Source organism: Panulirus ornatus, chromosome 33 (assembly GCF_036320965.1).
Source record: "Panulirus ornatus isolate Po-2019 chromosome 33, ASM3632096v1, whole genome shotgun sequence".
Classification (NCBI taxonomy): domain Eukaryota; kingdom Metazoa; phylum Arthropoda; class Malacostraca; order Decapoda; family Palinuridae; genus Panulirus; species Panulirus ornatus.
This window is the reverse complement of record NC_092256.1, coordinates 22,851,168-23,139,525: the sequence shown is the minus strand read 5'-3', so window position 1 is coordinate 23,139,525 and position 288,358 is coordinate 22,851,168. Positions and strand designations below refer to the sequence as shown.

At 41.4% G+C, this 288,358-nt stretch overlaps 6 protein-coding genes across 15 annotated transcripts; 3 read left to right on the top strand and 3 right to left on the bottom strand.

Moving 5' to 3' along the window:
* Positions 1-46,445: 46,445 nt before the first annotated feature.
* Positions 46,446-123,717, bottom strand: LOC139759605 (uncharacterized). 5 transcript variants are annotated; one of them, XM_071681917.1, is made up of 14 exons: positions 123,475-123,712; positions 119,533-119,663; positions 115,163-115,294; positions 113,234-113,407; positions 111,923-112,052; positions 106,742-106,959; positions 102,975-103,180; positions 102,436-102,623; positions 98,287-99,770; positions 73,477-73,689; positions 70,776-71,971; positions 57,670-57,821; positions 56,151-56,189; positions 46,446-47,653 (listed from the first exon to the last, which is right to left on the bottom strand). In XM_071681917.1, exons 3-14 carry the CDS (start codon positions 115,217-115,219, stop codon positions 47,217-47,219), a joined length of 4,494 nt encoding a protein of 1,497 aa, XP_071538018.1. In that variant the 5' UTR covers positions 115,220-115,294; positions 119,533-119,663; positions 123,475-123,712; the 3' UTR covers positions 46,446-47,216. The 5 variants fall into 5 exon arrangements, 4 of the variants coding, with proteins under 4 accessions (XP_071538018.1, XP_071538019.1, XP_071538021.1 ...); XM_071681918.1 differs by having other exon boundaries at positions 119,533-119,660; XM_071681920.1 differs by lacking the exon at positions 57,670-57,821 and having other exon boundaries at positions 123,475-123,716.
* Positions 123,718-128,605: 4,888 nt separating this feature from the next.
* Positions 128,606-144,010, bottom strand: MsrA (methionine sulphoxide reductase A). Of its 2 annotated transcripts, none has more exons than XM_071681915.1 (5): positions 143,856-144,010; positions 140,181-140,359; positions 138,986-139,100; positions 136,824-136,960; positions 128,606-134,983 (listed from the first exon to the last, which is right to left on the bottom strand). In XM_071681915.1, the coding sequence occupies exons 2-5, from the start codon at positions 140,273-140,275 to the stop codon at positions 134,776-134,778; spliced, it is 555 nt and encodes a 184-aa protein (XP_071538016.1). In that variant the 5' UTR covers positions 140,276-140,359; positions 143,856-144,010; the 3' UTR covers positions 128,606-134,775. The 2 variants fall into 2 exon arrangements, with proteins under 2 accessions (XP_071538016.1, XP_071538017.1); XM_071681916.1 differs by lacking the exon at positions 143,856-144,010 and adding an exon at positions 143,761-143,778.
* A 6,623-nt stretch (positions 144,011-150,633) lies between these two features.
* Positions 150,634-151,652, top strand: LOC139759603 (very long chain fatty acid elongase 6-like). Its single transcript, XM_071681913.1, has 2 exons — positions 150,634-151,137; positions 151,473-151,652. The coding sequence occupies exons 1-2, from the start codon at positions 150,779-150,781 to the stop codon at positions 151,549-151,551; spliced, it is 438 nt and encodes a 145-aa protein (XP_071538014.1). The 5' UTR covers positions 150,634-150,778; the 3' UTR covers positions 151,552-151,652.
* Positions 151,653-160,409: 8,757 nt separating this feature from the next.
* LOC139759600 (very long chain fatty acid elongase 6-like) lies at positions 160,410-197,777 on the top strand. Of its 2 annotated transcripts, none has more exons than XM_071681908.1 (2): positions 160,410-161,169; positions 192,070-197,777. In XM_071681908.1, the coding sequence occupies exons 1-2, from the start codon at positions 160,733-160,735 to the stop codon at positions 192,623-192,625; spliced, it is 993 nt and encodes a 330-aa protein (XP_071538009.1). In that variant the 5' UTR covers positions 160,410-160,732; the 3' UTR covers positions 192,626-197,777. The 2 variants fall into 2 exon arrangements, with proteins under 2 accessions (XP_071538009.1, XP_071538010.1); XM_071681909.1 differs by lacking the exon at positions 160,410-161,169 and adding an exon at positions 177,251-177,773.
* Positions 197,778-200,313: 2,536 nt separating this feature from the next.
* Positions 200,314-216,546, bottom strand: Cmpk (cytidine/uridine monophosphate kinase Dak1). 3 transcript variants are annotated; one of them, XM_071681912.1, is made up of 6 exons: positions 216,394-216,546; positions 213,465-213,502; positions 210,572-210,698; positions 207,140-207,295; positions 202,279-202,407; positions 200,314-201,982 (listed from the first exon to the last, which is right to left on the bottom strand). In XM_071681912.1, exons 3-6 carry the CDS (start codon positions 210,692-210,694, stop codon positions 201,773-201,775), a joined length of 618 nt encoding a protein of 205 aa, XP_071538013.1. In that variant the 5' UTR covers positions 210,695-210,698; positions 213,465-213,502; positions 216,394-216,546; the 3' UTR covers positions 200,314-201,772. The 3 variants fall into 3 exon arrangements, with proteins under 3 accessions (XP_071538013.1, XP_071538011.1, XP_071538012.1); XM_071681910.1 differs by lacking the exons at positions 213,465-213,502; positions 216,394-216,546 and adding an exon at positions 216,342-216,362; XM_071681911.1 differs by lacking the exon at positions 216,394-216,546 and having other exon boundaries at positions 213,427-213,508.
* Positions 216,547-216,722: 176 nt separating this feature from the next.
* Positions 216,723-246,961, top strand: Upf1 (Upf1 RNA helicase). 2 transcript variants are annotated; one of them, XM_071681906.1, is made up of 19 exons: positions 216,723-217,014; positions 219,114-219,221; positions 219,949-220,098; positions 222,196-222,368; positions 224,577-224,789; positions 225,968-226,140; positions 226,465-226,672; positions 228,207-228,372; positions 228,734-228,928; positions 229,916-230,004; positions 230,348-230,450; positions 231,300-231,434; positions 234,616-234,850; positions 238,608-238,834; positions 240,266-240,499; positions 240,729-240,984; positions 241,165-241,496; positions 243,039-243,221; positions 245,114-246,961. In XM_071681906.1, the coding sequence occupies exons 1-19, from the start codon at positions 216,838-216,840 to the stop codon at positions 245,120-245,122; spliced, it is 3,366 nt and encodes a 1,121-aa protein (XP_071538007.1). In that variant the 5' UTR covers positions 216,723-216,837; the 3' UTR covers positions 245,123-246,961. The 2 variants fall into 2 exon arrangements, with proteins under 2 accessions (XP_071538007.1, XP_071538008.1); XM_071681907.1 differs by having other exon boundaries at positions 216,724-217,014; positions 240,732-240,984.
* The last annotated feature ends 41,397 nt before the right edge of the window (positions 246,962-288,358 follow it).

Below are 288,358 nucleotides of genomic sequence, written 5' to 3'. Positions count from 1 at the left end.
CAGAAATCGTCCTCAATCTCATCATTAAATATCAATTCATCTTGTAAAGTTCCTTTTTGTTGTCTTAATTACTGAATGAAAACAACACGTTAGTCTTCGCCTGTGACCTCCTCCATCATGTGTGTCCTCATGTATCTAAGTTTTCTTTATCAAAATATCCAATACACTGAGAACTACGAGCAGACATGTTCTTACTGAACAACAATAACAGTTGTTCTCCGAATGTTTGAAATCCTTCATGTTCTACATTTCAATACGCTACTAAATCACAAGCTAACAAACGTAACATTGGCGAACTGCCATCAAATTTCTTTTTTCCATACCATGCTCGATCATTCTTGGAATTACCTTATATTCTCATATCACAGAGACCTCCAGCTGAGGGGTTGTTGGAGCAGCGTGAGAGGCGAGCGTTGGTCGGGGTGCAGAGGAGAGGGGGGTACTGGCGGAGGTGTTGACGCCACACACCATTACTAACACTGTACAAGCCATAAGTAACGCTATACAGGTCCTGAGTGACGTTATAAAGCCTGTGTGTAACGTTATACGGTTCGGGTGATTATACAAAGGCCACAAACACTTGTTCTAACAGTAACTGTATACAGGACACTTGTGACCACACAACATGGGTTAATAAGAAGCATGCAGAAAAAGGCACGCAGGATCCTCCGCAGTCCATGTTTACACCACCTGTCAAGAGACATTCAACACATATATATTTTTTTGTTATACAACTGGTGGGTGGTTAGGAAGGGAGAGGAAAGGACTAGACAATCCATGAATGAGAGAGAATATTACTCTGACAAAGACCCTTTTTGACCTGTGGCAGAAGCAAAAATCAAAATTCTGGTGCATGATCCGGTTACCCTCTCTGGCTGTGGCCACGGGTTATATTCTCCTGTGCGTCTGTGACTGACTGCACTAAACGGGTGTCCGGGGAATGTGTTGTTACACACTACAAAATGGGCGTTGCCGTCAGTGCACAAGATGTCCATTCTCATGTTCCCTGCTGGAGGAGGAATGTCTCCTGAGTAAGTTATGAATAGCGATGGTGACAGGACAATGCCCTGGGGGACCCCTACTTAGTGATCACTGGTAACGTTGCACGGCTAACGGTGACTGCGGCAGAGGCTTGGTCACATAGCAGTGTCTCGGTGATTTCTGACATGCCTGATTGTAACAGTGTACTCTACATACCCTCTCCCAGCATCACCTGCACGTTATCGAACACCTCAGGAAGAAGGTACACCATCCATCATCAGCTGATGTGAGGCAATGCGCTCTGAAGGCGCATGATCGAGCTATGGACCAGGCAAGGTGCCATTCGCCACAGCACAGTTACAGCTGGTGGAAGACCGTACAGATATAAGTTGAGGAGAAACACGCCAGAGGAAGCGTTAGTACCTTGAAAGCAGTGTCAGGTGTCACCAGGTCATGAGAAAGTTGCCTGGCTCACATCGAGAGCGATGCAATCTGACGGTGAACTTACGAACGATAGGGACAGATATGTGTGTTTATATTGTTGTGGCATGGCGTCCCCTACGACTGGTGTGGGCTACTGCTGAGACAAGGGCCAACGTCTTCTACCACACGGCTAGGGTATGTTAATGTCATGACCCCAGCTGGTGGGGGCAGACACTGGCGGCTATGGGGGTACTAACGGTACACTGAGCAGACGAAAGACGGAGGAAAAATGAACATGTAATACTGAAACACCAGTCATTGTATATATATATATATATATATATATATATATATATATATATATATATATATATATATATATATATATATATATATATATATATATATAAATATATATATATATATATATATATATATATATATATATATATATATATATATATATATATATATATATATATATATATATATATATATATATATTGCAGGAGGTCACAGTGGTGAGCGTGATCTAATGTATGCATATATCCACTAGGAAAATGAAACACGGAACAGTACAAGGTGATTCGAGGATGCCCCACCAGTGGGAGACATCCTGGAAGAGTAATGATATTTCCTAAAGCATAGAGCAACATCTGAGCTCTCTCTCTCTCTCTCTCTCTCTCTCTCTCTCTCTCTCTCTCTCTCTCTCTCTCTCTCTCTCTCAGACCCGGGGAATCACCTGCTTACGTTTCACTGTGATGCTTCTTCAAAGCATAATGACTCTACAGAGACCCAAAGTATAACAGAAGAAGTAATGATACACTGAGTGTAAGATTACAGTAATGGTGTACACGTATATCATAATATTGATAAGAGTGAACGATGGTGTAACGTCCTACTCAGCTGCTCACGAATGACTTTGAATATAAACATCAAGGTAAAAGCAGAGGAGATGTAAACACAGGAAAAGATGCAACAAGCGACCGCAGTTTGGTCGCCTCACTAACTGGCGGGAAGTAACGTCTTAGTGATAAAGCAGTGAGGGAATAAATCACACACGACGTAGGAGTGAGGAGAAAGGAGGTGCTATGCCTTGTGTCGGAGGGGAGCAGAGCCTTGCCATACAGTACTGCTGGGTATGGTGACACAGCCACTGGACGTTGACACACCAACACTCAGGTGGTGGTGGTGTGGCGAACCCCGAGTGTAGTATACGAACGACCGGGCAACGGATGGAGAAGCCTCACACGATCACATACACACAGGAGACATCGAGTGTCAGGACGGGGTGTGTGTGTGTGTGTGTGTGTGTGTGTGTGTGTGTGTGTGTGTGTGTGTGTGTGCAGACAAGCTAGACTCCTGTACGCTTGGCAGGGGAGTTTGCTGCAACACCTTCGGATGGAGACGTGAGGACATGACCATGATGGCGGGAGGGATGGCCAGTCGGTCATGAACATGAAATTCAAGGAAGGTGTTGTGTTGTGTGTGCGCGTCCTGATGGCCTGAGGATGAAGAATGAGGAAGTTCAGGGATCGTGTTGAGGCATACATTAACCAGCAGTGTGTGTGAAGGAAAATGGGCCGCGGTGGTGGTGGTGGTGACCAACACTGGCGAGGCAGGTATGAATTGTAGCCTAAACTCGTCTATGTGAGGAGTGTCAGGGTTAGAGGGTAAGGCAGGGTGAGTGAGCAGGGTGGCGAGAGGTTGATGAAGGCGACTGGTGAGTTATAGTGAGTGAGTGTGTGTAGGGGGGGATGGGGGAAGGTTAGCTAGGCAGAATGGTGGTGATCAAGTACGTTGGTGAAAGGTGGGGTGGATGCGAGCAGTGAGAGGGATGCGCGGGGAGGGCTGCCACGACCCAAGACCTCCACTCCCGAGCCCTGACCTGGGACACAAGACATCAGGTCCTCCCTCACGATGATCCTCCTGGCCCCAGACCCAGGCTAGTGTTCCAGCACCCCTCCCCTCCCCTCCAGCACCCCTCCCCTGCCCTCCAGCACCCCTCCCCTCCCCTCCAGCACCCCTCCCCTCCCCTCCAGCACCCCTCCCCTGCCCTCCAGCACCCCTCCCCTGCCCTCCAGCACCCCTCTCCTCCCCTCCAGCACCCCTCCCCTCCCCTCCAGCACCCCTGCCCTCCAGCACCCCTCCCCTCCCCCTCCAGCACCCCTCCCCTCCCCTCCAGCACCCCTCCCCTGCCCTCCCCTACCCGCACCAAACGTAAGCTACCACGGCTGCCCAACAATACACCCCTCCTCCCTCTCCCTCTCTTTTTAATTAAATAATACGCCACTTGATATCCTCATTATCATCACGGCCTGTAATAAAGCTTCCCCCCCCCTCCCCCCCCCCACCCCCAACCCTTCTTCCCCTCCCCTCTCCCCCCGGCACGTCCTGTGTGGTGAGACGGGGAGGGGAGGAAGGGAGGGGGAGGGGGAGGGGGAGGGGGGAGGGCGCGCTCCGCACCACCAGACCACCCACGTCGACCCGCTGATTCCCACCCCCTCCTCCCCTCCTACTCAGACTTTCGCTCCCCACCCCCGCCCCCGCCCCGCCCCGCCCCGCCCCCCCGCCCCAGGTGGTGTTTACGGGGGTGTTACCCGCCAGGTTTTTCAGTCGGGTGAGTGCCGGATCAAAGGCTGGGGGTGGGGGGGGGGGGGGGTCCTGGGAAGAGGGGGGGGGCACGGGGGAGGAAATCACTGAAGAGGGGGGCCCATCGAGGAGGGGGGGCCCACCGAGGAGGGGGCCCACTCAGATGGCCACTAGCGAAGAGGGCCCACTAGGAAGGTAAGCCCTGGGGAGGGAGCCATCGTTATGGGAGAGACAAGTGAGGGAGGGATCCACTGGGGAAGAGGTCACTAGGACAGGACCACTAAGAAGGGGACATTAGGGAGATGGGGTCATTCAGGGAGGGAGGGGTCCAGTGGGCAGGGAACCACTGGGGAAAGGAAGTCACAAACGGAGGGGGCCAGTGAGGAGGGGCTACAGACGGAGGGGACCACTGAGGAAAAGAGGCCACAGACGGAAGGGACCACTGAGGAAAGGAGGTCACAGACGGAGGAGGTCACAGACGGAGGGGACCACTGAGGAAAGGAGGTCACAGACGGAGGGGACCACTGAGGAAAGGAAACTACAGACGGAGTGAACCACTAAGGAGAGGAGGCCACAGACGGAAGGGACCACTGAGGAGAGGAGGCCACAGACGGAAGGGACCACTGAGGAGAGGAGGCCACAGACGGAGGGAACCACTGAGGAGAGGGGGCGCAGACGGAGGGGACCACTGAGGAGAGGGGGCACAGACGAAGGAGACCACTGAGGGAAGGGGCCACGGGGGCGCGGCAGAGGAAGGGTTCACTGGGGGAGGGGTCCACTGCGGAAGAGGTCACTGGGAAAGCTGGGCCACTGTGAAGGAAGCTCCTGGGAACAGAGTACACTGGAGAGAAGGCGACTGAGGAGAGGGCCACTGGGGAAAGGAGTCACTAAGGATGGGGCTATCCTAAGGGAGGCACTGGAAAAGGGTTTGCTGGGGAGGGGGCAACTGGAGGAGGGAGCCACTGGGGTGTCACTGGAAAGGAGACCACTGGGAAGGGCTCTTTAGGGTAGAGGGTCAGTTGAGTGGGCCACTAGGGGTAAGGGACTCATCTAAGGGGGCCAAAAAGAAGAGGTCACTAGGGAAAGGGGGAAACCACAGTGAAAGGGGGGGGGGAACCACTGTGAAAGGGGTCTTTGCGAGAGAAGACCACTGGTAATGAACTGCTGGGAGACGGCGGGGGAGGGGCGAGGAGTACTGAAGAGGTCCTATAAAGGAAGGGACCCACTGGAGACGAATCACCGGAGGAGGAGGAGGAGGAGGAGGAGGAGGAGGAGGAGGAGGAGGAGGAGGAGGAGACCTCGGGAGAGGTGGTCCCCGGAGGGAGTTGGCCCCCTGAGTGAGGGGGCTGGGTGGGGGGGCTGGGGGGTGTCTTGTGGCTGGAGCAGGGAGGGAGACTCACTGGGGACCACCCAGGTCGTGGCCCGCCGCTACCTCCATGCCGCCCAGATTTGTGCCGCCCGCCGCTCTTCTGTGCCGCCCGCTTTGCTGCACAGATTTGTCACTGGTTGGGAGGTGCACCCGCCTCACACTAGGTTCCGGACACAAGAGCCCCTCACACTAGTGTGCGCACACTGACGCCCTCCACCTCTCCCACCACGGACACTCTTCTCCTCCACCAGTGGCTGACGTGAACTCAATAAACGAGTATTATCATTACAAGTGTTGTAGTAACAGCATCATAACCAACCATCATTACAAGTGTTGTAGTAACAGTATCATAACCAACCATCATTACAAGTGTTGTAGTAACAGTATCATAACCAACCATCATTACAAGTGTTGTAGTAACAGTATCATAACCAACCATCATTACAAGTGTTGTAGTAACAGTATCATAACCAACCATCATTACAAGTGTTGTAGTAACAGTATCATAACCAACCATCATTACAAGTGTTGTAGTAACAGTATCATAACCAACCATCATTACAAGTGTTGTAGTAACAGTATCATAACCAACCATCATTACAAGTGTTGTAGTAACAGTATCATAACTAACCATCATTACAAGTGTTGTAGTAACAGTATTATAACCAACCATCATTACAAGTGTTGTAGTAACAGTATTATAACCAACCATCATTACAAGTGTTGTAGTAACAGTATCATAACCAACCATCATTACAAGTGTTGTAGTAACAGTATCATAACCAACCATCATTACAAGTGTTGTAGTAACAGTATCATAACCAACCATCATTACAAGTGTTGTAGTAACAGTATCATAACCAACCATCATTACAAGTGTTGTAGTAACAGTATCATAACCAACCATCATTACAAGTGTTGTAGTAACAGTATCATAACCAACCATCATTACAAGTGTTGTAGTAACAGTATCATAACCAACCATCATTACAAGTGTTATAGTAACAGTATTATAACCAACCAGACACACAGCAAGCCCACTATCCTCCCTACAGTCCAGCCACATACACTTGGTTCCATCACGTCTCCCTTCACTTCACGGAGACGTTTTTTGGATTCTTTTCTCTCATCTCCTTCCTTCCTTCCAAGAGCCAGCACCATCCTGACCCTAGCTAGTACAGTGGAGACACTGTGAACGTGGCATGTTACACCGGCGTGTCTCTGGTGGTGTGGACTGAGGGTGTGGGGTCAAGACAACAGGTCGCTCGCTAATGTAAGCGTCTTCGAGTCACATACACTAACACAGGCACATCGTCACTCTTGACCACACGGCGTCACACCACAAGAACCACTTGCTAGTCGTCAGGTTTTAGGATCATTCTGACGGAGGAATAACCCGATGCCTTGACTCTACAACGGAAGGACAGACCGACATATCTTCACACAGTCTCCTGTATATATCATCCCTGGGGATAGGGGATTAAGAATACTTCCCACGTATTCCCTGCGTGTCGTAGATGGCGACTAAAAGGGGTGGGAGAGATGGTCTGGAAAGTGTGTGTGTGTGTGTGTGTGTGTGTGTGTGTGTGTGTGTGTGTGTGTGTCTCAATGTGCTTGATTATAACCTGAGCAAAACAATGTTCAAGCAAGACTTTGAGATATAAGCTCCTGAACATTCAGGAGGGTGAAGGGCATGCGCTGGATAGAACGGATTGGACTGATGAGGTCAGAGGCGACCACGTGCTGCCAGTAAGATGAACTAGGACATTATGAAGCAAAGCAGAGGGGCCTGCTGAGCCTGGCTGGAGATGGTAAGGTGTCGGTACGTTGCTGGATGAAGTGTGGCTACACAGCGGAAGTGTATGAGACCACAGGTGAGGTCCCGTAAGGCAGGAGCTGACGCCGCTGGTAAGCCAGACAACCCACCACCTCTATGGCCCCAGGCTGAGGTTCCTGAGGGGTTGGCCCAGGCTGAGGTTCCTGAGGGGTTGGCCCAGGCTGAGGTTCCTGAGGGGTTGGCCCAGGCTGAGGTTCCTGAGAGGTTGGCCCAGGCTGAGGTTCCTGAGGGGTTGGCCCAGGCTGAGGTTCCTGAGAGGTTGGCCCAGGCTGAGGTTCCTGAGGGGTTGGCCCAGGCTGAGGTTCCTGAGGGGTTGGCCCAGGCTGAGGTTCCTGAGGGGTTGGCCCAGGCTGAGGTTCCTGAGGGGTTGGCCCAGGCTGAGGTTCCTGAGGGGTTGGCCCAGGCTGAGGTTCCTGAGAGGTTGGCCCAGGCTGAGGTTCCTGAGGGGTTGGCCCAGGCTGAGGTTCCTGAGGGGTTGGCCCAGGCTGAGGTTCCTGAGGGGTTGGCCCAGGCTGAGGTTCCTGAGAGGTTGGCCCAGGTTGAGGTTCCTGAGGGGTTGGCCCAGGCTGAGGTTCCTGAGGGGTTGGCCCAGGCTGAGGTTCCTGAGGGGTTGGCCCAGGCTGAGGTTCCTGAGAGGTTGGCCCAGGTTGAGGTTCCTGAGGGGTTGGCCCAGGCTGAGGTTCCTGAGGGGTTGGCCCAGGCTGAGGTTCCTGAGGGGTTGGCCCAGGCTGAGGTTCCTGAGGGGTTGGCCCAGGTTGAGGTTCCTGAGGGGTTGGCCCAGGCTGAGGTTCCTGAGGGGTTGGCCCAGGCTGAGGTTCCTGAGGGGTTGGCCCAGGCTGAGGTTCCTGAGGGGTTGGCCCAGGCTGAGGTTCCTGAGGGGTTGGCCCAGGCTGAGGTTCCTGTGGGGTTGGCCCAGGCTGAGGTTCCTGAGGGGTTGGCCCAGGCTGAGGTTCCTGAGGGGTTGGCCCAGGTTGAGGTTCCTGAGGGGTTGGCCCAGGCTGAGGTTCCTGAGGGGTTGGCCCAGGCTGAGGTTCCTGAGGGGTTGGCCCAGGCTGAGGTTCCTGAGGGGTTGGCCCAGGCTGAGGTTCCTGAGGGGTTGGCCCAGGTTGAGGTTCCTGAGGGGTTGGCCCAGGCTGAGGTTCCTGAGGGGTTGGCCCAGGCTGAGGTTCCTGAGGGGTTGGCCCAGGCTGAGGTTCCTGAGGGGTTGGCCCAGGCTGAGGTTCCTGAGGGGTTGGCCCAGGCTGAGGTTCCTGAGGGGTTGGCCCAGGCTGAGGTTCCTGAGGGGTTGGCCCAGGCTGAGGTTCCTGTGGGGTTGGCCCAGGCTGAGGTTCCTGTGGGGTTGGCCCAGGCTGAGGTTCCTGAGGGGTTGGCCCAGGCTGAGGTTCCTGAGGGGTGGCCCAGGTTGAGGTTCCTGAGGGGTTGGCACAATGCGTGTACAGTACCCCAGCACAAAGGCCAGCGGCAGTAAAGTGAATGCTCGACTCACTGGTACGAAGGTTTGTGTCTTGGGTACAGCTGGTGAGGTATACCATCCTCGAACCGCCCCGTGACGTATTTACCCTCATACTACCCACTAAACTCTGTTCCCTCACACTCACACTCACACTGCCGATTCATATTAGCACTAGGGGCGGTCACACTAGGGGCGGTCACACTAGGGTGGGTCACACTAGGGGCGGTCACACTAGGGGCGGTCACACTAGGGGCGGTCACAGTAGGGGCGGTCACACTAGGGGCGGTCACACTAGGGGCGGTCACACTAGGGGCGGTCACAGTAGGGGCGGTCACACTAGGGGCGGTCACACTAGGGGCGGTCACAGTAGGGGCGGTCACACTAGGGGCGGTCACACTAGGGTGGGTCACACTAGGGGCGGTCACACTAGGGGCGGTCACACTAGGGGCGGTCACACTAGGGTGGGTCACACTAGGGGCTGTCACAGTAGGGGCGGTCACACTAGGGGCGGTCACAGTAGGGGCGGTCACACTAGGGGCGGTCACAGTAGGGGCGGTCACACTAGGGGCGGTCACACTAGGGGCGGTCACAGTAGGGGCGGTCACAGTAGGGGCGGTCACACTAGGGGCGGTCACAGTAGGGGCGGTCACACTAGGGGCGGTCACACTAGGGGCGGTCACAGTAGGGGCGGTCACACTAGGGGCGGTCACAGTAGGGGCGGTCACAGTAGGGGCGGTCACACTAGGGGCGGTCACACTAGGGGCGGTCACAGTAGGGGCGGTCACACTAGGGGCGGTCACAGTAGGGGCGGTCACAGTAGGGGCGGTCACACTAGGGGCGGTCACAACTAGGGGCGGTCACACTAGGGGCGGTCACAGTAGGGGCGGTCACAGTAGGGGCGGTCACACTAGGGGCGGTCACAGTAGGGGCGGTCACAGTAGGGGCGGTCACACTAGGGGCGGTCACAGTAGGGGCGGTCACACTAGGGGCTGTCACAGTAGGGGCGGTCACACTAGGGGCGGTCACAATAGGGGCGGTCACACTAGGGGCGGTCACAGTAGGGGCGGTCACACTAGGGGCGGTCACACTAGGGGCGGTCACACTAGGGGCGGTCACACTAGGGGCGGTCACACTAGGGGCGGTCACACTAGGGGCGGGTCGTCGGAAATTCTCGGTTGTTGGGTAATTAGAGTTGGTTCAGGAGCTGTGGTGAGCAGACCACACACGACGCTCCCAGACTTCCCCTCCCCCCCCCCCCCCTCCCTCCCTCCCTCCCTCCACCATCACCACAAAACCCCAAAACTCCCAACCCCCCCCAACCACCCCCCCCCTCCCCCCGCTTGCCCCTCCCAGGCTTTCCACACACACACACACACACACACACACACACACACACACACACACACACACACACACACACACACACCCATCCGACGCATGACGTTCGAGTAATGTATTTCACAATAGGTTTCTGCTCTTAACTCCATCTTTTCCTGCGGTGAGCGCTACGCGCTAGGCCTTCCTTCATGACGCAATTACGTCTGAAGTAAAGTTTAATAGATGGATCCCCCAACAATGCAGACCTCGCTACCGATAACCAATTCGTAACCACAACCACCACCACAACACAACCAGCATGACCATCCAGCCTCTACCACAAAGCAAATTCTCAACCACGATCATGATACCACAACCACAAACCACACACCAGCACAAACACCACACAAAGTCTACTAACACACAAACCTCCACCACCACCACACAACCACCACCACCACACAACCACCATTAACACATAACCTCCACCACCACCACCACCACACAACCATCATCCACACACAACCACCACCACCACCACACAACCACCATTAACACATAACCTCCACCTCCACCACCACACAGCCACCACCATCCCCCAACACAGGCCTCTACCCTCACCACAAAACAACCACACACACACACACACACACACACACACACTACTACTCCACCTGGAGCCAAGAGCTAACAACCGCCATGTATTCCACCTCCTCCCATTACAAGCACCGACCGTAAACCACCCAATCCAGTGCTAATTACACGTGTAGCAAGAGATCATCATCCCTGGCTTGACCTGTGACCCGGGTGGCAGAGGTTAATGAACGGTAAAAGTCACGACGAGGTAATGGCTCCAGCGTCAGGGTGGTCCCAGCCCCAGCAGGAAATAATAACACTCGAGCCAATTATACTCCATTTTCCCCAAGCGTTATGTGCGCCCGCCCCCCGACCCAGCCTCTCAGGGAACCATCGGGTCGTTAGGGATGTCGTCGTCAGGCTCCCAGGCCTGGTAGGAGACTGTCGGGCAACACACAAGCCTCGGGGTCTGGTAGAGAGACTCAGCCAGGGTGCTGGACGACACACTAGCCTCGGGTCTGGTAGAGAGACTCAGCCAGGGTGCTGGGCGACACACAAGCCTCGGGGTCTGGTAGAGAGACTCAGCCAGGGTGCTGGGCGACACACAAGCCTCGGGGTCTGGTAGAGAGACTCAGCCAGGGTGCTGGGCGACACACTAGCTTCAGCCGTTCACTGTATTACCAGTCCTTGTGTGGTACACGCTCCCAGCACCACACACACACACACACACACACAAACCAGTAGCAAGCGTCGACTTGCGAGTGTGTCAAAGAGCCACAACAGGAGACAATCTTATGCCGGAATGCTTCGCTGCTTCCCCCACCGAGCCTGACCTGAGGGGAGCTTGTGTGCCTCAGAACACACCATCACGTTAGTACGTAACATTTGGCCAGAGATACGAACCTAAATATTCCAGACCTAAGTCCAGGCAGGTGTGTGTGTGTGTGTGTGTGTGTGTGTGTGGATTATAAGTATTCATAGCTTACGTAGAGAACAATATGTATACGACATAACAGCGCAAGACCTTTTACCACTTTAATTGCTCAGCCCAGCTGACGACAGTGGTCCCAAATATTCATTAGCGGTGCGGGGGGGGGAAGGAACAACTGGATGACAAAGGAACACCAACGTGGAAAAATCATATCTAATTTCCCAACGACGCGCGTCTGAAAAGACATCAATTTCCAGCTGGCGGTGGGCTATCCGTGGGGGCCAGACGGAGCCACCAACGCTGCGACAAAGGAACGGCAGGAGACGAGCTGAGCCAGTCACTGCTGTACGACACTCGCTCCGGCACAACGCGGCACCAAGCACACCCACCAACAACACCACCCATTATAACAAGTCTCCAGTCACCACCCCGTATAAACATTTCATTATTTCCCCACTCGAAAAGAACACTGCTTAAGAAAAAAACACATGAGACGCCACCGATCACAAGGCGATATCAAGGTGGCTATCAGAGGGAGAGGGTGGCTCTTATCCTCGAGAAAAGTTTTTTATCTTTAATATCACAAGAGTGATGGTGGCAGCGCAACAGTTTACAACTGGTAATGCAGCACAATAACACACAGGAGTCATTAGCGAGAGGAAAAAAAATGTAAAACTGTATTCAATCGCAAGAGAAGACGATATCAAACAGACTTTTACGATATATAAATTCCAATTACATAAAAATTGCTGACACATACACATGGTTCTCAGAATTCTTGGAAAAAAAAAAGAAAACTCTGAGCTTTACTATGAAAGAAATTACTGATTACTTTGTGGCTGTTGGGAAATCCCGTGTGGGCCGTTGTAATGTCTGCTTCTTTCTTACACTTCTCAGCTTTGGAACTCTTCACCCCTTGTCTGTTCAAAAGGCAGACTCATCACTCATCCCAAGCTCTTACATTATCATTCTTCTCTCTCTACTTTTTCATTTTTTGACCATTTCTTAAAAAAAAAATCACTTAAGGCCTTGATGAGGCCTTTGTCTGTGACCGATGCCAACGACATACCACAAGAAATGATATATATCAAAGCATCAGATGAATCTAAAGGCTTGTCATCAGGTCCATCCCTCATTCTCCTCCCTTTCCAGGTGGGCAACTTTAAAGCTTTTAGCTTTTCTCTGTAACTTAGCTCTCTAAGTTCTGGTACCATCTTTGTTGTCCTCCTCTGAACCACTTTCTATGAGCTCTTTGTGCTTCTTTAGGTGCGGTGGCCAAACCTGAGATACAGACTAGTTCTGGCCTTAAGTAGGATAAGGATCGTTCGCTAAATATTTCCATTATCCAAATACTTGAAAGCTGTTCTGATATTCGCCAGCAAACAGAGTGCCTCATTTACTACTGTTCTAATATGGGACTCTGTCAACCCCAAAGTCCTTCTCACACACAGAATCCTGAAGAGTGCTTGCTACTGGATGATAGTCATATTGGGTCCTTCTTTCATTCTGTTCCATCATTATTACTTTACATTTGCTTGGGTTGACTGTCATCAACCACGTATCAGATCAGCTTTTGACAGTCTCATTGTAAGCTGATGCAATCCTCCAAACTTTCAACCTCCCTCATGACCTTTCCATCAAACATGTTCAGGCATGAGTCCCACACCTTCAGGAAGGTCATCCACAATGATCACAAAGAGTAATGACCCCAGAAGAGAACCATATGGCACTCCCCATATGGAGATGACTCACCTGACATGTGTCACCTGTTCCTTTCCACTAAGCCCGACTCGATCTTTGATTTACTTCCTCCACAACTCCACTCATGCATGACTCTGTCGGCTAAGAAATGTTTACTCACATCTTTCCTAACATATCTCTCGTCTAGTTTACCATCATATCATCTGAGCTTTAAGTCTCATCAGGTCTCAAGAGAAACTGTCTACGCGGATCAGACTGTGGCCTCAAGACTTTAAGATTGGTCGTCCCGTCATATCTTATCATCGCCCAGTGTGGGTAGGTCGGGGGCTTCCATTCTCTCCTCACAAGTCGCATGAGTTCATTCCGGCACCTCCCGCGTCGGGTAAACCAGACCTTCAACAGTTCTGAGGGCGTCCTCAGCGCGACCAGCCGACAGAAGCATACTCCAGCTTGGGTCCACTAGAAATCGTTATTTATTTTCTTAAACATTTCCCTGCACGTGTACTTGACTCACAATCTTTACGATGACTAAAAGTTAGTTTGTTTTTCTAAGTATATTTCTCACTTAACATTCTGGTGATACGTTCGGCACAGTCTCGGCTCCACCATCCACTACCCAGACTGATTCTTACAACTCGTTCGACTAGACATGTTGGTCATAGTCTATCCTGTTCTTATCTTTTATCATTTTCGTAACTTCCCATTTCCTCAGCTCAGTTCTTTAACCGTGTCCTCCATATCTCAAAAATGCTACGCCCTCTACCGCCCACCACTTCAACATTGCGTCATCGTTACCTTATCTATTCTCTCCACACTAAGATAAAAGACAAAAAAAAAATCTACCATCAGACACTGCCTCAAGAGGAGTCAAAGGTCTGTTGGTGTTTGCATTCCTTCGTATATTAAAGTCTGATTTGATTTCTGCTGACATGTGGCAGCAGTGGTTCCTGAGGGACGCCGCTCGATGGCTGGTAAAGACTCCCGACACATGTGTTGTCCTTGCACGGGCGGGCGGTGCCTCCCACACTGGTGATACCTGGTGCTGGTCACCAAGATGCTGCCTCCCACACTGGTGATACCTGGTGCTGGTCACCATGATGCTGCCTCCCACACTGGTGATACCTGGTGCTGGTCACCAAGATGCTGCCTCCCACACTGGTGATACCTGGTGCTGGTCACCAAGATGCTGCCTCCCACACTGAGGATACGTGGTGCTGCTCCTCCTGGCTTGGTCACCAACATGCCGCCCCCCACACTAGCGACACCAATAAATCTGAACGAGTTTGACTGACCTCAATACCGTACATTATGGAGTGAGTGCGTCTTGTGATGAGAGATACAGCAGATCTGCTCATCTAGTATGTAAATCCGTGGCGTCGCCGGCCACGGCTGGAGCAGCCACACACATGGACGACCCACACCACATCTTCCCTGCAGCTGATCCAGTGTCGTACTCATAACTAATCTGTACAGGATTCGAACCGGTGTCTGTGCGTCGTGAGGTCGTATGTGATGGCCAGTGCTCTGTAACTTAACATTCCACTACGTTTGTGAGGCTTGACACTCACAAGGCCCCAAGGGAGCCAGTCGACCAAGCCACCTCTGACTGGCTCTCCCAATATCCCACATCTCTTTTCTATTCTTTGTTTCACGCATCATTTATCATCTCGTACGTTAAGTCTTTGGGGCTTATCCGTTTTCTGTTTAAAGACCTCTCGAAAAACTTGGGACAGCCGATCCCCACCATCAATCAGCGGCGGTCCAAACCACCCAAGACCTCGCGAATATATTTTACACAACACCCGGACGGAGAGGAGGTGGAGGAGGAGGAGGGGAGCAAGTGGCTCTCCTCTCTAGAGGGATATCAAGTGAGGTATTGGTTCTGCCCTCACGGTGGTCCACGCGGAATATCAGCAAATACAACTGATCAATTCGCCGGCTGAGCCGACAGAGGGAGGGGTTCCCTTGTGAGCGATGAAACCCAAGAAGCAAATGAGGGTTGGAGGGCAGACAGGTCCAGCGTTGGCCTGCAGAGGGAGAGGAGGTTAATCATGTCTTTCCCCCCAGCTAACATGTCGTGGCGCGGGCAAGCCATCGCGGGCTATCGAGACACTTGACAGTGGAGGGTAATATGAGCGAGAGGGGGAGAGTTGCGCTGAAGGGCAGAGATGCAGGGAGAATGACTCACTAAATGGAGAAGGTTTAGAATGAATTCAGTAAACAATTAATGGTAGTAAGTAGGAAGACTAACGTAAACATCTAAACAAGAATGACGTCCAACCATAAAGATGATTCAGCATCACTATGCAACCATAACGAAGTGAAGGGTAAACATGACGGTAAATATCAAAAAAGTTTATTTTGCAGAGATAAAAATGGGGGAAGAGAGTGGAGATTATTGTAAAGCGATGGTATGGGAAGTGCCCAGCACTGGCCGGGGTTTTACAACACTACGAACACCTAGAGAAGAGGGAGGGAGACATCAAAACTCAGAACATCGTCAGGTAACGTTAACACTCTCGTATACACACGCTCACCGGCTCACTGCCTGGATGAGACACCCCCCCCCCCCCAAGCCAAGCCGGGTTCAAAGGTCTTTGGTCAGGCGTAGAAATGCCAGGCTCGGCTGAGGGGAACCCCGTCCGGCCTGCGAAGTCCTAAGCTGCTACAGAGTGACCTTGAACAGAGGTCCTATGTCAGGCTGGCAGGATCTAGCTTAAGGTCCTCCACCAGGTGGAGCAGTTCTGGGCCGAGATGGAGCGTCACAAGCCAGGACTTGAGAGTCCCAGGCCAGGCTGAGAGATCCGAGGACATGCTGAGATCTTCTTAAAGCCAAGTCAGAGCTGGAAGAGTGGGCTACATGATTCTAGGAAGAGAGGGAAGGTCCTATATACCGGCCTAAGTGGTCCAAAATTGGGCTGAGACCAGAACGCGCCTCTGGTGGTCTGAAACTGGAGCCGCATATAGGGGTGTCGTGGGAGGCCTCTCCCTCTTTGTCCAGTCATTTTTTTGTCTCTGTCTCTCCCTTTATCTTGCATTTCTACCTGGATTATCCAGGATAGCGGCACAAGCATCTCCCACTCATACCACGACAATATAATAGGTGGATTCTCTCTTAAATCACACGTCATCATCCCCCTCACCACCACAAGGATGACGTGCATCACCACATCAAAAGAGCACCACAGCAAGACAGCACCACATCAAGACAGCAGCACCACATCAAGACAGCACCACATCAAGACAGCACCACAGCAAGACAGCACCACAGCAAGACAGTACCACATCAAGACAGCACCACATCAAGACAACACCACATCAAGACAGCACCACAGCAAGACAACACCACAGCAAGACAACACCACAGCAAGACAGCACCACATCAAGACAACACCACAGCAAGACAGCATCACATCAAGACAACACCACAGCAAGACAACACCACAGCAAGAGAGCACCACATCAAGAGCCAGCACTGGTCCTGCCTGGGGCACCTCACCCTGTGTCACACGACCCACACCAGGTCAGGTGGAAGTGAATTGTCGCTATATTGCCAAACTCATCAATCCTGACGTCAAACGCTAACACGACAGTCGCTAGAGTTACGAGCGCCATGCATCACCGTAAATCCAAAAATGGGGTTTAAGAACACTGATCCAATGCATCGCTTCGTTTATAAACATTCTTCGCCGTGTTACATGTTCCCAAACATGTATCTCCATCGTACATATGCATATGTTTAAGCAAAGTTATGCATATGTGAATTATTTTGTCCCGATATCTTGAGTCATAAGATAAAAGAAATTATCCTGAAAACTATTTCTTATGTCTACAGAAGTGATGACGTCATGGTCAGCTTGAGCTGACTTCCTGGGATGCTTCTATAAGGCCGCTGGAGAGGCCACTTTTTTTTTCCTTACTCGACGGAGACAGGAAAAGGCACACACACACACACACACACACACACACACACGATCATTCTTGTGCCTACTACGATGCCAAAATTAAGAACTAAACCAACCCAGACTTGAGGGTAAGGTCGGGACTGGTTTGATTAAATCTATTAGGGTTGGAGGGAGGTGCAGGGGGGGAGGGAGGTTATAATGACCGGTCGGTTGTATATGAAGTTGTCCCTCGTTCATCCTGGGGAAAATGTTAGCCGGTCGGATCCCCCCCCCCCCAACCCACACACACACACACACACACACACACACACACCTGGCTGGTAGATGGACGCATCGCTCCCTCCAAGTACTGGAAACCTTGTCTGTGTCTCCCTCCCTCGTACCTTATGTACTCAAATTCCCATCTACTCTCATCCGCACAAATATCCTTTTTTCGAAAAAAAGAACCATTATCGTAACAAAATAAACAATGATCGCTCTAGAATACCTTATAATAGAGTAGGGTTTTCAATAGGATTATCATCCCAACAAAACCTTTACACGTTCTGCATCAATAAGAACACAACAGGAATGTACCAGTCATGTAATCCCAGATGAACCCAGCGACGTAAACTGATTACACTCGGGCACGGCAGTGCTCATTAGCCAATAACACCATCTCGAGCTATCAAGAAAACTAACATTAATTACCCTAATACAAGGGAAGCAGGAGTAACTGAGCATCGATAAAGCAACATCTTGTATCATCATGGGACACCAGGCCTCCATTTTAACCAAGTAATTCCAGAGGATAAATAATAATATGTTTTTAGTTCTACAGTACACAACCCGGGTGGCGGGCACGCTGCGGCCAGCGCGTCCCTCCCAGCTCACTCCCTTACAGTTATTTATACTGATGGCTCTATCTTGCATCCTCCCGGGCCCCGCAACTCCACCCATTATGTACCTTAAGTGGTTGTTACTGACTCTGATTACCAAATTACACGCATTCCAACAACGTGTAAATGGTTAATTAGAAAGAGAATGAGTTACGTGCATGCCTAGGACTTGTCCGCGCTGGTGCCATCAAAAATTTCTCTTAATCGTTGTTCTTCTGTTTTATTACTATAATTCAGCTGGAGAAATATAATATGAGACGACCAAAGAAATTACATGAGCTGAAGGAACATACACTGTAATATGCAGTAAGACACATTTTTGCATAGAAATTGCAAATATTTCATGGGAAGATGGTCACCACCACGAAATTGGCTTTGAGCTCCACCTCCGCAATGACGTGATCCCGAACCGGGCCCGTGATTGGCTAATGAAATTCCCTCCTGAGTTTTACTGAATTCCCTCTCAAAATTAATCGTTGCTGCCCCTCGAGGCAACTAGTACGTTACATAATTATCAATTATACTTCACCAAATGCTTAATGACTGTAGTCATTAAAACCAGTGCAGAGAAAGAGCTCTGGTCTTGCTTCTGGACACATCCGCCGCCGCCCTGTCCGTCAAGAACACACAAGACGCTGACTGAATTTCGCCGTCTTCTGAGCTGCCGCCCCTTTAACCTGGCTCAGTCTCCTTGCTAACGACCTGAGCCAAGTGTTCTCGTGGTTACACTAGTCTGTGCGAGGAGGTACAGCACACACAAAAGATAAGTTTGGACAAATGAAATACATCACACTGGAAACAGAAGGATTAGAAGAAAACAAGGGTGATGTCTGCCTGGCCTGTAGGCAGCGCATGAGGGTGTTGACCAGCTACCCGTCATCTCGCCCTGGGTTAGATGTGCACCTCCGATGTATTGGTCAAATGGGAGGTAATCATCATCTAGCATCCTTAACTTTTCCCATCATCCTCAATCATCGAGCTTTCATACTACTATTACTCAAAGGTCAAAGGACACGAGCATTACCCTTACATACGTTCAAAAGAAAATGACAAACACCTTTCAGGATTCAGAAGAAAATGAAGGACAATCCTATCAACTTCAGATAAAAGAACAAATACTTGTTAACAGAAACAAATACTTGTCAACAGAAAATACCTAAGCCTCTTTGCATTTATGAAGACAAAGACTTCCTAATTCAAGATGAATAAATAGATCTCGTTGAGATAAGATGGTACTTAATCTTTAGACCTTGGGGTTGATAACGAAGAACTGCCTTCCAGATCAGAGAAGAATACGGAATACTTTTCTTCAAGAAGTAAAGAAAATGGAGAACATCCTTTACAACTGATTTCACATAGAGTTGAAACTCGACCTTCTACAGGAGTTACCCTGGAGGACCTCGACGAATTATCAACGGCACGAAGACTTCAGAGTGGCACGTCCGGGCGTCATGACCGGTCCACACACAACAAGAGGCCAAGTCCTGGGGAACATGAAGACACACACACACACACACACCAGCGGACGCACAAGACCAGATGCGACGCTCCGTGCAGTCAAACTTGAGGAGAAGACGTAAGTGCCATTACGATGAGAGAGAGAGAGAGAGAGAGAGAGAGAGAGAGAGAGAGAGAGAGAGAGAGAGAGAGAGAGAGAGAGAGAGAGTACTTCTGCTGCGTGTCTGGGATCTCCGTGTCTAATTAAGCATTACTTGGAGCCACCAGTGTTCGCGTAACCTAATGGCAGTATAGCATTACTGTCCTCACTAATTATCATACCCCGGGGTTAAACCCTCATCACAGTCCGGCCACCCCCGACAAACTCCACCGGCAGTGCACATGAACGTGTTCAGTATGTGTGGGCGTCACTACATATCTTGAAATACCTATATATGTGGTACGCGGTGAGGCGGCGAGGGGGTTATTCTCTTGTGGTGGGGCGGCCCGTCACCTGCACTTTCTCTTCTGTCTACATACAACTTTTGTAAATCTTTCGTGTGCTGTCCACATCTACCATATCCTCTTTCAGTTCACCTTACCCATTCATCCATCATTATCGTATAAAAGTCCTTCTATACAGCTTTGTATAGTTTCTTGCTTCGTTTCGTGTCACGCCCTCTTAGGTGTTCCACACCTACATCTTTACACGCACTCTTCACTGTCTACGTCACTACTTAAGTGTAAAAGTAGTACCCTCTCTACTGGAGGTAGTTGAACACCCTCCACCGGAGGCAGTAGTAACAAGGGTAAGTACGCTGTGTCAACGAAGGATGCAGCAAACAGGTAAGAACTTAACAGTGAGACTCCTCTGTACGGTAATTACTTGCGACCCTGAAACAAGCGGCCCACTCCAATCCAAGCGCGTGAGGGTAAACACAGCGAATGATACACGAAGACATCACGAATATAACGTACATACGATCCTAAAATACTACAAGAGTGCAATACAAAAAGAAGAAAAATAAAACCGACGAAAAGAGTGAGCCAGGAGGAAAAAATATAGGTGTTCGAGAGGTTGTATGGAGGGGGTAGGTGGCGCCCACTGGCCTGACGGAGGCCATACATATATTCCGGCGGCGTCTCCAGCAGGCTCCACCTACGTGATGACGCCTTTGAAGTGACTGATATGAAGCCAGGACGATCTGTAAACCATTAGTGCCACGGTCTTCACACACACACACACACGGGAGACTTTTTTTTTTTTGTTCATTTAACAGCTGGTAACTGAGTAAAATTCTACTCCCTAAAAATAATGGAATTACTATACATATTTCCGTCGGTCATCGGTGGAATTCTAGACAGAACGAGTCACTGTTCTATGAAGACTCTATAGTCACATGCGACGTTTGTGATACTGACCGAGGATTCTGGGGGATCGCTGCTTCGCTTCCTCTTTCGTGGAGGAGGAACGACGTGGATCAACTTCAGACACCCGGGGTTGGCGCGACCAAAATCTACCCTTCTTCTCTCGAGGATGTTCAGCGTCCGTGTAAGAGACAGGAGTTCCAGGCGACTTGATCCTGGAGCGCAGTGGATGGTCATGTTCTGAAATGGCCCTATGGTAATGCTGTGGTGAGGTGGTGCTGCCATCCGCTGTGTGTAGCATCGGAGGATCACCGTTCAGGAAGGTGAGGGTCGGGTCAGTCATCTTTCCGGTGGTTTCTGGCCCAGTGAACATCAACTCATTAGGGCTCTTCGAAAATTTCTCTCATTTCACATCGACAGAATACGTTCTAACAATGATTATATTCGCTACTTCTCTACGTCACAGTACAACTGAAAGTATCACATAGCTTCTTGTTGTGTGTGTGTGTGTGTGTGTGTGTGTGTGTGTGTGTGTGTGTGTGTGTGTGTGTGTGTGTGTAAGAAGAGTTTCATGGTATTAGTACTTCAGGTTGAAGCATTGCAAGCCATCCATCCACCCAGACGAGGACGAGACCCCAGGCAGCAGACACTGTCGTACTACAACACTGGAGACTGATCGTCTTCCTCACTCAGGGTGTTTTTCCTCGATGTCAGATCCTCCCTGTGAAGTCTGGTGATAAGGACATCACATGAGACGGTCCACAACGGCACTCGAAGCAGCTTAAATGGTCGCCCCTCCACAGCTTCTGCTGTCTAAAAGTACCAGCATATTTTTTTTTTTTTTTTTGTGCATCACTTTCTTGCTTCTGTCTATCTTTGTCCAACTCAATTTTCCGCCGGCGCGCATGTGTGTGTGTGTGTGTGTGTGTGTGTGTGTGTGTGTGTGTGTGACACATGCCTCTCAGTGTGTCTGTCTCCGTCCATCTACATCTGTGGTTGTCTACGTCTCTACCTGACCCCGCCTCCCTTCTTCACCAACCCTCCCCCACTTACCACCCGCGGGTCCCCCTCACTGCTCGTCTTAAAAGATCTTGACATATAGGAAGTGACTGCCGCCCTCCCCTCCGCTGATGTGGGTGTTTGAGGCGGCCTGATAGTACTGGGGCGGCGGTGGGCGGTGATGGAATGAGAGATGGTCCGGGGTATGGGGCTACAGGCAGGGCGGAGGGGGTGTGCTGCTGCACGTCATTCCCATGTGGTACAGCGATTATCAAAATGGTGCTGACAAATCACAATGGAGTTGTTATTGAAATCCTGCTGGCCTAGGGCGTCGTATTCACCGTTCAGGGTGCCTCCCTACCCTCCAAGCTTCCTCAGTTCCTTCGTGATGGCAAGAGCTCTTCAGCACTGCAGAGGTTAAGCAGGTGTTGCAACCGAGCGATCACCACACCACCCCCACCATCACATACCGGCTGTGTGATGTGAGTGAACCGCTCCTCACCATCAGCAGACCTGCCACAGTGACGCAGCCGAGGCGGCTTGGTGTCACTGCCGTCACCCGTGCCACAACAACCTCCCTCACCTACCACACCTCGTACCCGGGTCGGACGCCATATATGACCAACCCTCCAGCCCACGCCAGCCATCTCCCCCCCACTCGTTAGTCACAAGAACAACGAGCATCTACAGCCGGGTTGTCAGCACAAGAGGACGCGGTGAACTACCACCATCAACTGCACATGGGAAGCAGATCTCTAGAGAAGTCCATATAACCTTCCACGTCAACAGCAAGTCAACCGATACCTACCTGCTGGATACGAATATCTGTCTAGTGGTTCACATGGAGAGGCCTCGCTCGCTAACCCATAAACCCAACCCTCATCAAGCAAACTCATCCCTCTAGCACTCAAACCCAGCCCCCACCACATTAACCCAGCCCCCACCACATTAACCCAGCCCCCACCACCCTAACCCAGCCCCCACCACCCTAACCCAGTCCTCTACCACTTAAACCTAGCCTCCATTATCCAAACCCAGTCCAGCACCACCCACACCAAGCCTCCCCTGAGCCACCCATACCCAGCCCCTATCACCCAAACCCAGCAATGTACGACCTGAGCCCAGGCACCACCACCACGCAAGACCAGCTCTGCAGCGACAGGTTGAGGGTGCCTGAACGCGACGCCTCCCTGTATGACCTCATGCGTGACCTGACCTCTGGAATGAGTTACGACGATCCTTTGTGGATGGAAGTGCACGTTGGCGCATCGTTCTTAGAGGAGGCGATGGTGAAGCATTACTATATCTAGTTCACAGGGGCGTGATAAGGTCATGCTAGTGAGGCATTCTGAGGTATGATTAGCCAGGTGTTGCGCTCATGATTATTCTAAACATGATCTAACTTTCCTTTTTCCCCTATACCCCAGAGCGACGACACAGGCCAAGCCGGTGTCTACTTCCGCCTCCACCACGACCCTCCCATCCATGTGTCAGAGGTGCTACGGCTCATTCATTCCCTGTACTTTATTCCTTACCTCGCACCAGTACGCTTAATGTGCTCCCTCGCAAGGATAGCGAGGGTTCCTCCTCCTCCGCTTCCCTCATCTCCCCCTGCGTCATACCAAGACTCACTCTTGCCTCGACTCTCACCCTCTGATTTACTCACTCGTAGATATTCACCTCCTCCTCAAGTCTATCTCATAACAACCTCAAGGAAATGTTTTTTCCCCGGAAGAACTAGTGTCTTCTTCTTCTTCTTCTTCTTCTTCTTCTTCTTCTTCTTCTTCTTCTTCTTTACTTTGATCCTTGGCTCATCAGTCATTTTGATCCCAGGCTCATTAAACTCTTTAATCTTTGGCTCATTCATCACTTCGATCCACGACTCGTTAGTCACCATCCTTCCTAGCTCGTTAATCACTTAATCTCTGACTCATTAATTAATTTCATCCCTGGGTCATTAATCACTTTGATCCCAGGCTCATTAATTGCTTAGATCGCTGGCACATAAATCAATTTGACCTCGAGCTCATTAAACACTATTGGTACATTAAATACCTTGATCCTTAGCTCACTAATCTCTCTGATCACAGGCTCACTAATCACTCTTATCCCAGGCTCATGAGTCACTTTGATCCTGTCAGGCCCCTGGCTCACTGATCACTTTGAACCCCTACGTCTTTAATGATCTAATCTGTTTTATTAACCACTTTGATCCCCAGCTCATGAAACACTTAGATTCCTGGCTCATTAATCAAGATACCTGGCTCATTAATCATTCTGACCCCCGGCTAATCAAAACCTTTGACCCCTGGCTCACTAACCACTTTCATCCCTGACTCTCTAAACATCATACTGATCCCTGGATCAATAAACCACTTTGATCCCTGGCACGTTAATCACTTTGCCGCCTGGCTCAATAATCACGTTGATCTCTGGAACAACGATCATTCTGATCACTGGCGCATTAATCATTTTGATCCGTGGCTCCTGAACCACTCTGATCATTAATGAGCTCGGCTCCTCCACACCTCTGGCTGGGTCACATACCCCATCATTCTTCACCGTCTCTACTGACAGATGTATCATTCTGCCACACACACACACACACACACACACACACACACACACACACACACACACACACACGTACCACCAGTCCACACAACACCACACACACACACACACACACACACACACACACACACACACACACACACACGCACACACACACACACACACACACACACACATACACACACACACGTACCACCAGTCCACACAACACCACACACACACACGTATCACCAGTCCACACTAACACACACACACACACACACACACACACACACACACGTATGACCAGTCCAGGCACACAGCATACCAGCGGGATATAACAGCATGATGTATAGAGCCATCACCAATAATTCTGTCCTGACTGCTGGGGCTAATTATAATAAAAGTAGTAATTACATTACAATTAAAATATAGCAGGAGCTTCATAAATTTCAGGGGCATCGTAACTCGTGGCAGACCACACAACGCCTCTTACATCAGCCGGAGATAAAGTACCTCTCCATTTCATAACTCCGCTGCTTATAATTGCTGCTCATAATATAATTCAAATAACTAAGGAGAGAGTCTGTGTGGAGACCAGCGCACCTGTGCACTGTAGGAGAACAGTCTCTCCTCTTGTGTTTTTCTTTTCTTTTTTTATATTTTGTCTTACGGAACATAATGGACTAAATGGTTTTACACTAGTGTACTCCAGTTACTGAACACCTGCCACCCACTTCTTCAGTCTCCTCAAAGACTACACGTTCTACCATTACATATTCAAATATATATATATATATATATATATATATATATATATATATATATATATATATATATATATATATATATATATATATATATATATATATGTATATTCGCCATTTCCGCGTTAGCGTGGTAGCGTTAAGAACAGAGGACTGGGCCGTAGAGGGAATATCCTCACTTGGCCCCCATCTCTGTTCCTGAAACTTGTTCAATATCTTCACACTATATACAGAAATATAAGGGATGCAGTGAACCTCTTCCCCTACATGCCCGGTAAAGTCCCTCAAACTCCTACGTTAAAGAGTGTGACGTTAATGCCAGTGGAGGTTGCCAGACTCCACCTGAAGTGCTCCCTCTCGCGGGCTTTGCAGGTGCCATCGGCTTGAGGACGAGGCTGCCCGTGTGTAAATAACGTGTGATCAAGGAGCTGCTTAACCCCGGGCTCGTATCTTGCCCAGCGCAGGAGGTCGCCTGCTAAGCGCTGCTTGCACTGGACGTTAAGAGTCAGAACCATAAATACCGCCGCGAGATATGGCCCCTAAAGACTGCGTGGTAACCAAGAGGATGCTACGTATATCTTAGCCGGGACTATAATTATGACCCACACTAATATGAGACACTTGTGCTGGACGGATTTACGGGTACGCGTCAGAGATTTACAAACGGGAAAAAATACGCCACCAGGGCTGGGCCGGTGCGCGCGCCGCGCCGGGACTGACCAGACACGGCCTGCCCCGATACCCTGACCACAAACACGAGCCAGTGTTCTCTGCCCCATCAAGGAGGAAATGATCAAACCTTCACAGGGATCTTAAGTTCAAAGTCTTCGTGGAATGAACTCAAGGTTGAACCATTTGCTACAGAATGATGTACTGTGGTAAGCTTTATGTTACTGATCCGCTAGCATATATATATATATATATATATATATATATATATATATATATATATATATATATATATATATATATATATATATACCGTCAGTAGCCTGCTGCTGGATCCATCCTCTTTTGTGAAGCGCAGCTTTTGACGTGTGAGGCGCACATGCGTCATGAGGCTGGACTTGTATAAACCAGTCAGGCTACAAGTGATGGTCAGGTTACATGACAGCGGGTCAGGACTGGCTGTCCCGTGACGGACACACGGGGTCACACCTCTGACCTCCACTGCCTGACTCGCGGTCATGTCTATTGTCAAGGTCCAACCCCTGCTCTGTGGTCAGCATGATCCGGGGTCTTCTACATACAAGGTGCTTCAATACTACATATAAAGTGCTTCAATGCTACATATAAAGTGCTTCAATGCTACAAACAAAGTGCTTCAATACTACATATAAGATGATTCAATACTATCAACCTTTGGTTTGAATACATGAGAAATATTTCATGTGTCACATCATTGGACAATCTTCGTGTGAAGGAAGTATGTGAGGATCTTCATCAATCGCTGGGATAACCAGGAAGTACTGGTCTCTGTTCACTACCACAGCAGCGACTCAACAGCTCGGGAGAAAATGACATGACGTGGGAATATCACGACACACTAATCTTAAAACCCAATGCTTCGAAATGACATAGGAGAGGGGGGGGAAAAAAAGACACTAGAATGAGACATTCTTTGCCAATACCTTCGAATAATTGTGAAAATCATATCTTTGGGGTATGATGTATATCACCATCACCATCATCATCATCATCATCAACACCATCACCACCATCATCATCATCATCACCATCATTATCATCATCATCATCACCATCATACCATCATCATCATCATTATTCCAAGAGCTAGGAAAGTCATACAGCAGGTGAGGTATACCAAGCATGTGATAATAAGGTTGGGATGCTGTGAGCGAAATCGTGATCTGAGCAGCAGCGGCAGGAGCAGCAATACCTCCTCCCTCTCTCTCCCATGGTAACTACACAAGAAGCCGCATAGATCATCCTGATTAAAACCATTATTACTCACAGCCAGTAATTGATGGTGCAGTGCGGCCTGCTGGTGGTCGGCCTGCCTCATACCTCGCTCCTTCATAACTTCTCCAAGACAGATGTGCTCGGAACTGCCCTCCGTGTGTGTGTGTGTGTGTGTGTGTGTGTGTGTGTCAAATACTGTATCTGTGATATGCCTGTCTCTCCTTTTTTTTCTAGCTCTGTCTCACTCAGTTACTCAGAGACTGGCTATGTGATTGAAACTCTCTCTCTCTCTCTCTCTCTCTCTCTCTCTCTCTCTCTCTCTCTCTCTCTCTCTCTCTCTCTCTCTCTCTCTCTCTCTCTCTCTACGGATTAAAAAAAAAGACACGTACAATACTTTGTATACGTGACGTACGCTCACATCCCTACGTATGGCTTTTAAGGTCAATATGTAAACGATCAAATCATGGTTCGCCCAGGCACACTTGATGATCCACATTGCTAACGCTGTTCCCTCCTCTCTCTCCCGCCAGGGGCGAGGACCCTCCTCGTCTGGGCCCACTTACGCCCAACACCACCACCTTCCTGTGCCCAAGTACTGTACTGTACCCTGTGAACGCTCAGTACCTGCCTCCACCTACCCTACATGGATGCCCCTCATACGAAATGTTTTGTGTGTCCTTATGTGAAATAGTCGTTTGAGTATGAGAAAACAACCATTGTAGGATGTCATGTACTTCAAAGCTCGAAGTCTACTGCTCCCACAATATGTCCACCAACAGCAGTCTTCAACACCCACTATATGCCCACCAACAGAAGCCTTAAGACCCCACAATGTGCCCACCAACAGCTGTCTTCAGCCCCCACAATGTGCCCACCAACAGCAGTCTTCAGCCCCCACAATATGCCCACCAACAGCTGTCTTCAGCCCCCACAATATGCCCACCAACAGCAGCCTTCAGCCCCCACAATATGCCCACCAACAGCTGTCTTCAGCCCCCACAATGTGCCCACCAACAGCAGCCTTCAGCCCCCACAATATGCCCACCAACAGCAGTCTTCAGCCCCCACAATATGCCCACCAACAGCTGTCTTCAGCCCCCACAATGTGCCCACCAACAGCAGCCTTCAGCCCCCACAATATGCCCACCAACAGCTGTCTTCAGCCCCCGCAATATGCCCACCAACAGCTGTCTTCAGCCCCTACAACATCCTCCTGAACTTTCTAGCCTTGCCGGGCCACATCTCGCCATCCAACCTGCTTTCCAAAAGCCACCGTCAACCATAATGATACTCCACGTTCGCCCTGTAATAACGTCTTCAAACCAAATTCCTTCGCTCTTCTTCCTTGAAACATGACTTTCTGTTTCCCTGAGTGAAACTAAAGTTGGCCAGAACATGATTCCCTGTTTCCTCTTGGTGAGGGGGGAAAAAATGATTCACCAGAACACGACCATCTCTTTTTCTCCCGCGTTAAGAGGAGAAAAAAAAATGAAAAACGGTTGAGGTTGAGCCGGCGCCGTGGTGGCCTTGTTTACCCGCCAGCGTCTCGGTCGGGAAGTTTTTTAAATCCGGGGCGGTGGAGACACGGCCTCCCGACCCGCCTTTATTGCCGTTTAAAGACTGTTTTGTAGCATCTAACTGCCCAACGGCTCTACGTGATGCACCATATCGGCAGGCAGTTCTCATGGACGTCTTTAATGCCCGACCCTCTCAAAGGAATAATAAAATACGTAGACCTTTTATATCTGCTTTTGTAGTTTTCCTGCGTTTTTCATGTTCATAATATGGACATGACTGACACCCAAAGACTCCGGTCAACAGATCAAGGGTTCAACTTGAGCCAAACATCCTACCCAGTATATAGTGTAGGAACATGATATATACACAGATCACTTGACAGTGGGTTTAGCTAACATTCTCCACCTTCCTTGATTCAACACCATCTTCTGCCCTTCTTCTTCGTCTTCCTTGGAACACATCTGGGTATTTCCTGGGAGGGTCATGTGTAGTGGTGGTGATGGTGGCAGCTGTAGTGAAGACCGTGATGGTGATGACATGGGTGGTGGTTCGGTGGTCCTAGTGCCTATTTACCTTATGATCTGGGCATCGAGAGTATGACCTGATATGACCTGGGCAGAGAGAGAGCGGACGGCATGGTGACATGACGCGAGCGGCCGGTTGGTGACCGGGTCAACGAGCGGACGGACAGCCTGGAAGCTAGTGATTCGGCCCATCGGAACTTGGTGAAGTGGCAACGAACAGATGGCCTGATGACCTGGACGAAGAGTTGACAGCCTGGTGACCCAGGCAACAATCGTTCGGCTTGGTGACCTGGACACCGAGTATGCGGTCTAATAGGTCATGAAATAGGCAACGAGAGAGCAGCGTGAGTGGCGACCTGACCAGTGAGCGGGGGCCTGACACCTGGTGACCTGGTGAAACAGGCAAAGAGCAAGCGACGTAGTACCTGGGCAGCGAGAGGGGGGAACTGATCCATGAAGAGGCGACCTGGGTAGCGGCGGGCGGGCGGCTTGGTGACGTGATCCCTCTGTGACAACAGCAGGAAGGGCTGGTGGTGCCCAGCCACGTTACCTACGAGCAGGCAGGCAGTCTGAACTGGTGACCTGGGCAGAAAGCAAGTTGCCTCATAACGTGGTGACCGGGGGAATACGCCTGTGACATGGTACTTAGTGACCTGGGTAGTAGTTAGCGAGCGGTATTTTTAGTGCCGCGCGCCACCAAGCGGGTGGCCTGGCTGCCGTGGTGACACGAGCCTGGTGCCGGATCATGTGACCCCGAGCAGCAAGCGGCCTGCCTCGTGACAGATGGTGAGGTCACATGGCACCAAGCATGCGGCCTGGTGTCTCGTGTGGACCTGAGAGGAACACGGGCAACGAACACCCGGCCAGTCTGCCTGGTGTCAGGCGGCGTGGTGACCTGGGAGACCCGGTGTCATGAGCAAAGGAGCGGGGCGTGGGGGTGGGCGGCCTGGCGTGGTGAGGGAGCGGGGCGTGGGGGCGGGCGGCCTGGCTGGTGCCGGGCGGCGTGGTGGGTGGGCAGCAACAAGGTAAACAGTGCTGGGCACGTCATGGTATCTTCCACCGCCCTCCTGTGTGGTCCGTGGCCACCCACAGCCTCTACCACAACCACCGCTCACCCCACACACACACCGCTCCTACCACACCTCCCACCACACCGCTCAAGCTGCCGTAAAGCTTTGCAAAGAGACTAAAAGTTATAGAATCACTTACGGACAGTTTCCTTGCGCCACCCACAGTCAGACTCGAAGCATCGCTCGCTCCCATACCCCATCGTCAGGCCGGGGGTCAGGCCGAGCCTCGTGTGGCCTGGACGCTGGCTTCGTCTGTCCTCCTACCACCACTGACGACCAGATGGTCGAACCACCCTTCCTGGTGGAGCAGGAGCGAGGGCAACAGTCCTACTGCGGGTTAAACGCGAGGCGCGATCACACGCGGCGGTTCAATCGCGGTGGAAGGCGTACGAGGATATATGGCACGGAGACTGGTCCCGCCGCGGATAGTAATGGTTCTTAAAGCGATTATTTTTTTTTTTCTCTCTGAAGGCCTGTTGTTGGGGATTACTGCCAGGGCCCCGCTGCTCCTCCACCACCACCACCACCTCCTCCTCCTCCTCCTCCACTTCTTCTTCCTCTTCTTCCCCACACCAGCCACCACCTCCAACCACGCTGGCCAACAAGACGTAAGGACCTGGGACAACACAGTAAGGAGGAGGGAGACCTGCAGTAAACACAGAAGTGGCAAGTGATTGATAAGATCAGGAACGGTGTTGGCTGCCTCGCTGGTGTTGGTCCCAGCCGGTTCTTGGTTGTGTGTGGTGGTAGAAGTGATGAAGGTTGTTGGTTGTGGTGCAACTGGGTGTGATGGTGGGAGTAGCGAGGGTAGTTGGTTGTTATACAGCTGGTTGTGGTGGTTGGTGAGGGCATGGTGGTACTGGTAAGGTATGATGCTGGTTGTGGTAGCAATGGTTACAGCGGTAAAAGGTGTGGTGGTGGTGGTGGTAGTAAACAGTGAGTCTGAATGGCAGGGGTCACTGCAAACACTCGCTAACTGACGGATTTTGTGAAAATGGTAAAAAAAAAAAAAAAGATCTACAACCTAATGGTTATCAAAACCATTTACTTTGGCTTTCCTTGCAAAGACGGTGTCTACAACCTTGTCACTGGAAGTTTTGGTAACAACAGTCATGGTAGAGGTGAGGGTGAAGGCTACGTCAATACCTCGCCCCTTGATGTGAGGTGTTGACGATGGATGTACCTCACATCAATATGGCGTTCAGTGAGAATGGGAGGGCATTGTGCGGGCGTGTTCATGCAGATCCGAGATACAGTAATATAACGATGAGAGACGAACCATTACAGATAATGTTGGTGGTGTCCAGAGCTCTAGTGGGACGCATGGTGCTTCCCACGGTGACACGTTGCTTTAGTAGTGTCTTTTTTTACAAACAAAATGTGTATTATGGTCCGTGCGTGCGTGGTGCAAGGGGCATCTCTGGTCAGCTATTGGCATTCTCGCCTGTGGCACAGGGGTCCCGGGTTCGATCCTGGCTGTTGGAGGTTTGTATGTTCTATGAAGGTGCGCGTTCATATGCACTTTATTCGTATATATATATATATATATATATATATATATATATATATATATATATATATATATATATATATTCTTAGGTATGTCCGTTCTTTCCCTCATTTTCATTGTACATGTTCGCGTGTCTCAGCCTACAACTGTCAGAATCATGTAACTCTTGTATATGTTACGTTCATCATCATATTATATCCTGTAATTACACACCACAGCAGGAGGAGGACCCTCTGCCTCCCTGGGCCCACTCGCCACCCTCCTACGTCGGCGCACCGTGCCCTCCAGGTCCATCTGAGACTGCGTCGACGAGGGTGATGTGTTTGTGTGTACCGTAAATGCCAAAGCAAGAAACATGATATAATAAAGATGTAAAAATGTGTTTTCATGGTATAAGAGTGGCGGATGAATGGAAGAGAATGAATGACAACATGATTAATGCTGGCTGCAGTAATTAAGTATAAAAAGGTTATACTGTGGTAAGAAATGGAATGTTTAAGGGATGGGACCCTACCAGCGTAGAAATCTTCCCCTCCAGCACAACACATAAAGTTATACTCACACACAGCAACTAAGGTGTAGCCTTATCTTATTACATAGAAGGGTACGCGATAGCAAGGAGGGGGACAGAGAAGACATACGAGGAGGGGGACTGGCCCTGCTAATAAGGGCAACCATTATATTCCAGGAAATTTCAACATACGGCGCCTTCCAACAATACACAATAAATACTGCAAGGTTAGGAGGGAGGAGATGTGAGGGCTTCACGAGCGCATTGTGCACAAGACAAAAGACGATCTAATACATTTTCCATAAATCAATAAGGATCAAAGTATCGGTTAAAGAGCATCTAATGAGGCGAGGGGACTCGGACGGAAGGATTCTTGTGGATGACGAGGAAATATGTGAAGCTGAATGTAATAAAGTCAAGTGTTGTCACCCCGGGGGACAATACTGTACCAGCCATATTAAGACAGAGGAGGTCGAAATCTTGCAAGATATAGAAACTGACAAATAATATGTAATGGCCACAGTCCTGGTGTTGCTTCTCCATACGTACTGAAGGGATGTGCGGAGGCACTCGCTAAGCCACTCACTGAAGAACATAACTAGAGAAACGGGTAGCACCAAAGATGTCGGAGGGAGCAAATGTTGTGCCGGTGTTTAAAAAAAGATGATCGGGAATTAGCGCTGAACTACACACCACTCTCACCACCAGGTGTGTTTAGGAAAAACACGGGAGAAGATTATCGCACAACAAGTGAACGTCTACTTGCGAGGGAGAAACTTTCTATTTTGGAAGCATCATGGATGCGGAGATAGGAGTTCACGCAACATGAATCATTTAAGACAGGGTGAGTTGTGCTTTAGATCAACGAGGTGGATGGGTAGACTATTTGTTTCTGGACTACCAGAAAGCACCTTTGTAGAGGAGAACGCAGGAGGCAGGTAAGTGGCGCATCTCCAAGTGGGACACGGTTACAAGTGGCGTGCCGCAAGGCCCGGTCTTGGGTCCTCTGCTAACTTTTGCACGTAAAGAACCACAGAAGCACAAAGATGTGACTGATCGCGTCTAGACAAAACAACAACCAAGATGGTAACAGAAGTAAGGAAACTAAGCTACAACGAGAGGCTGAGGACGGCAGCAGAGCTGTCCACCGTGGAGAGGAGTGAGACGTGGAACCTGATAACAGCCTTTGAGTTTCTGAGTCAGCTGGACGACGAACACTGGACAATCCTGAGGGAGACACAGTTCCACAGTAACCATGAGCCTTGACCGGCCAAAAACATGGACGAGAAAGTAAAAGACGTACTGGTTTACGACGGTGGATGGCCGGAATAAACCAACCGAGAGGATGGTGAATGGCGGGAGTACACAGAGCTTTACAAGGCTACTGATGGTATAGAATAGTTCAGGGAATGAGAACTCTCCCCAATGCCTCACAAACAGGTATAGACAAACACTTATTACACAGACACCATAGACTAATCATTAGAAAAAGAATATTACACTTCTTTCCCTATAATCTGAGTGGCCTCTGAGCTTTCAAATACACATCAAAGTTTTTCCTCCTCATTAAGACCAGCATGACTTCCTTCTGATTCGTCTCAACACACTCGTAGTAATGGATACAAACTCGTGGGCAAACGTTTTACCTCGAATGAGGCGAAGTGCTTTTTCTTCAACATGACTTAACGTATGGAACGCTTTGCCAGCTGGAGTGGTTGCCAGAACAGACTTGATCAATATGTCGCCTAAAGTCCACGACCAACCTCACTCACACCTCCTTCGTCATGGTGACAGTCTGCAGGTATAGTCTGTCTGAGTGATCTGTATGCCTTCTAAACCAGTACCACACTACTCTGGGAGTTTCTGGGATCTTCCACTTATCACACACAGCCTACATAGGATCCGATGGTCCCCTGATGTCCGAATTCCTTTGTATTCTTTCACTGCTGGTGTAACATGGGCACTCACATTGCCAGTTCATTTCCACTGTGATTTGTGCTGCGTGCGTGTGGGGGAGGGAGGGAGTTCACCCGACCTTCTGATTCACTATACCTCACTGGATACGTGTCGCGCGTTATACCACCATCATCACTCACCATCATCTCATGGTCACTGTTCGCTAGCAACAGTATCATTAATACCAATCGTCTTATCATTAATCTCCTTTTTTTTTCCCCATAATCTCATTATTAACCTGCCCATGAGTCACCACCACCACCATCTTCTTGTCATAATCATAATAACCTACAACTCACCACCGGTTTACCTGTCACCATTACCCCACCGGTTATGATTCTCACTATCGCCACCATCTCACCAACCGCCTCACCATCATGCAACACTTATCACCATCTACATTCGCATTATCTCTCATGATCATCACTACCATCACTCTCCCATTCTCCCATCATCCAAGAGAGAGAGAGAGAGAGAGAGAGAGAGAGAGAGAGAGAGAGAGAGAGAGAGAGAGAGAGAGAGAGAGAGAGAGAGAGAGAGGTGCGGAACAAAGAGACACTTGGACCTGAGTGTAACATAACCCGACACTGATACTGGATGGTTGCCACCTACTCTATATACAGGATACAACTTCCCAGTCTTACTATCACTCCACCTCCTCCTCCTCCACCACTACCACGGCCACGTTTCACTCCACCTCCTCCTCCTCCACCACCACCGCCACGTTTCACTCCACCTCCTCCTCCTCCTCCACCACCACCGCCACGTTTCACTCCACCTCCTCCTCCTCCACCACCACCTCCATATTTCACTCCACCTCCTCCTCCACCACCACTACCACCGCCACGTTTCACTCCACCTCCTCCTCCTCCACTACCACCGCCACGTTTCACTCCACCTCCTCCTCCTCCACCACCGCCGCCACCAACGCGGCCACGCCACAACGGAACCTCATTAAAATACGACAAAAAACCTCTTAAAAGCTAATTCACCGATGCGTACGATATCATTTCCCATAGAGAAATGAGTTCATAAAGAAATGACTATTATAAATACAGTCTGTGTGGATGATCAGAGGTTTAAAGACGGTAATATATAAAGTGACTTGCTCCTCGGAGGATCGGGCCAGTTACGCGGGCGGGCGGGCGGGTGAGCGAGCAAGAGGTTGTCCCGGTCTGAACACCGGAGTGTAATCCTGATGCATGGGTTGAGGCAGGAACACAAACTCTTCTTTATGTACTCTCGGGTTCTGTTTCTCCCGCGCGCCGACCTAATGTTTTCCAGCCACCGCTGAGCAAGTACAGCGATCACTGGTGAAATATACGGTGAAGGGCTGCTGGTCGACTTAGATTCATCTTGCGAACGGTTAAGTCCCCAAGTGGTTTACTGTAGACGTAAACACTATCGGAGAGACGGTGCCACGCTATGACAAGACTTTGCCATGTATCAGAGAAACGAGAGAGAGAGAGAGAGAGAGAGAGAGAGAGAGAGAGAGAGAGAGAGAGAGAGAGAGAGAGAGAGAGAGAGAGAGAGAGACCAGATCAACCCGTAACACGAACCAGTCTGGAACATTCTCTCTGCAGTATAACCAGTTGCCCACATTATGCGTACGCTCAAATTTCTCTCCTCTACCATCACCACTACCTCCACACTAAGCACAGGTGTTTCAGACATAACCACCGTCTCCTGGTAATATCGTATATCCTACTTCAAATGCTTCAACCATCACACAAAATACATTTACAAAGTCAACACGGAGTCATACTTTTCAGCGCCAGGCAGTACCTTTATTAACCAGAAGATTCTGCTGAAATATTCGCAGGTACTGATGACTGGCTGGTTCTTCATACTGTTTTTCATTCCTATGTAATGGATCATCTTACTTCCGCACTGTATATTGAATTCGCTAATGGAAGTCTAGCCCGACCCAAGACCAGTTTTTTCTCGCCACGTTTCCTTAATGATGTCGCGAAAGTTTCTAAAAATCCATTTTCTCTAGGACGCCCAACATATTAATCATCTCTGGCTCCTAATTCATAATTATACTTGTTTAGTTTTTTTTTTTTTTTTGCAGCGAGGGTATGTCAGTGGTACTCATCCCCAGATCACATAAAACCTCACTAAACACCCCTCATTTGCATTGCTATCGACTTACAAAGCTTGGGAAAAATTATTTCTAAGTAAATTAAACAATCAGGTTCAGACCCAATGACTGTAATCTCATATTCAATAAAGATTGAAAGTATCACTTAACTGGTCTTTGTGAGGGCTGTGCGGTTCAACCACCACCTAGGTGGTCGGGGCTGGAGCAGCACATGGAAGCAACACTATGTCAGTCACCCCTAACATTTACTCAAAGAAAACGGACTTTATCGCCGCTAGGATCAAGAGACCTTTTGCCTCCGCGTCGACTCCAACTGAGGTTGGCCAAGTCCGGAGTCTCAACAACCTAATTATTCGAAATTGGTCTAATGAAGGTGGAAATGACCGCTGTTGTTCGTGGGTTTTGTGCCATTAATTCCCCGTGGACGATAGATCATGCGAGAGACGTGATCCTATCATTATGAACGTCTGCCAATCTACATTAGCAGGACCAATTTCCCAACGACCCTCAGATAATCAAAGTAAACCTCAAATTGCTTCGTGAATCGTGACGCGTCCCTCTGAAGAAGAAAAAAAATCACATTTGTAATTTAAGATCACAAAAAAATACACTACATTTACTTTGAAAAAAAAATCACTTTACCTCTTACATTTGCCTGAACAAGCGATCTACACACGCACGAAACATCTGTACGGCATTCTGGTTTCAGAAAAGATTCGTTCTCGTTTCATAGGAAGAACTGTCTAAGCATTTGATTTACGACGAACCTGTGGAATTCACATCCTTGTAGAAATCTACTCGGCGGAGCCTTAACGCAAGAGAAAGCTTCTGGAGAGGCAAATCCATTAGTAGAATTCATCTTGCGCCATGAAGTACGAGCGGTGCTTCCTGTACTGGGAGGACGGAGACGCAGGGGGCAGGTTGCGGCGGTGGCGTCCATCCATTATATTATAATCAGGCAGGTGGTCGGTCGCTGGCTCTGGCCGTCCGACTGGTTCTTGCTACAACGTAGTTTTTGAACAGAAAACTTTCTTGCTGACTCTCGCAGGCCTGTCTATACTACAACACTGACGCCATGCTGGGTTACGCTTGAGGCGCGAATCGAAGATCTGCTTAAATGAAGTGAGTATCGAGCTTGAACCTAACTTAACGTAACCTTGAAGTTTTGTGAACCGAATATCTGGTCTGAAACTAACTTAATGTAACCTTGTAACAGTATGTGACCTGAATATCGGATATGAACCCTAACGCAATATAACCTTGCAACCTTGTGTCAACTATCAAGTTTGAGCCTAACTTAACGTAACCTTGAAACTTTATGTGAACTAAATGTCAGGTCTGAACCCAATATAATCTTGAAACTTTAGGTGAACTGTTTAAACGACCTGATAACTTGTTTAACCTTAAAACTTTATGTGAACTGAATATCAGTCCTGAACCAAACTTAATCTAATCATGCAACTTTATGAACGAATAGAAGAGAATAGGTTTGCCCACCTGAGAGCAAGAGTTGGGATCCTACGTGAGCGAAGAGTAAATCATTGGTATAACAAATGAGCACGGAGGGGCGACGCGAGCAGAACGGTACAAGATTTGAATCCGACGGTACAACACTTGAGCGTATTGGTACGATAATTAAGCACCACGCACGACATTTGAATACGATAATAGAACAACAGAGTCCGACGGTACGTGTGAGTACAACACGACACGTCAGTACCACCCATGTACGACCCATGGCTACCATGTCATTCATGGGGGTCACTCGGGGTCTCATGGTAGATCACACCTGTGTCCTTTCATGATGACCTTTCCTGTCCGACCCATGGCAACCACTCCTGTCATTCACATCACTCCTGCGTCACTCATGGCAACCATTTCCTGTGTCAGTCGTGGTGACCATTCCTGCCACTCATGGCAATCACTCCTGTCATCTATGGCATCCACTCCTGTCACTCATGGGAACCACAAGACACTCATGGTATCCACTCCTGTGTCACTCATGACAACCCCTCATGTGATACATATGTACGATGCATATCGTCTAAGGTTTTAGGTCAAACCTAAATGTACTGCAAGTGGTGTGAGGCTACACTTGGTTGCCTCACTAAGACTAAACCACAGCAACACATCTAAGTACACACACACACACACACACACACACACACACACACACACACACACACACACACACATAGTTGTTTCAGACTTGCGCTTTCATATAAAAAAAAAAAATAAAAAAGAAAGAAAACCTCTAAAATATTCGCTGTCTTGATATACATAGACAAAGTATTTCAGTAAGAGCCTGGGTGACCTTCGTGCCGTTTCAAAGTTCGCGCTCTGATATTCCTTCGAAAATCCCAAAGTGAAATTTTTTTTCCAGGAAGGAAGATAAAACCCACTCTTAGGTTGAATATTACTGAGGCTTTGTCCGTCATCTACTGTGGCTCCTGCATCCATTCATCTTCATTAAATCACATAGCAGTCTGCGTGATTACCCCCGTGTTCCCTCATATTACAGATGGCCTCATCCCTCATCTGCCGCGCCCAAGTCCTGTCGGGGGCCCGCTGTGGCCGCTGGCGCAGTGGCAGGTGCCGTCTGTACTCACGGACCCTGGTCCGCGCTGTTTGCTCCGTGTGTGTGTGTGTGTGTGTGTGTGTGTGTGTGTGTGTGTGTGTGTGTTCTGCAGCGTGGTTCATACCTGTACATATGAATGTGCATGTGATCATCATTTCCAACACAGGGCAAACACTCACAAACGTCGTGGGGCACCATCTCCGAACCCCTGACACGTTGACACCATTCCGAACTGTTGACTGTTCAACCAAGGTTCCTTCACTAGGCACGTACCACGCACCTAACTGTCTCTTATAAGACGGAACCCCTGTTCACTTTCCCCCACATGGTTTCCATAGGTTTCTCGTCCTGGGGTTTCACCATCTTGCTCTCAGAGAAATGGATCATTACCGATCATTTCCAGTCGATCCAGAGATGTTGGAGTGTTATCACGTGTCCCTGCCGTCCCCTCCTCCGCCGTGGGTACGTCCACGGATGGTGTCCTCTCCCACCAGCCCACCTTCCTCACTCCTGTGTACAATTTTCGTTTGCCTGACGGTGGTACGACTCGGGCAAATCTACTACAACCTCAAGTGAGAGGGTGAGGGGAGTATGGGGTAATACATGCCTACCCTAACCATCCTTCTGAACCTCTTAGCCATGTTGTTGGAGGCTACTGTAACACTGGCTGGCCACCAAATAACATACCTGTATAACAATTCTCATGTGGTGGCACGACGGCCAACACGTCAACCTCCAAGTCCTTTTCACACGATTCTTCTTGTCATTTGTCTCCCGCAAGATGACAGTAATCACCTGGGCTAATCACACTGCGCTCTAGTTCCATCACTGAGGACTTGGGGTCTGGGTGGTACAGTCCATCACACTCGTGTCTCATCAAACCTGCAGACTGTTACGTGCTACACTCCTCAATACGCTTTACTTATCTCAATGTTAGTGGAGTGGTGGAGAGAGAGAGAGAGAGAGAGAGAGAGAGAGAGAGAGAGAGAGAGAGAGAGAGAGAGAGAGAGAGAGAGAGAGAGGCTACCTACGAGTGCATATGACGAGATTTCAGCATTTGAGCGGAGCTAGCGCGTAGCGACCACCGGGTGAAAATTCAAGTGTTGAGAACGGAGTCGTGAGATTTACGTGTTGTGTAGATAGTGTCAGGTGCGGGATGGGAAGCGTGTCTCTGCTGACTGGATGCCAGGACCGGGCCCGTGTACTTGTGAGGCTGACAGACAGAACTACAGCCACCCGGGGCTGTAGGGGGAATCTTAGACTCTACTGCAGGCTTACTGCGCCGACGCGTCACTATCTCTCACACTTCCCGGGCCACTGTAATACACCTCACTGTTAAGTGGTTGCCTCTCATCTACTACCTACGGAGAATATCTGTGTAACTACTTGTTTTTGTAATCATCTAATTCTACGGTACGGGAAAGGGAATCATACAGATGGCCTACCTCTTTCCCTTTATCAACAACAATACAGCCCTTTAAGCTTCGGTATAGTGTCAATATTCGGTTTCATCGCAGTGTGCTCCCTCCAGCCATTACTCTGATATCATAGGAATAAATCTTTACATCTCTTCCAACTAATTTCTCGTCCATTTTCGTGTTGTGGCCTCCAGATATCCTATACCTGCAACTTTCGAAGACCTGGTCAATGTTCACATCATCAAACTGGTCTACAAACTTGGTTACTATCAAATCCCCCCATTCCATCCGCCACTAACTTTTCTCTCATGACGGGCCAATTTATGACGTTTAACCTCACTGTAACTCAACCCTTAATTCTGGTACCATGCTTGTTCCTTTCCAATGGACTTGATTTCTATGCGCATTTTTAAGTGAGGTGAAGAGAAAAAAACACGAGAAGCACATTATCATTATCATAATGCATACTTGTTTGCCGTTTCCCTACCTAAGCGAGGCAGCGTAAGGAAAAGACGACTGAGACGAGACTTACGAGGCCAATCCTCACGTGCCTTCTTCCTCTGTTCTATCTTTCGAAAGTGATAATACATGGGAAGAGGATTTCTAGCCCCTCGCTCCCTCCCCTTCTATGATACGCTGTTAATCCCCAGGATTAATAATAAAAATAATAATAATAATAATAATAATAATAATAATAATAATAATAATAATAATAATAATAATTTTTAGAATATTGTTTCTCAACACCCTCTACCTGGCATGTAATGCACAATCATAATATCAGTAATGGTGATAACTAATGATAATAATAATAGTGATAAAAATAAACTTTAGACAAAAAAAAAATCATTCTGAAATCTCAATTCTGCGTTGAATCACATGTCTGATTACAATACTAAGAACTGAACTCTCACCATGTAGGGATGTATTCCAATTATATTTGACATGGAATAAATCAATATAGACATGATTATGTAACAAAACCTTATACAGACACGAGAAGCCATTAAGATTTTTGAGCAGAGCGAATTGTGGTTTACCTACCTTGTCGTTACGATCTGCATTAAATGTTATATGTTCGCCATTCCTCTCCATTTTTCATGCTAATTAAATTCAGCGAATTCACTAAACATTAGAAAATACGGAACGTTAAGAATGCCATCTTTTTTGCTGTTACCCTCTTTCTTGCAGTGGCCTAGTATACTATGCTTCACTTACCGTAATTCAAAACCAAACTTAGAAGTTGTAGTATTCCTGCATTATATAAGAGTGGCATTTTCAACATTGCTGACAGGCTACTTTATATAAGAATAATCTGTTTACTTTTCAGATCTGCTACTTGGATTAGATTTTATGACTATATTTTTAATTTGACTCTTTGCGCACATAAAAACTAGAGCACTGCTTTTCCAAGATTAAAGACTGCAATCAAAATACTACTGAGACTTACAGCTCTATACAACTCTGCGAAAGAAAATGGACACATAAAGAATGCCCTAACACTATTCATATTTGAATATAGTCAACTCACGTCCTTGATTTAGTAGCCAAGCGGTTTCTACAGAGATGTCGTATGATTGCCGTGAATTGGCCTCAAAATCTGAAAATGAGAAAGGCTAGATTTTAAACTTAACATATCCCGTAACAATGTTAGTGTTCGTACTCTTTCAGTGAAACTTTCTGTAAATAAATCTAACCACCAAATGACACTCTTCGTGGACAAATTACTGCCTCTTTTCAATAAACGAACCTTCAAAAGCTTCTATCAGTAGGCTCAGAAGGTCATGCTGTCTGTGTAGCATTTATGTACCTAATTCAGATTAGCAGCGTGAATTAACCTACGATTTAAGCTTGGCTACGGAGATAAGGTTTGTGTTTATCAGGCTTTATTTTGCCATACTTATTCATCGGGTCAGTTATATTACCTGAAGTTTATCGACCTTACGTTAATAGTTTAACTTATCTGTGCTCAGCAGAGCACGACCAGTTTTGCCTTAACGTTGTAGATTTGATTTGGTTTGGCTAAATTACAGAAGAATGTTGATCACCCACTTCTTCACATACTTGTCCCGTGTAAAACAAACGGAATATCCACTGTAAAAAGGTATGTAGCATTTTTTTTTTTTCCGGTTAAGAATTTGGCAAAAGCACCTTGAATGCATGAATACATAAGCAAACACGCCGAAAATTAATATATATATATATATATATATATATATATATATATATATATATATATATATATATATATACATATATATATATATATATATATATATATATATATATATATATATATATATATATATATAATCAGTTTGCCCAACCAAAGTATCACACTTAATACAGCATACCATTAGCATATGCGTGTTAAGCTAAAATATGCCCGGATAAAACGATACGTGAGCTGAGTTTGAACAACGAGTAATGTCTTTAAAGGACATTACAAGTACGGGTTACTGACGATGAAAAGTAAGTTCAGTCCTTCAGAAGATAACACAAAGCTCGGGTCTAACCATCCCTGAGATGCCTTTCTGTTTAATTAATGAGACAAAGTTTTGACATCAAGAAACCCCTTACATCCAAGACAGGCAATCCTTCTGACTGTGATTAAAACTATATTTTGAAAGTTTCATATCAAATTAATATTCTGAGGCTGAAAAACATAAACAGCCTCCGGGGTCTGAACTCCAAAGTTGGGTAATTCAATGTTTCATTCAACCACACTCATAACCACATTAGACTCACAGAAAACACGGACACCTCCGCGTATACCAATGCAAATACTGATGACCTTGGTAGTACACCATATCCAAGCTTTGAACCGAAAACTATGAATTCTTCCATTTCTAACAATAACGGGAGCCACACAACTTATCAAATTCAGTTGTATTTGTCCATGTATAGCTTAGTGTTTGTGATTCTGCAGCTCCATCGGGCAACATGTACTCACATTACTTTTGGTACATACCTGCTATCAAAAAAGCTAAATGTTAAACTTTAGCCATAGATAACACTTGCCAAGTATTAACGTACTGTGCACTAAAGTCAACATGGTGGACTAAGCTGGAACAAGGAAAATGAGCTGATGGCTACAGAACATTACACATCATTGTATCCCACATTGACGCATTCGTCCTCGTATTTCCTTGCCTATATATATTTTAGCAGGTTTCTTTATGATTTTCTACGTGTGGTTCAATTTTAAATGTTGAGCAAGGATTTTTTCCGGTAAAAGTATTGTAGCTCAGTTGACTGATTAATATCCATTTGTTTATCTATTATACTAAGTCGCTGTCTCCCGCGTTAGCGAGGTAGCGCAAAGGAACATGTAACATACAAACCTCCAACAGCCATGATCGGGCCCGGGATAAGGAGAGTGTATAATAGTAGAGATAATGGGGTTGGTGTAAAAGGAGACCACCTGCAACATGGGGAGAGTTGACTTATACCGGAGGGAAAGAAATGGTTGAATGCTTGGAATGGTGTATGTGAGAGAGGCATGTAAGGAAGGGTAAGAGGAGACTCCTTTGCCAAGGCCACCCCCTTGATAGGAGTCCTCGTAAAGAACAGATGTCAGACATATTGATAGATATACGGACTAACTTGAAATTTGATTAAACAGCGAAAGATAGTGGGAAGGAATATGAAAATTAGGGAATTATTTTTTTCTTTTTACAAGTTAAGCTTCACATTGTTATTTGTTCAACATTATTAGAGTAGTGTTTAGTAGAGAATATAGTAACAGCTGGAGAGCTTTACATTATAATGAGATACTGAATGAGGTGATAATATTGGGATTATGTATATCAGGAAGAGTATGGGGGTTAATGTAAAAGTAGATACTATACATGCAAAACAGAGATCTTATAAAAACCTGACCTAGTTGTTGAAATAATAGGAAAAATATGCTACATTATATTCATCTGCTGCTAGAGATCACATAGCCATTCACTGTATCATTTACAGAGGGAATACAAAGAATATCAAACAGTAATAGACCCTTGGGTCCATTCAAGTCTGTTTGTGACAGTGGAAGATATCAGAAACTCACAGAATAGTGTGATAAAAGTTAAAAGGTATACAGAGAACACAAAAAAAGAATAACCTACAAATTGTCATTATCACATTGGAGGGACAAGATGAAAGTTGTGGACTTGAACAAAATATACGATGTTCTTAATCATGAACATGGTACTGCCTTCAGCAACTCTACTTGACAAATTGTTCCGTATGTTAACAGTCGTTGAAAAAAAGTACTTCGCTTCATTCGAGGTAAATCATTTGCCCATGAGTTTTTTCCATTACTACATGGAAAATCAGGCAAATAAAGTCAGGTAATTTGATAGATCACTTTGAATAATTGTAGTAGATCACTTCTTAACCTTCTTTCGTCTAAGGTAATTAGATCCAAGTCATGCAATGCCATTTCGCATTGTTTCTCAGTCCAGGAATCATATTGGTTTCTCAACCCTGTACTCTCTCCATTCTGTCTTTGTCTCTTTATTTTTTGGGAGGGTGACCAAAACTGAATACAATATTCAAGATGCGGTGGGGTAGATGAACCAGTGAGTTGTAAAGAGTGAGGATTATTCCCGTGGACTTAAATTTGAGGGATCTACCTATGAAACTAAGAATTTTGTTCACTCTTTTCACTGCTTACTTGGTTTTATGGTGCCAGAAATTATTACACCCAAGTATTTTTCCTCACTGACATTTTGTAGTTCACAGAATTCAACAGTAGCTTGCCTTTTCATTTTTTCTACCAATGTGCAAAATTTTGCACTTATTGATATTAAAATTCATATGCCACTAATGGGCCCAGTTCATCAGTGTGTTTATGTCAGCTTAACTCCTTTGTGTAAGGCCAGTTAACCAATTTTCTATCCACTGAATTAAAACCCCCATAAATACCATGTGACTTAATTTTTGCTATTAACCTTTGATGTGGAACCTTATCAAAAGCTTTTTGAAAGTCTAGATAGATAACATCAGCTGCTTCAGTTTTGATGTAAATATTAATTATATCTTAAAAGAAATCAAGCAGATTTAAACATGTTTGATTTTGTCGAAACCATGCTGAGAATCGTTTATTAAGTGTTGGTCCTCTAAATAGTTTACAATTCTATCTCGAATGATAGTTTCCATAAGTTTTTTAATTACAAATGTTATGCTTCTAGTACAATGGGTTCCTTGCCATGACTTATCTATTCTGAATGTTGGTGTTACATTGGCAAACTTCCAATCATCTAGAACTTTTCCTGTAGCAACTGACTGATTGAAAAGGACAGTCAAGGGCTTAACTATCCCATTTTTTGCCTCTTTCATTGTTCTCGGATAAAACTTATCAGGGCCTGCCGTCTTAATCATTTTCATTCCATTTTTTGCTGAAAGTATGTCCTTGGCTTTTATGTCAAATGAAGAATGCCTGCCTCTCTTATTAATGAAACTGGATTCAGGACATAGGTTGTGTGTTTGATCATAACTACAGATGCAGTTTCATTTGATATTTTTACCATAGCTTTGTTTCCTTGAACCAAGTCACCATTTTCTGTAATTAATGGACCACTTGACTGGGTAATGACTCTCTTGCTTCTAACATAGCTGTAAAACTCCTTAGTTTGTTATGCTATTTTCGTTAATATACACTTTATATTGACGTTTACTTTGTCGTATAACTCTCTTACTTTCTCCACAACATGCCAACCAGTGAAGTGCTAGCCCACTAAACAGCCATCACTAACCCTCATGATACCCAGGTAGGTATCTGCAAGCACACTAGACAATGAAGCAACAAAAAAGGACCAGAAAATTCTTCCAAGAGCCAGGTACCCAACCATGGCTGTGATTCTGTGTACTTGAATTTTTTATTTTAAACCTATTTCACTCTTCCCACCTTAGCAATGCTTCGTCAAGAATGAATGAATGAACCTTAGAGGTAAGATCCAGATCCTCCCTTGGGTCCTTCTTCTGTTCCTAATTTTAGAAAGTTGGGATACACAGGAAAATTTCCAAGCCCCTACTCGCCAGCACCTCTTGGTTACCCTCTGATATGTACATGGATAATTTACCCAAAAAAATAAAAAATACATAGGCAAGTAGAGCAGCATTTGATGTAACAAAAAACTTCTATTTCTTTTGAATGAAAAGAAGAGAAAGAGGCATAACTGCATAATTATTTTTATACCAGAAACCTCAATATCAAAGCTTCTCTGACTACATGATAATTAAAGAGGAAATTAATCATTTGATTTTTCAAAAGGCTTTATGTACATAATTTACAAATAACAGTAACACATGGTGGGAACTCAAACTCCTTTGAGCAGAAAATAACAAATAACTGTCTTACACTATTATATTACACGGAATTTTCCAAGAAAATTCACATACCACTTAAGCAATCAGAAAACATTCACACCCTCTTTATTGTACTAAAGCACACTTGGGACTTTACCTACTCAAAACATTGAGCAATACTTACTGCTTTCAGCACTAATATGTACACTCTAAACTCTAGTCCACAGCCATTTCCTTTAAGCCTCACAGTTGGTATGCTGTATAACACACTGCACTTTCAATGTACAGTATATAGTCCTTTATGGCAGGACTACTTAATGATGGGCTTGGGATTTTGAGCAATTTTGTGTCAAAAAAAATTTGTAACTTTACGAATGGTCATTTACAGGTCTCAGGTCTATAGGATTATAAATACCTCATTACTATGTGGCTTATATATATATATATATATATATATAGTAACCTGCTTTATCTAAACAGAAAAAAATTAATTCCTTCAAATTTAAGTACCATTTACATACTTTTTTGATACCTACAGCCCCATGACTATTCAAATGCACAATATTCACCACTGAATATTAATGCTTCACAATAAATAAATAAAAACAAAATATGGAAAACATACTGATTATATTATCTAAACTTAAAAAAAGAAATTTAAACAGCATTACTTCAATCCTACTTTACAAAAGAGAATCAACAATACATTATTTGGTGATCTTACCAACGACGATCCCTCCCGCCCCGCCCTCCCAAACTAAATACCCCTCTACCTCCTCTTCCACCACGCCGACTCCCACCACTGCCATCCTCTCCATCAGGTCGATCACCTCGTAAAATCCTGTTGTAAGGAGCCTGTGGGTTGTTCATACCACTTCCTGGAGGTCTGCTGAAAGGGTTTGGCCCAACTGGCATCCCAGAATATGGCCCAGGCATTGGTCCCCAACCCCAGGGTCCTCCAGGGCCCATGTATGACCCAGGACCACCAGGGAATCCACTGGGAGCACCTGAAAAGTTAGCTCCACCACCAGGGAAACTACCTGGTCCCCCTTGAAAGCCCCCAGGACTTGAGAATGGTGTACAAGAACCATCTGATGCAGCAGTATCTGGTCCACTTGGTCTGGGAGTTCCAGAGCCTTCATGGACTGCAGAATCACCTGAAGAAATTATGACATCAAATATTATGTTACTCAGAGCTTATCTTTTAAAATCAATCATTCTTCACAGAATATATAAATACATAAATGACACCTTATATCATATGGATATTCAAAACTCAGATATATGGTATTTTAAGTAAATACTGTTTATCAGTATGGACAACTTATAGAGCGATTCATCAAAAAATCTACATCACACTTAACCTCTTCCAACTACTTTTATTTGAATTCCAAAAGGCAAATGAAAATCTATTAGTTCACGAAACCATAGTTTATACTACAATGTATACAGAATGTGACAGTTTCAAAAAAATGAGTTTTAACAATAAAGTATCTGACAGTTTCAAAAAAATGAGTTTTAACAATAAAGTATCTAAGTTAGTACATTTACTGACTTTGGTTACCCACTGCAGCACTATTGTTGGAAATGTAAAGGGATTATCCTCTCTCCCAATGGTGATCTTTATTTCTGTTACTTTTATAATACAGCCAACATAGTGGTCTTGTACCTTATCAAATTCCACACCTTCAATTAGTATAATTTCCAAATCATTTGTCTTATATTCAATCTTTCTCCATTCCTACTTCCCATCTTTTACTCAACTCCTCTCAAACAGTTGCAAAAGAAATCTTTGCCTAATCGACCTGTATTCCCAGATATAACCTTACTTCTTAATACAAGTGAATACACTGATATATGTAAGGCCCAGACTAACAAAAATTATCTAAGATTTGTTCTGGAGTCTTCATCAAACGATAGCCTGGAGAAAGGCTACGGGAAGACATAACCCAATCAAGACCATCTGAAGTGAAAAAAAAGAAAGAGAAGAAATGATGCAATCCAACATCTGTTCAAACCACTAGCTCATATACCTCATACTGGATAAAACGTTACAAACTGATAAAATTCTAATATATGTATTTTTTTTCTCTGCATATTTGTCTTTTCCTACTTAAGCAATGTAGCATTAGGAACAAATGAACAATGGCCTTATTTGTAAACATCCACTGTACAATGTCCCAAAACTAAAGCCACTACCATCTACAACCAACCCCTACAAACCACTCTAAGGTTTGTCTTTACCTGGTTCAGCCACTGAAAATATATTACCACAGTATGTTCACTCTAATCTTCCATCTCCTTCCTGGTATCCGCTTCTTTGAAAATATTAAAGAAATAGCTGATGCCTCAATATGAAGAAAAAGAAACCATGGAAGAACAAAAAAAAGATACTGAAAGAGAAAAACCTGGACAAACTGAACAAAATGGCAGAATAAAAAGAAAATGACAATTAGAAAGCAAATAATAGATGACCTTAGAGAGAGAAAAAAAGAAAGGCTTATAAAGAAATAACATTCATACAACAAAAAAAGAGGAAAGTATCAATAACATGGCAAAAAAAACAAAATTTTGGTTTTTGCATGTTAAAAAACATTTAGGTTTGAGAAAATTATGAAAAAGCTCTAAGAAAATCTGCATGAGGCTAATGGACTAGTAGTCAGAACAAAGAAAAAATAAACAAAAGCAGCAGTACACAAACTAAAAGAAACCACATCACCAGGACCAGATGGGGTTGCAGCAATATTCTTGACAAAGACAAGGGGATCAATCATGATACATGGCCAGAATGACAGTAGAAGGGATATCCTGGAAGTTTATGTTGGAGATGCGGTCCAAAAAATATAACATATGCTAAAATCATGCAGTAGGTCCAATTTTACCTTTTAATACAACGGAAGGTGGGGGGTTGTTTTCCTGGGAAAGATTTCTTCACATAATTTTCACACGAAAATAGGAACGAAATGTCAAGAAACATACAGTACAGTGCAGATACATCGATATTCTAATTATCTACATAAAACATAAAGCACACAATCTATATCATATGTAACACTTACCCAAAATGCTTCAAGATCTTGCAAGCTGAGCCTGTTGGGGCCAAGGAGGGTGTGGTGGAGTTATGCAGAAGGGCCAGGTTTGCTTAATTCTTCTTCTATGGTTGAAGAATGCATCCAAAGATAGGTTAACACTTTTCCTCTTCTTGTAGTACAACTGTTTAGCAACTTGCTCAAGATAAAGACTCTTTCTCTAAATCACTGTCATTGAAATATTCTGCTGCTCAATACTTTCCAATCCTTTAGTAAGGTGAGCAATTGCACCCCCATGCTCCTGTTCTACATTTTCCAGTCCCATCTGTTCTGTTAATCTAGCAATATGATGAATGTCTGTGCCTGGCCCTTGAAATTCTTAAAAACTAATGAATTTATTTTTTTGATGGATTCTTTTTTCACGCCATTCATAGTTGGACCATCACACACTGTCAGATAAACAACATCCTGTTAAGACTCACTAATGTTGTAGATAGTTTTCGTAATGTAATAGCCCAGCAAAAATTCTCTTATGGTAGGCTTATTCTCAACCAACATTTTTCTGTGAGTCAGATGAAGACATTGAAGACATAATGTTAAAAACAAGCCTAAGTATGACTATATGTCATTGATCCATTGGCTGGAGCAACAGTCATGATGACTGACAGAAAAATTAATTGAATGTATCCAGTTAAGTCATCCAGGCTGACGGAATGACACGGGACAATGTCAGAGATAAACAATTCTCTGTATGGCAGGCATTTCTTGGCACAGTAATCCTTCACAGCAGGGAAACAGGAACTATACCATTCCTGAAAATTCTTATTGTTACCCAGACCTTCTTGACTGAACACCAGATAACAGCAAGATGTTGGCTTGAACAGCCCTTCACAGCCCTAGGTGTCTTGAAGTGATACACTAGCAATGGCTCTATCTTAAAGTACCTTGCAGGATTCCCACTTAACAGAAGAGTCAAGTGATCTTAGGCCTTAGGCTGCTTCAAATCCCAGCACAGTCTTCTCTTCCCTGGAAATGAGTGTTTCAGCTGACATCCACTTCCAGTGAAGCACTGTTTCAAGTTAATCACCTATTAAGGAGTGCACCAACCTTCTTCAATAATAAACTTTAATTCTTTCACTGCTCCCCATGTCATATGATGAGTACACAATCACTGGGAGTACAGTTTCATCAAAGAACTTCTTACTTCAAAGTAGTCTACTCTGCTTCTGGAAGTAGTGCAGACATGGGCTACAAGGGCCTTAGGTAACACTAGGACTCTTTCACAGAAATTGGTCTTGGAGTAATTATAAATACATAATAAATAAATAATATCTATGGAAAGTGTGAAATCTCACCAGGAAAAAATATTAAGTGTATTATGTGATTATGTTTTTGCTGAATGAAACACCCCGGGAAAAAAAATATGAATTTAGAGAGACAAGGACCATCCAAGGTGCTAGACTAGGTAGGCCCTTTTTCATCAACTCTAAAACCTCCTATACCAACAAAGAGAAAAATATACTAATTTCCCCCCCTCCCACTCAGGTTGGTCATTTTTGAGGGACTACAGTGGAAGGGTTCCAAAAGGTAAGTCCTCACTAGTTGCTTCCCAAGGGCCACACAAATAATGAGTGTATGTGGCCTTAGAATGATTCTTAAACACCTGAAAAAAGACTTAAAGAGAATTTTTTGGCTGGTGGATGTAGCTGGAAGTTGAGGGCCCATGTGACCTTAGCAGTTGATAAGCCTATAGCTAGACATTGAAGGCCTTACTAACCAACCAACCACAACCAGTTGCTTCCTATTTGCTCTTGCAGCCTCACCAGTCATTTTGATGTTATCAAACCAATGCATTTAATAGAGCACTCAAACCAGCCGTGACTAACCACAAAAGTGTCAGCTTCTCAACTCTCACCATGCTCATTCCTCAGATGATTAGACATGAACTTTTACCTTTCTGCTTAATAAACATCATACTTATATAGATAGTATGATGATTCAAATCTTCAATCTAAACAATCAACATTTGCTTCATATTTTCAATATTTTCACCATTGGTATAGGTGATCTTTGTTCCACTTACAGGGGTCACATTCTGAGCATGCTCTCTCATTTTATCTGCATTCCTATTCATTGTTTAAAATTATGCAACAGGCAAGCCAAGCACTATATCAAATCCATATTAGGTAGCATCACAACAACTCAAAATACTTAACTTTACCTCCAAACCAATGCTCTTCTTACATTTCTTACCAGAAGCACAAATTTCACTGGGTGCTTCCAGCTCTTAGTTGTATAGGGTTTGAAAAAGTTGTGTGCAATATTGCAATTTAAAAATCTAGGTTGTGACATCAATACCCCCATGTGTCATACTGCTTATCTGATGGATAATTTCACTTGCTAACAAACAATTACTTGTAAAAATAATCATCCTGCATTGCAGCATGTTTTTGAAACATTATTTTCTTCTGTCGCTCTAAATAATTTCATTTATTTTTCAGGGATAAGGTATATGTCAATTAACATGTACCAATACACTATATATTAAATGACACCCATAGACCAAAAATGCAAAGAATACAATGTTTCTCTGATACACAAAGGTAGATATAAACTTCTATCAAAACAGTACAGACCAAAAAGTTTGAATTCACATCTAATTAAAGTATCTGAAAGAGTAATCAAGAGGCATGTGATGAGACATCTAATCAAAAAAGGTAAACAGAGATTTGTACCAGGGAAAAGTTTACAAATGAAATTGTCAATGCACCACAATAACATATATAAAAGACAAATGAAAAGAATGAGATAAATACCATCCTTCTAGACTCTGCTAAGGCATTTCGTCAAATAACCTACAAAATTTTATTTGAAAAAGAAGTAAATTAGGAATATGAATTAAAGACTTCCCAACACAGAAAATTTAAAGTACAGTAAGAACAAGTGAAACTATGTTTGATGAGAATAATATTTATCAAGAGTCCTTGTGAGGTCATTAGCCTCAGTACTCTTTATGATGACCATATCCTAATGAGAAAAGACGTATATGAAACTGCAATACAAAGTAATACAGGTAATGCCACAATATGTAACACTACAAGCATGGCAAAAGATAGAGACAAAATCAAAGAAGACAAAGCCATAATAATGACATCAAAAAACTGCAGAGGAAAATCTAACAAATTTACAAAAAAAAAATCTGAGCAGTTAAGTCACGAAGACATAGGAAAGGAAATACTGTAAGTAAAAGGGACATAAACAAAAATCAAACAAATATATCTGTGTGATACGGTCATCATCATGACAAGGAAACTTCACCAAGGAAGAAAGACATCAGAAACACTTCACAAGTGAAACTGGGGAAACAAATTTGAGCTCTACAGCTAAGCAAGATATGTGATAATTTAGGCATGGGAATGAACTGACGGTTTCAAATACAATATGCTTATCAAAAAGGATTCTACCATCAAAACATACTGATAGCTCTTGCACACTATTTTAAGTAAACATCTTAATAGACACAATAAATGGAAATAGGGCAACAAGTATAGATTTTTACTCCACAAGAGTGCCTAAAGTCAAAGGAAAATAAATGTAACCAATAATACAGAATGGAGAAATGATAATAAAATGATAGATACGAGGAACAAGACTGGGAACACACGAGGATGCAGAGAAGAAATGAGGGTTGATGACAGGACATGAGAAGAATGGAAAAACAATGATTATGGGATATGGAAAATGAGAGATGACTGGAATAACATAAATAGCAGTATGAGAAACACAGAATGCAAATTATATAAAACACTAGATCAAGAGTAGAAAAGTAGCAGTAATTGAAATGCTGCTGGAAATAACAAGAAAGTAGTATGAGACACAGAATGCAAATCATATGAAACACCAGATCAAGAAGAAAAGTAGCAGTGATATAGAAAAGATTATAAATAATCTTTTAACTGAAATGCTGATGGAAATAACAAGAAACCTTAACACAAAAAAATGAATAAGTTAAATCAAAACTGTAGTGTAAATGAAGCAGTACAAACAAATGGTAATACAATGGCAGAAATAATGTTAATCCATGTAAAATATTATATATGATTATACAATCTAAATAATGATATTCCAAAAATCAAATCTGTCTTACTGAATATACAAGAGATAATGTTGAAAACTCATGTCATCTGAAATGTGGATATATGAAAAAGTTTAAAATTATGCAGTTCTATGGGACTTACAGAGAGAAGAGATAGATAAGAGCAAAGAAGGTGGAAAAGCAATATACTGTACTGTACGTTAACAGTAGAAGATGAAAGAAATCAGCCACTGAAATGTATCAAAAGAAATATGAATCAATAAGCAGCAAAAGTATCTGCTTTGAACACAGTTAACATCGTAACAACAGACCTCCCAAGACTGATGATATAGTTCAACAAAGTACTAATAGAAGTTAAGGAAACACTGAAAAACATAGCCGTACTAAAACCAGGTGACTTTAATCTTAACATTATAAAACTAATAATAATGAACAGACAGATGAGTGAGAACAGTCAAATGAACTAATGTACACATGTGAGACCTATCTAATACAAGTTATACACTAGTCAACTAGAAATGACATCACTAACCCCATTTTAACACTCATTACTAAAACAAGTAAGAAAACTAGTATGTCTGATCATTCCATTAAACAAATGTCTTCTTGCTGTAAGGTAGAAACAGACGACTCCTTACAAAAAGCAACAGACGATGCACGTATTTTGAAGAAACCTAAATTTCTTCCTTGCCATATTAAAGCGGATTGAAGCCAATACCATATTAGCATATAAAAATTGGAATGAAGTTCTCAACAGCAACTAGACAAAAACAAATACAACTTTTTACCAATGTATAAATCACATAATCATAAATCTTGTACATACAGAAAGAAGAAAATTAATTCAAAGAGAAACATACTGAGAAACAGTAAGCAATGGATAAACAGGAGAGAATGGAATTAAAAGAAAAAGTATGCAGAAAGAAGGTACAAGAACTAAAAAAAATGAGATGCTGACAGGGAAAGAGTGGAAATGCACAAAACTATGTTTGAGTGAGGAGAAACTTTTTGCATAGAACTATGATTAAATACGGAAAAACTTCAAAGACAAAAACAAAAAAATCAAAGACAGCACGTCAAAGAAGGCAAAAATTATAAAAAGACCACGATATAACTACTCAAATGCTTATCAACGAATATTAAGTCCATATTCAATACAAATATGAAGGTAGATATTAATGAATTATCTAAAGACTGATGACATGCCCCTTCCAGGAATAATCATATCAGAAAGTAACAAAACTGATGTGACTGACCAAATTTAACACGAGACCTCATCATCACAGCCAGATGGAATTCCAACTATATTTCTAAAGACAAAATAGGACAATAGTGAAACTTCTTACGATACCATAGGCAAAGCACAGATCAATTAAGTACAGCAGATACACAAATTATGGCAAACACAACACCAATTCACAAAGCTAATTCCAAAACAATATAGACAAGAAAGACAACATTGCATTCGATCAAAATATATAAGAGTGATAAAGAAATAAAAAATTGAGCACCTCATATGGAATAACTAAATTAAAGGCAGCACATTTTATATGAAGTAATTGAACATGGACAGCAACAAAGATGGTACCAGAATTAAGGCAGCTGAGTTACATGGAAGGGCTTAGTAAAGGCTTTAAATCTGATCATCTCTGAAAAAAGGGAAAGTTGACCTGATCACAAAAGTTTTTAAAATGGTTTGATGATGTGGACAGCTCTTCCCATACAACTTACCAGGTGCACACAAAAGAACTTATACCTCTTTAATTCAAACACTCATCTTTGTCTCCCTTGCCTTTCTACAAGGGCATAATATGTGCATTCTGCCATCATGATCCATACACCATATAAACACTTAAAAACTAACTAATCAATCAATAGCACCATCATCTCTCTTCTTAATGAATTCAATAGCAGTATCATCCACAAAAAATGCTATGCTACAATTCATCTTATGCTTGATTTTTGCCACCTCTTCCCTTTTCAGTAAGCCATGACTCTTACTCTGCATACTTCCCTAACCCAAACACCATACATCTGCCACCCTATCATCAAACTCATTCAGCAATCATTCAAACCACTCATTCCATCTCCTTTTTACCTCATCATATCATTTTACATGTATCATAAAATATTTAAAACATGTAAATTTAGCTGCTACAGACATGAGAGTGAAAAATAGCTAAAGAGAAATGATACACAGGACAGAAAGTTATGACAGTAATGGCAATATCTTCCCAATCTTTGAGGTTAAATCTTTGCTTCATTGATATGTTCCTCCTTCCTGTACAATGAGACCCTTAAGAGATCTAATCCAAACACCCAGTTTTTTGCAAGCAGGTGCATGTCATATCTAAGATGCTTCAGCGTACACATGCACCTTATAAGTGCAATCTCTCATTTTGACATCTTAAAAAAGTATTTTGTTAGCAGCAAATGTTACAAGAAACATTGTGCAGGAGGAGAACAAATACATATATATTATGATGTTACATGAAAACAAAACCTAAAACTGAAAAAGTGGCATCTTACCTGTTTCCCCATTGGATCTCCGAATTGTCTTTCTCTCATCTGGGATAAAAAATTTCTACATATTAGAATATTAAAGATCTGCATCAATATTCACTCCAATATGGAGTCTTAAAGCTATTTCTTTGGGAAAACAAAAATAATTGAAAACAAATATATGCATAATTCCTAAGAAAAATAAATATAAATAATCAGAAAAAAGGGAAAATCACTCAGATGAACAGGAACACAGCTCACAGTTTCCTGCAACACATGAAAAATAACCACATGGAAAGGCTACTTTAATATTCTGGATTATGTAGCAGCTTGTATAACAGACCAGGGAACTTAACTCTAGTTTATCAAGGAACTAAGCTCTGGGTGAAAGTTTCCACAGTCAAAACAGAAAGTAAAAAATAAAAAATAAAAATCAAAAAAGTAATACTGGCACGTCTGGACCCTGAAGGATACCCTGAATGAGTTGGTTTGTACAGAACCTGATCAAATCAAAAGATAGCCAAGTGAAATAAACTTTGTGCATTAAACAATTCACATGTAATTATCTTAGGAGGCAAGCAATGCATTATCTAATTCTGCACAGTGAAATTTTAACGATGAGAGGCACCACGCTATCGCATCACCAGTTCTGCTCAGCTGCAGTAAGTATGACAAGTGCAACAAAATTTGTCCAATACCATTTTAAAGCTGCTTGTTAAATGCATTACAAAAATCCATAGTTCAGGGGTATGGAATCTTCATGACCTTTAAGTGTTTAAAAAATTGTGACAAAAAGAGCACTAACTATAGCATATCTTCCACTACCTAAAAAAGATAACTTATCACCTTAAACTCAAAGAAATCTACAAAAATCATTGATCTCTGAAACAAACATAAAAAAGCCTCCTGTATGAAACCCATCACTTGAAATAATATTACTTAAAATTTCCTAAGAAATCTTAAATGCAGTACTGGCTTCAAAATACAGTATGGAGAACCTCTACTACCTCTGCTGAACATCTGAAAATACCTTAGCACTGTAGTTAATGAAGACTATTTTTCTTAAAGAGTGTAAACAAATAAACTATATACTCTACTTCGAAACAACACTATCATAACAGTTAATTGATATATAAGCAGCTCCTCATGATATTGGGACCAAAGTTAAGGGGGGAATATTGGAGTAAAAACTTTTTGTGCTGGCTATAAAGGAAGCCATAAAAATCAACTAAATACATGCCTAAAATTCTGTAAAAGGCTTATGATATTTTAAAACAGGAGAAGGTAAAACAATAACAACTGCCTGAAGGATGCAACAACAGGTATCAGTAGTAAGAAAGTCTGTTTGGAGATTTTCAGGAAAAAGAAAGCACTTATGAGTATGAGGGAAGGAACGACTGCATGAATCTTAATTCTTCAGCATGCTCCTAGCCTGGTGTTGTACATGGGATATCTGCAACAATATTTATATTCTGCTACACTCCTTCCCTTGGCTGAGCTTCAATATGTCTGTTGAAAGAGAGCAGACAGATGAGTGGATACAAACCTTGCGGACTACATGATCTTTGTCTCTTCATGCTGGGCTCTGGGGTTTCCTCCCGCCCTCGTGCAGTCCCCCCAGCACCCTGCAGGGCCTCGGCCGGAGGGGGAGGGGGTGGTGGTGGCATCAGCAGGGATGCAGTCATATCTCTGGCCACCCTAGGGTAGTAAACGGGATGCAAATTTATAGATGGTGGAAATTCAGCCTGGTTGTCTTCTCGGACTCTTGGGATGGAATTCTACTGAACAAATAGTGGTATCTTGTCACACAGCTCTCTGAAAGTAACTCAAAGGAATGTGATGGCAAAGGACTTGACCAGGGAAGCAGGTATCTCTACCTTTCATGTCCAAGTGAAGGTTTTCTTGGCAGTAGATGACGATGTTTTCCAAAAGTTCTAGTCTCATGAGCTTGCAATGTAAATGACCAATTTATAATGTTAAAATACTAGATATAGCTGAACTTACAAGTATCTACCACTTTTCATACTAAAGTCTAAATGGTTATGCAACTAAGAGCTACAATCTAGCATTCCACGACAACATGTTTTTTTTCTTTTCTTTTAGAACTGGCAGTCATTAGACATTGTTCATCATCTTATACTGAGAGGTTCTAGTATCATCTAGTATAAATGGGTAACAGCTTTTCAAAGAACTCCATTCTAGTATGGCCATTTTACATTTGTAGTTAAGTTTTATCATAATCATGAAACTAAAATATAAATATAAGTTTCTAATATGACACATGGCTACAAGCCTTCCACCTATGGATTCTTCCATGACATAACACATACCAAACAAATTATGTATCTGACAGTCAATGCATAACAGAAGAGCCTTCTGTAGATAAGTTTTTTGTTGTATTTATGAAATATCACTAACAGTATCTAATAATGAGCGTGAGATGACATGACTCCTAAGGTACAATGATCTACAATATAGATGAGCATAGGCTACCATATTTGTTGAACAATGGCAGCTACCACAGATGGATAATGCTGTTCATTTAGCTGATTAAAAGAAAAAGCTGGGTTGAATGACATGTTGATCGAATGATATGTGCAAATGGTTCAACATTTGTGACAGTAAGGATGTTGCATGGTATTACTGGACTGTGCCTACAAGAGGTTACACCACAAGCGAAAAGTCACTTTTGGCGAGGTTACACCACAAGTGAAAAGTCACTTTTGGCAAGGCTGTATCACTGCAAATCTCATCACAGAGCCTCTCATTCCAAAGGAGTCCATTTCCCTGCTACTGGAAGTAGCACAGTCTCAAGATACAGGAGTGTTTAGAAAGAGGTCTTGGGTAACACCAGGGATCTTTCATAAAAATAAAAAGTCCTGAAGTAATTATAAAATGACAATAAAATAAGGCTGACATTTTAGAAATTAATATGAAGTTTTAGTGTAATATCAGGATGAACAGTGACTACATATTAAATCTGAAGGAATTGATGTCCTCTGAAGTGATGAAAAAGATAGCAGAGAGAAAGCTGATGCTATGATTACAATCATGCAAGGAAGTATGCAGTATGGGATGGTGTTACTTTGGGAATATGCAGGGAGTGTTCCTGATGGAATACTTATCCCAGTGTTTATGTATGGATGTTAAACCTTAGTTTTTCTTGGTACATACAAATAAGAAAAATTTTGGCTCTGAAGTATGAAAAATAATTTCTCTTCTGTAGGCACAACCTGATAAGCATCTAAGAGACCACTTTCTTGGTGGAGAGGTAAAACTCCATTTTCATTCCCAAAGATTGGTTTATCCAATAGTGTTCTCCCTCTTCAACCTCCATATTACCTGTGAGACCAACAGATGCTTATCCATAGAGACCCATCCACTGAACATATGATACAGTGGAAAGGTGGGGATGAGGTGCAAGAAAATTCTATCACTTATCCCTTGGACCTGTTAATGTGAGAACTCACATCATCATTTTTCAAAAAATAAAGAGGGAATGGAGGGGATGGAAAAACAACTGGATGCTCACATGTGTGTCTATGGTGAAGAATGGCTTTTTTGAGACTTCAAAAACTATATTTTTCACCAATGGATAGAGCCTCATAACAGCAGGGAACATATCTACATGAAGGAGGAGGGCCCTTACAAAAAATGAAATGGATTATCCTTAAAAAGAAAAAATTATATATAGGAAACTTATTTTTCCCTCGAGACCAAACTCAAACCGACCAAAACAAGTATCACTTAATAAAGGTACTGTCAAAAGCCTAAAACGCTTTTTCATAGCTTCAAAAATGGTAAATTTCTTTAAAAAGTTGAGGTCACTTACCATGCAGCATGGACTCAGACCAACCAGGCTATGTGAAAGGATAAAAAAAACTTTCTTGCTGATAAATGCAAAAGGATAAAAAAAAGCTTCTTACTGAAAAAAGGTTTAAATGATCCCAGATGACTATATAAACTTTCTCCTGCTTAAGTCCATAAGACCAGGGAAAAGTCTCAGCATAACATAAAGCACTAGACTGGAAAACAATTTTACCCTCCAATAAAAATGGAACCCTAATTGAGAAGATTACATATCAAGACATGGCATTAGTTTTCCTAACTTATTTTGATCCCAAAACCATAAGAATTTAAAAAAAAAATCATACTCCCAGCATAACAAATTATGGTTAAGGACTTTTCAAAGCTTCCAACTTGGATGAGAAGAAAGCTTCCAAAGAAGAGGGATGTCAATCATCTATTGCAAACAGTGCCAGAAACATCAAATGTCAAAAATCCACAGACACTGGCTCTAATAAATCACTGCTCTAAAGTGCACCCTAATCACTAACTGGCTTCACTTGTACCATGACAAAGGTCAGAGAAAAACCCTAAACACACTGATTTAATTATTGCAAAATCCTCAGATGCCTTCAGAAAAGTTCTTTAAAAGATTACCAAACTGATTCAAAAGATTACCAAACAGACTGGTAAGACTAGAGCAAAGGATTAAATTTATGGTAAAAGAGCAACTGTTAGGCAATCTTCATACTATATTCCAAACATCTGCTTCAGCAAAACCAAACACAATATTCTAAAGCAAAAGGTTTTTCAGGATTTCTTCTAAACAAAGACACTGCAGGGAATCTTGCAGGAGGCAATGTATAGTTTCCTTTGTCTCTGGCACTTTTGATGCTAAATCCACAGTGCAGCTACAAATCCTATAACCCCAAAAACAAACAAAAAGACAATTATTTTCTTTAAAATTTTTATTGAAGGAAAAAGTCTGATTCCTGACATTTGAAACTTTAAGTTATGACACTGATTTCAGCTGTCCCTGAACTGAAAATCCAAGAAGCAAAAGCCTTTAGAGAGACAATGAACCTTCATGGCCATGGAACTAATCAGAAAGTTCACCCCAAACAAAAGGATCCAATGGAAGGGAAATGATTCCCACTATAATCTCTAACTACAAAATCCTTGACTTCAATGACATACATGCTCAAATTTTGCAAAACTCCATTTAGGAGGAACACTGAAAAGAAAAACTGACTATTCAGGACTGCTAATATAAGAATTTGACTGCACTCAAACAAAGATCCCTACTGGCAAGGAATGTGTGGAAAGCCCTTTAACACTTTCATTGCATATGTTACATTAACCCTCACAGCTCCCAGTCCCTATACAAGATGAGCTTTCTCTAGTTTTATGAAAAATGTGTTTATGCTAAGAGGAGATATTCACAGTAATGAAAAAAGTACAAAAATAAATCTAATTTGTAAACTTCAAACAAGCTTCAAATGCTATCATAAACACTGGACACTTCCACTGTGAAACAAAGATTGTCCTAAAAACATCCCATCTAATGTACTCAGCACTCAAATTCTTTGCAACAGCAATAGACCCTTCCCATCCAAACCACTCCATACCTACTATCAACCCCCAAACAGAAATAAAAAGTTCATCCCTGCTTCACACTTCAGCATCCTGTATTCACAGATTCCCCAATCTCCAACAAACAATATACTAATTAAACAGATAAACATCAAAATGACCCAACAAGCATTAAACACCTCTTTTCCCAAATCAGTCTTAAAAACCACCCCACCACAAATAGATCCAACTGAATCAAAACAAGCTATACTTCCTCATCTTTGCTCTTGACACCATCCATCTATAATATAATAAACACTGATTTAACATATCTCAAGACCCTTAAAGCATAATACAACTACTGCAATGAAATCAATGAACACTTGCAGCTCAATTGCCCTCCACTCTCCAAATATGAATGCACACAGATCACAACACTCTCTGACCTGTGGTCCTGCCCAGTGAATATGGCTGCCTTCCTGACTATTCCTTGCGACTCTAGCCATGCCCAAAGTGGGCGTGTCAGCAGGTCAATACAGTGACATGGTCCCCAAACTCAACACCCTTCATTACCAATCTGGCCCTTTCCTTCAAAAGAGTATGGTCTCCTGAGATGGATGATCCAGTTGATGAACTGTAATAGTCTACAAAGGATGGGAGTTTCATTTGTCATGGAAAAAGACAACAAAGATCCAAGCCATGTAGTTTATGTGGGATGAAGCTATTACAGTACTGGCAACCCAGCGAGGTAGCCAAGCCCCCTTATTCTGACTGGTACAAATTACAGTTCCCTAAATTAATGCAGCCAGGCAGACAGGGGGCTTGGAATGTCAACTTCTATAGAAAAACAAAACTCTATAGCTACAACCTAGATTTATGGGGAAAGCAATTACTATAGTCACAAAGGACCCAAGTAGGACACTTACAAATGGGAAAGCTTGTTAAACTCGATATTTTAGGGTGTCATGAAGATGAAGGTCAAACCAAGAACTTTCAACTTTGTTCGTCATTAAAACAAGTTTAGGGCAATGCATCTCTCACATGGGATAGAACACAGTTGGTGGTAAGAAGAAAAATCAAATTACTGCTCTCTGAGAAGAGCAGTTAAAGGTGAAGCTCTGTATTCCTGGCTGTTCCTCCTACCTAACTTTCTTCAGGAAGTTTTAACAAGACCACAGAATTTAGCAATGTGACTCTATTGCCTGGAGTGGTTTCTACAGTGGATGCTATGATTTAGATTTTTGCAAAAAGAAGACTGTTTAAGGAGGAAGGATCCCCCTATGTGTCTACAATATGGGGGACTCACAGTGCTTGGTCACCAGTGTGTTCCAAAAGGCCAGGATGGGAATACTGAGAGGACCACCATCAGCAGTCTCACCAGGGAACCAATAACAAGATCAATCAGGTTACAAAGCCAGTTACAGTTCATGATGCAGACTTCCCAGTATGATGAAGGAAGATCTCTGACAAGACACTACAAGAACAGTGCCTCGATGAACTGAAAATCAGCACAACAGAATGATAGTGCTGGGGTGACTTGCAAGCTCAAGGAAACTGTGATTAACAAGTACTCGAGTGACTTGGTACCACTGTTGCACATTCATCCCTATTGCACTCAGGTAACGACAACTGTGCTTCTTGACAGTTTGGTGACCCAGATGGAGAAATTGGAAACTTACGCTAATGAGAACTGTATTCATGGAGCCTCAACACGACTTACTGTGACACAAAGCGACTGAAGGACTTCGATGTATGGAGAGGCTTTTCTGTAATCTAATGATTGCAATGAAAGCTTCCCAAGCAATTAGTGTAAAAACGGTACCATAATACTCAACTACAACTGACTTTAATACTGGTACAGGTTGGGTATCCCTTATCCAAAATGCCTGGGACCAAAAGTATTTCAGACTTTGAATTTTTTCAAATTTTAGAATATTTGCATAAACATAATGATTTGTGTGGAAAACAGGATGGTACATAAACAAATGGGTTAGAGCTGAGACACACCTCAGCATTTCGACTTCAACGTCTTCCTTAGATGTTGATTCAAGCATTCGGTGGGACTGTGTTTCCCAATAAGAATACCGCTGAATAATTGAATCGTAGAGGTACGTCACAGCTCTAACCGGTTTGTTTTCTATACCATCCTGTTTCCCACATATGTCATGATAGACAACAGATAATGAGATACCCAAGTCTAAACACAAAATCCATCTATGTTTCTTATAAAACTTATCCATAAAGCCTGAAGGTTATGTATACAATATTTCTAATAATTTTGCACAAGAAACAAAGTTTGTGTAACAGTGAACCATCAGAAAAGCTAAGGTGTCATGACAGCTGCCCATGTGGACAATCTGTGGTTGTTCAGCATCACCTTCATTCCTGACTGAATTTATTTGCTACTGATAATTATAAGCAATTACTTTCTTACACTTATTCACACAGAGCAGTGAATAAGAAAATGCTCAGTGAACAATACACATAGGTCTAGCAGTGATGATGGTTTGTAACAAACTTGCAACTATTGAGCATCAGAACTCAGCATGGACAAGCGAGGTCAGGTGTGGAATTTTCCACTTGTAACATCATATCATTGCTCAAAAAGTTTCAGATTCTGGAGCATTTTGGATTTTGGATTTTCGGATCATGGATGTTCAACATCTATTCAACAAGGACCCTTCGAAATTGGTTCAGGCTAATGCTTTCATACTGGACTGGCCTTTCAAATCTGGCCTTTCATACATGTTATTTCATTATTCCTTTTAGCATTATGACCTTTTTCTATACATAATCTAGATCGGCTGTTAACTAATCAGGGGATGATATTTTTGGGGATACATCAACTACTTCCTCTCCATACACACTTTACTACTCTTATACATTATCTAATGAACTTGTATACCTTACATACAGCTATCTACATATACTTGCACAGCCAGTTGAAACAAGTATTACTGTAAAGCAGCTACTACACTGTATTGTGGATGGGGTCATTTATTTCTTAAAAATAAACTTTTGAAATCTGAAAACTGATTAAAAAATATATCACTTTGTGTATATGTCATCTGGATTACTCTATGCTTTGTCTCAGCAGCTACTGTTTTCTTAATCTTTTTATGATAAACTGCTGGAATCTGAACAGGTCCTGCTACTTGGTTATTTTCAGTTGGCAAATTGCTGTAATTAATTTTATGTCAGACAAATCAACCAGTATCTGCAGGTGCATGTTCATTACACTCATTAGATATTTCATTGTCAATTTCCTTATCCTCTCACACTAAATACTTATCTATACTGGTTAATTAGTATTTGGAAGATTCTTTTTGGATCCATTCCATAACTGTAACCCTCTTTACAAGGCCCAATCTCTGACACTGTTCTTTTCTTTGTGCATGTACTTTTGGATTTAGATCCCTCTTTGAATAGCTTTAACTTCACTTGTTCTTCACTTTTTTCTTTGTAACTCAATCATTTTTATGTCAGCATTTTTTTCTTTTCCTCTTACTGTTCCAATTTATCTCTGCTTGTTGCATAACTTGGGTCTTTCTTCCAAATTCTTTTCTTAACCATACAATGTTTTCTATCTCTTGGTATCTTTCTCTTTCTGTTCCTTTAATTTCTTTTGTATGGCACCACTTTTGTTATCACTTGATTTATGCACTTGTAGAAAACTGCTGCAATTGTGTTTGCATATCTGCTATTGAGGACTTCATTCGTTTTTGTTTGATCTATTTTGTTTTAACTATTAGATTATTGTCAGAGGAGAAATTACAGCTACTTTTAATACTTACCACTTCTCTTATTTCCTTCTGACTGTACATTTCTACTTTAAAGTTTGTAGATAATTCTATAATGTAAAGGTCTGAGATTTTTGTTTCAGTGGCTTCAATTGCTGTGTCATTTGTAAAGATCAAATCAAAGGTGTTATCATTTCTTGTTGGTCTGTGTAAAACCTGAATTAGACTGAATATCTCATATAAGACAATTACAGTGAACGTTTAACTGCTCTCTTTCATTTGCCAGGGAAATGTTCTCTTATATCCATTCATAACAGCATCCATATTCAGATCAATCTTTTATTCCATTCTGTCAAGGTAAATAAAATCAAGTTATCTGACCGAATTACTGTTGTTTCTAGGTTGTCTATACTCTTCAATATCATATTATTTGCAATTCCCATAACTATGACATTTTTGTTCTGGTTGGTCTTGTATATCATTATGTTAACTGTATTTGATGGTGAAATGTTACTGCCACTGTTTCACAATTCTTGTTAGATAATTTCATTATCTGATTAGCTTCAACTTACTGCTGACACAAACTGCTATGCCACCTAACTTTGTATTGTCTCTACCAGGCTTGAAAGTTTCACATCTTTCTAAATCTACTTTCAGTTGATTTTTGATATTCTCAAATAAAAGGTTTCTGATCAAGGCTAAGGTCTAGGGCAACTTCCTCACATCATGAGCATTAGCATAAAGCCTAGGTGAATCAATAAAAAGTCTCTTAATCCATGTGGATATACCCCCGCCAAAAGGGGTGTCAAGGTTCCAGAGAGCACAAATGATGTCCCCATGATGATCTCAGGAACAGTCTCAAAGTTTCTAATAACCCTTTAACTCCTATAAACATCAATGATAATGCATAATACTCTGCTAACATTGTCAAGAAGCAATATTATGGTTCCTGCTCTCACTTGAATTTCCAGCTAATGTTTGATTAACCACCTAACTACACAAATGCCTCAGTCACCCATATACATACCATAAAATATATCAGAATACATATGTTCAAGGTAAATCAATCAAAACAATTTTAACATTGCATACCCAAGAGTCAAACCCATGCAGACAGCACACCCCTGGATCACCAATGAGACAAAATCTGTTAATCTGGAAGTGCTATCTACAGCTCCAGAGCCCAGCCCACTCACTTTGGGCCTGAAGGGTGCCAAGCCACCCACTCTCCGATCCTGAGGCTGCCGTAAACTGACTCAAGGACATCTCAGAAATGTCTATATAACAGAGCATGTAATTTTCACATTCAAATCAATCTAAACAGTTTTACCACTGTGCATCCAAGGGTCGAATCTAGGCTACAGAGAACAGCAAGTAGACAGCATACCATTGGACTGCTGATGAGATGAAACCTTTCAATCTGGAACTGCTATCTACAGATCCAGAGTGTCCTAAGGGTTACAGAGTGAGCAGCCTGTCACTGTTAAGGCCGACAGAGAGTGGGTATGGCTCTGTATTTATGTTGATTCCTAGTTTTGAAAACAAAAAATCAAGCTTAAGAAGTCAACTTATAGCTTGCAATTTATGGTGCACACCAAAATGACCTGACAAGCACTAAATCAGTTACTCTAATTATGATATTCCTTAAAATCTAATAAACTTTGAAGAAGAGCAGAAGCTTACCTAGATAAGAGTAAAATTCAAACAAGAATACTAATACTTTCATGTCCTAAACGGATGCTTAAGCTGACCTATGCACATAAGAAAATGAATAAATAAGCATGTTACTTATGTATAAAAAAGAGGTTAACAAGATTACAAGTGTTATCATGTTTCTTAATGACCTACTTCATTAGTCCCTTTTTACATTTTCAATCATCAAAATACTTCTACTTTTTACTCTCCTTCAACTTTCAATATCCCTCTTATCCCATGCTTCTTCACCACTTGTATCTTTGGATATTTTCTTAGAGTTGCTTAGCGCTTGTCATGAAAAAAAAGTAACAATATCAACTTCCAAGTCCTTTCACACCCAGATATCACATTTCCAGTAAATCCACAACAGATGAATTAACAAAAGAGAGAGGGAGACATGAAGAAAAACTCATAAGCCTGAGTATCACACCTAACCGGCATGACCAACGTGCCATTAGTTTTGTTCCTAAGCTCAGTTATATTACTTAAAATCTTTGACAGATTATCAAATTTCAACTAATTAAGCAAACCAAGAACAGTCTGATTGGTTATGCCTTTTCAGCAAGTACTCAGAACAGACAACAGAGTTTTAATGTGGATGCATAACATGATATGACTTAACCACCTGTAAGAAAAGCAAGATTGTCTTAAGCAACCTAAATAAAGATGGCCTTCTCCAACAATTCTCAGGAACAGTACTGAAAGAGAATTAATATAAGGAATCCTTAGTGAAGGAGTCTCCTGATCATGTCTTACAAGCTAATTTAACATATCAACTACAATATTAATAGCTACTTAACTGAAAAATACTTTCACCAAAATATGGACATGAGTAAAACAAAAATAATCATGTATTCAATCACAATCTTACTCTACAATTTGACTTTAATTTTCTAAAATCCCAAGTTACCTGATAAAAATACATTACTTAATTTGTAAAAATTTTTTCCAACAAAGACTTTCCTGTCATTCATTTTCCTAAAATTCTTACTCTTTTCCATATAATCATAGACGAGAGATTATGGGGGACTTTCTAAAGCAGGGAAAATTATATTACCATCAAAAGATTTCCCTCTCTTTTTGTGATAGCTATAAACAAAATAAACACAATTTCTATGTAACATCATAAACATTCTAATTACAAGACAAGTAGTCTAACATTATTCTTCCAGTACTTCTAATACATTCAGGGGGTAATTAAGTATATAGGTGTTACCGGACTCCACCTGTGTGAGGCAACAACGCAAGTGAAAAGTCATCTCTGGCAAGACTGTTTCACTGGGAGTACAGTCACTTCAAAGAACTTCTCACTCCAAAGGAGTCCACATTTCCCTGCTACTGGAAGGAGTGCAGCTTTGGGCTGCAGGAGCCTCTGAAGAGAGGTCCTGGGTAACACCAGGACTCTCTTAGAAAGGATCCTTGGGCAATCACAAACAAACAAATAATTGAATGAATAAATAAGTACTTAATTCCTACTACAGTAGTCCCTTCTATCTTTATGAAGCTCCTCCAGTGCTCTAGACGCTGGCCACATCCACCGGTCAGGATCATAGGTCATACAGTTGTAATGATGTGTGTGCTTCTATGTGGAAAGAGTGTAGAGAAATTACACAGTAAGAGCTTGGTGTCTTCGTTATAGTAGTTGCAACGTGGGCATTGAATATTATTGGGATATGGTGAAAAAGTGTTCGTAATGTGTGTTCATAATGTTGTGAGGATGGGTGATGTTCAGTGCATATATGGGAAAGTATGACTCATGTATGTCTGGAGAGTGTGGCATCTGATAAGTGTATGACTGGCAGGTTACAGTTTGAGTTAGCAGGGTGGCTTTTTAGTGCATGTTGGGTTATTTAAGTTTGCAGGTGTTATGTCAGTGCTAAATTTGTTGTTGGGGTGGAGTGGGGGGGGGGGGGGGGGGGGTGTCTGAGGTTTTGGTTTCAGTGCATTACACTGACAGCTACAGAACGGACGTGAGTAAACGAGGCCTTTCTTCCCGTGTTCCTGGCACAACCTCCCAAACAGGAAACAGCAATCAAGTATGAAAAAAGTATATTCAATGTGAATGTGCTGAATGGGATAGCTGGTGGGATATCTGATCATTATCTGGTGAAGACAAAGGTGGATATTTGCAGAGATTTCCAAGGAAAGTAAATGATACAGATGAAAAGAGGATGGTGAAAGTAAAAGACACTCATGTGAAACAATACCAGGAGAGATGAAGAGTAGGACAGCAAAAGGTGAAAGTATACAACGCTAGGGGAATGGGTGAGGAATGGAAGATATTTAGGAAAGCAGTACTGGCATGTACAAGTGAAGTGTGTGGCATGTGAGAAGTTGGAGGTAAAAATGTGTGAATGGGATGACATGTAGTCACTTATGAAAGAGAAAAAGGTGTATGGGTGGCACTTACTTGGAAAGAGTGCAAATGACTGGGAGATGAACAGTTTGGCAAGAGGTCAAGAGAAAGTAGGGGCTGTAAAGGAGGGCAAATGAGAGTTGGGGTGAGCAAGTATCAGCAACTTCAAGGAAAATATAAAGATGTTTGGAAAGGAAGTCAATGGTGGAGAAAAAAGAGAAAAGTGGGAACATCAGCAAAGGGGGTAAATAAGGAAGTGGTAATGGTAACATGCAGTGATGGAGTTAAGTGGAGATGGAGTGAGTATCTTCAAACACTGTTGAATGAATTTCATGATAAGGTAACAGATATAGGGTTTTAGGGTCAGGGAGGTATGTGAAGGGAATGAGTCATGGAGAGTGGTTTAACGAATAGATATGTTGGTGAATGCCTTGCATACAACGAAATGTGGCAAGGCAGCTGGAGTGGATGGTATTGCTGTTAAAGCTTCTAAAAAACAGGGGTGACTGTGTCATTCAATGGTAAGTTAGGATTTTCTGTTTGTATGGATCATGGTAAGGAGCCTGAGGTTTGATGGATGTAAATGGCCATTATATAAAGGCAAGGGAAACAAAGGTGTTCACCCTCCCCAAGGAATTGGATGACAAATTGGTTACCTGGCTTGGGGCACTCATTTGCCCATGCTGTTTCAGCTAACATAAAAAAAAAAATTATTACATCACAAGGCAGAAGTTGCCTTCAGTGAGGCTGTATCATCGTCAATGCATGGATAGGAGTACAATCTCATCATGAACCTTCTCACTCCACAGGAATCCATGATTTCCCCATTCCTGCTTGAGGTGTAGCCATAGAGCTGCAGAGGCCCTATAACTGAGTCCCTCAGGTGGGGTAATTATCATTTTTCAATAATTATCTCAGGATCAATTTCTATAAAAGTCTTGAGATTATCCAGGATCATTCTAAAAGCTCCTGCAGCTCAAGGTTATAACACTTCCAATAACAGGACAATTTAGACTCCCTTGGAGTGATAGAAGTCATTTGAAAAGACTGTACGCCTGATAATACAGCCTTGTCAAAGGTGCCTTTCACTCATGGTGTAATCTTGTGCAGGTGAGTCCGGTAATGCCCATAATAATATCAAAATATATATGTAAGGCTGGTGTCATGAGACTCTCCATGGGGTTACACCAAGGGTAAAAAGTCATCTTTAGCAAGGATGTATCAATGCCAATGAACAAAGAGGTGCAAAGTACCTTGAAGAACTTCTCACTCCATAGGAATCTATCATTTCCATACTACTGATTGAAATGCAGCCTCAGGGCTTCAAGAGTCCTATATAATTAAAGAGTTCTACGTAATCAAAAATCAATAAAAGGTTCAGTCAGCTGTTCCTGATTCTACCTTGCTGAGTTGGGAAATGGCAAACAGGTCTGAAGTAAAATACATAATATATATATATATATATATATGGAGAGAGAGAGGAAAAGAGAGAGAGCTACTCACCCTGGTTCTGCTTTTTTATCTTGGAGTATAGACTGTCTGTCATCAGCTGGGCCTGGCCCACTAGTGAATGGGTTTATTCCAGGCGGTCCATTCGGTCCACCAGGATAGGGGTTTGGTCCACTTGTCCCACCCTGGTAGGGGTTTGATCCTCCTGGTCCAACAGGAGTGTATGGACTAGAAACACTTGGTCCTCCAGGTCCATTAAAAGGACTTGGGCCACTGGAATATGGTCCAGGCCCATTCCCAAAAGTAGCAGGACCTGAAGGGAATGGTCCAGGACCATTATTGGGTTGAGGATACTGAGCCCAAGGGTACTGCCCCCCAGGAGGATATTGACCAGGAGGGTACTGCTGGCTTTGCTGTGGCTGTTGGAGAGGTGGGGGTCCCTGCTGATACTGGCCATCAGGTAGACCTTGCTGAGGCAGTACCTGCTGTGGTGGGATTTGCTGAGGTGGTCCTTGTGGGACAGGTCCCTGCTGAGGTGGGTTGTTTTGAGGTCCCTGCTGATAATGTGGGTCAGTAGAAGTCACTAGCTTTGGAAGTCCTTCTTGGGGTGGTCCTTGCTGATACTGTGTTGACTGGTGAGCTATTTGCTGATAAATTGAAGTTTGTACTTCTGCTGACTTGCTGACTTGATACTGCTCCTCCTGTAATCCTCCATCAGAATTCTTCGGGAGAGACTGGTCCTGTGGGTGCAGCTGCCCCTGATACTGTCCCTGGTGGTACTGCTGCTGAGGTGGTCCTGACTGGTTCTGTCCCTGAGGAGATCCCCTCTGCTGTTGATTTGGAGAAGACTGAAGGACATCAGAGTGGCCACTGCCCTGCTGCATTTGATACCTTTGATCAGTATGAAGCTGCTGAGAAATGTGCTCTGGTCTCTCAGGAGAAGGTGGTCCAGTCCTCTGCGCTTGAGTTCCTGTGCCATGCTGTCCCCCATAATAGTATGCATAAGAGTTATGGGGACTTACTCTCCCTGTTGGTTTTGCCTCCCCCTTAATAAGACCTGGAGACCGATTTTCACCTTCTCTGGTATCTATGGGATGCTGTGATTGCTGCTGATGTTGGTGTTGACTTGAGTGATCCCCAAAATTGCCATATGGTTGCTGTGGTTGTTGTCCTGGTAACTGTGATGATTGCTGTGTCTGTGCTTGTGAAGTATGTGGCTGTTGTGAAGTTTGGAGACCTGAATGATTTGTCTGAAAGAAAAAGAAAACTTTTAAGTACCAATCTGTTAAATGTATTTGTTAAATATAAGGCTACTTTTAAGCAGCTAGGAAGAATAAACTGCCAGCTAGAAAAATGAAACAAATACCAGTACTGCTGTTATGAGACTTGATTTCTTTTTCAATACATCCCCAACCAAAATTAAGAAAATTACCATAAATTCACAGTAAGAAAGAAAAAACTTGTGGATGATTCAAATGGTGATATAGATTCAAAAGCAATCAGTCAATCATATATCTTCTTCTAGCCCCTCGTTCAACTGCTCCTGTTCTGAGGCCATTCAAGCAAGAAATCAGACATATCAGGCCTAGAAAAACACTCCTTCCTCTGACTCCATTTCACCATTTATAATCACCCATAATCAATGCAAACACATTATCCATAACACATAGTGTTCCTTTATTCAAAGTGCAATAACCTTTCTTCTTCATCCACGGATAAGTCTTTAGCTAAGGGCATCAGTAAAACCTCTGTTGCTCTACCTTTCCTTCACTTTCCCATTCTAACGGTACAATTGCAGTCTCTCCTATAGACAAAGCAATTTTCTTTGGCTTTCATTTCTCCTTTAATTCTATCTTGGATGACTTTAACATTCCTTCACACTCTAATGCATTTCCTACTAAGTCTATGTCCCTCCCTATAATCTCTTTTTGAAATGTCCAAAAAGTGCCTCTCTCTCTGGACACAAGCAAGGATTGGTCCTGATGCCATCCATCCCCCTGTGCTGAAAGAGTGTAACTTTGAGCTTGCATCTGTGCTTGCTTGTCTGTTCCATTCGTGCTTAAAAACCAATATTTTTCCTTCTTGGATGCAAGCATTTTTAAATCCCAACCCTAGGTATGGTGACCATTTTAACCACTCAAACTATCACCCTGTTTCTCTCTGATAACCAGTATGACTTCTGTAAGGCAAGATCCACTGGTGGTAGTTTTTCCTATCTTAATAATGTCTTGTCATCATCCCTGAAAGATTCTGGGTAGTCCTGTGTAGCTACCCTTGATATATTCAAAGCTTCTGACATGGTGTGGCAACAGGGTCTCATTTCTAGCTCCCCTCTTTTGGCTTCCCTCCCTAACATTTTTCCCTAATAACTAGCTTTCTCTCAAGCTGATCTGTCTTAGTGGTTGTTGATGGATCAGCCTCTCCCCACTTCTCCACTACCGTGTCCACTCCTAAGTACCTAAAACACTTCACTTCCTCCAGTTTTTCTCCATTCACACTCACATCCCAACTAACCTAACCCTCAACCCTGCTAAACCTTACAACCTTGCTTTTATTCATATTTAACAGACTGTGAAGCAAGCAGATAAAATGCCAACTAGTGGTGATGCTGGAAGAAGCATGGAGATTCACCATCACATGCAACCATATCCTGGAATAAGGATTACTGATATTCTATATTGTAAGTCATAAGTACTCATGTTGCCTCACTGCCCATGAATAGTGTTTACTGTGCTTTGCCATTAAAAGGATGTACCTGTGTTTGTCTTGCTGCATCCTGGTGTTCACCCTCATCAGTTGCAGAGTATGGATCATACTGCTGTTGTCCTCCCTCCATCTTGACTTGCTGCTGAAATTGTTGCCACTGCTGTTCAAGAGACACTGGTCTGTGTTCCTGATGATTAGGACGGTTACTGTAGTAACTAACCGGCGGATGAAGTTGCTGTTGCTGCTGATCCGGTTTCTGTCCCTGAAAAACATATGATAAATATTACAAAATATAATTCTAATCCATATCACAATCACGATATCATACCTTCAAAGCATAAGGGAAATGTTACAAAAGCTGGAAGCTTCTGGCTAATGAAAAACTGAAACTTGTAGTGAGAGAATAAGGCATCCTTATAATAAATCCTATCCCATATATACATATCTTAATATCAACAATTTTGGTAAAGTACTGTCATGATAGTAAAAGTATTAAGTACAAAGTTTTCAAGTAATTATATCTCATTCTCAGAAAGCTTATTAACCACAAGATTTCTAAAGAACTCGGAACTATATGCAAAATTATTCTCAAAGTAATACTCAGGCCATTTGCAATAGGTTTACAACACATGATCCTGGAAAGACAATGGGCATCTGTGACTGCATATTTCAGCAAAACAGGAAGGAAGGAGCCTTGTCTCTTAAACTTTCTTTTGTTATATACAATCTTCTAACCTCATTGATGCTGTCGACATTTTCAGCTTCTCTACTACCTTTGCTCTTCATACAATGAAAGTATACAAAACAGCAGACAAAGATAAGTTTAAAGTATATAACACAGTAGAAGAAAAGTTTTATCCAATGTCAAAAGAGGTAAAAAATGAGATAGTTAAACCCTTAGCTACTCTTTTCAAAAAGTCACTTACAATGGGAAATTTTCCAAAGAATGGGACTTTGCCAATGAGACGCCAACATTCACCAAGGGTAACATAGCGTATCCCGGCAATTATCATCCAATTAGTTTAACATCCGTAGTTGGTAAACTAATCAAAAACCATCATTTAGGACAAACTGTACACCATTTAGAGGACCAGTGCTTAATAAACAATTCTCAGCATGGTTTTTAATGAAACTGCTCATGTCTGACGACTGTATGATTTCTTTTGTGAAATAATCGATGTGTATGACAAAAGCAAAGCAGATGATACCATCTACCTAGATCTTGAAAAAGCATTTGAATTGCATATCAAAGGTTACCAACATGTCACATGACACAGATGAAGTTGTACTTCAATGGTTAAAAAATTGGCTTAATGGCCATAACAAAAATAGTGATTAGTGGCCTTTAAATCAATAGATGTAACAAGTGGTGTGCTACAGGGATCAGTCTTTGGACCAGTTCTCTTTCCCATATATGTAAATGATACTAATGATGGGCTGCATTATAAGCTTTCTTTAGTGGACAATACTAAGTTTAAAAATAAATCTATAACAGAAACTGAATTTTTTCAGCTTCAAACTGACAAACTAACACACTGGCTTACTAGGTGGAAAATGAATTTCAATACTGATAAGTGCAGAGTTTTACATGTTGGTACCAATATTGAAAAGGCAAATTATAGTATAAATTTGGCTGGGCTATGAAAGGTAAATGAGAAAAGAACTTGAGTGTGATAATCTCTGGTGACCTAAACCCAAGTAAACAGAGCACAGAAGCAATAAAGCATGCAAAATTCCTGGATTCATAGGCAGGGCTTTCAAATTTAAGTCTAAAGAAATTATTCTCACTCTTTACAACTCACAGGTGCAACCCCATCTTGAATACTGGTGTTCAGTTTTGGTCACCCAACTTGAGGTTGGACATAGACAGAACGGAGATAGCACAGAGGTAAGCTACCAAGATGATTTCCAGCCTGAGAAACAAATCCTATGAAAGCCAAATAAAAGAACTGAATCTATATAGCTTAGAAAAGAGAAGATTATGAGATGATATTATGCAAGCATTCAAAATTATTGAAAGTTTTGATAATTTCAGTCTCAAGCTACTGAAGACAGATTCATCTGATCTTTTTTATATTTCATTATTATACTTAGTCGCTCTCTCCCCGCATTAGCAAGGTAGCACAATGAAACAGATCAAAGAATGGCCCAACCCACCCACATACACATGTATATACATAAACACCCACACTCTCACACAAACATACTTATACATTTCAATGTATATATACATATACATACACAGACATATACATATATACACAAGTACATATTCATACTTGATGCCTTCATCCACTCCCGTCGCCAACCCGCCACACAAGTATATACATAAATGCCCACACTCGCACATATACATATCTAAACATTTCAACATATACATATTCATACTTGCTGCCTTCATCCAATCCCATTGCCACTGAGCCACACATGAAAATAGACTCAGAACTAAATACCCAAAGCTACATCAAAAGAATGGTAATCTTTAATAGGCTTTCCTTTGTTGAATCACGTTCCTTACATTTAGCTTGTTAACGGTCAATAACCACGTATCTGACTACTGCTGGAGCCTTTGTAGGTCTCTTTGGAAGTGCCCAACCCCAACTTCTCTCATAATCTTAACACTATCAACAAACACGTTTAAGTATGATCACATTCCTATTGGCAGGTCCTTTGAATAAACCTGGCACTGCAGTTCTCATACCAAGCCTTGTCCAATTCAACTAGTCCACCCATGTGAGAAAGCATCCCTGACAATGTAAGCTTTCTCTTCCATTAAGGTAGTTTGCAATCCACTGAAGGAGTCCATCTCTTGTGCCTAATTCAACCTATTGTGTGTAAAAGGCTTTCTGATAGTTTAAAGACACACAATCCAAACAACCATCTATTTCATCTACACCAGTGCCCATAAGTCCAATAGGTTTATCATAAATGACTTCCTTCCCCCTAATTCACATCTTTCTTACTTGGGAAGTGCCTCTTTTTCAAGTATCAATCAATTCATTTCCTCATTATCTTTTCATGCATGACTTCCTTGCCTCTAAACTACACTGCTCATGTAAGAGCATCTCCTATGCAAGCATTCATCCATCTATCACCTAATTATCTGCTCCAGTACCTTAAAAAATGAACTTGTCAAAGATACCTGCCAGTAGGTTTGTGCAATTTCCATATCTCCCTCTTCAAATATAGGTATAACTTTTGTACACTTCCACTCACATGAGTGACCCTTCTTTGGTTTACTTTCTGAATAATATATAAAGTGCTCTATTGAATATTTCTGCACTGTTGAATACATAAGGTGAGATTTACTTAAAGCAATATGACTTGTAGTAAAATATCTTGCTTATAACTTCCAAAGAATCAAATGTTTTCCATATTCACTTTTCCCCCCTACTCAGCTCTGTCTATTATGGTAAAGACACTTTGGAATTTTGCAGTTAGCTTCTTAAATTTTTCTTCCTATATTTTCACAGCCTTTCCTAAGTGTCCCCCAAGTCTGATTTTGTTTGTGAACTTATCATCTACTGCTATTAATTTCTAAAATAGCTTTGGATTTGCTTTTGCTTTTTTCAAAGTTTTCTGAAATATTTCCTGCTTCTACAAATCTATTACACTAACTCATTTCTTGACCTCTTATGTTTCATAATAGTTGCTTGGTTGATATGCCATCTCTATCTACTCCATGACATATTTCTGTTTTGTTTAACTTTCTGACATTTCCTGCTCATGCAAAACTCACTCCTCCGATACACACACTATCCTTCTTTTCACTGAATCATACCTTTTCACCGACTTTCTCACTACAAATTTCACAAAACTTCTCCAGACATTGTTCCATACGCTGATGGAAAATTCCATTTCTGGAAATATTCCATATCCTAGTATATATTCCTAAATCACTTTTCTGAAAAGTTACTCGTCTTTTATCCAATCTTGGCATTTGGTTTCCTATTATATTTCACCATGATGTCTTTACTGACCACATCCTCAGATTTGAGCACTGTATTATCACTTTTCCTAAATGGGGCATTATTCCTAATGATCATCATCATTATCTAATTTTGAAGACCACCAGTATCATTAAACTGATGTAAATAATTCATACTGCACACAATAACTTGCATTGTTATTATCATAAATGACACCAAAACAGTCGTCAGTAAAAACAAAAACTAAGCACATTAATAACTTTCATCTTTCACTGTGTCATTTTTCCAGGCGTGAACGATCTTCGGTTCTTACATAGATCATAATACCACATAATTCACATTGATATTCAAATCTGTTTATAACAGAAAATTATCTTAGCTGATTACTAAGTTGGGTTAATTTATGTGACAATGAGAGAATGCTGTGCTGGAGTAGCCTTTTGCCAGTGGCCTGGCCTGTTAAGGGTGAGGCACTAAAGGATAAGAAGTGGTACTGGAGCTTATCAGTTAAGGGAACTCTCTTGCCATGAGCACCCCCTTGATGGAGTTCCTAGAAGGAATGGGCATCAGAGATATAGATTTATAGAGTGAACAATTTTTCACATATTTTCTGCATGTTTCTATATACAGTAGGGATTATAAGAAATTACAGTGTCAGACCCAAAAGATTATCTCATCTAAATACTGAAAAAGTAATAGAAAAGATCAACCTATAGACAAAATCTTTGTGAATAACTGACTTTTCTTGGGAATCTGTCTAAAATCGAATTCAGAACCAAATGGATTTATACCAAACTAGTGAATTAAAAAAAATATTTCATTAATGAAAACATATAATAATAAAACAACCAAGAAATAAGTAAGAGTCATAAACTTACCCAGGGAGAAATACAAAGACTGTGGTAGGAGTAAACTGGTAAAATACCAATAATCTTGTAGTTGGTGTAATGGTAAGACATCTTACTAATACTCTCCCATCATAAGTTTTTACTTTCGCCATGAGTAAGTTGAGAATAATACCACTCGTTTCTTGGTCACTCTATTTTTCTTATAACATGTTCATGTCACAAGAAAAATTATTCATCAGTTTACTGTTTTGGTATAGATGTACTTTGGTGTTTGGGAGACCAATCAGGTGATCTGGCGGGAGCACTACAATAATTGTTTTTCCTTTGGTTATGAATCCTTTCTTCTTTATACCAAAAACTGTTCAAAAAGCTCAGCTGAATATAAATCAGGCACTCTGAATAGCATGCACTGCATTATTGGGCTCAATTCAGCATTCTGTCATATTGAGAACTCTGCAAGTTTAGCTGTCAAGAAGCGGTTGATGCACATCACCAAAGCACAAGTGGTCATAGCGCAGGACAGGATGCCCTCACCCCACTCATTTCAATCATCCTATCTGACATGCTATTTCAGTTCAAACACCTTCACTTCCCAGTTCCATTCATCTCTGCCATGACAATCAACAAGAAACAGGGGCAATAATCAAAGTAGCTGGTACCAACCTGCAAAGCCCATGCTTTTCTCATGGCAAGTTTTGTGCTTGAAGCTCTAGGGTTGGTGATAGTAAGAGCTTTTTGATCTTAGAAACAAATGGGAAAGCAACCGGTAATATCTATAATTGTAATACATTCAAATAAAATACAATTACGGTTTTGTGATATCAAATATCTGTGAAATACTTAATACAACTGAGTACAACTAAATTCAAACAGCAACAAACCACTGGGTCTCAACAAGGCTCCATGTGATAGTGGAAGAGAACAGAAGCTCAATGACTAATGTAGTAAGAGTTGAAAGACTTAGATTTTTCAAAGAGGAAGACCTGTAAACTTGTTATACAACAAGTTTACATGTTAGTCTTGGATTTGAAGCAAAATATTTATCAAGTTCATGCTTAAGTACGTTTATTGTACTGTTCAAGTACTCTAATCGGTAAATCATTCCATATGTTAACAAGTCTTGAAGAAAAAGTACTCCACCTCATTTGAAGCAAAACATTTACCAATGAGTTTACATCCATTACCAGTGATATCAAATGAATCTATCCTTAAGTAGCTCGTCAGATCAAGACTATCAAAACCTTTAATTATTCTGAATACTTGTATCTGATCAATCTTAACCTTTTCTTTCCTTATGTACAGAAATTCAACTTTTTTTTTTTTTTCAGTTCTCATACAATTTCTTTCTAAGGTTGTATAATCTCTCCATTCTGTCTATGTCTTTTCTCAAAATTCAAGATGAGGATGCACCAGCAAGTTGTAAAGGGTGAGAGTAATTTCCTGAGACAAATTCAAAAGTCCTACCAATGAAACCAAGAATTTTGTTTATGTCCTTTTCCTCATTTACTTTTCTGTAACTCATCAGAATTCATATTGTAGTTTCCCATTTAATTCTTACTAGCTAGATGTAAAACTGCATTTATCAATATCACTTTTGTGAACAGAGATGAAACATCAAATATAACCAGTTTCAAATCAAAATCAGCATTGATATCATTAAGCTTATTAACTAATTCTACTTTATTCATGATATCAGAATTTGATACCTTGCCCACTAATGGGCTCAATAAACTAGCCACTTTGACAATCTATATGTGATGGTGGGCTCCACCACATATAAATTGTCAAAGTGGTTAGTTTCTTTATCAAGCCCATTAATAGGTATGATATAAAATTCTAATATCATGAACAACGTAGATTTAGTTTACAAGCTTAATGACATCAATGCTGATTTTGATTTCAAACTGTTTATCTTTGATGTTTCATCTCTGTTCACAAAAGTTTCAGTTGATGACCTCTTAGAATATTTAGTTTATTTAGTTGAAGTCTTAGACGATACTAATTTACTTGTTTCAAAGTCTGTTTTTACTGAATTGATAAAACTGTGTATGAGAGAATTTTACGCTCAAAAATTTGGTATAGCAATGGGTAACCCTCTTTCACCTGTACTAAGTAATCATTAGTCGGAACTCTTTGAAACAAAGTTACTACAGGATATCTTACCCTCTCATGCAATTTAGTTTAGGTATGTAGATGAGGTTCTTTGTATTTGGCCAACAAATGAAAATTCATAAACATTTCTCCCTTCACTTAACAATTTAGTACCATCCATCAACTTTAATGAAGAAATTGAAAATAATGGTATGTTACCATTTTTAGATTGCATGATCCACAGGGATGGAAACATGTTAAGTTTAGCATGTAAAGAAAACCCATCAATGTCTGCTCATTTACCCGTTATTACTCAGCTCAACATTACAGAGTTAAATCATCAGCAGTCCAGGCTATATTCCTTAGGGTATTACATAAATGCAGTCCAGATTTTATTGATGATGAGTTTGAGAAGATATATTCAACTGGATCTCGGTTAAAGTGTCCTACATCTTTCATTGATAAATCCCTTAAGTTGCCAAACAAGTCATTTCATAGTTAGACCCAAACCTTCCCTTGATACCAAGAACGTTTTAGTTCTCCCATTTAGTAATAATTTTACGTTACTTCCCATGCTGCTTAAATCTTTTAATGTTAATATATAATATATAACTTTAATCTTAATATATAACTTCCCAAGCCTTCTCATCCAAAACAGACTGCATACTTGCCCCTCTCTCCAAAACTCTTGCATTCACCTCCCTAAAACCCCCATCCATAAAAAAATTAAACAACCATGGAGACATCATGCACCCCTGCCACATCAGATTCGGGAAGAGCAGTGTGGTTTCAGAAGTGGTAGAGGAGGTGTGGATCAGGTGTTTGCTTTGAAGAATGTATGTGAGAAATACTTAGAAAAACAAATGGATTTGTATGTAGTATTTATGGATCTGGAGAAGGTATGTGATAAGAGTTGATAGAGATGCTTTATGGAAGGTATTAACAATATATGGTGTGGGAGGCAAGTTGCTAGAAGCAGTGAAAAGTTCTTTATTGAGGATGTAAGGCATGTGTACAAGTAGGAAGAGAGGAAAGTGATTGGTTCTCATTGAAAACATCTTTTTTTTCTTTCATGCTATTCGCCATTTCCCGCATTAGCGAGGTAGCCTAAAGAACAGAGGACTGGGATTTTGAAGGAATATCGTCACCTGGCCCCCTTCCCTGTTACTTCTTTTAATCGCCTCCTACAGCACGCAGGGAATACGTGGGAAGTATTCTTTCTCCCCTATCCCCAGGGGATATATTTATATATATATATATATATATATATATATATATATATATATATATATATATATATATATATATATTTTACATACACACGTCCACACACGCAAATATACATACCTACACAGCTTTCCATGGTTTACCCCAGACGCTTCACATGCCTTGATTCAATCCACTGACAGCACGTCAACCCCTGTATACCACATCGCTCCAATTCACTCTATTCCTTGCCCTCCTTTCACCCTCCTGCATGTTCAGGCCCCGATCACACAAAATCTTTTTCACTCCATCTTTCCACCTCCAATTTGGTCTCCCTCTTCTCCTCGTTCCCTCCACCTCCGACACATATATCCTCTTGGTCAATCTTTCCTCACTCATTCTCTCCATGTGCCCAAACCATTTCAAAACACCCTCTTCTGCTCTCTCAACCACGCTCTTTTTATTTCCACACATCTCTCTTACCCTTACGTTACTTACTCGATCAAACCACCTCACACCACACATTGTCCTCAAACATCTCATTTCCAGCACATCCATCCTCCTGCGCACAACTCTATCCATAGCCCACGCCTCGCAACCATACAATATATATATATATGCTCCTCAACTTTTGATGGAATTAAATTCCAATAAACCCATTGTAAGTTGAAGATATTGTAAGTCAAAAATATATTTAATACTGCGCATCTAACCTATCGAATATCACAGCTTAGTCTAGCTTAAATATAATGTTCTCAGAACACTTATGTTAGCCTACAGTTGGACAAAACCTTCTAACACAAAGCCTATTTCATAATAAAGTATTGATCGTTGCTGTGAACTTTCTTGGTGCCTCGGGTAAAACTTCATGCTGGGCAATCATCTTTAATTTCATATCAAGAGTAATTGCCTTCCTCTTCTCATCAGAGGCAGGAGACATAGATGGGCATTTTGTAAACAAGATGGGATGTAAAGACACAAAACACAAAATTAAAAAAAAGCTGGCAACACGGTACACTTTAGTAATAGTTGCTTACTCATGATCGTGTGACTGAGTGGAAGCTGTGATGCACTGCCAGTGCACAGCATCATGAGAGAGTATCGTATCGTATATCAATAGCCCGGAAATCAAACTTCGAAGTACGGTTTCTACTAAATGCATGTCGCTATCGCACCATCGCAGAGTTAAAAAATTGCAAATAGAACTATTATAAGTTGGGGTCATGTGTACAAGCATATATACATATATATATATATATATATATATATATATATATATATATATATATATATATATATATATATATATATGCAGGTTTCCACAAGGAAAATGAAACACGTACATATACAAGCATACCTCTTTTAATGAAGCCTTGGCCAATGGATTTTCGTTTAAATGGATATCTAAAAAATACTCATTTCAATAAATACTGTATAACAGTAAGTATAGTAACATTCAAGAAAGAACATAAAGAAAAAAAGTCCATGGTCATCTTTGTTATCTACATCCTCTAAGCCAATCAGCAATCATCTCAAAATGTATACAAACAGCGTGCCAAGATTTTTTTTCAGTTGGGTCGTAATGGGTCTCTTCATGTTCGCTCTGTATATGTTTTGTGAATTCTAATGCTCATCATTTCTGGGAAACAGCCTGCATAAGAATGTGTTTGAAAATCTGCCAAGGTGCCCGGGAAAGTTATTAGTATGAACAAGGAAATGAAAGTGATGTAAAGGGTTGAGGCAGGCGAGCATTAAGCTGATGAGGGTCGGTCACTTGGCTTGGCTTACTCAGCTGTTAAAACATTACTGGATAACAGTAAAAAGATAAAAAGAGCCAGCCAGTCTACATCTACAACGTTCTTAAGTGCAACAAAGCTTTCCCACACAAGGAATAAGCCACTGAAAATGACGAAGAGCCAGTTAAACAAGTGAGTGCAAGACTAGATCCAGCACCACATGCCACTAAGCCAGCTTATCATTGTGGAGAAGGTAAGGAGCCTTTCACCTACCTACAAGAGCAAGAAGGTGAAGGGTCTTTAACGGAAACTTACAAGGCCAGTCAAGGCTGGTCTGAGAAATTTGAACACTGCAGTAACAAGAACAAAACACACGGAATCCCATGATTCATTCGCAGACCTCCTCGGGCCAAGTGCATACATTCAAATTCTGGTTATGGCAGTCAGTCCACAGTCAACCCAGTTGTTCATCCACCCCTAGGGGTTGGCTGATAAAATGGGTACCTGGCTCAGGCTCGGACACATGGAGAAAATGAGTGAGGAAATATTGACAAAGAGGATACATGTGTCTGAGGTGGAGGGAACATGGAGAAGCAGGAGACCAAATGGGAGGTAGAAGGATGGAGTGATAAAGATCTTGAAAAGATCTTCCATTTCATTATACTTAATCACTGTTTCCCTTATCAGCAAGGTAGCACCATGAAACAAAAGAAAAATGGCCCATCTACTCGTACAAACATATATATATATATATATATATATATATATATATATATACATTTATCCCTGGGGATAGGGGATTAATAATACTTCCCACGTATTCCCTGCGTGTCGTAGAAGGTGACTAAAAGGGGAGGGGGCGGGGGCTGGAAATCCTCCCCTCTTTTTTTTTTCTTTTTTTTCTTTTTTTCAATTTTCCAAAAGAAGGAACAGAGGGGGCCAGGTGAGGATATTCCAAAAAAGGCCCAGTCCTCTGTTCTAAACGCTACCTTGCTAACGCGGGAAATGGCAAATAGTTTAAAAAAAAAAAAAATATATATAGATTGAATCAAGGCATGTGAAGCGTCTGGGGTAAACCATGGAAAGCTGTGTAGGTATGTATATTTGCGTGTGTGGACGTGTGTATGTACATGTGTATGGGGGGGGGGTTGGGCCATTTCTTTCGTCTGTTTCCTTGCGCTACCTCGCAAACGCGGGAGACAGCGACAAAGTATAAAAAAAAAAAAAAAATATATATATATATATATATATATATATATATATATATATATATATATATATATATATATTTTTTTTCCCAAAAGAAGGAACAGAGAAGGGGGCCAGGTGAGGATATTCCCTCAAAGGCCCAGTCCTCTGTTCTTAACGCTACCTCGCTATCGCGGGAAATAGCGTATAGTATGAAAGAAAAAAGAAATATATAAAGTATAAAAAAAAAAAAAAAAATATATATATATATATATATATATATATATATATATATATATATATATATATATATATTTTTTCGCTGTCTCCCGCGATTGCGAGGTAGCGCGAGGAAACAGACGAAAGAAATGGCCCAACCACCCCCATACACACGTACATACACACGTCCACACACGCAAATATACATACCTACACAGCTTTCCATGGTTTACCCCAGACGCTTCACATGCCTTGATTCAATCCACTGACAGCACGTCAACCCCTGTATACCACATCGCTCCAATTCACTCTATTCCTTGCCCTCCTTTCACCCTCCTGCATGTTCAGGCCCCGATCACACAAAATCTTTTTCACTCCATCTTTCCACCTCCAATTTGGTCTCCCTCTTCTCCTCGTTCCCTCCACCTCCGACACATATATCCTCTTGGTCAATCTTTCCTCACTCATTCTCTCCATGTGCCCAAACCATTTCAAAACACCCTCTTCTGCTCTCTCAACCACGCTCTTTTTATTTCCACACATCTCTCTTACCCTTACGTTACTTACTCGATCAAACCACCTCACACCACACATTGTCCTCAAACATCTCATTTCCAGCACATCCATCCTCCTGCGCACAACTCTATCCATAGCCCACGCCTCGCAACCATACAACATTGTTGGAACCACCATTCCTTCAAACATATATATATATATATGCTCCTCAACTTATGATGGAATTAAATTCCAATAAACCCATTGTAAGTTGAAGATATTGTAAGTCAAAAATATATTTAATACTGCGCATCTAACCTATCGAATATCACAGCTTAGTCTAGCTTAAATATAATGTTCTCAGAACACTTATGTTAGCCTACAGTTGGACAAAACCTTCTAACACAAAGCCTATTTCATAATAAAGTATTGATCGTTGCTGTGAACTTTCTTGGTGCCTCGGGTAAAACTTCATGCTGGGCAATCATCTTTAATTTCATATCAAGAGTAATTGCCTTCCTCTTCTCATCAGAGGCAGGAGACATAGATGGGCATTTTGTAAACAAGATGGGATGTAAAGACACAAAACACAAAATTAAAAAAAAGCTGGCAACACGGTACACTTTAGTAATAGTTGCTTACTCATGATCGTGTGACTGAGTGGAAGCTGTGATGCACTGCCAGTGCACAGCATCATGAGAGAGTATCGTATCGTATATCAATAGCCCGGAAATCAAACTTCGAAGTACGGTTTCTACTAAATGCATGTCGCTATCGCACCATCGCAGAGTTAAAAAATTGCAAATAATACTATTATAAGTTGGGGTCATGTGTACAAGCATATATACATATATATATATATATATATATATATATATATATATATATATATATATATATATATATATATATATATGCAGGTTTCCACAAGGAAAATGAAACACGTACATATACAAGCATACCTCTTTTAATGAAGCCTTGGCCAATGGATTTTCGTTTAAATGGATATCTAAAAAATACTCATTTCAATAAATACTGTATAACAGTAAGTATAGTAACATTCAAGAAAGAACATAAAGAAAAAAAGTCCATGGTCATCTTTGTTATCTACATCCTCTAAGCCAATCAGCAATCATCTCAAAATGTATACAAACAGCGTGCCAAGATTTATTTTCAGTTGGGTCGTAATGGGTCTCTTCATGTTCGCTCTGTATATGTTTTGTGAATTCTAATGCTCATCATTTCTGGGAAACAGCCTGCATAAGAATGTGTTTGAAAATCTGCCAAGGTGCCCGGGAAAGTTATTAGTATGAACAAGGAAATGAAAGTGATGTAAAGGGTTGAGGCAGGCGAGCATTAAGCTGATGAGGGTCGGTCACTTGGCTTGGCTTACTCAGCTGTTAAAACATTACTGGATAACAGTAAAAAGATAAAAAGAGCCAGCCAGTCTACATCTACAACGTTCTTAAGTGCAACAAAGCTTTCCCACACAAGGAATAAGCCACTGAAAATGACGAAGAGCCAGTTAAACAAGTGAGTGCAAGACTAGATCCAGCACCACATGCCACTAAGCCAGCTTATCATTGTGGAGAAGGTAAGGAGCCTTTCACCTACCTACAAGAGCAAGAAGGTGAAGGGTCTTTAACGGAAACTTACAAGGCCAGTCAAGGCTGGTCTGAGAAATTTGAACACTGCAGTAACAAGAACAAAACACACGGAATCCCATGATTCATTCGCAGACCTCCTCGGGCCAAGTGCATACATTCAAATTCTGGTTATGGCAGTCAGTCCACAGTCAACCCAGTTGTTCATCCACCCCTAGGGGTTGGCTGATAAAATGGGTACCTGGCTCAGGCTCGGACACATGGAGAAAATGAGTGAGGAAATATTGACAAAGAGGATACATGTGTCTGAGGTGGAGGGAACATGGAGAAGCAGGAGACCAAATGGGAGGTAGAAGGATGGAGTGATAAAGATCTTGAAAAGATCTTCCATTTCATTATACTTAATCACTGTTTCCCTTATCAGCAAGGTAGCACCATGAAACAAAAGAAAAATGGCCCATCTACTCGTACAAACATATATATATATATATATATATATATATATATATATATATATATATACATTTATCCCTGGGGATAGGGGATTAATAATACTTCCCACGTATTCCCTGCGTGTCGTAGAAGGTGACTAAAAGGGGAGGGGGCGGGGGCTGGAAATCCTCCCCTCTTTTTTTTTCTTTTTTTTCTTTTTTTCAATTTTCCAAAAGAAGGAACAGAGGGGGCCAGGTGAGGATATTCCAAAAAAGGCCCAGTCCTCTGTTCTAAACGCTACCTTGCTAACGCGGGAAATGGCAAATAGTTTAAAAAAAAAAAAATATATATAGATTGAATCAAGGCATGTGAAGCGTCTGGGGTAAACCATGGAAAGCTGTGTAGGTATGTATATTTGCGTGTGTGGACGTGTGTATGTACATGTGTATGGGGGGGGGGGTTGGGCCATTTCTTTCGTCTGTTTCCTTGCGCTACCTCGCAAACGCGGGAGACAGCGACAAAGTATAAAAAAAAAAAAAAATATATATATATATATATATATATATATATATATATATATATATATATATATATATTTTTTTTCCCAAAAGAAGGAACAGAGAAGGGGGCCAGGTGAGGATATTCCCTCAAAGGCCCAGTCCTCTGTTCTTAACGCTACCTCGCTATCGCGGGAAATAGCGTATAGTATGAAAGAAAAAAGAAATATATAAAGTATAAAAAAAAAAAAAATATACTTCCCACGTATTCCCTGCGTGTCGTAGAAGGCGACTAAAAGGGGAGGGAGCGGGGGGCTGGAAATCCTCCCCTCTCGTTTTTTTTTTTAATTTTCCAAAAGAAGGAACAGAGAATTGGGCCAGGTGAGGGTATTCCCTCAAGGCCCAGTCCTCTGTTCTTAACGCTACCTCGCTAATGCGGGAAATGGCGAATAGTTTGAAAGAAAGAAAAATATATTTTTTCGCTGTCTCCCGCGTTTGCGAGGTAGCACAAGGAAACAGACGAAAGAAATGGCCCAACCCACCCCCATACACATGTATATACATACGTCCACACACGCAAATATACATATCTACACAGCTTTCCATGGTTTACCCCAGACGCTTCACATGCCTTGATTCAATCTACTGACAGCACGTCAACCCCGGTATACCACATCACTCCAATTCACTCTATTCCTTGCCCTCCTTTCACCCTCCTGCATGTTCAGGCCCCGATCACACAAAATCTTTTTCACTCCATCTTTCCACCTCCAATTTGGTCTTCCTCTTCTCCTCGTTCCCTCCACCTCCGACACATATATCCTCTTGGTCAATGTTTCCTCACTCATTCTCTCCATGTGCCCAAACCATTTCAAAACACCCTCTTCTGCTCTCTCAACCACGCTCTTTTTATTTCCACACATCTCTCTTACCCTTACGTTACTTACTCGATCAAACCACCTCACACCACACATTGTCCTCAAACATCTCATTTCCAGCACATCCATCCTCCTGCGCACAACTCTATCCATAGCCCACGCCTCGCAACCATACAACATTGTTGGAACCACTATTCCTTCAAACATACCCATTTTTGCTTTCCGAGATAATGTTCTCGACTTCCACACATTCTTCAAGGCTCCCAGAATTTTCGCCCCCTCCCCCACCCTATGATCCACTTCCGCTTCCATGGTTCCATCCGCTGTATGTATATATATATATACATAAACGTCCTTACATGCACATACAGATTCAACATATACATACATATATACAGACATATACATATATATACATGTACATATTCGTACTTGCTTGCCTTCATCAATTCCTGGCACTACCCCGCCCCACTGGAAACAGCATCACTACCCCATGCTTCAGTGAGGTAGCACCAGAAAAACAGACAAAAAGGCCACATTCATTTACACTCAGTCTCTATTACACTCAGTCTCTAACTGTCTTGTGTAATGCATCGAAACCACAGTTCCCTATCCACATCCAGGCCCCAAAGACATTTCCATGGTTTACCATGAATGCTTCAAATGCCCTGGTTCAGTCTATTGACAGCACGTCAACTCCAGTATACCACATCATTCCAATCTACTCTATTCCCTGCACGCTTCTCACCCTCCTGTATGTTCAGGCTCTGATTGCTCAAAACTTTTCACTCCATCCTTCCACCTCCAATCTGGTCTTCTGCTTCTCCTTGTTCCCTCCACTTCTGACACATATATCCTCTCTGTCAACCTTTCCTCATTCATTCTCTTCATATGTACAAACCATTTCAACACACTATCTTCTGCTCTCTCAACCACACTCTTTTCATTTCTGCAAATTTCTTACCCTTTCATTACTTACTCGATCAAACCACCTCATGCCACATTTTGTCCTCAAACATTTATTTTCCAACACATCCACCCTCCTTCATACAACCCTATCTATAGTCCATGCCTCGCAACCATATAATATTCTTGAAACTATTATTCCTTCAAACATACCCATTCTTCATCGCTCCCACAACCTTCAACCACCCCCCCACCTTGTGACTCACTTCCGCTTCCGTGGTTCTGCTCGCTGCCAAGTCCACTCTCAGATATCTAAAACAATTCACTTCCTCCAATTTTTCTCTATTTAAACTTACATCCTAATTAACTTGTCCCTTAACCCTACTGAAACTAATAACCTGGTTCTCATTTACATTTACTCTCAACTCTCTCCTTTCACACACTTTTCTAAACTCAGTCACCAATTTCTGCAGTTTTTCACTTGAATCAGCCACCAGTGTTGTATCATAGGTGAACAACAACTGACTCGCTTCCCAAGCCCTCTCATCCCTAAAAAAATTGCATACTCACCCCTCTCCAAAACTCATGCATTTACCTCACTAACCACCCCATCCATAAACGAATTAAACAACCATGAAGACATCATACATCCCTGCTACAGACCAACCTTCACTGAGAAACAATCACTCTCTTCTCTTCCTACTCGTACACATGGGAAGGCCATGATCAGGGCCTCAGCTTCCCGCGGTCTTGGGTAACATAAAAAAAAAAAATATACTTATGACAGGCAAAGTTACAAATGCTGATGAACAGGCTGCTAGTGCTTACACAAACACGATAAAAAGATCATCCAGCAGGGCAACTAACTACCAACAGAGTTCATTTTTCATGTGGATGAAATGAGCATATACTGGAAACAAATGCCACATTGCACAATCATATCATGAGATGAGAGGCATGCATCTGGCTGTAAAGAAGCAAAGGGCTGCCTGGTGCTTCTGCTGGGAGGCAATGCATCAAGGGATTTCAAACTCAGGCCTGTGATCTTTCTAGTATCACAACAAGAGTGGTACATGGGCTTGTCAAAAGACCACCTACATGTTGTTTGAAGAGCAAACAAGAAGTTCCTAGGAGACAAGGGAATTGTTCCAGCACTTATTAACCTCCTAGTTTAGCCCTGCTGTAACAAGGTGCTGTGAGGAAAAATCTCAAACCCAAAGCTTTATTAGCACTGGTTAATGCTCCTGGCCACCTACAGCACCTAAAAAGCTTAAGGACAGTCCTGCCTGTGGAGGTTGTGTTTCTACCACCTATCACAACATCCTTATCCATCCAATGAACCATGGAGTTATTGCCAACTTTAAGAAACACTACCTATGCCACACTTACAGGTAGTTGTTCTTCACAACAGATGGTCTTGACCAACAGCCAATCATCAAATTTTGTGAAGAATATAAAATCAAGATGGCTATTCAAAACATAAACAAAGCATAGAAAATGTGAGCATATCCTCTATGAAGAATGTGAGGCAGAACATGTGGCCAAGTGTTTGTTATGACTTTAAGAGGCTTTGATGTGAAAGAAAACATCAGCAAGGACATTAGCCAGCAACCCAATCAAGCTGGATTTGATGAAGTATGCGTCAATTTTGAGGAGGAGCTGCTAGCATCACAGAGGAGCAGCTTAACAAATAAGAAGCTGCATGTGATGGCCAAACTCCATACTAGTGAAGGCAACAAAGATGCATAAAAGATAGTGAACCACAAAAATTCTTCAGTAAAAATATTCTAAATGATGCCTACCAGAAATTGTGTAATGCCTTCGATCTTATGAGTGAAAATGATCCTGATACGGAGAACACAGACATACATGTAAAGAGGATGACCATATATGAATTTGCCACATAGGAGGAAATGTTTCATAAGAAGGAACAATAAGCAGGGCAGTTAAACAGTGATGTCTTTGTAAAGGAGATTGGGCCACATCCTGGCCCATTTCAGAAAGAGCTGCTGTATCCCATCCCAAACCCCTGCCAAGAAGTGTGTAGTAAAGGTGAGGCAGTGGTGGTAAACAATATAGCAAGCTCAAAAACACAAATAGTGGTGGGGTGGCAACAGGAATGAATAAAGGAAGCAAGTATGAATTATGTACGTGTATATATGTATATGTCTGTGTATGTATATACATGTATACGTTGAAATGTATAGGTATGTATATGTGCGTGTGTGGACATGTATGTAAATACATGTGTATGTGGGTGGGTTGGGCCATTCTTTCGTCATTCTTGCGCCACCTCGCTAACTCGGGAGACAGCGACAAAGTATAGTAAAAAGAAAATAAGTCTGAATGGAGAAAAACTGGAGGAAGTAAAGTGTTTTAGATATCTTGGAGTGGATCTGGCAGCGGATGGAACCATGGAAGCAGAAGTGGATCATAGGGTGGGGGAGGGGGCGAAAATCCTGGGAGCCTTGAAGAATGTGTGGAAGTCGAGAACATTATCTCGGAAAGCAAAAATGGGTATGTTTGAAGGAATAGTGGTTCCAACAATGTTGTATGGTTACGAGGCGTGGGCTATGGATAGAGTTGTGCGCAGGAGGATGGATGTGCTGGAAATGAGATGTTTGAGGACAATGTGTGGTGTGAGGTGGTTTGATCGAGTAAGTAACGTAAGGGTAAGAGAGATGTGTGGAAATAAAAAGAGCATGATTGAGAGAGCAGAAGAGGGTGTTTTGAAATGGTTTGGGCACATGGAGAGAATGAGTGAGGAAACATTGACCAAGAGGATATATGTGTCGGAGGTGGAGGGAACCAGAAGTGGGAGACAAAACTGGAGGTGGAAAGATGGAGTGAAAAAGATTTTGTGTGATCAGGGCCTGAACATGCAGGAGGGTGAAAGGAGGGCAAGGAATAGAGTGAATTGGAGCGATGTGGTATACCGGGGTTGACGTGCTGTCAGTGGATTGAATCAGGGCATGTGAAGCGTCTGGGGTAAACCATGGAAAGCTGTGTAGGTATGTATATTTGCGTGTGTGGACATATGTATATACATGTGTATGGGGGGGGGGGGTTGGGCCATTTCTTTCGTCTGTTTCCTTGCGCTACCTTGCAAACACGGGAGACAGCGACAAAGCAAAAAAAAAAAATATATATATATATATCCCTGACGTAAGAAAAAAGTTACCTCCACATTCCCTGCATGTCGTAGAAGGCTACTAAAGGGGGACTCCATCCCCTTCTCTTGTATTTCAATTTCTAAAAGAGGAAACAGAAAAAGGAGCCAGGCAGATAGTGCTCATCTTCCTTGAAGGCTCAGATTGGGGAGTCTGAATACATGTGAATGCAACCAAGATGAGAAGAGAGGAGAAATAGGCAGTATGTTTGAGGAAGGAAACCTTGAAGTGTTGGCTCTGAGTAAAACCAAGCTCAAGGGTAAAGAGGAAGAATGGTTTGGGAATGTCCTAGAAGTGAAGTAAGAGGTTGGTGAGAGAACAAGAGCTAAGGAGTAGCACTACTCCTGAAGCAAGAGTTGTGGGAGCATGTGATAGTGTGTAAGGAAGCAACTTCTAGATAGATTTGGGTAAAACTGAAAGTGCATGATGAGAAATGGGTGATTTTTTTTTGGTGCTTATGCACCTGGCTATGAGAAGAAAGATTATAAAGCAAGTGTTCTGGGAGCAGCTGAGAGACTGTGTCAACAGTTTTGGTGCACAAGACCTGGTATTAGTGATGGGTGATTTAAATGTGAAGGTAAGTAATGTGGCAACTGAGGGCATGATTGGTTTGCATGGGGTATTCAGTGTTATGAATGGAAATGGTGGAGAGATTGTGGAGCTGTGTGCTGAAAAAGGACAAGTGACTGCGAAGACCTGGTTTAAAAAGAGAGATATACATAGGTAAATGTGTGAGTATGAAAATTGGTCAAAGGGCATTATTAGATAATGAATTAATTGATAGGTGTGTAAAAAATATACCTTTGGATGTAAATGTGTTGTGAGGGGTAGCTGATGGGAAGTCTGATAATTATCTTGTAGAGGCAATGGTGGAGATTTGTAAAGGTTTTTGGAAAGGACGATATGATGTCAGGGAGAAGAGAGTGGTTAGAGTAAATAAGCTTGGAAAGGAGACCTGTGAGAAGAAATACCACCAAAGATTGAGTGGAGAATGCCAAAATGTGAGCAAATAAAGTGATAGGAGTAAATGAGGAATGGGAGGTATTTATGCCCTCAATTGCCATATTACCCACTTTCACATTCAGTGCACCCATCATTTACCTTTCCTTTAAACTTTGTCTCACTCAGATATATAACATCTGGGTTCCTTTCATCAAACATACTATGTCCTTCTCCTTTCTTCTTAGCTGCATCTAAACACATTCAGAAGCCCAAGCCTGAGCCTTCAAGGAGGGTAAGCACTCCTGACTTTAGCTCTTTCCTTTGATAGCAAGCTGCTGATCATATTCTATATGTGGCCAAAACTAATATATGCTTCTAAAGTTTGGTCAATGCACATGTTTTATGAAGCATAAGGATACAACAGACAAGGTACAGAGGGCAACATAAATGGTACCCAAATTAACCTTTCATTTTGGCACTCCTAACATTCAGTGGCCTGTTAAGGGCGAGGCATTAAAAGGATAAGAAATGGCACTAGAGTTCACTAGTAATGGAGACTTTGCTGTTGCCATCACCTTGATGGAGTTCCCGAAAGGAATGGACAACAGATACACATAGCAGGATATTCTCAAATATTCTAGAAAATATATTTCCGTACATTTTTCACTAAAATTAACAAGAATATAATATCCTACATATGTAAGATGCAACTCATTGTGTTGTAACACTGTTTAAATGTGATATGCATCCTTTAACTTATCCTACTCTGCTGCCAGGTGTGAGGTACTTCAGAGTACAGGCAAGCATACATAATGAGATGTGTGGTATTTCTGAAAGTGCTTTTGCCATAAATACAATTACTGAGTTTTCATTACTAATATCTGCTATCTTGAATGAGTATCACAGCTTCACATGCAGTAAAATACTGTGAGGGTGCAGATCTCATACAGACTTTCTTGACATCTTTACAGATGCTGACCAGCGTACAGAAAAATTTTATGCTGCAGCTTCTAGTAACAATGCATGGGATGCTACAACCACCATTAATGGTGGTATATATACTAATCAACCACAGTGAACAGATAAAAATTACTGTCTTTTAAGTCCCATCTGCAGTGATCAGGAAAATAATCATTGGATCCTAAAGGCCCTAGATGCAATGAAAAGAAAAATCACGAGGATGCACTGATTAATCCATGAAAAACAAATGGAATGCACAAAATTCTGATATGGCTGCTGCACATTTTCCAAAAAAATGCATATTTCTTTTCTTTCTAAAAGACACTCACTATTTCTCTCATGAAAAAGGTAGCGTCATGAAGTTATTTTGCAGAAACTTATTCTCTAGCATTTCAAACCAAAAATAAATTCCCAATATACATATGCATCAATAATGACCCTTAGAAAAATACAGATATATTCCTTAAAAAAGGTATCAAAACACTGTTTCAGAGCATTCCATCATAAATCAATCTTTGCCACGATGTATTTGCCTCAGCTGTAGTGAATAGGTTATGAGAGCTGAAATACAGTATGAGATTAGTTAGAGACCATTAACACCCCTAACTCCTCTACACAGATATTTACACAAGCTGGATAACTTCTCAAGAAACAAATTCATGCAATGAGTTTTGTGCCTCTATTCTAAGGCCACCTACCAAGTCTTGTGCTGCCATTGCACCAGTGCAAGGCAAACTCTCCCCACAGACACTCATCTCTCCCTGCAGTCATTCATCCTCTAGCCATACCAATAAATAGCATCATGCTAAATTTAGAGAGCAAGGAAGAAGATAAGTAGGTAGAAGCTGGCAGGCAGCCACCAACCAGGGAAGTTGTCAAAATCCACTCCTTCGATCCAGGTTGCTGTCTTTTCTTTCTGCCTCACCTACACTTGGACTGCTTGCATTCTGTCCACTAACATACAATCTCTCCTTGTCACACAAAAAACTAGACCACGCTTAACTCACCTAACTCATTCTCCGCAACTCTAGATTTTCCAACGGTGAGTGCTTTGCATTAGCCCTGCCTTTTGGTGAAATAGGAACAACACATAGAAGTAATAGGTAGGAACATTAGGGAGATGCAGTATGTAGGAGCATTAGCTGGGAGCATCTGGTAGAATTATCAAGTAGTAACATTAGGCAGGAATATTAGGTAGACACATTAGGTAGAAACAATTGGTAAGAACACTGGGTAGAAGCCTCGGAAAACACTACACCAGAGTTGCCCTCTGTCAGTGGCCTGTTAAGGGTGAAGCACTAAAGGCTAAGAAGCAGCAACAGAGTTCAAGTTATGGAGATTCTATATTCATGGCCACCCCCCTTAAAGGGAGTTCACAAAAGGAATGGGCATCAAAGATATAGACAGATAGAAATCAGATAATCCTGAGATGATGATTTGTCTTTGGATTAAGTGGAGTTATTTTATTGATGTAGCACTGAAAGCTGACCAAGATAAGAGATGATGTTTCCAGAATAAGCAGAGGCAGTGGTGTGAGCAGCTGCCTATCCATGACAACACTCATGCAGCTGGTAATGTTATCAACTCTTGTAATTTTGCTATCATGAAAATATATCAATGAATCACACTGATTATAACAGCAAAAAATTATCATATCAGATGAGCATAATCAATAATCACTCATCAATTTTTCAGTGCATGTAAAATAAATGATAAAGCAAGTGCAGTGGCAACTCATTCCACACTTTTTAGTGCATTGTGCTGAAACAACCATGAAAAATGTTAGGTTCAGTATATCTTTTTTATACAACTTGAAAAACTGAGATTCACAGGGATGGACATTAAGGGGATACTTGATCAAAACCTTAAAAGTTTATATACCACTTTGATGATGTCAATAGTGAAACATTCTCTGAAAGATGCTGAGACAGAGTAACCAAATGAAACAAGAAATTTGTTAAAGAAGATTTAACAAGATATCTTTATAGTGCAGGTTGAGTATCCCTTATCCGAAATGCCTGGGATCTAAAGTGTTTCGAATTTTGATTTTTCAAATTTTGGAATATCTGCATATACATACTGAGATATCTTGGGGATGGGAACCCAGTCTAAACACAAAATAAATCCATTTATGTTTCATATACACCTTATACACATAGCTCGAAGGTAATCTATACACAATATTTTTAATAATTTTGTGCATGAAACAAGATTTGTATGACACTGAATCATCAGAAAGCAAAGATGTTGCAACCTCAGCTGCCCATGTAGACAATATATGGTTGTTTGGCATCACCTTCATTCCTGACTGAATCTATATGCTACTGATAAGCAATCATTTTCTTACACTTATTCACACATAAGTGCTTAACAGTACAATGAAAAATAATATGTTTTGAGTAATTAAGCAGCACAGTAGCATCAGCAGAATACCTGTATCAGCTGTTAAACAATAACAACAACAAACAACTGCAGGTTTTCAGTTTCCACCTATGATGCTGTGTTTTGATTAAAAGGTTACAGTACACTGTATTTCATTTAAAGGTTTTATTTGAGATACAAAAACAAGTAAGCATCTATGATAATTACAGGTAGCTGTAAATGTAATAAAACTGTGAGAAAAATTTCAACGCAATAATGTTGCTAGTCATGTTATGCTCAAACATGGCATTTTAGGTGGAGATGAAATTCAGATTTCACATGAAAATAATGTTTTGCACTTACCAAAAAAAAACTTGATCTCTGCTTAAAAAGAAGATAAATGCAGCAACAAATACTAGAACTACATTTGGCCTGAGAAACTTGAGGGGGAGGGTACATCACTGTTGACATCATCATGAGAAGGAACATCAGAAGTTGAGGAAACAGAAAGTGGGTCCTCTAAGCATGAGGAGGCATTCTGCTGGATGGCATTTTTAAATGTTTCCTCCAGAGTCATCTGCCTCATTAACAATGTTAAAATTTTTAATCTTAGAAGTCTCTCTCTGATTTTATAAACTGACATGATTTCTTGTTCTGTTATGAATACACGCTGCTCTAGTCCTTTAGCGAGTCCATTACAGATTTTCACCATGTCTATAGGCACTTTTTCTGCAGTGTTAACAAAGGCATCTTCATCATCTCTATTATCATGACCACCTTGATTCAGAACCATTTCAGCTATATCACTGCTACCCATACGGGCATCTGCAGGCCTTTTTGACATTTTCAACAATATCTTTGTACCACAGAGCAGAGAATAAGCAAAAAACACACTAAGTAATGCACAAAGGTCTGGCGGTAAATATGGTTTGCTGCAAATTGGTGCCAACAGAGCATCAGAGCCCAGCATGGGCAAGTGAGGTCAAGTGTGGAATTTTCCACTTGTAATGTCATGTCGCTGCTCAAAGGGTTTCAGATTTTGGACCATTTCAGATTTTCGGATTAGGGATGCTCAACCTGTATAAAAGCAGTGAAAGATCTGCACAACCTATGTGCAGAAATTGTGAATGCTGACTGCATACAGAAGTTTTAAAAGTCTTATGATAGTAGGAAATGTTAAATACATGAGGCCCTATGAATGTTAAATTCTTGTACATATAAGTAATCATAAATAGGTCAAAGAAGGGAAGTTGAATTTGAAGCCAGGAATGTTACAGAAACTGATAAAGAAAGTTAAAGAGAAGCTTCCAGGGAAAACACTAAATGACTACCTGAATATGTGAGCATATACTGATAAAGCTCTATCAGAGCGGGGAGGGGTATGCAGACTGTCTTACCTGGTGGCGTGGCTGCAGAGGATTAACCGAGAGGTGGGCAGGCAGAACCCCAGAACCTCCAGGCCCCTGGTAATCCATCCTCGTTGGAGGAGCAGCTTCCCCACCACCAGTAATACCAATAGGAGCAAAGCTGACACCTAGTTGTCTCTGTTGTTGCTGTGGTTGCACCTGGGCATAATGGTGTGTAGATGTGCTGCTTATGGGTGGGCCAGCATGACTATAACCATGACTGGCTTGGTCTGATGGCATATAAGCAGAGCTAGCTGGCTGCTCAACAGTAGGCTGAGAGGCAGTGTATCCAGATGGACCTACTGGCTGAGCAGGTACAGGGCATAAGAATGAGGACTGAGCACCTGCTTGAGACACCTGATGTTGATGTTGATGATGCTGATGAGGTTGCTGCTGCTGTGAAGTGGACAACACCCCAGTTACAACAACAGGCTGTGTGACATGCATCTGACCTGAAGCAACACCTGGATCCTGTGGAACAAGAAGACCAACCCCAGATGTGGTAGTCATGGTATTCACTCCTGGTGTCAGCACAACAGACATTGTTCCTGCATGACTGGTCACAGCCGGGGGCAGTCCAAGTCCAGTTGTTGGTGGTGGCATTCCAAGAGCCATACTAGAGCTGGGTGGTGGTAGAGTTGCATTTACATTAGGTGGGTATGATGTTTCAGGGGTACCATGTGGGGTTACACTTGTAAGTGGACTGGAGGTACTGACAGTATATGAAACAGATGGAGTTGAATATGAACTACCAAGTCCTAGTGATCTTGCCATACTTGATGGTGGGGCTATTCCATCACTGAGAACTGGTGTCTGGTTTATGGCAATATGACTGTTTCCAACAGACACTGCTAAAGATTGTGGAGCAGGTTGCTGCTGCACCATGGGGTTTGGTACTCCCTGTGGGTCATGCATAGGACTTGGGTGTGCCTGATGACTTGCAGGTACTGGTGCCACAGGAGCAGCAACTTGTGTTCCAGTTGCAAGGGCCACCAAACGTGGACCATCAGGGGTGTTAATTATCTGTGTGCCTGGAGGCAATGTTACTAGCTGAGTGCCAGATGATGTGTGCACCAATTGTTGGTTTGCTGCTGCAGCAGCACTAGAGACAACTGCAGGTGCTGGCAGGTGTACAACTTGCTGAGGCAAAGATACAACTGTGGCCTGTATCACCTCTTGTTGTGGTAGGACTTCCTGAGACACTGCTGCTCCACCAGGCTGCAGATGTGGAGCCAAAACTGTGTGCATGACACTGGCATTCACCTGAGGTCCACCCACTTGGCCCTGCAGAGGGACCTGAGCAGGTGCCATTTGGGGATGGCCGTGTGGAGGGACCATTTGAGAATGAGGAGGTACCTGTGGTGGAACCATCTGAGAATGTACCATTTGAGGTGGAGGAGCTGGTGGAGCAGTCAGTTGATGAGGAGCCACCTGGACTGGAGCAATATGGGGCTGCCCAATACCACCACCACCACCTGCAACATCATCATCCATATATTAGAGCTGTAAGTAACAGAAATCCCCACCTAATCCAGAATAGAGGCACTCCAAAAAATCTGACTTTTAACCGTTAAACAACTCTATTTTACTTGAAGTATGATACTGAGAGCAGTGGTCGATGCACTCTGATAACTAATTAAAAGCGATGTGGTTTCATCCCTAAAGTCATGGGGAAAGGTCAAAGGGGCCTAGATATAAACAAAGGGCTGTGGTATTCGGTGTATTGCACAAGACAGCTGATGAATAGAAGTGAGCGAATGCATCCTTTCTTCATCTGTTCCTAGTACTACCTTGCCAATGCAGTGATTGAGTATGAATATATATATTGTATCCTTTTATAATACTTGATCTTCATTTCCCACTTCAATGAGGTAGTGCCAGGAAACAGACAAAGAATGACCCATCCACTCATATACACACACATATATACATACATGAACATACACGTACATATACATACATATACACATCAACATACCATATACACATAAATATACAGACATATACACATGTACATATTCATACTCACTTGTCTTCATCAATTCCTGGCATCACCCTGCCCCACAGGAAACAGCATTGTCACACCCTACATCAGCAAGGTAGTGCCGGGAAAACATACAAAAAAGGCCACATTCGCTAATACTCAGTCTCTCACTGTCAAGTGTAATGCACCAAAACCAAAGCTCCCAATCCATATCCAGGCCCCACAGACCTTTCCGTGTTTTACCCTAGATGTTTCACATGCCCTGGTTCAGGCCACTGACAGCACGTCAACCCTAGTATACCACATCATTCCAATGCCTTCTATTCCTTGCACGCTTCTCACCCTCCTGCATGTTCAGGCCTCGATCACTCAAAATCTTTATCACTCCATCCTTCCACCTCCAATTTGGTCTCCTGCTTCTCCTTGTTACTTCCACCTCTGACATATATCCTCTTTTTTAACCTTTCCTCACTCATTCTCTCCATATGTCCAAACCATTTCAACATACCCCCTTCTGCTCTCTCAACCACACTTTTTTTTTTTTCACACATCTCTCTTACACTTTCATTACTGAATCAAACCACCTCATACCACATACTGTCCTTAAATATTTCATTACCAACACATCCATATTCCTCTATACAACCCTTTCTAAACCTCATGCTTCACAACTATATAATATTGTTGGAACTACTTTTCCCTCAAACATACCCATTTTTGAACTACGAGATAAATTTCTCTCTTTCCACACATTTTTCATTGCTCCTAAAACTTTAACCCCTTCCCCACCCTATGACTCGCTTCCACTTAAACAGTCTCATTTGCTGCTAAGTCCACTCCCAGACATCTAAAACACTTCTATTCTCCAATTTTTCACCATTCAAACTCATATCCCAACTACCTTGTCCTTTAACCCTGTTGAACCCAACAACCCTGCTCCAACCCACAACCAACTTTGAGATATGTAAGATACATATCTTATGCCATGCATAAAACCTTTCTCATGTTAAAATATTAATTTACTATCAATGCCTATCTTACCCTCTCACCACCATTCACGGTAAGCATTCCATCAATTACAATAAACCACACTGACAACTCATTTATGCCAAACACTAACAAAAATTTTTTCGTCAAGAGGGATGTTACCAAAATGAGATGAAAAACTGGACTATCTTCTGCATATCTTTATCAGGAAACAATGCTTGATTCAAACACAAATAAGAACTAAGCACCTAACAACAGCAGTCTACTGCAATCCTTACTTAGATCATTGCTTCATCCACCATTAACATGGCAGAGGTGGCAGCATGATAAAAAAATATGTACCATTCATGAGTACTTAAATCATATACGAGATGATTTAGTGCTGTCTTTAAGTGAAGAAAATATATGTGTATAAAAAAGAAATTCAAGTTCAATATAACACACATTCATTATGTACTTCTATTGGCATCACACACTATGTATCTATATCTCTGAGGCCCGTTCTCTGGAACTCTCTCATGGAGGAGGCCACAACAAAAGCGTCACCATAATTGCTTAACTCCAGTGCTGATTCTGAGCCTTTAGTGCCTTACCCTTCACAGGCATCTGGCAAAGGACAACTCTAGTGCAGTGTTTTCAAAGGCTCTTTAGTGCCTCGCCCTTAAAAGGCAACCGGCAGAAGGTAACACTACTGCAGTGTTTTTAGAGACTCCTACCTAATGTTCCTACCACCTATTTCTACCTAATGTGTCTACCTATGTTTCAACCAACAACCAACATTCATACCTAATGCTCCTGCCTAACTCCCTACTTATATCTACTGCTCCTAACATCTTCCCAAAGGGCAGGGCTATCTCATAGCACTCACCACAGAAAAATCTAGTTACAAAGAATGAACTATGTGAGTGAGGTGTTATGTGTTATGAGTAACAAGGAGAGTTTGTATAATTGAGGACAGAATGCCAGCAGTCCATGTGTGGGTGAGGCAGAAAGAAAAGAAAGCTTTCTGGGTCATGGGAGTGCAATTTGACAACCACTGGAGTACTGCCTTACTACACACCATCACTAACCCTTCCAATGCTCAGCAGATAGTACTGGTAATATACCTCCCTAGTCGGTGGCTGCCTATCAACTACTGTCTACTACACAAAACACCATGATAAAAATACCTAATGCCACATCTGGTTGCTGTGGGGGAGGTTGGGTGAAAAGAGGTGCTGGTTGCTGAAGCTGTTGCTGCTGTTGTTGCTGTTGTTGCTGCTGCTGCTGTAGCTCCTGCTGCACTTCAGCAATAACAGTTTGAGCCAGATTTACTACCAGGTCCTTAGCTTGGTTGAACTGCTCTTGATTATCATGCCTGATAATAATTAGTCTAATATCAGACCAAAGAGATGACAAATGATCCTTACAATATTCCAGTAATGTCTTACAACCTCTAAATTTCCTGTGATAAGGATTAATATAAACTTCATGCATAACTATAAAAAGCCTCAGTTTAATATGAAACTAAATTTTTTTCCCACTATCATCAGTGTAATGGTGAAATATATATTATGACTTTATTACTCAGAATCCTGCATAACATAAATATGGATTTCATTCTTCAATATTATTGTAATTTACCTTTCAAGCAGTACATATCTTACAACAGGAACTTGGAAGTAGTATCTAATGCAAAAAAATTCCACTAAATTTATCTAAAACTTACTCCAGGTAAAAATGTAAGGAGTCCTGTGATTCCTGGCCAGTGGAAGATTCCTGATAACCAGAGCCAATGCCACGAATAGATATAGTCACCCCTGTTTCATCCTGAATGTAACGCAGGTTCATTCCACTCTCTCCTAGTAGACGAGCTCGAACATCAGCAGGGTTAAGGCCAATATTTACAGGTAGAAATACCTTTTCTCTGAATATCTGAAATATTCAATCAGAACAATCATGGTAAAGAACATCAAAACAAAAATAATCAACATAATCAGACAACAAAACAAAAACTCACCATACTTTTTCCATACTTGATTGCAGTTTCTTGCTTTATCAAGGTAGTGCCAAGAAAGACACGAAGAAAGGCACATCCACTCACATACACATATATACAAACATATACATATATACATATACACACACATATGTACACATGTACATATTCATACTTGTTCACAGTCATCCATTCCCAATGCCACCCTGCCCCATAGGAAACAGCATAAATGCACAAAAGAAAAGTAAAAATTATAACATATACATTCTTTTCTTTTCTCCCACACCTGATGGCCAGCCCCCACATCAGCGAGGTAGCACCAGGAAACAAAGAAAAGCCACACCCCCTGACATCCATACTCAAGCTGTCAAGTGTAATACACTGAAACTACAGCTCTTTATCCACATCTTGGGTAAACATCTGGTTTACCCCATATGTTTCATATGACCTGGTTCAGTCCATTGTCATATCAACAATGCATATCTTGTATAGTTTACATTACTATCATTATCATTATTATCATAATTATTATTATAATCATACTTAATCGCAGTTTCTCACGTCAGCAAGGTAGTGCAAGGAAACAGACGAAGTATGGCCCATCTACTCATATGCACATATATACACATAAATGCCCATACACACACATATACATATCAACATGTACACACATATACATACACATACAGACATAAACAAGTACCCTACACATGCACATATACATACCTATACATTTCAATGTATACATACATATACATACAAAGACATGTACATATACATACATATGTACATATTCATACTTACTGCCTTCATCCATTCCCATAGCCACCCTGCCACACGAAATGGCACCACCCTCCCCCGCATGAGGTAGCACTATGAAAAGACAACAAAGGCCACATTCGTTCACACTCAGTCTCTAGCTGTCATGTGTAATGCACCAATACCACAGGTCCCTTTCCACATCCAGGCCCCACAAAACTTTCCATGGTTTACACCAGACACTTCACATGCCCTGGTTCAATCCATTGACAGCACGTCCACCCTGGTATACAACATCGTTCCAATTCACTCTATTCCTTGCACACCTTTCACCCTCCTGTATGTTCAGGCCCCAATTGCTCAAAATCTTTTTCACTCCATCCTTCCAATTTGGTCTCCCACTTCTAGTTCCCTCCACCTGACACATATATCCTCTTTGTCAATCCTTCCTCACTCATTCTCTCCATGTGACCAAACCATTTCAATACACCCTCTTCTACTCGCTCAACCACACTTTTTATTACCACACATCTCTCTTACCCTTTCATTACTTACTCAATCAAACCACCTCACACCACATATTGTCCTCAAACATTTCATTTCCAACACATCCACTCTCCGCACAGCCCTATCTATAGCCCATGCCTTGTAACCATATAACATTGCTGGAATCACTATTCCTTCAAACATAGCCCTTTTTGCTCTCCGAGAAAATGTTCTCTCTTTCCACACATTCTTCAATGCTCCACCCTGTGACTCACTTCCACTTCCATGGTTCCATCCACTGCCAAATCCACTCCCAGATATCTAAAACACTTCACTTCCTCCAGTTTTTCTCCATTCAATCTTACCTCCCAATTAACTTGTCCCTCAACCCTACTGAACCTAATAACCTTGCTCTTATTCACATTTACTCTCAGCTTTCTTCTTTCACACACTTTACCAAACTCAGTCACCAACTTCTGCAGTTTCTCACCCAAATCAGCCACCAGCGCTATATCATCAGCGAATAACAACTGACTCACTTCCTAAGTCCTCTCATCCACAACAGACTACATACTTGCCCCTCTCTCCAAAACTTTTGCATTCACCTTCCTATTAACCTCATCCATAAACAAATTAAACAATCCATTTACGTATTCATCTATTATATTTGATCAACATTTCCTGTATCAGTGAGATAGTGCCCAGTCCTCTGTTCTTAACTCTACCTCGCTATCGCGGGAAATGGCGAATAGTATGAAAAAAAAAAATATACACATACACACGTTCATACTTGCTCATCTTCATCCACCTCGTGCCACCCTCCCTAACAGGAAACAGCATCGCCATACCACATGTCAGCAAGGTAGTGCCAGTAAACAGATGAAAAACAGGCCACATCCACTCACACTCATTCTCTAACTGTCACGTGTAATGCATCGAAACCACTGCTCCCTCTCTATATCCAGACCCCACAGACCTTTCCATGGTTTACCCCAGATGCTTTGCCTGTCCTGGTTCAGTCCATTAATTGCACGTCAACCCCAGTATACTACATCATTCCAATGCACTCTATTCCGGGTATGCCTTTCACCTTCCTGCATGTTCAGGCCCCGATCACTTAAAATCTTTTTCACTCCATCCTTACCCACACACATATATATAGGCAACTAAAACTTATTCCAAAAAATCTGCCATATAACAGTATATCCAACAATAGGTACTTTATTGCAAAAGATATCCATATAACAAATAAAATTCATTATAAAATGTACAACAGGTATTTTGCACATTATGAATTTAGACAAACTGAGTAATTACCGATTTGTACTGTGGAGGGACAGCAATTTCAAGTGATTCATACATATAATATTTGTGAAGCATATATATAATTGAGAAAAATGGTATGGTGATATAACAGCTATGAGCTAAGGAACATCATCCTATAACTATCCTGATATGAATTTCATGAGAAGTAATAATTCATTATTATCAATTTCATAAATCTAATTAAATTAAGCATATGTACAGATAATCTTTATCTGTATGGGAAAACAGTGAATCATACCAAGTTTGAGGTTTTCCAATCAAAGTCATAGATAATCAATAAAAAGTTTACTGCATTGTCTGCTGAATGCCCATCTATCCCATCCTATTCAGCTCCCTCTCTATCTCCAATCCTATTAAACAGATATTCATATCCCTTTTTACTATCAACTGAATATTCTGTTAAACAATAAAGAACGGTAGGCAAGTTGTGTGGATTATAAGGCCCTGAATAGAAAAAAAATGAAAAGTTGGTGTGCAAGAAAATTTTCTTCTTCTTCAAGGAGATTTCAGAAGGGTTGTGAGAACTTTACAAAGAAGAAGCACTATATGAGAAATCTAAAAAAAAAAAAAAAAAATCAATCATAATACTACACTTTCTTCATTATCCTTAGTCACTCTCTCCCACGTAAGTGAGGTAGTGCAAGGAAACAGACAAAAGAATGGCCCAACCCACCCACATACACATGTATATACATTATGACAGTAAATAGATGCAGAGAAGTCTGTTGGAAGAGTGAGAGTGTACCAAACAATTAGTACTGTAGATTACTCACTCCAAAAGGTGAAGCTTATACGACAAAGTATATTCTGAATAACTGATTGAAACACACATACATCACAATTATATACAAATATATGAAAAGGGATAACATCTTTTCCCATAAAATTGGTGGGGACAATAAGAAAATTTCAAGATATGGACTAACGTTCGTAATTGGAGGTGGTTGCGTCTGAGGTGGTGGTGCTGACATATCTGGTCTTGGTGGTCGAAACACCAGGGGCCGAGGGCCACGTGGGCCACTACCTGGCCTGGGTCCCATTAGGCCAGGTGCTGGGTTAGGTCTTGGTCCTCTTGGTCGCTGCATGCCATGGTTCTTACGGTGGCTATGGTCCATGATGATGTGCATGATACGTCCAACCGCCACTTTCAAGCAATGAAAATCAATTGAAATACAGTACAAAGGATAATACAAAAGTCAATCTCATTTCACTGTGTACTGAATTTATGAATACAAATGAAATAAAGCTAACCAAAATATTGTATCAAAGAAAAAACCTTGTTAAATTTTTGAGCACTGCTGAGCTTTTCCCCCCACATCAACAAAAGATAAATGAGAAAATTGATGGTTTTGAAATCAGAAAACTTTTTTCCCGAAGCAGTGTCCCAAAAGCATAAGAAAGTCTTTAGGATATACTATAGGAAAATATATATCACAAAGCTGCTTCCAAAACACTTGCCTCTCGTGATCTTTCTTTTCATGGCCAAGTGCATAAGCACCAATAGTCACCCATCTCCCACTATCCACTTTTAGTTTTACCTATATCAATCTAAAATTTACTTCCTTACACTCTTATCACTTACCTACATCAATCTAAAACTTACTTCCTGACACTCTATCACACACTCCCACAACTGCTTCAGGAGCAATACTACTCCTTTCTTAGCTCTTGTCCTCTCACCAACTCCTTAATTTATTCATAAGACAATTCCAAACCATTCTTCCCCTTTATCCTTCAGCTTCTTTTCACTCAAGAGCCAGAACATGTAGGTTTCTTTCCTCAAACATACTACCCATCTCTCCTCTCTTCTCATCTTGGTTACATCCACACACATTCAAACACCCCACTCTGAGCCTTTGAGGAGAATGGTCACTCCCTGCCTGGCTCCTTCTGTTTCCTCTTTTAGAAATTAAAATGCAAGAGGGGGAGGATTTCCAACCCCCTTTATTAACCTTCTATGACACGCAGGGAATATGGAGGTAGAGTTCATTCTCCACTATCTCTGTTGCTGTTTGAATTCCTTTTGTATCTACAGCCATGTTCACTCCCAAGTACATACAGCTCTCCAATCCCTCCAGGTTCTCCCCATTCAAACTCACAACCCTACAGCACTCACTTCCTCTAGGTTTTCCATATTCAAAAGCACACATAATCTATCCTGTCTTGTGCTAATGCCACTCTTCATAATCATATTTCTATCCATATTAACTCTACTTCCTCCATTCACACACTCTTCCAAACTCAGACACCAGCTACTACAATTTCTCTTTTGATAATTTCACAAGATCCATGTCCCCTGCATACTATATTTGTGACCCTCCCTCCAAGACCCTTACATTCACCTCATTAATCAACTGGTCCATAAACAGATTAAACAGCCAAGTCGAGATCATACAACCTTAACATACACCCAGCTTCACCTGGAGCCATCCACTCTTCTCTTTCCCTACTCACATACAGGCCTCACTTTCCAAACAAGAACCCCTCACTGCATATAGGCTTCTGAATACTTGGTTAAGAAAAAGGTACATTCACAAATATATGTGGACAAGTGGGGTTGGACTAATAAACATAATAGGATTTTGTGGTATTCAGCAAACACTCAATGCAGAGGTTGATGGATGTGAATGCACTGAGAAGCAGGATGTGGGATGTCTGTTCATTTCTTGGGAGAGGGGACTGAAAGTCTAACATATTAGGAAAAGTACGGTGACTGAAAGGGTGGTAGCATGAACAGAACATCTAAATGGGAAAGAGCAGGAAAGTTACGGGGCATGTGGACTAGAAGTCTGCTTTGAAGAATCTGTGTGAAAAGTACTTGAAGAAAGGGACTTTACTGTCATTTCTGGATCTGGAGAAAGTGTATAATAGTGATGATAGGGAGCCCTTATGAATATTTGAATATAAGGGGTAATCAAGAAGTTAGTAAATGATCTTAGTTTTCATCAAGAGACTAAGGCTTTTGTGCAAGCAGGACAGGGAAAGGCCAAGTTCCCAATGAAGGAGGGTCTATGTCAATGATACCCAAAGACATGGTTAATGCAAACAACATACATAAATTTTAGAAGTTGTATGATAGAAGACAATCTGGCCCCATGAGTGTAAAATTCCCTCTCCATGCAATAGAAATTAGTATTCAAAAATGGGAGTTCAAGTGTGAATGTTTAATTACTTTACTTTGGGAATGGTGTGGGAGGCAAATGCAAGTGTTTTAGTGCAATGGCAGGTCTACAACATGCTGGGGATTGGGGAAAGGAAGGGTGGTGAACCAGATGCTGTTTGAAAATATTAGTGTGTATGAAAGGAGGGACTTAAGATTGAATACAAACAAAAGTAAGCTAATGCAGTCCAACACGATGATAAAACTGGATCATCTGAGCGTATAGTGAATGAGAGGATCTGGAGGAGTATTTTTTTTTTTTATTATTTTCATGTTGGGGGCTCCAGGTACAGACATAAATCCACATCAAGGATGGGCCCTACTTGAAATATATGAAAGGGAGAGAAAAGAGACAAGGAAAAGTACTTACAACTTTCTGAGGAAGTAAAAAATCTGTTTTTTGAAATGTGTTAGGTCACAGTTATTGGCAAAGACACATGAGGGAAAAGAATTCCAGAGCTTTGAGGTGTAAGGAAACAATTATCAAAATGGAACACCCTCAAGTTTCTAATGGCCACACAGTTATCACATGATGCAGTAGACTGACGAGTATTGCATGGTCTACCTAATGGTAGACCATTGCTTTGGGTGGAAAACCAAAGTAATACCTCTAGAAGAGGGAAAGTGAATCAAGCACAGGGCAAGTGGGTCAAGTTACGAGGTTAGCCTGATAGAGTTATAAGTCAGACCGCTTTCAACTAAACTCTGTCTAGTTAGGAAGCAGAAGCAGAGCCAGAACCACCACAAATGTGAGAACAGTAATCCATACAAGGAAAGACCATTCTATTGTATCAACTGAGCAACTGTTTGGAAGAAAAGAAATTTCAACATCTTAACAGATAGACTTAGATATTTCCAAAACATGAGGTTTCCAAGACAGGGTGGATGTTACAGTAATACCAAGTATGTTCATTGAGTCAAGAGGTGGATTTATTGACCCATTAAAAGAGATAGGAAAGTTGTGAGGAATTTTCTATTGAGAAATGGGCAGAAACTGGGTCTTGGAGGCATTAAACTTAACCAAATTTCATCTACCCCACTGAGATACCCTGTCCAAGTCTGAGTTTACTAAGTTGTGTAAAGAAGATATGCAGATCGAGTAAGAAAAGAAGACAATTTGAAGCATGTGCAAGAATGCAGTGCTGAGTCATCAGCATATGAGTGTACCTGGTTATTTGTACATGAAAGGAGATCACTGATAAAAAAAATTATGGAGAAAAATGTGGGAGACAGGACAGAACCTTGAGGGACCCTACTGGTGATGGAGAAGGTTGGAAAGACTGATCTATCAACACCCATGGAGATGGATCAGCCAGAAAGGAGGCTTGATATTAGGGAGCAAAGTGAGGGAGGGAAGCCAAAAGAAGGGAGCTGAGAATGAGACCCCAATGCCACAGTGGCAAAAGCTTTTGATATTAAGGGCAACTCCATTTGATTCCCCAAAATCTTTCTCGATTTTGTGGAAAGAAAATCAATAATGGAAAGAATATCTCTAATGGATTTAACATTATGGTAGACATACTGGTGCTCAGTGAGAAGACAGAATCAAGTATCTGAGGATTTAGGAGTTAATGAGGGCTCAAAACCTCTGAAAATAGTAGATGTCAAACCAACAGGACGATAGCTAGGATTGGATGTACCAATGCATGCTTCCAGGAAAAAGGGCAAGTTTGGGTTTTCAAACAGAAACAGAATAGTTGAGCAAGCATAAGTACAAGTCTGAAAGCACACTCTTTCAGTACATGGGGAAGGATGCCATCATGTCCATAAGCCTTGCTTGTGTCCAGTGTGAGAATTGCTTTGGACATTTCAAAAAGACATTATACGGAGGGGCATAGAATTAGTAAGAGGAACATCAGGGCCTAGAGGAATATCAGAGTCATCCAAAGTAGAGTTAGATAAGAAACAAGAACCAAAGAGAGTTGCTGTGACAATGAAAGAGACAACTAAAGTACCAACAGAAAGGAAAAGTGAAGGAAAGGTAGAGCAACAAAAGTTGTTTGTGATGCCTTCAGCTAAAGATCAGATACACTTATCAATGGATGAAGAAGAGAAGCTACTGCACTTTCTTTGGCTGAAGGATGCTTTGCCTCAAGGAGTGTGGGGTGCTTTAGAAATCAGGAAGTAGGTATGGCAACAAAAGGAACCAAGAGGCTTGAAATAAGTTGTAAGGTGGGATAGGGGAATGTCTAGGTGCATTAAGGAATGTGTGGAAGGAAAGGTTACTCTCTGTCTAGTAAAAGATGGGCATGCCAGTGGGAACAGTTGTCCTTACAGTGTTGTAAAGATGTTAGTATTGGAACCTGACTGCAAAAGACAAAGGGAGAACATATTGGAAATGAAAATGTCTAAGGTTAGTATATGGTGTATGGTGAAATGATCATGTAAAAAAGAACAGTGTAGAGGGAGACAGATATGGAAGGAAACACAGTCTGATTAAGAGAGCTAAACAGGGTATGCTGAAATGACTTATACATATGGAGAGGATCAGCAAAGAAATACTGACTACCAAAATGTGTGTGTCAAATGTGGAGGGATGAGGGGGAAGGGGGAAACCAAGGAGATGGAAAGATGGAGTGAAGGAGGCTTTAGGGTATTAGGACCTAAATATTCATGAGTGAGAGGTGTGAAGAGCACAGAATGAATAGATGTTCTATACAGGGGATGATATGCTGTCAATGGCCTGAGATGGGGCACATGGGGCAGTCAAGGTTCACCATGGAATAGTCTGTGGGGCTTGTCTGTGGATAATGAGCTTTAGTTTTAGTACACTATGCATGACAGTTCAGGAGATGATGTGTACAGGCGACGCCTCACTAGGGCGGGAAAAGCAACTGGGTTAAAATCTATTTTTTTTTTAAAGAAATTAATTATGGATTTGTTACAAGAACATAAATCAGGGAAGACTTGAAAGAAATGGGCAACTGCTTTATACAGTTTGATGTACCTTTGACATCCTGCTGATTTATTGCTTGAATGTGCAAATAAAGAGGACGGTCCCCAGGGCTCTTGTTGGTGTTCTTCATCTCTTCTTGATTCATGTAACGACCTCGTGTAGACACAGCTGCACCTGACATCTGAAAATCATTAACAAATAAACTTTTTGCTTATGGCAAACATTCTTTAAGCCTTCAGACATACAATCAATAAAAGTTTTGCATGACAAAGAAAATTACTTGCTAAAATGATCACAAATAAATTCCAGTGTTTGGCATCACAAGAAATCCACTTAATCTTAGTCACTACTATATAACAAACAGCCTATCCATACACCTAAAAAAAATTCATTCTTGTTTACATGGGGTACCTGCATATATCTATCTTTCACTTAAGATAGATAAAATGTACAAAGGTATGCATCTTTAATGGGAATATTTGCATAACAAGAGTCCCAAACCAAAACCCTGCATCAATGAAATGTCTAGACCAACTATATTTCCTATACAAATCCTTTAGAACTGCCACATCTATGCAGGAGGAGGATGAGAAGTGTCAGGTGTCTATGCTTACACTGTAGCGTTTCTGGTACATTTCCAAGGACAGGGGGACATGTTTCTTGCAATTATTTAATACATTAGCCATTAAGCATATACACCCATGCCGCAGACTGACCTTCATTGGGAACCAGTCAATCTCCTCTCTTCCTACTTGTACACATGCCTTACATCCTTGATTAAAACTTTTCACTGCTTCTAACAGCATATCTCCCACACCAGATACTCTTAAGGCCTTCCACAAAGCATCTCTATCAACCCTATCATATGCCTTCTCCAGATCCATAAATGCCACATATAAATCCCTCTGTTTTTCTAAATATTTCTCACACTCAAAATACCTCAAAGGAGCTTGACCAGGTGAAGAGGATACAATACAAAAGATTGGTAAAGAAAATAAACAGGAGCATGGTAATGAGAAATGTAATGAGGGGGAAGCCTGCAGGCATTCTGAAAAGATAAAGCAGGACACCTGCTGAAAGAGGGCCCAGAAATATATGAGAGGAATGGAGCATGTGAGGAAAGTGGGTTTAGATATGGCAACCTGGAAACTACTCTCCCATGACCATACCCTATGAGTTCCCAAGAGGAATGAGAGAGCATTGACAAAGATTAATAGAAAGATAGACATGAATAGATAGAGACAGACAGACATAAATAGACATTTGGAGAAATATATTGAAAGACAGATATAGACAGACAAAGGCAGAGTGATGTATCCAATATGCTATACCAATCCAATTCAAAACCAAGAACTGACTGACCTTGCTGATTTCCTCTTGAGTAGATGAACGTGTTAGAAAGTTTCTGGCACTCATTGGAGCATCATTGATGATAACCTCCTCAAAGAAGAGATCATTTGATTTGTTGTTCTTTGTTCTACTCTTGTTAAGCTCAGACAGCTTAAGCTGGCCTGAAGCCACCAACATAGCATTGACCTACAAAGTAAGGGTTTGTAACACTCAGTACGCTTACAATGTGATATGAAGTTTATAAAACAATCATAAAGATAATACAAGCCCTTCTCAGTACAGGAATGAACACTTAATCTAAAAAGAAGTCTGGAAAAATCACCAGCATCTCAACAGAGACAAATGAACACACAAAATCATCAGAAAATATATATTTTTTTTGCATTTGAGCTTATAGCAAATCTGCAACAAACATGTGCTGTAAAATAAATATCTCCTAGGAGACCCTAAAGTAAGTCCAAGATATGGTTAAATGATGACCCACACACAATACACTACAAAACACGTTACTCACATTACATGAGAAACTCATAAAAATGCAGGGATATAACTCCACACTGAAAGCTTGCTGTTATCACACAAAGAATTAATGTATCCATAAATTATAACAGCCACATTGACATTACACATCCCTGCCGCAAACCAACCTTACCTGGAACCATTCACTCTCCCCTCTTCCTACATGTACACATGCCTGAAAAATTTCCCACTGCCTCTAGTAACTTTCCTCCCACACCACATATTCATAAGGCCTTCCACTTGGCATCTCTATCAACCCTATCATATGCCTTCTCCAGATCTATAAATGCCTCAAACAAATCCTTCTTTTCTCTTCAGTGTTTCTCACACACATACAGCTCCTGAAACCACATTGTTCCTCCCCAGTCTAATTCTCATTAATGCCTCCACCCTCTGAGTCAACTCTCTCCCACACAACTTACCAGGCACACTCAACAAACTTATACCACTGTAGCTTGAACACTCACCTTTGTCCCCCATGCCTTTATACAATAGCACAATATTTGGATTCTGTCAATCCTCAAGCAACTCATCATGATCCACACACACTGAAAATCCTAAAAACCAATCAACACAATCTCCACCTTGCTCAAGACATTCAACTGCAATACCATCCACTCCAGCCACCTTGACACATTTCACCATACACAAGGCTTTTACCAACTCCTCTCTCTTCACCAAACAACCTTCTACGACTCTCTCAATTAACATACCTCCCCAACTCAAACACCCTGCATCTGCCACTTTATCATCCAACACATTCAACAGTCCTAAATATTCATTCCATTCCTCCTCATCTCATCCCTATCTGTTACCACTTCTCCATCTGCCCCTTTCACTGATACTCCCATCTGTTCTTTTATTTTTCTAATTCTTAACCTTCTTCCAAAACATCTTACTCTCCCTGAAGTTTACTTATAATTGCTCACCCTAACTCCCATTTGCCCTCATTTTAACTCCTGCACCTACTCCTTGACCTCCTGCTGCCTTCTCTTGTACAAACCCCGATAATTTTCATTCCTTCCTTATTAGCAAACCCCATACACCTCTTTTCTTTTTCTCAAGCAACTTCACTTTGTCTTCTCACTACTCATTACCCTTTTTCATCTATCCATTTCCTAGCTTCTGCATACCTCATATTTCTCTTGCACATGCAATCACTGTTTCACTAAACAAGAAACAAGTGGAGGATATACAAGGCAGTAAATCAAACCAAGGGAAACTTTAAGAAAATTGTTTGTCAGAACAAAACCCCATATTAACAAGAACTAGACAGAACTACATACATAAAGTTCCACATATTTACTGAAGTCGTATATTAGTACATCATAAAGGTAAATTAAATATAAGTAGAGGATATATAAGGCAGTAAGATAAAAAAAGAAATAGCATGTGCTGGAGTACCATAAGGATTTTACACACCTTTGCAGCTGCTTCTTGAGCAGCTTTTAGACTTGCAGCTGATCCAGTTTCCTTCATGCTCGGTTACGCACATGGAATGTCAGCCCCAGCTCCAACAAGAGCAAAGTCCACATGTGATGAATTGTATGTAGTCTACAAAAAACAAATAGCATTCATAAATCAAAGCAATGTAACATTTCATTAATTTTCTTATCTTTACATTTATACCTTCTCACTCTGCAATGTAATGCCTCAAAACAAAATACCTTCAAAATACAACAGCAATAATAAACTTAACATTCTTCCACACATGCTAATTACTAAAACAAAGCTACAAAATCCCTGGTTATTTTGTCACTGCTCCTAATGAAAATTTTCAGTTTTCTTATTCATCAACTATGCAATAATGAAATAAGCACTAGGGAATAAGGTTCAGAAGCAAATACTGTAAAAATGAAAATTCTGAAGGATGAAAAACAATCTCTATCACAAGCAAAGTCCTGTGAGATTATGAGTGAGCACTTACACTGTGGGTGGGTTGAAACTCAATTTTACCCCAAAAAATGAGTTACACTAATAAGGAGTAACCCACCCTCACCATTAAAAAAAAATTAGACCACCTGATGCTCATTCACTGCAGCAAACAATAATTATATAACTCACCAAGGCCTATGTTGGCATGGCAAGATGAGCTGGTGGCAAACCATCTTCTTCCTTTACACACTGACTGAACTGAAGGTAGAATATCCAAGATCCATAACCCCAGGGACTAATCAAAGTGCAGATTTGGGATTTCTATGAATTTTAGAAGTATGGGTCACAGATTGTGGTTTAAACACATCATGACCTTACTGGGTGTTTTATATACCTATTCCAGGTTCTATAATTTCATTTTTCCATACTTCACAGTTTCATACGTATCAATATTCACCATTGGGAATGGTTGATTTCCTCCCATACATATGGCAAAGGGACTGAAGCCCTCACGTCCTCCATTCTCAATGATTTAGAGCAAATCATCTCCCACTCTACCCATATTCCTGACGGCTGTGACCACTCTCCTAATGTTCTGGTTCTGTTTTTCACCTCCAGTCCATCCTGCTGTAACTACACAATCTCGCCCCCAATAGGTTCATCTAATCACACTCTCATAAATGTATTTATTCCAACTGCATCTTCCCCTCCAGCAACAGCGCCTTCTAAGCATAAATACTGGCACCACAACAAAGCTGACTGGAATAACTTATGTAACTTCTTTTCCGACTTTCCTTAGGTAAACTATTGTCTCTTATGTGCTGATGCTTCTATTTTCGCAAAACACACAGTAGAGGTTATTCTTATGGGAATGGGAGCATTTATCCCCTCCTCCACTAGATGACTTTTTCAAATTCATGGTTCAACAGTTCCCACTCTAAAGCCATTTATGCAAGATACCAGGTATACTGGACTTGGAAAACTTTCCTTCCTTTAACTCCCATGCAGCTTTTATCACTGCCCATAAACAAAGCAGGTATGTTATCTGTAAGGCAAAGCATTTGTCTATTCCTAGGAAGTGCATTAACTTCTCGTCATTCACTAATGGATCTTTCTGGTCTTTAGCGAAAGGCATCTCTAACAACTTCTGTCTCTTTACCCTTCCTTCACTTTTCAATTCTGCCAGTACAATAGCTGTCACTCCCATAGACAAAGCAACTCTCTTCGGTCCCCATTTCTCCTCTAATTCCACCTTGGACGACTCTAACTTTCCTTCACCCCTGATGCTCCTCTTACTAATCCAATGCCCCTCCCCATTCTCTTTTTGGACCATCCAAAAAGAACTTCTCTCCCTAGGAACAAGCAAGGGTTGTGGTCCTGCTGGCATCTATTCCCCTGTAATGAGAGATGTGCCTCTGAACTTCCACCTGTACTTGCTCATCAGTTCCGTTTCTGTTTAAAAACCAAAACTCTTCCTTCTTCTTGGAAGCATGCCTTGGTACATTCAATCCTTAAGATGGGTGACCATTCTGACCCCTCTAAATATCATCCTACTTTTTTGACATTTACCATTTCAAAAGTCTTTGAATTCCTCCTCAATTCCCATATCCTTAGACACCTTGAATCTCAGTCTTCTCTCTGATCACCAGCATAACTTCCATAAAGTAAGATCCACTGATGATATTCTTCCCTAACTCACTTATGTATGGTCATCATCCCTGAAAGATTCTCGGGAGTCTTGTATAGCTGCCCGTGTCATATCCACAGCTTTTGACAGAGTGTGGCATTGGGGTCTCATCTCTAAGCTCCCTTCTTTTGGTTCCCTCCCTCACTTTGCTCTTTCATATCTAGCTTTCTCTCATGTTGATCTATCTCAGTGGGTGCTGATGGATCAGCCTCCCCCCTTTTCCATCTGCAGCAGTAGGTTCTGTCCTGTCCCCTACACTTTTTCTCCCTTTTTCAACAATTTCCCCTTTTCCACAAATAACCAAACACACTCATATGCTGATGACTGAACACTGCATTGATCCACATCCCTCGATTCTGCCCCTTCTTTCATCCAATCTGCATCTTGCCTTAACATAGATTCCTCAATAAACTGAGTAGGGTAACCCAGTAGGGCAAACAAAATCTAATTAAGCTTAATGCCTCCAGGACCCAGTTTCTACCCATCTCTCTTTAAAAAACTCCTCACAACTCTCGTCTCTCCTTTGACGGTTCTGTAATTCCACCTCTTGACTCAACGAACATACTTGGTTTTATTGTAACATCAACTCTTTCATGAAACTCCACATTGCGGAAATAATTAAGTCTGCCATTACGAAACTGGGAGCCCTGTTTAGATGCTGAAATTTCTTTTCTTCTGAACAGTGGCTCTGTTTATAAAAATTGTTTCATGCTTGCTTAGACTAAAGTTCTCACATCTGGGGTGGTTCTAGCTCTGCATCCATACTTAACAGAGCCGAGTCAAAAGTGGTCTGACTTATAAATCCCTCTTGCCCTATGCTGCAGTTTTGGTTCACTTTCCCTCTTGTATAGGTATTAAATTGGAGTTTGCTTCTGAGAGATGGCTGCTTGTTTGCCCCCAACAGTAGCTAGAACACAAAATACTTGGCAAGTTATGGCATCACATGATTACTGTATAGTCATTGGCAACTCAAGGGTGGGCCATTTTGATAACTGCTTCTTTCCCTACAACTCACAGTTTTGGAAATCTCTACAGTCTCAGTCTTTCCTAATAACTATGACCTGGCACATTTTAAAAGACAGGTATTTCACTTCTTCCAAAATTCGTAACTGCTTTCCCTTGTCCCTCCTTTACCCTCTCATAATCATCTCTATATCTCAACTAAGGCCTGGCCATGATGTTGAATTTTGTCTGTGACAAGAGACTTCAATGTAAGAAAACAAAAAAAAAGGAGCACCATAAGAATAAAAAAAAAAAAAGGTCTAGTTTGTTCACACCTACTCTCTAGCTGTCATGTATAATGCACTAAACACTTAGCCTCCATCCTCAGATAAGCCCCAGGGAACTTTCTGTGATTCTAATTTTCAATACTGTACTTGTAATTATCAATTTGTACAGCATTGGAAGGGATTTTACACTCATAGTACCCTATCTCTTAAACATTAACAGCCATCACACACCTTTTCATACATTTGTAAACTGTTAGCTACTCTACCCATCTATATCTGTGGTGCCAGTTCCCTTCATGAACTCCCTCCAGGGGATGGCCAAAGCAAAAACATCTCTATAACTGTTGAACTCTAGTGCCGCTTCTTAGCCTTTAGCGATACTTCTACCTAATGAGTCTACCTAATAAAACTGCCTAAAGTTACATTGTACTACTTCTACCTTATATTTCTACCTAAAGCTCCTGTCTAACATTCCTTAGCAAGGTCTTACTTGCTTAAAGGCACTGACACCATAGTCACCCTAACCACAGACAAACCTCACAGACCTTCCAGTGGATATCCCTAACCACTTTAAATGCCCTTGCTCAACCTAGTGACAGCATGTTGCACAGCCTGTATACCACACTGCTCCAGTTCTCTCCATTAACAATGACTTCATCCCTGTAAGTCACTAGTTGGCCAAAGGCTGGTCCAAAATGAGTATGCAGTCTAGCTGAAAGGAAACTGACACACAGAGAAAGCCAATGTTCCCTATCAAACAGATAAAGAGTTAAATATCCTAACTCAGATATTCCAAGATATTCTACCTCATGCTTGCAGGACAAACTGCAGAAGGGAGAGAAATAAAAAGTAAAGTATCCTGTGTTCCTAAGCAAGATACATAAAAACTAAGCAGAATCAAAAGTGAAATTGATAAAAACATGAATCTCAGACAGCATTAGTAAGCTCTAAATTTTGAAACAACTGATTTAACAGAAAGAAGTCATGAAAACTTTCCTTACCTAATTTTGGTATTTACTGTGCTCTAATCAGTAACAGAAATTGATCAATATATGCACATTTGGGACAGAAGCGGTGGACATATCCATGGTGGATTTTCTTGCACAGCCATCATCAGTACTGTGTGTACCTGCTGAAAATGTACATGTTGTATGACACAAAATTCATATGATACCCTCACAATATACATCATTCTAATATTCAAAACATACCTGTTTTTTTCATTGAAGGCTCTAATCTTCTAAAATGTGCCAGGTTACAGTTAAAGGGAAAGACATGAAAGAGTAGAGAGTTCCAAAGCTTCAAGGCATAGGGAAAGAAACAGTTAACAAAATGGCCAACCCCTAATTCACAAGCAGCCACACAGTAATCATACACCACAGCAGCCTGCCAAGTAGTGCATGGTCTAGCTAGAAGTGGGGGCACACAAGCAGACAGCTATTAGGAGCAAGCAAAGTAATTCCTATGAAAAAGGGAAAGTGAACCAACAATGCTGCTTAGGACAAGCAGACCAAGCTTTGAAGTTAGCTGGGAGACTTTATAAATCAGACTGCTTTCAACTTAACTCTGTCAAGTAAGGATGCAAAGCTTGTATCACCCCAGATGTGAAAGCAGTAATCCATACAAGGATGGATCAAACCTTTGTATAAACATAACAACTGTTCAAAATTGAAGATATTTTGACATCTAAACAGAACTCACAGTTTCTTAGATGCAGACGTAGCTATTTCCATAACGACAGAGTGAATGCTACAGTAATACCAAGCATGTTCACCAAGTCAAGAGTTGGAATTACAGAATCGTCAAAGAAGACAGCAGTTGTGAGGAATTTTCTAGAGATGGACAGAAACTGAGTCTTGGGGACATTAAACTTTACCAGACTTCATCTATCCAACTGAGATTTCCTGTCCAAGTCTGGCTTTACTGAGGAAGTTGTAGCAAGACAAGATTCACATCAAGAGAGAAGGAACAGATATGAAGCTTGAAAGAGATGATGAAGTCAGTCACAACTGGGGGCAGCAAGGTCAAACGCCATGTGCAACCATTCAGGAGGTCACATCAGGTACACGGGGGGGTGAAGGCCAACGAAAACATATATATAAGCTGGAGTCCTGTTCTTTTGTACTCGAACTAAGATCAAGAGAGTCGAAACATTATAATCAGATAGTGTATCCCACCCAATCTGTGTCACAAACAAAAGTCCACATCAAGGCCATGCCTTAATTGTAATAAAGAGATAATTATAAAGCAGAAAAAGAAAAGGTGAGGAAAAGTATTTACAAACTTTTGAGGATGTGAGAGACTTACATATAACCTGGCACATTTCAAAATGTGCCAGGTTATAGGGATTGAGAAAGACATGAGAAGGTAGAAGAGTTCCAAACTTTCAACATGCAGGGAAAGAAGCAAGTACCAAACCGACCAACCCTAGAGCTCCCGATGGCTACACAATAATCAAGTGACACAGCAGCTTGCCAAGTATTGCGTGGTCTCACTTATGGTGGGGGCACACAAGCTGCCAGTTCTCAGGAGTAAAAACCAAAGTAATACCTATAGAAGAGGGAAAGTTAACCAACATTGCAGCATCAGGCAAGGGGGTAAATTTGGAACTCAGCCTGGGACTCGACTCTGTCAAGTAAGGATACAGAGTTAGAACCACCCCAAATGTGTGAGCAGTGCTACATACAAGGACGAGTCAATCCCTTGTATACACGGAGTAAATGTTCAGAAGAGAAGTTTCGACATCTCAACAGGACACCCAGTTTCTTAGAGGCAGACTTAGCTATTCCTGTAACCTGGGGTTTCCAAGAAAGAGCGAATGTTACAGTAATACCAAGTATGTTCATCGAGTCAAGAGGTGGAATTACAGAAAAGTCAAAGGAGAGTTGAGAGTTGTGTGGGGTTTTCAACAGAAAGATGGGTAGAAATTGGGTCTTGGAGGCACTAAATTTAACAAGATTTTGTCTACTCCACTGAGATATCCTATCCAAGACTGAGCTTCTTGAGGAAGCTGTGTCAAGACAAGATGCAGATGAAGTGAGACAAGAGGGAGCAGAATTGAAGGCTGTGGATGAATGCAGTGTTGAATCGTTAGTGCATGAATGCATTAAATTATTTGTGGAGGTGAGGAAATCACTGAAAAGAAGGAGAAAAAGTGTAGGGGACAGGACAGAACCTTGTGGGACACCAATGTTAATGGATGACAGGGGGAAAGCTAATCCATAAACTACCAAAGAGATAGACTGGTCGGAGAGGAAGCCAAGTATAAATGAGCAAAGTGAGGGAGGGAAGCCAAAGGAGGGAGCAGAGAGATGAGACCCCAATGCCATTCCCAGTCAAAAGCCTTAGATATGTCAAGGGCAACTACACATGACTCCTTAAAGTCCTTCTGGGATAATGATCACACATTAGTGAGACAGGAAAAAATATCACCAGCGGATCTCACCTCACAGAAGAAATACTGGTGATCAGAGAGAAGACTGTGATTTTTGAGGTGTTTAAGGACATGGAGTTAAGGAGGGATTCAAAGAATTTGAGAATGGTAGATGTCAAAGCAATAGGATGATAGTTAAAGGGGTCAGAACAGTCACCCTTCTTAGAGATGGGATGTATCAATGCATGTTTCCGAGGAGAGGGAAAAGTTTTGGTCATTAAGCAGAAATTGAATAGATGAGCAAGCACAGGTGCATGTTCAGAGGCACACTCTTTTAGTACACAGGGATGGATGATATTGGGACCATAAGCCTTGCTTGTGTCCAGAGAAAGAAGCACTTTTCGGACAGTCATAAGAGATCACAGGAAGAGGTATAGGATTAGAAAGAGGAGCATCAGGGGTAATGTTAAAGTCATCTAAGGTGGAGTAATAGGAGAAACGGGAACCAAAGAGAGCTGCTCAGTCAACTAGACAGACAGATATAGTACCATCAAAATGGAAAAGAGAAGGAAAGGTAGAGCGACAAAAGTTGTCAGAGACGCCCTTAGCTAAAGACCTATCGGTGAATGACAAGGAGAGTTTGTCACAATTTTTCTGAATAAAGGAACGCTTCACCCCACAGATAATGTGTTTGCAGTGATTAAGGGTAGTGATGAAAAACTGATAGGAACTGGAGAAATGTGTATATATGTGTACGAGAGGGGATGGGTCTTTCTTCGTCTGTTTCCTGGCGCTACCTCACTAACTCAGGAAACATCAATCAAGTATAGTGAGTATAGTGTAGTGCTCTCACAATCCAGTGAGAGCACTACAGAAAATATCTATTGTCCGACAGTATTTTCTTTTTCATACTAATATATTCTTAACTCATTTGAACAAAACTAAAGCATATTCTCTAACTCATTTGAACAAAACTAAAGCAATCTGGAAGATATAAACCGTGTAATTTTGGTATATTTCGGCTTATTATGAGGTTTTGTCACACACCCAACCAAAGGGTTATGCCCTCAAGCTCCTACAGTTTAACCCACCTTAATTCAACCCAGATGTGGCATAAAGGAGCACAATGAAGAAAATAAGCTAATCAAAATAAAGTTTCTCACCGGTGGCAACTAGCCGACAAAATAACAACTACTTGAGATACAGTGCCGATATTTTTTTAATCCACACGCCATGATCGTTTACTAGGAATTACAATACCTACTTTTCAACCGAGTCCACCTTATACTACCTGTCTCAAATTCAAATTGTTCACATTTTTTATCCATTCACCACAATCGTTTACTCACGATTATAATAACCATCCTTCAACAGAGTCCCGAGTTCATCTTACTCCACTTATATCAACTTACTTCATTTTACTCTCTCCTACACACACTAAAAACAGATGCTTAACTCTGCGTCAGCAAGTCCATATCAGTGACCTGGAATTTATCACCCTTTGCTTCTACAATAATCTTTATGAATCCTACCTATTGGAATGGTATTCATGATGGTTGTAACTCCTTACCTACTAAGACGTAAATCTGTAGCTTCTCTCTAATTAAAGATGAGGAACTACCGCGTTACAGCTGTTAAACGGTGCGGTATGACCAAAACATTCATTCAGTGTTTTCGTCCTTGTGAGGTATAGGAACGGTGAAGTCGCCACCAATAGAGGATCGAGTTTCTATACAGGAAACAAAAGTACCAGAATGCTCTCGTGATCAACAAAAGTAGAATCACATTACTTTTTTTATCCAGTTGGAACAATTGATTAATCTGTCTGCGTGCTTGATGGTGGCTGGGAGTTGACGGCTTCTAATTCATCGTTTCATGCAACCAAGAGATAATCTGATTGCGAACGTTAAACATGAGGTCGACGTACTTACTAATATGCAACCAAAACTTTCCAGTATAAGATGAAGCTAAAATTATTTACTGAAAAGGCAAAGATATGATGTCACCTAAATGATTTGCATTCCATTATATTTCCAAATGCATTGGAATAATGATGCCGACATTTACCTAAAACTTCGACGTCTTGAGCGGACATTTCAAAACTCTAAAAACCTTATTTCTATACTCCACGTAAAACTGAGTTAATCAAAATTCGTTGTAATAAAACAAGGGTGATGAATTTGAACTCGGGTAGCACTTTTATACTGCGGGGGGAAAAAACCTGGCACTCAAGAAGGCACGCGTATTTTTATTGAAAAGTATGCTTATTAAGGAAATAACATCAAAATATGTTTATAATTAAAGCAGCAATTAATACCTGAAGTTATAGTTGACAAGTTTTGACCAGATCCATATGATGAGCAGAAAACGTAAAGGTTTTTACTGCTATAAGGCCCTAAGCTCTTCAGTTCATTGACAAATCTTTGTATTACTCCAAAACTGTGTTCATCGTAAGAGCCAAGGAACCTCATAGCACTAATAACCTTCAATTACTATCGTATCACATCATCTTCCAAGGGCTGCCCCAACTATTTAAGGAATTCCCATCAGCATTGCATTTAAGATTAGCAATATTGAAACATGCTTTTTATAAAAACGCGCCTGAAGATTCAAGCTTTTCTTTCCTTTATCTAAATATCTTTTATCTTTATTATATCAAAACTGTACTTTTTCTATTTTTCATATTCTTTTTTTACAATAGGTATTTAGGGGTGATTTCAATCACATGCTAAATAGGGTTGCAGGTCTAATGCTCCTCCTCATAGGTCGCTGGCCGTAAAACCCAACAAACTGGATTTGTATGGTGCTGTTGGGATATAAAAGATTTCATGAATTGTTGGCCCTGACAAGAAGGATTGTCTTGAACAATCACATGTTTACCAAATGGCGTCCTAGCTACATCCCTTATTTGTATATCAACTGACTTATTTCTCTCGTTTCTCTCCTGATGATATGATTATTACACGAAAGTGCACTTGGGAACTAGTGTTTCATTTTCCCCGTGGACTCATAGGAATATATATATATATATATATATATATATATATATATATATATATATATATATATATATATATATATATATATTATTTTATATTTATTATACTTTGTCGCTGTCTCCCGCGTTTGCGAGGTAGCGCAAGGAAACAGACGAAAGAAATGGCCCAACCCCCCCCCCCCCATACACATGTATATACATACGTCCACACACGCAAATATACATACCTACACAGCTTTCCATGGTTTACCCCAGACGCTTCACATGCCCTGCTTCAATCCACTGACAGCACGTCAACCCCGGTATACCACATCGCTCCAATTCACTCTATTCCTTGCCCTCCTTTCACCCTCCTGCATGTTCAGGCCCCGATCACACAAAATCTTTTTCACTCCATCTTTCCACCTCCAATTTGGTCTCCCTCTTCTCCTTCTTCCCTCCACCTCCGACACATATATCCTCTTGGTCAATCTTTCCTCACTCATCCTCTCCATGTGCCCAAACCACTTCAAAACACCCTCTTCTGCTCTCTCAACCACGCTATTTTTATTTCCACACATCTCTCTTACCCTTACGTTACTCACTCGATCAAACCACCTCACACCACACATTGTCCTCAAACATCTCATTTCCAGCACATCCATCCTCCTGCGCACAACTCTATCCATAGCCCACGCCTCGCAACCATACAACATTGTTGGAACCACTATTCCTTCAAACATACCCATTTTTGCTTTCCGAGATAATGTTCTCGACTTCCACACATTCTTCAAGGCCCCCAGGATTTTCGCCCCCTCCCCCACCCTATGATCCACTTCTGCTTCCATGGTTCCATCCGCTGCCAGATCCACTCCCAGATATCTAAAACACTTCACTTCCTCCAGTTTTTCTCCATTCAAACTCACCTCCCAATTGACTTGACCCTCAACCCTACTGTACCTAATAACCTTGCTCTTATTCACATTTACTCTTAACTTTCTTCTTCCACACACTTTTCCAAACTCAGTCACCAGCTTCTGCAGTTTCTCACATGAATCAGCCACCAGCGCTGTATCATCAGCGAACAACAACTGACTCACTTCCCAAGCTCTCTCATCCCCAACAGACTTCATACTTGCCCCTCTTTCCAAAACTCTTGCATTTACCTCCCTAACAACCCCATCCATAAACAAATTAAACAACCATGGAGACATCACACACCCCTGCCGCAAACCTACATATATATTTCATACTATTCGCCATTTCCCGCGATAGCGAGGTAGCGTTAAGAACAGAGGACTGGGCCTTTGAGGGAATATCCTCACTTGGCCCTCTTCTCTGTTCCTTCTTTTGGAAAAGAAAAAAAAAAGAGCCATTTTCCGCGTTAGCGAGATAGCGTTAAGAACAGAGGACTGAGCCTTTGAGGGAATTTTCTCACTTGGCCCCCTTCTCTGTTTCTTCTTTAGGAAAATTAAAAACGAGAGGGGAGGATTTCCAGCCCCTTGCTCCCTCCCCTTTTAGTCGCCTTCTAAGACACACAGGGAATACGCGGGAAGTATTCTTTCTCCCCTATCCTCAGGGATATATATATATATATATATATTGAATCAAGGCATGTGAAGCGTCTGGGGTAAACCATGGAAAGCTGTGTAGGTATGTATATTTGCGTGTGTGGACGTATGTATATACATGTGTATGGGGGGGTTGGGCCATTTCTTTCGTCTGTTTCCTTGCGCTACCTCGCAAACGCGGGAGACAGCGACAAAGTATAATAAATAAAAAAAAAATATATATATATATATATATATATATATATATATATATATATATATATATATATATATATATATATATATCTACTATCCATGGGGATAGGGGAGGAAATACTTCCCGCTTATTCCCTGTGTGTCTTAGAAGGCGACTAAAAGGGGAAGGAGCAAGGGCCTGGAAATCCTCCCCTCCTATTTTCCTTTCCTCCCACAACTTGCATTCCTCATTACCATTTTCATTCCACAAAACCTGCTCAAGGATATAGGTTTTTAAATTTTCAGCACATCCAAATTATGACATTAAAATTTTTCCACATGCTCACTGCTCTTACAAGTCATTCCATTAACATTCAGAACCATCACCCTTAATTGCTCTTCCCTTTTACTCTTTGGTGTAACTGGTAAACTCCAGTGCCTTAGTGTTTAGTGTCTCACCCTTGAAAAGGCCACTAGCAGAAAGGTGCAGCACCACTAAATTATATCCAAGTAGAGAAACAAAAATACATCTTTGTTCCTTGTTAGGAAGAGCAACCTTTCTACACCCAAACATTTCAGATTAGAAAAAAAAAAGTAAAGGCGAGATTAGCTTCAAAATCGAACCGGCTTAATAATGTATATACATCTGATCCCCTACTTACGACCTACGACCATCTGTACATACAACTGGTAAAAATACGAAATAAAAATGATGAAATATGAAGTAAAGAATCTTAAATAAATGGTAAAAAGAAACTACAGAATCATATAATTAAACTGGTTAATAAAAACCGAGAATCATGATAGAAATTGAGTAGGATAAAAGAATGCTGTACAGGTACAGAAATTCTACATGCCATGCTGAAATGCATCTGACTTACATCCATTTCGAGATCAGACTGGTCAGTCAGAACAGAACTTTGACGTATGTTGAGGACAGGGTGTACTATACCTTACCTTAACCTCCTAGTGTATGCAGCTTTCCACCTTCTGTGCTTTCTTATGTTCAGAAAGATATATGCCTTGCCTATATAAATGATTTCCCCTCTTTATGTGTATTTTATCTTTATCTTCAATGTTTCAGTTCTTAAGTCCTGCAATAATTATTATTTTCCGTTACAACACCTTGTTCATCTGGCTATTTCATTTGTGGATTTTGCAAGAAACTATGACATCATATATGTAAGTAGGAAGGAAGGGCACAATGGTTCAAAGTGAATGTAGGTTGCATCAAAAGCGTAGGCCATCACCATGACAGTTTAAGGATAGGATGGAGAAAATGCACGGGTCTTGGAGTCAGAGGCAGGTCTAAAGTATGCTGTGGGTGGGAGGGCTTGGATGATTCAGTTGTTGTTTGCAGGTAACATGGCTTTGGAGACAGATTCAATTGTGAGATTACAGAATGAAGCATTTGAATTTAAAAGTCTCTTTGAAGGGATGAAGGTGAGAGTTAATGTCCATAAAAGGTTATGAGGTTTAGCAAGGAAGCCAGACAGTTGGTTTGAGTGTGAACTTAGATGGAAAAGAACATGGAGGTAGCACAGTATTTTCAATATCTTGGGGTGGACATGGTAGCAGATGGAATTATAGTTGCTGAAGTGAATCATTTTATGAGTGAGGGGGTAAAGGTAATGCATACACTGAAGATTGTCTGGAAAGATAGTCTTTGAAAACTCTGGAAGAGCTCATAAAATATTCATGAGCTCTTCCACTAATAACTTTAGGTAGACATTTCAGAGAGAAGTTTACAAAACTAGGTCCTGAAGTTAACTCTGGATGATCTACTGTTTACAACAGTATCCCTGTGGGTAACCAGCAGTACCAGTCAAACATTCAATATCAACTAGACTTGTATGTTACACAAATACACAGGTCCTCTAAGGTTATCATCTGTGCCAATAAGCATTTTCAATTGAAATATCATTAAAATTTGCAAAAGGTAATGGACTAAGACATTTTTGGTGTAATCAAGCTACTCATTTATATTTCCTCCCTGTTTATTCAAATTGCATACATTTACCAAGTTATGTAAAAAAACAAAGGTAAGCGATACATACACACCCAACTGAATAATTTCTTCCACCCAGAAACGTTGCCAGATTTTGTTCTTGAGCTTCATAATAGGTTGGGAATGTTTGCAACAGCTACTTTCTTCTACATATTGGTTGTAAAATCATAACCGGAACCTAATGATGTAAAAACACATGACTCTCTTGAACTTCATAGGAAACTATCTGTTAATTTGACAATGGTTTTAAGAAATTTTTTTTAGTCAAGCTTCCCTTTGGCTTAAAGCAATTCATCTATTCAAATGACATCAATACATTCAAAAGACTTATTTACAGTGCTTAGAATTAGACCTACATTAAAGCATCTATGAGTTTAAAGCAAAAGTCATAACATTTATAAATAACCAAGTTTATGAATAATAAAAATTTTACAATTAAACTATGACTGTTATACAGTACAGTTTTAAGTTTTGCTTTTTCCTCAAAAACATATGCTCTTGGCCAAACTTTACATGTGAAACTCTACAAAATCATAACCTCTTTCTACTGTATTTTTCTAGAGATTTCTTCCTTGCAAGCTCCTTGTCAAATCAAAGCAAAATTTTAGGCATATCTGATAAGCTAATCCCTGCATTAAAACACATGAAAATTTTAAATATATATAATTTTTTTTATAGTAAAAAGAGTCCTGATGCGTTGTGTGGATGCGAGGTGCGAGCCCTAGTTAAAAATGTATGGAACAAGGAGAATGTGCTGGAGATGAAATGTTTGAGGACAATATAAGGTGTGAGGAATTACTGAATAAGAAATGATAGGGCAGAGACAGGTATGGCAGTAAAAGGATTACGTTTCAGAGACCTGAAGAGATTATGGTGAAATGGCCTGGACATACACAGAGGATGACCAAAAAGGAATGCATGTTGGAAGAGGAGGGAACATTGGGGAAGAGAAAACCTGAGGAGGTGAAAGGATGGAGTGAAAGATGCTTTGAGTTTTCAGGGCCTGAATATGCAGGATGTGAAGCATGCATGGGATAAGCAAATTGGAGTGATATGGCATACAAGGTGTGATGTGCAGCCAGTGGGCTGAACTAGGGCATATGAAACAGTAAGGGGAACTGCTGAGAGGTCTGTGGGACCTGGTTATGAATATGGGACTCTGGTTTCAATGCATTATACATGACAGCCAAAGAGTAGATGCGAGTGAATGTGGCGACATACCAGGTGTGCATTACTTAAAATTACTATTGTAACATACACCCAGGGATATATTCTTCAGGGGTTCCTGAAGCCTCAAAGTTGTGCTACAATCAGTAACATGGAAGGGATGGACTCCTTAGACACAGAAGGTTCTTTGACGAACTACTCTAATGATCACACTTAGTTGCAGATGATATTTGAATTCTACTGCAGCATAATCAAGAGGAATACAGTAACAGCCCATGTATTGTTTTCCCATACTTGATCACTGTTTCCTACGTTTATGAGGTAGTGCCATAAACTGACAAAGAAAGGCCAAATCCATTTAAATTGTTTATGGATGGGGTGATGAGGGAGATAAATGCAAGTCTTGCAGAGAGTGGAGAGTTTGCAGTCTATAGGGGATGAAAAAGCCTGGGAAGTGAGTCAACTACTGTTAGCCAATGATACAGCACTCATGGCAGATTTAAGTAAGAAACTGCAAAAGTTGGTGACAGTTTGGAAAAGCATGTGAAAGGAGAAAGTTGGGACGTAAGTTTGAATGGAGAAAAATTGGAGGAAGTGAAGTGCTTTCGATATCTGGGAGTGGACTTGACAGCAAATGGAACCATGGAAGTGGAGGTGTGAGACAGGGTGGGGAAGGGGGGTGAAGACTCTGGGAGCAATGAAGAACATGTGGAAGGAGAGAACATTATCTCAGAGCAAAAATGGGTATGTTTGAAGGAACAGTAGTTCCAACAATGTTATATGGTTGCAAGGCATGGGTTATAGATAGGGTTATACAGAGGAGGGTGAATGTGTTGCAAATGAAATGTTTGAGGACAATAAGTGGTGTGAGGTGGTTTGATAAGAGTAAGTAATGAAAGGGTAGGAGAGATGCATGGTAATAAAAAAAGAGTGTGGTTGAAGGAGCAGAAGAGGATGTGTTGAAATGGTTTGGACATATGGAGAGAATGAGTGAGGAAAGACTGACAAAGAGAATATGTGTCAGAGGTGGAGGGAACAAGGAGAAGCGGGAGACCAAACTGGAGGTGAATGGAAGGAGTGAAAAAGATTTTGAGCAACCAACATACAGGAGGGTGAGAGGCATGCAAGGAATAGAGTGAATTGGAATGATGTGGTATACCAGGGTTGACATGCCGTCAATCGACTGAGCCAGGGCATATGAAACATCTGGGGTAAACCATGGAAAGGTCTGTGGGGCCTGGATGTGGATAGGGAGCTGTGGTTTCATTGCATTACACATGACAGCTAGAGACTGAGTGAGAATGAATGCGGCCTTTTTGTCTGTTTCCCTGGTGCTAGCTCGCTGAAGCAGGGGGTAGCGATGCTGTTTTCCTGTGGGGCAGGGTAGTGCAAGGAATGGATGAAGGCAAGCAATATGAATATGTAAATGTGTATATATGTATATGTCTGTGTATGTGTATGTATATGTATGAATATATGTTGATATGTATATGTATATATATGTGCATGTATGGCCATTTATGTATATGTGTATATGACTGGATGGGCCATTCTTAGTCTGTTTCCTGGCACTACCTTGCTGATGTGGGAAACATCAATTAAGTATAAGAATATGTATATACCAAAGAATGCTGCCCACATATTCCCTGCAAGTCGCAGATGGCGAGAAAGAGGGGTGGGAGCGGGTGACTTGAAATCTTCCCTTCCTGTATTACTTTCCATAAGAGGGAACAGATAAAGTAGCCAAGAGAGGAATTTTCCCTCTAAGGCTCTGTTATTTGTTCTTGACACTATGTCGCTCATGTGGAAAATGGCAAGCATGTATGAAAAAAAATTTCCATATTACTTTATGAATGGTAAATTGCAACTCAGGTGATTTATCTAAATTTTACAATACACCACAGGTTTCATTACGTTTCCAAAAGAAGGAATGGAAGAAAGAGCCAAATTCGTATCTTTAATCCTCTAAGGCTCAGACATCTGCTCTGAATGCTACTTACGTTAAGCAGGAAATAACGAATGTCTGAAAAAATATATATACGCTAGATGTGCTTCAAAATGCAGGAGCTTGACTAGCATTGACAAGCTTTTGGAGTTTCTTTATGACACTGTTGAGGAGGTTTGTACCAAAATTGATCGAGGCTTTACACATAAAAAACACACAACCATGCCTCACAGACCTTTCTATGATATCATATAACAAAAAAAAAAAAAAAAAAGGAGATTTTGATTGACAACCTACCTTTCAGCTCCATAATCCCTCTGACAAATGTCTGGTAAACTTAACAACATAACATCACACATATAGTGGAATGCGGTGGGGTCCTCCACCCAGAACCCAAAGGCCAGATGTTTGGCTCACAATGTTTGTTTGACCTTTGCTGTTCACATCATTCAGTTACCATCCATATCCAGAGATTTGACACCAGCAGTAACAAGAGGCAGGCCAAGGACCAACTTATCTCCCAGCACTCATTCTTAATGGCAGTGTATTCTTAAGAATGACTGATAGCATGGCTGAAGATTGTCCAACACCCCTGACTGGGAGGTAACCCCTGCTCATGTCAGAAATATGATGCTTACACGACATCTATCAAGAACCCTTAGTTATAATATGGCCATAATTGCCTTTTCTTCGTCTGTTACTAGCACTAAAACTTTTACATTAGTTAATGATGCCACTTAGCTAGAAGGATCTTATCTTCAACAATTTCAACACATGGTGGGTAGGGGTTGATAGGGGCTACATCTCTGGCTTGAGTTCTCCTAGAGCCCATTACAGCAGTAGAAACATCAAACTTTCTAAACATGATTGGTTAGCAGGATTGGGGCACACAAACCATGGAGGTTCCCCTCAAGTCCAAATTTTAGTCCACCAATACATTGTCTTTATAAAAAAGTGGTTACCAACATCAGGTGTAAGGGAATAAACTTGTGCAAAATGAAATGTAGCGAGCATGTGGCTTAAGAGGGGTGGGGGTAACTTTTCACTCTTCCATCATTAATAAGGGCAATACTTGACTTCCCAATCCTTAGGCCAAATCTGATAGCTTTGAAGAAAACAGCTTTCTGGTAAATGTCCATAGGATTTGTGTGGGCCTGTAAGTGCATCATGGTTAGCGAAGAAATGGCCATATTTGCTCACCCTCTGACTGTCAGTCATACATAATGCACTGAAACCAGATCCCCCTATCCACAACCAGGCCCCACCAATTTCTCCATGGTTTCCCACAACTGGTTAATCTGCCTTGGTTCAGCTACTTATAATTAGGTACAACATCAAAAATTCCAGAATGCCTGAGACCTGGGCATTGCAGGTTTCTTTACTTTCCTCATTTCTGGAAGAGCACGTTAAAACAAACAGAAATCTAATTTGCTGTTTAAATAACTTTGGTTTCGGTTCTCACATTGGTATAATAATATACTTCCAGTGCTTTATTTCTGATACTAAATGTATGAACAATGTCACATACCTTGCAAACAGAGTAGAAATACTATATGTAAAGCATAAAAATAAAAAAAAATCTACATTATTTTTCAGATTTCTGATGTTGAAATTTTTGGTGTGCAGTACCTGTACAATAAATGCTAATATCATTCTTGTGTGTAATTTCATACTCATGCTTACACTAGCAAAATCTGATGATAAATTTTCTGTAACATGCCACTCCCAAAAGCAGTGGAAAATTATCATAACATAACCTTTTGTTCAACAGTAATCACTGTGCCTATGCAATAATAAGCTTAGAATAATACCATCATGATTCGTGTCTCTAAAAATCTAATCTTATGGTTTAGAATATTCACAAGTATTTTACAAATTCAGAGAGAATTTCAAAAACTAAAGTAACTGATCCAAGCTATTCTCTGAATACAAGAACTACTAATTCAATGAAAAGTGAAAAAAGACATTTGGTAAAAACAAACTGGCTTGTACATATGCAAAGTGAACAGCCTGAAGTGATGGAGGTAGATAGGGGTAACATAAAAAGTAAGTCAAGCAGTACTGATGTCTTTAACACACAACACAGCACAATGCCTGAGATATTTTTGAGGAGCTTCTGGAAAGCCATCCTACTTTCAGTACAGAAAAAGTATTGTTTAGTAAGAGGTGAAGACAATCAGGTGTGGTTAAATATTCTTAAAAACAAAAAACCATGGGTATCATCACAATTACTGCTCAACACTCCTGGCTTGGATCTTCTGGTGAGGCACTATTGCAATATTTTGAAGGGGGAGGTAGTGGGCTGCTGTGCTGATGGCTCTCAAATCGAGAAAATGGTCATCAAACACTGATGAGGGCAATGAGTCACAAAATCATTCTTCACCTGCATGCTACAGATATTAATTCAATAACCTTGAACCTTTCTCATGTAATGTAGAGCAATAAAAGGTCAAGACTGAACAAAGTAGATACTGTTAGAAAATCAATGTGTAACGGAATAATTCTTTGAACCATCTCTTCAATATGACACCAAGAGCACACACAAAAATTCTATTGCATAAGACTTTGTGCAATTTGGCCTGGAGTGCTGAGTGGGAAATGAAATATCTATACAACTATAGCACTGAAAATTAAGAGTAATATGAAGTTTACATACTAAGTTAAAAAAAAATTACTGAATACTTCCCCTTACAAGCAATTCATATGCATAATACATAAAAGTCCATCCTTGTTTTCACCCACAGGGAATTTGAGCTATGGATGTTAATCAGAAGGCATAAATTCCTAAATCTATTAAACAAACCAAAATTATGCATGGGCACCAAAGGTTATGATAAAGCCAAGTTTTCCTGACATCAAATTTTTCTGTAGAAAAACAAGTGATAACATTTTGAAACTATGAAACCTAATATTAAACTTGGGAACTGAAGTTCAAAAATCACCAATAATGCCAAATTTGAGGAAAAAAAAATAGCTCTGACCAACAGCAAAATATGACATTTTATAATTCAGCTAGTTCCAGAAAAAAATTACATGTGTTGGCGGATGTAGTCAGCCATCTTCTCGGTTATTCCCCATTTCTCCCATTCCTCTTCAAACTGATCCATAGTCCCATAACCTCCTATATAACCATTAATACGTGCAGCTACATGGCTTTTGATTAACTCATCCCCTGGACTGATGTCAAGGGCATTAATGAGGAACGGATGGCGCTGAAGAAGGTACTTCTGGTGGTAACTGGGGGGGAATAAATTCATTTATTGCAGATAATCATTGTGAAAGCCAGTTTTCTTTTCTTTTTATCAACAAGAGAATTACAGTATACTAAGGTTTCACTGCTTTACCAGACTATCTAGCAAAATGTCTCCAATCCTTGAACTTGGTAAGGGCAATATTGAACACTGGTGAATAAAATAAATCATCTCAACTTCGTATGGGAAAAGAAGTCTAAAAGTATTCTATGAAAAGTGCTCTTAAAGACTAAAAATATATGATATATGTGAAGATAATAATCCTGTGCATATCAAAATCTGAAAGAAGTGGAATTCTATAATGAAGTCCAAAACCACTCAATATCATCTATCTCTTGAATATAATTGAACTGTTTCCCTAAATACCTCCCATTCTTCACCTACTCCCCTAGGTTCGATTACTCTCACCTTTTAACATTCTACACTTAACCTCTCCAGGTATTTCTTCAACAAGTTTCTTTTCCAAGCTCACTTACTTTCACAACTCTCTTCTCAGGTGAAGACTGGTCTGCAGCTGGGGTATGTAATGTCACCATGGGTATTCAATCTATTTATGGATGGGGTGTTGAAGGAGGTAAATGGAAGGGTCTATGAGAAAGAGGCTCATATGCAGTCTCTTGGGGGTGGGGATTCCTTGGAGGCAAGTCAGTTATTTGCTGCTGACAGAGCACTTGTGACAAATTCAAGTGAGAAACTACAGAAGCTGGTTTTTGAGTTCAGGAGAGAGTATAAGGAAAAAATTTAGAGCAAATGTAAATAAAAGCAGGATCATTAGTTTCAGAAGCACAGAGACACAGCTAAGTTGGGTGTGTGAGTTTGGGAGAACTTGGAAGTGATAGTGGGCATGCAAGTGAATGGACCCATGGGAAAAGAGGTAAGTCATAAGATAGATGAAGGGGCAAAGTTCCTGGGAGTACTAAGTTATGAGTGAAAAGAGAAGTCACTATCTGCAGGGAGGGATGAAGATGGAAGTGTCTGAAGGTATATCAGTTCGTGGTGTGGTACTGAATGGATATATATATGAAAATGTACATTAGAGGGTGAAAAGTTTGAGGGCAATATGTATTGCGAGGAGAGCTGATCAAGCAAGTAATGATAGGGTAATAAGAGAAGTAATGTTGTGAGAACTGACAAGGTGATCAATTAATGATTGTGTAATAAGTAAGGTTGAAAGAGCTGATGAGGGAGTGCTGATAAGGGTTAGCCATATGGTAAAAATAAGTGATGAGAGATTGACAAAAAGAATATACGAGTCAGAAGTGAAGGAGTTAAGAGGTAGACTCAAATGAAAATGGAAGGATGGAGCAAAAGATTCTGAGTGATCTGGGCCTGAACTTGCAGGAGGGTGTAGGGCATACATGAGATAGTGTAAAATTGGGGCAATGTGGTATAAAATGAGATAGTGTAAAATTGGAGCAATGTGGTATAAAGGGGAAAGTTATTGACATGGAAACCACAGAAAGGTCTGTGGGGCATGGCTGTAAAAAAAAGGGGGACCGTGGTTTCAGTGCATTACACAAGAGAGCTAAAAGGCAGATGTGAGGAAATTATGTCATTTCTTTGTCTGTTCCTGGAAGTACTCACTAACACATGAAACAGTGAACAAGTATGAAAGAAAGAAGAAAGAACTATAAATGATCTTGAAGGCTCACAAAACTCTAAAAGCTGCCTCAATTTTTTTAGTGTTGAAAAGTTGTTTCTCATTCAAGCAAACATAATTTAGTAGAGCTAAGATGAAAAGACAAGAAATTATTCAAGGCAGATGGAACATTAAGACAATAAGTTTATAGAAGTAAAACTAATCAAAGTATGAAAATATAACTTACTCCTCAGCATTGTAGAAAACTTTAAAAGGGACGATGGAGGTCGAGATGGGAGAAACACGTTTTTTCTGCTCTGCTTTCATCGTTTCCATGGCCAAACGCTTCTGTTCCTCATCATGGTATAATATGAGCGACATGTACTGGAAAGCAGCAGAGTAAGAAAGATGTAGTGATGACTGCAATCTCAGTCAAACTTAAAACTGAACAAGTCAAACAATTAGACACTTTTTTGATAAAAAGGTCAGCAACAAGAGTATTTCCACCAAGGCTGAGAGACAGCCAGTGGAACCCAACAAAGCTACTTTGGTAACTGAGACTGAAGTCTAACACCTCATTAGCAGAATTACTCAGATTCACACTTATTGGGAACAAATTTGGCATAAAGGAAGACTTTGCAAATGGAGAATTCAGTATCATCCTATATTTGTTATATTGATATCAAAAAAACAATATAGCTAACCCTTACATTGCAGTAAAAAAAAAAAAACCATGTACATTTTACAGTATGAAGACCATTGCTGTACTGGTATGGAGTGCCTCTTCTCCCCTCATTTAAATTCAAAGCCATGCTTTATTGGTATGTAATGATGCATTATGTCACAAGAAACAGTAATCAGCACCGAGAAAAAAATCCTATAGTAATACTTGCTCATACAGTACAGGGAAGTACCTTCTGGGGACCCTAGACATACTTGTATGGGTTGCCTTTCCCTATCATCATTCAAACTAAAAGGTGCACTTTAACAGTATGCAGATACCTTATATTACAGATACAACCAGCACCACGAAAGAATCCTAGTTTCTTACTTCCCCATGTAACATAATGGGGGAAGGTATGGCCCCAACTGGTGTATTTCCAAGATCAATTTGTGGCTGATCAACAATAATCTTTGGTAAGAATAATTTGGCTGCTGAACTGTTTGAGCCATGAAAAATTCTTTGGATATTAGTAATATATTGATGGTGGCAGAGATGAAAAAGATGTATGTATCCAATGGTCAATAAAGTCAATAAATATGTGACAAATGGAGCTCATATGTGTGCTAAACTTCAATGTCTGTACAACAAAAAATATTTTGGCAAACTCTGGTCTTAGGAACCCCCATAAATTTCATGGGCTGGGCCCTTTAGCAGTGAGTTACATAACCCCATCACTGCTTTTCAGGCTGCTGCAGCTTCAAAACTGTGCTAAAATCAATAGCAGAGATAAACTGGACTCATGTGTATATCAAAATCTGTTCAATGATACTGACAGTGATACATCCTTACCAAAGGAGATTCTTCATTCATATTGTAATAAAAGGCTGGGGTGTTTAAATGTGTGTGGATGCAGCCAACATGAGGAGGTAGGAGAGATAGGTTGTCTGTTTGAGGAAAGAAACCTGATTTTTTGACTCCAAGTGAAACAAAGTTCAAGGATAAAGGGGAAGAATGGTTTGGTAATGTCCAAAGCGGAAACTCAGGGGTTGGGGAAAGGACAAGAGCTAAAAACAAGGTAGCACCGCTGATGATGCAGGAATGGTGTGTGAAAGAGTGGAATGAAGTGAGTTCTAGACTGATGTCAGTAAAAATGAAAGTAGATGCCAGGAGATGAGTTATTATTAGAACTTATGCACCTGGCCATGAGAAGAAAGATCATGAGAGGCAAGTGTTTTGGAAGCAGCTGAGTGAGTGTATCAGCAGTTTTTTTGCAAGAGACCGGGCATTCCTGATGGGGGATTTGAATGTAAAGGTGAATGGTGTGACAGTTGAGGGTATAATTAAGGGGATGGGTTATTCAGTTTTATGAATGAAAATGGTGAACAGCCTGTAGAAGTGTTTGCTGAAAATGGTCTAGTGGTAGGGAATGCCTGGTTTAAAAAGAGGGACATACACAAGTATACATACATGAGTAGGAAAGATGGTCAGCAGGCATTATTGGATCACATATCAACTAATAAGTGTGTAAAAGAGAGACTTATGGATGTAAATGTGCCGAGAGGAGCAGCTGATATCTGTTCCGAAAATCAATGTACAACTGCTCTTGAAAGGTGAGAATCCTTCAGATCTGCTTAATAATCTTGTTTTAATTAATCAGTTACAAGTATACCAAACATACTAAAATGCACTGCATGGATACCATCATACTTCTTGGGGAAACCACTTCCCCTCCAGTCACTTATTACCTGCCGTGAACATTTAGATGTTGGATTATGATGCTTCCAGAACAAGGACAAAAGAGTACAATAGTCAGTCTGCTCTGGATTGTAGTCTATGTCCACAGTTTCAGTGTGATCACCCCTGAGCGAAGAGAAAGAAAATATGAATATCATTCATAAATGTACAAAAAATACTAATGTTCAATACATTTTTCTTCTTTTTCTTTTGTCCTGTTGTTCAAAACTCTATTCATACACAATTAAAACTTTGTAGGTTCCTAAATACATAACTAAACAATTAAAAAAAAATACTTCTTTTTACATGCCAAAATTGTTGCATATGTACTGCAGCCTCTGAAGTTTTCATACAGAACATATCAACCTTTCCATCCATTCACATGAAGATCATGTGAAGAGTATTTGCCCTATCCTTTGCATGTCTCACACCCTCCTGCATGTTCAAGCCCTGAACCCTCAAAGCATCCTTATCAAAGTGTGTTTCAAGGCTTTAGAAAGCATAAATACTGTTCCTTTCCGTAAATCTCTTAGAGAATTCCTAAGTCTCTAAGATATTTAAGATATTCAACTCTGCCATTTCCAATTTGGTTTCCTGTTCCCCTTGTTCCCTCCACTTCTGATACGTGTGTCCTCTTTGTCAACCTTTCCTTATTCATTCTCTCCATATGTCCAAAGCATTCTAACACACCCTCCTCAGTTCTTTTAACCACACTCTTTTTATTACTAAAACTCTCTCTTACCCTTTCATTTCTTAATTGACCTTACTCGACCAAAACACCTCAAGTCCTCAAACATTTAATTTCCAACACAGCCACCCTCCTCCGCACAGCCCCATCTATAGCCCATGGTCGCACTCGTATAATACTGATGGGACTACCATTCCTTCAAACATACTCATTTTGCCCTCCCTGATAATATTCCAAACAAAGGGTCAATATGTCTCACAAAATGGAATTTTGTCCAGATGTTTATGAGCCCAAAAGTAGAAATAACCAAACAAGTACACCTACCACGTCAACTGTGATGTTCACCTTTATTAGACATCCACTGTCAGATATCCTGATGACTGGGGATTATATCTTTATTGGTGACTGTGCATATAAAAACAATAAGAAATTAAAAAGTGTATCACAATGTGAAAGGATTTATTCAAAAATTAAAAGAATAAACTTGTAAGATTAAGTGTTCAGTTACAGGTACTTACAAACTATAGTAGGTTGGGTTGACCTTGGACCCACCAGCATAGCCAACTCGTGTCCTGATGACACCAGAGGCACAGCCAAATAGGCCTTCTGGCATCCAAAATCATGACATACCAAACGTTGCTTTTTTGGTGGTGACCTGTGGTGTGAGCATATTTTTTGTTCCTACACAAAGGTTTGCCTGAAAATCAAGAAAAGTAAACTGGAATCAGTGTAAGTTACACTGACCAATAACCCTTATTACCACTCTATTCATGGCCCCCTGGCTTTTGCATTATTCCTATAATCTTTATTGAGTCTTCAGCTGAAAATTGTGAGGATGGGAGAAGATCTGGCTTTACATACCTAATATCAAAGGATTTTCATTTTACTGCCTAGCAGGGTATCAGCATAAACTTCTAGTACCTTATCTGAGAGCTGAACTTTTTTATTTTAGAAAACCTACTATGTGCTTCACTAGAGAGCTGAACTTTTTTTTAGCAGACAATCTACCAAGTGCTTTAACACAAGTCAAGTTTTCCAAGTAGGCAAAGGCATTTACAGCTATTCAGATGCTTTACTCTGACTGGGCAATTCTTTAAGATTCTGGGTATGAAAGAAATACCCTAAACCTGTATGCTAAGCAACCATTTTCACATGCTGTGAAATTCTGAAATTGAGAATTTACAGGAATATGCTAATATATGATCTCTAATTCAGTGGAAACCATTCTTGCATTTTTGTAGAATTATTTGCTTGACTGATTTCACATTTATCTTTTTCAACAATGAGCATTAAATACATTACTGAGACGAAACAAGTCTCACAACAATATCTTTCTTTTGCATCAAAAATGATATAGACAAAAACTAACACCAACTATGACCATCTTCGATGAAAGGGAAAATGGTAGAAAGGTAGAAACAGGAAAGATTAAAGAAGGAAGAGAATTCCACAGCTTCATTGTTCAAAGAATGTGGTATACAGCAATCAACAAAACTAATGACATGTCAACTACAATATAAGTGGACATAAATTAAATCTTAGCCTCATGCTGGACCAGGTTAGGTCTTCATAGGTTTTGATGATTTCTAAACTTATTCCACTTCATCTTATGTTCATCAACCCAAAGTTTTCCCTGATCTTCATAACCCTCCCCACTATAACTTTAATGTCTCAGAGGATAAAAATTACATATTGATCTTACTTCAAGTCTCAATCCCTACATATCTATCATCTATATCTCTGATGCCTGTTTCACCTGAAAGTCGCTCATGGGGGCGGCCACAAAAATAAAATCTATAACTAGTGAACTGCAGTGCCAATCCTTAGCTATTAGCACCTCACCTTTAACAGGACCCTTACCCTTAACAGGACACTAGCAGAGGGCAACTCTAGTGCAGAGTTATCAGAGGCTCCTACCTAATGTTCCTACTGACTACTTCTACCTAAAGTTCCTTCTTAACACTTCTACCTACTATTTCTACATCTCTACACTCAATAATCAACCCTTTTTCTTGTACAGCAGAGTTAACCCAGAAATAATTTGGTGTGAGGAAAACAAATAATCTGCCAAAAACCTACATGAACAATGTTATTCAAGAATACAGTGTCCACACAACTGAAAGTTTTGCATAAAAGTCACATTCGTCCTCACACATCTAAATTATCAATTCTCTCCCCAAACAGAAAAAGTGGAAGATTCACTGAATCCTTCAAAAATCAATTCTGCAATAGTAAGTAGATCCTAAAAGAATATCACATAATTTACTTTATGGGTTAGTAATTCTATCTTAACAATATCAGCGAAAATCACATTAAAGAACGCTACACTTCATATAATTCTATTCCATCTGCAGCAATAACTTTAATGAATCCTACATTTGCCTGCACTTCTTAAGTTGGAAATGCCTGGTTTTACAAAATCACAATACCAACCCACAATACTTAATATAAAATAATGTTCTCTTAAGTGATGGCTGCTAGTGGAATAGAATTCAATGAAGTTTACTGAATTCACTGATATTTTCATAAATAAAAGTTAGAATCGCTCCTTAAATAAAAAAATTAATGACTATCCCAACAAATCACAAATGAGTGTTACAAAGAATATATGCACTATCATATATACGACTTAAACAGACCACATATGATTCTTACATAGAACATATGCCCTGCTACATATGGGCCTTGTATAGCATATCTTCCCTACCACAGATGGGCTCTCACATAGAATACATGTCATGCCACATACATATAGCCTTATATACCTAGTATGTTATGTATGGGCCTTACATAGCACATGAGTATCTATCCTGCCTCACACAGCACAATTTCTCCCACATACAAAACTTACAATAAACATCTCCCTACCAAATATGGGCTCTGCAAAGCATGTCTCCTTTGCCTTGAATTGTCCTTACATTTCTACTTTCCCAAACATATGCCATTTACAGTATATCTGCTTTGCCATATATGAACCACAGGGCAAATCTACTCTGCCCTAAACAGCATATGTTATACCACATGAAATTTACTGAGCAAATATGCTATCACATATAATCCTTACATATCTGCTTTGCTACAAGCAAGCCTGACATAGTATATCTGTCCTGTCATGTACAGACCTTATATCATAAGTGCTCAACCACAAGCATCAGATGACAGGCAACCAACTAATGAGAGAGATAGAACCATCAAAGTGAGAGGTCAATGACAGCAAGGCTGTGAGCCAGCATCACAAAGGTTGTCAAGGGACCCTTCCTGGCCGAGGTTGCAACCTTATCTTTGCCTCACATATATATGGGTTGCTGGCATTACCCACAAATCCAAGGTCTATCCTTCTTGAACATAGCACTTGACATATAATTCATGCTTCTCTTTGTTCTTAATGCTACATTTCCTTGCATTTTATACTTTAGCTCTGCTGAATCATAATATCTTGGCAGATGTAAATAAAGATCAAGATAAATGATCCCCACAGTGTAGAATTCCCTCCCCATACAGTAGATATTTGAAATTACATATGAGCCTAACATACACCCTTCCACATATGGGCCTGAAAAGCAGATCTGCCCAGCCACGTATGTGCCTTACATAGCATATCTGCCCTACCACATACATGCGTTACATACCGTATATCAACATACATGCCTTACATATCTGCCCTAAAAAAGGTAATTTACAAATCATATCAGTGTACCCTGCTATACAGACGTCTTAGCACCTACTGCCCTAATACATTAGTTCCTCATAAAAATATCTGCCTTACACATATGGATCTTACACAGCACTCTTGCAGGCCACATATGGATCTAAGACGACATTTTTGCCTAGATATACATAGGCCTTACATATCTCCTTGTCACATAGGGACCTTATATAGGGTTCAGTTCTGCCCCATACAGGCCTTATAAAGCATGTGTGCCCTGCATCATACAAGCCTTCTAGTGCATATCTACCGTAACATATGGGCCACAGGATATCCGACCTGCCATAAATAGGCTTTACATAGAATATATGCATGCAGCACACTGGGCATATGTGCCGTGCCGTATACATACAGGCCTTACAATGCATATTTGCCTTCCATATGAGCCTTACACAATAAAATAAGGATGGATAAGAGTGGAGCACCACCACTAATGCAGGTCTGGAGGCATCAGCCACCATGTAAATTCAACTTAGATGGTACTCACGCCTGGACGAATAAGATTCATTTAGAAGAGGTAAGATGTCAGCCAAGGAAGGCCTCGGTAGTGGTCTATTAAGACACCAGGTGGGGTTGGCTATCTTCCAGTCACAGTGACTCAACAACTTGCCTCTTCACAATACAACCTGCCATACACCGCCAATTACCACATTTGCTTACAACTTCAATTTGAATCCGATGATCGAGATACATTTTTCTTGAGGAGTATTTGCAAATTTTCTTATAATCCAATGGACTAAAGTCAACCATATCTTTTTACCGATCATTTATCTTTAACTCCTTTCTTGAAGGTTTCACCCAAAAGTTACTTCTCCAGTAATTGTGATATTATCTATAATATATTGCTGGTTATTGATAAAAACTACTGAATCCTAAGAAATATCCAATTCTTTACCTAAAATTCATATAAGGTATAAATTGTAAAGCATTGCCAACCTAGCTAGACTGGTATTTCATACTTATCATACTATGCACTGGTGTTTGTCACGATTTTTTTGTTGTTCAAATCTGTAGATGTACTAACGTTTTGCACATTGTTATATAGAAAAAAATATTGTAAACATCATTGCATCAACAGGACAGTCAAGCACTGCAATGATAAGCAATTCAACTCCACATTATTTGGCCACCCACTGCCTGTGATCAGCTTCCAGCGGTAGAAATTTAGCCCATAGTATGAATGATGTTATTTCTGAACTAACGAGATTAGCAAGGTGACTAGCTTCGCTGAAAATTTTCCCTTCAAACCTATATAGACAAACACATTGCGTCGCTCAAGAGAAAGATTTTCGCCAATAAACCATCTTTTTTTGTTCTAATTTTAGAGCTTGGCGTGAAAGACCAGTCTTCTATTACCCTGAGCAAACACTCTTTTCGCGTCGTCAAGATCGTTGTACTGTGTAGATGCTGAGTGTCTGTCGAAGCTTGGCAGCCAGTGATGTTTCAGAGTGCTCTATTTTGTGTGGTTGCAGCTTTACTGTGTTTGCTTTTGAGAGGATGGACGAAGATCAGGAAAATGAAGCGAAGGGAACTTAGACGCATTTTAGGGGAGTCATTCCCCGACTGGTCGAGGTGATCAGCAGAGTACCACAGGGTTCAGATCTGGGACATTATTCTTCTTGGTCTGTACCAATGATTTGCCTGAAGGTAATGGCCTTCTATATGAAGAGGTTTGCAGATGATGAAGTCATAGGGGAAGCGTAAAGCGACGGGAATGCATCGCTTACAAGGGGTCCTTACCAGACTTCAGAGTTGACCTGAAACATGGCAGGTTGAAAATCCAGTCAGAGCAAATGTAAAGTAATAAAGATGAGACAAAGCGATAGACGGCCTTAATATGACTATTATCCTGCAGGAAATAAGCTTCCGGTTTCTTTGTGAGAGGATTTGGGAGTCGACATCGGCCCTAATATGTCGCCAGTGTACCACATCAGGAGAATAGTCAAGGAGACAAAATACCTGATGGGAAATATCAGACTACTTCTAAGTAGGTGGATTGGGAAGCCATTGATAAACTATTCACATCCTACAAAAGGCAGAAATTGGAATATGCTTCTTAAATTTGGCCACCACACTTAAAGAAGCACTAAGAGCTATTAGAGAAGGTCCAGAGGAGGGCAACAAAGATGCTACCAGAATTAGGAGAGCTAAGTGACAGAGAAAGGCTAGAGGCTTTATATTTACCGACCTTGAAAGAGACATTAGTCAGAGGTTAACTAATCACAATCTTAAGTTTTAAAACATCGATGATGTGAACAATAAAGAGTTCGAGTAATGTCGGGATAGAGTAACCAGGGGACATAACATGGAATTAAGCGAGAAACATGATGAAAATTATGCAAAGAAAAAATTCTATAGCATAAGAGTGGTGGATGGATGGAAAAAATTAATGAAGAATTAATGCAGAACGTATATAAACCTAAGAGGCATGATGGTGGAGAATGCTCAAAGGATGGAGCCTCACCAATGTAAAATTCCCTCCTTATACAGTACAAATAAGTAATAACACACACACACACACACACACACACACACACATATGCACTTTCGTGTAATGATCACACCGTCAGGGGAGATGCGAAAATGAGATAGAAGACTGAACAGTCACTTCATATATAAGGAAGAGGTGGAGCCAAGACCCCGTTGGTGTTTCATTTTCCTGGTCGTCAGCAAATACCAGATCACACGTATCACTGTTACCGTCCTGCAATATATACATAAGGCTCAGGCTGGGGTGTCTGCGTCTATCTGGCTGTAGCCAAGATGATAAAAGAGATATGTTTCGTAACTTGAATCTTCCACCTCTGAGAGAAACAAAACTTAAGAATTAGGGGCAAGAAAGGTTTGGAAATGTCTGAGGGTTAAAGCCAGGGGGTGGTATGAGGGCATAGAGAAGGGGTAATATTACTGCTGAAGTAAAAGTTGTATGTGAGAAATTTTGTATGGAAATGAGCTCCAGTTGGTGATTACTTGTAATTATGATCCTGGCCATAAGGAGAATGATAAAGAGAGATGCGTGTTTTGGAAGCAGTTGAGTGAGTGACAACATTTCTAATGTGAGAGATCGGATGTTGGTGATCGAGAGAGTAATGGTAGAGTAAGGAAGATGTGTCGTAATAGGAAGAATATACTTGTGAGCTTATGAGGGCAGGCTGAAATTTGGACAAATGGAGAGAGTAAGTGGGGAGGTTGAGAAAAAAGGATGTATGTGTCATAAGTGAAGGAGACAAGGAGAAAGGGGAGACCAAACTGGAGATGGGAGAACGAAGTGAATAAAATTTGAGTGCTCTGGACAGCAACATGAAGGAGGGTGAAAGGCAAGCAATGGACAATGAATTGCAGCGTTATGCTATACTTGGAGCAAGGTATTGTCAACAGATTCAACCAAGGTTTATGAAGTGGTCACTTTGTGATAATGATCATACGGGGTTTCTAGGACAGAGAACAGAATGTACCTAACATATCTTTATCATTTCATGACTGAACTGCAGTGTTTTGAAAGTGAACAGTGGTAAACAATGCTAGGTCATGGTAGTGTTTATCTTAACCAGGCTATTGTTTCTCCATTCTGAGATGCTGTCCAGATCCAATGTGAAAGAGAAATGTTCACTTCGATAGACAGAACGAGTATTAGGAGATGGGGAAGGAATGTGAGGTGAAGTGTGTAAAGTGGAATCTTCGGGACAAAACTGAATAGGGTTAGAAGCTAAGCTTAGTTACGAAGAGAAAAATAAGATGAGGCTATAGGACAGAAACATGAGGCTCAGCACTTTTGTTATGATAAGAGGAAGATGTCTCGCTCCTCCAGCAAGTACTACCATGGATAGGCCAGAGAGGAAGATGTGCATTAGGAAACAGAAACAGCAAAATCAAAGGAACAAAGTTTAGAGAACATAGAATTGTGCCGCATTCTGCCCAGGACCACGACAAACTTTACCCAAATCGCGGAGAAAGGAGGACCACAGGTGAGGGAAATAAGAGAGATCACCGGTCAGTAAACGTCGCACTGTGAAAGCCATGTTTTGGTGATCAGAGAGAGAGAGAGAGAGAGATCTAAGTGCTTGAGAAAAGTGAGAGTTTAGAGAGGGTAGAAGCGAAAGCAATGGGACGATAGTTGGAAGGGTTAGAGCGGTCTCTTTTCACAGATTTTGGCTGCACCAAGGCATGCTTCTAAGAGGTACGGAAAAATCTGAGTTTACAGACAGAGATAAAATAAGCAAGGACCGAAGCAACCTCAGATACATACTTTCTTAGGAATGGAAGGGGTATGCCATCCAGGCCATACATCTTGCCCGCTAGAGCTGGAAAAGTACTTGGAAGACCCTGCGAGATGAAAATATACGACGTGGCACAGGTTCATCAGAATGAGATGAGGAACGATAATTAGATCAGAGTCAGGTTAAGTTTAAAAAGGAAAATAAGGTACAAAAATGAGTAGTTTCATCAGTTGCAAACTTAACTCTAGATTGATCAGGTCGGAATAAGGGAGGAAAGGTTGATTTGTAGAAGTTATTGACTAAGCTTTTGGTTAAGATTAGAGATTTGTTGAAAGAATCTGCGTATTTTCTTTGTATGAAGGTGTGCTTTGAGTTTACGAAGAGCAGCTCTGTCGTGATTCCAAGCACTAGTGAAAGAAATGCTGGTTTCAAGGGAAGGGAAGAGGTTCATGACCAAATATATTTCCCCTGATGCGAAAGGCATAGGAGTAAGAGTGGTCGAACCATGATTGGAGTTTGAAAGATCCAGTAGATGAAAGGACATGTAACTCCATGCCGGTCAAGACAACCCCCGCTATACGATCAGACCACTTCGGGACATCCCAGCCAGGGAAGAAGTACCCGACCAAAGGAAATTCAGTAATGAAGCTGCGCACGTATGGCTGCTGAGCCTCCCCAGAGTCTCAGAGTTGGCATGCTCATGGAGGCAAAATTGTGGTAGGAGGACCCTTAAGGGCAGAAATGGTTTATAAACAATGGAAGATCTTAAAGGTGTAAAAGAGGTCAAGCTTGTTGGAAGAATGACGGTGAGGGTAGGGAACTCACAGTGGGTGTTTAACTAATTCCTTAACAAGAGAAACAGAAAGAGTCTCGGTTCCACCAGGATCGTCCTTAATAAAACTTAACCAAACCACGTAACGTAAGTCGTAACCTCCCTGCACAGAGCATCGCATCGTGTGGGTTGGAAGAGAACAATGTTTTCTGGTAAGAAGTGACGTAGTTGAAGAGCTGTAAACAGCTGGAATTAGGCAGGGAGATGGGTACATAGAAAATATACAAAGGTAGAAAAATTCTGAGCCAAATGGCTTTAAACTTATGAGACTCGAGATTCACGAAGCGAAAGATCACAGTTTTTGTACGGCAGTAATCACAAACTCCAGCCTTGAAGCGGATTCAACGGTATAGATTATTATCATTATCTTTTACGCTAGCATTATATGCATGCATAAGATGGGGAAAGTGTGAGACTAGGGTGTGATGCCAGCAACATATATGTGGACGAACAAAAAAAGGAGAAAAAGACCGCCCGGGGTCTGTAAAGGGGTACGTGACAAACGCTGCAGTGCTGGCTCATCCCTGCACCCACCCCGCTATCCTTTCCCCTCCCCCGACCCCCAAGCGGTAGGTAGTACCTCCCTGGTCGAAGTTAATTTATAATAAAATTACTTCCTGAGTAACAAGCGGCTGGTGTCACCTAGAGCGTCGTGATGATACAGTATGTTGCCTTGTAGACAATCTAAGAACTTGTCCGTCTATATTTTTCTATCGTTTAAAGAAGCATCAATTGTCCCTGTTTGTTTCGTCCCCATGAAGTATTAGAACTTTACCATCCCTCAGGAGTACGTGTCTCGCTGATCTCTTTACCACTGATTCCTTCACTGTCTGTATTCTATGGTCGGTTTGGTTCAGTGAAATGCTCTGGAGGGTCAGAAATGATTAACATTGTTACACAAATCTTACAGATATTCCTAGCGTAATATAATGTTTGATGCTCCAACCATCAGTATTTCCTGAAATATATCATCTTATCGAGAGTATCCACCCCTCTTCCTTTATCATCTTATCTCTTCGCTGTCATGTATTCCTTTGAACATAATGTCATGTTTTATCTCTACAGTAGGTGTTGTCTCCGCTGCTTCACTTATATAAGGTTCGTTTTCTCTAATTCATGTTTTGTGGTGGTAGGATGTTGCTACAGTGGTTGATGGCGCTGTGATGCAATGTGGGTGGTGTTGCTCTATGTTGTGGATTGTTAAGTGTGTTGCGGCTAACAGAGTGTGTGTGTGTGTGTGTGTGTGTGTGTGTGGCGGTATACTGTGCGGTGGGCGTTAGTGCTCTCTGAATATGTGGTGGATATAGTTAAATACCTCTCACGAGTGTTATGGGCGCCATGTACTGAGTGTATCAGTCATGAATACGCGGTATCTAGAGATCATCATGACACTGGAAATGCTACGTCCTGCTTTTAGAGAGAGAGAGAGAGAGAGAGAGAGAGAGAGAGAGAGAGAGAGAGAGAGAGAGAGAGAGAGAGAATTTCATCATAGGTCTGGCAGCATCATAAGGCCAATATTTCCTTGTGCAATGACGTCACTCGAAACTTGTTTACATTCTTGTTTGGAAAAGTTTACTTCCTTAGATAAACTCAGCAGTTTCTGTAGTATGAAGACAATTGTCATAGGTTTTATTCTAATAATTTGCGTCGATGTTGGATGGTTTGGTAACGAACAATCTTACGAAATGAAAATGACTAAAGAGAAAGGTACAGAGGTGTACCGTAGTTCACCTGCCCCACTCTGTCTCCTTTAATGTTGAAAGAACTCTCGGTGTAAACAATCAGACAGGTGTTTTGATGGTAGTTGATCGAGCGAATAGGATTCGTTGCAACCAAACGAAACGTTTCGAAGATGATCCTCGGGTGAACTTGAGGGGCGAGTCAAACGTTTCATGATGTGGTTAACTGTTCCAATGGTTAAGGTTTATCAGACTGAAGCAACAGTCTGCATTATCTTGTAGAGAATCCTTGCGTGTGCGAGCCATGAATGAGTCGGGGACAGTTCAAGGGGTCGTGACCATGCAGCACTGTGAATGAGTCAAGTGTGGGGAGTCGTGGGGGTGATAGGGACAGCTCAGCGCCCAGGACTCTCGACCATGGGCGTGGTGTGATCGATGTCGGGTGGCGGCGGTGGCGGCGACCAGACGGCGTGCTGGGTGGTGAACCTCTGGCAGGAGACACCCGGGTCTTAACGCCAGTTGCTTTGCCACCGTCTGCGTGTTAGCAACCTCGAGCAGCCTTCACGTAGAACCTGCTTAACATTGCGCTTATTTCGGTTGTTTGATTTGCCGCTCTTAATTGAGCCAGTGCCTTACCCTTGGCTTTATTTGGTGACATTTGCCTCAGTTTCGGAAACAAGAAATGAGTTTTTACATTAACTTAACCAACGTAGAGGCTGCTGCCGGCCGGTCTCTCTATAACATGTCTTATAACTTAGTGATGCCCTTCGAAGGCAACTTCTATGGAGGGAACTGGGTGCAGTGGTTCGACAGGAATTGGGGCATCGTCTTCTACATGGTGGGCGCCTACATGGCTGTTGTGTTTGGTGTGCAGGCTTGGATGGAGAACCGACCAGCATACGACCTCCGTAAACAGCTGTTTGTGTGGAACGTGATCCTAGCCGTTTTCAGCTTGTACGGTGGAATTCGGTCTCTACAGGAGCTTATCTACGTCTACACCAACTTTGGGCTCTACTCCACCTACTGCCTCTGTGGACTTCGGTATGTACTTGATCCATTATGGCAACGACCACCACTTCCTTTTACTTCATTTCGGTTTTTAACGGTAGCCTAACATTTACCAGAAAATCTGAGTGACTTTTAATGTTAAGAACGCGATGAACTGTTTTAGATCTGGTAATTGTGCACTATTCAGTCACAGTGGAGGGCGCATCAAGCATTTTGTCAAAGGATTTCCTTGCTGTAGCAAGAGAGCTTTCTTCTTGAACGTATTTTTGTAAGGTTTTCTGTGAAGGCACATTTGGAGGAACTTGTAACAAGATGAAAAATGTGGTCAATCTTCATCCCTAACAGTAATGGCGTTACCTCTTTCCCAGGTGGCACAAAAACATCACCAGCAACCTTAGATCTAACAGAGTTAGACCGTGTTACAAAGGACATCAAGACCCTACCTAAAACACTCCTAACAACCCTACTTAGAGACAACGATTGGTTAAAAAGGTCTTTTACGTCAACCAGACTTACTTTAGTTTGCAGGAGGCACTATGCTCTGAACAGTTATATAAGAGCGATGAAGAGCATTATATCGATTTCCGCAGTGATCCCCTCACCTGTTTACAGCCTCGAAGCAGTGGAACCTGGCTGGACGTCTTCATTGCCTCTCCCCTTCCTTCCAAAACCCGATAGAAAGTGGCCACGTCGGCTCGGCTACGCAACTTGGTCAATAGTAGGGGAAAGCCATGGAAAAAATGAATAGTGGAGGGGCAGGGGCTATGGGCAGTCAGTAGGGAGGCACTGAGCAAATGTTGGGTAAGAATGGGTAAGTGTTGAGGGGGTTAGGATTAGGAAGAATAGATAGCAGATCATCCAATAATTAAGTTGAGAACATAATGGGTCAATACACTTCCCGGAACATGGCTGACACCTTTCCGTCGTCTTCAACCTTGAGATTCCGTCCAATGAAAATATAGATGATGAGTGGCAAAATCAAGTGCTTTGTTGGTCCTTATGGATCGTCGTGTTTTAAAGTATTTAATGTGGCACGTTGCACGATCGAGGGGAAGGTGACGAGGGATGTCTCATTCTAAACAAAAGATAACCTGTTTTTGCGCATGGGATTAAGCTTTGAATTCTCTGATAGGTACATACCCATAAACCTAGAACGTGAAAGAAAAAAATATAGTATTATTGAGGAAATTACAAACAGGTAGTGACGTAAAGCAAGGGAGGTGTAAATATTGTTTGTTCCTACGACGCCAGTGTTTGACCTAATAATACATCAGTTACTGCACATACGGCCTCTCCTTCCTTTACTCTCCATATACTCCCTCCTTTACTCTTCCTTCCGTCATAACCAGGTTAAAGCCGGTAGGAACCCTGATGTCCTTCTGTCCATCCACATCTTATTGATTAGTGCAGGCGTGTGTGAGGATAACTGGCACCGGCCTTCACTAGAAGGTGCCGTTACTCTTGCTTAATAAGCATAACCGAACCTTCCCTCACCGTTGTTGACTTGGTTATAAAAGAAAGTGGAACATTTCAGCATGACTAAGCTTTGCAAGAGCGCTTGAATATTGAGGAACCTTCAAGGTCGGAGGCTTGAAGTTTCTGGTAATGTCCATATATATATATATATATATATATATATATATATATATATATATATATATATATATATATATATATATATGAGGGTTTTACCGTTTATTATTTTGATTATACTAGAAAATAATTATCAATCGTTTTCATTTACTACAACATAGATATAACTCATATTGATTATAGTAGATCATAATTATAACTCGTTTGAGTTCCGAATGAAGTCATTATTCTTACGTGTTGTTCACGTGTCGAAATGCCAGGATCGTTGCCACTTTAATGCGATTAATCTCGAAATCACAGCTAAATACAGTATATATTCATAATACAACCAAAAATATCTATATCAAGTGAGTATTTGTGTTTTACCATACGAGACAAACCAGGATATTTGTCGATTGTATACATAATCTTGTATGTATAATGTTTTAACAATTACTACATGACCATAATCAGATACAGTCGTATTCGCTTATCAACTCGGCGTCAAAACAGAAATAAAAACACTAGCCAGATGTAACGTCAGAACACAATGTAAGCCATGACAACGGATTTAACGAGATAAGAGGCATGAGGCAGATAAACATGGCTAGTGGTGCCACGCTATTGTACATCACAATTGGCTGGGCTGCCTTCAGGCCACACTGGTGCACACCTACTGCCACCACACTGGCTGGGCTGCCCTCAGGCCACACTGGTGCTCACCTACTGCCACTACACTGGCTGGGCTGCCTTCAGGCCACACCGGTGTACACCTGGCACCACCACTGGCTAAGCAGACCTTCGAAAGTGCATACACACACGCGCGCGCGCGCGCTTTGGGTTGTGCGGGTATCTGGTCTCGTGGATAGGGACTTCCTGGCCGGATGACATCCTGCTGTCCTGTTACCTCCCACTGCAACACTCCTCACTTTCCTTGCGTTGTCCCACAGTGCACTAAGATGGTGCCGCTCTGCTTCCTCATCCTTTTCAGTGGCTCCCTGAGTGACACAACCCACCACTGGGAGTATGTACACGACACCACCTTGGCATCATTATCAATAACAACTCCTCTGACTTCTGTGCCCTTCAGGACATCATCATCAACGTTCAGGAGTGGACCGCTGCCGACGATGTCACCATCAACCACACCAAGACTGTGTGATCATGTACATAAAGCTGAGTACAGATATCAACCTGCCCCCTGACATCACGGTTCCCTTCGGTTAGTCAGGGGTTTTAAGCTTCTTATTGTCAGTATGGGTTAAACTGGATGGAAACTTGGCGTCCCAACGTATGAGCATGAAAATGTATATTCCGTCTTCATCCTTCCTAAGCTCATCTGGTCCATCTCCCTCACTGCCACACAGGGAGACCGCCTGGAAAGAGTATAAAAATGACCCGCCGTCCGTCACCACAATCGCCTTTGAACAGACAGACAGAAGAATAGTCCTGTCACTCCCACTTCTGAATATCATAAGCAGTTCATGAATAAGCACATAGGTTAGCAGGTAAAGATGAAACAATTCTGCTGTCCAAGCTCCTTTCCTTTGGTCTCGCGGATTCTCTATTCTCGAACGTCGTCTTAGCCCATCCGTCACAGTCGTCGTCGATGGAGCGACTTCCCTCACCACCTTACTGATGACGGAGTTCCTCAGGACTCTACCTTGTCGCCTACTCTCTTTCTTCTCTCAGTAAATGATCTCTCTTTTTCGTCTTGTCCTGTTCACTCTTGTGCTGATGCTTCCACCTTACATACTTCCACTCGCGTTTCCTCCACTCGTCTTTAATACTCGTTCTCTTTCGTGCTGATCATATTTCCTCTAGTTCGGGCCTGCACTGCATCTCGGAGGTGGGAAGCAGTAAACCTTGTAAAATTTGATAGTACTAAAACGCATTTTCTCCTTTTATCACTTTCTAACACTTCTGTTTAAGTTCAGGACACCATAATTCAACCCTGTAATGCCATAAACTTAAGGAGCATAAGCACACCTTCCATTGTCTTAGAAACCCCACATGATTAACTGCCTAAAGTTTCCTTCCAAAAGCTAGAGGTGTTGTATGGGTACCTTAATAATGTTTCGCATTATTTGCCAGAGTATGGAATAATGTTCACACATCTGGAGTGACTTATCCTCCACCTCTCTGTTGATGAGAGTGGGATCGAAAGCCTCGCCACCTCTTCACCCTTCTCTCCGTGCGTCACGATGTTGTTGCTACTGTGCTGCTGCTCTCTCTCTCTCTGTCTCTCTCTCTCTCTCTCTCTCTCTCTCTCTCTCTCTCTCTCTCTCTCTCTCTCATACAGTATTATGTTGGTCTTTGCTCTCGTGAGCTGTCGGCGTGTATAACCTCACCCTTAAGGTTTGGACTGTGTGTTTTCGCTGCAGCTTCCCAGTTTCTGTATGGAGAGCGCCAGTTGAGGATTGTCTGTTATAATGCCGCCTCCTTCCCTCGAACAGTTGATGTGTGGAATTGTCTTTCTTCATTTGTCTTTATATATCCTTTCTTCCTTTAATTGTCAGGTCTGCATACTCCTGCAGAACCGGGATTTATTTCTAACTTTTTTATCACCCGAGATGACCTTGACTGGGACATGTTTTGCCTGTGCCATACTGCTCATTATATATATATATATATATATATATATATATATATATATATATATATATATATATATATATATACATACATACATACACGAACAGAGTGCATATGAACGCGCACCTTGATAGAACATACAAACCTCCAACAGCAAGGATAGAACCCGGGACCCCCCTGCATATAAAGTTTCCTCTGTGTAGTGTGTTGTTTGCTGGTGTGATTTAACGTGGAGTTATTCTCAGGTGCTAATCATGCTACTTGCATAGTGTTTATATAAACCATAGTATTAATAATGCAAGACTTCCTGGACGTTTCATGTGTCAATATTTCAAACTCTCCTCGTGAGTCTCTCCTGAAGATTCTGCTCCACGTTAGCTGCACGTGTTTTTCAATATATTAATTTATACGACTCAGATTTTGATATTTTCGTGCAATATTTTATTTGTAATTTGATATCAAAGAATTTTATCAGAACTCCCGTGGATGAATCTCGGAATGTTCGAAACATTGAGATAATAAAGACGTGTAAGGCCTATACGCCTGCAGTGCTGTGGCCATGAGCCTGTTGTTTACGTAATATACACGTAAAGAGCAAAGGTTCTGGCCTTAATAGAGACAGTACAGAGTGTTGTTATGGTGGTTGTCACGGTGTATAATATGGGTAGGATGGCTGGTGATCTGATAGTGATAATCAAGACCGGAATATGTAAGGATTTCAACACCTTTCACCATTTGTCAGAGGATTTCAACCATTCATATGACGTACTTTCTAAGCTGAGTAAATGACATCAGCTTAAGGATGAAAGCTTGCCTCGACGGATAATTCATATGGTCTAAAAACGTTATTAAAGTTGTATTAAGGGAAGAGCATGAGGTTATAAAAGAGTGATAGCCGGAAGATATAACACACATGACGTCAAAGTTACATGTACAGAGTCTTAAAGGCGTGCCATGGACATGTTGTTGTTTGAATAATGAGGCTTATCCTTGGAGGTGGAACTCTTGGCATGATGGGTTAATCTTGTCTGGTTTGACTGTCTCCCTAGCATTCCCATACACAAGTTCCACGGCAGAATAGCATTATTTAACTGCATTATAAGGGGGGGGGGGGGATGGAGTTCGCGGAGACCTCATCTATTTCTTCGAGATAACAATTCTCCGTTAAGTGATTAGAACACAATAGGTGGTTACTGTCTCATTTTGCTTAGCAAAACTTTGTCTACTGATTATAGCATAGTTTGCGTCTATCCTTTGGTAAAGCGTGAAATGTCTTGGCCTCAGGTTACTGGTGTGTAAGTGGACTCTCCATACATGTCTTGTGATAAAAGCTAACTTGTCACGCTCAGGGCTGGAGGCTAGACATGGTAACCGTACCATGCAGGATTTGGTCACTAAGGAGGGAACAGCGAGTTGGCTAAGACTATTGTTAGACATATTTCAGAGAAATTATTACAGATGTAGAGAAGTAAGTTAATAATATTATGAGCCTGGTGATCATTCTTTAATAAACACATATCTGAGATTTGATAAAACAGGTGATAGCTATCATCACCAGCGTTTTGTTCGACCACGAAACGAGCTGATATGCGTAGCGATGAAGATTAAAAAAAAAAAAATCGCGTTTTTGGAAGGTGAACGTTCATGTTTATACCGTTGTTCACTAGTGCAAATGTCTGAAACAGTTAAGTAGACATAAATATACACTTCTCATACCTGTCGCGAGACTAGAATAGGGTTGAAATGATTTTGAAAATATGTTAGTCATCATTATTAGGTATAGCCGGAGGGGGCGGGAGGAGATTACTTAACACACACACACAACTTGGATAGGTCGCTGACGACACCCACAAGTCAAGGGATGAACGAAGTCATCTCAGGCAGTGTTAGGACGTGCCGCACACACTCCCAGTAAAGTGTAAGCGATGAGCGAGATGCACGTTTGGGCCTGTTTAGTCACGAGGTAATCAGAAAGTAGTAAGTGGAGGGTGGAAACGCTGAATATAGTAAAAGAAACCTTCATAGCAACTGGCGACTTCGATTAAGAATATGAATAGATATCATTCACCTAGATAGGCTTCATGGAAAGTGTCGTTTTCCCTCTCAGACTTTCATAATGTCAACACGAAAACAATACAAGAGATAAGGTTGAGAGACTTGGGTCCACCGTTACAATAGTTACCGGAACCTGTCTCGCTTCGTTTCCTTCCTCTTTACCCACTTTCTAGGGAACTTTTTTTTTTTTTTCGGGGGGGAATAGGCAACGGTTGCTTTGTGAACTGTGAACCATGCATGCAAAATTACAAAACCAGATGAATGGCATTGTTGACACAGGCGAATAGTCGGTATCCGGAGTGAAAGTTATGTGCTAGGCTAGTTACTTGCAGTAGTTGCCCACATGCTACTTCGAGTGAGAGTTATGGCGAGGCTTGTTACTTGCAGTAGTTGCCCACATGCTACTTAGTGGTTGCTAACTGCAATTGGCTTGTTACAGTAGTTGCCCACTGTACCAGACGTATTGCGTAGAGTAGTTTCCGCTGGACCTGTTACTTGCAGTAGTTGTGACTGGACTTGTTACTTGCAGTAGTTGCCGACTGGACTTGCTACTTGCTGTAGCTGTCCGTTTGACTTGTTATATTCAGTAGTTGCTGACCAGACGTTATTTGCAGTAGTTGTTGACTGGACTTGTTACCTGCGGTAGTCGCTATTGGACTTGTTACTTGCAGGAGTTACTGAATGGACTTGTCTCTTTCAGTAGTTGCTGATTGGATTTTTCTTTTATCTGCAGTGGTGTATCAGTGGTTGTTACCGGTAGTGATGGCTAACGTCCGGTTAAATACGGCGGGTGCAGTGGTGGCGGATGGGTCTGGAACGGGCGGGTTTGTCTGACAGTTGTGGGTGGAGTCCAGTCGTAGTGGGTTTGTCTGATAGTGATGGGTGGGTCTGGTAATGGAGGGTGGGTCTGATAGTGACGTGTTGGTTCAGTAATGGTGGCTGGGTCTGTCAGTGATGGATGGATCCGGCAGTGGTGGGTCGGTCCAGCAGTGGTGGGTATGTCCGGCAGTGGTGGGTATGTCCGGCAGTGGTGGGTAGATCCGGCAGTGGTTGGGTAGGTCCAGCAGTGGTAGGTAGATCCGGCAGTGGTTGGGTCGGTCCAGCAATGGTGGGTAGATCCAGCAGTGGTTGGGTAGGTCCAGCAGTGGTAGGTAGGGTCAAGAACAAATCCGTTCACTCGTGAGTATGTTTCTATCAGGCGACTCCGTTTAATTGTTTACATCGGCCAACGAGGAAACGAGAGTAGGATTCTTTTACCGGATGATGTGCATCAAGTTACCCCTTGACCTTCCTCCAGGCTTGTCTTATTATGTCACTGTCCCCTCGACTTATGCTCACACACAGCTTATGATTAATTTGATTAACCTTCAGTAATAGGCTACATGCTGTAGCGTGGGCAAAACATTTTTAAATACTAAGCTACATGTAACGTGGGCAAAACATTATAAGCATTGGGCTACATGCTGGTCAGGTGCTGACTAGGATTTGGGTAGGACTTTGCGAACGGGAATGAAGGTAATCAGGAAAGTAAGGTCTTCTGGATCCTCTGTGGGACTAGAAGTAAGTAATTTCTGGGTTAGCCTGTATAAGCCTCTTAAGTTTTACTGGAAGATGTGGTCAGTCTCTGCTTGGGCTCTGCGGAACAGAAGTTGATATTCCATGCCCCGTACCAATGTGTCATATCGTCGGCGTAGATTAGCATCAGGGAGTAACGAAGCACTGGATCGGGCATGACACTAGTATAAATGATTTACAGGATTGGAGCAGGTAGCCCGCCCTAAGGCATGCCAACAGTTAGTTTGTTGTGGTTGTGGCATCCGATCTGCATCATCTTGCTGCTGCAGAGTTTTGTATTGGTCGTAGGGGATTAAAACGAATTCAGATTTGGTAGCTCAGGCCTCCGTGCCACACGGTTTCGTAAGCATGTTCCGTGTCTCTGATGCTTAAAGCAGTTTTGTAGTCTTTTTATTACTAATGTGTATCTAATTCTTCATCAAGTTACGGGGGTCTAGTGTTCGAGTGGTATAGTCTGAAGCCAAGCTGTCTTGTGATGAGTGTTTGTGTCCTCCAGGCACGATGTTAGTCTTTTGTTGATTAATCTCTCGAATACTCTTCCCAGAGTTTCACACAAACCATCAGTTACCAGAGTTTGTGTTGTATACAATAGGTAGGGAGGTCAGGTCATGAAGGCAGTTTTGTATGAGGAGCTGATCAGTGCAATCAGGAAAAGGCGGAACTTCGGTCATGAAGGGCGAGGACGGTTTGCTAGAATCGAAAGGGGAGACCAGGTTAGGTGCTTCATGGGATGATTACCGCGGCAACTTGTTACTGTCGACGCCTGACATGAGTGTGGGTGTCATGGAGTGACACTACAGATACAAGCATTGTACAGGATGGGTCAGTAAAGGATGATGGGCTAAGTACCTACTGTATTCACCGCATAGATAGAAATTGCTTGAGTGTCTGTTCGTACGCCCGAGTGGAAGAATAGGTTATGTTGTCCGAGACTTCGTTCACCATATGTTGTTAAACCTCCAGCGGGAGCACGAACCAGCCATTTCTACAGTTTACAACGTTCGTTTTAATCTGTAATTTACAAATGTGACCTCGTTTTGAAAAACGTATTCACAGTTTTCTGTGAGACTGACCAATGCTGTGAAGCTATGCCGCTGTCAAGTATTGTTTTAGCGTATTTGGTTACGTGGAAAGCGCTAAGATCGGTTTCACTTTTGTACACAACTCTAGGTCCGCTGACTTGTGCTTTCATACTCTAGTGGGGCAAACGACTTGCTTTCACTTCGTAATAATATTCCTCATCTGTAATACGAATTACTGAAGAAAAAAAAGCACTTAACGCACGAGTATAACTAAAGATAAGGAACGCTGGCACCTGCGAGTTATCCCACTGTGCCAGACGGTTTCCAAGTTCGGTATTTAACGATCGGCAAATTGCTACTCCCACCCCTTATATCCGGTGTAAAGACCTGGTCAAACCTCTGACCAATACCCAACCTGCGCGCGCACAACCCGTTGTCCAATGGTGGGTCGCGTACAGCCGGAGCTATATGACCTACTTCTACCACATTCGTTCCAGCGTTGTGAGTTCAGGCACACGTTACCGGAGCTTGTATTAGTGACTCACTCCTCGGCCAGTCGTGGTGCTGGAGAGCACTAAGTCCCGGCACAGCTCTCCCCACACCAGCCAGCCAGACTCAAGCAACTTGTGCGGGGGCGTGAACACCATCAATAATTGGAGCTCCCGGAAAAAAAAAAAAAGAAATTGGTTTATTCGTCTGTTAGTGAGGAGTGGAAGCGTCATCACCCGTATTAGACGTGTGGCGACATAATACTGTACCACAAAGATAGATGTACGTATACCAGTGATATAAGCTCGGCTGCTTTGTGCATGGTCATGGAACCTCTACATAGATTCCGATGGGGCGATACGACCATCTTCACCTTGACGCAGAATAACGAAACTGTCATCTACGACCTGACTCTGCCTCCGCGCCAAGAGAATGGGCATTATATTACAGCTACCAACTATACGTACGGCTTTACCTTCAGTTTTGAAGAAGAGTTTGAAGTGAAGGACTACACAGGTTGGATGAGGGTCAACTGGTGGCACAGCATCATCTGGACCAGCTTGTACGTTTTCTTTATCTACGCTGGTCAACATTATATGCAGCGACGCCCAAAATTCGAGCTACGCGGTGTGTTGACCACGTGGAATGTCTTCCTTGGGTTGTTCAGCACGCTGGGGGCGCTGCGCACTGCGCCGGAGATGATCCACCTCTTGTACAACTACGGCATCGGCTTCACAGTCTGCATCTCTGGAAAACCGTAAGTTAGACATGTGATTCACGTATATGCTGGTAGACGTTGTTTATGAAGAATTGTTTGTCTCATTAAATGTTCCAAGCCTGGGTTTACAAATTAGCCTGACGGTCGTAACCTAGAAAGAATACGAGTATATATATATATATATATATATATATATATATATATATATATGTATATATGTATATATATATATATATATATATATATATATATATATATATATATATATTGGAAAGGATCACAATTTTGCGCGTGATCAAGAATATTCCTATGAGTCCACTTGGAAAAATGAAACACGATGTGTTCCCAAGTGCACTTTCGTGTAATAATCACATCATCAGCAGAGACACAAGTGAGAAATATAAATCAGTTGATATACAACGAAGAGACGTAGCTAGGACGTCATTTGGTAAACATGCGATTGTCCAAGACAGACTTTCTGTAGAAAATGAAAATGATGGTATGTTACCATTTTTAGATTGGATGATCCATAGGCAAGGAAACAAGTTTAAGTTTAGCATATACAGAAAACCTACCAATGTATGCTCATACATCCATTATTACTCATCTCAACATGACAGTTAGATTTTAACTATCATCATTTCAATCTGTGTTCCTTAGGGCATTACGTATTTGCAGTCCACAGTATATTGATGATGAGTTTGGAAAGATATATTCTATTGGATCTAAGTTAAAGCACCGTAGACCTTTCACTGATTAATCCCTTTAGTTAGCAAAGAAATCATTATACAGAGTTGAGCCCAAATCTCTCATTGACACCAAGAATCTTTTAGTTCTCCCTTTTAATAAGAATTTTACTTTACTTCCCATGTTGCTTAAATCCTTTAAGGTAAATGTTGCCTTCAGCATGGATAATGCTATAAAGAATATCTCAATCAGGAACTCGCCGGAAAATTCTCCTGGGTGCATCTATAAAGAGCCATGTAGAAATTGTGATAAGTTTTATGTTGGGCAGATTGGTGAGGATCTTTGTTAGACTTAAGCAACATAAATATAGTATTAGAAAGGGACAAGAATTAAATGCCTTGTTTAATCACGTTAAAAACTGTGATCATTGTATTGACTGGAGTAATGCCAGCTCAGTACCACGAGAAACATCATTGAATCTTCTATTATTAAATGCACAAAGAATTATAATCTTAATATTAGTTATGGTCTATATGAATTGAATAACTTTATTGTTGATAAAGTTTATAAAAATTCACCTTGTCCACATAATAGTTTGATACACTCGTTCTCTGTCTTGGACAATCGCATGTTTACCAAATGGCGTCCTTGCTACGTCTCTTCGTTGTATATCAATTGACTTATATTTCTCTCTTGTGTATCCCATGATGTGATTATTACACAAAAGTACACTTGGAAACTTCTCGTGTTTCATTTGAACTATAAACAGATCATGATATCGGATACAGCCCACGGCAGAGTGTTATTTATGCAAACTGGACAGTTGATATTTGACGGGATGTCCTCTTTTATACTAGTTGCTTGATAAGCTGCTCTTGTCTCGTCCAAGAGCCAGTTAGACCTCACATCCTCCATAGCCGGCAGGTGGAACCTGACTGCGCATAATCAGGGAAGCATGCCTAGTTTTAACTACAGTAGGCTGCACTTCTTGCGTTATGACACACTGCGAGTGATTGAATTGCCGTATTGCCACAAACTGGTATATACTACCATACTGCCACAGTCAGGCTTATATTACTGTAATGCCACTATCGGGCATATATTATTGTATTGCCACTATCTGGCTTCTATTACCGTAATGCCACTATCAGGCATATATTATCGTATTGCCACTATCTGGCTTATATTACCGCATTGCAACAAACTGGCATATACTACAGTATTGCCACTATCTGGCTTACTTTAACGTATTGCCAATATCTGGTTTATATTACAGCATTGCCAACATCTTGCTTATATTACCGTATTGTCACTACCTGGCATATACTAACCTGTTACCGCCATCTGCCATATGTACCCAATACAATACAATTCTCCCTTTGTTTAAATCGGATAGTTACGATGTTTCTTCTGTTAATATTTGTTTTACTTTATGGTATTCCTAGCCGGTTATTACTAAGATTGTTCTTACTGTCTCCAATTAATTTTGGTTCGTGTGTGAGAATGGATACTTCCAGGTGACTGTTATACCGAGCATGTGTACTGAATAGATATCACTCAGGCTTATACAGTTTTGCAGTAGTTCGTATCTAAATTCATAATGTGGAAACACTACATCTTGCACACTGGTAATCTCATCGGAAAGTCCTTGCAACTAGTCAACCGCAAATAAAGAAAGCGTAATGTAAACAGAGCGAGGAGTGAGTGAGGGAGGGAGGGAGGTTCGTGGGCCTTTACAACCCACTTGCTCTGCAGGTAGAGCTGGTTCAGCGAAAGTATGTTTATTATGAAAAATGTAAGGTATGCGACGGTAGCCTAGCCACTTCAGTATTGATATTTACTTCACGCTACACACTTGCAGGAAATCTTAATGCATTGATTTGATGTTGATACCATTTTGAATATATTCATTTATTGACATGATTATGGATTTTATGAGTATTACTCTTTTACAAAATTTATTTACCTGCAACTTTGCTCTTTAATGATTCACTTATTTCCGTTTTATAAGAGTCGATGTCTTAGGTTTGTCCTGTCTCAGATTCTTTACAATAACGAAACATTTGATATTCTTGTGAAAAGTTTCCTCGATGTAATGCATATGCTGAGCTAACTTTCACACCTATGTAAATGAATTTAGGAAACACTGAAATGCATATAGTTATACGTTCAAAAAGAAGGAAACTTGCGGTCATTGGCTGATGAATAAAGTAATACGAATGCAAGATTGAGGTATAGTTCTCATAAGACAGTCAGGTTATAACCATAATGTGTGTATATACATTCAAGACCAAGTTTGGCACATGCTCTTGACAATGACTACCCATTCTCTGGTGTACCACCACTGGCACAGGTCGGGTGTGTGTGCTTGGGGTACGAAGTATTTATCAAGCCTATTGATCGCTCTATAGTACAGCTTTCAACCACTGTACTTAGCAGATTGTTCCATAGGTTAACATTCCTGTTGAAGTACTTGCCTTATTCGAGGCTGATCGTTTGCCCACGAGTTTTTATCCATTACTGCGAATTAAATCACGAATCAAGTCATGGATAACTTGCTTGTTCAAGATTATTAAAGCCTATGATCTTTTTCAATACTTGTATTAGATCACCTCTTAACTTTCTCCTTTCTAAGCTAAATAGATTCTAGTCGTTTGATCTCATCTCGTAGGATTTGTTAACCAATTTCCTACCCGCTTTAGTACAACCGAAATCATTGCCATGTGACTTAATCTGTCTTTAATGCGGAACCTTATCGAAAGCCTTTTGAATCCCTTTTTGTTCCTTAAAGGTAGGCGACACGGGTTAATCGGTGTTGATAAGTACAGCATCTTGGAATATGCGACATCAGTGGTTGGAACGATGCCACAATTTACCACTACCTTATACTGATTGGTTGAAATAATCACTCAGTACCGGAGGGTGACAGATTATGATGAAGCCTAATTTTGAACCTTTGTTACTCTGAATATGTTCAGGAAGTTTATTCTACGCGTCTGTAATGCAATTGGTAAAGATTTATTTCGAGGATCATTGTACCTGGTGATGGTATAGTGCATCATGGTATCTGGTGATAATGGTATAGTATATCGTGGTATCTGGTGATTATAGTATAGTGTATCGTGGTACCTGGTGGTGATGATATAATGCATCATGTTATGATGTGGCGGTGGTATAGTAAATCATTGTGGCCTGGGCCATCAGCACCAAAGATAGATCCACCTGAAGGAAAAAATTCTTGTGAAAGTCCAGAGAAAGTTGGTGGTGTGGGTAGATGGTAAGGAGAGAGGGGAAGGGGGAGCTCAAGGAAAATATGCTTTAAGTGGTGTGTTGCAGGAAGGTGGATGTATGGTAGCTCTACCATACACTGAGGCTCACAACTCCACCACTGCTGTATGTTGGCCAGGGTTGGCAGGTGGCCCACCCCTACTGTATGTTGGCTTGGGGTGGCATATGGCTCACCACTACTGTGTGTTGACCAGGGTGGTCTGGGGAAGAGGAAGGACGTGGTGAAAGCCTTAAAAAGGCGTTTGGGGTGGATGGTACTGCTGTTGAATTAAGAAAGGGGGTGACTGTGTAGTTGATTGGTTAGTTTGGGTTTTCAGTGTATGTATGTATCATGGTGAGGTGCCTGAGGACTGGTGGAATGCATGTATAGTGCCACTGTATAAAGGCAAGGGGGGGGGGGGATGAAGGGGAGTGTTCAAATTACAGATGTATAAATTTGCTGAGTGTATCTGTTAACATGTATGGTAGGGTAGTGATTGAGAGAATGGAGGCATGTACAGAGCATCAGATTGGGGAGGAGCAGTGCGGTCTCAAAAGTTGTAGAGGATGTGTTGATCAGGCGTTTGCGTTGAAGGATGTATGTGAGAAATGCTTAGAGAAACTGATGGATTTGTAAGTGATATTTATGAATCTGGAGAAAGTATAAGATAAGGTTGATAAAGATGCCTCGTGGAAGGTCTTAAGAATATACGGTGTTGGAGGAAAGTTGCTAGAAGTAGTGAAAAGTTTTTATCAGGGGTGTAAGGTAAGTGTACGAGTAAGAAGAGAGCAGTGGTGTATGATGTCGCCATGGTTATTTAATTTGTTTACGGATGGGGTGTTGAGGAAGGTAAATGCGTGAGTCTTGGAGAGAGGGGCGAGCTTGCAATCTGTGGGGGATGAGAGGGGAGGGCTGGAAAGTGAGTCAGTTGTTGATTGTTGATGATACCTCGCTGGCGGCAGATTTAAATGTGAAAGTGCATAAGTTAGTAACTGAGTTTAGGAGGATGTGTGAAAGGAGGAAGTTAAGAGTAAATGTGAATATAAACAAGGTTATTAGGTTTAGGTGGGTTGAGGGACATGTTGTGGGGTGCGAGTGTGAATGGAGGATAATTAGAGAAGGTGAAGTGTTGTGGATATCTGGGAGTGGTCATGTCAGTGAATGGAACCATGGAAGCGGAAGTGAGTCATAGGTTCTGGGAGCGATGAAAAATGTGTGGAAAGAGAAATCGATATCTGGGGGGAAGGGAACAAAAAACGGGTATACTGGGAAGTGTAGTAGTCACAACATTTTGAAATGGCTGCGAGGCATGTGCCATAGGTAAGACTGTACGGAGGAGGGCGAGTGTGCTGGAAACGAAATGATTGAGGACACTATGTGGTTTGAGGTGGTTTGATGGAGTAGGTAATGAAAGGGTAAGAAAAAGGTGTTATAAAAAAAAAGTGATAGAGAGGAGTGCATGTGGGGAGGTAGAGGGCGTGCAAGAATTTAGTGGGCGTGCGAAGACATAAGGGACGTGTGGGGACATAGAGGGCGTGCGGGGAAACGGAAGGCGTGCCATAAAGCTCTCCACCTGAGTACCAGGTGATAAGCGGGAGCGCTTGCATCATACATCTTATCTGGCGACACATTGGCTTGCCACCTTATCTGTAGGGCGTCACCGTAGCCGGCCAACCCTCCCTCGTCACCACCGCTGCTGACGTCCTCCTGGCGAAGGGCATCTTGCACAGTCTGTCCTTTTCCAGGTTATTCCAAGCTAAGCTGTCCCTCTCTAGAATATCTATGACCAGGTTGTTGTCCCAGGCAAGGCCGTCCTGTTTAGAATGTCCCTGTCTAGGTTGTACCTTGCACTGCGACCCGGCCTTATACTGCGACCCGGCCTTATACTGCGACCCAGCCTTACACTGCGACCCAGCCTAATACTGCGACCCAGCCTAATACTGCGACCCAGCCTAATACTGCGACCCAGCTTTACACTGTGACCCGGCCTTGCACTGGAATAACATACATACGATACCAGAATTTACCGTCGCCGTTGATGAAGTACTAACTCGATATATAAGTTTAAGATTAATGTGTCCAGGGTCATGATCATTTCTCTCCACCACGAGTAATTATATCCGTCGAGCATGAAGCTACCAAACCGTTAACCTTTTTCTTCAATACTTGTTCGCTATTTCCCGCATGAGCAAGGAAGCGCACAGAACAGATGAGTGAGCCTTAGGGGAATAAATATTCTCATTAGGTTCTTTCCTCTTGTTTCACAATTTTGGAGAGAAATAAAAGAGGGGGAAGGATTTCCAGCCCCTTGCTCACCACCGTCTTAATCGCCCTCTACGACCCACAGGAAATACGTGGTCAGTATACTTTCTCCTGAGATAAAACCGTTGACATATATGTTCAGTGGATCCCACCAGGATGGAATAGTACCGCAGGACTGGCAGATAGGGGTGAACCCTGTAGTCAGGGAGGTAAGCTGTAAAATACCTGGCACTTGATTACTGTCCTGTTCTCCTGGCGTCAGTTACATGCAAACTTCTGAAGTCGGTTACTAGAGCTCTTATACCTTACTTTGAGTAACACAGTTTGGTGAATAATAGCACATAGGAGGCACAGATCATGTAATACAAACCTCCGTGGATTTTGTCAGATTATTCAATACCCACGAGATTAAAACAATGTACATCATATTTCTAGACTATCAAAAAGCATTCGACAAAGTTCCCTAATATAAGTTTTGCTTAAGATCAGGGTTTTGGGGATTAGTGGTTCCATAGGAAACTGGACAGAAGGTTGGTTACGTAATAATGAACAGATTGTAACGAATTATGAATTATTTAATGTAGGGGTAAATAACTTGTCAAACCTTTCATTTGATACAAAGATCGGCAATGCCATATTAATTTAATGAAAAAAAGTAAGATTACAAGAGGATCTAGATAAAATAGCTGAATTGTTTAGAAACTGGCAAATGCCATTTAACATTCATAAATGTCGGCTGTTGCTGACATTCGATTTTGAACTGACTGGTCACAAGATAAAGGTACATCCCTTATGACGAAGCTGCAAAGGAAGGACATAAGATGTTTGGATTTATTAGCAAAAATTGAATACAAAGAACAAGGATGTAATGTTGCCACTCAAGTGCAGTTAGACCCTATCCTCTGGGTCGCCCTTAACCCAAGTAAGGTATTTTTGAGTTAGAAGTAGTGGAGCGAAGACTAACTTATGTAATGCCTTCCTTAGCAAGCCATATGAGGACAAATGGCGAGATTTTAATTGTTCTCTGTAAGCAAGATTCGGCTCCGAGGGAAGTTAATAGAAGGTTTTAAAACATATAAATGATTCGACAATGTCGACATAGAAAACTTTTATCACCATTGTTACCAACGAGGGAAAATGGACCAAAACCTGAGGTCAGAGAGTACAGGTGGACTGCACAAAGTATCTCTCTACCAACAACATTATCTAAGCGTGTTATAAGCTCCCAGATCATGTTGCTCAGAAAAACACCATGTTCAAAATTAGGTTTGATCATCGCCTGTCACTCTCCGGCACTGAACATGTCCTTTAACCAATCCTCATAACGTAGTGGTATATTATGTCACCTTCTCAACCACTGATCTCGCCATGGTCTTGTTTGTGGTAACGTGGCGAGGCTGGAGCTCATGGTTTACTGTCTCTGTATAACAAAATTTGAAAAGGTGCATCGTCTGATTTCTGAATTTCCAACAAGAATTTCCCTCAGGCATATTTGTACTGCAGATTTCCTCTACCTGTTTCACGCACGGCGTGTGTCCGGAGGGAGTGGAGAGAGAGTCTTTGCTTAATCTTTTCCTTCTTCAGGTTTTAAAGCGACTGAGTCTTTTACGATAACGTTAAGGTCAGACCACCTTCCTTGGATCTTGGTTCTGTGTGATTTGTGTTTCTATGTAACTCTTTATGTTACATCTATTTTGAAGGCTCACAGTTTTAAAGTTATTTCGTAAAACTATTACTTCTTGAGTCATTCATATGTAGATCTTCCTTTAATTGAAACTTGGGAGGGTAACTTGTGACCCATGCAAAAAAGTGGCTCAGACCTGATGATTGGTCGTCTGCATGATGTTGTACTGATCACCTCGCCTCGGAGTTCGGTTATGACGGATCATCCTCTCTACCTGACCTTCTTGACGCATTATCTAGGTCACTTAGGACGAGTGGAAGGAAGCCTTCAGTATTGTGTCTTCCTTGTCTTGTATACTCTCTAAAATTTAAAGAGTCGGGAGTGATGCAGCCTACAGTGGAGCTGGACAGATACTGTGTACGTGAAAGGGAGATTTAAAGAAGGCGAGGAAGGAGGAGAAAGGTGCTTGGGTTCTTGGCTAGGAATAATTTACATACTTCTGAGGGGAAGCAGGAATCCTGGGTGTGGTAGTGGTACAAACGACTGCTGGCTGACATGGGAAGCATGGTAGGGGTTTCTGGGTTGAGGAGTCCCAGGGGAACACAGTACAGGGTAAACCTGAGCACGAGTTTGGGACAGTCTTGTTGCTTATCTCCGGGCAGTCACGTTTCTCCTATGGAGTTGGCAGCTTTTATCAGTATGTTGGGGCTGAGGGCCGGCCGGGGCGGTCGTGGACGAGAGAATGGATAGGTTACTGACGTAGATGGACAGTGGTAAAGGCTCAACTGGGACATTTTTACGTCTTTAGATGGGTTGTTTTGGCTCCAGCCTTAAGCCCTTGGGGGGGTAGTATGGGTTTACGGCAGAGGTGATGGCGATGTTACATATGTTCTAGGTTAACAAACGTTGTGTCGGGGGTTCTAGTCTTCTGGTTGGGGGTATGGATATTGTCAGGCAGACAGGGATCTTGAGGTAGTTGTGGAGGGTGTGTGAAGCTGGTAACACTGCTCCGATCAATACAAGACCTTATCGCGTGCTGAGCTTAGCCTGGCTCGGGGTTAGCCTGGCTTGGGGTTAGACTGGCTCGGGGTTAGACTGGCTCGGGGTTATCCTGGCTCGGGGTTAGACTGGCTCGGGGTTATCCTGGCTCGGGGTTATCCTGGCTCGGGGTTATCCTGGCTCGGGGTTAGACTGGCTTCGAGGTTAGCCTGGCTCGGGGTTAGCCTGGCTTGGGGTTATCCTGGCTCGGGGTTATCCTGGCTCGGGGTTAGACTGGCTTGGGGTTAGACTGGCTCGGGGTTAGCCTGGCTCGGGGTTAGCCTGGCTCGGGGTTAGCCTGGCTCGGGGTTATCCTGGCTCGGGGTTAGACTGGCTCGGGGTTAGACTGGCTCGGGGTTAGCCTGGCTCGGGGTTAGCCTGGCTTGGGGTTATCCTGGCTCGGGGTTATCCTGGCTCGGGGTTAGACTGGCTTGGGGTTAGACTGGCTCGGGGTTAGCCTGGCTCGGGGTTAGCCTGGCTCGGGGTTAGCCTGGCTCGGGGTTAGCCTGGCTCGAGGTTAGCCTGGCTCGGGGTTAGACCGGCTCGGTTGCCGGCTCGGGTTAGCTGGCTCGGGGTAGATTGGGATTGACTGGCTCGGGTTGCTGTCGGGTTACCGCTCGGGTTAGACGTCGGGTTAGATGCTGAGGTTAGCTGGCTAGGGTTAGCTGGCTCGGTTAGACCTGTGAAGACCCCGGGTTAGACTGGCTTCGAGGTTAGCCTGGCTTAGGGTTAGCCTGGCACATACAACAGTCATGACCCACACACCCGCCACCTCCTCCATTTAGCCCAAATTCCGCTGTACATGCAATGTGGAAATTGATTTATGGCACTTGTGTCGACCCCACGGCTGAGTCAATGATACAGGAACTCCCAGACTTAAACCCCGTCGCTGGGGTGATGATGGGGCACTCCTCCCCCGTCGCTGGGGTGATGATGGGGGGGGGCACTTCCTGGCCGAAGCGGGGGTCACGTTACACTTCCTGGCTGAAGTGGAGGAGCCTAGATGCAAGTCGAGAGCACTTCAGTGATAGCATGAGTGTGAGGGGTACCTGGCTGTGGGGAGGTGGAGGCCAGTATAGAGCAGACAGTGGGTGACAGGCCATGGGGCATAATTGGTATATCCAGTACATAATACAGGACAGTAAGTGGTACAGACTGTAACATAAATGTGATACGAAAAGTTAAATGAATGATGGCATTAGTATAGTACACGTCAGTTGAATACAGGACGTACATAAATAGTTGATGATAACATGTCGTGAAGTTGTGTGTGCCACACTTGGTACGGTGGCGCCACAGAGGAAGACCACAAGGGTCAGCTGGTGAGACCTCGACCACACTTGGTACGGTGGCGCCACAGAGAAAGACCACAAGGGTCAGCTGGTGAGACCTCGACCACACTTGGTACGGTGGCGCCACAGAGGAAGACCACAAGGGTCAGCTGGTGAGACCTCGACCAGCCAGCCTAGACTTGAGGCGCGTCACCTCAGACCGGGGCAACCATCACTGTCGTTATGGTCGATCGTCTTACGGACACCCAACGCTGACATTATCTTTACTGACACACGTATATAGCTGGAGGAGGACCGCTACCCTTCCCTCCGCAGCTTTTGCGGGACAGATCAATATAGTTAGCGGCGCCAACCACCGCTAGAGTTAGCGTCCCCACAAGCGCTACACACCTGAACCCACAACTTCCCACAGAAGACCGGATAGTCCAGATCCTGCCGGTGTCGGGGGCCGGATAGTCCGGTTGCTGCCAGTGCCGGGGGCCGGATAGTCCAGGTCCTGCCGGTGCCAGGGGCCAGATAGTCCAGGTCCTGCCAGTGCCGGGGGCCAGATAGTCCAGGTCCTGCCGGTGCCGGGGGCCAGATAGTCCAGGTCCTGCCAGTGCCGGGGGCCAGATAGTCCAGGTCCTGCCAGTGCCGGGGGCCGGATAGTCCAGGTCCTGCCGGTGCCGGGGGCCAGATAGTCCAGGTCTGCCAGTGCCGGGGGCCGAATAGTCCAGGTCCTGCCAGTGCCGGGGGCCGGATAGTCCAGGTCCTGCCAGTGCCGGGGGCCGGATAGTCCAGGTCTGCCAGTGCCGGGGGCCGGATAGTCCAGGTCCTGCTGGTGATGGGCGCCGGATAGTCCAGGTCCTGCCGGTGATGGGGGCCGGATAGTCCGGTTGTTGCCAGTGCCGGGGGCCGGATAGTCCAGGTCCTGCCAGTGCCGGGGGCCAGATAGTCCAGGTCCTGCCAGTGCCGGGGGCCGGATAGTCCAGGTCCTGCCAGTGCCGGGGGCCGGATAGTCCAGGTCCTGCCAGTGCCGGGGGCCGGATAGTCCAGGTCCTGCTGGTGTCGGGGGCCGGATAGTCCGGTTGTTGCCAGTGCCGGGGGCCGGATAGTCCAGGTCCTGCTGGTGTCGGGGGCCGGATAGTCCGGTTGTTGCCAGTGCCGGGGGCCGGATAGTCCAGGTCCTGCCGGTGCCTGATAGTCCGGTTGCTGCCGGTGCCGGGGGTCTGATGGTCCGGTTGCTGGAGGGTTGGATGGTCCGAGCCCTGCTGGGGGGGGGGGGGGGGGGTTCAAAGTCGAACAGTAGAGTAGCTCTCATGGTTCCCGGGTCTGTGTTTCCCGTGGTTCCTGGGTCTGTGGTACTCCGTGTGCCGCTGGTATTGGGAGGCGGCAATGTAGAGGTAGCCGATAAGACACCTGAGAAATGCTTATCATAATCGCGCACATTGAAGATAACATGAAAACTGAAGAGTATGAGGGAAAAAAATTTAACGAGGTGGTCCAGTGTTTGTGGAGGATGGTCTTAGGTGAAAGGCTTGTAACGAGAGAGAGAGAGAGAGAGAGAGAGAGAGAGAGAGAGAGAGAGAGAGAGAGAGAGAGAGAGAGAGAGAGAGGAAACGAGGGAAGAAAATTATTTCCAGTTTTTGTTGTTCGAGAAAAATCCTTGTGCGGAGGGTCAACTTGGAAACTGAGAATCAGCGTTGGTCCTGTAGATCACAGCGTTGTTGGTCCTGTAGATCACAGCGTTGTTCGTCCTGTAGATCACAGCGTTGGTCCTGTAGATCACAGCGTTGGCCCTGTAGATCACAGCGTTCGTACTAAAGAATTTTGCCATCGAAGATGTATGGAGGACTGAGTTAATGGACGTCAGTTTTCCTCGCTGAAGGTCAGGTCAGGTCATGTGTGGGGGCCAACCCCATTGTGTAGGTGATGGCTGTCTGCGCCCACTTTCGTCTGCAACTGAGTTCCGTAAGGGGTGAGCAATGGGCCCTTGTGGTCCACGTAGGCCAGGGTGCTTCCTCTTCCTCCTCCTCCTCCTCCGTTTTGTCGTCCATTACGGACGTCGCCCAAACAGGAAGGGAAGCAGAGGTCATTGAGCGGTCTGCGCCAGACCACAGTTAACTTGCAATATCGTTCATCTGGAGGTGACATGCCGTGGATGCGAAATAGAGTAAAAAAAAAAAAAAATGGATTTCTTGAGTCACCTTGAGCGTTTCCATACCCGAGAGAGTGAACGACTCTAAAATGAAGGTCGGGTCTCCATGCCTCGTCAGTAAGGCTGGTTAATCCCTCTCATCCCTACATAGAGTATATGGTCTTCCTTAAACTCGCAGAGATGGATATCTACTCAGACCAATTATCTCCTCTGATAATTCTTTTGGTTATAAATTATCCGAATTGTTAGCTGAACAGCAACATTCGAAGAAAAATTTCATCGCATGTTATTAATAGCTTGGATTTTGTAAACATGGCTAAGAACATTAATTTGCCTAAACATGAAACTCGCTAGTTTTGATGTGAATTCCCTTTTCACGGAAGTCCCCACTGATGAAACCAGCAAATATCTTAGGAGGAAATTACCTGTCTTCCCTTACCCCTACCCATAAAAACTTGCATATGGGGCTTTGTTTCCAGTAATGTTTTCCAAGACGATGAAGGTAATTTTCATAAACGGAAATTTGGCCTTGCCATGGGAAATCCCTTAGTCCTATCCTGGGTAATTTATTCATGGAAAAGGATCATATCTAAATGTGTAGTGTTGCCCTATTATCCTAACTTAGCTAATGTAAGGCAGGTACTAAAAAAAAAGTGCTTTCTGTTGTATTCCAGTACAAAAAAAAAAAAAAAAAATCAGGAAGACCTTAATTACAAGTAGGCCAAAATTATTTGAAATTTGGGAGTGTTTACGCAGTCGAATGCAAATCATGTCAAGATGTATACATTGGCCAGACCAGTAAAACTAACTGAGAGGTGCTATTGGCGCCGTCATTCAGTACGCAGGGATGACAACAAAAATGCGATCGCTAAACACTGTCATGAAAACGATTATCCTGTAGACCTTAACAATCCAGTCACATTGTACCCCTCCTCTGATTATCCTACCCGTAACGTCATTGTTTTAATCACTAATACTAAAAACTTTAATTTGTCCCCAGGTAACGTTAAAGCGAATCCTATTATCAGCCATATCATTAGTTAAAGAATTATCAAGAAACGATAGAATATGAAAAATAGTCGAACACATCTTGTTACCTAGGCCAACCCTCTCACAAATCCTCCTTAACCAAGTGGCAACCCCTCCACACCCCATTTCCGTTTAACGGTCACGCCAGAGTGTAGTCGAGAATGGCAGAGACGAAATTTTTGTGGTGGTCTTGGGATTAAAAAACTTATCGTTTCTTTGCACCTGATGACCTGATGAGGCAGATATATATATATATATATATATATATATATATATATATATATATATATATATATATATATATATAACGGTAAAACTGTTCGGGATAAGAAATGGCAGGAATCGATAAGGCGCAAACCTGGAGCATTTTTCATTAATTCTTCATCCTTCTTTCCGGTTCCATGCATCATACTGTTCCTCTGCCCGCAGGAAAGTACATGTATTTTGAATTCTACTTATGAATATTATCCACAATGTGAATAAGCTGCATTGTTTTGCTGAGAAATGAATGTTATCAACGGAAATTGTAAATTTCATCCAAAAAGGACGATCTTTACACATTTCACTCAATCAGTGTTCTGTGATAACGTGTTCGTAATGATAACGTAAGTGTGCACTACGGAGAGTTCCACACTTGTGTTCTCCCACCCGCAACCTTCTTGAACAAATATATATATATATATATATATATATATATATATATATATATATATATATAATTTTTTTCAAACTATTCGCCATTTCCTGCGTTAGCAAGGTAGCGTTAAGAACAGAGGACTGGGCCTCTGAGGGAATATCCTCACCTGGCCCCCTTCTCTGTTCCTTCTTTTGGAAAATTAAAAAAACAAAAAAAAAAAGAGGGGAGGATTTCCAGCCCCCCCGCTCACTCCCCTTTTAGTCGCCTTCTACGACACGCAGGGAATACGTGGGAAGTATTCTTTCTCCCCTATCCTATATATATATATATATATATATATATATATATATATATTATTTCTTTTTTATCTGCGTGGTATCTATGTCTCCAAACCAATGCTTTCCTGTTTCCTGATCAAATCTAGAACCCATTGTTTGCTGTCGTGACTTGTGTTGTGGGCGGGAAGTGAGCACTTTGGTTTGCATGTTGGTCCTCTTCACACTCGCCACTCTCTCTCTCAAATGGCCATCCAATTTGAACTTGAAACTTTCAATAGATTTTATATTATTTGGCCATTTATCTTACACAAGAGTTCCCGTACGTTTCCTCTATCCTTATCAAATCTAAATCTAAATTTAAAACCGATGTTGAAAGTCGTTTCTTCTGGATATTTTATATTGATATCACCTTTACTTTGCGTCTCATTTACTTGTGTTTGTGGATCATATTCCACCATACTCGACCCCTTTATAGGAAAAACAAACTGCACAACGTAATCAAAGTAAGGTCTCGCTGAAGGTGGCTAGCCCGCTCCCTACCACCAGTCATGGCACTAGATCCGTGGCTGGCCCGCTTCCCACCACCAGGGTCATGGCACTAGAACCGTGGCTGGCCCGCTCCCCACCACCAGGGTCATGGCACTAGAACCATGGCTGGCCCACTTCCCACCACAACACTGGCTTGTGGAGCAGGTCAGCTACTAGGCCAGTACTAAGGCCCTTGTGGTAAAAAGCTGGTCAGCTTCTGAACCACTACCATGGCCCTCCCTCATGGTGGAAAGAAGGCCAGCTGCCGAGGCAGTAGCATGGCCCTAGTGATGGGGAGCGGACCAGTTTCCGCTCTGGGTAATGATATGTAGTAAATTCTTAGCTGGGGTTGGCTGGTTCCAGCGGAAATGTGGATCCAGATTAAGTGTGGCGAAGTGAAAGACTGTAACCATTTTTTTTTTTTTCAGTGGCTTAACGCCAAAAATTTTAAAATTTTGCACGAATTCCTTTTGTAACTGCATATGAAGTTTATTCATTGTTTTTGTTCATAATTATCAATACAGTTTGAGGTAGTATGGGCCAAGTCAATCTTAGCGTAGTATCCCATGTGAAACGTTCATTCTTTATGATTCCCTGCTAACTACAACAGGTTGCAGTTGGCCTTGAGATGGAAGTCATCATTTCCGTGGATAAACTAAAATAATCTCTTTACGTGATGCTGAGACAAGAGCAACATTTTCCTTAGAATATGAGTTAATTTCTTATCCTAAGTTTATTCTAAATTTGTTATAGTTATCAAAATGAATGGTATTAGGTACCTTTTTATAAATACGAGGATAGGAAGCTGAAGGATGACATTCTAAAAAAGTTCTGCCATATATATATATATATATATATATATATATATATATATATATATATATATATATATATATATATATATATTCCAGCACGAATGAAAAATGGATGAGTTTCCAACAAGCTTACCTTGGCCTACCTTTCATCCTTACATCGCGTGATCACAAGGTTCACAGGCTTGATGAGTAGGTTTAATTTCGCTCACTTTATTATAGAAATACATTTATTGTCATCAAAATCTTTACTGTAGGACATGTACGGATAAAGAGAAAATAATAATAGCCTTATGGCAGTCGCCTTTCCCGCCCCACCCTCGGGAATGTGTTCTTACTCGCCATTCACTAAATCAATAGTACTGGAACCTGTTCTTTATTGTCAATGTATGGGATGCTGAGCTTAGTAAAATGCTTGAAACAGATCCAAGTAGAAAATATATATGCTGACTAAAAATGAAAATCAAATAAATTTCATGGAGTAAAGTACAATAAAGGCAGCGCGTCCTTTAAAAGTCTGGCAGCGGTGGTGAACAGCGGTGAGTTCCCGGCTAGCCATCGTCTGCTACAGTTGTCAGCAGCGGCACACGGCGAGGAAGGACTAGTGCCGAGCTGCTCTAAACAGTGACCAAGGTTACTCTGATAATTTATTCTCCGCGACGTTGATCTTGCAACAGGTCGGTACTAGGATATCCCCCGTGTGTCGCAGTTGACCAAGCGAACCGGCGTCCACCATGGAATCTGTAACAATGCCCAATTACTCGTACGTATTCAAGTTCGAGGAGGACTTCGACACTCTGGAAAAACGGCGATGGATGAAGGAAAACTGGATGATGTGTTTTTATTACATCGGAGCTTACATGATCGTCATCTATGGTGGACAGCTCTATATGCAGACGCGGTCAAGATTCGAGCTCCGGTTACCACTCTTCATGTGGAACGTATTCCTGGCCATGTTCTCCGTGTGGGGAGCCTACCGCAGCGCACCGGAACTTCTCTATGTTCTCAACAAATACGGTTTCCGCTACTCCGTGTGTATCCCTGGACCCAGGTAACTATGCTACGACTTTTAGAAGCTTAAGGAGTGTGAACCGTACGAGTTTGTGGTCAGAGGCATGAATGATTCATAATTGTTATCCGGATCTGCATCAGATACGTTTTCGTTTCTTTGCTGACGACTTTCTCATCCTGAATAAAAATGATCTTAGATGATGATTGTTCGTATAGACATCTCTATTGAGCTAGGCTCCTCGACTGTAGTGTATAAAGCTTCATATTGATTTCGCACTGAGCATTTTTTTTTTCAAGAACACGAGGCTAACCATTTGAAATGATTGATTTATAGGAAAACCGTTTTCTAAGTAGCAATCTTATAGAGCGAGAAAGTTTTATCAAATTTTTTCTGTAAGAGGATTGGAGATGATTTTGTGCCGATGGCTGCCACTCTTCGAGGGTGAGTTAAGGTTCAAGTTATCAGAGGACCTTCAGACTAGACCTGATGAGAACTCTTGCATTAGGCTACATGGAAGTAAGAGGTCACCATCCAGCTTGCACACCTGCATGATACCCGACAACCGTCGTATATAAGGTGTTCTTACAAACAGCACTGCATGACAGAAGGGAAGTTATCATCTTGCAGTATACAGAATTTTGCAAGAGCATCTCCAGCGTCTCGGGTCAAAGGCCAAACACCTGAACGTAGTCACTATTATTGATTCTAGCAGGTTTTTTTTTTTTGGTTTCAACTCGTTCTAGTTTAGATTGCATTTTTATGATATTCTTTATATCATAACTATTCTATGTTTAAATTTTGCTTATAGAACTCTGTGTAATGACTATCAATTATCCAGATACCTATTTTACGTGAAGTAAGATCTGATAGCTGTATTCACCACATACTGGCGGTTACTGGTCAACTATATTATAATTTTTTGATGAAGGTACTTGAAGAGATTACGTGACATGTAGAATCTGTTTAATACGTAATAAGTTGTGGGCACTATAGATGTGTAAGCCTTGTTTTTTGCTTCAGCCTCGCTATGATTCTTTTATTACTGTACATACATGACTGATATTTATTAGTGAAACGTATATATACCTCGGTTGTTATTTGTAGTTTGTGCTTGGAGATGGCTGTAAAAGTGACTGATGACCCATTTGTTTTGGAAACTTTGTACTAATTCTGATTCAGTTTCAGCTAGTCATGTGAATCTTAGGATCGTTAACGGGTAAGTGCTAATTTTACCCATGACGCTGTTTCCCGTGCCTTGCAGTTGATACTCCAATCTCTGGTCCGCTCCCTTCGTTAGTTTGCATGACACGTATTGAATACATTAGTTGCTGGTGTTTCTGACGTCAGGTAAGGCATGAATCAAAAGCTGGGTATTTTGGGTTGGTTGTTTGGTTGGTGGAGCCTCTGGTGTATTGGATCTCCAGTGGTTCAAGCCATCGCAGATTTGGGCATGCTTAAACATGCATCAAACACAGGTACAATGATTAGGTTTAAGGAAGATAGTTAATTTTTGTACAAAAACTGAAAATTTTAGTCCGTTGTGACAGGAATATTTGAGCTATCTAATACATGCGAAAAAAGATTATAGGAAAGGTATTACCGTATGATTATTTAAGTAAGTTCAAATCCAGGTTTCTTAACTGAACAAGCCACGAGCTTTACAGTTTTAGAACAAAAACATCTTCAGAATTCTGGGAATACGCAAAATATTTGTTGCAAACTTGGATCACTCCAAATTCTAGAAGACTTCCGGTTTATTCAAAAGACGTGAAAGTGTGCAAACAGCAGTCTTTACTGCTGTTGCACGGCAGAATTCGCCATGGGAGAACGCCGAGAAAGTTTAAAACCAAAAGCTGGTATTGAAGGATGAACTTAGAGGTAGATGAAAGCTACACTGACATATATAGTTTACTTATCTAATGCATCAAAGACCGTAAATAGTCTTTATTACTGTATGTTGCGGGGATGTGCAGGAGAATTATTCCATTTAGGAATATTGTACAAGTCTCAAGCTTATCATGGTATGAAGAAATTCTGGTAAATGTGGCCGATTGCGTCATCCGTTGTAGAACCCGACAAGATTACGAAATCATGCCACTTATTGACCTTAGTTTAATCCCACAAATGCTTGAGTTGACGCTTGTTGAAAAACTTGCTACCATACGGCAGGTAGCAAAGGTACAGACTAATGTGTAGCTAGATCCTAGGGACGATGACAATGCATCCAGCCTTCATTTGCCTTGTTATTCAAAGTGGCATGTCCACTGTTGCCATGCGATCAACGGTCATTTGAAATTTTCTGGTAAACATCCGCATTAGCGGTAACTGATGATTGGAAATATATCTTAAGACAAGACACCACATAATATAGATATGAACACGAAGGAAGGAATGGAAAATACCGGTATGTAGGCGGCGTGATCGTCCTATTCAGGGTGATGCGCGCGATAGCTTCACCTTGGCCTTGGCGGTAGATTCCAACAGGTGTTCATTATTCTTGATAGACTTTTTGAACATTACGGTGCGTGAATACTCTTCTCCTAATATACAGAAAATTTACCTGAATTTTCCTGGATATGTGTACGTGAAAACTTTTATTGAGCTTGTGATTCTTCAAATTATTTAAATACACAATCAAGTTACGTATGGCATTTGGGATGACGTAACATCACCAACGAACGCCCAGGTCCGCCATTGTTATGTAATGTTTGTTTTGTACACGGAAAATTTATTTTACATTAAATTTTGCCGCAATCTTTTGTATAGCAGCATGACGGAGAGGGTCATTAAGTTTACATAGCAAGGAGTAAAGAAATTTAAAACTCTTGGACGTCTTGTATTGTGAGGACCGATTTTTTCTGCCGTATTATTCAGAATCGCACGTTTGAAAGTTGACATTTATAGAATTTTGGCATTTTATTGTCAGAGTAGGAACGTTTGATACTTAGACATATGGGTTCAGTTATAAAACTAGTCAATGTTCTAGTTATATTGTGAATATTGAATATAGTATTGTATTATCTGCTGAGTTTTATCCCGACTTAGTAGTTCGATATCCTAGAATGTGGAATGTTATGTACTAACAGTATTATTCTAGCAGTAGGTATATATTCTAGCACGGTTATTATTGCAAACCGTACATAACAGCCTGAACTGGTATAACAGGTGTGGAGGACCTTATTCTGATTGACTAACATGTTTTTTTCCCTTGGTGTTTAATGAAAATTAACTGATGTAACTAGTTCCCTCAAGCTTGGATCACATTCATGTTGTGTCGGAAATTACATTGTCTTCCAGCTGAAATATATCTGTTATAGATTAGTTTTTTTTCTCATGCTTCATTTACTCATATTTTGCTGTTCTACATTCTCTCGATATTTCTTCACACAAATATCTTCCTAAAACCTATGTATATCTTCACCCTCGCCTCCGCAAGATAGTGCTCAGACATCCCAACAGCTGCCTTTTTCAGCACATTATATCCAAAACTCTCACTTTTATACACCTATCAAAATGATGGGTGTAATTCAGCTATTCCCGCTGACTATATCTCCTACTCGCGTACCTATACTTGAGTCTGTCCCTCTTTTTAAACCAGGTATTTTTGATCGCACAGCTCCGCAAGCTGTTCACGATTTCCAATCACAGTACCGAATACTCCATGCCCTTGAGTTATACCCCCAACAGCCACGTCACTCCCGTTCGCATTCAAATCATCCATCTTGCCTCTCATGATATATTTTTTCATGGCCAGGTGCATGAGCACTTAGAATACTTCCTTACACTAACACATGCCCACAACTCCTGCTTCAGGAGTAGCGCCTCTTGTCTTCCCACGAACGCCTGACGTTACTCTTAAGACATTTCCAAACCATTATTCTCCTTGAGCTTTGTCTCACTCAGAGCCTTTGGTTACATCCATGCACATTTAGACCCCATCTTGATCCTTCGAGGAGGATGAGCACTTCCTGCTTCGCTCCTTTTTGTCCCGCTCTTGCCTTCTATTGGCGCCCTTTACGACACGGAACACGGAGGTAGTCTTTCTCATATATATATATATATATATATATATATATATATATATATATATATATATATATATATATATATATGTGTGTGTGTGTGTGTGTGTTCGAATTTTTTAGTTGCTTCACATAATGTGGTATAGTCCACTGACAGCACTTCGTCCCCTGTATACAACATCGCTCCAATTCTTTCATATCTCGTATAAGCCTTTCAGCCTCTATCTTCACTCCATCCTTCCATCTCCAATTTGGTTAGAAACCTTTTTATCCCTCATGACAAAGTTATCCTCTTTATCAACCTTTCCTCTCAGTGTCTATTTATGTCTTTCGCTCTCAACCACATCCTTGTTACCACACTTTTTTTTCTTACCCCTTTTATTACTCGAACATACAACCTCTTACCACATACTGCCCTCAGACATTTCATTTCCATCACATCCACCGCCCTCCGCTCATTCTCATCTGTAGCTCATGTCTTTCATCCATTTAGTATCGCTGGGACTCCTGTACCTTTAAACATAATACCCCTTTTTCGCCCAAATAACGACCTCTCCACACATTCCCCGACACTCGCCGGACCTTCGCCCCTTTATCCACTCCATGACTCACGTCTGCTTCCATTGGAACCGACCCTTGTCTCCATGACCCTAGGGTTTATCTCCCCCCACCAACAGCCATGGAGACATCGGACACCCTTGCCGCGGGTCCACCTTCATGAGTAACCAACCACTCGCTCATATCTCAACCTTCTCGTACACACACCTCACACTCTTTTATAAAAACTACTCATAGCTTCTAGAAGTAGCTAGCCATCCATAGCATGTATTCGTAAGACCTCCACAAAACACGTACATATTCTCCGATAGCTAACGCCGGGTGTTTTAGTGTCTCCTGTTGATTTCACTGCCGTATATTCTCTCGTGTTCAGAATTGTTCATGATATACGGAATTTTCACTAGCTTGTTTTCGTGCTGCTACACCTTGTCTTTTCTCGACGATGAAACACTAGCCACACTCGTTAACCCGTGAACCTGGTAAAATATCCATGTTCGCACATGGAAACCAAAATCCAAGACAAGACTGTAAACCATTTGGTGGTTCATCTGGTTACGATGCGCGGCATGGTTTTCGATGCAATCTTTTATGACAGACTTGCTTGATTTCTTTTGTGAATAGGTAATAAGTCTGGTGAATGTGAAATGGTTGTTTCGATTTTCAGAATGCATTCGATAAAGTCGCACACGGATTTTATTAGTAAAAGTTGTTACATGGAAAATTAGGTGACTATATGTATTTTGTAAACAAATTAATGATCGAGTCAACTTAGAATGGACGTAACAAGTGGTGTACCACAGGGTTTAATCTCTGAACCGGTTCTCTGATATATTTTCATTACATAGAACAATAGGCCGTGTTGTAAGATGGGAAAAACCATGGACGACACAACTGGCAAGTAAAGCCACAACTGAAACAAACTGCAGCTGGAAACTGACTTATTTAAAGATTGGGCTCACAATTGGCTCATTTATTATACATATAAGTGCAAAGTCTGATTAATGATCATAATGAATGGAAAAGACAAAATGCATTATGAGTAAACTATATGAATAGATGAAGAGTCTCAAATATAATAAGCTTAAGTTGTGCTAAAGCTTAGTAAGTAGTAAAAAGGATTCGCAGAGCCTTGACACTGTAGAGCAGAGCCTAGAGCCTGAGGCTTTGCGTCCTTTTCACTACTTACTTGCTAAGTAGTAGAGTTTACAGGTAGGGTATTTCAACACAAGCTCAGAAGTCAACCATCGGTCTTTATAATTCACTGTTGCGTCCTCGCCTTAAATGTTTTGTTCATTTTTACTCGGCTTTACTGAAAAAAATACGATAATATATTCAGTCGTCTGGCCGTGGTTCTGGGTGATCGGTGAAGTGGACGTATGACCAGTGAGGTCATGGCTGATGGTACGGTGGTACGTTGGTCGAGCTGACGATAGTTGTTGGGGACTGGAGTTAGTGGAACAGTTGATGACGTCAGGGACGGCGGTTGGTGGAATGAGGAGTGACGTCAGGAAGCGGGCGGGGCGAGAGGTGGCGTGAGCGTCCGAGACCCTGGTACATGGAACCCATGGCGGCGGCACCAGACCTAACAGACAGCCTCAAGTGGGAGATTGCCTTCTAGAGACGTCATGTGATCACTTGATGGTCCACCAGCACATATCACATGAGCTTAACGTGTTCATGTCATTATCTTCTCATGTCTTGGAGATAATTTTTTTTACTAGGTATTGGCTATGTGGCCACTTTCCGTAGGTCGGACTGTCATAGAAAGCGTTGTAGTAAATGAATGACTCTCACTCTAATGAAAAAGTAAAAAAAATGCAGGAGAGTGAAACTGGACAGAACGAGAAAGTCGGCATATAAAGGTCAGCTAGACAAAAAGCTGGGAAGGTTGGCTGACGATGGTAGTAGTACATAGAGGCCACATACATAGATATCAGGTGATGGCTTGTCGTAATATCTGACACTTCCTCTTCTCACCAAAACTTTTGTATATACTAATTCCTCTTCTTACCAAAACTTTTATAAATACAAATGATTAATGAAATATAAAGTTTTATGGGAAAAAAGATACATCCAAAGACTGAAAAACGTAATTAGAAGATATTGGCTGGGGCAGGAATCAGGAGAGGGGGTGTTGAACAATGTTTACGCAATTACTACACCGTGTGCAAGTTGATGGTTGGGGTGGGGACTTGTCCTATACCCATGTGTAAAAGCTCGGGTGGGATCCATGTAGTTATGGTACCAGACTACACCTCGTTGTCGAGGGTTCTTCCCGAACTGTCACATGAGGTGCAGGTGATACTTGAAGCGGGTCTAGAGACTTGGTGTGTTGAGCGCCTCCTGAGGAGGAGCTTGCATGTCCTCCTCCAGTCACTTGTGTTGTGGTGAAGGAGGAATGCTAGGGTGGGTGGGGAAGATTTGGGTGAGTTTGCTGAGAAATCTGTAGGTATAAGATGATCATGACTCATGACGCAGGAAGTCAAATCTAAGAGGAATGTAGCCCGGGTTATTGATGTTGGCGCTGACCACATGTAGCGCGTGTCTGCATTAGGCCGGGATGATGATGCGGTGTGGTCTGCAGCAGCAGCAGTCGACATGGGTTGAGAAGAATTTCGGTGAGACGGGATAGTCTCCCACGAGTCTCGGCTTTGACGGTATTTTTAACGTAGTTGTTCTTATATTGATGAGGAGGTAAGGTTAGGTTGGTGACAGGAGACACAGGCGGTTGGTTAGGTTAAAGGGAAGATGTCAATATTTGATGGTGGCCTACCACCCACCCAGGTCAGCGTGAGGTAAACCCGTGTTGCGTCAACCCTCTTACCTACCAATCCTCACCACGCCATCCTGGTGGGATAATACTCGCTTCTCCATCCTGATTAGCCGATCCTCCCCGCACCATACTGATTGGCTGGTCATTGTCATACCAACCTGATGGGCTGAGCCTCGCTTCTCCGTCCTGATCGTGACGCCTAAGCCGCAAACGTCCATTATGATGGAGTGTCTCAGGTCATGATGCTGGGAGGATGCCCATGATGTGGGTCCTCTTTGGGCATGTCCCAGGTTATTAAGGGTGGCCCTTGGGGATGCTTCTGGGTTAGGAGGGGTGGGACATCTGGTCTCAGGCCGGCAAGGGCCCGTACACCTGGTTACAAAGGGGTGACCCCAGGACGCGGTGCAGTCACCAGGTAGGTAGGGTCCACGTGCATGAGGAGGTCGTGTCTGAGGCAGATACAGTATATCAGACGGGAAGCGACCCCCTGTACCGTCCACCACCTCACGCGGTGTTGGGGTGGGGGAAGACCTTTACCGACGATGGTTCGTCTTATCTGCTACCTGACCCCAGGTAGGCGTGATCACCCCACAGCCCCAGGTACCGTCAGGTGGTCATGGTTACCTCTTCCCCCATAGCCCAGGGTACCGTCAGATGGTTATGGTCGCCACTTCCCCCCACATAACCCGGGTACCGCCAGGTGGGTATGGTCGCCACTACCCCAGGTACCGCCATGTGGGCATATTTCCCCGACCCCTAGTTCAGTAAAGTAGACCTGCTCTTGTGATTGTCAGTAATGTCCTAAAATAGGAAGTAACGATGGTATTTTTTGATCATACAGCTCCGCAAGCTGTTCACGATTTCCAATCACAATACTGAATACTCCATGCCCTTGAGGTATACCCCTCAACAGCCACATCACTCCCGTTCGCATTCAAATCATCCATCTTGCCTTTCATGATATATTATTTTCATGGCCAGGTTATATAACTTAGCGTTCCTGCACATGACGCATTCACGGGCCGTCCAGGGTCGAGCGCATAGTTTCGAATCCTGGTTGCGGCAGTCCGTCTACAGTCAGCCCTGCTGTTCATCCGCCCCCTAGGGGTTGGTCGATAAAATGGATAACTGGCTCAGGCTAGGGTATATACATAGTTTTAGTGGGATGGCGTTGATTAGGGCCTTGGCTTCCCATGCCTTCTCAGCTAACAAAAAAAAAAAAAAAAAAGTACACTGTTTACACCACAGTTGGAGTGCACTTTCAGATTTTGGTCACTACACAATATGAAAAGTAAAGAGAAATTTAGAATAGATTCAAAGAAGGGCATCAAAACACATCGTTCAGATACAAGCCTCTCGAACAAATTAAGAGACCTAACTTTATACTCCCGAACATGGCGCAGACTCCGAGGAGATCGAATAAGTTTCGTAAATACGACTAAAGCTTGACGGAATGGCATATGAAAATTCTTGTCATTATAGATTCCACATCCCGAATTAACGGTACGATACGGAAGATGTAACATCAACGTAGATGATCATCTTTGTTATACAGGAGAAAGACAGGAATAAGTATTAGCTAGATGGATGTTGACGTAGAGACTTGATACCCACCCTCAGATTAATGATAAAGAAATACTTCAGTAATATCTACTATCAGTAAATAGGCCTGTTTGCTTCATGAAAGACAGAATTTGAAGTTGAACTATGCAGATAAAACTTCTTTTTTGAGGAACTTCGTAACAGTCCAACTGCGGAACCGTTCTTGTTCATACTTTCCTACATTGTCTCCGTGGCAATATGCTCGCCGGGATTTTTTTCTTTTTGTGGGTTGGGGGCTCGTCAAGTCGAAGAAAGCGGTGGGTGGAGTGGTTCCTTGTGATTTACTACCCTGTCTCTGCCGTATATACGATGACTTAAGGGCGTCACTACGGTCGTCCTCCAGCAGGTAACCTAAGCGTCGTGTCTTGTGTTACCTATCCTTCCTGTGTACTCTTACCCACCTCTGGTCCCCCAAGGTGGGCAGGTTTTCCTCTACTCGTCCCTGGGAGGCTGCCTTTCAGGTAGACAGGCCTCCCTCTTTACATGTCCTTGGAAGACTACCCTCCAGCTCTCCCCCCCATCCCCCCACCTCCACTGGTCCTTGGTAGCCTAGCCTCCAGGTCACCAGTTCCCGGAACATACTTCTGTACCAAAGTCTTCCTCCCTTGCACAAGCCGCCCGCGTGTTGACCCTTTAGCACTAGACCTTGGTCAATCCAAGCCTCTCAGACAACCTTTCTTATTATTTTATTTGATTATATATTTTTATCTCACCAGTTTGACCTTCAAGCTAGTGTTGACCAGACAGGTTAGGCGAGCCTGAACCCGCTAAGGTGTTGAAGGTTTCTTCCTGAACCTGCATTCTTATTTACTTCTACTGTTGCTTTTTTTTCAGTCTTCAATGACATCTCCGCTGACTTCCTGTTCCCTACTGTCTTAGCGCTGCCTATTTGCTATAGGATTCTTGGCTTCTCTGAGGTAGACTTAATTATTTGTGTGTTATGAAGTCAGTAGAGATTAGGTGTTACGGTGATACCAAATATGATCGTGTTCAGTGTTGGAGTCGCAATGCTTTTGAAGGAGCGAGGAAAGTGGCGAGTTACACTTTATCAAGGGAAATTGTAGGAGATCGTGTCTTCTCTTGTTTCTTTCTCTCATTCCAACCCTCTTTATGTAGCAATTAAGGTCCGGACTTTATTTCCGCTATTGTCCTGGACTAGAGCCTTCAACATAGAAAAGTTTTTTTTTTAAGAACATTAAGCTTGCTGAGCTGCTACTACAGCTCGAGGAAATGCTTTACTTATGTTTACTTTCCAAGAAGCAGCTGTTACAAGACTGAGATCAAAGAGAAGATGGAATATATTGAGAAGAGTTGTCGGATACATGATTGTATTTATCACTCGACAGCCACCGAGATAATGTATTTATCAATCGACAGCCACCGAGATAATGTATTTATCAATCGACAGCCAGAGATAGTGTATTTATCATTCGACATCCACAGAGATATTGTATTTATCAATCGACAGCCATAGAGATAGACAGGCCAGAAGGAAAGCTAAACATGTAAGAAAGTTCAGAATAAAGCAAAGAAATGGAGGAGCCTGGAGCATGGCCCACACTGAAGCTTACTAAACATCACAGAATTGCAGTCCCACAAGATGGATGATCACAGTGACAAGATGGGAGAGGTTTTACTGGATGGATCTCGACTTGGGGAAATTCATGCTCATTTTAAGGGAGAAGAATGAAATTTGTTTTACGAGGTGACGGGAATCACAGCAAGATAATTGTTAGAAGCCTTAGAGCAATCAATGTAATTTAGGAAGGACCTACACCGATTATGCTTCCAAGGTCTCTGCGGGGGAAGTGTTAATATTTCAGTGGAAGAGCAGAAAAGTCGAGGCTCAGGTTCACAAGCACTTTTTGTCCTGAGACCATCACGGGTACCACGTGGTCCCACACCTGTGAACCCTCACCTCCCCATCCTCCCAACGGGATACCCTAATGCCCCCCCCCCCCCCCCCGGTCTACCTTACATCACATTTCGCTGTAAACTATTCCATTTCCAAATTAGCTGTTGACAGGTTCTAACCAGTTTTGGTGGGATTGGGGGGCGGGGGTGTCCTCTGGCGATCGTGTGTGACAATATGGGGAGGGGTCCATGGTGGCCAGGCTGTACTATACTCTCTCCCCCGTCCACCAGGTGGGACGTGATAGCCATGGTTGTACTACACACCTGCACCAGGTGGGTCATGAAGGCTACGGACGCACTGCACACCAACGTTAAGTGGGTCATGATGGCCTCTATATACCTACACTGATTGGTTATGAGGGCCATGACATCTATACCCCTACGCCAGGTGGGTCATTATGGCCATGGCCCCACTGTATGCCTACAATAGGTAGGTCATGATGGCCCTGGCCTCTACACACATTAGTGAATTATGATCATGGGGTCACCCGAGTGTTTTGGCAGCGACTGTACTTTTATCATTTGCGAAGCAGCAGCTCAAACTGGCCACCAGCTGTGGAGCAGGAGGTCTGGTTGACCACCAGCAAGAGGTCTACCTGGTCACCAGCTGTGCAACAGCATCAGCAGGTCTTGGTGATGGGAGACCCCAGTGCGGGATGGGAGGCTCCTCACCTAACGGGGGGGGGGGGGGGGGGGGGGCTCCGGTGAAACTATTAGAAAGTCTTTAGTTACCTGTGGCCTGTTGCGGCTTGTGTTTACATTGCCTTTTCTTGTTGACTCTCTGTTGCTTTTAATTTCTAGTGATTCATTAGACTGTGTCCTGCACGAGAACCTATTCTACACGGGGAGGGCAGGACAGGGCACAGTTGAGTAGGTTAAGACCAGGTTGGGCAGGGCAGGAGAGGGTTAGAACTTTGGGCCTGGTAAGGTCTGTTTTAGGGAGGCGGCCGACGGATGAGGCAGGTAGCCAACTTATGTAACCGGCACAAGTACAGTCCTCTTCCCTGGGTAGAGCAGTGGGAGAGGTATGAGGAGAGCACATATCCGGGGGAAATTTTAGGAAAGCAGAGTAGTGGGGAAGGCACGAGAAGAGCACAGCAGTGGGGGAGGTGTTGTGAGAGCAGAGTTGTAGGGGTGTTGGGAGAGCTGTGCTGTAGGAAAGGTATGGGAAGAACAGAGCAGTGGAGAAGACTTGGGAGAGCATACCAGTACAGCAGATATGGGTGTAGCAGAGCAGAGAAGTGGAGGAGGTGTGGGTAGAGCAGAGAAGTGGAGGTGATGTGGGTAGAGCAGAGAAGTGGAGGTGGTGTGGGTAGAGCAGAGAAGTGGAGGTGGTGTGGGTAGAGCAGAGAAGTGGAGGTGGTGTGGGTAGAGCAGAGAAGTGGAGGTGGTGTGGGTAGAGCAGAGAAGTGGAGGTGGTGTGGGTAGAGCAGAGAAGTGGAGGTGGTGTGGGTAGAGCAGAGAAGTGGAGGTGGTGTGGGTAGAGCAGAGAAGTGGAGGTGGTGTGGGTAGAGCAGAGAAGTGGAGGTGGTGTGGGTAGAGCAGAGAAGTGGAGGTGGTGTGGGTAGAGCAGAGAAGTGGAGGTGGTGTGGGTAGAGCAGAGAAGTGGAGGTGGTGTGGGTAGAGCAGAGAAGTGGAGGTGGTGTGGGTAGAGCAGAGAAGTGGAGGTGGTGTGGGTAGAGCAGAGAAGTGGAGGTGGTGTGGGTAGAGCAGAAGTGGAGGTGGTGTGGGTAGAGCAGAGAAGTGGAGGTGGTGTGGGTAGAGCAGAGAAGTGGAGGTGGTGTGGGTAGAGCAGAGAAGTGGAGGAGATGTGGGGAGAGCAGAGAAGTGGAGGAGATGTGGGTAGAGCAGAGAAGTGGAGGAGGTGTGGGGAGAGCAGAGAAGTGGAGGTGGTGTGGGTAGAGCAGAGAAGTGATGTGGGAAGAGCAGAGAAGTGGAGGAGGTGTGGGGAGAGCAGAGTAGTGGAGAAGTAAGTGTTGGGAATGCAGAGCAGTGAGGGTACCTTAAGATGGTAATGAGGTAATCTTTCATGCTGACAGATGCTTCTGAAAGCCTGAGTGATGCTTAGATGGTGTGAGGAAGCAATGTGATATTCGTATGGGTGCTGAACTTGGTGCACAATATGAAATCGTGGCATGGAAATTTTGTCCAATAAGAAGTTTGTTATAGTTGACAATAAACCATCACATGATGTATGTAGTATTTATGGATTAAATACTGTCCAGTTCCCAACTTATTTTGTATATTTTAAACCTATCTCATTCATCAATTAATCTCTTTTGGTGTCTTACACAGGCTGCTTTTCAAAGTTTGCTTACTTTCAGCTTTATATGTTACAAAGGTCCACAAAATTGTGATGTTTCATAACATAGATATAAGGTACTGACCAAAAAAGAGTAAATATCACATCAGTTTCGAATAGCTTGTGCTTTTTATAACAATATAGGCCTGTTCATGTAGGGGAACATACCTTGGAATGTTTTTTTTTGATGCATCAGCTACTTTGGTTTTGTGTACAAGTTAGATTTTTAATCCTGTGGCAGATATATGAAATGAAACTTTCCTAGTGCATTAAAAGATAGAATATCTTATGTTAGTGAAATGAATACCCATGATAGTAGTATAGTTTCCTCTTTATTGGTGTAGTAGGGTATTGGAGTTCATGGGAGAGGACTCTAGATGGTGGCAAGGATACCCTTATTTATATGTACATGATCAGGAGTATTTTTTGTGAGATTCCTTTCTGAGTACTCCAAAACACATTACACACTTTGGTTTTCCATCTTTCAGTTTACATACCACACATGTATCATTTACATATTTTTCACATTTGCAGGAGTATTTTTTGTGAGATTCCTTTCTGAGTACTCCAAAACACATTACACACTTTGGTTTTCCGTCCTTCAGTTTACATACCACACATGTATCATTTACATATTTTTCACATCTGCATGTTTTTATATTCACTGTCTATTCATTTACATAACATTCACATGCTTTGATGTATGACATTAGTGTTGTTAGTCTGCTAGTAGTGTCTATGGATAAGATGTGGAATCATGTATCACCTGGGAATTTGAAACATTTTTGTGAAAATCTTTGCCAGTCTGTTGGCACATTGCTGGCTATCTTGCAAGCCAATGTCCTGACATGTTGCGGCCCTTGGGTTGAAAGGATGAAGGTTCATGGCCACTTTAAAACTCATACTATCATCCACACTGTAATGTTGAATATTTGATAGCTATATAACTCCTGATTCAATGGAATTTTGATTATTTACCATAAATTTGATACAAGAATTATGCCAGCATGATATTTGTGAAGTAACCTTCTTATTTTTATGTAAATTCTCATAAAGCTTTTAGTATGAAAAAATCATTTTCAATTTATTTTTGAGCTGTGCCATGTACGTCTAAGCAAGCATTCCTTCAAGATTGGATTTCTGATGAACGTTCCTGTCTTTCAGCTTCCTGGATAATCGTGTTGGTGGCTTCTGGAACTGGATGTTTACACTGAGCAAGGTTCCAGAGCTGGGTGACACAGTGTTCATCGTCTTGAGGAAGCAGCCCCTGATCTTTCTGCACTGGTACCACCATGTCACTGTCTTGCTGTATGCATGGTACTCCTATTCTGACTACATTGCCACTGCTCGTTGGTTTGTCTGTATGAACTACCTGGTGCACAGTATCATGTACAGCTACTATGCACTTAAGGCCCTGAAGTTCCGTGTACCACGGTGGATAGCTATGAGCATTACCACTGCTCAACTAGCCCAGATGGTCATGGGTGCTGCTGTTAACATCTGGGCATACCAGGTGAAGCAGGCTGGTAATGAGTGCCATGTGTCTTATGACAACATAAAAATCTCTCTTCTTATGTATATATCCTACTTTGTCCTCTTTGCGCGCTTCTTCCGTCGGGCTTATGTGGTGAACCCCAAGCAAGTTGGGGCTCAACCAGCCAAGAAGGGTCAGGAGTCTTTGGCTTTTGAAGGAAAAAGCAGCAAGGGGAAACTGGAGTAAAACAGTGAAAGCAAATTAGTAAACAGAAGTTGTCATGGTAAAGGTTACATGTGTTTACCTTGAAACATTTATTTTGCAAAAAGACCATAATTGTAAGTATCTAGAGACTTGTTTCCATCAAGTATGCCTTGGTTGTTACCGGTTCTTGCTGTTCTCCTTGCCACTGTTGTGTTACTTGTGGCATCAAGGTATGATCAGAGAGTCTTGTGGGTGCTAGGGTACAAGCTCTGATCAAGTCTCAATACATGTCTATTGGAGCACAAAATAATTAACTTAAGTATATGTCTCAGCATTATTGACAAGCAAGCCAGATTTAGTGATTTCAGGAAACTTCATGAAACTCAATCACTGGGAATGGGAGCACGTATATTTCCCATTACCTTGGCTTCATCCAGTTTTATGGATGTATTAAGTTTCCAGTGAAGAGCCTTATCTCTGTCCAGCCACTGGTGTGCGACAGTACACAGTTATAATGACCAGTTTTTAGTTTCTTAGTACCAACATATTGAGGGTATTCACTGTAAGCTGCAATATGAGCACCATCATTTCAGAGATAAATAATGTCATTAACAAGCATTCAGTTTCATATCCACTGGCAAGTTCTTTATACATTAGTTATTTGGTAAGAGCAGCCACTGTTGATTTAAAGTGGATACTTATTAAAGCTGGTAAATAAATATGTTTTCTAAGTTGAAGATTAATATTTTCAATTGACACCAGGAATACTATCTAATTTACCAGTAGACTGCTGACTAAAAGAAACAAGGTGGTAGTTAGGTTATCTTGCAGAAAAGGGTTGACAATTGTTACAGCAAAAGATAAACGCTGTATATGTTTGTTTTAGATAGGAGATACCAGCAAAGATTGTGCCTGGCTAATTACATTACCACAGTGGAATAAAGCAAGCCTTGTTCCATATCATTCCAATGACTGAAAATGTAATGTCTGGGTCCATAGTATGTGTGACATAGTCAGGTACATTTAGCATAATAGGAGGTGTAACTTAACCTAAGCATATAAAAATTAAAACTGAAGTAATACATTGTGAAATAAAAAAGCAAGATTTACCTTCACTCATTTAAACTTGGTTAGCATTTGCAAGTCCTAGTTGATACATAGGTGAGTATTATACTGTATTCCATAATCTATGTGATGCTCTATAGGGATGAAATGTACATTCCTCATCTTGCATCTTAGAATGGAGCTAAAACATATCCTTAACCAAACTGTTCTGAGACATTCCAAACTGTCATTTCCCTCTTCAATTGCATTCCTTCCACATTAAGAACCTGTTTGCATCTTTCTGGGTTTATATGATCTCACTTACAGGTACTTCTTATACTCCTAATGTTGAATAACTATCATTCCCTGTGTTGCTTTTCTTCATAGAGATTTATGATTTTGTTTAGTTTACACATGTTATTTCTGTTTTGTATTAAAGAAAACCTCATGTGGTTCCATGTGCAGTGATATTAATATGAAAGGGTTCTCTCCTCTCTTGGATTATTATTGATACATGATTCAGTTTTTTTTTCGTGTTCAACATTTCTCTTATTAGTAGGTAGCACCAGGAACAAAGAAATATATACAACTATGAAAATGCAAAAGTAATATTGTGAGTAGTAATTTGTTTGAAAAATCTTTGCTGTCGTTTCACAACTAATTAGTACTTTACTATTACCTTACTGAGGAAATAGTAAGACCTCTCCATTTCTTTTGCTTGCAGTTATTAAATGTAGTGTTTGAAATGAATTTATTTCCAGGAGTGTAAATATTCATGTAAGCTTTTGATAAGATTGTTTCATTAATATGATTTAAGATTATGATGCATATATAACTTTAGTCGCACAATGACTTGCATTTGGTTTAATTTTTTTCTTATAATCCTATAAATTTTGCTGTCTCCGTAATTTGTAAATTTCCTTACTCGGTAAATGTTTGAAGAATGGCTGTCATACATAATTATTATTTTTGAAATTTGGTAGTGAAACCTCAAACAACACTGTAGTTCTATTCATTTTGTACTTAGACTTTCTGATTTTGGAAACTGTTATAGTTTCCTGGCTTTGAATGTTTTGCCTTGTGTATGTAAAATTTCCTCTGCAAGTTACAGTATTAATATCTTTTCCTTTTTATCAGTTGTGTGTTAAGTTGGTTAGATAGCCTGGTTGGTTTTGAAATATCACATCATAGAATGGAAATAGAGGATGTGTAGGATAAGATTAGCATTTTTCTATCTGTAAACATGCGCCAGTATTTCAGTGGTATATCTTTTGTCTATTCATCAGCTACACATTAAACCTCTTGATTACTTTTTACTGGAAAGTACCGTGTCCATTAACTGGCATCTCAGAAGATCTACACATTATATCTAGAAATTTAGGATAGTTCATTAAATTGGAGAAGTAATTGGAAATTTTTCTTATCTTTAGATAATGACAGTAACATTGCAAATAAACTCGTGTTCATGCAAGAATTCCTTACTGAACATGGCAACGTTCTGCGAGTTTAGATATTACAGTTTACGAGCTAAAACCGGTACAGTAACCCAGGAATATTCATTTGAACGAGTGATTTCTTTTTAATATACTACTAGAAAAACTTGGAGGTGAACATGAGGTATTTTGGGAATAATGAATTTTTTTTTTTATTTTGCTTTGTCGCTGTCTCCCGCGTTAACGAGGTAGCCTGGGGATAGGGGAGAAAGAATACTTCCCACGCATTCCTCACGTGTCGTAGAAGGCGACTAAAGGGGACGGGAGTGGGGGGCCAGAAACCCTCCCCTCCTTGTATTTTAACTTTCTAAAAGGGGAAACAAGAAAAATTCTTACCATCTTAAAATCTGAATGTAAGTTTCAGTGAATAGCATGAGAAATTCACTGCAGAGCTTGTTGCACATCACTGATTTCCTCAACTTGGGGATTTTCTTTATCTCAGGTGTATTCTTAATTATGTTATCCTAAAGAGCTTCCTTTGTGGTTTGAAGAAAAAAGTGGAAAAGTTAGTATATTAAATATTCCTACAAAAAAAAGTAAGAGGTTGAAAGGAGTTTATATAGGTAGTATTTCTTGTTAATTTAACTCTGTAATGTTGCTTATGAAACTTCAAGCTACAAAAGCTTTCTTTATTTTGAAGTGTTACCTAAAACTGAAATTATGCTCTTTTGACTAACTTTGACGAAAATACAGTTAACTGCCAAATGATGTCCTTGATGCCGTTTCCATTTGATAAAATCTAATATCAAACCACTGTAAATAAATTTTCAGAAATGCAGTTCATACCAGAACTGGAAAAGTCAAGGTTTATCCATTTCATTCAAATCTGGATGTTAATTTCCTTGAAAATGAAGCATTTAAACAGCATTATGGAACAATGAAAAGTAATTACAGTAGCAGCTACACTGAAAAATAAAACTTAATTGACCAATAAACAAAACAACTACTTTATATGATCAGTCTATACTGAAACTATGGCAATGACTAAATCCTTATGACATGGAAAAAGCTCACATTAGTTTTTAAAGCTCATGGTGTATAGGTAACTATACTTTTGTGTGAATACAGATGTCAGTGTTTTAATTTGTACCACCAATAAAATTTCATGGATTTTGAAAATAATAAGGAAAGTACTTGTGATATGTGATTCAGAGAAGCACTAGATTACCTGTAAAGTCAGATGTTACACTTGATTATGATCCCCATAATATTAAAGGATGGAAAACTTGTTCAGGTACAACTTTGTAAAAGTTTAATTTCACATTTGAGTTCGTTGGTCAATCTGTTCTTTTTATAGGGTATGTCAATTAAATCCTTTTCCACATAATACACATATGTAGATTTTGTAAGAAAACAGACTTCAAGAGGAATGATTGTTTGTAGTCACTTATAGGTAACAAAATACTGAAACCCCTTGAAATCTGCTTTTTTTCATTGTAAAAGTATTGTTAATGTTCTTTAGATGCACAAATGCTTTATGTATGTTAGTTATATTTAGGTTGATTGGCATGATGTAAATGCAGATGGTTGTACAAGGTGTAGGCTACATTTACATGTGCCATTAGCCTTCCATTGGTTTCCTTTGCCATACAATATAATGGTTTCTGAAATTCAAAAATTAAATATTAAGCTTGGGAAGCCAGTTGTAAAGGAAACAAGAATTAAAGCACCAGTGTTAATGGCCCCTGCTGTGTCTAGTCCAAGGTCCCAAGCACTCAAGCCATCCTCCCCCGAAGCCTCAGAAGTTACTATTTAAAGCTCAATTTCTGTCCACTATTACACCAATGTTGTGACCTTCCGTGGAGGATAGTCTCTTTAGTGTTATTATGTAGGTTGCCAATGCATTGCTGCTGGTAGGAGCAATTGTTGTGTAATATGTATTGCTCTCCTAAGGTACGCTACATGGGTCAGTTTTGGGGGTATAATAAAATATGCAGCAGTAGTGTAAATACTGTCTAACTGGATTTTTTTTTTATAATAATATTTACATCATGGCTTAGAGGAAACAAGAGTTTGTTTCCAGGATATGTGCCCTGTTATCAGAATTATCACACAATGTGGGTAGCAAGATGTACAGGATATATGCTATTTTTCTCTTGCATTTGTTAACCAGTTAACTTAGCAAATTTTTAGCTCTACCAATCAAAGAAAAGAGCATGATTAGTCACCACAGCATAAGCACTCAAGTACCTTTTGTGTTAAGATTTAGGTGCAATTGTCAGCTAGCTCAAGTAGAGCTGCACTTCCTCCAACAGCACTTGTTAATTTAACTTGTCATCTTGCCAACCTGAGGCAAATATTTCTAAAGTAGGGTGTTGGTAACATGAACTACAAGTTGGAAGTTAATTACTTAGTGGAGAACTTAAAAAAAAAAATTAAAACATGGCTTCTTCTGTTGTATAATTTTGGTTTAATAAACTTGTGCCATTTAATTTTTATGAATTGGAAAAGGTGTCATATGTCTTTGCAAGCATTAACGTGTTTTAACAGAATGGAACATGAATATTATTGTATTTGCCCTGTTCATGTTCATTGATTTCCTTCCAAGTTACTTGTTTCTTGTGACCACAACCTTTGCATAAATACATTACAAGGGGTAACTACTTAAACTCCTGTCTGGTGGTGCCGAACTGTTAAATAAATGGAGGAGTGTTTAATTTTTTTCTTTATCCTGTAAGTCATATGAAAGAAAAAATTTTTGGTATGAATATTTTTTTGCAGACGATTAAATTACAATTTCTTCATATTTAACCGTGTAAGTTGCAAATGCATGCTGCTGTTCCTTCATTTATCATAAAATGGACATTAGAGTGATAGTATCATCAGATGTTCAATAGAAAAAGTGCATAAAATTCTGATAATGCTAATGCAGCTTTTACCTTATCACCTTACTTTAAAAGTGCAAGAAATGTATTTATGGATATAATCTCAATCATGTTACTTTGTGCTGGTGGGGATAGATAGGATAATTACAGTTATCCCATCCAGCACAAGCTCATGCTGAACTTTGTATATTACAAGTCATCCTATAGTGCCCCTTATAAAACCTTGCTGGTGTAAGGTTAGAGAAAAAAGTAACAAGACTAGTAATAAACACCAGTCACCCTCAAACTTTGTAGCATCATTTTTTTTTCTCTAACTGCTGTAGGGCTATTTGTAACCATCCCATCTCAGCTGGCTAAGCACCCTTTTCATGGGAATGGGACTGCTCTCCCTGGAAGAAATGCCCAGTGATCCAACTTTTACTTCAGTCTAATTACATTACCACAGTGGGGAGATTGTCCCAAAGTGGTATGTGATGAATATTACAGGGGCTTTATTTTGTATGGCTTTTAAGTTTTCTGTAATTCACTCCACCTGCTTTGATAAAAATACAACAGGGTTTAGTAAGATTAGTGATTAGATTCTAAAGTTTTTAGAAAGAGATTTATGCAGGTATGTATTCCCAGTGGCAGTACTGTTGGTCAATAAAATTATAATCGCTGACAGACGAAGAATGGCTCATCCACATAAACACCTATACACACACATTCAATGTTGCCTTTATCCATTCCTGGTGCTACTCTGCCCTACAGGAACCAGCATCGCTACCCCCAGCTTCAGTGATATAGCGCCAGGAAAAGACAAGAAAGGCCATATTTCTTCAGTCTCTAGCTGTCTTGTTATGCACTGAAACCACAGCTCCCTATCCACATCCAGGCCCCACAGACCTTTCCATGGTTTACCCCAGACATTTCACATGTCCTGGTTCTACTGACATCACATCGACCCTGGTATACTACATTGTTCCAATTCACTCTATTTCTTGCATGCATTCTCCACCTCCTGTACGTCCAGGCCCTGATTGCTCAAAATCCTTTTCACTCCATCCTTCCACCTCCCATTTGGTCTCCCACTTCTTGTTCCCTCCACCTCTGACACATATATCCTCTTTGTTAATCTTTCCTCACTCATTCTTTCCATATGTCCAACCCATTTCAACACACCCTCTTCTGCTCTCTCAACCACACTTTTTATTTCCACACATCTCTCTTACCCTTTCATAACTCGCTTGATCAAACCACCTCAAACCATGTGTTGTCCTCAAAAATTTCATTTCCAACACGTACACCCTCCTCCGTACAGCCATATCTAATGCACTGTAAATGGACGAGATTAGAAATGTTATGGAAGAGAAGGCGGCATGTTGGTCAAATGGAATGTATCAGTGCAACACATCCACTCTCCTACGCACAACCCTATCTATTCTCCTTCACACAACCCTATCTATATCCCATGTCGCCCAACCATAAAATATTGTTGGAACAACTATTCCTTCAAGCATGCCCATTTCTGCCCTCTGAGACAACATTCTCTCCACACATTCTTCATTGCTCTGCGGACTTTCACCCCTCCCCAACCTCAACATGCTCAGCACTCCATTCTATGCAACAGAACAAGACCCCTTCCCATTCAAACCACAACTAACCACCAACCCCTAGTAAAAATGAAAACCAAATGCCTTGCACTTCAATAACCTCTACTCTTAGATCCCCTCATCCCCAATTAAAACAATTCTAAGTAAAGACATACATAATGGACCAACTTGACAAGCACAAAACTGATCTCCCAACTGTCTTAAGTTCCAATTCACCAGACATGCACTCATCAGAAACTGGACTCCCCAAATGATCTTGAGCCATACTCCCCTATCTACATTCTGGAAATCACCCACCAGGACAACATTCCCCAAACAATCATAAGCCATACTCTCCTATCTACATTCTGGACATCACCCACTAGGACAACATAAACACTTTTCCAATATATCCCAGGACCCTTCATGCCCACATTGCAACTGCCATATCGAAGACACCGAGCACTTACGACTATTTCCCTGCTCATAGATGCAAAGTCATCACAATACTTTATGATCTATGAAATCGACTATCTTCCTAAGTGCTGCAGGAGCCTCGTAAAGACAAAAATGGTGAGGTCTTTACATGCCTCATATGACACACACTTGCAGTAAACTGCCCAAGGTATTCTGTGGTGTAAACAGCACATCAGCAATTAATGGGTTTAAATTGTAGCTAGACGTAGAAAAAATGTCAATACACATTACTTTTTTTGCTCTACCCTCCTGATTATAAACCTGAATGCAATAATTAGCATGACTTTATGCAATGCAAAAGGGGTTAGTGAACTGCAAAAGCTCTATGTAACTTTAATTTTCTAATTTTTGCAACTTAATATGAGATGATGGGACACTAATAACTTCAGTCAGCATAATCACACAATACTGATATAAACTAAAGCACATTCTATTCTTTTTTAATAATTTCACGTGCCACGGACTAACAACTACGGTGAATACATTTCAAAGAATGATGCAATATTCTAAATTTGTAGCACACTAAATATAAACACCTCTGAATTAAAACCATGATACACGTGTGAAAAAATCCAAGGTTATACATGAATGTGCTGAAGAGAAACACACTGTAATTAAAATGCTTTAAGAAAATCAACTAATCGGTGATACATGAAAAAACTATTTTGCATTAAAATTAACACTCATGCTACTTCTATCATAATCATGGTACTATGTGAGGTCAGTAATAAATGGTGATGTAAATATATCAAATTTTTAAACTTAGATTTACATTACTCATGAAAGGGATGGCTCAATTTTTCCAAAAAAAAAAAAAAATCTACACATCTAAGGATCCACGACTATGTTCTATCAACAAAGTTAATGGATGTAAGCTATGACCCCTCTACGTTAGTGGTTCTGAATCTTTTTTTTTGATCGGTGAGTCATAATGTTCCCCCTCTCATTGATGACTGTCATCTTTATTCTTGTGTTCAAACCAAATAGAGTATCATCAAAAAGACAAGATACAACAACTGTGAAATACTGAGAGTTCAAATTATTCTGCAACTCTAATCTTTTGTTTTTCATTCTGCAAACTTTAGTTCTGCAGAATACCTCGTATATCCCTGCTGAGGCTCTATATGTCCCCTTGGGGTCCATAGAACCCAGGTTCAGAACCACTGTTCTAACTGGTACAACACTACACTAACCACAAATATTTCTACAACTCAACAACCATAAATAACAAAAATCATAATATCTTAAAATTCAAACTCGTCATACAACAGTTATCTGCATGTTCTAAATAAAATGAGAACTTCCTGGTTTTAAATTCAAATGGATTTAAAGAGTGAGCACTGTGAGAGTAGAGGGAGAGCCTACATGTAATATGCCATAATCATGTCATTTTTACCAAAATGGTTAAAGGAAAAGTAGAACAAGTGCAAAATGTATGGACTATCGTTTTTAGTGTTAGAAAGGTATGGACTATACTAAGAAAGTTTTTATATCTACCACTAATAAAGTAGAAAGTTCAAAATAAAGATCAACATTTAAATTATATTATAAAATGTAAAAGACTATTTAGTGCACTATGGTTCTATGGAAAAACAAGTGCCCACAGAAATGATAGCATATGCATACACTGTAATCAGAGCTCTACACACTTATCTGGAAAACTCCTGTCTTTTAGCTGCTTACCAGTTTCATGATAACGTGACTGTAATCCTAATCTTAGTCTATTTTAAAGCTATTGTCGAGTCCCTTGCAGTATGGATATCATTAATAGACCTGGATTTAACTGAAGAGCTTCTTCACTTCTTCAAAAATTTCTTCAGGAGTTCCTGTGGCATTCACTGTCCTCACAAGGTTAATGGCATCATAATGATCAATAATAGGCATTGTGGCATTCATATAAGTTTCAAATCGCTTCTTTAGAGATTCAATGTTGTCATCAGAACGCCCTGAACCAGCTGCACCCCTATCAAGGCAGCGTTGGGTGCAAACCTACAAGACAAAGTAAAATTCAGTATAACAAAACAATTACATCTGTTTGTAACACATGTGAATAAATGTTTGACACACAAACAATTAATTCTGTAGTATCACATTTGAATAAATATTAATTCAAAGACGTATATTCACCAATATCATCAATACCAACTCGAAATAAAAAGAAAAAGCAAACAAAAAATTATGTTTACAATGCTAATAAGATTATGGTGTACAGTACACCTAATGAAAATATTATTCAAATATATGGTATAAGACTGGTTACCTGTTTATCTCTTCATTATACTTACATCTAAAGGACACTCGAAGAAGAGGACAAATTTCAAATTTACTTTTTCTCCCATTTCCTTATTCCATCCTTCTAGATTATTTTGGTTGCGTGGAAAACCGTCAATCAAGAAGTTATCTTTTTCAGATTTCTGAAATATGAACAGAAATATTTATATACTGGCCAATCTACCAGCTATTATCGAAAGATCTGTATATTTATGGATTTCAAAACCGATGTCTATTTATCTGATCAGACACCATTTTCTTCAGTGATCTTCTTAAGTGTGGAAAGCACACAGTTAACATTAGCATTAATGCAAGCTTAAGGTGTAAACCTTGCAATGATTTGAAGATCATCCATATCACAAATTCATTTTTCTCAAATGTGTTAAATTTGGGAAACTAAAGCTCACTTCTACTGGGGGTATTTTTCAATTTGTTTGAAGATATGCATTATATCTGCAAAGTACAAGACATTTATCATTTTTAGTTTCATAATTCAGAAAATGCTAAGTATTTACAGAAACTGCTGACTTGACAGACAACTCATTCCCAAATCATGAATTCATCAGCCAGACAAGAAATAAACTTGTTTTAATGTCTTGCAGTTAGGAAATGCATTTATGTATAAATTTCCTACGATGACGGAAAAGCCTCTTCTGGTGCCATAAACACTATACCTACACCATGAAATATGCAATATTTTTTCCCAAAAGCTGTGTAATTGGAGTCCAACAGTTGTACCTAACAGACCCCTTGAACAAAACCAATATGATTTTTTTTTTCACACCAGATGGCCATTTCCTATATTAGCAAGGAAGCGCCAGGAATAGACGAAGAAAGGCCACGTGTGCTTACATCCATTCTGTAGCTGTCGTGTAATGCACTGAAACCACACCCTATCCGCAACCTGACCCCACAGACCTTTCCATAGTTTACGCTGGTTCAGTCCACTGACAGCACATCAACCCCAGTATACCAAACTATTCCAATTCACTCTATCCTGTGCATGCCTTATTCAATAAGTTATACAAATGTAGAGTTAACTTAAATATAATTAACATAAGTATTAACTTAATGGGTTAGTAACTAGACTGATGCTGGTGAAGCCAGACCAATAGTGTCCTTGTATTTTGGGAGAAACCACATGTGGTATGAACCACAAACCTGACCACATAGGAGCATGTTACATTACACAGCCGATCACCACCTTCTAGCCTCATGATAATGGCTCTGCTTCATCTTTATTGGTATATCAACAGGAGACCTGGAGACCTGTATAAGCATTTGGGTCTCGGCAAAAAATACTATAGGCAGAGTACATCTGCAAACATAATATACTGGCTGGAGACATATTTACATGATAAGTGATGCTGCCAGCAAGATGCATCAAGCTCATCCCGTATTACAACAGGATATGCATGAAGGATGCAATGCTAAGATTCAAATTTGAAAAAAGCCATATCTCTTAAAGCTTTAATAGCTCTTATAAACCTTTTAAGGCAATTAGGATCCACTGGTTTTGACATATAGAAATTGTGATTAAGTTTTATGTTGGGCAGACTGGTAAGGATCTTTCTATAAGACTTAAGCAACATAAATATAGTATAAGAACAAGATATAAATCAAATGCCTTGTTTAATCATGTTAAAAATTATGATCACTGTACTGACTGGAGTAGTGCCATCTCAGTTATTAACTCTAACTCCTGTACCACGTGAAATATCACTGAATCTTCTATTATTAAATACACAAAGAATTTTAACATTATATCAGTGAAGATCTATACAAACTGGATATCTTTATTACTGATAAAATTTGTTTATGATATGCTTGTTGCCAGACTCGAATGTACCTGACCTCCAATTGGGTAATCACTTGTTTAGCAAATGGCGTCCTAGCTACGTCTCTTCATTGTATCTCAACTGACTGTTATATTTCTTTCTTGTATCTCCCCTGATGATGTGATTATTACACGAAAGTGCACTTGGGAAATCATCTTGTTTCATTTTCCCATGAAGGGGCAAGTGGGGAAGTAATAACAGGTAGTGATGAAGTGAGAAGGAGATGGAGTGAGTATTTTGAAGGTTTGTTGAATGTGTTTGATGATAGAGTGGCAGATATAGGGCGTTTTGGTCAGGGTGGTGTGCGAAGTGGAAGGGTGAGGAAGAATGGTTTGGTTAAGATAGAAGAGGTAGTGAAAGCTTTGCGGAAGATGACATCCGGCAAGGCGGTGGATTTGGATGGTATTGCAGTAGAATTTACTGTAAAAGGGGGCAATTATATTGTTGATTGGTTTGTAAGGATATTCATTGCATATATAGATCATGGTGAAGTGTCTGAGGATCAGCAGAATGCATCCATAGTGCCAAAGTACAAAGGCAAAGGGGATAAAGGTGAGTGTTCAAACTACAGAGGCATAAGTTTGTTGTGTATTCCTGGGAAATTACATGGGAGGGTATTGATTGAGAGGGTGGAGGCATGTACAGAGCATCAGGCTGGGGAAGAGCAGTGTGGTTTCAGAAATGGTAGAGGATGTGTGGATCAGATGTTTGCTAACGTGGGAAATGGCGAATAGTTTGAAAGAAAAATATATATATATATATATATATATATATATATATATATATATATATATATATATATATATATATTATCCCTGGGGATAGGGGATTAAGAATACTTCCCACGTATTCCCTGCGTGTCGTAGAAGGCGACTAAAAGGGGAGGGAGCGGGGGGGCTGGAAATCCTCCCCTCTCGTTTTAATTTTCCAAAAGAAGGAACAGAGGGGGCCAGGTGAGGATATTCCAAAAAAGGCCCAGTCCTCTGTTCTTAACGCAACCTCGCTAACGCGGGAAATGGCGAATAGTTTAAAAATATATATATATATATATATATATATATATATATATATATATATATATATATATATATATTTTTTTTTTTTTTTTTTTTTACTTTGTCGCTGTCTCCCGCGTCTGCGAGGTAGCGCAAGGAAACAGCCGAAAGAAATGGCCCAACCCCCCCCCCATACACATGTACATACACATGTCCACACACGCAAATATACATACCTACACAGCTTTCCATGGTCCACCCCAGACGCCTCACATGCCTTGATTCACTCCACTGACAGCACGTCAACCCCTGTATACCACATCGCTCCAATTCACTCTATTCCTTGCCCTCCTTACACCCTCCTGCATGTTCAGGCCCCGATCACACAAAATCTTTTTCACTCCATCTTTCCACCTCCAATTTGGTCTCCCTCTTCTCCTCGTTTCCTCCACCTCCGACACATATATCCTCTTGGTCAATCTTTCCTCACTCATTCTCTCCATGTGCCCAAACCATTTCAAAACACCCTCTTCTGCTCTCTCAACCACGCTCTTTTTATTTCCACACATCTCTCTTACCCTTACGTTACTTACTCGATCAAACCACCTCACACCACACATTGTCCTCAAACATCTCATTTCCAGCACATCCATCCTCCTGCGCACAACTCTATCCATAGCCCACGCCTCGCAACCATACAACATTGTTGGAACCACTATTCCTTCAAACATACCCATTTTTGCTTTCCGAGATAATGTTCTCGACTTCCACACATTTTTCAAGGCTCCCAAAATTTTCGCCCCCTCCCCCACCCTATGATCCACTTCCGCTTCCATGGTTCCATGGATGGGGTTGTTAGGGAGGTAAATGCAAGAGTCCTGGAAAGAGGGGCAAGTATGAAGTCTGTTGGGGATGAGAGAGCTTGGGAAGTGAGTCAGTTGTTGTTCGCTGATGATACAGCGCTGGTGGCTGATTCATGTGAGAAACTGCAGAAGCTGGTGACTGAGTTTGGTAAAGTGTGTGGAAGAAGAAAGTTAAGAGTAAATGTGAATAAGAGCAAGGTTATTAGGTACAGTAGGGTTGAGGGTCAAGTCAATTGGGAGGTAAGTTTGAATGGAGAAAAACTGGAGGAAGTGAAGTGTTTTAGATATCTGGGAGTGGATCTGTCAGCGGATATATATATATATATATATATATATATATATATATATCAGGGCATGTGAAGCGTCTGGGGTAAACCATGGAAAGTTCTGTGGGGCCTGGATGTGGAAAGGGAGCTGTGGTTTCGGTGCATTATTACATGACAGCTAGAGACTGAGTGTGAACGAATGGGGCCTTTGTTGTCTTTTCCTAGCACTACCTCGCACACATGAGGGGGCAGGGGGTTGTTATTACATGTGTGGCGGGGTGGCGATGGGAATGAAGAAAGGCAGACAGTATGAATTATGTACACGTGTATATATGTATATGCCTGTGTGTATATACATGTATACGTTGAGATGTATAGGTATGTATATTTGCGTGTGTGGACGTGTATGTATATACATGTGTATGTGGGTGGGATGGGCTATTCTTTCGCCAGGTGAGGATATTCCCTCAAAGGCCCAGTCCTCTGTTCTTAACGCTACCTTGCTAATGCGGGAAATGGCAAATATTTAAAAAAAAAAAAAAAAAAAAAAAAAAAAAATATATTCTCTTGGTCAATCTTTCCTCACTCATTCTCTCCATGTGACCAAACAATTTCAAAACACCCTCTTCTGCTCTCTCAACCAGACTCTTTTTATTACCACACATCTCTCTTACCCTATTATTACTTACTCGATCAACTGCCTTTCATGTTTACATTTAAAAACAAAAGAAAGGCCATGCATACATACATGCAGTAAAAACTTGAAATTTGAATATCTCACAAGGAAGATGAATAAGAAGTCCTTACATTAATAAAAGGAGAATAATCTCTAACAAAGCACAAGTAAACTACTGCAAGTAATGCAAGCATTTTACTATTCAACAGCAGCAGCACAAAAGAACACTGTCGGTACCTTCATGGCACGCTCAAGCAGGGAGCATGTTATCTCTACGGGAACAATGGTACCATTCTTGATATGACCCTCAATAAGCTCTCCATATTCACTTCCTGCTTCATCCCGCTCCTCTCGAAGAAGATCACCGGCTGAGAGATGAAGGTATCCATATTCCTGGAATATCAAAAAGATAATATCAAGAATACATTTGTAATGGCTGGGAAAAAACAAAAATTGATGTCAATCTTTTCACTGAAAATAATACACATATAATCTCTCATTTTTCCCATACACTGGAGATGATACAGTACTGGGATTCCTGCTTTCAAAAGGGATATGGAGTGTGTTGGAACATACATGTTGGTGCTAATGTTGCACAATGCCACCCTTCATGAGATGCCATACAGTAGCTCTATTAGATTTCTCATACTTGGGTTAGTTAAAGGAAGCAGTAAAACATCATGCTGCTACAGCACCATATGAAAATGTATATAGTTTTATGGATATTTTTTTGCACATGAAAATGTTGATAGTTTTATGGATTTTTTTACATATGAAAATGTAGATAGTTTTATTGATTATTTTTCTTATGTTGGAGACTCCAGGCAAGGATAATTGGGCCTTAATTGAAGTATAGTGAGGAATATGAAAGGGAAAGAGAAAAGACAAGGAAAAGTATTTACAAATTGACAAGGGAAAGTAGTATTTACAAAATGTTGGAAGTAAAAAACCTGTCTTTTAAAATGTCCCAGGTCACAGTTAATGGGAAAGACATGAGAAGGTAAAGAGTTCTAAAGCTAAGAGGTGCACTGAAAGAAAGTTATCAAAACTGGACAGTCCACCCTTGAGCTACCAATGACCACATGTGACACAACAGTTTGTTAAGTATTGTGTAGTCTAGCTAATGGTGGGGCACACAAACAGCCAGGTCTTGGGAGCAAAAACCAAGGTAATACTTTTAGAAGAGGGATAGTGAACTAACATTGCAGCGTAGGCAAGAAGGTGAAGTTTGGAAGTTAGCGTGGGATAGTTTATAAGTCAGACCACTTTCAACTCAACTCTGTTAAGTAAGGATATATGACAAAAGTATTCCATACAAGGATGAATTAATCCTTTGTATAAACGGAGCAACTGTTCAGAAGAAAAGGAGTTTCATCATCTAAGCAGGAAACCCAGTTTCTTAGAGGCAGACTTAGCTATTTCCATTAAGTGGGGTTTCTAAGAGAGGGTGGATGTTACAATAATACCCAATAAGTTCATCGAGTCAGGAGGTGAAATTACAGAACTGTTAAAAGAGACGAGAGTTGTGAGGAGTTTTTGATAAGAGAGATGGGTTGAAATTATCTTGAAGGCATTAAACATAACTAGATTTCGTCTAACCCACTGAGATTTCCTGTACAAGTCTGAGTTTACTAGGAAAACTGTCAAGATGAGATGCAGATCTGGTGAGAGAAGAAAGAGCAGAAATGAAAGATATGGATAATTGCAGGTGCTGAGTCATCAGCAAATGAATGCATATGGTTACTTGTGAAAAAGAAAAATTTTTTGAAAACAAAAAAAAAAATTGTATTCAACAGAGAAGAACCTTGGGGACAATGCTGTTGATGGAGAATGGGGGGAAGCTTGATCTGTCAACAACCACTGAGAGAGATCGGCCAGGGAGGAATATAGATATGATGGAGCAAAGTAAGGGAGGGAACCCAAAAGAGGGAAGATTAGAGATGAGATTCCCATGCCACACCCTCTCAAAAGCATTGGATATGTCGAGGGCAACTACACATGACTTCCCAGTATCTTTCAGGGATGATGACCAGACAATCAGATAGGAAAGAATATCATCAGTGGATCACGCCTTACGGAAGCCAGACTGGTGATCAGAGAGAAGACTGAGTTTCGAGGTGTCTAATGATGTGGGAGTTGAGGAGAGATTCAAAGACTTTGGAATTGGTAAATGGCAAAGAAATAGGACATTAACTATTGCAGTCAAAACACTCACCCTTCTTAGAGATGGTATGTATCAGCACATGTTTTCTCACACATACTCTTTAAAGTAAACATAGATCCATATATCCTCAACCAGTTCTGAAACCACACTGCTCCCCCCCCCCCTCATCTGATGTGCTGTACATGCTTTCACCCTCTCAATCAATACCCTCCCATATAACTTACCAGACATGCTCAACAAACTTATATCTCTGTAGTTTGAACACTTAGTATATTATATAAATTATCAAGCCAGCATTATTTGTACTCCTAGCCAGTAGTTTTATTATGTTCAAGGTGTCCCTCCTTCCAATTGATTGTGTGTTGTGCTTATGGTTCTCTTCCTCCCAGCTCACTGTCTATTAGTGACCATTTCTTCACCTAATCATGTTATGTATTAGGTGTCTCTTCTTACATACAGCATCCGTCATACCCAGGGAGCTCCTTATTTCAGTTAATCATCTGCTATCCAGACGATTTCCATCATTGTAGTCAGTTATCTGTTAAAATGTCCCTCCTACAACCATTATCTGATGTGTTTCAGTGCCTCTTCCTAGATGATGTCATACTCAGAAAGCCACAACTTCAGGCCTATTGTCTGTTCTCCAAATGGTGAATATATGTACAGCCCTTCATCTTTTCACATTCAGGTTGTTCCTTCATCTAGATTGCCTGTCTTTTGTAACATATACAACACTGCTCCTTCCTAATCATCAACTTTCTTTATGAACCTATACTTCTAGACCCCTATAACATTGCTCCTTCCTTGCAGCCCATCATATGTTGTTCTCAAAGCAGCCCTTCCACTGGCCTATACATTCTACATCTGTGGTATTCTCCTACCTTGTAATCTACATTTACAGTATTTTTCGTTTAATGTAGTTGTTTACTCTTCTTCCTCATCTGATTTGTAAACAGCTGTTTGATAATCCTGGCACAACATAGTCCAACATGTAGGCAGCTGTTTGATAAACCTGGTTTGCAGAACCTGAGCTGAAGTCATACTTTCGGTTTTTTATGATATCCACACTTAAAAGATATGCAACTTTTTGTTTGTACAATAAACATTCCCCTCTACAAGATACATCAGTAAGATGACATTCATTATGGACTAAATTTCAAAATATTACTGAGCTGGAATCTGTTTATATGATAATGTAATGATAATTTTTTTTTTTTTTTTTTTTTTTCATACTATTTGCCATTTCCCGCGTTAGCAAGGTAGCATTAAGAACATAGAACTGGGCCTTAGAGGGAATATCCTCACCTGACCCCCTTCTCTGTTCCTTCTTTTGGAAAACTAAAAAAAAACAAGAAAGGGGAGGATTTCCAGCCACCCGCTCCCTCCTCTTTTAGTCGCCTTCTACGACACGCAGGGAATACGTGGGAAGTATTCTTTCTCCCCTATCCCCAGGAATGATAATTATAATAAAAAAATCATATACACATTTCTTTGTCAATACCCACCTCAACAATTTTTGCACACTGGGTACCCTTGCCTGCTCCAGGGCCACCAAGTACAAACACAACATTGTATTTGCTGGACATGATGAAAGACTGCACCCCACGCAACACACGGCTTACAAACATACACCTGTAAAACATAAGTTCACTTTATTTCTTCTTCATAAAATCTTATCTATTTATCCTGTCCTTATAGCACTCTACAACCTCAGCCAAACGCAACACACTTACCTTACTGAAGGTCTCAAGTAAAAATTAAGAATATCATAACTAAGTCAGCCATAATGCACTCACAGGTCCAATCACAACAACCCAATCATAAATGACTCATCCAATCACAATGATGAATATATCCACACAGATTTACGGTATACTTGTCAATGCATGAATATACATATACACATCTAACTAGAAGGTATCTGGCACTATCCCCCAAAAGGACACTTAAATGAATGGATTTCCAAAGAAGGAATAATGCCTTAGTTAATTGAAAACTAATCATTATAATGACTTGAGTCATGCCTAAATGGGTTTGTAGATAATGCAAACTTACAGGAATTATAAGAACTCCCTCTTCATAGCATAATGAATTATTGTTTGTTATCACACTGGAGAAGGTGTAGAACCAAAGGAGCAAAAAAGAGCAAATATCATGCCTATCTTTTCTTTCTGCTTCACCCACATGTGGACTACATATCATGCCTATCTTTTCTTTCTGCTTCACCCACATGTGGACTACTTCCTTCATGTCAAAAGATATCTCTAGCTGTCAAAATTTATCTTGATGTTCAATTTTCTTGTCAAAATACACCAGTCATACTCATGAAAATACACCACCAGCAATGTGACAGATGTCATTATAAAATCAGTACAGTAAGCAACCATTTCATCCCCAACTCATGAATATGATTTTTGGTATATTACTACTACTATTTCAGCTATTTTCTATCCTGCAATACTAAATTACTTTCCAAAAGAGGGGACAAGAAGAAGCCAAGAGAGGATTTTTTTCCTCAAAGGCTGGGTCATCTGCTCTTCAAGCTGCCTTGATTACACAGGAAATGGCAAACACAGATATAAAAACTGAATATGCAACAGATGGTAAGGCAATTATTTTGAGGGAAAATGAAAAGCTGAATAAATCAAGTTTAAAAGTTCTTGTAGTATATGCAGGAATCAATGAAAGTTAAAATGGCATCTCCCATTCTGTAATCTATAATGATCAAGACCTTATATTTGCTGTTTTTATAACCTCACTGTTTGTCTATGTCATCCAGCAGGTGCCAATATAACATGTAAGGTTTCAGAACAAATCACTGACTTAGGAACTTGTAGTCTAGTTTATTTCCATGAATTCTGATTTTTTGCCAACGATGTACATTCTTATTTTACCATGACCTTTATGAGTGACATAACACGTATTCAGATTTCTAGATTTCACATAACTGCCGTCATATCTAAGTTAAATAATAATCTATATTCTTGTGTTTGGGACAATCCTAGAGCTTTACCATGCTCTACAAAACCTTGATAAACTTATCGCATTCATTCTTAACATTACTCAATCAGGTATGACTATATGGATGTTATTTGTGCTTTACAGTCTGAATAACTCTAGAATCTGAACAAATGCCAGGAGGAAATTTGTCCAACTATCCACAGAAGAGTAATTCCATAGAAAATTACTCTCAACATCTGATATAAAATGCTCTTACCCAATTTCTCTCTTATCAAAAGCCATGCCCACTTTGTCAGAACATACTCTAGTCACACACACCTCCACACTAAATGAATTTGTAGAAGAATAAAGAGTTCAATAATAAGCATTTTATCAAAATCTACAAGTTATTTCAATGGTGCTACTTACTGGTACTTCACTTTAAGTCTTAAAGAAAATTGATATTGTACAACATTTTGAGCAACTGGGGCCTGAACATGCAGAGAGATGAAAGATGTGCACAGGATAGCGTGAACTGTATAGATGCGATATACTGGAGTTGACGTGCTGCCAGTAAACCAGGGCACAAGAAGCATCTGGGGTAAAACGTAAAAAGATGTGGGGCCTGTTTTTGGATAGGGAGCTGTAGTTTCGGTGCATTACACATGACAACTAGAGAGTAGATATGGACAAATGTGGCCTTTCTTCATCTGTTTCTGGCGCTACCTCACTAGCTTGAGAAACGACAATCATGTAAAAGAAAATCTACATTAATTGATCCTACAATTCTTTCCACTATACATAACCTTTATCATCATACTCAAAATAATCCAATACACAAATGCTCCAAAAAGATGATCTGCAGATGTTTCTGTATTCTGTACACACTAAACTAGCACTGAAGAACTCAACCAATCACAAGTCCAAGGTAACAGCAGTGCCTACTGAGTTATTCTGGACAATTATGTAGCATACATGTAACACAAGGCAAATATTCATCATATAGCGGAATGCAATAAATGCTAATGAGTTCTGTACACCTCTACACAGACTAAAAGATTTCATTCAAGGCCAGCACTTTCCACATGGAAGGTTTCCCTAGTTATCATTTCCGGAAGTTTCATCTCATGTTAATTAACGCCATGTTTTCCTTACTCTTCATACCCTTCCTACTATAAACATATTCATAATTGTAAGAAATAAAAAAAGGCTGACCCAAGTATCGCATTTTAAGGGTCATTACTCTAAATGTGGTACACAGTCGATGGAACATGAAGAAAATCACATTCCTCAATGATTAAGGTGGTGCCCTTAAAACTACACATTTATCATCTGTATATTAAAGTTACCGCATTACGTAAATTAAGATTAGGAGGAAGATGAAGCAATACAAATGTACCATTAGTTAAGAGCACCATACCGTGTGTGATGATATTAAAGGTGGACACCAGAACCCACCTCAGCAGACAGATCTCCCGGTGCGGCAGCTGGCTCACCTGTCAATATCATTGACCCCGTCACCTACATGATAATACATACTGATAATATTTTACATAAACCATACACATGTGCTTAATTTCGATCAAATTAATTTCTAACATTTTTGCAACCATCAGTGATTTTCTTATATTTACAAGAAGTGAATGATTCGTAAGGGAACCAACTAATTTCTTGTCAGTCATACCAACTGATACATCAAAATATTAACAGAGTTAGGTTTGGACGTTGATATTTTACTCCTCTTTCCAGAAAATTAAATCAAAAGAATGGACTTTGATTGACCTTGGATCTATTTCTGATGTACCACAGAAATACACCACATGGAATTACACTTTTTTCTCCCCACTACTTATACGTGGTACATTTCTTTCACTGTCATTCCATAAAAAAGCCTTCCCCCGGATTCATGAATGCATGTCTTAGTCCTTACAAGATACACATTTCTGTAAATTTGCATATATATATATATATATATATATATATATATATATATATATATATATATATATATATATATATATTCCTGTGGATAGAGGGGAAAGAATTCTATCTCCGTATTCCCTGCGTGTCTTTGGTAGATTGTAGGTGACAAAATGGGGGTGGAACTTTGGGGGTGATTCCCTTCTTGTATTTAAATCTTTCAAACATGGAACAATGGAAGGAGCCAAGTTCATCCTCCTCGGAAGCTCAGGCTAGAGTATGTAAATGTGTGTGGATGTAGCTGAGAGGAACAGAAAGGTAGGGATATGTTTGAGGAGAGAAACCGAGATGTTCTAGCCGTGAATGAAACAAAAGTTTCACAGGGAAATAATGGTTTGGAAATGTCTAAGGATTAAAGTCAGGGGTGTTTGAAAATACAAGAGCTTAAGGAGTAGTACTAGTAAAGCTGGAGATCTGGGAGTGTGTGAAAGTGTAGGGAAGTGAATTCTAGACTGATGTGGATGAAATCAAATGGATGGCGAGAAATGTGTAATTGTTAGTGCTGATGCACCTAAAAATGTGAAGAAAGATCATGAGAGCAGCTTGAGTGTCAGCAGTTTTTATGCAAGGAAACAGATAGTGATAGGCGATTTGAGTACGAAGTTGAGAGAACAGCTTGAGTTGTGTACTGAAAAAGGACTCATGGTTAGGAATACTTGGTATAAGAATACAGACATACACAATCAGGATCAGGATGTGAGTTGGAAAGATTGTTAGCGGACATTATTGGAATACACAATAACTGATTAGAGTATAAGATACTTTTGGATGTAAATGTGTTGAAAGGTAGAGGTGGTGGATGTCTGATTGCTATCTTGTAGAGGTTTTCGGAAAAGAGGAAACAATGTCGGTGAGAAAAATGGTAGTGAAAGCAAGTGATCTCGAAAAGGAGACGTGTGAAAAAAATACCATGAGAGTCTGAGTGTAAAATGGCAAAAAAATAACGAGAGTAAATAAAGCAAGGAGAATGGGTGAGGAATGGGAGGTATGTAGGGAAGCAGTGTTCGCATGTGCGAGAGATGCATGTGGAATGTGAAAGGTGGGAGGTGGGCAGATTAGAAAGGCTTGTGAGTGGTGGGATGAAGAAATAAAGTTGCTAGTGAAAAAGAAAAAAGAGACATTAGGGAAATATTGCAAACGATTGAGGGCTGTATAAGAGAAAGAGACAGGAGGGAAGTGCAAGATGCAGGGGTTGAAAAAGAGGGCAAATGAGAATTACGGGTGAGAAAGTATCTGCAAACTTTAGAGAATAAGATGTTTTGGATGGAGATAAATAATGTGCGAAAGACAGGAGGGGAAATAATAACAGGTAATGATGAGGTGAGGAGGGGATGGAGTGAGTAATGTGAAGGACTTGAATGTATTTCATGATAAACTGGCAGATGTAGGGTGTTTGGGTCGGGGCAGTATGCTAAGTGGGAGAGTCATGCAGAGTGGTGAAAGCCTTGGGGAAAATGAAATCCGGCAAGGCAGCTGGAGTGATTGGTATTGCCGCTGAATCTATTAAGAAAGGGAGTGACTGTGTTGCTGATTGATTGGTAAGGATTTTCAGTGTACGTGGGTTCCATGGTGAGGTGCCTGATGATTAGAGGAATGCATATTATAGTGCCAATGCTTAATGGCAAAGGGCTAAACGTGAGTGTTTAAACTAGAAAGTCATGAATTTGATGAGTATAACTGGTAAGTTGTATGGGAGGGTATTGATTGAGAGAGTGAAGGTATGTGCACATCAGATTGGGGAGGAGCAGTGTGGTTTCAGAAGTGGTAAAGGATGTGTATATTAAGTGTTCATTTAAAGAATGTGTGAGAAATACTTGGAAAACATGCAATCGTGTGTGTCATTTATGGATCCGGAGGAGGCATATAACAGGGCGGATAGATAGATGCTTTGTGGAAGATTTTTAGAATATATGGTGTGGGAGGAAAGCTGCTAGAAGCAGTGAGATAGAGATATATAAACAAAACTCTAGGGGTCGTGGTGCCGGATATCTTCAACATAACCCTAAGAGATGGCGGTGTGAGAATGGAGATGGTGGTGAAGGAAGGCCGGGTTAGTGATGACATCATATGGACGTCACAGCCATATATCATTACCGCTGGAAAACGCTGCTGGGCAAGCCTGACATCAGTTTAGCAACACTTACCAAAGATGATGTAAACCAAAGCATATTGCAATAACAGGCCACGGAACTCGCGAAAGCCCAATGAGAACGCAGTTCATGAGAGTTTAGCCTAGCTATAAATCGAATTTTAATAATTCAGATGAAGGATTTTTTTTCATATTGTTTGCAGGCGGGATACCAATCCATGCAATAAGGTTAGCTGATGTATGATAAAATGTACTACGTCACATACATGTGCAATACTTGTAGTTGAACCTCCCTAAAAAAGAATGTTTAGGCAATACTTCGGAAAGTAAGCTCCACAATAAATTTGATTCTCCTTCTAGGTGTCCTGTGGAGTAAATGCCATGTCACAAGTCGTCTAATCTTCTCGTTGCAAAAGCGTGGGGCTGCACTATCCCCTTAGTCTTGATAAGTGCAACACTTTTTTTTCTATTGCGATCTGCATGGGTGACGTGTGCCCGGGGATATCGTAAAGTATGAGAACTCTATTGCTTTCTTTTACCATATTAGATTATATATATATAACAAACTTTATATAGTCTAGGCAGAAGATTCAACGATAACCCGATGCTCTTTTGTCTATTTACAGGTTTCCATTCATGTGGTTACTTTACATATTGCTATCATGGTTCCCGACATGGTAGTGCGGGAAGAAAAATTTGAACGTAAAAAGAGTTGAAGTAGAGCTTGTGATTTCCCCGTGAGCGGTGTGTTATTATCTAAATATGAGTGTAGACGCGTACGGCCCAAGCTCACAAAGTCTCACCTTCTATGACACCGAGGAAGCCGACCTTTTGGGGGCTGACACTCAGGGCTCTGAGTACGAGTTCAACCTCACTCTGGGCAGTCAGACCCAGACCCAGGGAGATCCGTTAGACAAGACCCAACCAACCCAGAGTCAGGTATGTATCGTTGATTTAGTACACAGAGGAAACACTCCATATGTGAAGAGCTCTAGACAACACAAATGTTGGAGATCAGTGTTGGTCTGGGGCGTTAATGTTCAGGTTTGGTGGTTGTGTTAGTGTATCCTGATGTCTCCTGCTTTGTGCTGATGGGTAACGACTGTGAGGAATGAGATGGTAAATATTTGTGTTATTTTGTTCAAGGGAATTTGTAGACTGATTTGATTTCGGGTAGGAAGTGTTAAAGTTAATGATTGTTTTATAGTATGGTAAATCCATCTGTTTCTTGTACTGTAAATTGGATTGACATTTCTTTCAAATGAATATTTTCGTAATTTGCGTGATTCCAGCATATGTTTTTTTTTATGACATTTAGGTAATCTTTCTAATAGAAAATGTTACCTATTTCACTGATAGCTGATGGAAGAAAGTCCTGCATATCTGTTGTTTGTTTCAAAAATGCTCTGGGATGATGACTGCCTCTATGGGTTGGCTATTTTTTCTTAAAAAGTTAACAGGCTTATAATTTACCAATTGATTACTGTTATTAGTAATCGAGGAGGTTATTTTTTGGGTAAAAGTACAATGTTTCCAATTTTTTTTAATATGAATGATAGCATTTTGTAACGGTATTGTATTATGTTGAGAATAGGATAAGATTTGCAGTTTGATTTGAAGCATTGGTGTTTATTCTTTGATGATAAGTATTGTAAGGAAGGCTATGAAGGACGGGAAAATGTGTCCAGTAATCAAGTGAACCAATGAAAACCTCACCCAATTTAGCTTATTTTTGATATTTGAAAAAATGAATGTTATGGTTCATGATTACATCTTTAATTGCTGATGTGTGTATTTATTTTGAAGAAAAGTCCATCATTGGATGTACCACTAGCACATAAACTGTGAACTGAAGGAGCAAATTAAAATAGTATTCGTATATTTCAGTGATATCTTTGAAAATTTAGTCTCATTTGGGTTTCGAGGGGAAGTTTGGTGAAGTTGAATTCTTATGATATATAGAATTTTTCAGCCACTTTTGCCTTCGATGAATCCATATTTTCTTTTAGTGTTATATGCTGAATTTGTTTTATTACACAGACTTATTATGTTGATAAACTTGAAATGACCATGTGGTCTTATGTAGCTAGCACGAATAACGTTTGGTAGACCAAACCATTGGAGTTATGGTAACCCTGGGGTGCTATGAGAATTTAAGGAGAGCCATTCATAGGTCCTTTTGATTCAGAGAAATATTTCAGCAACCTTTGCTTCTTTTGATGTGACATTTTCTCTCAGCTTGGTGGGCCTCCCTACTGATATTTGTACTAGTAAAGTAAGAAATAATGGCTCAGATCATGCTCTTGCCAGTCTTTGGTAGAAGTACGTTTTATCTCTACATTGCAATTAGCTTTGAATATTGGAGTGATTTTTTTATGCAGTACTATAATAGTTTTTAGAGAGTTCATTGGCAATTGCAGAGGACAAATTTGAGCATTATGTGTTTTTGGATGACTTTAGATTAAGTGATATTACTGAGGGTTATGCTTATTGAAAAAAATGTATGGTTAATATAAAAATTTGTAATGCACCCATAAAAATGATTGGCAAAATATATATAAAACCCTCGCTTGGTAGCCACATCATCAGACTGGGGCGTGACTGATACTTTGTTCATTTTCAGTTTTCATTTTCTTCTGACATACTGTAATTTTGGGTCTTGTGTACCCTGTATCCATGATGCATCTTGTGTTATCCCTAATACAGCAGGTTGATTCCTATAAGTAGTCTCCCCATGCTTGAGGAAAAAAAGTTGAAACATATGATAGTCGACAATCCTGTAATGAATATTATGTGATGATGTCTTCGGTGCAAGGGTTGATAATGAAATGATGTAGGAGAACCTTACGTTATTTGCATATTGTGCTACATCAGTGAATTTTATTCAGTTCAATATGCTGCAGACGTCTTACATGCTATTGCATTATTTTGCTAAGTCATTGTTAGCAGTTACAGGGCTTATATATGAATACATAGGTTGTATCCCAAGAACTGTATCTGAACTGTACAACTTAAACCTGTACTCTTATATTTTTTAGGTGACGGTGAATGGAGATGTGGGGGAAACTGAAGTAGAGAAGGTGACAGAGACACTTGCTGATTTACAATTTGAGGAAGATGATGAAGAAAATGCATTCTACACAAAGGTTTGTTTTTTATCTGAATTGTGAAAGTGATGAGAATGCACTCAATTGTGTGGTTTAATTGCAGTCTGAATACTGTATAATGATATTTTTTCATGTATTGACTTTATATTACGGTGCTATATTAACTTGATATATGACATTTTTTTGTGATGCAGTTATATGACTCGAGAAAATATTTTTAAGTAGTTTATCATCATCAGGTACATCTTTATTAATAGAAAATGTACATTATTGGATCTTTAACAACTTTGTAATACAACCTTTCCTCCCTCTTTTTCATCCAGGTCAGTCAGTACAAACTCTGTTGTTGATAGACTATTTTTGACACCTTATTTTTACCTCGGTTCAGTTTTGTCCACTGAATCTACAAATGGCCTTTGTTTTATTTACCTCATTTAGGGCCTTCCAAATGCTGTGCTCATATGCTGGCTGTGTCCCATGTCTCCTCAGTGGCATGACTTTTGAATAACACTGTGGTAGAATTTCTCTCTACCAGTGGCCTGTTATGGGTGAGGCATGAAGGCTAAGAAGTGGGACTGGAGTTCACAAGTTATGGAGAGACTGTTACCATGGCCACCCCTTGTAGGGGGTTCCAGTTGGGAACAGTCATTAGATATTTAGATAAATAGAATTGATATAGCTGATAAGTCTACACTGTGTAGATTGAGCTGAGGTTAATCTGTGTATTTCATCTTTTAAGTAAGTACCTGTTGTTTACATATTTCAGGAGCTGCCAGAATGGGCTTGCCGCTACTGTGGGATTCATGATCCAGCATCAGCTGTTATGTGCAATGTGTGTCACAAATGGTTCTGCAATGGTCGTGGGAACACCTCTGGGTCACACATCATCAATCATCTTGTTCGTGCAAAGCACAAGGTATAGCTAGTAACTATCTCAGTGTGCTGACAATAGAATTTTTAACATATATAACAGTTTACCCATTGTGACATTTTCTAAAATTTTGTTTGTCAGGTGTTGCAAGCTCGGAAAAAATTCTTACCAAAATAATTGACATTCCAGGATATTTCATACATTTGAAATTCCCTCCAAATTTTCCTGGAATAGTAGGTAAATTAACTGAGTGGAAGATAGTAGCTACCATATGGTATTGTTGTGCGTCTTGATCTAGCTGGCACTAATCAATTTGATGTATCATGTAAGTTTCCTGCAGTCTTGTTTTTGGGTTCTGTTGTGGAAAATTGGAGCTTTTCCCTTTGCATTGGTGAATAAGATCACCAACATACTGTGTTTTCAGTAAGTTTTGTGAAAATCTCCAAGTAAAGAATAACGTGCTCTGTATTGAAAAAAATAAACATGAAGTGATGAATTGAGAAAGATAGAAGTGTGTTGTTTACTCTTATTAGCTTGTAGTAATTGGTAGGCGGCCAATGACCAGGGAGGTATATTGCCAGTTCTACCCATCTGGGCATCAGGAGGGTTAGTGATAGCTTCGTAGTGTGCCAAGACTTCACTGGTTGTCAAGTTGCACTTCTCTGACCCAGGTAGCTTTCTGTCCTTTTTGTCTCACCCACATGTGGATTACTAGCATTTTGGCCACAAACATAAAATCTCTTCTTGTCACACACTTGACAACGCTTAACTCGCTCAGCTCATTCCTTGTAATTAGATTTTCCTTAAGTGAGCACTATGTGCTAGCCTTGCCTTTTGGCAAAATGGTAGAAGCAATAGACAGTAAGTAGAAACATCAGGCTGGAGCATTAGGTAAAAGTTGTAGGTTGGAACATTGGGTAGATACATTAAGTAGAAGTAATCAATAGGAGCATTAGATAGGAGGTTCATGAAATGCTGTGCTGGAGTTGCCCTCTGCCCTCTGCAAGTGGCCTGTTAAGGGTGAGTCAGTAAGGACTAGGAAGCAGCACTGGAGTTTGTTAGTTATTGAGACTGTTTCCATGTCTGCCCCCTTTAGGGAGTTCCAGGAGGGAATATACTTCAGAGATATAGGTAGGTAGGTAGACAAATTAAAGATAAGACACAGGATAATTTCCTTTGCTGTATGATATTCAGCCATTGTAGACTCAAAAGTGGAGCATATAATACACTTTTAGAACTTGCCATACCATTCCAAATTAGCCTTAATAGCACAGAAAGTAGAAATAATAAATTTTGAACAGTATTAGGATTTCCAATTAAAACCTATTATGGGGGATAGGGGAGAAAGAATACTTCCCACATGTTCCCTTTGTGTCCATATCCCCCACAGCTTGCACTCATCATTTCCATTTTCACTCCATATACCCTGTCCAGGGATATAGGTTTCCCCTGTCCCCAGCATCCAATCTATAACTAAAATTTTAAATCTCTCCATAAGCTCCCTAATTTTGCTCTCACCTGCCATCCCATGTACATTCAGAGCCAGTACCCTGAATCGCTTGTCTTCTTAACTCCCTGGCATAACTGGGAGACCCCAGTGCCAGTTCGTAGTCTTCTGTGCCTCACCCTTGAAAGGCTACTGGCAGAGGCAACTCCATTGCAGTGTTTCCAAAAGGTGGTGGGGCTTTCACATTTTTTTTAGTTGGAAAAAAAAGACTATTTTCCTGTTGGAGTTGGACAACTCCTCCCCCTTCTGTTCCACCCGTAAGGTTGGAATGATTATGTCATCTCAGGAAGGTGGAGTGAGACTTGGATACTCCAGTTACAGCACCAAAATTAAAAACGTTTTTCAGCTTTAGAGCCTCTGCCTTCGTAGCAGCATCTCCTAACATCGTTAGTTTCAGTACTGCCACTGCGTAGTAACCTGTTCATGTTTATTGTGTCTTACAGTGATAATTCTCAGCCATGTTTTTTATGATTTGGAAATATTACCATAATTTTTGATAAATACCAAATTTATGTTTGTGATTGCCTCTTGGATGATGTAAGATGAAATGTATGGTAAATGATGTATGTGTTCTTGAATGATTTGCATGTAGATTTGATGCCAGGTTATAAGTGTATCTTTTTCTTTTTCTACAGGAAGTAAGCCTCCACAAGGATGGCCTGGTACGGGACACTGTTCTTGAATGTTATGCTTGTGCTGTCAAGAATGTGTTTGTGCTTGGTTTCATCCCAGCTAAGGCTGAATCAGTGGTTGTTCTGTTATGCAGGCAACCTTGTGCTGCACAGAGTTCCCTTCGAGACATGAATTGGTAAGCTTTTTGTGATTATCTTACCAGGATGTAACTCCTTGTCTTTTATATTAGTCAGTTATGAAAGTGTACCAGAATTATTTAAGGAGTGTGAATGTCTCATGCATCACTGGTTTTCAGCAAATCTGTAGCAAGAAGTTGGATTAATGGGGAAATCTTGCTGAAGTTATCTCCTTATCCTTGTTTGTTGTTCTGTAATGCATTTCTTTAGAATTTCTTGGATAGAATGGAGTTAGTCCAAATCATTACACTTCCATTCTTATCAATAAACTGAAAGTTGATTCCTGTTTTATAAACAAAGTGAAAGTTGATTTAAAGTTGTCAGTTCTGGACTCAATGTGGTTACATTGTAAGTGAAGAGTCACATTCAGTATTAGCATTTGTAAGGTATGAAAGAGCAGGGAACAATAAGTATAGAAGGTAAGAAAAGAGGAACAAAGAATTTTTGAAGTAAATGTTTTGGACATGACAGGAGAAAATTCAAAACTTTTCCATGAATTCATTAGGATTAGATTATAAACATTAAAAGAGCAGCTAATCAGGGTAAGGGATGTAGAGAGAAGAGTTTTTGAGGTTTGAAGTAAAGACAATTTAAGAACTGAATGACAGGTTCTAAGGTATTTTCACGGCAGAAGACACTTAAGTCTGAACACTGAGATGGAACGGGGATTGAGATATCAAGAAAATACCTGATCAGAATACCAAAGGGGCTTGCCTCATGCAAGGCTTATGGTGCAGATGAAATATATATGTGTGCTGAAGATTTGTGCAGATACACTGGACAGAGCGCTTGAAATATTGCTCAGGATGTCCCTGGAGTAAGGCATAGTGGCAAGGGAGTGGAGAGAGCCAATTTCAATATCTGTCAATAAGAGAGGGGACTGGAAAGAGGCACTGAGATACAGACCAATCTCCTTGATGAGTTTGTTTTGTAAGGTACTGAAAAAGGTAATCAGAAAGCAAATAGATGACTACCTATAGAGGAGAAATTACCTAAGTGAGATATAACATGGTTGTAGGAAAAGGAAGTTATTTTTACAAAGCTCTTACATATCTGCGAGAGAGTGAGCTCTGTTTTTGGCATAAGGGAAGGCATAGTGGATTGTTTTTTATCTTGACTGCAAGAAAGTGTTTGATGATATGCCACATGGGAGGCTGATTAAGAAGCTGGACCACCTGTAAGAAATAAGGTGGAGACTGATTTGATGGATGCAAGATTATCTTTGTGGGAAGGAGCTAAGGATGCATGTCAAAGGACTCTTTTCAAAAGGGATTGAGGTTACGAGGGGAGTGCTGCTGGCTTCTTGAATGAAACAATTTTTTTCTCGATATGTGTGATAACAGAATACATGAATATGTGTGATAACAGAATACATGAATATGTTTCCAGGTGTTTCAAGGGTCATAAAGGAAATGAAAAATCATGAGGAATGCTTTAACGTATAATGGGACCTCGACAGACTCAAAAGTTTGTGTGATACCTGGTTGTAATTCAACTTAAGTAAATGTAATGGGATAAGGATGGGTCATAGTAAAAGAAAGCCTTGATATGGATACCATCTAGCAGGAAATAAGCTAGTATAAAGAAACTGAGGGGGATTGGAATTACGAGAGCTGAGCTATATGTTAATGCTAGAGTCCTTGAATTTGCCCATCATGAGAGAGAAGAGTAAGGGGTGACAATTCAAATTTTTAAGGTTTTTGATCAGTATGGTGATGTATATAGTTATAATTTTTGAAAGATGCAGTAATAGAACAACCAGAGGCCGTTATGTGAAATTTTAGAGAAGCTTGTTATAAAGGATATAAAGTACTTTTGTTGTAAAAGAGTTGTAGATGAATGGGATGAACTGAATTAGAATATAGCAATTGCAGACAGCTTGCAGATGTATAAAGAGCTTTATCATAGCAGAAAAGGTTTAAGAGATGGGGCCCCACAAGTGTACACTCCCTTCCCATGCAGTACAATTAGATAATTTAACACACACAAATGTAGTTTTTGTATATCTGACCAGATTTTCACTTACGTTGAATCTGCATTGTACATATGTTATAAACTTAATGTGACTAGTACTGTACTGTACTGGATAACATTGGGAACAACATTCATTATTATAATCTGAGAGTTTGTATAAAGTAATTAGCTTTTGACATTTGGTGCTGTTCTTGTGTCTGCATTTTCAAGAGTATTTATTCTCCTTGTATCAGGGACCCAGAGCAGTGGAAACCTTTAATCAATGACCGAGCTTTGCTGCCTTGGCTTGTGCGTGTACCTTCAGAAGCTGAGCAACTCCGTGCACGCCAGATCACTGCACAACAGATCAACAAGCTGGAAGAGTTATGGAAAGAGAATGCTTCAGCAACCTTTGATGACTTAGAGCGTCCTGGGGTGGATGAAGAGCCCCAGCAAGTTTGCTTGAGGTACTTGATATCCATTGCTGTTTGAAGTGGGAAATATTATGATTATAATCTTGTTTGCCAAAGCACTCATTTGATTTATTGCTTGACATAAATGGATAGCATACCTATCTATCTGTTTGTGTGTCTACCAATCTGTCTATCTCTTGGTCTATCAATCTACATCTGTCTATGTCGATGTACTGTTCTTTGTCAATCAGTCCAACTATCTATCTTTCTGTACTTGTGTTGAAGTGATGTATGAGTGATTGATTTGAAAAAAATTCTCAAACTTCACCATTGTGGATGAACTCCATTTGTAGCTAGAAAAAAGACTGTGTATATACTGAGTAGGTGTCTTATTGAATTGTTTTAGTGCTCTGTCACGCAAGTTTAGGTAGATTCCATGCCCAAAGCTACTGGAAGGGGAATCTCCCCACTTTAAGGTGCTAGTATGTTAAAATCTTTAATAATAATTGAATCGTTTTCTCATCTAGTTTCTGCAAATTGTCATGAGATATTTGTTTTCCTCTATTGTCTGTGCAAGGGGCCTGTAAATTTATTTTACTTACAGTTTCCACAGAAATTATCAATATCTTTCATTACGTGATGGATTTTAACTAATAGCCATCACATACTTTCTCCATTTTCTATTGAATAGTGTATACCCTGGAATTGTTCCCCTATTGTTGCTATATCCATCCGTAGCACCTTTGTCTTTTGAGTAAAATAAGAGTATTAGCTTTCACCCAATCCTCAGGCACAGCCTTCTGTTTCCATGATGATTACATACTGAATGTATCCAGTTTCTCACACTTTCTCCTCCATACTTAAACATTTCAGCCATAATCCTATCCACTCCAGGTGCCTTTCCTACCTTCAGCCTCATTATTACCAAATTTACCTTTCTTTTTACTGTAGTTCCTTGCACTTGTATCCTTATCCTTCCATCCTTTATACCCATGCATGTAACAACTACTGTCTCATCATCTCCCTCATTCATCATTTCTTCAAAATACTCTTTATATCTTCTGTTCATTTCCTCCATTTGATTCAGCAGCTCCCCTTCCTTACTTCTTGCATTAACATTTCCACTCTTACATCCCCCTAAGTTGGTAAAGATTTTTTTTTTTTTTTTTTTTTTGTTTGTTATGAGGTATACTAATGTGTTTATGTTTAAGATACATACTTTTATTTTACAGATATGAGGATGGGTTTCAGTATCAGAATATTTTTGGGCCTTTAGTAAAGTTAGAAGCAGACTATGATAAGAAACTGAAGGAATCCCAGACCCAGGACAAAATTGAGGTGCGCTGGGACATTGGCTTGAACAAGAAAATTTGTGCCTATTTCACACTTGCCAAAACTGATGGAGGTAAAAATAGCTTGATTATTATGGGGGGTAAGGGTGTAGGTATGATAAGAGAATATTAATTTAGTTTGGTCCACATTGAGAGGAACTTGAATAATTTTGATAATTATTTATTTAGAGATTTTTATTGATGAAAGTAGTGAGAAATGTTCTTGAATAATGAATTTTTTTTTAACTTTTCAAAGGAGTGAGACTCTTAGGCATCCTGTGGTTTGTGAGGTTACTATCTTGCTTTATAGGAAATTGTTTAACATTTTGAGATCAGATGTGAAAAAAAGGAAGCCCCTATTGGCAGAACATGCTAATTGAATGTCTTTTTATATACAGATATGCGTTTGATGCATGGAGATGAGCTTCGCCTCAGGTATTTGGGTGACTTGCACAAACCATGGTCTGGGGTGGGACATGTTATCAAGATTCCAGACAATTTTGGAGAGGAGGTTGGGATTGAGCTAAAGTCCAATGTGGGTGTTCCCACAGACTGCCGAGATAAATTTGTGGTGGATTTTGTTTGGAAGTCAACCAGCTTTGATAGGTTTGTAATGATTTTATTTGTGAAATGTATTTAAATGTTTTATACTCTTTCATTTAGGAAGGCTTTAAATTGTATGAATTATTGCGATGTTAGTATAACTAGGGACCCAATTTTTGCCGATATTCCCAACAAAGGTTTCAAATGGTCATAGATAAAAGGTGTGCCTGCAACTGTTTTTTGACTAAATGGAGGTTGTTACAGGGGAGTGGAATGTGATGAGTAAATAATGAAAATGTGAGACTTGAGGATATTGACACTTGTGGAAAGGAAAGTTATGTGTCTTAGGCATATGTGAGATATGGTCAAGTGGTTGTAGGACCCTTGAGTGGAAGGGTATGAAGGTTGGGAGATTAAACCTGTTAGATGATATAGATGGTTTTGTGAGTGAGTGTGGCAATTTTAATGAAGGGTGAGTGGTTTGAGAAAAACTGATTGCTTATATATTAGAGCAAGATTATTAGTTAGTTTAGTTGATTGCATTCCTGACTGTCATGCATTCATGGGCCACCCAGAGTTGAGTGCATAGGATCAACTTCTGGTCTCTGCAGTTGGTCCGCAGCTAACCCATTTCTTCATCCACTCTTAGGAGTTGGTTAATAAAATGGGTTCTTAGCTCAGACTAGGAACGTTATCTCAGAGAGCAAGAATGGGTATGTTTGAAGGAATAGTCATTCCAACAATATTATATGGTTTCGAGGCATGGGCTATAGATAGGGTGATATCACACACCCTTACCGTAGACCAACTTTCACATGGGACTATTCACTCAATTCTCTTCCTGCTTTTACGTAAGCCTTACACCATTGATGAACATATATATTTGTGTATGAAACAGAGGAAGAGAAGGATCTGTTTGAAGCATTTATGGATGTGGAGAGAGCACATGATAGGGTTGATAGAAGTGCTTTATTCAAGACCATGACATTAAAGATATGCCAATTGTGATTGCCCATTTGTCTAGCCAATTAACTGACCATCCAGTCAACTGGTTGGCTGATTCCCAATTTAAAGAAAAACAAGGAAGGGGCTGCTCCTCACTTTTCTTACCACCCCATACTTTGCCCACCAGTTACAAGGATTGAAGGTTGTTATTATCCCTTAAATGCATTGCATAGTAGAGTGGATGAGTACATTGTTGTGTTTTCCAAGGTATGTGATAGCTAGGTTTGCCTTTACTTTAACCCTTTGGATGTGTATTTTGTTTCCAAGGCCACTTCCCAGAAAATGCCATTTTCCCATGAAAAATTTCATTAATCATGTTTTTTTCCATTACTTTTCTAACTTGATTTCAGTAAAGAGAGAGAAGTCATAGATGACAGTATATTCAATGTGCTGGTAATTTGAAACTTGAGGGGGTGTCATCAAATGCTGTGATAGTGGAAGAACATTTATGCCACCATGGTGAGAAGTCGGACATTGCCATTAATGTCAGGAAGTTCATTCTGCTGTGTCCAAAGGGTTAAGGAATGCTGAAGTTGGCAAAAAATCTTTTTAAATTGCTGAGTGTTATTTTAGTTTTAATTTCCACAACCAGAATGCAGGCAGCTTTACGCAAATTTGCTGTAGATGATTCTTCTGTGTCACCATATATCTACCACCGACTCTTGGGTCATGTAGAAGTGGATGAACTGATATTCCGCCATATTCATCTTCCTAAACAATTGTCAGCTCCTAATCTACCCACCCTGAATAATTCACAGGTATGAGTTGCATTTTTTTTGTTGCTTGTAAGTTTCAGTAATTGAGATATGTAAACTTAAGTGTAAAAGAATAAATAGATGTTTGGAAACTCTTCACCTTGTCACACTGTTCAGACTGAGAATGCATATGTTGAGGAAATGTTTGGATTGTCTTTAAGGTTGAATGTGCATGATATCCATTGATAAAGTAATCATTGCACATTTGAAGTTGTATGGTAGAATTGTGAGTAATTGTATATACAGGATAACATTTTTTCATGTAGAAAACAGACTGGGTGTTAGTGATTGTTGATTTATATGTGTAGGTAAGGAAGTGAATGAGAATTCATTAAATTATTCAATATGAATTTATAATTTTCAGCAATACGCCCTTAAGCATGCCTTGCAACGGCCTCTGTCATTGATCCAAGGCCCTCCAGGCACTGGAAAAACAGTCACATCTGCCACCATTGTATATCAGTTGGTAAAGCAGACAGGTGGTTCTGTTTTGGTGTGTGCACCATCAAACACTGCTGTTGACCAGCTCACAGAGAAGATTCATAAGACTGGACTGAAGGTGAGATAGCTTTAAGGAGCTAGTAGTTGCATGTATGACATCCCTTTGGTTTGACTCCTGTGTTAGTGTTTTAGACATTTTTGTCTGGAAGCAGAGGAGAGTAGTTTTGAGCACAGGTCATTCAATCTTAGTTTTTAAGTAGTTGATGTATAAACAGAATGGCCTCTTTGCTTTACAACTTTTTTGTTGCTCAGGTGGTTGTGAACTAGTTTGGTAGAAGCTAGCTTAGCTAATGAATGTGTTTCTTTTAGAAATATTAAAGCAGATTTACCTTTCAACGAAATGATTATATGACTTCCCTGAAAATGTTTGTGGTCTTAATCTTTTTTGACCTGATATGTCATGCTGTCTGTACTGCACTGGACAGAATTCATTGCAGTTCTCCCTCAAGTGTTATGTTTACAGTTATGTAGAGAGGATACTTGGTTCTTGTGCTGTTGTGTTACCTTTTTACTCTATTATATTCATGACTACCTACCCAACCCATTACCAGAGTATATGAATGACCTGTGAAAAGTGTATACTTAAGATCAAACTTAGAGTTGTAATCCATTTTTACACTACTGGGGGTCCCCAACTTACAAGTGTCTCATCTACTTACACCAGTATTTATGAAGAACAAACTTCAGTTAATATTTACTTCCTTTTCTCTCATACAAACAATTATTCAGTCTTACGAACTGCTGAACTGCATGATTTTTCATTAAGTGATACTTGATATAATATTCTGTTAACTATATTACAGTCAGTTATAGGTATTTCCTTTAATTTGATGCATTTCTTTATATTTTCCAACATTTGAACTGATCTACCTATGAACAGGGTCCAGGAACCTAACCAGTTCTTAAACCAGGGACCCCTTGTATGTTTACAGAAAAAAAAAAAAAAAAAAGAGACAGCTTATAAGTGGTTAAGCATAGTTGTATTCAGATATCTAATGTAGTTGATTTTTTGATTTGTAAACTTAAACCTGCCCTTTTTCTCCAGGTTGTTCGGTTGTGTGCTAAATCACGTGAGGCCATTGATTCTCCAGTTTCTTTCTTGGCTTTGCATAATCAGATCCGTAGTCTTGAAGAGTAAGTATTAGGTAGCATTTGATAGTTTAAATTGATATTTTGCAATGTCTCTTTCTTGTGATTTTAAACTTCTGAAACTGATTTGGTTATGTTTCATATTGCTGTCCATGAGAACTAGATGAACTTTTTGGAAAAGTTGCTTGGTTTTTTGTAATTTTTTAAATTTCATACTGAGTAGGTAAACACATGAAAAAAATTAATTTTTTGCAGTTGTGAGATCAAGAAAGTGCAGTGGTTCAAAAAAGAGACAGAAAAGCTTCTGATACCGTACTAGATATTTTTCAGTTTTTTACTGAGAAACATGAATTGCTGAAAAGCATTAAATGTATTATTATTTTTGCAGTAATGGTGAGCTTCAGAAATTGCAGCAGTTGAAAGAAGAGACGGGAGAACTTTCATCTGCAGATGAGAAGCGCTATCGCATGTTGAAGAAACAGGCTGAAAAAGTGTGTACATAACTTGATCTTTATATATCTCATTACAAGTGATGGCTAGAAAGCCTATGTGCAATTGAGACTGTTGTATGTTCCTTATACTGCCTGACTAAAATGGGAGAATCAGTAAGCTATTTACCTACTTTCTGCCTTAGGAGTCTCTTTTGTCTTTATGAGGCTTTTGCAGATCTTACTTTCTGCTCCAGCAGTCCCCTCTGTCTTTATGAGGCTCCAGCAGCACTTGGAAAGCTGTGTGAAGATGTGTGAAGGAGGGTAAATGTGGTGAAAATAGTTTTGAAAACTATGTGGTAAGGTGGTGTACTCAAGTAGGTAAGTAATTAAAGGGTAAGAGACAGGTTTTGTAATAAAAAGAGTATGATTGACAGAGTTTAAAAGGGTGCACTGAATTGGTTTAGGCATAAGGAAAGAATTAGTGAGAAGTTGACAGAGGATGCATGTGTCAGAAGTGGAGGGGACAAGTAGAAGGGGGAGACTAAACTAGAGGTGGAAGGATGGAGTGAAAAAATTTTGAGTGATTGGGAACTGAATGTGCAGGAGGAAAAATGATGCTCATGTGATAGAGTGAACATGAATGATGTGGTATATAGGGGTCAATGTACTCGTATTGGACTCAATCAGGGCATGTGAAGTAGCTGAGGAATACCTTGGAAAGATCCAAGGGGTCTTGTTGTGGATAGAGGGTTTTAGTTTCAGTGCATTGGTTTTGACAGCTAAAGAGTACATGTGAATGAATGTGGCCTCGTTGTCTGTTCCTGGCGTTACCTTGCTAGCATGGGAAACAGCATGCAATTATGATATTTTTTATCAGGAGTTTATAAGATAAATGGTGTGCTCTTTCAGACTTTGCTGGAGGCTGCTGATGTCATTTGCTGCACATGTGTTGGTGCTGGTGATCCTAGACTGGCCCGCCTTAAATTCCATTCCATTCTTATTGATGAGTCTATGCAGGCAACTGAACCTGAATGCATGGTTCCGGTACGTATGTAGCTTAATGTAGATTCATGACCTTGTTTACTTTTACCTTTTTTTTTTTTTAGGAAGTTCATTTGACAAGGGTATTCATGAATGAGTAAAGTATTGTAATAAATGATATTCCCTGTGTGTACTGTTATTTTAGTATGCATATCTAAGTATATTACGTATCACTGTATGTCAGTATTTCTTTTCTTCTAAACTTAAGTTGGCAATTGCTGTAGCTTGATAATACAAACTCTGATGTTTATCCATTTCTGTGCTGTAGTTTTAGCTCAAATTGTTTTTCTAAGAATCAAGTTCAACTATATATTTGAACCACTTGAAAGCTGTACAGTTAATGAAAAAAAATTTATTGATAAAAGGATACTGTGAATTTACTTGATTAGTTTCAGTAAGAATTGTTATACTTTATGATAACTTAGGAGTGGAATTAGAATGAAATTTGAATGAAACACTGATAACCATTCTGTTAGAGAAATTAACATTAGGCCTTGATTTTCACTTGGTTGTCTGGTTACATTGAATGTAAAATGTCATTGAATTCTTTAGTGATTAGTGGTAGTGGAATTAAATAAGAAAGTAAATTTTTCATCGAACAGATTGTGCTAGCCAGTTAGCCCAAGACAGTGTTCTAACAGTTTTGCTAGTTGGTGCCTTGTCTCTGCCACAAACCAACCTTCATCTAGAAAAACACACTCGTCTATTTGTAATCGTACACATGTCTTACGCTTATAGTTGAAACTTTTCGATGCTATAAGTAGCTTTTCTCCCCCACCAGAAATTCATGAAATGTTTCACCAGGCATCTGTATCAGTCCTGTCGTATGCTTTCTCCAGATCCATAAATGCAGCATACAGAACCATGTTTCTCTTGGTAGTTTCATTCTCAAACATTCTTTAAAGCAAACACCTGATCCTCGTATCCTCAACCACTTCAGAAATCACTTTGTTTTTCCTCACTCTGATGCTCTGCACGTGCCTCCACCCTCACAATCAACACTCATCTATATAACTTAACATGTACTTTCAACAAACTTGTACCTCTTTAATTTGAATGCTAACCTTTATCCCTGTTGCCTTTATACAGTGGCACTACATGCACATTCTGCTAGTCCTCAGGTGCCTCATTGTGATCCATATATATACTGAAAATCCAAACTAAGCAATCAGCAACACAGTCACCCCCTTAAGAAATTCAACAGCTATTAATACCATCCACTCTAGGCACCTTGCCCATTTTCATGTTGCGAAAGACTTTCACCACCTCTTCTCTTTACACCAAATCAGTTTCCATAACTCTCACATCACACACCTGATACAATCATCCTAAATCTGTCACCCTATCATTAAACACATTCAACTGCCCTTCAAAATATTCACTCCATCTCTTCCACACCTCATCACTACTTGTTACCACTTCCCATTTGCAAATTTCACTTATGTTACCATTTTTCTTGTTTTCTCTGTAGTAACCTTCCAAAACATTGCATTTTCCCTGAAGTTTACGGATAATCACTCACCCCAACTCCCTTAATAGCTCCTCACTTCAGCCTCTTTTAGTCACCTTCTATGACGTACAAGCAGTATGGAGGTAGAATCCTTTCTCTTTTTACTTTGTTCTCCTATCAATTGATAAAACTTGAAAGTTTTTTGAAGTATTTGATAACTTTGTGGTACTTTTGTAGTGTAAGGGTAAAGAACTTTGAGGAAGCCTTGAAATGTAAATTAACTGACTTCATGGAATCAAAATCAACATAACCTTGGACAGCATGGTTTAATGGTGGGTTGTCCTTGCCTTTCTTGGATGCTTGACCACTTAGATAAGATTTTTGAGGCACTGGAGAACAAACAAAATACTGATGTGATATACAAAGACTAAAAAGTACTTGATATATGTGACCATGGCATCACAGCACATTTAATGCATAAGTTGGAAAAATAGGGAAGGTGCATATATAACTGACACATCACAACACATTGTTTTTAAATCGGCTATTTTAGTGCTTCCACATTATAAAGTTCTATCCCCCAAGGAACTGTATTTTTGTTCTTCATACATATATCTGATACTAAACAAACTTGTCATGTTGATATAATCCTTTGTAGATGATAGTAGAGTAAGTGTCTTGTCAGAAGAAGATACTTAGAGACTACAAAGTGACATGAATAGAATTTTCTTGAAGGCAATGGAAAACACCATGCATTCTACTAGGAATAGATTTCATTGCTGGTATGGGAGGAATGAAGAAATCAGGAGCAGTTCAGAGTACTGGACCTACACAGCTACCAACATGTCACAGTTGAATAGTGTTAAAGTTTTTGGAGTAGTAATGTTTGCTGATCTTGATTCCACTGAGCAAAACAAGACACCATTTGCCTCTTCCACAAAGTTAAGTAGGACCTTGTGCACTTTCAAGAGTACAGGAAAAACAAATGATGACATAAGTAGGCAAATCTGTGGAAGTAGAAAGTCTTCAGAGAACTTTCATGGCTCATATTGGTATGGTAAGGAACTGAACTAGTGGGGACAACTGATGACACCACAACTTTACTTTGTCGAATGCAGTCTGGAGAGGTATTGCATAATTTTTACCTGGTAAATCCTAGAGGGTGTGGTCCTTGACCTACACTCAGTAAAGATTTCCCAGTAGCATGACAGGCATGGAAGACTGTAGAATAGAACCCCTAAAATTAAAAGGTGTGATTAGTGTAAAAGAAGAAAATATTGAGCCCCTGGAGACCAAGACTACATTAAACACATTGCTTACATGCATCAGAAACACTAGGGTATGCACAATGTAGAAATTTAAGAATGTTCTGGATAAGTATTTACAAAGTCTCCTAGACCAGTTAGGTGATGGTGATTACATGTGCCTATTGGTTGCTGTTTCCACCTGCTTGATTGACCATTGATCCCATTCAACAGCTTGATCCTATCCTGAATTGAGAAGGTAGAACATCTTCAGAGTCTATGTCAAGTAATACTGTGTGGTGTACTTGGTAGGTAATCATTGTTCATTAATTGTATTTGAACTGATTGATCATTGATTAGTTGCAGGCTTTTGGTTTCATCCAGTAAACATAATTCTCAGTGATCCCAACAGGTATTATGATTGCTTTGGATTATTGTATTGAATACATCATGTAGATTATAGAATATTTTCATGATGTTTTTTGTTCAGGTTGTTCTGGGTGCCAAGCAAGTCATCCTTGTTGGTGACCACTGCCAGCTGGGACCAGTAGTGATGTGTAAGAAGGCTTCGAGGGCTGGCCTATCCCAATCTCTCTTTGAGCGTTTGGTTGTTCTGGGCATTCGACCTTTTCGCCTCACTGTCCAGTACCGTATGCACCCACAGCTGGCCCAGTTTCCCTCCAACTTTTTCTATGAGGGATCCCTTCAGAATGGTGTTGCTGATGGTAAGTCACAGATACTTGCACTTCAGTAAAGTACCTCTTGTATGGTTTTGGGGCCGAATGAAGTGACTGTTGTCTGCATACTGTAAAAGGTAGTGAAAAGGGAAGGTTTGGAATAGGGATGTGGTTTCTGTTATTTGTAATGAGAAAAGAGAATGCTGATTTTAATTATATGGCATTTGCAAAGGCTTTTGACAGAAGCAACTTTAACATAATAGAAGCACAGGTAATCCCTGCATAAAGTGATTTGATTTTAAAGTAGAGGTGTTTAGACTCTTTCGGTTCAAGTAACTAATATGGTTAAAGTAGTTGCTTAATTTAATTAGTGATGAATTCATGATGACTGGGCAAAAAGTGTAGAGTATCAGATTCATTACAACAGATTTAAATGAATGATATATTTTTTTTTTTTTTTTTTTTTTATACTTTGTCGCTGTCTCCCGCGTTTGCGAGGTAGCGCAAGGAAACAGACGAAAGAAATGGCCCAACCCCCCCCCCCCATACACATGTACATACACACGTCCACACACGCAAATATACATACCTACACAGCTTTCCATGGTTTACCCCAGACGCTTCACATGCCTTGCTTCAATCCACTAACAGCACGTCAACCCCTGTATACCACATGACTCCAATTCACTCTATTTCTTGCCCTCCTTTCACCCTCCTGCATGTTCAGGCCCCGATCACACAAAATCTTTTTCACTCCATCTTTCCACCTCCAATTTGGTCTCCCTCTTCTCCTCGTTCCCTCCACCTCCGACACATATATCCTCTTGGTCAATCTCTCCTCACTCATTCTCTCCATGTGCCCAAACCATTTCAAAACACCCTCTTCTGCTCTCTCAACCACGCTCTTTTTATTTCCACACATCTCTCTTACCCTTACGTTACTTACTCGATCAAACCACCTCACACCACACATTGTCCTCAAACATCTCATTTCCAGCACATCCATCCTCCTGCGCACATCTCTATCCATAGCCCACGCCTCGCAACCATACAACATTGTTGGAACCACTATTCCCTCAAACATACCCATTTTTGCTTTCCGAGATAATGTTCTCGACTTCCACACATTTTTCAAGGCTCCCAAAATTTTCGCCCCCTCCCCCACCCTATGATCCACTTCCGCTTCCATGGTTCCATCCGCTGACAGATCCACTCCCAGATATCTAAAACACTTCACTTCCTCCAGTTTTTCTCCATTCAAACTCACCTCCCAATTGACTTGACCCTCACCCCTACTGTACCTAATAACCTTGCTCTTATTCACATTTACTCTCAACTTTCTTCTTCCACACACTTTACCAAACTCAGTCACCAGCTTCTGCAGTTTCTCACATGAATCAGCCACCAGCGCTGTATCATCAGCGAACAACAACTGACTCACTTCCCAAGCTCTCTCATCCCCAACAGACTTCATACTTGCCCCTCTTTCCAGGACTCTTGCATTTACCTCCCTTACAACCCCATCCATAAACAAATTAAACAACCATGGAGACATCACACACCCCTGCCGCAAACCTACATTCACTGAGAACCAATCACTTTCCTCTCTTCCTACACGTACACATGCCTTACATCCTCGATAAAAACTTTTCACTGCTTCTAACAACTTGCCTCCCACACCATATATTCTTAATACCTTCCACAGAGCATCTCTATCAACTCTATCATATGCCTTCTCCAGATCCATAAATGCTACATACAAATCCATTTGCTTTTCTAAGTATTTCTCACATACATTCTTCAAAGCAAACACCTGATCCACACATCCTCTACCACTTCTGAAACCGCACTGCTCTTCCCCAATCTGATGCTCTGTACATGCCTTCACCCTCTCAATCAATACCCTCCCATATAATTTACCAGGAATACTCAACAAACTTATACCTCTGTAATTTGAGCACTCACTCTTATCCCCTTTATATATATATATATATATATATATATATATATATATATATATATATATATATATATATATATATATATATATATATATTATCCCTGGGGATAGGGGAGAAAGAATACTTCCCACGTATTCCCTGCGTGTCGTAGAAGGCGACTAAAAGGGAAGGGAGCGGGGGGCTGGAAATCCTCCCCTCGTTTTTTTTTTTTTTTTTTTTTTTTTAATTTTCCAAAAGAAGGAACAGAGAAGGGGGCCAGGTGAGGGTATTCCCTCAAAGGCCCAGTCCTCTGTTCTTAACGCTACCTCGCTATCGCGGGAAATGGCGAATAGTATGAAAAAAAAAAAAAAATATATATATATATATATATATATATATCAAAGAATAAACAAAACAAATGAGGATATTGGAAGAATCATAATTTTAAAGAAATTAAGAGGCTGTTCAGCAAGAACATATATGATAGAACAAGAGAAATATGAGGAGGAAACATCCATGGGCTGCCCAGGGTCAAGCCTGCATACTTTCGAAACCTCTTTGTGGTAGGTTTAAGTAAAAACTGCAGAAGCTAGTGTCTGAGTTTGGGAGGGTATGTGAAAGGAGAAAGTTGAGAGGAAAACAACAAAAGCAAGATTTTTAGGTTTAGCAGTGAAAGTAAACAGGTTAGTTGAGGTATGAATTTGAATGGAGAGAACTTGAAGTGGAGTGTTTTAAAATATGGGCGTGGATATGGCAGTAAATGGAACCATGGGAGCTGAAGTGAGCCATAGGGTATGTGATACCAAAGGTCTTGGGTGCATAAAGGAATGTTGGAAAGAGAGGCCACTGTCTTTAAGGGTAAAGCTGTGTATGTTTGGTGGTTTGTTGTTAGTCTTGTCAGTGCTGTATGGATGTGAGGCATGGGTCTTAAACAAAAATATAAAGGATGGGATGAATGTGTTGGAAATAAAATGTTTGAAGGCAATACGTGTTGTAAAGAGGATTGATCGTGTAAGAAATGATGAGGGTAAAAGAGTAGTATGATAGTCATAGGAGTTTGTATGAGAGAGCTGTGTGTGCCTGATTGGTTTGAACATAAGGAAGGTGAGTGAGGAAAGGATGACTTAGAGGGTACACATGTTAGAGGTGGTAGGAACAAGGAAAAGGGGAAACCAAGGAGACAGAATGTATGAAGTGAAAGATACCTAGAAGGCTCAAGCCCTGCATTAGGGTTGTGAGCGAAATTGGAGCAGTGCTGTCTACAGGGAATGATGTGCTGTCAGTGGTCTGAAGCAGGGCATGTGAAGCTGTCAGAGGAAAGTATAAAAGATCTATCAGACTTTAATGTGGAGGGGGCTCTAGTTTAGGTTTGCATTATACATGACATCTAGAGAGTGGATGTAAGTGAATAAGGCAATGTCTTTATTCCTGGTGCTACCTCATTGACATGGGGAAGTATTGAACATTTAGAAACTGAACTAAAAACAAAACAAAATAACTGAGTAACAGTTAAGTGTTCAAAATGTTATAACCCCATAAGAGTAGTTAAAATCTCAGTCAACCTGGGTGATATGTATGCTCCCCTACCCTTCTTACTGCTGATATCAGACATTGTTAGATGTACACTATACAGTACTCTTTGATGAGGGCAGCAGAACAGTTATGGCAGCTTAGTCATCCATGGACACTAAAAACCTGCAAACAAATGTTCTGGCGAATTCAAGGAGAGGAAGTAGGTTTTATGTAAGCACTACATATGCAGACCTTTTATATTTCATTTTGTGCATCTTCCCATCAGAATTTTTTGTATGGTATATGTGTAGACTATGTCATTACTACATTTTATGTATCTTATCCAACCACAGCTGATCGTACCATGAAGGGTGTAAGTTTCCCATGGCCTCAAGCGGATAAACCTCAATTCTTCTATGTTACATCTGGTCAAGAGGAGATTGCTGGATCAGGTACCTCTTACTTGAACCGCACAGAAGCCTCTAGCGTGGAAAAGTTGGTGACGCGCTTCCTCAACTCAGGCGTGAAGCCAGAACAGATTGGTGTTATCACCCCATATGAAGGGCAGAGGGCCTATTTGGTCAGTACCTGTACATTCATACAATTTGATAACCTTCTGGCTTGTAGAAATAATTGATTTTTAATGGGGGTGAATTATGAAGTGTGTCTTGGAATCATGTCCAATCATATGTGTTGCTAAATAATATCACACTGATTATCAGTTTATTGCATGCAAAGATAATAACAAAAAGGGGGAAAGTTGCAGGGGAAAAAAACAGGAGAGAGGCCTTTATTTCTCATATGGTAGTGGTTCTGCATCCAATGCATGATTACATTGTCGATACCATGACTAAGTTTCTTTTTATCTCTATTTCTGGTGCACATTCCCTCTGGGAACTCCCATCTCTCAAACTACCTCAAAATATGACTACCCAGTCTTCCACTCCACAATTCATTTCCTTTGCATTCCCTGCCATCCCACATTTCTCGTACATCCCTTCATGTCTTTCTCCATCATGATTGATGCTTTCTGTGTGGTTTAGGAACTCCAAAGAAGTGGTTCAACATTTTACCTAATTTCTTATATTTTGAGCTTATGATGATTTCTTCTGGCTGTAAATTTCATATTTTCTTAGGGTCATTTTTGTCTTACATTTTAAAGTACTTGATCCCTGGTTATGTTTTTTATTTTTTCCCAGTACAAGAATTTTAACTTTGCACTCCTGTCAGTGTCTTTTATAATTCTCTTTTCATTCATTCTCAGTTCATTTCTATGGGATTACATTATTTTCTCATTTGTATTCTTTAACATCAAGCTCTTATTATTCACTCATTGTTTACATGGAGGAAATAGAAAATGAAGGGGGCATAAACATTCATGAGGGTGAGAGGCATATATTGGATAGAATGAATTGGATCAATGCAGTACAGTGAGGTGATATGCTGTCAGTGTGCTGAACTGTGTATGTGGTAAAGTAAACCAAGGAATAATCTGTGGGATTGGCTGTGTGATAGGTTCCTTTTTTTTGTTTGTAGTTGACAGTAAGAGAATGAATTTATGCAAATGAGGTTATTCCATAAACTACCTTGTTAAGGTGGGAGAAACAGGTATATTTATAAAAAAAAAAAAAAAATGGCATTTAGGGATAGATGAGACAGACATGTGTCTCTCATGTAAGGCAAGTAAGAGGGACGGGAGTAGCTAGTTATAGATCTCTCCATCTTTATTATCACTGAAAATTTGGAACAGAAGGAGCTAAGCGAAGATTTCCCTTAGATGGTTCAATCATCTGTTCCTTATGCTACCTCCCAAAGATGGGAAATGTGAAAAGGTTAAGTTAAAATAGTACATTAAGATGTATCAGTACTTATCACTGTCTCTGCACTATCACATATACTTTGTCTTGCTATTTGTCATTAAATATCAGACTTTGCCCTACCAGATCTTTGGCATGTTACTAAGTATCCACATTGCACAATATTTATGCTGTAATTTTTCCTTTTTATCTAGGTTCAATACATGCAATATCAAGGTCCTCTGAATCAGAAGCTATACCAGCGTTTAGAGGTAGCAAGTGTTGATGCTTTCCAAGGTCGGGAGAAAGACCTCATAATCATGTCATGCGTGAGGTCCAATGAACATCAAGGTATTGGCTTTCTGTCGGATCCTCGTCGACTTAATGTTGCCCTCACTCGTGCTCGTTATGGCATCATTATAGTGGGCAATCCCAAAGTTCTTTCAAAGGTGACCATTGTTCTTTTATTTATGAAGATTAACTTTTAGTAAAGTAGATGCCTTTTATTATGCATTAAGTTTCATTTTATATAAGCAAAATTGTAGTTTCTCACTGCTTTGGAAAAAAACTTTTGTGAAGGAATCAATGAATTGGTGAAAATGAAAGTTTTCTTCTTACTCCTCATTTAGTCACTAACAATATCCTCTGAATAAATACATAGAAGAGTTCTTCTTTCAGCAGCAAGGCTTGTGGAATCATCTACTGCATCACTTTAAGGAAAAGAAGGTCCTGGTGGAAGGCCCTTTGAACAATTTGAAAGAGTCCATGATGCAATTTAGCAAACCCAAAAGGCTTATCAATGCCACCAACCCTGGGTCTCATTTTATGAATACAGCTATGTATGATGCAAGGGAAGCCATGGTACCAGGTTCCATGTATGACCGCTCTGGTCCCATCAATGGCTCAGCACCTCCTCCCTCACCTTATTTTAGAGGTAAAGCAGGCAGCATAAGTTTATAGACATGGATGTGAAATTGCCCCAGTTTCTGTCTACACTAGTTGTATGATAAAGTTTATATTCTGTTCTTCATTTATGTATGTAGCTTGGTCAATAAATGACTAAGATTTGAGCATACAATAATTGAATCAAATGTTTATTAACTTATTTAACCAGGGCCACAGTATGACATGTACGGAAGAGCGCATGACTCCTTAGACTACATCTCTGCAGACCATTCTCAACCAGGGCTCAACAACTTACCTGTACCAGTTGGGATGTTCATGAATATGGCTCATGTACCCCCACGCTTTTACCAGCAGCACCAACAGGCCTTAGCACAGGCACGAGGAGGCCGAGGTGGTGCGCGTGGAGGTAGAGCAGCTTCAAGGAAGCTTGCTAAGAACATGGGTGGGGCAGGTACTCTTCAGCTCTCACAACCTTTCAGTCAGGATCCATCAATGCAGAGCTATTCTCAACCAGGACTGACACAGGGGCATTTGTCTCAGGTACCTTAAAATTGCATTACTGTGTATTTTGATAACTTTATGTATATGTATTAGCGCTTGCCTTTTAGTTGTATTGGAGTTTAAATTGGTAAAGAGATGTCACCAAATAATATAGGTAGATATGTAAAAATAGGTAGAAGAATAGGGAAGATTTGGTATTTAGATTGTGGTATGCTTTGGCTACACTACTTTTATGCAGATGGACATTTGAAGGTTGTGGTAGTAGTTGGTAGGCAGCCAATGACCAGGGAGGTGTATTACCAGTATTACCCGCCTTGGTATCAGAAGGATTAGTGACACATGCTTAGCACTTTAGTGGTTGTCAGGTTGCACTCCTCTGACTCAGCTAGTTGGCATTCTGTTCGCAAACATACAATTTCTCCTCGTCATTTTTAACATTTGACAGCATTTAAGTCGTGCAGCTTATTCTTTGTAACTAGATTTTCCTGTGGTGAGCACTAGGCGCTAACCCTGTCGTTTGGCATTTTAATGGTAAGTGTAGTAGATAGAAGTAGTTGCTAGGAACATTGTGGCACAGTTATTTGGTAGGGGCATTAGATAGTAGTTATTAGGAACATTTGATAGGAGCCTATATAAACACTGCACTAGATTTGCCCTCTGCCAGTGGCCTGTTATGGGTGAGGTATTAAAGGTAAGAAGTGGCACAAGAGTTCTTTAGTTATGGAGACTCTGTTGCTGTGGCTACCCCTTTGAAGGAGTTCCAGTTGGAGCAGGCATCAGAGATATAGGTAGATATGTAAAAATAGGTGGAGGAGTTGTTGATGAATAAGAAATGATACAACATGAAAGGAGGAAGTTGAGAGTAAATGTGAATAAATGCAAGGTTATTAAGCTTAGTGGTGGAAATAGAGAGGTTGTTTGGAATGTGAATTTGAATGGAGAGAATGTGGAGGAAAAGGAGTGTTTTAGATTTCTGGGGGAGGATATTGCTGCAGATGGAACAAAGGGAACTAATGTGAACCATAGGGTGGGTGAAGGGCCAAGTTCCTTTGGTGCTTTGATGGCTATTTTTTTATGAGAAAAATAGTCTTGTAGATGCTGTATAGATGTGTGGTAAAAAGATAGAATAAGCCATGTTTACTGTGTAACTACAACTGAGCAATGTTATATAAAGATCTGATTCTAGTGCAGCATTGACAGTTATGTTTAGTGTTTGGAGTGCCAATAACATCAGAACTTTAAGTCTGGAAACAGATGACAGACATATTGTGGATACTTTTGACATACCTTTGTTTATTTTGTGTTTGTGAATTTTTTATTAGGTGTGGATAGAGGCTTCAGTTGTAATTGTCAAATTATCTTTGTATGAAAAGTTAAAAAGCCTGTTTTTCATATAGGAAGTCCTTGTTCACCTTAGCACACCAAATATAATTTGAGGTTGAGTGTAAGTGAACTGAGAGGCTGTATACATTTCATCCACATGTAAATAGGAGTGGAGTATAAGATAATAAATAGGTCCAGAATAGGATCTGAAAGCTGTGACTGATATAATGATGGTAATTTAATGAAAATATTTAACAGGGTATGTCAGGACCTGGCCTGAGTGGATTGTCCCAAGGACTGTCTCAGGCAGAGTTGTCCCAAGACTCCTACATGGTAGACCAATTCCAGAGTCAGACAGATGGTCTTCTCTCCCAAGACTCTACGTACCAGGGTGACCGTGCGTTCTTTACCCCAGCATCTCAAACGCACCACTTCTCACAGGTACTATTAACTTTGTCCATGACTAAATATTCTATTTTTTATAATTGATTGACATGTGGAAACATATCGACCATAAACTGATTATTTTAGGAACTTCGAGTCATTATTTAGAATGGAAAGCATCTTACATATTGTGATCACCAGAATCATTTCATCTCAAGTGAATGGATAATATAGTTTTCAAAATTAAGTGAGCAGTGACCTATCCTCTTATATAGGCATTAAGCCATGGTTTAGTATATGATTTTTTTTTGGTTCATCAAAGTTCACCTGGCTAATCTCTAGTAAATAATAGTTGTATATTTATTTATGTATGTATATGTGCATGTGTGGGATTGTATGTATATACATGTGTATGTGGGTGGGTTAGGCCATTCTTTGCGCTACTTCGCTAACGTGGGAGACAGCGACAAAGTATAATAAGTAAATATAGAATAAATATGTATTTTGTGATAACACAAAGAAAAATGATAGTATGGAGTGCTCTTTGGATTAGAATCTCTTCCCCAGGTTTACTTTCATTGCCTTGCTGAGCTTCAAATGATATCAAAAAGAATTGATATGTGAAAAAGTTATGTCAAGAAAAAGTGCCTTTGTTTATTACATGTAATGTAGCAATCCTCCTAAGTCTGTTGCAACTTTTATGGTTATTCAAAGCTTGTTTCAGTGTTTGGTTTCAGAGCATTAACACCAGATTTAGATAATAAAAGGGAATCCCTCAGGATACTGGACAAACAAATCATTCACTCCACTTTGAATTATACCTCACCTGCCTGGTCTTCTACCTCCTCAAAAGAAATCACAAAAAAGCTACAAACTATACAAAAGTGCCTTCAGATCAATCATTGGCCATGTAGCATACACAAGCAATGATCACCTTAGCAATGAAACAGAGTTCCTCCCAGTACAGTCCCACCTCAACATGCTTGACACTCAATTCTGTGCAGCAGCACTAGCTCCTCCCATCCAAAATGCTCTATTATAACCACAAATCCCCTGGTAGAAACAAAAGCTTACCCCTGTCCTACATTTCAGGAACCTCTGCTCAAAGATCCTATGAACCCCAACAAATATAACATTGACAAAATACTTATGCTGTTGTAAGCACAGCTCTCTCTTTCCCTTTTACGACTTATTTGATCAACCACCACTCACCATCTATTTTCTAGCACATCTTTTCTTCTGTGTGCTCTGCCTTGGATTACTTAGATATTCTTCACCCCCTGATGCTCATGTTACTAATCTTATGTCCTTTCTTGTAATCTCTCAGTATTGCCCTAAAAGTGTTTCTTTTTCTGGACTTGAGCAAGGCTTAAGGTTCTAATGGCATCCATCCCTGTGTACTGAAAGAGTGTGTTGTGGAACTTGTATGTGTGCTTGCTTGTCTGTTGTTTCTGTTTAAACAATAGAACTTTTCCTTCTTGGAAACATGCATTGGTACATAACATCTCTATGAAAGGTAAGAGTTATAACCCCTCTAATTATAGTCCTGTTGCGTTGATGTCTACTGTTTTCAAAGACTGAATCCCTTCTCAACTCCCATATCCTCAAACATCTTGCATCTCAAAGGGGTAAACATATCTTTGGTACTGAAATGATTAAGACCATCATTAATGTACCATATTGAGAGTAACTGCTAACTTTGCCCCCCAATGATGTTTGAACCTTTGGTTAAATTGGAAAGGCTGGATGCCACCCCTTTGCTCTGAATGTGATGTCAGTGTGTTTGATTGTTGGATTTCATTAAGAATTTATTGCTCTGGTTGACAGGATCACTATCTCTGGCCACATGAATCTGTTCCTACATAAACCACAAATATTCTTGTCAGTAACTGTTACTTATTTATGTATTTGCTGAAGGATTTTGTTTAATGTTCCTTTACGATTTACAGCCGTACTGATGGCAAACCTGAAGAGATCCCCTGGCGCATGAAGGCGATGAAGCAGCGCACCAGAGCAGCAAAACAGCAGGTGGAGTAACAGAGGGGGACCCACAGCAGGCACAGCGGCAACAGCAGCGGCACAAAAGTAGCATGCTAAAGCAGTCACCTATTGTGGTTAAGTCACGTGCTGACCTCATTGCTACAAAAGCTTGTGAAGGAGGCTTTGATTTAAGGGGAACATCATGTTGGACTTTGCTGAAGCTTATGACATAAATCATAGGTTTTCTTAAAGGATGATACCAATAGTCTAGTCTCAAAAATGGGTATTTTATGGGTCTTGTAATGCTCTTGGGAAAATAATGGTCTTATCAGAAGATCTTTCTGGTTTCAAAGCTCATTAAAGTATAGAAAATACCTGGGAAATTCCTTGACAGGAAATAGTTCATAGTAGCAAGAATGAGGTAAGAATATCCAAATGTAAAGAGCATGATGAGCAGCTTCCAGCCCCAGCCCCCCTCCCGGGAGCAGGAGAAGTGACTCTTGCAAGGCCACCGGTGATTGCTGTGCTGTCTTGACGTGCCTGTGTCCTGACCAGTGGTGAGGCCCACACTCACTCCTTGACCACCTACTCACACCACTGGCCACCACCATGTGGAGTAAGAGTAGTAGGAGACTCCCAAGATACACCCAACATCCATTTGTCATCACTGTTTCTATTTCTGTTACGTAATCTGTTTTTTGTAATCAGTCTATTCATTATATGCTGGGTATTTGGTTTTAGTTACATGGGTGTGTATGATATCAAGCACCCAAGATTACTCTGTTGTGTACTTAATTTACTTTTCCACTGTTGACTAATCAGTTCATCACAGTGTTATGCAGGTGGCAGTACAATGATACGAGGCAGGGTTGACTTACTGTACCTAAATTTTAGTTGATGTCTGCACAATTTTTATTGACAAATTTTTTCCTTCTTTGATCTTTGTTTTGTACTTCAGCAAATAACCATTTTCTTTATATGGTACAAGTACAAATTATCAAAAGTGAATACTGCCATAATTCTGTTTAGTGATGCATGAGCAAATTATGCCATGTTTTTGTAATCTTATACAAGAGTTTTAACCACTTTCATTCAGAATGAAAACCAGGATATTGCACAGTATGAAAATGCAGGGGCATTTTCCATACATTTTACCATATCAAAATTGTGGTAAATTATTCATGTGGAACCAAAATGTGACCACGCTGTAGAGATAATTTATACTTCCTACCAGAAGAACTTGTTTTGTCAGATTTCAGTCCTGCATTTCAATTTGAAAGCGTTATATTTCTTTACATCTCTTCTGACTATCAGCTTTTATGCCAAGCTGTGAATTATCTAACTAGCTTTGATTTCAAGTGGCAGAATTTACATAGAAAGTTCATTCTTCTGTCTTGCATAACTGTTGCAGGAGGATTTGTCAAGTCCTATCTACTATCTCTTCTTAACTGACCTATAATTATGTTGAAGTTTAATATGCCATCAGAATCAAGATTGAAGGTACAAGGGAATATCTGTAGGAGATTGGATTTTTAAACTTTTTTTTTTTCAAATTAATTCCTGTGACTCTTTGAAAGCATGTTTTTTCAATATACATTTTGTTTTTACTTATGGGTTTAACAATTAAAATATGGAGATCAACTTGTTTTTGTGGAGTTCAGAGGAGCTACACTTTTATTTTCTGTGGCTCATGGGTGACATGATTATCCCCAAATACGAGCTTCTGTATAATTTCTTGATTGGGTCTTAAAACGTTCCTTTCTCAGGTTTCACTTATGAAATGCTAGTGAAACCAAAATAAAATTTGGAACTTAGAATGTCTTTAATTTGTCAGCCTTTTATGATTAAAGAAACCTTTTAATAGCTTATATTTTCATTGGTCCTATGTGTTAAATGTTGCTCAATCATTTTGTTTCATAAATTACCCCATCAAACAACCAGATGTATAGAGTTGAGCTTTCTACATAGGGGAGAAAGAATACTTCCCACGTATTCCCTGCGTGTCGTAGAAGGCAACTAAAAGGGAAGGGAGTGGGGGGGCTGGAAATCCTCCCCTCGTTTTTTTTTTTTGTTTCCCCCCCCAAAGAAAAAGAAGGAACAGAGAAGGGGGCCAGATGAGGACATTCCCTCTAAGGCCCAGTCCTCTGTTCTTAACGCTACCTCGCTAACGCGGGAAATGGCGAATAGCATGAAAGAAATGAAATTTCTCATTTTGAAACTGTGTTTGAGAATTACTGAGAGAAGCAAGGATTTGTATGTGGCATGTATGGATGTGGAGAAAGCATATGATGTGGCTTAAAGATACACTTTGTAGAAGACACTTCAAATATATAGTGTGGGAAGAAGGCTGTTAGAAGCCGTGAGTTTTTTCTCACGACAGACAGGCTCCATTTGCACCAAATGAGGCGAGTTGAATCTATTCATATATTTGCGCTACATTCTGCATCTCTATCAGTTCTGTGGGCACACTCTTCATATGCATAAATGTCACATACAAATAGATGTTATGTATTTCTCACACATTGTTCAATGCAAACATTTGATCCATACATCTGCAACCACCATTCCTCATGCCACATTGTTCCTCCTCAGTCTGATGCTCTGTTTTCAGCCAATCACAACCACCACTCTGCTGTACAACTTAATAGAACAAGTACAGTTGAACATTCATTTCTGTCTCCCTTACCTTTGCACAATGGTATTATACTGGCATTCTGCCAATCCTCAGGCATACATTAAAAACCGTAACTAACCAGTCAACAAAAAGGTCATCCTGAAAAATTCCACTGATAAACTTAGCCAATCTCATCCACTTAAGCTGCCTTGCCACCCTTCATTTCATGCAAAGCTTTCACATCCTTTTGTTTCATCAAATCACTTGCCATGGCCTCATTTTGCATACCTCTCCTACCCAAACGCTCTTCATCTGTTGCTATCTATTCACCCAAGCCTCTTTTTTTCAAGCTCACTCATTTTTACAACCCTTTTCCTACCCATATGATTTCCCCTTTACCTAAAACCTATACAAACTTGTTCTCTCCATTAAGAGGTAGTAAGATATTCCATCAAGTGCTTCTCTCGACGCGGTTACTTCCTAAAGTCTCACGTTAGCATGCCTATCAATTATGTCAACTAATGCATGCATATACCCAGCCCCATGGTTATTATCCAGATAAAATGACTGATGAAATAATCTATACATTAAGTATGGGCTGCATCAAAGGTAAAATGAGAAATATATCTATTAATTAACATTATGGATAACTTGAACAAAACCATTTAAACCTCAAAGAACAAGCACAAGAATAATGAAGTAACTATAAGTACAAATCAAGCAAAGAAATGTGCACCCATAAAGATACATAGGCAAATGCTTATACCAAGGTAAATAGTGTATTAAACTCATGAAATACATGAGAATGAACTACACAGACTATAATTATTGAAGTAATCTGTAAACATTCGTATTAAACTCATGAAACACATGAGAAAACTACAGAGACTAAAATTAATGAAGTAATCAGTAAACATAAAAAAACATGTAAATGAATTTGCCAAAAGAGAAGTAAACAAGAAATATAAGTTCACCAAAAGTAGACATTTGTCTTATATTTGCTACTCATCAAACTGATTGATATTCATACAAAATACATGGTGTACATAATATCCTTGGTTGAGTAAGGATTCAGCTACGTTATGTTAGGGTAGGCTCAGTAATGAATGAACTACACAGACTATAATTATTGAAGTAATCAGTAAACATTTGTATTAAACTCATGAAACACATGAGAATGAACTACAGAGACTATGATTATTGAAGTAATTAGTAAACAAAAAAAGCATGTAAATGAATTTGCCAAAAGAAAAGTAAACAAGAAATATAAGTTCACCAAAAGTAGATATTTGTCTTATATTTGCTACTCGTCAAATTGATTGATATACAAAATACATGGTGTACATAATAGCCTAGGTTAAGTATGGATTCAGCTACGTTATGTTAGGGTAGGCTCGGTCAATGTTAGTAGAGGCCATAGGAGGATGCAAAGTTGGAACATAAACTGTTTTTAAAGAAGAGGAGGAGGAATAGCTGGGATGACTGTGGACCAACTACCACATCTAAGGTTTAACCCTGATTGGCTTGTAAATGCATTACAGTCAGCAACGCTGATGTGACGCACTTCTCTCATTAGGTTGACAATGGTACGCGACATATATTAGGAGGGTTTCCTTCTTAGATTTCTGCGTGGTTGGAGGAAGAGACCCAGTGACACGAGACCATTTTTGGTGACAATAGTCTGGTCTACTTGCAGAAACAGAGCTCAGCTCTCTCTTGGGATGTTGCATTATTTTATTAGTGCAAGAAACAATGCTGACATCTCATGTTTTTATCTATCAATGTTTACCTATTGCTTTATAACTAAGTCCACTCTTTTCGTTATTGTCATCAGTAAACACTCATACTGGACACCAAAAACATCTTGTATTCTTCTGAGTTTAAGGTTCTTTACCTTGCCGGGGTACTGCCCTACCACAAGCAGTGTTAAAGCCCATATCAGGGGTCTGCCATGCCAGGGCCTGTGACAGCTTCATCTACTTTGCTCTATTGCTTAGAGCACAGAATCTGTTCCAGCCTTGGCCACACCTCCTTATCTATCCCAACCTTGAAGTGTCTTTAGTTGTACTGGGAATTTCTCTCTAATTCTAAAATGCAGACCCTGTCTCTGTTGAGGGGAAAATAAGTTGATTTCTTTTCAAGTAATTTGGAGTTCCATCCCCTTGGAGGGCGCGGGTTCCATTGGCGACCACCATCTGTCTGAGGAAATACGTGTAGAGGACGACTGTGTTAAGAGGCCCAGTCACGCTTACCTCACAAGTGAAGACTTTTCCCATATCATTTTCTCTTACGTCAAATCAGATAACTTTTGCCGTCAGTGTGTTTTAAGTGCCTTACGATGCGTTGCCCAATGTCTGTCTGGTCCTTGACCACTACTTCAAGGCTGGATGATGATAATTATTTAGTCTGTTTCTGCAGCGATTCTTTACTTTCATATAAACTCGATTTTTGTATAATCTTGTTGGAAAATGTTCTTTGGCTTTATTCAAGTGTCAAAAATGTTGTTACTTAGAGTATCCATGTTTGCGGACATTGCTGGAAAATTGCGGACCCAGTTTGCCTCTTCTTTCCAAAACAATTAATCCAAGCAATGACACAGGAGGTTCTGCAACTACTTCAGGTATTTATGGCTCTATTCACAATGAGTGAAGTCTTGGATCCCAAGGTTTTGGTGTTCATTTTCCCATGTTTCTATTCAGCCATGAAGGATGCTTTATTACCTGAACATTTTGATTATCTTCTTCAGTCTTTGATTGGATGTGTTCTGAACTGTGATTTTCCCCCCACACTGCAAGAATACTAAAATCTTTAACATAAAAATTTGTTTTATGTCAATTTTTCTCAGAGACTGCATGATCCTTTGCCTCAGTTACTTGTGACTTATAGTCCGAATTTTCAGCATCAGAATCAACAATTTCAGAGAAGCCAGAGGTTTGTGGGAGATCACAGCCACCAAACAGGGATCATCCCTTTGATGTAGCCAAGAGGAAAGATGGACTCTGTCTTCTGATGGTAGGTTAAAAAAAGATCATCCAGTGATATTCAACCCAGTTGAGGGGAAACCTCTCGACCATGACCAGATGGGGGAAAAGTCTCTCCTGTGACCAGTTGGGAGGAAAATTCTCGAGATCAGTTGGCAGGAAAAGTCTCTCATGAGCAAGTCCGAGCAACTCATCCATATTCTGCCTCCAACAGAGTACATGAGGTTTCCTTACAATGTTCCACATACATTGCCGACTGTGCCAGTCACTGTGCCCTGGGTTCTAATCAGACATTGACACAGAAACATAACATACATAAAAGCTATGTAATCTAAGAAATCTGATAAATATCATTTGGCACAGAACATTATCAAAAACCAGAAATCTAGGAATGCACTCTACTTCAAGTATCCTTAGAACCACATCAAAACCAAGATTATATTTCCTTAAATTTACACATATTTGACCCTAAGTGACAGATGATGGTTTTGTGGTCAGCACACTTGAACTCACATAACACTTGCTACGCAACACTGATCGGTTTTCACACTTGGTGATCAATAAGCTTCAGTTCGAAACCCATTACTACACCCTCGAACCCCCACTGTTGGATGAAGACGTTCAGGGGATAATGGGAACTTCTTTGGATATTTATGGAGTATACAGACATGGCGCAGTGCCCAGTGGGATCTCAAAAATGATCTCTCATGTTTTAGCCTTTCTCCATCACATATATTTATGCCAGTTCATCGCCTTATTACTGACACCAAGTAAAAGTAAAACCTATTTTTAAATCCGGTCACATGAGCAGCGTTCGCAGATGGTAGATCACATCCCTTCACCTCAGTTACCTGCAACATCTTCAAGACTTATATAAACACACACACACACAATGAATTCCATGTGGAATATTTCTGAGACGCACGACACTTTCCGACCCATTCATCAGGCCATCTGCCAGGCCTGTGTAACATGGTTCATTACGGTAGTGACGACCACTTCTTAACTGGACTACTGCTAAACTTCCTGTTCAAGACTAATGTCCTATCACCTTTCACTTTTGGATGCCACAAGGCACCATCATGGGGCCCGGAGCCTCCTCCTCTCATAAGTAGTACACTCGAGGGGGACACACCTGCTCATAACGTAACTTTTGCCTCCAACATCATGAATCTTGCTCGAGACAATTAAGTGATACAGAACACTTATGGTGAACGATTCTCTCTAGCTTAAGGGAGCACACAAGCTCACAAACCATGGGAAGCCAAGTGAGAAATGTCATGTGGACCCGCTCGATTGCATCTGAACAATGTCATGTCACAGGTACAACCCCTCCAACAACATTATTGTTGTACATCATTACAGAAGACCCTGCACATCCCATGAGACATCCTGATCACTCACAGGATGACTGAGACAAGCTGGGTAGTGTGGGTGATATATCACATAATAACATGATGTTCACTGCTGGTGATACATGATAACATGAGATGTTCACTGCTAGTGATACATGATAACATGATGTTCATGCTGGTGATACATGATAACATGATGTTCATGCTGGTGATACATGATAACATGATGTTCACTGCTGGTGATACATGATAATATAATGATGTTCACTGCTGGTGATACATGACAACATGATGATGTTCACTGTTGGTGATACATGATAACATAATGAGGTTCACTGCTAGTGATACATGATAACATGATGTTCACTGCTCGTGATACATGATAACATGATGATGTTCACTGCTGGTGATACATGATAATATGATGATATTCACTACTGGTGATACATGATAACATGATGATGTTCACTGCTGGTGATACATGATAACATGATGATGTTCACTGCTGGTGATACATGATAACATGATGATGTTCACTGCTGGTGATACTCGATAACATGATGATGTTCACTGCTGATGATACATGATAATATGATGATGTTCACTGCTAGTGACACATGATAATATGATGATGTTCACTGCTGGTGATACATAACATGATGTTTACTGCTGGTGATATATGATAACATGATGATGTTCACTGCTAGATACATGATAATATGATGATGTTCACTGCTAGATACATGATAATATGATGATGTTCACTGCTGGTGATACATGATAACATGATGTTCACTGCTAGTGATACATGATAACATGATGATGTTCACTGCTGGTGATACATGATAATATGATGATATTCACTGCTGGTGATACATGATAACATGATGATGTTCACTACTGGTGATACATGATAACATGATGATGTTCACTGCTGGTGATACATGATAACATGATGATGTTCACTGCTGGTGATACATGATAATGTGACGATGTTCACTGGTGGTAATACATAACATGATGTTCACTGCTGGTGATATATGATAACATGATGTTCACTGCTGGTGATACATTTACATAACACCTTCATACATCAATGATGAGAAGTTCCTGTATTAAGCCAATCTTCCCATAATACGTTAGATTTAGATACAAATCATAATTATCTCATCCCATAAAACGTTTACCTGCGTAATTCTCCGAGTATATTCAACCCATACAAAATATAGGACCTGCTGACGGGGAAGACAGCGGGTGATGCTGCTGTTGTTGGTCTGTTCTCCTGAATCTCCAAGTATAATAAGTAATGGCAACAGTGAATCACATATGGATATCATTTAAGTATTCTTTTTTCATATTCGCCAATCGACGCTCCTTAAGAGATATCCTCATTTTCTATATTAGATTTTTATCGAACAGTCTTTAGTGTGATCGAGAATAACCAGATGACTGTTCTAGTTTTCATTAATCTTTAAAATATATATATAACATAACACCAGTTGCCACAATGACTGGCGAAATGAAGTCAGTTTTTTTCCGGTGAAGAAACGTTTTTTTTTTATTTTTTGAAGAAATTTCTGGTACATTGTATTCACGAGTCAATTTGTCTGTCCGAACATCACATTTGTGTGGAAGTGTTCACGAGTAACGACACACAGTATTCGCTGGGGAGACTCAACCTCCAGAACATCAATTTCAAGCATGAGCAGCCTCGGCTCTCGTGCCTTAACACTGAACAATTGACCGACAGTTCCACCCCGTCATTCACTGATTAATCTCTCAACAGTCGTTCATCAAGATTAAGAAACCTTGATATTAACAAGTTTCTGGAAGTTAGTTAAACATTTCTCTGTCGTAGTAATGCTACATGACTCACACAAGTGCTGTGTGCGACCAACTACAAGATTCACAAGTCGTGTGTGCGACCAACTACAAGATTCACAAGTGCTGTGTACGATCAACTACAAGATTCACAAGTACTGTCTACGATCAACTACAAGATTCACAAGTGCTGTGTACGATCAACTACAAGATTCGTTCACATAGTCTCTCTTCCAGGGTCCAGGATGCCAGTACGTGGTCTACCAAGAAATACCCTCCGCTCTGTGAGGTCATCCATATTTCCAATCAACACCTGTCGTGTTTCGCTGGTATTCGATACAGTAAATTCCTTCATTTCTGTGAACCTGCAACACAGTGAACCCCTTCCAGCCGAGTCGCATTTTGAGGAAGGGAAATCCTGGGTACTACTGACATTATGACACACAGACGCCTTCTGGTCAGTAGCCACCGTAAGCTTACAACAGACTAGTTAACGTGTGTAGTGTCTGGCAGGTTACGGCTACGGGAACGTCTCCTCCGTCATTCAGACAACGAGAGGCATTACGGTCGTGTTGGCAGCTAGGAGGCCCGTAGAAGTGAGGTGTCTCAACGTACAGAGGACGTAATACGTCGTCGTCTGAGTTTTGATTGGAAATACCAATGAAGACAACACCTGGGAAGCATATATGGATCAGTCAAGATCAAGACTAGAGCGACAGCACGCCAGTAGAGGGAATATACCATAACAGTCCTGGACCCGATAGTACAATAACATCTGCAACATAACCTCGGTTCTACAGAACAAGAACAAGAGGGGACGTGAGAGTATGACATACAACACAACTCCTGTGAACAGTAAGTCATGCAAAACCCAACACAGACGTGTTGAGGGACTAACCATCCCTCCAAAAACACCAGACAACACCGCTTCCTTCACATAAGTGTTGCTTGCGTCAACACACAGCCGCAACACTAGCTCCATAACACCAGGCGCCAACACACAGACCGACCGAGTGACCAGCACGCCTCCCCACCATGGCCAGGAGACCTCAGCATCACTCCTGCATTACGAGCGATCATTTACCCGCAGAAAAAAAGAAGAAAAAAGCAGCTTTCCTGGACGTGAGGCCATGAGATGCCACACACACACGCGCTCCTCCGACATCACCTCCGGGGCGTCGGCCTAGACGTAGCATATATATATACATATATATATATATATATATATATATATATATATATATATATATATATATATATATATATATATATATATATATATACTCATATCACCAGTACATTTCTCGGTGATTTTGCTCACTGGGGAGGGAATGCTGGGGAATGTCATCTGTTGCCTACTGAACACCCACGAGATTATAATAAATTGTTCTCTTCAATAACTGGTGACATAAGGACTGGGTTGTGCTCTGTGTAGCAATCAACTTTACAACTCTTCGGCTTGACTTGATATCGCAAATGTTTTGAGAGAGTCTCTTCGTTCATCATTATCGATGATTTTTCTTTTGGAGGTGAGGCGAAGGGTGGGTGGCTGGGAGGTGGGGTAGCCAGGTTCTGGTACGACGTGTTGTTAGCGTCTGAACACACGACCTGTGTGTGTGTGTGTGTGTGTGTGTGACATGCTGGACTGCCAATGTTATCTTCAACATCTACGTATATCTGAGCGAACTTTCACTCTTTCTAAATTCACATTTCTTAATGATAAAACAAAGTTTAAGTTCCAGAATATCTTTTATGCACATTTGTACTAAATCTTAGACAACCAACAATGCCGCGTGAGTAAAAGGAGTAAACCTGTAAAATATATATAACAAAATACTACAATTCTTCTAACTTATCAGATCGTGAATGAATGAAGGAAATCTGGTATTGTTGGAGATTAATGTAGCTGAAAACTCGGATCATCAGTCATTGCAGCATCAATTACCTTGAGGACGGCGGCGTTCATACCACCACCTGGCCCTCACAACAGCTAGTTTATACCACCTCTTGCTCACAACAGCTACTGTTTATACCACCTGGCGCTCACACCAGCCAGTGTTCACACCACCTGGCGCTCACACTAGCTGATGTTCACACCACCTGGCGCTCAAACAGCTCGTGTTCACACCACCTGGCGCTCATTCCAGCTAGCTCTGACACCAACTGATGCTCACATTATCTGGCGCATACACTAGCAGCTGGTCATCATACTAGCCGGCGCTCACACCAGCTGGCTGTCATACTATTTAGCGGCCATTCCAGCTGGCGGTCACACCAGCTAATCCTTTCACTAGCTGGCGGTCTTACCAGCTCATGCTTTCAATAGCTACTGGTCACACCCGCTGGAACTTACAATATCCAGCGGTCACACAAAACTGGTATAGAGTACATTAGCAAGTAGCCACATCAGCTGGTGCTTATCTTGGCTGGCTGTCACATTTGCTGGGTAATACATTGTCCGGTGCTTAAATTAGATAGCTGTCACACTAGCTGGAGGACACACAACCTGGTGGTCAGTACATCACACGGGTGTGGTCTTTTGAGTCATGGTGGCGCGAGACGGAACAGCTACTGATATTAAACACACACAAAAACTGTGGACGTGTGAGACAGTTTCATGCTCAATCATGCATTCATGAAATGTAGTCAGAGTAAGTGAGAATGTTTGCCTGCGTGGACGCTAGGTACTGTCTGCTGAGGGAGACCCATAGCGACCTAACTCTAGCTATTAATCTCCAACGATCAAGGAGTATGTTACTCGTGAGTCAGTCAGGTACCACTGCGGGCCACGGACGCTTCTATGGTAAACCCTAGCATCACTTGACACCTACCGCTCCACAGGAAACAGCATCGCTAACCCTTGCGTCAAACTATCTACAGCCCACGCCTCGTAACCATATAATATTGTTGAAACTATTATTCCTTCAAACACATCCATCTTTGCTCTCCAAGATATCGTTTTCACCTTCCACACATTCTTTATGGCTTCCAGAACCTTCGCCCCCTCCCCCACCCTATGACTCACTTCCGCTTCTATGGTTCCATTTGCTGCCAAGTTCACAACCAGATATCTAAAGCACTTCTCTTCCACCAATTATACTCCATTCAAACTTACATCCCAACTAACCTGTCCATCAACCTACTGAACCTAATAACCTTGCTTTTATTCACTTTTACTCTCAGCCTTCTCCTTTCTCACACTTTCCCAAATATAGTCACCAAGTTCTGCAGTTTCTCACTCTAATCAGCCTCCAGTACTGTATCATAAGCGAACAACAACTGACTCACTTTCCAGACCCTATCATCCCCAACTGAGTGCATACTCGCCCCTCGCTCCAAAAGTCTTGCATTTACCTCCCTAACCACCCCATCCATAAAATCAAACAATCATGGGGACATCGTACATCCCTGCCGCAGACCGACCTTCCCGAGAAACCAATCACTCTCCTCTCTTCCTACTTGTACACTCGCCTTACGCACCGAATATTCTTAAGACCTTTCACAAAGTATCAACACTATCATATGCCTTCTCCAGATCCATAAATGCCATATACAAATCCATCTGTTTTTTCTAAGTATTTCTGAAACACATTCTAGAAAGCAAACACCTGATCCACAGATCCTCTACCACTTCTGAAACAACACTGCTCCTCCCCAACCTCAAGCAATACCCTTCCATATAATTTTCCAAGTATACTCAACAAACTTATGCCACTGCAATTTGAAAACTCACCTTATACCTTTTGCCTTAATAAAGTGACTCTATTTATGCATTCCTCCAATCCTCAGGCACTTCATGATCCACACATACACTGAATATCCTTAACAACCAATTAACAACACAGTCACCCCCCTTTCTTAATAAATTCAACAACAGTACCATCTACTCTCGCCACCCTGACGCATTTCATCTTCCACAAGGCTTTCACCACCTCTTCTCTTTTCATCAAGCCACACTACATGACTCCTGCTCCTCGCATACCGCCCTGATCAAAACACCTCATACCTGCCACTCTATCATCAAACACATCCAGCTGCCAGAACATAACTCACCAAGAAAAAGATATATAAAGAGATGTAGATTATTACCGGTCATATGAGTGTGCCAGGCCCAGGGCTGTGTGTGTGTGTGTGTGTGTGTGTGTGTGTGTGTGTGTGTGTGTGTGTGTGTGTGTGTGTGTGTGTGTGTGTGTGTGTGTGTCCAGTGATAAGCTTGTCTTGTTTCTCACACAACGTTTCCGAGCCTCGGCAGAAGGGCGCAGGTTGGGGGGTCACGAACGGACTCTTAGGAAGCCATGAAGTGAGTGGGACAAAGAATTCTTGGACTGACAGTACACCCAACCTGAGATCAAAACTACATTCTTGGACATCTTAAGATTTGACGCAATCACTGAGGTGGCCAGCCTGACTGACGGGTCGTCCCTGATCACACCACAGAGGTGGCCAGCCTGACTGACAGGTCATCCCTGATCACACCACTGAGGTGGCCAGCCTGACTGACAGGTCATCCCTGATCACACCACTGAGGTGGCCAGCCTGACTGACGGGTCGTCCCTGATCACACCACAGAGGTGGCCAGCCTGACTGACGGGTCGTCCCTGATCACACCACTGAGGTGGCCAGCCTGACTGACGGGTCGTCCCTGATCACACCACAGAGGTGGCCAGCCTGAAGGGTCGTCCCTCATCCACGTCTATCGACAGGAAACTTGAGAAAGGTTTGACTGCTGTGTCTCTGCTCAGTGTTGGCAGGTCGTGCACAGAATAATAGAACCACAAGAAGATAACGCTGGACAGGGAAATGTGGAGAACAGTTACAATGTGACAAGTGAATGTCGTTGCCACTAGTCTTAGAAGCTGTCGAGGCCTCACGTCTCGACTTTATAATGAACCAACTTGATAATGAGACAGACCGAGCTACTTGTTGCCTCTCCTGAACAAGGCATTTGGGAGTAGACTGTTTTTGTCAACATGACCGCCTGGTCATGACTCTCACGGACTGTGGTTGTGTTCCCTAGTAGGCTCCTGGTAAACACGTACAAGCCACTAATGAGTTGTAACTTGAAATTACTTGTTGGTAAAACTTACAACTAGAAATCCAACAGATACATCTTCGACTCTTCACCTCTACAAGTAACATTTCTTTGTCCAAGCAACGACACAACCACTGTGTCTCACGAGAGGTGAAATATATTTCTTAAAATATTCTGTATCTTTTTTTCTCTTCCAGCGGACGCTACCCGATAGACATTTGTATAGTCACATATCTACTTGAGCGGTTCTCAAGCAAACAAAATGACGTCGTGATCAGATATATGACTGAACACAGAATCACTTCCTACACGCATCTACTTCACGTCAGAAACATTTCCACACCACATGGACGGCTGTGTGTGTCAGTGGCACCTTCCTAAACGCTCGGAAACATTAGCAAGACAATCCTTCTAGAGACAACTGCCCAGCTTACGAGGTCTTCAGGCTCGTGTGTGTGTGTGACCTGCAGGGCTCCTGGAGGTGCTGCTGTCAGCTCTCAGAAAATGGTGAATCACACGACACTGGTGGGGTCAAACAGAACCAATATCATCCATACTTTGCAAACTGAAATGACCCTACACGCAGGAGCAAAACAGTGCTAAACCACTGTTTACATGTTGTTGTTGTTGTTCTTCTACCAGAGGAGAACTGAAAACGGGAAGGTTGAGGAAGGTGGTGTACGGCGTACCTCAGGGTTAAAGGCCAGACCATGGAATGAGGCAGCCTCCAGGAGAGGCGCGGAAAACGTATGGAATAGCGGTCGAGACACAGAAGAAGGATGGCAGACTTTGAGCCATATGATATCAAAGTATGAGTCCTCGAGGCGTGTAACACTTACAAGTGTCATATAAATCCTCTCTAACACCATAAACACTGATCACAACTTGTGGAATATAAATCCCTTCCAACGCCATAAATATACATTACTACAGGTGTTGTATAAATCCTTTCTAACATCATAAACATACATCATAATAGGTGTAATAGACATCCTATTTCAAACTATAGACATTCATTACAACAGGTGTCATACAAATATTTCATTACACCATAAATATATATTACAACAGGTGCTATGTAAATCCTCTCTAACAGCATAAAAATACATTACAACAGGTGTTATATTCTTCCTCTCTAACTCCATAAACCTCTTCTGATATTGTTAGTACCAATTTAAAACAAATGAACTTACGTGAAATAGAGATTAATACAAATAAATTATACAACCTCTGTCATTATGCACATTCGTAAAAAAAACAAAAACATTCCACATACTTTCACATCAACAGTTGTCAACAACATGGAAGGAAAACATCTGACAAATTAACATAGCTTTTTTACGAGCGGCTCAACGATTTCTGCTCGAGATTCTGTAGCACTACGTCACAGCGGGCGTCTCATACGCTTTATACACGATGTATAATGATCGACCACGAAAGTGAAAGTCACAGTAACTGTGCTGGGTGAGGAATTAGCCTTCTACTGGAGGCGCGCAGAGCTCACGAAACTCACGTAATTACCTTTACTTTCCGTTTATATATATATATATATATATATATATATATATATATATATATATATATATATATATATATATATATATATATATATCCCTGGGGTAAGGAAGAAAGAATTCTACCTCCGTATTTGCTGCTTGTCGTAGAGGGCGACTCAATGTATTTCTTGTATTTCGATTCTTAAAAAAAATGCAACGAGAAGGAGCCAAGCGGGAAGTGCTCATCCTCTTCGAGAGCTCAGGGTGGGGTGTCTGAATGTAACCAAGACGAGATGATAGGAGAGATAGGTAGTAACTTTGAGGAAAGGAAACAAAGGGAAACAAAGCCCAAGGGTAATGGGGAATAATGGTCTGGAAATGCCTCGAGTAAAGTCTGGGGTGGTATGAGGGCTAGATCTAAGGAAGGAGTAGCACTACTGCTAAAGCAGGAGTTGTGGAAGAGTGTGAAAGAGCGTATGGGTGTGAGCTCCAGAATGATGTGAGTGAAAATGAGAGTGAATTGCGAGTCTGGTGATTATTAGTGCTAATGCACCTGGCCATGAGAAGAAAGATCATGAGAAGCGAGTGTTTTTTGGGCAGCTGAATTAGTGTGTCAGCAGTTTCTATGCAAGAGACCAGGTTTTAGTGAGGGTTGATTTAAATATGGTGAGTAATGCGTTAGTTGAGGATATAAATGGGGGCCATAGGTATTCAGTAATGTGAATGGACATGGTGAACCACTTTTGGAGTTGTGTACTGAAAAAGAACTGGTGATTGGGAATACTTGGTTTAAGAAGAGGGACTTACACAAATATATGTACGTATGTGTGCAGGAGAGATGGGCAGCGGGCATTATTGGATTATATACTACCTGATAGGCGTGCAGAAGAGACTTTTAGATATGAATGTACTAATACACTTGACAGATCACTTAAGATATTCAGGATGTCGCTGGAGAAATGTAAAGCGTCAAGAGAGTAGAAAAGGGCGACTATCATTTGAGAAATGAGGATGGACATAACTACAGACCGGTAACCATGACAAGTGTGATCAGAAAACTACCAGAAAAAAGATAAGATATAACTCGATGACATCTTGTGAAGAAGCAATGTAAGAGAGATACCACACTGTCTCAGGGAAAGATCATGTGTAATGAACCTCTTCAATTTCTATGGAATTTTCTCTATTTTCTCTGAGGTAAAGGTGAAAACTTGGTGGACTGCCTGTATGTGGACCGCCAGAGAGCATGTGACCGTGAGTACCACAATGGAGGAAACAGATCATGAGTCGTACACTGTAACAGTAACAGAGAAGTTGGAATCGCTCCCTGCTCTCCTACTGGGTAGGGCTGCTCCCTTGTAGCCTACTAGGGTACCCTCCTGCTCAGGCTGCCCTGCTGGGTAGGGCTGCCCCCTCCCCCTTGTAACCTACTAAGGCTCCATCCGCTCTGGCTGACCTACTGGAGTTGACTTGTTAGCTTTGGGTATAATTAGTCACGTTCTAGCTCCATCAATAAGGCCTTCCTGGCTGGGTAATTTTCTGATAATATTTCATGACTGTTATCTTAACATTAGAGATCGTGTCAGGGGCGAGCTACCGACGCTGCGTTGTGTGCACCTGGTCTCCCTGACTCCTAGCATCATTCATCGCACACGTCTACCACGTATGCACCATGCACGTGGCAACTCTACCACACACACATTCACCACACATCTGCCAACAACGTATTATTTCTCCCACTTTCCAACTCTGCAACAGACTCATGTTGCACGTCACAGCTCTACTCTGAGTCTCTTCCTCCTGGGTTGTGCCTCCGCCTTGTGTTCATCCTGCATCTGATGGCAGTGAGGATGCTGCTACCAGGTGCCTATCCCACACCTGGCAACTCTACCACCGATCCATCATACACTTAGCAACATCAACACAAGAATTACGTCCTAAAGTACACGATAAAGTGACCTCTACTCCATGACGAAGACAGTCATTAAAGTTACGTCCAATGGAGAAAACAGAAACACTTTACATTGAGATACACACGACATGAGCGATGCTGTGATAACATTTGTGGCTGGAAAGTGTACCCTAAAAACGTGCACCTCTCCTCCGTCATCTGGCGTGAGTCTGTGCTAAGTTCTGTCTACCTGTCATCTCATCTACCTGTCGTGGTGCCTTGCTGTCTCAGTTCTTCCTCCCACCCAGCCCAGCAAGATTACCTCACCATGACTATAAACAACCACACCTCTACACCCCCACTTGCTCCCTCCTCTATTACGTCTCGTCATTATCAGAAACAAGACCACTCTAATTCTAATCAATTTTCTTATTTGGTTCATAATCAAATAATCAGCGGAGTAATTCTTGGAAGACCTTGGAATCCCCACATGGTCCCACACATGCTGTACAGAGATTCCCATTCCCATTCTCTCACATCTGGGGTGGTTCTAGCTCTGCATATTTACTTGACAGAGTTGAGTCGATAATTAATTGTCCGACTTACTAACTCTGTCAAGCTGAACTTCAGAATTTGACCGGCTTGCCCTACGCCGCAGTGTGGTTCACTTTCCCTATTCTATAGGTATTACTTTGGTTTTTGCTCCCGAGAGCTAGCTGCCTGTGTGCCCCCACCACTAGCTAGACCATACAATACTGGGCAAGCTGCTGCGTCATATGATTATCGTGTGGCCGTTGGCAACTCAAGGGTGGGCCGTTTTGATAACTGTTTCTTTCCCTACACCTCGGAGCTTTGGAACTTTCTACCCTCCCATGTCTTTCCCATTAACTACGACCTGACACTTTTCAAAAGACAGGATTTTCACTTTCTACAGAATTCGCAGATACTTTCCCCTGTCTCTTCTTTCTCCCTTTCAATAACCTCTCTATATATCTCAGTTAAGTCCCGGCCTTGATTGTACTTTTGTGTAATTAAAGCCCCCAACTTGAAAAAAAAGAAACGAAAATTTAAAGCACTGCAAAACTATCATATCAGGGCAAGTAAGTCCTTAACAGAATTAAGAAAGCCACGAATTATTTCAACCACGGAAGAGAGAGGAGTAAGGGTGATTTGATCATCAACTATTTGAGTTTTTCAAGTCATATGATGTTAATAGTGAACCCTAACACTAGACAACAAAGGTAACAAAGTAACCGATGAATATGCGAATGGTGACGACAGACACAGGAGTTTAAAATGTTGTTTGACGCGAGGGAAAGTTCCTGTTATGGACTCGCACGATGGTAGGATTCTGTGGCCGTGTTGTGCAAGTACGTAAGTACACAGACGATCTCCAGCCAGACACGCAGACGATCTCCAGCCAGACACGCAGACGATCTCCAGCCAGACACGCAGACGATCTCCAGCCAGACACACAGACGAGCTCCAGCCAGACACGCAGACGATCTCCAGCCAGACACGCAGACGATCTCCAGCCAGACACACAGACGATCTCCAGCCAGACACACAGACGATCTCCAGCCAGACACACAGACGATCTCCAGCCGGACACACAGACGATCTCCAGCCAGACACACAGACGATCTCCAGCCGGACACACAGACGATCTCCAGCCAGACACACACACACGATCTCCAGTAATGTAACAGGTGTGACGTCATCAGGAACCAATAACAACACACCCCACGTAGGAAAGAGTAACTTTCCGAAGGTCTTACGACACACTCTAATGAAAACACAATGGCTCCCTGCACACTACCGTACGAAAGATACCTCGATAGATTAAAGTGCATGACGTCAGGCGAAAAAAAATATGGGGCGCTACTGTCACTGGACGGAGCGAGTTACTGGCCTGGCTGACGGGGAAGGAGTTAGCGAGGATGCATGACGCGAGGAAGTTACTCGTTAAACAACAATTTGGTTCGACGGTTTATTGTGTGATGTGGCAGTGCCACAGGAGGTCAATGCTCTCTCTCTCTCTCTCTCTCTCTCTCTCTCTCTCTCTCTCTCTCTCATAGGATGACTGCCAAATAGTTCTACCTGAAGTGTTGGCTATGACAATCAATCACGAGATTGATCATACGTGAATAACCTGACAGGAATGTGTATACGTCACACAGACTCGTTTCCGCTGCGCGTTAATATTCATGGCAAAGGTGTAAAAAAAAAAAAGAAATATTGAGGCAATCATGGAGTGAGGACGGCGAAGAGATTTACCCGCTCAGACAATGGCCACCCTAGGGGTGGCTGGAGCATGATAACACAAGGACTGGCTCGTTTCTCGACATATGTCAGGGGTGGTGGGGGAGCGTGAGAACCAGTGTGGGAGCAGACCCCGCGGAAGAATAGGGAGGTAAGGCATGGCAGGTCATTATATATTTTGCTGGCGGAGGCCGACGGTGACGATTGTGGGATGTGGAGTGAGGTAACACAGGAGCCATCAGCCGCAGGGAGGGGATGCGCTAGTCATTCTCAACATCGCAAGAAGTGACGCCATCTGACCCCTTCATCTGGGGTGGGTTAGGAGTCGGTGTAATACAGCCACAGCGAGGGATTGTCTTGAAAAAAAATGGGTGTACCACTTCAAATGATCTAAAAAAAAATGTCGCGAGGTACGTACACGACACTACGGGCCTTACACCAAAGCACGGTGAGCTGAAGTCACCTCACTAGGAAGTGCAGGGAGAGGGGACCTCACCAGGCAGTGCGGGCAAGGGGTACCTCACCGGGCAGTGTGGGTAGGGAGTACCTCACCAGGAGGCACACTCCTCTTCCTCCCTCACCTACATCCACTTCTTGCATCACACACACACACACACACACACACACACACACATTATGATTATCATGGTTATTACGATAGTCTAGATGGTATTCTTCGTTACCTGTAGTGTTGATAATGATAGCTGTAGCGGTGCAGAGGGAAAAGAGGTGTGGTGGGTCAAGCTGTGGTGGTGAGTGAGTGGAGGCGTTGTGGGTCAAGTTGTGGTGGAGAGGGAGAGGAAGGTGTGGTGGGTCAAGCTTTGGTGGTTCCAGTAGTGAGGGTGATGCAGCTCTTTTGATGTTGAAGGACCTGGAGGTTGTTGCCCAGCGGTGTGGCTCTCACATGCAGTGTTCATAGGAAAGGAAATTATATATAAGCTTTCACTTGTTCAGGTTTAGTAGCGTGTACTATATATATATATAAAACCTTCCCCCTTTCCACCATCCCATGATTCACTTCTGCTTCCATGGTTCCATTCACTGTCAAGTCCACTCCCAGATATCTAAAACACTTCTCTTCCTCCAATTCTTCTCCATTCAAACTGACACCCCAGCTAACTCGTCCCTCATTCAAGCAATAGACCTAATAACGTTGCTGTAATTCAAATTTAATTTCAACTTTCTCCTTTCACACAATTCCAACCTTAGTCACCAACTTCTACAGTTTCTCACTCGAACCTGCCACCAGTGCAATATCATCAGCAAACAACTGACTCACTTCCCGGCCCTCTCATCCCACACAGACTGTAAACTCGTCCTCGCTCCAAGACTCACGCATTTACCTCCCTCACCACCCCAACCATAAACAAACTTAACAACCATGGTAACATCACACATCCCTGCAGCAGACCAACCATCACTTGGAACCAATCATTCTCCTTACTTCCTTCTCGTACGCATGCCTTACATCCTCTGTAAAAACTTTTCACCTCTTCAAGGAGCTTACCTCCCACACCGTATTTTCTTAAGACCTTCCACTAGACATCTCATCTTACGCAAGGATTTTATCGTCACTTCTCTCTTCACCAAACCACTCTCCATACCTCTGTCAATTCGCTTATCACTCCAACCAAAACACCCTACACCTGCCACTCAATCATCAAACACGTCTCAGATTCCTTCAGAACACTCACTCTCCTCACCAACTCCAAACTTTACTCCTAAAACATTTCCAAACCATTTTTCCCCTTTACCTTTCAGCTTTGTTTCACTCAGAGCCAGAAATCCAGGTTTCTTTCTCAAAAATACTACCTATCTCTCCTCTCATCTCATCTTGGTTACACCCTTACACATTTTGACACCCCAGCCTGAGCCTCAAGAAGGATGAGCCTTACCTTCAACGTGAGTAGGAGTCCGGGCCTGAATTGCTGTAGGATGTGCTTCACGTTTACTCTCATCAACATCTCGCACTCTGGAGTCCAACATCAACAGCCAGTCTGTCGACAGTATTACACAATAAACATTTCTATACTGATTACTTGATATGTTTAAACACAAGTGTCATTTTCCCATACGAAAACACTATAATAAGGACATTACCAACTGTCAAACAATCTTCACTTAGAATTCTTTACAAAATACACTGTAATTCCAGTTATATGCAGACATGGTTGACTTTAAACATTCACACGTAATATAACATCATACATACATGTGTAGAGTGAAGGATTACCACGGGAAGTAGAGTACCAGGTATCACAACGGCCGCCAGTTTAAAGCCTGCGCAGACGTGACACTCTCCACTGTTGTGTTGTTTACACTGTCAAAACACTGGAAACGTCAGCAGGTCTGCAGGAATTCACTAATGGTTGGCAAAAAAGTCACGTTTGTCTTCTGATATTCTGAAATCAATTTTGATACAGTAAACATGATATTTTTTCTGAATTGGTTTCATATAATTATAACATAATTAGATATCATTACGAAAACTACGAAAATTGTTGATATTAAAGTACGGATGGGCTGCATTGGGTTGTTTTGGGTTGGCCTTACTGACACGGAAAGATTAGGTTATTCTGATGTATATTTCATTATCATCATTATCTAACATCGTGGTCATTAGGGTGCTGTCTATGTTTAGTGAGGCGAATGGTGGGGTATTATGGTCCGGTGTGGTCAAACAGCTGACCTGTCCCACAACATCGTCTAAGATGTTCACTAATTCAAGATTGCCGTGAGCTTACCAATATATCTAACGTCCCAACTATATATATAAATATATATATATATATATATATATATATATATATATATATATATATATATATATATATATATATATATATAAAACAGACCAGAGGAAGCACAACAAATCACACATCGGCAACAGTGTTCGCTGCACTACCGTGCTCTGTTCTATGGACGGGTAACTTACCTTAAGTCAGCCGCCTCTGACAAGAATGAAACCTCCATATAAACAGAGCGTGACAGGTGGTAGGTCTATCTACACTTGTGCGGCGGTGTACGGTATTCAGGAGACGTATCTGAGTGTCTTGGGGAATTTTTGACTGGCCACAAGAGAGAGAGAAAGAGCCTTACTGTATGTCTGGCGTCTAACCGCAGCCTGGCGTCGCCCAAGACTTAATGTAACTATCATGTTGTCACTGACAACCTCCCAGCTGGATGATATCATGTTGTCACTGATAACCTCCCAGCTGGATGATATCATGTTGTCACTGATAACCTCCTAGCTGGATGATATCATGTTGTCAATGATAACCTATAGCAGATCCTACGTACGTCCAACAGTGTCTCTCTGTCATTGTTATCAAATGTTGTAGAGTTTCAAAACCGTGTCATATGTCTTAGGTCTATCAACATAACCTTCTGTGTCATCTTTCTGAGTCCTGCAACATAGAAACTTACTCTCTGGATTATTGCAAACTTATCATGACCTTAGCAACATGAACACCAGAATTACCACGTTCTCCAACTGTGATTCTGTTAGTAAGTCTAGAGTATAGAGGGATAATGTGGTCTTACTAGTCAGAATAGAGGGATAATGTGGTCTTCCTAGAGAGTCTAGAGGGATAATGTGGTCTTACTAGTCAGAATAGAGGGATAATGTGGTCTTACTAGTGAGTCTAGAGGGATAATGTGGTCTTACTAGTCAGTCTAGAGTGATAAAGTGGTTCTACTAGTGAATCTCGAGGGTTAATGCGAGCTCAAGAGAGAGCAGTAGAGGGTTAGTGTTGTTGACATTTCTTGCAATCAGTTCTAGAAGTAGACATTCTCCTCCAGCGGCAGTATTGATTTGTATACTAGATAGTTACTCTCTGCCACTGTCCCATCATCAAGTGATGAGACAGTCAAAGTGGACAACATGCAACTACTTCATGATTTGTATGATGATACAGTGCAAGAGGCTCCACCACCAGTGTGAGGCTCCCTCCCTCACCATACGGTACAACTAGGTCATTACAGGAGGTACAGCCACTGTCTATCTATCTATGTCATGCTGATCATAGGGTCGACATAGGATGCCTACCTGTGAGCATAGTTATGCCGTGATGCTGGCCCTCCTGATGGGCATGACCAAGTCAACAGCATGAATACACGACAACCACAACACAAAACATCATAATTACAACATAGTCACAACACTAAGACAACACAGCTACAGAACAACAGCTTCCTAACCGCAACACAATTACAGCATAACTGCTCAACAACAGCACAACTACAGTAATAACAGCATTGCCGTAGCACTGTCATAACGCTATTGCAGCATAACCACAGCGTAACAACAGCACAGCTGGAGAACAACTACACCACAACCACAGCCCTAAAACAGCACTGATATAGAACATCAACAGCACTAGCACAACACTACAACAGCACTAGCACAACACTACAACAGCACTAGCACAACACTACAACAGCACTAGCACAACACTACAACAGCACTAGCACAACACTACAACAGCACTAGCACAACACTACAACAGCACTAGCACAACACTACCAACAATAACGTTATCCAAGCACAATAACAACTCCACAACCTCAGAAGAACAGCCAAGATGTAAAGCCAAGCGCGAGTCAGCCAGTCAGCCAGCCAGCCAGCCAGCCAGCCATCTAGCTAGGCCTGCAGGGTAGATCCAAATGATGTATTATATATAAAGTTTTACCTAAATCTTACCCGGTAACCTTGGCCAGGTATGCCAGCCACACCAGAGATAAGGCAAGTTACCTTGACACCAGCACCAACCTGGCCCGGGAAAGCGGGAGAAAAGTGAATATACAGATGGCCTGAATCAGTGAAAAGTTGCAGGAATAAAAACCTCACAGTGGATTTATGATGCGTTTTTGTGGTGTGGATGGAGGTCATGATAGTGTTATCATAGCAAGGGTGTGTGTGTATGTGTGTGTGTGTGTGTGTGTGTGTGTGTGTGTGTGTGTGTGTGTGTGTGTGTGTGTGTGGCCGCGTTAATCACTACATTATAACATGATGTTCACTCATGATGTAATATGTTGACCTGATCTCTACACATCGTTGGCCCTCAGCGGTCAGGATGTCTGACCTGTAAGTGTTTCCTGCACTTAAGATGAACGAACTAATCTTCAAACATCCTTGAGACATATGCTTCTCGATGTATATACTTTCCACTGACACACACACGCACACACACACACACACACACACACGCGCACACACACACACACACACACACACACACACATCACCTAACTACAGTCAGTACCACAACAATTATCATGGCCTTCATCAACTCCGCAAGAAAAACAAGCTAGATAGCTACTGTGGTTTGAGATCTATTGCTATTTTTCCTTAGTTTTGGACGTGGCGTTTCGCGCCAAGGTCATGCAGGAGGAGGAGGGGAGGTGAGGTGAGGTGAGGGAGGAAGGAGGCGAGAGGCGGACAGCCAAGGTTGACGCTGCTGGCTGCGTAGAGGGAGGGAAGCGACCCCGAAGCCCAGCTCGAAGGAGTGTGTGTACGTAGTGTGGTGAACTGTTAAATGACCTGGAGGCTGGTGGGTGCGTATTTTACTGTGTTGTGGGTCTTGTGTACGTGTTATGTTATGGTGTGGGTCTTTTGTGGGTGTTATATTGTCGTGTGGGTCTTTTGTGGGTCTTCTCTTGTGGTGTAGGTATTCTGTTTGTTGGTTTGGATCTTCTATGGTTATGATGTGGTGTGAGTGGTATGTTGTGGTGTGGGTCTTGTGAGGGTGTGGTCTGGGTGGTATGTTGTGGTGTGGGTCTTGTGTGGTTCTGGCGTGGACATTAGATTGTGATGTGGTTGTTATGTGGGTTACGTTATAATGTGTGTTAAATGTGTTTCGTTTGGTCAGCCGGGTCACCACTTCAGCCGCTGTGGTCAGCTGGGTCACCCAGTCAAATTCATGTCGCCCAATCAAATTCATGTGTATATACATATACTCACATGTGTTACCGGACTCTACCTGCTTGTGATTACCAAAGAGCATCCAAAGTCCGAGGGAATTTGTGATTTCCCTATTCTTGATTGTAGCGCAGTAGTGAAGCCTCAAGAACCCCATTGAAAGGTTCGGTGATGTTATAATCATCTGTAATGTTGATGATATTTACAACCTGAGAGAGAGAGAGAGGGAGAGAGAGAGAGAGAGAGAGAGAGAGAGAGAGAGAGAGAGAGAGAGAGAGAGAGAGAGAGAGAGAGAGAGAGAGAGAGAGAGAGAGAGAGATAGGATAACGTAAATTTGCATCACATTTTTGCCTATCTAAAGTTATAGCCCCATCCATCCATCTATCCATCCATCCATCCATCCATCCATACATGATAACATGATCCACATATTACATACATAGGTAAGACACGGGGCCACGCGAGGGTATAACTCTCTCCTCGTAACACGCGACCTGCAATCACAAACGGATAGTGTTGCTGACTATGAGTCAGCACGGGCACGCCCAGGGTCGGGCCCGCATGGGTTCGACTCTTAGATGTTCGTCCGTCGATTGGGGCTGGTCCATAAATGGCCACCTGGCTTAGGCTGGTGTGTGTGTGTAGTTATCTATTGTGCTGTATGTGGAGGGAGTATACTGTATGTGGAGGGAGTATAATGTATTTGGAGGGAGTATACTGTATGTGAAGGGAGTATACTGTATGTGGAGGGAGTATACCGTATGAGGAGGAAGTTTACTGTATGTGGAGGGAGTATACCATATGTGAAGGGAGTATACTGTTCACACATAGCAGTAAAGAGATGTAGTACATATATACCACAGTGTTAAGAGACGGGACAACAAGAGTGCAAGACTCTCTCCCCGTACACATCCAAGCGACCATAAACATACGATGCTGAATCTACGTTTTGGTACTAATTCTTTTTACCATAAATTCCATAAATACAGGATAACTACTGTTAACCAGCTCCCGGGTGATTCAATCTGAGGCGAAGCAAGTTCGGATAACAGAAGTGATAGTGTGTGATGTCCGGATAATGGAGGATCTAATGAGCTACTGGAATGACTAACACTTCTGTCTACTTGGAATGACTTCCATTCGAGCCATCAAGAGTTGGTGAAAGCAACATGGCTCACCACACCGTCTCATGCGTGTGAGACGTTAACTACAATCGCTTAGCTGGACATTACGGTCTGACGCCAAGTATTGTGGTCAGCTATTGTGAGGGGGAGGAGGAGGAGGAGGAGGAGGAGGGTAGAGCAGCAGCAGCCAGCCAACCGCCACTGGCACCAGATATTTGTTGTCTCATCCAGAAAACACCCGTTGCCTTGGATCACAGCGCCCATCATTAATGGGTAGTTGTACCGTAATCTGAGGCAGTTGGTGGTGATGGCCCGCTCCGCCAACCACTACTCGTACCTCCTGTAGAACATAAACATCAACTTCGAATCATTTTCCCTCGACGTTTAAAAGAAGAAAAAGAAAAAAGATTTCCTATAATCCTCTCGTTAATTACGAGGAAGTATTGTCAGCACACACACTGATAATAAGACTGAACATGTCGACACCCACAAGACGTGAGAGATATATTCTGAAGAATTTTTTCCAGCAATTACAAAGGAAAAAAAAAAGAGAAATACAGAAATCTTTTTGCCTTGGAGTAGACGAAGTAGTTTAAGACCGCCAGTGACCGTGATGGTCACCATGGTCGTTTACTGTGTGGGCGCACCCCGGCCGCCACCCTCCCACCTTCGTAGGCCACAAAAAATGATCATAAAGATCGTTACTCAGCCAGCCTCCCTCCCCGGGGCTCACACACTAGCCATTGTTCCCCTAGGTCAGCGGTGGCACCGTGCAGTGCCACACGTGGCCCAGACAACACAGTAAAGGCTACCGAGCGTTAAATACGCGTCAGGTGTTACAACTGAGCTGAGGGCTGGTGCGCTGAGTTGCACGGCAGATGCGATGATCCTCTCACGCTGATGATGCGTGAAGATGATGATGATGATGATGATGTGTTGTGCCTCAGCGTGAGGAACAGCCAGGGGAGTGTTAGTATCATGCCTGTTGGATGGGTAGGTGGCGTGTAGATAGCCAGGGTTGTGTCAGTAGGAGGAGGGGAAGTATGTGGTGCAGTAGCTAGGTATAGTTATAGGTGAGGATCATTACTGCCTCATCTTGTGACATGGAGGCTTGTCTACTCCTTATAGGAAGATCACACATTCCACGTAAGATGGCAGTTAAATGCCAGCATCATGCCTGTCTTCAATCCCTCCAAATCACCCAGCTCGCCCTCTATATCACCTCAGTCCTCGGTATATAAACTCTGTATAAAGATGATCTACAGAATCAGACAACATATCCTACCCTCGCCCATTCAACATGGCTTCACAACGAAAAATTCTACCACCACACTACACACTGAGCTCTTACCATGTACCGTAGATGGATGCAAGCATCCACAACCCGCCACCCGCATATCACTGGTGGTAATAAGACACCAACAAAGCGTTTAACGCTGTCCCCCCGACACATCCTCACCAAAAAATACTTGACACAGATTCTTCACAACAATGACAAAAAATGTTTTGCCAACTTGATAGCCGGCTGACGCAACAGGGTCACTCACAATGGCTTCACCTTCAAAACGCTTAAACTCTAAAATGGAGTTCCCGAGGAGTAGTTCTTTCTCCAAATCTTTTCTGTCTCCTCCTACGCGACCTCCATTACCTCAGGCAAACCTCAACCTGAAGGTTCTTTCGTGTGCAGACGACCTTACAATCGCATCACAACATCCTGACACCACAGTAGCAATATCGAACATGCAACACAAAATTCACTAAGTAGCAGTGGCTCATCCAGAACACAATGTCTGCATCTCCAAAGAAATCTTTAATCCCTCTTTCAACCCAGACAGACACGAATCCAACTCACACCCTTTCGTCACCTTGAACGGCAGTCTCTACCACTGAGCAAAACACCAACCAATTTCTGCATCACACACGACACACACACAACTGCCATTTACTCCCCACATGAACAACTTCAACTCAAAAGCAACAGACAAACTAAACGCCCTCAGAGCACTAACAGGCACAAGATTAAGACAAAACAAAGAACCCCTCACCATCCTATACAAACAATCCATCCTCTCCACGTAAGACTATGCACCACCTGCCTGGTCCTCCACCCACTAAAACAAGCATAACAAAGCTGCAAATCACACGAAATAGAGCACTGAGAACAATCACAGGCTGCCCAACAACCACAAACACTCAACACTTACACAGTGATACAAGGATCCTCCCAATACAGCCCCACCTCGACATGCTCGGAACTTAATTCTACGCAACAGCACCAAACACCTTCCATCCAAACTACATCATGATTAACCAACTCGCAAGGAAAAGTAAAAAGATTACCCCTGCCTCACACCTCAGCAACCTTTTACCCCAAAATATAACACAAAACACATACACACTGATGCCCCTCCCAACCAAACATACACCCATCAGAAGCTGCACTTCCTAGACAAACACGAGTCACACTCTCCCGTCTGTGCTGACTCTGGACATCGTCCATTCCTTCAGCATTACAAACACCGTGTCAGCATATCCCGAGAGCCTTCATTACCCATGAGGCAACTACCACATTCAAAACATCGAACACTTAATACTCAATTGCTCCTGCATTCTCCTCACATTCATGCATGCGCGTGACTACATCTGATGACCTATGGTCCCGCTGGTGGAGTCGGCTGACTTCCTGAGCGCCGCGGAAACCTTATATTGAGGTAGAAGGAACTCCTTGGTTAGTAGATGATTGGAATAAGCTGAGTGATGAAATTGTGACTGTGGATGATATATGCAAGATGGAAAAGTTGTACGATAGAGAAAGTTCAAGACCTGGGACCCCTCGAGTGTAGAACTCCCTCCCAGTGTAGCACAGATAAGTATTTACACCCTCCTCCTTCACACACAGATGTGGCCATGTACGGTCACGTACACCTGCCCTGCTGGTCACGTATCGCACGGAGTCATTCATTAATACACACATGGTTAAACAGACTGCGTGACCTACTTGGTGTGTGTCTGTGGTTACACACACACACACATACACATAGTGGACATGTACACCTGCTGGTGTGGGAACAGAAGAGAAAAGTAGGGAAGAACGAGACAAGGGGGAAGGAGGGGGGATGAGAGAGAGAGAGAGAGAGAGAGAGAGAGAGAGAGAGAGAGAGAGAGAGAGAGAGAGAGAGAGAGAGAGAGAGAGAGAGAGAGAGAATGTTGCGTAACACCAGTACGTACGTATATTACCACGGTGGTACACCTGATATGATCGTGCGTAGTGCCTCGTTACTACACCTGCAGCAGGTCCCCTCGTTACTACACCTGCAGCAGCTTCTCAGTGTTACTCTCCCTGCTGAATGGTGCACCTGTGTTACATTCATGTTACCCACATGGCTTGCTGGATCAGTACACGAATGTTACCTCCGCTGACCTGCTGGAGGGTGCCACGCGCGGGCACCACATGCCACTGAAGGTAAGCCGCTGGTGTGTATACTCTCGAAACATTCAGTCGAGAACATCACACAACACAAGTTTCTTGTGACTCGTACGATATATGAACACTTGATGAACTCGTAGTCAGTCACAGAGAAACTTACAGGTGCCACCACTTGCCGACATGTGATCCGTCTCCCTCGCTGAAAACGAAGTGAAGATTAATACATTTCTTTGTATGAGACTAAACATTTTGTAGAAAACGATAGTAAATCCACAACTTTATATGTCTAGATATAAATGAAGAAGGAAGAAAATAAAAAAATGGGTGGAGTTTGAGGTCTGACGTCAGAATGCCTTCGTCATTCAACCTTGTCTTGAATTTCTACATCATTTGCATAGTTAATGTTTGGCTCCACACAACATAGGCCGCTGTCACCTGACAGTCTCCATATTTCCCAAAGATTTTCATCGATTATGAAAACCAAAGCTAGGATCATCGAGATGGCCAGCGACACTCTCTTGTACAGTGGAAGTATTTTTGCTAAGCAAGTCCGCCTGAACTGCCCATCAAGAGCTGTTAATGATATAAATCTTCCAAGTTTAATCTTGTGAGTTCTGTCCAACCCGGACTTAGGGCTCGTCTCACTGTTGTATGGAATGAAGGAATAGTTTTACCGGTGATGGAACACAGGGCGAAGGTTCTTTTATCATTTCACATAAGAGACTTGGGCAAGGGGTGACAAAGGGGGAGTGGGGCAACATCGTAGCTGGTATTTCCTCAGTGGCTCACACCTGCGTTCACTTAACTGCAGTTATAACCAAGTTCCACTGCTGGTAGTTCCACTGCTGGTGCTCGGCAAGTTCCAGTGTTGGTGCTAGCCAAGTTCCACTGTTGGTGCTCGGTAAGTTCCAGTGTTGGTGCTAGTCAAGTTCCACTGTTGGTGCTCGGTAAGTTCCAGTGTTGGTGCTAGCCAATGAAAGCTCACGACCTGGGAAGGTAAGGATGTCAGAACGTAGCTTGAAGGTGGAACTTGGGAAGCCAAGGAATCTAGGTCTAAGATTTGGTTGAGGAATAACCAGAGTACAACATTGTACGTTGAAGCAAACGGATATTATGTCTTTCCCATCCCTCACCCTTCATAAATGGCTTCAGTGAAGAGTCGTAACAGTTTTGATTAACATAATCGAGCGTCAAACCTGTTGGTGTCGTGTTTATTCATGACTCTCTGCATTAATTAGATCATCTTCTGAGGCAAGTTGTGCACCGGGTAGACACAGTAACCATCGGGAGCGGAAAAAGAATGTAAGAGCCACTGAGACAAAGCTACTCCATCTTACTTTTTGTCCCACGTGACCACAGGGATAAGGAAGGCCATACTGGAAATGTCAGGCACTGCAATGTGGGACGCGAAGGTCTTGGAGCGCGGCCAACGTCCCTGGCGTTAGGCAAGGCTAGGGGCTGGGTTGCGATAGGTTCTTTATGGGGCACCTCACAACACGGGGAAGCATCAGTTTCCTGCCAAAGTCTAAAGGACAACAGATGATAAATTTGGGTGTCGAGGACAGCTTCATGTGGCAAGACACGGGGGCATCTCACCTCAGGTGTTGAAGTACAAGTGGGAGTGACAATAACACGGTTGCTGATGCTTAAGACGGTGGCAGGGTAAGGAGGCCATCGCTGGAAGAGGAAGACTCCTGCTGGAGAGTTTGAGGACAACTTCATGCATGAAGACAACTGATACTCGACTTTTGTGGTGCTAAACTGTAGTTGGATAAACTACTGAGTCTGTGAAGACATCTGGTGATGGCAAGTGCAGCTCACCTGAAGGACACATGATGAAGACAAGTGTACATGATAGCAACGGGAGTGTGGCTGACACGATGTTTTGCCTTTGAGGTATGTTAAGGTCACCGCCTTACCAGAAAAGCTTATCTTATTTCCGGACGTTGTAAATGGTCCAGTGGGCGATGTTAACCTGAATCATGTGAGGATATCAGGACAGTTGAGGATCGACTGTAGTCACGTAGGTAAAGACAACAGGATGTGTACAAAGAGGCAAGGATTCTCACTCTCAAGTAAAGTTTGTTTTGATGCGTGTTGGATGGACAGCTTGACGCTTTGAGCAAGGGTGATGTAAGCTGTGGTTCACTGTGGTGCTAGATAAAAGACCAGGTTCATTCAGTACTAACTCAACATAAGGTTGACAAGCTCTACCTTATGTAGGGAAAGAATCAGATCAATCTGATATATATATATATATATATATATATATATATATATATATATATATATATATATATATATATATATATATATATATATATATATATATAGTAGGTACGTACACATGATAGATCACACATACGATGGCTACACAAAGTAGTTCCATACACATATACATAATAGGCATTGTCCATGCATGCGCCCCAGATACACATACAGAGTTAACATACACGTATACACACCGTAATACATACACAGTTACAGTAGGTTGCCTAAACACAGCAGGTACACAAGCCTATACATCATACATACACAGGAACACATTAGATATACACACACATACACAGTAGATACATGTTGTAACACAGTAAGTACAGATCATCAGGAGGAACAGACTGTAGCCGTACATCCCACGTATTGTCTGAACATCAATAAATGTTTTCCAGGATCACCGCATGATCTACTTCTGATTTATCCTGAAATTTTTGGTGTAGCGAGTAAATGTGGGCCGCTGTACAGTTATTCTACCTTGGCGCGGACAGCCACTTACTATTACGATCTGTAAGAATTTTGCCGAGAAAATATCTGTTAAATGATCAATTTCCATGACTTCCTATTACCATTGTCTTGATCATTCGAGTCATTTTTTTCCCTTCACGACGCATAGAACATGTGTGTGTGTGTGTGTGTGTGTGTGTGTGTTGACCAGGTTAACCTCGCTAATCGTGCTTGTGGCTGACAGGAACCTGACAACAGTCAGCACCAAGTGTTCCTAACTGGCACATGGTAACTCCACTACAGCGCCGACAACGTCCGAGTTTTATAGATAATACGAGAGCCACAAGGTCACATACCATTGGTCACCTCAACACTCCAGGTCTGCCAGGTCTCGTGAACCTCAACAGCCCAGGTCTGCCAGGTCTCGTGAACCTCAACAGCCCAGGTCTGCCAGGTCTCGTGAACCTCAACACCCCAGGTCTGCCAGGTCTCGTGAACCTCAACAGCCCAGGTCTGCCAGGTCTCGTGAACCTCAACAGCCCAGGTCTGCCAGGTCTCGTGAACCTCAACACCCCAGGTCTGCCAGGTCTCGTGAACCTCAACACCCCAGATCTGCCAGGTCTCGTGAACGTCAGCAGCCCAGGTCTGCCAGGTCTCGTGAACCTCAACAGCCCAGGTCTGCCAGGTCTCGTGAACCTCAACAGTCCAGGTCTGCCAGGTCTCGTGACCTGGACAGGCCAGTGTGGGAAGCATTATTTGCTGCTTGTCGCTGTCAACGCCTCGTCTTGGTCTACGTCTGCGTCCGTTCATGCTGGGTTCAGTATGACTCACTGGTACTTCATGGTCGTACAAGACACTGTTACTTACGGTAAGTATTTTGCTCTTATTCTGGACGACCACTGATCATCACACCATTACCCAGAGATAAATCACAAAGAACACGTGATTCGGGGATATGCTGGCGGCCACAACGAAACTGAGATACCCTAAGACCTTGACTGATAATTCTTTGTAATGGCGCCAGAATTATATTGTCAACTCTTGAGCCAAAGAATGTTATAGCACTAAAAATGTATCACTACCCTATCACATCCACTTCTTAGCATTGCTCAAACTACTTTATGAAATTGATGTCAACGTTGCATTAAAGAACAGAAATACAGTGAGAAATTTACACATAAAAAGCTCACATGGAAGTTCAAGTGGTTGTGTTCATACCATGCAGGGGACTGCAGTAAAGTTTACTTGGGACAAAGAGCAAAGGAACTGAACTTAAGAATAAAGCATCACGTGTGTAGTGTTCGTGTTGGGCAAGAATGCGATGATCTATTCTTGCGTTTGCGACACTTCGGCCACACTATTGACTGGAACAATGCTTTGAAAACTACATCTTGTTATTCAGTTGTAGACAGAAATGTCATAGAAGAATCTAGCATGATGAAACACACGTTAAGTAATGGCTTCCACATCAATCTTGGCTCTGTACACATTAGATCCTTTCATGATATAAAGATTTGTCAAAATGTACCAATTTATGACCTAATCCATGACCCGACAGTAGCCTTTGATGACCCGACCCTTGCCTGTAGTCACACTAATCTTGCCTTTGGTGACCTGACCCCTGCTTAACCCCATGATAAAACTTCTCCATATACGCTGAAGAAGATGTTGTTCAATACGTCACCGAAGAAAACTTAATTGCCACGGACGCGAGAAAGGGCAAACGTCATACCTCAATATGAAAAAGGACAAGCGGGAAGAGGAACTAACTGATAAACCGGTCTCTCTACCAGGCGTGGTTTATAAGGTATTGGAAGATGTAATCAGGAAACAAATGAATAACTCTACCAGGCGTGGTTTATAAGGTATTGGAAGATGTAATCAGGAAACAAATGAATAACTCTACCAGGCGTGGTTTATAAGGTATTGGAAGATGTAATCAGGAAACAAATGAATAACTCTACCAAGCGTGGTTTATAAGGTATTGGAAGATGTAATCAAGAAACAAATGAATGACTACAGAGGAGAAACTAAGAGAGAAAACACACACTTACAAGGAAATGATCATAGGTAACGAACCTCATATATTTCTACAAGAGAATGAGCTCTGTTTGAAACAAGGAGAAGGTTGGTTGTCTCTGTATATTGACTGCCAGAAAGCATTTGACACTGAGACATGGGAGGATGGTAAAGAAGATGGATCTACAGGCAGGAATAAGGAGGGTGACTCCTTCGTAGGACAGATCATCGTAGTAGGAGGGAACAAAGAACGCGTGTCAAGGAGCACTCTGGAAATATGCTGGTGTCGCCAGGGGCGGGACGGGTTCTGAGAATTTCTTTTTATCTGCGTAAATGACATGCTGCAAGCATTGGACTCTTGCATGAACATGTTTGCATATCACGTCAGGTAATATGGGGTAATTTTCCACAGTCACATATATATATATATATACACATCTACACTAATATACATACACCCATACTAACATACATACACCCAAACTAACATACACACACCCATACTAACATAGCCACACCCATACTAACATACACACACCCAAACTAACATTCACACACCCACAATAACACCTCCACACATTTATTCACACACCAAACTTAACCCACATGCACACACAATAAAATTCAAAGATATTAACATATGCACACCATTATCAAAACACACACACACCAAGCATACACACATATACACAACATACACACACGCTCTTACACACACTCACACACTAATGTAGACATACACATCCCAGCACAAATATATAGGTATACACACACGTTTACACAGACAACAGGTGTAAGTTAAACAAAGCGAACTAAGGTGTGAACAACAACAGCTGATTGTTGCCACACAATATAATATTGGAAGGCGAGTCGAGATCGTACCTGGCTTGAATATTAACGTACCACATAAGATACCTCACCCTCTCCCGTAAGGCGACTCCTACCTCACCCTCTCCCGTAAGGCGACTCCTACCAGCAATGAATTTCCAAACAATTGGTTTAGGTTTTCATGACATGTGAACTTCCTGTTGGCTTTATCAGAGTTGCATAGAGAGAGAGAGAGCATATTAGATGTCTAAATATATCAGATATGTGAGTATGAAAGATATGTGAATATATCAGATATCTGAATATATCAGATATGTGAGGATATCATATATATGAGTATATCAGATATGTGAGTGTATCAGACATGTAGGTATGTCAGAGAAGTGAATAAAGCAGATATGTGAATATATCGGATGTGAGTACATCACATATGTGAGTATATCAAAAAATTGAGAATAGCAGGTATGTGAGTATATCGAAACTTACCACTCCAAGATTTGGGGAGCAAGCAGCGCTCACCACCCTGGCCAGGAATGCATGATGTACGGGAGTGAGGGAGCGAGGGAGTGAGGGAGGGAGTGAGGGAGTGAAGGAGGGTGGTCTTGCCACCTAACCTTGAGGGTGTTGAGTAAACCTCATGAGGCTAGGGCGAGGCTCACTCACTCACTCACTCGACTAATATGGTCGCTGGGTGGCGTGTCATTCTTGATGGTGACGTGGGTGACGCTAAGCGCTGCGTGGCGTGTGACGGCCGACGGTGACGTGGGTGACGCTAAGCGCTGCGTGGCGTGTGACGGCCGACGGTGACGTGGGTTTCTCCTCCATGAGCTGTGTGGCGTGTGGCGGTTGACGGTGACGCGTGTGACGCCATCGGCTGCGAGGCGTGAGAGATGCTATGAACTGGATAGCATGATGTGTGTGTGTGTGTGTGTGTGTGTGTGTGTGTGTGTGTGTGACGGTTGATGGTGACGGTATGGCAGGTCTGGTGTGGTGGAGCTGTATATGTCAGAGGTCAGCTGAGAGGGTACAAGAAGAAGGAAGAGGAGGATGGGACGAGGAGGAAGGAGGAGGAGGAGGAGGAGGATGGGACGAGGAGGCAGGAGGAGGCAGGAGGAGGAGGAGGCTTAGATGAGAGGGGAGGGAAAGGGAGAAAGTGGGAGGAAGATGAGGAGGATTATGAGTAAAGCGGAGGAGTGTAGTGGTGTATCTAGGGTATGGCAGGTAGGGCAGGTGCCCTCGGGGCCACTTGAAAGGGGGGCGCCACTCAAAAGGTTCTTTTTTTAACATATGCTAACCCGACTGACAGTTTTAACGGTTTGGTTTTGTGAGATGAAAAAGAAACTTGCGTATTTTTCAACTATTGTAATATCTTGCTACTATCAGTTGTATTACCTCTTCTACGTTACAATTTTGATCAAATAAGTCTTTAAGTCTTTAAGAGCTTATATAGATTTAAGTTTAGCCTAACTCTTCAACAGTTTATAATTACACTTTATATATCTTTATATACATCCACTGTATGTACATTTTTAATCAAGCCAGGGGCGCAATTTCAGTGCTTGACATAGGCACTATTTCCCATACATACGCCCTTGGAGAAGCAGCGGAGGGAATGAGGAAGGAAGATGAAGGGAAAAAAAAAAAAATGGGTCGGGAAAGGGAGGAGTTAAGTAAGTATGAGATGAATTCAAATGGGAGAGACTGAGGGAAGGTGGTAGAAGGAACATGAAAAAGAGAAGTAAGGTAGCAAGGCAACAAGAGGAAGGTGGCGTGGGAGCAGAGGAACATGGCGAGGAAGCAAGTGGGAGGGGGCGTGTCGGTAGGCGGGGTCAACGAGGCTGGTCATCTGGGGCCTCGGTCAGGTCATTATATAAAGTAACACAATAAGTCCAACAGTCATCCTCACCAGCAAGTCCTCCTCTGCTTCACATATCTGGCTCAGGTCCTCCACTGCTTCACATATCTGGCTCAGGTCCTCCTCTGCTTCACATATCTGGCTCAGGTCCTCCTCTGCTTCACATATCTGGCTCAGGTTTACACTGGGATCATCTGAAGTATTTTCTTTTCCCACATTTCTTGTGCAAGCGGCCGGTGGTCTGAAGAAGGCAATACCGTCACGATATTTTCCTCTGGTTCAGGAGGCATCAGTCATGACCCTGAACGACTGGTACGTGTTAGTCATTGTCATGAGATCTGCACCACATGAACACATGTCGCCTCCTGCAGGTCACTCTCACCATGTCACCTCCCGGAGGTCACTCTGTATCACATATATTTGTCTTTCGCCGTTGGAGGAAAGCACCATTTGTGTTCCATTTTCCTCTTCTTAATTACTTCTTCTTCTTCTTTCCAAAATCGGCACCTTAACCCTCCCTTAAGGCTCAGGTCCAAGGCCTAGTGTGGTGGGTGTGGTAAAGATTTTGCTGGAGGGTTGGGTGAAGTCAGGTTACCCGCGGGTGTATGGAAGATGAGTTTGGTGTCGTGTGTGCTCATGGTGGCCGGGAGGGACACACACACACACTGCATTGGCTCTTTGTTAATAATGTTGACGTTTCCAGGTGAATTAGAGTTCAAATTTCATTTTCTGTTGTCAAATTCTGGGCGTATGGCAAGTCCCATGTTTTATCAAAAGTTCTCTAAATGGTTAACACATATCTTTGAAGAACTTGATAAAGAATTTATGATGCGAGAAGAGGTGACGTAAAACATTTATGACAAAAGATTCGTATCATGAATTTCACCAGAAGGTGGCCCACATGAGAGGGAGGGAGGGAAGGAGGGAGGGTGGGGTAAGCCCTTCATGTGCTGTCTGGGAATACATACACGGCTGGAGTACACAGGAACTGTAATTAAACATAGGAACAAACGAAATAACTGTTCATCTATACAGGAGGACACTACATTGGTATAGATTTACGAACGTGGGTCAAAGACACAAATCACAGCTCACATTTACTATATATATATATATATATATATATATATATATATATATATATATATATATATATATATATATATATATACACGCACGTTAATGGTAGCATTACAGTAGAGTCTAGCAACTCCACGCTCACCTTTCCCTTATTACATAGGTAGCGTCTGGAACTCATGTAGATGGACACATATCGCATTCACGCTTACTTTCATACTTTATACAGATAATATCTATAGATACTAGACCACGTAACACTAGGCAATATACTGTTACACGTGGTTACTTTGTGGTAGTTTGAATCTCGCGGATGGACCGTTGTGATGTCTGCTTCTTTTCCTACATAGCAAAGCTCTGGAACTCTCCATTGTCTTACGTCTTTACTGACAATCCCAACTTGGTCTTCCTCAAGTCTTTTCTGTTAGCCATGACTTAACACAAGCGGCTATGACATGATCCTTCCCATGTCATCCACAGCAGTGAACACCTGACTCGAACACCTGTGACCTGACAACTTGTAAAGGGAAAGTTTCCCACATTCTCAGAAAAACATGTCTTGTATTTTTTTTTCCCTCAGTTTCTCGTCATCTTTATTTTGAATTCAAGGTCTGGCGTTGACGACGACATTCATCAAAGGCTTGGCATCAGTGAGAAGTCTCTGACACCAGCTTTTGGCATAAAGCAAGACCTGCGAAGACTCATGATGCTATTTTTCTCGCCATTCTTTCTCCCTCAACAACCACACACACACACACACACACACAGGGGTCCATGATGTCGTGATTAACGTTATTGACCGGGTCGTTCCTGACATGTTTAGGGTCTGACCTGTATGGGTTCGAATCCTAGGCGCGGCAGTCGGCCCACAGCACTTGGGGTTGGTCAAGAAATGGACACCAGGCTTAGACTAGCCTTTGTATGTGTGTGTGTGTGTGTGTGTGTGTGTGTGTGTGTGTTTGTGTGTGTGTGTGTGTGTGTGTGTGTGTGTGTGTGTGTGTGTGTGTGTGCAAGGAGGAGTAAAGACATGGTAAATCATACAAGGTTATGAGACGGGGTAACACGTGTATAAAAATCTCTGTCTGTAACACACAAAGGGTAATCACACACACACACACACACACACACACACACACACACACACACACACACACACACATGCACAGAATTTATGACCCCTGGTTAACATAGCTGAAGTCTACCGGAGTATGTATGACAATATTCAGCATCACAAGAAACTGCTGAATGTGTGAACAGACAAAGAAAATGTCGTCACAATATTTTTTTTTTTCTGTCGTCACCTTCAGAATGGCCAAGCGAGATATGAATTTTTTGTCTATAATGACGTACAGTAAAAATGGTAAGACAACTCAAGCCAAGCCAAGCAAAGTCTCTATTGCTTTCTAAAGGTTGTGTTTTCTTCTATATATCTTGTGTCTTTCTTGCACGACGTGATTTTAAGGAATAATAAAAACCGACTTGGAATACAGTTGTTCAGTGGTTGTGACGGAAATCTCAAGGAGGGACTGATGGCGTTCAAAGTGGTATTGCTCTTTGCATCACAAGCAGAGGTTGCCAGCGGGCCTAGGAGATTGTCCTTTGTGCTCCAGTAAACGTCAGTCAACTTTCCAAGTGAGACAAACTAAGGTATACAGTGAGGGTACCTGTGAAGGACCTGCTTTCAGCACTTCATTCCAGAATGTTATGATGCCTGGAAGTGTCTGGAAGCATCAACCATAATGAGATACGTTAAGGTGATCGGTGTCTGGCACATCGCTTGGTGACTACCTGGTCTTGCGTTCCATGCTCAATAGCTCGTCTCCCTGGACAGAAATGCATCGGGCTAATTAGATTAGGTTAGTTATGCAAGGATAGGTAAAGACGGAGTGTCGCTAAGATACGTGCGTCTAAATAACTCTAATTTAAGACCAACTGTTGCTGAGATAGGTGCGTTTAAGCATGGCTAAGGGAAAGCGTACTATTCCCAAGATAAGTCCATTAAAGACGAGCTAGGTTAAGGAGACCTATTGCTATGATAAGTGCTTTCAAGTAAGGCCAGGTTAAGGTGGGCCATCATTTAGTCAGGTGTGGCTCTACAGATATTTCAAATGCTTACTCAAGTCCGGTGATCAGCAGTTATTATCTACAAATAACAGTATGACGGTTTAGAAATGAAAGGTGTGGAAACCAGATTCACTCTCAGACAAGTAGCAGAGAAAGTTGTAGAGAAAGGAAAAAAATGGAAAGTGTATGTAGTACAGATTGTATTAGGAAAAGAAATGATCAAGTGCTTAGGGAAGTTCTCGACGTTCTGACTCTGTATAACGAAGACTTCTGAGTGGTATTACGAATTTTTGTACTGGAAGTAATACATGTGTGAGCGTTGTGTTATGAGGGGACAGTCTGAAATAAATCTGGGGCCGTGTCAAAGTTCTAATACTTGCACTTGGTTATGTTGTCTAGATGGATGGGGCATTACATTAGGTGAAGGAGGTAAGATGTGGGTGTATGAGAAAGGGTAGAGGTTGGTTGGATCGGGTAGATATGTAGATTGCTTGTGAAAGAGTTAAGAGAGGCGAATAAGCGCTACCTGCAGAGAAGCAGTGCGAGTGATTAGGAATGTACAAGTGAAAGTGGCAGGAAGTCAAGAAAGGATCAGGGGCTGTAAAAGAGGTCAAATGAGATATGGAGTGAAAGAGTCTCGGCAAACTTCAGGTAAAACAAGAAAATATTTTGAAAGGAGATGAACAGATTGAGGAGAACAAGAGAACAACTGTGGGCATCAGTCAGGAAAGAAGGCGGGGAAATAATAACAGGCTAAGAAAAAGTAAAGAGAAGATAGACTGAGTATTTTGATGAACTGCTGAATGGACTAAACGACAGGGTTGTAAACGTGGAGTGTCTGAGGCGTGGAGGTACGTGGAGCGAATCATTGCCAGTGGTTGGGTGAAAAGAGAGGATGTGGTGAAGTGTGGCAGAATGGCTGGAGTGGACAGGAATAAGTAAGATTGATCAAAAACAGGAATGACAATGTTGTTGATTTGTTGATGTTAACTTTCAATGATTGACCCAAGCTGAGGTACCCAAGGACTGGAAAAAATGTCCATATAGAGCTTTTATTTGAAAGCAAAGTGAACAAAAAAGTGAACGTTCGATTCACAAAGGTGTGAGTCTTTTGAGTATATGGAAGAGTGGTGACTGAGAGTGTAATGGCATGGCCCGAGTATCAAACTGGGGTGGAAGATTGTAGCTTCAGGAGTGGTAGAGAATGTGTGGACCAGGTGTTCGCTGTGAAGAACATGTGTGAGAATTACATGGAGAAAGAGCGGGTTTGTATGTGACATTTATGGATTTAGAAAACCGTATGATAAGGTTGTCAGAGGTGCCTTGTGGGAGGCGCTAGATGCTAACAGGAGGAGGGGGGGGAATTTCATCAGCGGAGTAAGGCGTGTGTGTGTGTGGGTGTTGTAAAGGAGAGGGAGTGATTCCAATTAAAGGTGGGTCTGTATAAAGGGAATGTAATGTCACCACGGCTGTTTAATCTGTTTAAGATGAGTTGTTGAGGGAGGTAAATGAAAGGGTCTTGCTGAGTGGTGTGTGTGTCTACATTATGGGAGGCGGGGCTGAGGGGCGATTCACCGGCTTTCTCCGGAGGGCGCGGTTCTCGTGGCAGATTCCAATGAGAAACTGCAGATGCTGGTGGCTGAGTCTGGGAGTCTGTTTTAAAAGAGGAAGTTGAGAGTTAATGTGAATAAAAGTAAGGTAATGAGGCTTAGTCGTGGGGCGATATAAGATGGTTTAAGTGTGAGTCTGATTGGAAGAACCTGGAGGAAGTGGAATGCACTGAGCACACAGGAGCGGCCTTGGCAGCGGATGACCATGGGAGTTTATTTGAGCCACAGTGTGAGGGAGGGAGCAAGGGCCCTACCTCCACGGAGAAGTATGGGCAAAGAGACGGAAAAAGTCGGGTATGTTTAATGGCACAGGAGTCCCGACGGTGCTGTATGGTGCGAGTCTTGGGCTCCAAACGCAGGAGAACGGAAGAGATTGATGGTTGAGAAATATAATGCCAGAGGATAACTGTGGTGTGGGGAAGACTGACCGTGTAGGAAATGACAGGGTATGGAAATGGTTTGGTCATAAGTGAAGTATAACTGAGATAACTGAACATTACGTGCGTTTATGATTTTGTTATATGGAGATGCTGAGTGAAGAGAGACTGACTGAGAGAAAACGTATCACAACGGGAGGGAACACAGGTGAGGGAAGACCGTGAAGGAAGGTGGAAAGTTGAGGTGAATGACAGTTTAAGTTACCAAAGCCCGAACTTACGGGAAAGAGAAGGGAGGAGTGCATGCAAGAGAGACATTAAGAGCAATGTGTTATATGGGTTACGACAAGCCGTCGCTGGCTTGAACTAAGACATATAGACTGGTTAGAGGAAACCACGGAAAGGTTTGTGGGGCTTGGATGTGGGGAGGGAGGCTCTGGTTGCAGTGCGCTATGCATGGCGGTCAGAGAATGGATATGAGCAAATGAGTGCCGGTTCTTCGTCTATTCCCGCGCTACGTTGCAAACGCGGGAAAAACGGCGCAGTGATATATATATATATATATATATATATATATATATATATATATATATATATATATATATATATATATATATATATATATATATATATATTGTACATATTACAAGTTAATCTTGGTGCAGAACGTTGTAGTGACAGAGACGCTACTTGTTAAAATAATGAAATTATCTGAAAATATTTGTGTGAAAGACTCAAAT

What these genes read in the sequence shown, in the direction of transcription:
- LOC139759605 (XM_071681919.1), bottom strand. Translation starts at nt 115,219, where the DNA reads ATGAAGGAAACTGGATCAGCTGCAAGTCTAAAAGCTGCTCAAGAAGCA. An exon ending in AAATCAGCAGGATGTCAAAG is followed by an intron (nt 106,960 to 111,922) that starts GTACATCAAACT and finishes ATTGCTTGAAAG; the next exon opens with TGGCGGTTGGACGTATCATG. An exon ending in GATAAAAAAGCAGAACCAGG is followed by an intron (nt 57,822 to 70,775) that starts GTGAGTAGCTCT and finishes TTACTACCCTAG; the next exon opens with GGTGGCCAGAGATATGACTG.
- MsrA (XM_071681915.1), bottom strand. Translation starts at nt 140,275, where the DNA reads ATGCCAGAAGGCCTATTTGGCTGTGCCTCTGGTGTCATCAGGACACGA. An exon ending in AACCCAACCTACTATAGTTT is followed by an intron (nt 139,101 to 140,180) that starts GTAAGTACCTGT and finishes CTCTTCGCTCAG; the next exon opens with GGGTGATCACACTGAAACTG. An exon ending in GTTTTCTACAATGCTGAGGA is followed by an intron (nt 134,984 to 136,823) that starts GTAAGTTATATT and finishes ATTCCCCCCCAG; the next exon opens with TTACCACCAGAAGTACCTTC.
- LOC139759603 (XM_071681913.1), top strand. Translation starts at nt 150,779, where the DNA reads ATGAGTTTTTACATTAACTTAACCAACGTAGAGGCTGCTGCCGGCCGG. An exon ending in TACTGCCTCTGTGGACTTCG is followed by an intron (nt 151,138 to 151,472) that starts GTATGTACTTGA and finishes CCTCTTTCCCAG; the next exon opens with GTGGCACAAAAACATCACCA.
- LOC139759600 (XM_071681908.1), top strand. Translation starts at nt 160,733, where the DNA reads ATGGTCATGGAACCTCTACATAGATTCCGATGGGGCGATACGACCATC. An exon ending in GTCTGCATCTCTGGAAAACC is followed by an intron (nt 161,170 to 192,069) that starts GTAAGTTAGACA and finishes CCTGTCTTTCAG; the next exon opens with CTTCCTGGATAATCGTGTTG.
- Cmpk (XM_071681910.1), bottom strand. An exon ending in AGTGTGCAAAAATTGTTGAG is followed by an intron (nt 207,296 to 210,571) that starts GTGGGTATTGAC and finishes TTGATATTCCAG; the next exon opens with GAATATGGATACCTTCATCT. An exon ending in TCTTCGAGTGTCCTTTAGAT is followed by an intron (nt 201,983 to 202,278) that starts GTAAGTATAATG and finishes TTTGTCTTGTAG; the next exon opens with GTTTGCACCCAACGCTGCCT.
- Upf1 (XM_071681906.1), top strand. Translation starts at nt 216,838, where the DNA reads ATGAGTGTAGACGCGTACGGCCCAAGCTCACAAAGTCTCACCTTCTAT. An exon ending in AAGGGCAGAGGGCCTATTTG is followed by an intron (nt 238,835 to 240,265) that starts GTCAGTACCTGT and finishes CTTTTTATCTAG; the next exon opens with GTTCAATACATGCAATATCA. An exon ending in ATCCCAAAGTTCTTTCAAAG is followed by an intron (nt 240,500 to 240,728) that starts GTGACCATTGTT and finishes TTCTTCTTTCAG; the next exon opens with CAGCAAGGCTTGTGGAATCA.